Raw genomic sequence first — 246206 nt, 5'->3', positions numbered from 1 at the left:
GACAAGCATACCCGTAACATGATGCAGCCACCACCATGCTTGAAAATATGAAGAGTGGTAGTCAGTGATGTTGTTTTCAATTTGTCTCAAACATAAGGCTTTGTATTCTGGACACATGCATGTTTTGGAATATTTTTTATTCTGTACAGGATTTATTCTTTTCGCTCTGTCATTAAGGTTAGTATTTTGGAGTAACAACAATGTTGTTGATCTATCCTCAGTTTTCTCCAATCACAGCCATTAAACTATAACCATTTTAGTCACCATTAGCCTCATAGTGAAATCCCTGTGTCAATCCCCCAAGTGACTTGGTGTATTGACACACCATCCAAAGTGTAATTAATAACTTCACCTTGCTCAAAGGGATATTCCGGAACTTTTTTGGTCTTGCTATAACAAAAGGGTTGAATACTTGTTGACTCAACACATTTCAACTTTTCATTTTGGATCAATTTGTAAACATTTCTAAAAACAATTCCACCTTGACAGTATGGGATAAAAATCAAATCAAATCAAATCAAATTTTATTTGTCACATACACATGGTTAGCAGATGTTAATGCGAGTGTAGCGAAATGCTTGTGCTTCTAGTTCCGACAATGCAGTGATAACCAACAAGTAATCTAACTAACAATTCCAAAACTATTGTGTGTAGGCAAGTGACACAAAATCTCAATGAAATCTCAATGAAATCCATTTTAAATTCAGTCTGTAACAAATGACTACACAGACTATCTGCATTGACCCTTCTATTTTATTAAATGTTTTGCTCTCTATCCACACGTATACTGACACTCCAACACACACACACACACACACACACACACACACACACACACACACAATCATCATACATGCTGCTGCTGCTACTCTGTTTATTATATCTCTTGACGTCTAGTCAACTTACCCTTATATATACCCTACCACTCCAGTATCCCTGCACATTGTAAATATGGTATTGGCACTGACCCTGGAACTAACCCTGTTACATAGCTTACTTATTTTCTGGTGTTCTTATTTCTGTTTCTTGTGTGTTTTTGTCCTACTTTTATTTTAAAATGTTTTATTTTTATAGTACTACTGATATTGATTATTGCATTGCTGAGGAAGACCATTAAGAAAGGCATTTCACTGTAATTTGTGCAGTGCACTGAGTAAAAACTTAACTTGAAATAACCTTTCCAATGAAAGCTATGAAGTAAATTTTATCAACACTACTTGAATTGTTGAAAGCATAAATACCGGCAATAGAGTTTAGGTGTAACAGATGTTCCTGTCAACATGATTTTTTAAAATACTGAATAATCCTAAAGCTGGATTGTCTCAGCATGAAAGAATAACATTTTTGATGGGTTTTTCGGTATGGGGGAGGGTTTGTTAGTAGGGATTTTTGTTTTATTTCTTTCTTAGTAATACAGAATTAAGCAAAACATGATTGATCGCATACTCCAGCACAGCAGGTGACGGCATGCACCTTAAACGATTGTTTGCGGACCATCATTATAGCATAGAAGGTCTTGCTTGATCCCTTGAATTTCGGAAAGCATGTCAAATCACCACCTGGGTACCTTGGAGATTATGGAACATCTTTACATTTTATCACATTTAATAATAGTAAACAGCTAGGTTCCTTGCTCTGTCATTTGAATAGTACACAGTATATCAGTTGAAGTCGGAAGTTTTCATACACTTAGGTTGGTGTCATTAAAATTCGTTTTTCAACCACTCCACAAATTTCTTGTTAACAAACTATAGTTTTGGCAAGTCGGTGAGGACATCTACTTTGTGCATGACAAGTAATTTTTCCAAGTAATTGTTTACAGACAGATTATTTCACTTAGTTCACTGTATCACAATTCCAGTAGGTCAGAAGTTTACATACACTAAGTTGACTGTGCCTTTTAAACATCCTTGGGCGCAATTTCCAAACGTCTGAAGGTTCATCTCTACAAACAATAGTACGCAAGTATAAACACCATGGGACCACACAGCCGTCATACCGCTCAGGAAGGAGACTCGTTCTGTCTCCTAGAGATGAACGTACTTTGGTGTGAAAAGTGCAAATCAATCCCAGAACAACAGCAAAGGACCTTGTGAAGATGCTGGAGGAAACAAAAGTTTCTATATCCACAGTAGAACAAGTAATCTATCGACGTAACCTGAAGGACGCTCAGCAAGGAAGAAGCCACTGCTCCAAAACCGCCATCATAAAGCCAGACTATGGTTTGCAATTGCACATGGGGACAAAGATCGTACTTTTTGGAGAAATGTCCTCTGGTCCGAAAAATATAACTTTTTTTTGCCATAATGACCATCGTTATATTTGGAGGAAAAAGGGGGAGGCTTGCAAGCCGAAGAACACCATCCCAACCGTGAAGCACAGGGGTGGCAGCATCCTGTTGTGGCGGTGCTTTGTTGCAGGGGGGACTGGTGCACTTCACAAAATAGATGGCATAATGAGGAAAGAACAATATATCCACATAATTTAGCAACATCTCAAGACATCAGTCAGGAAGTTAAAGCTTGGTCGCAAATGGGTCTTCCAAATGACAATGACCCCAAGCATACTCCCAAAGTTGTGTCAAAATGGCTTAAAGGACAACAAAGTCAAGGTATTGGATTGGCCATCACAAAGCCCTGACCTCAATCATATAGAAAATATGTGGGCAGAACTGAAAAAGCATGTGCGAGCAAGGAGGCATACAAACCTGACTCAGTTACACCATCTCTGTCAGGAGGAATAGGACAAAATTCACTCAACTTATTGTGGGAAGCTTGTGGAAGGCTACCCAAAACGTTTGACCCAAGTTAAACAATTTAAAGGCAATTCTACCAAATACTAATTGAGTGTATGTAAAGTTCTGACCCACTGAGAATGTGATGAAAGAAATAAAAGCTGAAATAAATCATTCTCTCTCCTATTATTCTGACATTCACATTTTTAAAATAAAGTGGTGATCCTAACTGACCTAAAACATTTTTACTCTGATTAAATGTCAGGAATTGTGAAACATTTAAACTCAGTTTATTTGGCTAAGGTGTATGTAAACTTCCGACTTCAACTGTATTTAACAAGGCAAAGTTAAGTGAAAACTCCTTTGCTAATTTGGCACAATCTTTTTTTTCAGGACAGGACCGATGAGGAGAGATGTCAAGTGAGAACCACGGAACAGTGAAGGGGGACACTGCTTTGGTGATGTCTCCAACAGGCTCTGCCACACAGGGGTCTCCGGTCTCACCTTCAACTAGCAAGCCCATGCGAGAGTTGCCAGGTAAGATGGCCCTAGTTGCATAACATCAAGCGGTGCATATATCCCGTAACTCTGCTGTCTAAGCAGTCAGTGTGAGGTAAAATGACAATGCCGTTGGCCTGTGTGGTCCAATGATTAGAGCCACTGACACCGGCACATGACTTGGCATGGGTTCGAATCTGGCGAACTGCGCTTTGACTCACCACCACTATCTTCCCTGTCTTTCCAACCTCTTCACCAGCCCCACTCTTTAAAAAAAATATTATGCCAGTATTTAAATTACCCTCACCATCACAATAGTTTGATAGCAATAGCTTCCTATTCTGCTATTCTGCTTCCTATTCTGCAGAATAGCTTCCTATTCTGCCATTTTCTTTCTCTACACTGATCAAAAATACAGGATAAGTGAAGCAATATGCCAGAATCCCACTTGCCAAGAGGATTCCCACCTGTACAATTATTTTAAAGCCTAATGTATACCCTTGGTATGCAATGCAAGAATCCTACCCAACACGGGGATCATGTGTTCTTGCACCAAGTTATGACTTGCAGGGCTGCAAATGTCTTTTGCTATTTTGCGACGCTACATGTAGTTCTTCCATGCGTACATACAGTGCCTTCAGAAAATATTCATATCTCTTGATTTATTCCATATTTTGTTGTTATAGCCTGAATACAAAGTTGATTAAATATATTTTTTAAAATATCACATCTACACACAATACCCCATAATAACTAAGTGAAAAAATGTTTTTTAAATGTTGCTAATTTATTGAAAATTAAATATAGAAATATCTAATTTACATAAGTATTCACACCGCTGAGTCATTACTTTGCAGAACCGCCTTTGGCAGCGATTGCAGCTGTCAGTCTTTCAGGATAAGACTCCAAACCTATTTTCAAAATTCTTCAAGCGCTGTCAAATTGGTTGTTGATCATTGCTAGACAACCATTTTCAGGTCTTGCCATAGAATTTCAAGTAGATTTAAGTCAAAACTGTAACTCGGCCACTGTCTTCTTGGTAAGCAACGCCAGTGTAGATTGTTTTAGGTTATTGTCCTGCTGTGAATTCATCTCCCAGTTCTGGTGGAAAGCACACTGAACCAAGATTTCCTCTAGGATTTTGCCTGTGCTTAGCTCTATTCCGTTTATTTTTGTATCCTGAAAAACTCCACAGTCCTTAATGATTACAAGCATACCTATAACATGATGCAGTCACCACTATGCTTGAAAATATGGAGAGTGGTACTCTAATGTGTTGTATTGGATTTGCCCCAAACATGACACTTTGTATTCAGGACAAGAAGTTAATTGCTTTGCCACATTTTCTTTGCTGTATTACTTTAGTGCCTTGTTGCAAATAGGATGCATGTTTTAGAATATGTGTATTCTGTACAGGGTTCCTTCTTTTCACTCTGTCAATTAGGTTAGTATTGTGGAGCAACTACAGTCTTGATCCATACTCAGTTGTCTCCCGTCACAGCCATTACACTTGGTAACGGTTTTAAAATCACCATTGGCCTTGTGAAATCCTTGAGGGGTTTCCTTCCTCCCCGGCAACTGATTTAAGAAGGATGCCTGTATCTGAGTGTATTGATACACCATCCAAAGAATAATTCATAACTTCACCATGCTCAAAGGGATATTTAATATCTGCTTTTTAATATTTATTTTTTTACCCAATCTACCAATGGGTGCCCTTCTTTGTGAGGCATTGGAAAACCTCCCTTTGTGGTTGAATCTGTGTTTGAAATTCACTGCTCGACTGAAGGACCTTACAATTATCTGTATGTGTGGGGTACAGAGATGAGGTAGTCATTCATAAATCACATTAAACACTATTATTGCACACAGAGTGAGTCCATGCTACTTATTTTGTGACTTGTTAAGCACACTTTTACTCCTGAACTTATTTAGGGTTCCCATAACAAAGTGTTTGATTACTTATTGACTCAAGACGTTTCAGCTTTTCATTTTGTATTAATTTGAAAAACATTGCAGTGGTGTTGTTAGAGAGGGGTAAAGATAAAGATTTTGTTTGGGAGCCAGACAAGTATTAACCCTGCCGAAAGGAAAAGAGTAGGATAGAGTACCACTACTAGACCGACACACATCAGCAGAAGAGACTGCCTAGAGTGTAGTCTGTTTGCCAGGTAGCCAGTGGAGAGAAAAGATGAGACACCATATAAAACACATCACAGCACAGGGGGAACCCAACCAATAATAATGGCTGAGCAATTTAATGGCAACTTCATAGAAACAATTTACAAGAAAGAACCCAGTCATCAACATTAGAGGATTTGCAATAATCTGTATTATCACCCAGTGGAGGAGTGCAGAGGATATGAATTTGGGGGGGTGTTCATAGACCAAACAAAGGCCTTAAAATGTCCAAAAACATCTTGGCCACATGTCAATAGTATCACCCCACATCAATACAGTTCAAATAGCAATACACCATAAACTTGCAAGCAACCTCCCATTTACCTACAATGTAAACCCAAATACTTCTGGCAGGGCAATAATAGTCCAGCGACACTGAACATCAAAGGGAAGCGCATTGGAGAGAAAAAAGTCTGCTGCAGTGTAAAGCACTGGAACGATAGAGGGGGGTGTCTTAGTGCAACGGCAAGCTTGAAGTCAACAGCTGTCTGTCTGTCTGGTTTTTGTTTGTTTGTATACTAATCCATGCGATCAATAACTGGTGCGGTCCCAAAAGATTTAGAGCGGTAACACCGACGATCGAGTTAAACACTTTTACAAACTCGGCACGCTGAAAATAAACAAGACTTCTGCAGCATTGCACACCCTGATCAAACTGCCTCGCCAACCGAAAGCTCCCTCCCAGAAAGCCGGAAGAGCTCTCTTTGTTTCCTCCTTTCTGACTGCTGATGCGCTCTTAAAGTGGTAGCACATGGTGGAAGCTATGTGCAGGATTTCGCCCCAACATAATTCCACTTTGACATTTTTGGGGTATTGTGTGTAAGCCAGTGACAAAAAAAAAAAATGTAATCCATTTCAAATATAGGCTGTAACGCAACATAATGTGGAAAATGTCAAGGTGCAATACTTTCTGAAGGCATATACGTAGGGTATACATGAGGCTTAAGATCAGTGCTTAGGAAGGAAAGGATACTGGCTTTGTCTATGTTGACTTGCTACTTACATGTGAGAAGAACCAGACTGAAGATAGATGTGACCTTTCTGACGCCTTTCCTGTGCAGACGAGCTCGTCCAGGCCGGCTGGTCGAAATGCTGGAGCAAGCGGGAGAATCGGCCCTACTGGTTCAACCGCTTCACCAATCAGTCGATGTGGGAGATGCCAGTCCTGGGGCAGCATGATGTCATTGTGAGTGCAAAATGGTTATAGCTTCTTGATTTGGGACAGAGGGAAAAATAATTGTTCTCTTTATTTCTGTTCTTAGTACCTCACGCTCTCTTTTTTTTCCAGTAACTGTCTCTTCATGGAACTTGGTCTGAACCTTATCAACATCACTCTTCTCCAGCAGTTTTCTAACGGGGCAGCTGCCCTGTTTGTTCCTGTCTTTGTAGTCCGACCCGCTGGGTTTGAATGCTGCCTCGGTGGAGGGGGCAGGTGACGCCGGCGTGGGCAACGGGCAGCGCAAGAGACGCCTGTCGGAGGAGGCCGCCCAGGGTGGTCTTAACAGCTTCAAGAGGCCCAAGGTGAGTCATTGAGCAGGACACGTTTCTTCGTCAATGCCGCAAAATGTTACAAGTGTGACAATTTTCATGCCTCTATACCAGTGACTCTTTTTGTGAGCTTATCTCCTGGACTACACTGTGCTGTCTCTTATATTTGACAGCAGGAAATTAATGTTTAAACAGGATAATATGGTGTGCCCCTTGTCTCTGTAGATTGTTTTAAACTGTTTTTAAATTGGAATATTTCCTCTGTCACTCTAATCCAATATGTGACTGTGTTATTGACAGATTGAGATTGGTATACCTGTAACCCCAACAACCCCCACAGTGCCCATCTCACCCGTTACCCCCAGGGCAAAGCCGTGGAACTCTACCACTGGCACAGAGAACAAGCCAGGTCAGCCGGCATCGGCCCTATACCGTCCCACCATGTAAGTACAGCCACACATCAGTCACTGAAATCGAAATGTAGACATCCCATCGCCCCATGTCCATTTCAACTGATAAAAATGTAAATTAAAATGACTACTACCATGGTGTATGGACTCAGATCTTCATCCTAACAGGTAATTTGCCAGTTTTTGGTACGGTTTCTCGGACGCAGGTTGACGTTTATTGGGATGAGTGTTGTCCTTAAGGCAGAACTGAGCAAAAAAAAAAAGTTTTTCCCCGCTTGATGGACCAACTGCTATGTCAAAATTGGCTATAATGTAAAAATTCATGAAAACCAACATTATTGTTTTAATTTAAGTTTAGGCATTAGAGTTTGGTTTAAAGTCAGATTGTATGACTTTGTGGCTGTGCCAGCTAGTGACCACTCTGCAGAGCTCCCTCCAGAACAAGATTAATGACAAAAAAAGCTAACCTGCTTCTCAAAGTTTAGTAGTCCTGGGTTAAAAAGCTATTTCGATGGTGATTCTCCATTGACCATGCTTTTTATTACCATGCTTTATATTTATTATTATTATAGAATAATATGCTGATCTGCTTGTGTTTCTATAAATATTTGTGTAGCCTATAGTTCACTACAGTCAGAGTGTGAATTACACCGTGACATAACACATTTGTTATGGACATAATAATAAAGACTTAATTTAACAGTAAAAATGTATTGCCTTTTAATGTGTCATGAACATTACCAGTCATGATGCTTTCATCTGATTGTCAGACAAATAGCTTCAAAGCGTAGGCTACCTGTGCATGTTCGTCCACTCCAAAATAATCCAAACAGTGCAATGCATGTATACTCGTGCCATTTGATGAATGGAAATAGACATCTGTTACAAAACACCAAAAAGTGTGCCTAATGACATTCAGTGGTTGCTCTTGATTAGGCCTAAATTAATTGATACAATTTCCTGAGAAAGTTACCTTTTTGGTAGCCTGAAATGGGAATAAAACTGTCCCGGGAAAAATGGGATGGTTAATGTTTACTAGACTAGGCTGCAATGTGTAGGTAGGCCTATGACCACGAACTTCAAATAAGCCTACCTGTAGCCAGTGATGTAGTGGTAAAATAAAAAAGTTGGTTGAACTCTGATTACCGGTCACAGTGGAGAAAAAAACCCACTTCCTATACTTTCAATTAGGGTTGGACGGTATCTTGATTTTCATCTAGCATATCTTTCATATATAGTGGGGAGGACAAGTATTTGATACACTGCCGATTTTGCAGGTTTTTCTACTTACAAAGCATGTAGAGGTCTGTAATTTTTATCATAGGTACACTTCAACTCTAAAACAAAAATCCAGAAAATCACATTGTATGATTTTTAAGTAATTAATTAGCATTTTGTTGCATGACATAAGTATTTGATACATCAGAAAAGCAGAACTTAATATTTGGTACAGAAACCTTTGTTTGCAATTATAGAGATCATACGTTTCCTGTAGTTCTTGACCAGGTTTGCACACACTGCAGCAGGGATTTTGGCCCACTCGTCCATACAGACCTTCTCCAGATCCTTCAGGTTTCGGGGCTGTCGCTGGGCAATACAGACTTTCAGCTCCCTCCAGGACCTTGAGATGCTTCTTACGGAGCCACTCCTTAGTTGCCCTGGCTGTGTGTTTCGGGTCGTTGTCATGCTGGAAGACCCAGCCACGACCCATCTTCAACGCTCTTACTGAGGGAAGGAGGTTGTTGGCCAAGATCTCGCGATACATGGCCCCATCCATCCTCCCCTCAATATGGTGCAGTCATCCTGTCAGGCATCCCCAAAGAATGATGTTTCTACCTCCATGCTTCACGGTTGGGATGGTGTTCTTGGGGTTGTACTCATCCTTCTTCTTCCTCCAAACACGGCGAGTGGAGTTTAGACCAAAAAGCTCTATTTTTGTCTCATCATACCACATGACCTTCTCCCATTCCTCCTCTGGATCATCCAGATCACCTGGTCAAGAACTACAGGAAACGTATGATCTCTATAATTGCAAACAAAGGTTTCTGTACCAAATATTAAGTTCTGCTTTTCTGATGTATCAAATACTTATGTCATGCAACAAAATGCTAATTAATTACTTAAAAATCATACAATGTGATTTTCTGGATTTTTGTTTTAGAGTTGAAGCTTCAGACGGGCCTGGGCATGCGCTGGCTTGAGCAGGGGGACATTGCGTGCGCTGCAGGATTTTAATCCATGACGGCGTAGTGTGTTACGAATGGTTTTCTTTGAGACTGTGGTCCCAGCTCTTCAGGTCATTGACCAGGTCCTGCCGTGTAGTTCTGGGGTGATCCCTCACCTTCCTCATTATAATTGATGCCCCACAAGGTGAGATCTTGCATGGAGCCCCAGACCAAGGGTGATTGACCCTCATCTTGAACTTCTTCCATTTTCTAATAATTGCACCAACAGTTGTTGCCTTCTCACCACGCTGCTTGCCTATTGTCCTGTAGCCCATTCCATCCTTGTGCAGGTCTACAATTTTATCCCTGATGTCTTTACACAACTCTCTGGTCTTGGCCATTGTGGAGAGGTTGGAGTCTGTTTGATTGAGTGTGTGGACAGGTGTCTTTTATACAGGTAACGAGTTCAAACAGGTGCAGTTAATACAGGTAATGAGTGGAGAACAGGAGGGCTTCTTAAAGAAAAACGAACAGGTCTGTGAGAGCTGCAATTCTTACTGGTTGGTAGATGATCAAATACTTATGTCATGCAATAAAATGCAAATCAATTACTTAAAAATCATACAATGTGATTTTCTGGATTTTTGTTTTAGATTCCGCCTCTCACAGTTGAAGTGTACCTATGATAAAAATGACAGACCTCTACATGCTTTGTAAGTAGGAAACACTGCCGATTTTGCAGGTTATCAAATACTTGTTCTCCCCACTGTATCTTCATTAAGAAATGTAACTGGCTACATTCTTTCTATGATAGGCCTAAACATTAGAAATATGATGGCCATGCATCGTTCTTTGCAAAAAAAGCTCAGCATTCAACACCATAGTACCCTCCAAGCTCATCATTAAGCTTAAGTCCCCGCCCGGTGAAACTGGGTCCTGGACTTCCTGAATGGCCGCCCCCAGGTGGTGAGGTAGGAACAAAACACCTCCACTTTGCTGATCCTCAACACTGGGGCCCCTTAAGGATGCGTGCTCAGCCCCCTCATGTACTCCGGCCTGATTACCAACAATGACGAGACCGCCTATAGGGTGGAGGTGAGGGCCCTGGGAGTGTGTTGCCAGGTAAATAACCTCTCACTCAACGTCAACATACAAAGGAGATGATTGTGGACCCCCCTTACACATCGATGGGACCGCAGTGGACAAGGTGGATAGTTTTAAGTTCATCGGCATACACAACACTGACAAACTGAAATGGTCCACCCACACAGACAGTGTGGTGAAGAAAGCGCATCAGCGACTCTTCAACCACAGGAGGCTGAAGAAATTTGTCTTGTCACCTAAAACCCTCAAACTTTTACAGATTCAGTTGAGAGCATCCTGTTGGGCTGTTTCACCGCCTGGTACGGAAACTGCACCACCCACAACCGCAGGACTCTCCAGAGTCACCCTGTGCGGTCTGCCCAACGCATCATCGGGGACAAACTACCTGTCCTCCAGGACACCTACAGCACCCGATGTCACAGGAAAGCCAAAAAGATCATCAAGGACAACAACCACCCGAGCCACTGCTTGTTCACCTCACTATCATCCAGAAGGTGAGGTCAGTACAGGTGCATCAAAGCTGGGACCAAGAAGCTGTTTGCAGTCTATCGCAAGGCCAGACTGTTAAATTGCACATTAGAGGCTGCTGCCCTATATACATGGACTTGAAATCACTGGCCACTTTAATAATGGAACACTAGTCACTTTAATAATGTTTACATATTTTGCATTGCTCATCTCATATGTATATACTGTATCCTATCCTATTTTACTGTATCTTAGTCTATGCCACTCTGACATTGCTCGTTCATATATTTAACATATTCTAATTCCTTTACTTTAGATTGTGTGTTTTGTTAGATATTACTACACTGTTGGCGCTAGAAACACAAGCATTTCACTACACCCGCAATAACATCTGCTTAACACGTACAGTTTAAGTCGGAAGTTTACATACACTGAGGTTGGATGCATTAACCCGTTTTTCAACAACTCCACAAATTTCTTGTTAACAAACTATGGTTTTGGCAAGTCAGTTAGGACATCTACTTTGTGCATGACACAAGTAATTTTTCCAACAATTGTTTACAGACAGAATATTTCATAATTATAATTCACTATCACAATTCCAGTGGGTCAGAAGTTTACATACACTAAGTTGACTGCCTTTAAACAGCTTGGAAAATTCCAGCAAATTATGTAATGGCTTTAGAAGCCTCTGATAGGCTAATTGATATCATTTGAGTCAATTGGAGGTGTATCTGTGGATATATTTCAAGGGCTACCTTCAAACTCAGTGCCTCTTTGCTTGACATCATGGGGAAAATCAAAAGAAATCAGCCAAGACCTCAGAAAAAGAACTGTAGACCTCCACAAGTCTGGTTCATTCTTGGGAGAAATTTCCAAACGCCTGAAGGTACCACATTCATCTGTACAAAAAATAGTATGCATGTATAAACACTATGGGACCATGCAGCCGTCATACCGCTCAGGAAGAAGACCTGTTCTGTCTCCTAGAGATGAATATACTTTGGTGTGAAAAGTGCAAATCAATCCCAGAACAACAGCAAAGGACTTTGTGAAGATGCTGGAGGAAACGGGTACAAAAGTATCTATATCCACAGTAAAACAAATCCTATATCAACATAACCTGAAAGGCTGCTCAGCAAGGAAGAAGACACTGCTCCAAAACCGCCATAAAAAAGCCAGACTATGGTTTGCAACTGCACAGGAGGGACTGGTGCACTTCACAAAATAGATGGCATCACGATCAAATTGTGGATATACTGAAGCAACATTTCAAGACATCAGTCAGGAAGTTAAAGCTTGGTTGCAAATGGGTCTTCCAAATGGACAATGACCCCAAACATACTTCCAACGTTGTGTCAAAATGGCTTAAGGCCAACAAAGTCAAGGTATTGGATTGGCCATCACAAAGCCCTGACCTCAATCCCATAGAAAATTTGTGGGCAGAACTGAAAAAGTGTTCTGTCACAACTTATTGTGGGAAGCTTGTGGAAGGCTACCCACAACGTTTGACCCAAGTTAAACAATTTAAAGGCAATGTTACCAAATACTAATTGAGTGTATGTAAGGTTCTGACCCACTGGGAATGTGATGAAAGAAATAAAAGCTGAAATAAATAATTCTCTCTGCTATTATTCTGACATTTCACATTCTTAAAATAAAGTGGTGATCCTAACTGACCTAAAACAAGGTATTTTTACTAGATTAAATGTCAGGAATTGTGAAACACTTGAGTTAAAATGTATTTGACTAAGGTGTATGTAAACCTCCGACTTCAACTGTATGTACAGTGCCTTGCGAAAGTATTCGGCCCCCTTGAACTTTGCAACCTTTTGCCACATTTCAGGCTTCAAACATAAAGATATAAAACTGTATTTTTTTGTGAAGAATCAACAAGTGGGACACAATCATGAAGTGGAACGACATTTATTGGATATTTCAAACTTTTTTAACAAATCAAAAACTGAAAAATTGGGCGTGCAAAATTATTCAGCCCCCTTAAGTTAATACTTTGTAGCGCCACCTTTTGCTGCGATTACAGCTGTAAGTCGCTTGGGGTATGTCTCTATCAGTTTTGCACATCGAGAGACTGAAATTTTTTCCCATTCATCCTTGCAAAACAGCTCGAGCTCAGTGAGGTTGGATGGAGAGCATTTGTGAACAGCAGTTTTCAGTTCTTTCCACAGATTCCCGCGCAGCCCAGTCAAAACTGTTCGCTGCTCTGGCCCCCCAATGGTGGAACAAACTCCCTCACGACGCCAGGACAGCGGAGTCAATCACCACCTTCCGGAGACACCTGAAACCCCACCTCTTTCAGGAATACCTAGGATAGGATAAAGTAATCCTTCTCACCCCCCTTAAAAGATTTAGATGCACTATTGTAAAGTGGCTGTTCCACTGGATGTCTTAAGGTGAACGCACCAATTTGTAAGTCGCTCTGGATAAGAGCGTCTGCTAAATGACTTAAATGTAAATGTAGATTCTCGATTGGATTCAGGTCTGGACTTTGACTTGGCCATTCTAACACCTGGATATGTTTATTTTTGAACCATTCCATTGTAGATTTTGCTTTATGTTTTGGATCATTGTCTTGTTGGAAGACAAATCTCCGTCCCAGTCTCAGGTCTTTTCCAGACTCCATCAGGTTTTCTTCCAGAATGGTCCTGGATGATTTGGGTTTAATGGCACAGGCCATCCCAGCCATCCATCTTCCCAGACATTTTAACCATCTTCCTGTCCCTGCTGAAGAAAAGCAGGCCCAAACCATGATGCTGCCACCACCATGTTTGACAGTGGGGATGATGTGTTCAGGGTGATGAGCTGTGTTGGCAGTTTTATGCCAAACATAACGCCGAGGTTGCATTGTTGACAAAAAGTTCAATTTTGGTTTCATCTGACCAGAGCACCTTCTTCCACATGTTTGGTGTGTCTCCCAGGTGGCTTGTGGCAAACTTTAAACAACACTAGGATATCTTTAAGAAATGGCCTATGGATATCTTTAAGCCCTGGAATGGCTTTCTGGTGAGACTCTTCCATAAGGAGGCAGATTTGTGCAATATAGGAGCGACTGATTGTTGTCCTATGGACAGAGTCTCCCACCTCAGCTGTAGATCTCTGCAGTTCATCCAGAGTGATCATGGGCCTCTTGGCTGCATCTCTGATCAGTCTTCTCCTTGTTTGGATGAGCTGAAAGTTTAGAGGGACGGCCAGGTCTTGGTTCAGATTTACAGTGGTCTGATACTCCTTCCATTTCAATATTATCGCTCTCTTGACAGTGCTCCTTGGGATGTTTAAAGCTTGGGAAATCTTTTCTGTATACAAATAGGGTCCGGGCTTTAAACTTCTTCACAACAGTATCTGGAGAGAGAGGGGAGAAAGAGGTCAGACCTGCTTGGTGTGTTCCTTGTTCTTCAAAATGATGCTCATCTGCGCTTCAAGGGACCTCTGAGACTATCACAGTGCAGGTGCATTTATACGGAGACTTGATTACACACAGGTGGATTGTATTTATCATCATTAGTCATTTAGGTCAACATTGGATCATTCAGAGATCCTCACTGAACTTCTGGAGAGAGTTTGCTGCACTGAAAGTAAAGGGGCTGAATATTTTTGCACGCCCAATTTTTTAGTTTTTGATTAAAAAAGTTTGAAATATCCAATAAATGTTGTTCCACTTCAGGATTGTGTCCCACTTGTTGTTGATTCTTCACAAAAAATACAGTTTTAAATGTGGCAAAAGGTCGCAAAGTTCAAGGGGGCCGAATACTTTCGCAAGGCACTGTATATGTTAGGTAAGGCTAAATCCGTAAACATGGGCACCCCATAGACATTATCCTGACCAACTTGCCCTTCAAATACACCTCCGCTGTTTTCAATCAGGATCTCAGCGATCACTGCCTCATTGCCTGTATCTTCTATGGGTCCGCGGTCAAACGACCACCCCTCATCACTGTCAAACGCTCCCTAAAACACTTCTGCGAGCAGGCTTTTCAAATCGACCTGGCCCTGGTATCCTGGAAGGATATTGACCTCATCCCGTCAGTCGAGGATGCCTGGTCATTCTTTAGAAGTAATTTCCTCACCATCTTAGATAAGCATGCCCCGTTCAAAAATGCAGAACTAAGAACAGATATAGTCCTTGGTACACCCCAGACCTGACTGCCCTTGACCAGCACAAGAACATCCTGTGGCGGACTGCAATGGCATCGAATAGTCCCCACGATATGCAACTGTTCAGGGAAGTCAGGAACCAATACACACAGTCAGTCAGGAAAGCAAAGGCTAGCTTTTTCAAGCAGAAATTCGCATCCTGTAGCTCTAACTCCAAAAAGTTTTGGGACACTGTAAAGTCCATGGAGAACAAGAGCACCTCCTCCCAGCTGCCCACTGCACTGAGGCTAGGTAACATGGTCACCACTGATAAATCCACGATAATTGAACATTTCAATAAGCATTTCTCAACGGCTGGCATTGCCTTCCTCCTGGCTACTCCAACCTCGGCCAACAGTTCCATCCCCCCCCCCTGCAGCTACTCGCCCAAGCCTCCCCAGCTTCTCCTTCACCCATATCCAGACAGCAGATGTTCTGAAAGAGCTGCAAAACATGGACCCGTACAGGTTTTGCAGACAATCTGGGCTAGGCAATCTGGACCCTCTCTTTCTAAAACTATCTACCACCATTGTTGCAACCTCTATTACCAACCTGTTCAAACTCTCTTTCGTATCGTCCAAGATCCCTAAAGATTGGAAAGCTGCCGCGGTCATCCCCCTTTTCAAAGACACCCTAGACCCAAACCTGTTACAGACCTATATCCATCCTGCTCTGCCTATCTAAAGTCTTCAAAAGCCAAGTTAATAAACAGATCACTGACCTTTTAGAATCCCACCGTTCCTTCTCCGCTGTGCAATCCGGCTTCCGAGCCGGTCACGGGTGCACCTCAGCCACGCTCAAGGTACAAAACAATATCATAACCGCCATCGATAAAAGACAGTACTGTGCAGCCGTCTTCATCGACCTGGCCAAGGCCTTCGACTCTGTCAATCACAGTATTCTTATCGGCAGACTCAATGGCCTTGGTTTTTCTAATGATTGGCTCGCCTGGTTTACCACCTACTTTGCAGACAGTTTTCAGTGTGTCAAATTGGAGGGCATGTTGTCCGGACCTCTGGCAGTCTCTATGGGGGTACCAGAGGGTTCAATTCTCGGGCCGACTCTTTTCTCTGTATATATCAATGATTTCGCTCTTGCTGCGGGCGATTCCCTGATCCACCTCTACACAGACGACACCATTCTGTATACTTCTGGCCCTTCCTTGGACACTGTGCTAACTAACCTCCAAACGAGCTTCAATCCCATGTAACACTCCTTCCGTGGCCCCCAACTGCTCTTAAACGCTAGTAAAACCAAATGCATGCTTTTCAACCGTTCGCTGCCCGCAACCCGCCCGCCCGACTAGCATCACCACCCTGGACGGTTCCGACCTAGAATATGTGGACAACTATAAATACCTAGGTGTCTGGCTAGACTGTAAACTCTCCAGACTCATATTAAACATCTTCAATCCAAAATCAAATCTAGAATCAGCTTTCTATTTCGCAACAAGCCTCCTTCACTCACACTGCCAAACTTACCCTAGTAAAACGGACATTCATACCGATCCTCGACTTCGGCGATGTCATCTACAAAATAGCTTCCAACACTCTACTCAGCAAACTGGATGCAGTCTATCACAGTGCCATCCGTTTTACCAAATCACCGTATACCACCCACCACTGCGACCTGTATGCACTTGTCGGCTGGCCCTCGCTACAAATTCGTCGCCAGACCCACTGGCTCCAGGTCATCTAGAAGTCTATGCTAGGTAAAGCTCTGCCTTATCTCAGTTCACTGGTCACGATAACAACACCCACCCGTAGCACACGTTCCAGCAGGTATATCTCACTGATCACCCCCAAAGCCAACACCTTATTTGGCCGCCTTTCCTTCCAGTTCTCTGCTGCCAGTGACTGGAACGAATTTTAAAAATCGCTGACGTTGGAGACTTTTATTTCCCTCACCAACTTTAAACATCAACTATCTGAGCAGCTAACCAATCACTGCAGCTGTACATAGTCCATCTGAAATAGCCCACCCAATCTACCTACCTCATCCCCATACTGTTTTTATTTGATTTACTTTTCTGCTCTTTTGCACACCGGTATCTCTACTTGCATATCATCATCTGCTCATTTATTACTCCAGTGTTGATCTGCTAAATTGTAATTATTCGCTCCTATTTATTGCCTACCTCCTCATGCCTTTTGCACACACTGTATATAGACTTTGTTTTTTCTACTGTGTCATTGACTTGTTTATTGTGTTACTGGCTTGTTTATTGTTTACTCCATATGTAACTGTGTTGTCTGTGTCACTCTGCTTTGCTTTGTCTTGGCCAGGTCGCAGTTGCAAATAAGAACTTGTTCTCAACTAGCCTACCTGGTTAAATAAAGGTGAAATTTAAAAAAAAATAATCAAATAAAATGGCTGCAGTCAGTTAGTTGTAATTTCGGATAGAGCAAACATTTAACTACATGTTAACTACACGTGACAACTCCGCCTTTCCTATTCATATATAATTTAACCAAAAATCAATTTTAAAAAAACATTCCAGAAAGATATATATATGTTTTTATCAATTTGTATGTTTGAGTTTAACCTTAATATTTGTTCTGTCTTTTCTCGGGGATGAAACTGGAATTGCAACCAGCTTTGTTATGGCTTGTTTTTTGCTTTTTAATTATAATTTTTTTGAAAATGGTTTGAAAAAGGACAGTTTTGAACAATGGGTGAGCCATTCTTACTAATCTACTGGAGAACTAGTTTGAGTTTAAGTATATCTTTTGTATGACTGATGCTTTTAGTGAACGGTTTAATGCTTGAATATTTAATCAGTTCTGCCCCCCAAACTCATATTCATTATATAAATTAGCACGTTTAATTTTGTCTGGCTTGCCGTTCTTAATAAAGGAAAATGTATTTTTGCTCATATCATTTTATAAACAAATCATTTGGCGAAGGCAGGGCCATAAAATGGGTAAACTGACATATGACTAAATAATTAATCAGGGTGATTTTTCTACAAATAGACAGGTATTTATCTTTCCATGGTAGTAAGCAAGATCATATCTATTTTTGTCAACTTTCTATTGAAATTTGTTGTGAGTTAATTTCTTTCTTTTGGGATATGAATACTGAGTATGTCTGTCATTGTTGCTATTTTAGAATATACTGGGACCTGGACATTCAGACTAACGCAGTGATCAGAGAGCGAGCCCCCGCCAACCATCTACCTCCCCACCCGGAGATTGAGCTCCAACGCGCCCAGCTCACCACCAAGCTACGACAGCACTACCAAGAGCTCTGCTACCAACGAGAAGGTGAATTACCCACACAGCTGGCGTTGTCAAGTCAACCTTTAAAAAATTATTGCTTTTCTTACCTTTTTAATGGCTTACTTTTCAAGGTGCCTCCCCATTATGCTGTCAGATGTTTGCTTTCTAGATGAGCTTGAGGTGTCTGTCTGAAAACAGTTCTGAGGTGTCACTTTAAAAAAATAAAAATTATACAACGCTCAGCATTTTGTTAAGCCATTGTTGTCACTCACCACCCCTGGTCCTGGAGTGCCATAGGGTGAGCAAAATTTTAATCCAGCCCAGGGTCATAATAATAATAATTAGGCACCAAACAGCAGACAATGGACTGAAATCGAGGACCTTGCTGAACTTTTCTAATAAGCAACGCTCATTTCATTTTACGTTGTGAAATGGATTCAAATGTTTTCCCTAATTTATGCCCTGGTGAACACAACTCCGGTGTTCCTATACTCGGCTGACGTCAACCCTGATGATAAATGGCCTTTCCCCCCCTCTAATAGGTATCGAGCCCCCACGGGAGTCTTTCAACCGCTGGCTGCTGGAGCGCAAGGTGCTGGACAAAGGGCCTGACCCCCTACTGCCCAGCGATTGTGACCCCATCATCTCCCGGTCCATGTTCAGAGAGGTCATGAACGACATACCCATCAGGTCAGTGGAAAAGGGAATATGTACCCGTCCTGGCTTCAAATCTGTGCTTGATTGATCTTTCCTGGCGCAAAGGAATCAATGGAATAGACCCACAACTGCAAACCCCGCCCATCGGACACACCATGCTGGCTCAATCAAACACTCAAAGTATTTGAAAGATGTCAAATATAATATTTGAACGAAGACCTGTACATACCAATTATACTATATTCTTTAATTAACGTCTGTATGGCTTGATTCAATACAGTAAATTAAGTTGTCTGATGTTGCACAAGGAGCTAGTGGAAAATGAGTGTGTCAGTCTGGTGCAATTTTGTTGCATGTGAAATGTCAATACATTGTAATCTCGTCTAGGCAATTCATTCAATTTATGGTTAATTTAGACAACAGTGTCTCCTCTCAACACTTTTTCATTTACTACTATTTTGTCATTTCTTATGCCAGGTTGTCCCACATCAAGTACAAAGAGGAGGCCCGAAAGCTCTTATTCAAATACGCTGAAGCTGCCAAGAAAATGATTGACTCGAGGTAGGTGTTTCTGGCACACTATAATTAATTTGACAAATTCCCTTTTTATATGGCCTGATATTCTTTGACGTCGCTCCCAAGTATGACATTATAGAAGCTGTCTTAAAGAATTCGAGCCACTAATATGTTCTGGCACACCGCTACATAAAGCACCATGACAATTTAGAATGTACTCTATATAGCCGATACGTTATATAACTCAAGTGATGGCTCAGCATTTTTTTTAAACCACCGCTTTGACTGGTAGATTCAGCTTATAACATGAAAAGCAACACAATGTCTCAGTATTTCGGCATCCTACATAGAAAGCTTTTATAGACCTGAAGCAGAAACCCGCAGCTTCTGGGTTTGCACTTGAATGCTAAACCAAAACTGTCCTTTCTCTTTCCCCAACTGTCTTGACTGAGTGGCAGCTTGGATAGATTGGAGAAAAACTGAAGAGGGAAAAAAAGCATTTAAATGGAAGATTAATTGGGCTAGTTGAGTGTCTCTTTGGTTTGAAATGCTCTGTCTTGCTTGGAGAATGACCGGTGTGTTTTATGTCCTGTTAGAAACGCCACACCAGACAGCCGGAAGGTTGTGAAATGGAATGCGGAGGACACCATGAACTGGCTACGGAGAGACCACTCAGCCAGTAAAGAAGACTACATGGTATATGTGTGTATGTGTGTGGTCAAAGAGTAGAGTTTGTGTGTGTGTGTAGTTGAGTAGTAGATTGTGTGGTTTAGAAGTGTGGCGAACTGTATGTTTGTGGCAAAAAAAATATATCCATTGCTGTATAAATTCACCTCAATGGAAAGTACACTGACATGTATCTGTTGAAAAGCAGATCCTAAAACTAGTTTTTCCCTCAGGATCGTCTGGAGCACTTGCGGAAACAGTGTGGTCCCCATGTAACGGCAGTAGCCAAAGACTCCGTGGAGGGAATTTGTACAAAGATCTACCACATCTCAGTAGAGTATGTGCGACGTATTCGCCAGGCCCACCAGACCCTGCTGAAGGACTGTAACATCACGGGTGAGACGTGCTAGCGTCGTGTAATAATAGGACATGGTTTATAATTATTTTATAAAATAACAGTCAAACACAATGTCACGACACAACACACCCACACAGAAGTCAGCTCAGACAGATCCAGCTCAGAGTCCCAGCTCATGAGCTCCATCATCAGCAGATTTAAATTTTGAATAGAAAATGTATGTGTTAATGCAACAAATGTTAGTGCATTGAATCGCATCGCACAGAATCGCATTGTTTCAAACTAAAACATACCGTGTCTGAGCCCATTTACAGTGCCTTCAGAAAGTTACAACGATGGGACCTTATATAGACAGGTGTGTGCCTTTCCAAATCATGTCCACAGGTGGACTCCAAGTTGTAGAAACATCTCAAGGATGATCAATGGAAACCAAGATGCACCTGAGTTCAATTTCTAGTCTCATAGCAAAGGGTCTGAATACTTGTGTAAATAAGGTTTTTCAGTTTTTTATTTTTAATGCATTTGCAAAAATGTCAACCTGTTTTTGCTTCGTCATTATGGGGTATTGTGTGTCGATTGCTGAATAAAATAAAATTGAAGGTCAAGGGGTCTGAATACTTGACGAAGGCACTGTATCTAGATACAGTTGAAGTCGGAAGTTTACATACACTTAGGTTGGAGTTATTAACTTGTTTTTCAACCACTCCACAAATTTCTTGTTAACAAACTATAGTTTTGGCAAGTCGGTTAGGACATCTACTTTGTGCATGACACAGGTAATTTTTCCAGCAATTGTTTAGACAGATTATTTCACTTATAATTCACTGGATCAAAATTCCAGTGGGTCAGACGTTTAAATATACTAAGTTGGATGTGCTTTTAAACTGCTTGGAAAATTCCAGAAAATGATGTAATAGGCTAATTTACCTCATTTGAGTCAATTGAAGGTGTACCTGTGAATGTATTTCAAGGCCTACCTTCAAACTCAGTGGCTCTTTGCTTGACATCTTGGGAAAATCAGAAGAAATCAGCCAAGACCTCAGAAAAAAATTGTAGACCTCCACAAGTCTGGTTCATCCTTAGGAGCAATTTCCAAACGCCTGAAGGTACCACGTTCATCTGTACAAACAATAGTACGCAAGTATAAACACCATTGGACCACACAGCCGTCATACTACTCAGGAAGGAGACTCGTTCTGTCTCCTAGAGATTAACGTACTTTGGTACGAAAAGTGCAAATGAATCCCAGAACAACAGCAAAGGACCGTGTGAAGATGCTGGAGGAAACAAAAGTATCTATATCCAGAGTAAAATGAGTCCTATATCGACAACCTGAATGGCCGCTCAGCAAGGAAGAAGTCACTGCTCCTAAACCGCCATATAAAAGCCAGACTACGGTTTGCAACTGCACATGGGGACAAAGATTGTACTTTTTGGGGAAATGTTCTCTGGGCGGATGAAACAAAAATATCACTGTTTGGCTATAATGACCATCATTATGTTTGGAGGAAAAACGGGGATGCTTGCAAGCTTGAAGAACACCATCCAAACTGTGAAGCACGGGGGTGGCAGCATCATGTTGTGGGGGTGCTTTGCTGCAGGAGGGACTGGTGTACTTCACAAAATAGATGACATGAGGAAGGAACATTATATGGCCATATTGAAGCAACATCAGTCAGGAAGTTAAGGCTTGGTTGCAAATGGGTCTTCCAAATGGACAATGACCCCAAGCATACTTTCAAAGTTGTGGCAAAATGGCTTAAGGACAACAAAGTCAAGGTATGGGAGTGGTCATCACAAAGTCCTGACCTCAATCATATAGAAGATTTGTGGGCAGAACTGAAAAAGCGTGTGAGAGCAAGGAAGCCCACGAACCTGACTCAGTTACACCAGCTCTGTCAGGAGGAATGGGCCAAAATTCACCCAATTTATTGTGGGAAGCTTGTGGAAGGCTACCTGAAACGTTTGACCCATGTTAAACAATTTAAAGGCAATGCTGCCTAGTCTTTATTTTTGGTGCTCAAACATAGAAATATATATTGACTCTGATATGGAATGTCTGTTCTTGTCATTCTATATCTGTGCCCAACAAATTTCGTTACTTGAATATCCAAAATTATTTTTGATTTTACCCCAAATTAAAGCCATATGTTGTTTTTTCTTACTTTTGTTTTACGGTTACCCCTTGTTTTCCCCCTCCCTTCTCAGACCCAGAGGCAGCCAAGGTGCAGGACAGGCTGGTATACTGCTACCCCGTCCGGCTGGCCCTGCCCTCACCAAACCAGCCCCGCGTTGAGCTGCACTTTGAGAATGACATCTCCTGCCTACGCTACAAGGGAGAGATGGTCAAGGTCAACCGCGGCTACTTCGCCAAGCTGGTGAGGAATATGTTGTAGCAGTGATATTATGTGTAGTATAGTATTATAAATACCAATATATGTTGGTGCAATGGGGTGTCATTGATTGTGCCCCTGAATGTAATAACTATATTACATGAAATCGGTTCTGTGTAGTGGGTAGAGCTGGGCAATATGGTCAAAAAAACTTTAAGGATAAATGTATAACATTAATGTGCATCAGTTTGTCGTGTCTTTGCCATGCCGGATTAAGTGATATGACATGCTAGTTTATAAAATAATTTATCTTATTAATATTACCTGAATAAACTAATCATATAAATGTAATTAACTAGAAAGTCGGGGCACCACGGAAGAATGTTTATATTGTCTTCCCGAATAAACTCTTAAAGACGTCTTAAATAAACTCTTAAAGAATCTTTTATATCAATTATTAATCGTCACCTTTTTCAGTCTCATCCCATCTGAATTATCGAAATATGGTTCCGTTCCCCAACCTTATGCTGTTACCAGACTCTCTCTAAGAGTCCAATCTGTAGAGTAGAGAGCGTAAAGAGGCAAAGGTATTTATGGAGGTCATAAACCTCACCAACAGGGAAACGTCATGACAAGTTACTTTTTTACATTACCCTTAAAACTACTACTATTACTTTGAACGTTGTAGCTATAGATTTCCCCGTTAGAAATTGCCCATATTAGCAGCATTATTTCATTTCAAACTTCACATTTCTTTAATGTATTCTACTTATCGTAATAATCGATATCAGTAAAATGTCCCGAGACGTTAAGTATACACTCACACTCATACCATTTTTAGGTGCGTTGATACTTGCACTGTCTGAGAAACTGCCAGGAACTAATCCTGGAAGGTGTGGTGGATATAATTGACTAGCATCTCTGCTTAATTACTCACCTGTCTATCCAGGAGCTCTTATACCGATACAGCTGCATCGATGATCCCAGGTTCGAAAAGTTCCTGTCACGAATATGGTGCCTTATCAAGAGATACCAGGTAAATCGGACTCCCCCCTCCCCCTCTTTCTACGACGCCTCTTTCTATTTTTCTTTGTCTTATCCTCTGTTTTCACTGCCAAAGTAGCAACATTATTATGAATCTGTTGGGAGGCAATGCTCTTATAGTCCACCATCCCCTTCAACTTCGTGTTGCTCTTTCCTCTGCATCTGGCTACATCTGATGTTTGTTGTGCTGATGTCATCGTTTATTGTGCTGATGATGTCACTGTTTTTTGTTCAGGTGATGTTTGGCGCTGGGGTGAATGAGGGGATGGGCTTACAGGGGGCCCTCCCTGTGCCTGTCTTCGAGGTACTCAACAAACAGTTTGGGGTGAGCTTTGAGTGTTTCGCCTCGCCGCTCAACTCCTACTTCAAGCAGTTCTGCTCGGCTTTCCCTGACACCGACGGCTTCTTTGGGTCCAGGGGGTAGGTTTAGGTTTACTTCTCATCACAAACAATACATCATTATATGTGGTCTACGCCAGTGTTTCTCAATCTCCAGTCCATGTTGCTGAACATTCCCAGAGAGTCTAATTCGGTCAGATTTACAATGCTTGTTTCAATATAAGGTCCCTGACACTATAGCATACCAGTTCCTGACACAAAAAAGGATTGAGAAACACTGGTCTACCTCATCTCAACTTAACAGAGACCACCGAGGCATGGGCCGTTTACTTTTAGTAATTTGTTAAAATCTATGGGTTTTCTAGTTTTGACTCTGTTCTAAAATATTCTCTTTGCCTCCAAGGCCCTTCCTGAACTTCTCACCGGCTAGTGGCTCCTTCGAGGCCAACCCTCCCTTCTGTGAGGAGCTGATGGATGCCATGGTGACACACTTTGAGGTGCTCCTCCTTAGTCATTTTTTCCTCATCACTAGTTGAAAAGATGGCGCCGTACTGGATCTCCGACCTAACATGGCAATTTTTTATTTGTTTTTACTTCATTTTCTTAATGTATCCGCTATCATTTCTTACAACCGACTATAACTTTTGAACAGCTGATCGGCAGTTACTTATCTCAATTCCCGCTTAACCTCGACTCATCTGCCCTGGGCTCCTTCTGTAAATCTGACAAAATTTTCGGGCTACCCAATAGGAAATGCTGACATTAAAGGCAAGAGAAGGGGGATCCTGGTGAGATAAAGGTGAAGGGAGAACCGACCACCTCTTCCCTCCATTCTACTTGATAATAAGATGGATTACCTTCGATCGCTGCTTTGCTAGCAACGGGACTCTCAAAACTGCAATATTCTCAGCTTCTCTGAAACATGGCTCTCGGACAGATGTTCTCCATTCACTGTGCCGACAGGACAGTGGAGTTGGGAAATCGAGGGGGGGAAGAGGTTAGCCTCTTCATAAACAACAACTGGTGTGCTGACTCGACCGCGGTAGAAGTCTCAACCCATTGTTCACTCGTCTTGGAATACCTGATGGTCAAATGCTGACCCTTTTGCCTCCTGAGGGAGATTTCTGCTGTTATTTTGACTGTTGTATTACATTCCACCTCAGGACTAGAAAAATAACAACCTGGCACTTAACAAACTGTACTAGGCTATAGCCAAGCAGGAAAACTTAAATCCATACATTTGCAAGCAGAAGCTCTAATAGGAATTACCATTGGCTCGCTGGTGTAACTGACAAGAAATGGCCACAATATGTCCAATGATGGCATCTATTTTTTAAATACACCAGGCCCTCCTGCAGCAAAACATCCCCGGATGCTGCCACCCTACATGCTTCACGGTTGGGATGGTGTTCTTCGCTTGCAAGCCTCCACCTTTTTTCTCCAAATTATGGCAAAAAGTACAATCATTGTTAAGGCTTAGGGGCCCAGAATGGTCTCCAGAATCAGAGTTGATGCTACAGACTGGAATATGTTCCGGTACTCCGCTGATAACATCAACAAGCTAACCACCTGAAAAAAGTTCTCATTTTGTTTACCGGCTTTATAAGTTACAAATGCATCTTTGATGTTTTCACAGTTATGTCTATATAGGACGTCATATAGCATTATGTTCTGGGATTGTTTGTCACCAAAGTTTGTTCACAAAGCGTAGATGTCCTATGTTGTTTACAGACTTGCAAAACTATAGTTTGTTAAATTGCAAGAAATTTGTGGAGTGGTTGAAAAACGAGTTTTAATGACTCCAACCTAAGTGTATGTAAACCTCCGACTTTCTTTTTCAACTGTAGATGTGCAGATGATGATGTGCAAGTAGAAATACTGGTATGCAAAAGAGCAGAAAATAAAATAAAAACAATGGACTGATGGTATTCCAGGGCGCGTTCTTAGAACAGCTGGCAAGTATATTCACCGTATTTTAAACCTCTCCTTGTTCCAGTCTGTGATCCCCACATTTTAAGATTACCATAATTCCTGTTCCCAAGAACTCTTAAATCTTCATGCCACAATAACTACCACCCTGAAGCACTCGCATCTGTAATTGTGAAGTGCTTTGAGAGTCTGGTTATAGCACACATCATCCCAGACCCCCTAGACCTACTCCATTTTGCATACCGCCCCAACCGATCCAAAGACGACGCAATCTCAATTGCATTCCACACAGCCCTCACCCACCTAGATAAGAGGAATACCTATGTGAAAATGCTGTTTATATACTACAGCTCAGCGTTAAACACCTTTTCCCCCTCCAAATTGGACTTCCTGATGGGCCAACCCCAGGTGTGAGGGTAGACAACATCACCTCTGCCTCACTGACCCTTGACACAGGGTCCCCAGAGGGGTGTGTGCTTAGTCCTCTCCTGTACTCCCTGTTCACCCTAGGGCTGTTGTGGTGACTGTATTACCGCCACACTGGCGGTCATGAAGGCAGTCAAATTCCACGTGACCGTTTAGTCACGGAAACTAGACATTTCTACGGTCTGATTCTGCTGCTGGTCATTAGTAGCCTGCCAAACGTGCATGGTACTCAGCACTTTGTCACTCTAGTCACTCTGACATAAATGCAAATGTTATCAAAAATCTAATCAAACACTTCATGAGAGCCTATGAGCTCATGTTGCGCAGCATTTCTATAGGCTATGCAATTGCGCAACGAGGACAATCCTATCCGCTTTCTATAGGCTAGGCCTACTATATTTATTTCTTAATGTTCCTAATATTAAGCACATTGCTTATACACTGCTCAAAAAAATAAAGGGAACACTAAAATAACACATCCTAGATCTGAATGAATGAAATATTCTTATTAAATACTTCTTTCTTTACATAGTTGAATGTGCTGACAACAAAATCACACAAAAATGATCAATGGAAATTTATCAACCCATGGAGGTCTGGATTTGGAGTGACACTCAAAATTAAAGTGGAAAACCACACTACAGGTTGATCCAACTTTGATGTAATGTCCTTAAAACAAGTCAAAATTAGGCTCAGTAGTGTGTGTGGCCTCCACGTGCCTGTATGACCTCCCTACAACGCCTAGGCATGCTCTTGATGAGGTGGCAGATGGTCCTCCTCCCAGACCTGGACTAAAGCATCAACGTGGCGTTGGTGGATGGAGCGAGACATGATGTCCCAGATGTGCTCAATTGGATTCAAGTCTGGGGAACGGGCGGGCCAGTCCATAGCATCAATGCCTTCCTCTTGCAGGAACTGCTGACACACTACAGCCACATGAGGTCTAGCATTGTATTGCATTAGGAGGAACCCAGGGCCAACCGCACCAGCATATGGTCTCACAAGGGGTCTGAGGATCTCATCTCGGTACCTAATGGCAGTCAGGCTACCTCTGGCGAGCACATGGAGGGCTGTGCGGCCCCCCCAAAGAAATGCCACCCCACACCATGACTGACCCACCGCCAAACCGGTCATGCTGGAGGATGTTGCAGGTAGCAGAAAGTTCTCCACGGCGTCTCCAGACTCTGTCACGTCTGTCACGTGCTCAGTGTGAACCTGCTTTCATCTGTGAAGAGCACAGGGCGCCAGTGGCGAATTTGCCAATCTTGGTGTTCTCTGGCAAATGCCAAACGTCCTGCACGGTGTTGGGCTGTAAGCACAACCCCCACCTGTGGAAGTCGGGCCCTCATACCACCCTCATGGGTCTGTTTCTGAGCAGACACATGCACATTTGTGGCCTGCTGGAGGTCATTTTGCAGGGCTCTGGCAGTGCTCCTCCTTGCACAAAGGCGGAGGTAGCGGTCCTGCTGCTGGGTTGTTGCCCTCCTACGGCCTACTCCACGTCTCCTGATGTCCTGACCTGTCTCCTGGTAGCGCCTCCATGCTCTGGACACTACGCTGACAGACACAGCAAACCTTCTTGCCACAGCTCGCATTGATGTGCCATCCTGGATGAGCTGCACTACCTGAGCCACTTGTGTGGGTTGTAGACTCCGTCTCATGCTACCACTAGAGTGAAAGCACCGCCAGCATTCAAAAGTGACCAAAACATCAGCCAGGAAGCATAGGAACTGAGAAGTGGTCTGTGGTCACCACCTGCAGAACCACTCCTTTATCGGGGGTGTCTTGCTAATTGCCTATAATTTCCACCTGTTGTCTATTCCATTTGCACAACAGCATGTGACATTTATTGTCAATCAGTGTTGCTTCCTAACTGGACAGTTTGATTTCACAGAAGTGTGATTGACTTGGAGTTACATTGTGTTGTTTAAGTGTTCCCATTATTTTTTTGAGCAGTGTATTTACAACAGGAGTATAGCCAAACTGGCTGGCATGAAAATGAATGACACGAAAAGCGCCCTCCATTCGCTATTTAAGTGCATAGATGACATGTATTTTTTCCCGCTGCCCCTGTTTTGAGGTTTCCCTGTTACAGGTGCATGATAATGGTCCTATCTAAATTAAAACAAATATCACACATACAGTGGCTTGCGAAAGTATTCACCCCCCCGGTCATTTTTCCTATTTTGTTACCTTACAACCTGGAATAAAAATGTTTTTGGGGGGGATTTGTATGATTTGATTTACACAACATTTATTTTTGTGGTACAAACAAGAAATAAGACAAAAAAACTTGAGCGTGCATAACTATTCATCCCCCCCCAAAGTCAATACTTTGTAGAGCTACCTTTTACAGCAATTACAGCTGCACGTCTCTTGGAGTATGTCTCTATAATCTTGGCTCATCTAGCCACTGGGATTTTTGCCCATTCTTCAAGACAAAACTGCTCCAGCTCCTTCAAGTTGGATGGGTTCCGCTGGTTTACAGGAATCTTTAAGTCATACCACAAATTTTCAATTGGATTGAGGTCTGGGCTTTGACTTGACCATTCCAAGACATTTAAATGTTTCCCCTTAAACCACTTGAGTGTTGCTTTAGCAGTATGCTTAGGGTCATTGTCCTGCTGGAGGGTGAACCTCCACCCCAGTCTCAGATCTCTGGAAGACTGAAACAGGTTTCCCTCAATAATGTCCCTGTATTTATCGCCATCCATCATTTCTTCTATTCTGACCAGTTTCCCAGTTCCTGCCGATGGAAAAACATCCACACAGCATGATGCTGCCACCACCATGCTTCACTGGGCATGGTATTTTCGGGGTGATGAGAGGTTTTGCACCAGACACTGCGTTTTCTTTTATGGCCAAAAAGCTCAATTTTAGTCTCATCTGACCTGAGTACCTTCTTCCATATGTTTGGGGAGTCACCCACATGCCTTTTGGCATGTGGGCTTATTGTGACAATATCCAAGGGGCTTTTATATCATTATTATTATTATTAGAATCTCTTTGTTTAAAAAATAACATTTTGGAGAAATCAAATCAAATTTTATTAGTCACATGCGCCGAATACAACAGGTGTAGCCCTTACAGTGAAATGCCTACTTACGAGCCCCTAACCGACAGTGCAGTTTCCAAAAATGGATAAGAATAATAGATTCAAGTAACAAGCAATTAAAGAGCAGCAGTAAAAAATAACAACATATGCGGGGGGGTGCCGGTACACAGTCAATGTGCGGAGGTACAGGTTAGTTAAGGTGGTATGTACATGGAGGTAGAGTTAATTAAAGTGACTGTGCATAGATGACAACTGAGAGTGGTGTGGAGGGGGTGGGGGCAGCAATGTGAATTGTCTGGGTAGCCATTAGATTAGATGTTCATGAGTCTTATGGCTTGGGATGCTGTTTGGAAGCCTCTTGGACCTAGACTTGGCGCTCCGGTACCGCTTGCCGCATGGTAGCAGGGAGAGCAGTCTATGACTAGGGTGGCTGGAGTCTTTTGACAATTTGTAGGGCCTTTCTCTGACACCGCCTGGTATAGAGATCCTGGATGGCAGGAAGCTTGGCCCCAGTGATGTACTGGGCCGTTTACACTACCCTCTGTAGAGCTTTTGCGGTCGGAGGCCGAGCAGTTGCCATACCAGGCAGTGATGCAACCATGCTCTCGATGGTGCAGCTGTAGAATCTTTTGAGGATCTGAGGACCGATGCCAAATATTGTCTCCTGAGGGGGAATAGGTTTTGTCGTGCCCACTTCATGACTGTCATGGTGCGCTTGCACCGTTTTAGTTTGTTGGTGATGTGGACACCAACTAACTTGAAGCTCTCAACCTGCTTGTTTCTGGGATGATGGTGTTGATGTGAGCCATGACCAGCCTTTCAAAGCACTTCAGGCTACAGACGTGAGTGTTATGGGTCGGTAGTCATTTAGACAGGTTACCTTAGTGTTCTTGGGCACAGGCACTATGGTGGTCTGCTTTAAACATGTTGGTATTACAGACTCGGACAGGGAGAGGTTGAAAATGTCAGTGAAGACACTTGCTAGTTGGTCAGCGCATGCTCGCAGTACATGTCCTGGTAATCAGTCTGGCCCTGTGGCCTTGTGAATGTTGACCTGTCTAAAGGTCTTACTCACATCAGCTGTGTGATCACACTCTCCGCAGTCTTCCGGAACAGCTGGTGCTGTCATGCCTGTTTCTGTGTTATTTGCCTCGACGCGAGCATAGAAGTAGTTTAGCTCGTCCGGTAGGCTCGTGTCACTGGGCAGCTCTCGGCTGTGCTTCCCTCTGTAGTCTGTAATGGTTTTGCAGACCCTGCCACATCCGACGGGCATCAGAGCCGGTGTAGTATGTCTCAGTGTTAGTCCTGTATTGATGCTTTGCCTGTTTGATGGTTCATCGGAGGGCATAGCGGGATTTCTTATAAGCTCTTGGGTTAGAGTCCCGCTCCTTGAAAGTGGCAGCTCTAGCCTTTAGCTCAGTGCGGATGTTGCCTGTAATCCATGGCACTTATTGATGAAGCCAATGACCGATGTGGTGTACTCCTCAATGTCATTGGAGGAACCCCGGAACATATTCCAGTCTGTGCTAGCAAAACAGTCCTGTGGCTTAGCAGCTGCTTAATCTGACCACTTTTTTATTGATATAGTCACTGGTGCTTCCTGCTTTCATTTTTGCTTGTAAGCAGGAATCAGGGTCAGATTTGACAAATGCAGGGCGAGGGAGAGCTTTGTATGCATATGTGTGTGGAGTATAGGTGGTACGGAGGTCTTTTTCCTCGTTATTTTGTTTTCAAATTATGTTAAATGAGCGAGGAAAAGGCCATTATTGAACATTGGGTGAGACATTGTTACTAATTTGTAAATATAGCCAGTTTGTTATTTAGAATGATTTATTTTGGTTTTTAGAGGGAGAGAATCCAAAACCTACAGGCATCTCATGGGTCTCCAAGTCGAGACCGGCACTGTTATTGAACCATTATCTGTAGCAACACAGCTTGCACTGTGATGCTGTGTCTTGGACCGTTGCACCACTCAGGCGCTGTACAACGTGACCGGTCGGGAGTGGGCTACAATACTACAGTAAGAGCAGAATAATCCTAACAAAATATCAATTTTTTTAACTTAGTATAACAACCGTTTTAGTAATAATACTGAAGTCATGCACAATTATCAGTTTCTATTTAAATGCATGTCGCCCATTCGTTGTCAGAGACACAGTAGGATCCAAAAGTATAGTCAGTGCTCTAACTCCCCCTTGCGCTGGTCTGGAGCAATGAAGTTGTGACGCAGGGTACTGTACTAAACCAAAAATTACGTCTAAGTCCCGCAGCATAATCACAAATCTTTTAGTGGAGCAACCACTATGATTGCATTTGCATTAACTTTTGATAATGATGTTTTCCGTCAGTGGAACATTCGCGCTTTTCGCCTACTGCCATGTGCGCAATGCTGCAATTATAATTTGAAGAAATAGCCTAATAGTTAATCAACATTTTAAGCTAAACGTGCTGATCTGTTGCGTCAGCCACATTGCGTAAAAAAGGTATTTTGATGCAAGTGGTTGTATTCATTTTGGATCTATCGCATCCCACAACTGTCCCAGACTATGTTTGGAATATTTATTTCTCACACAGAATAGAATAGGTTGACTTTTGTACTATGGGGGATAGTATATTGACATAGGCAAGTGCTTTGCTGTTCATTAGGCCTACTCATCTTGTTGGCTGACTCGATCCCATGGTGGAGAGCCATGTGAGTGAGAGGTGATTCGGAGCACTCGGAGAGAAGGGCACAACAGCCACTGGTCACTTTTTTTAGGGTGCATTACGGCCTGATGTAGTGTGTAAAGCCTGCGTAAAAAACAAAGCATAGCTCATACCTTTTCAAGCAACTTTTTTCAAAAATTCAGTCGCATCATGCAGCCTTACGATGTATTAAAAATCCAAACATATAGTCCAACAGTTGAAGAACAACTAAAGTTACATTAATAACTCTAAATTGAGTATATAGTAATAGCTTTTTCTTTGTTAACCGCTCAACACAGAATAGCCGTATGTGCACACTCCCTCATTTCCTTTGGAGAAAATATCATTTCTATTTTATTCAGCTTTGTTCAATTGTATTCTTCATACTATAAAATAATGCCACAGAATTCTAACCAAATCGTGTCTGCTAAATGAACTAGTGTAGTCCACAGCCATATGGCATTGCCAGTTCAGGACCTAACAGAAGGACAACTCAGATTATGCTATTCAGTTCTTCTGAAATAGACTACATTTTCTTCATATCATGCTTCTTTAGACCGGTCTAAAATAAATAATGGATTTATTGTGAAGGTGTAGGCTATATTATATGGATGTATTAGACTTTAAAATGTAGATGTTCCAAAGGTCTGCATCAGTGGCTTGTAGGCTGTGTGGAAGCCAGGAGATGCTAAATGTATTTAATTGACGGTCAATTACTCTGAGACCGACGGTTATTTGCTTGACAATCACCGGTTTTGTGACTGGCGCCGACGATACAACCTACAGAGAGGTGGTCAGTGACCTGGCAGTGTGGAGCCGGAACAACAACCTCTCCCTCAACATCAGTAAGACCAAGGAGCTGATCGTGGACTACAGGAAAGGGGGGGCGAGCACGCTTCTACCACATCGACGGGGACTGCAGTGGAGCAAGTCGAAAGCTTTAAGTTCCTCTGTCCAAATCGCTAAGAACTTAAAATGGCCCACTCGCACAGTCAACTCCCTCAGGAGGTGGAAAAGGTTTGCCATGGGCCCTCAAAGTTCTACAGCTGTACCATCTTGACTAGCTGCATCACTGCTTGGTATGGCAATAGCACTGCCCTCGGTCGCATCACTGTGGCTGAGCTCCCTGCCATCCAGTACCTTTTATATCAGGCAGTGTGGAAGGAAAGCCCAGAAAATCGTTAGACTCCAACCACCCAAGCCATAGACTGTTCTCTCTGCCTCCACACAGCAAGTGGTACCTGTGCATCAAGTCTGACAACAGGCTCCTGAACAACTTTTTTATCCCCATGCCATATTGCTAAATAGCTAACAAAATGTATACATTGGCTATCTGAGTTGACCTTTTGTGTTTTAGTCTTATTTTTGCACTGTCTCCATGCACACTCACAGGTCCCTGCACACGACGCACACTAATACTCCAACACACATACAAACATTCACTCCATAATTTGTTCACACACATAATATGCAGATACAATTATACTAACTCTACACACACCCACGGACATGCAATCATCATATACACTGCAACTACTGTTTATTTTATAAATATAAACACAAGATGTAAAGTGTTGGTTTCGTAAGCTGAAATTAAAGATCTCAGAAATGTTCCACATGCACAAAAATATTATTCCTCTCCAATTCTTGGAACAAATGTGTTTACATCGCTGTTAGGGAGCATTCCCCTGACAGGTGTGGCATATCAAGAAGCTGATTAAACAGCACGATCATTACACAGGTGCACCTTGTGCTGGGGACAATAAAAGGCCACTCTAAAATGTGCAGTTTTGTCACACAACACAATGCCACAGATGACTCAAGTTTTGAGGGAGCGTGGAGTTGGCATGCTGACTGCAGGAAGGTCCACCAGAGCTGTTGCCAGAATTTTATGTTCATTTCTCTACCATATGCTGCCTCCAACATCGTTTAAAAGAATTTGGCAGTATTTCCAACCGGCCTCATAACCGCAGACCACATTTAACCATGCCAGCCCAGGACCTCCACATCTGGCTTCTTCACCTGCAGGATCATCTGAGACCAGCCACCTGGACAGCTGATGAAACTGTGGGTTTGAAACTTAACAATTTTTGCGCAAACTCTCAGAAACCGTCTCAGGGAAGCTCTTCTGCATGCTCATTGTCCTCACAAGGGTCTTGACCTGACTTGATCTTGTTCTTATTTTTAGCTCGTGTATTTTTGTTCCACCTTGTTATATGTAGTATTACATTGTTATTGAATGCTGCATTGTTGAAGTTAGCGCTTGTAAGAAAGTTATTTCATTACATTACATTACATTTAAGTCATTTAGCAGACGCTCTTATCCAGAGCGACTTACAAATTGGTGCGTTCACCTTAAGACATCCAGTGGAACAGCCACTTTACAATAGTGCATCTAAATCTTTTAAGGGGGGTGAGAAGGATTACTTTATCCTATCCTAGGTATTCCTGAAAGAGGTGGGGTTTCAGGTGTCTCCGGAAGGTGGTGATTGACTCCGCTGTCCTGGCGTCGTGAGGGAGTTTGTTCCACCATTGGGGGCCAGAGCAGCGAACAGTTTTGACTGGGCTGAGCGGAACTGTACTTCCTCAGTGGTAGGGAGGCGAGCAGGCCAGAGGTGGATGAACGCAGTGCCCTTGTTTGGGTGTAGGGCCTGATCAGAGCCTGAGGTACTGAGGTGCCGTTCCCCTCACAGCTCCGTAGGCAAGCACCATGGTCTTGTAGCGGATGCGAGCTTCAACTGGAAGCCAGTGGAGAGAGCGGAGGAGCGGGGTGACGGAGAGAACTTGGGAAGGTTGAACACCAGACGGGCTGCGGCGTTCTGGATGAGTTGTAGGGGTTTAATGGCACAGGCAGGGAGCCCAGCCAACAGCGAGTTGCAGTAATCCAGACGGGAGATGACAAGTGCCTGGATTAGGACCTGCGCCGCTTCCTGTGTGAGGCAGGGTCGTACTCTGCGGATGTTGTAGAGCATGAACCTACAAGAACGGGCCACCGCCTTGATGTTAGTTGAGAACGACAGGGTGTTGTCCAGGATCACGCCAAGGTTCTTAGCGCTCTGGGAGGAGGACACAATGGAGTTGTCAACCGTGATGGCGAGATCATGGAACGGGCAGTCCTTCCCCGGGAGGAAGAGCAGCTCCGTCTTGCCGAGGTTCAGCTTGAGGTGGTGATCCGTCATCCACACTGATATGTCTGCCAGACATGCAGAGATGCGATTCGCCACCTGGTCATCAGAAGGGGGAAAGGAGAAGATTAATTGTGTGTCGTCTGCATAGCAATGATAGGAGAGACCATGTGAGGTTATGACAGAGCCAAGTGACTTGGTGTATAGCGAGAATAGGAGAGGGCCTAGAACAGAGCCCTGGGGGACGCCAGTGGTGAGAGCGTGGTGAGGAGACAGATTCTCGCCACGCCACCTGGTAGGAGCGACCTGTCAGGTAGGACGCAATCCAAGCGTGGGCCGCGCCGGAGATGCCCAACTCGGAGAGGGTGGAGAGGAGGATCTGATGGTTCACAGTATCGAAGGCAGCCGATAGGTCTAGAAGGATGAGAGCAGAGGAGAGAGAGTTAGCTTTAGCAGTGCGGAGGGCCTCCGTGATACAGAGAAGAGCAGTCTCAGTTGAATGACTAGTCTTGAAACCTGACTGATTTGGATCAAGAAGGTCATTCTGAGAGAGATAGCGGGAGAGCTGGCCAAGGACGGCACGTTCAAGAGTTTTGGAGAGAAAAGAAAGAAGGGATACTGGTCTGTAGTTGTTGACATCGGAGGGATCGAGTGTAGGTTTTTTCAGAAGGGGTGCAACTCTCGCTCTCTTGAAGACAGAAGGGACGTAGCCAGCGGTCAGGGATGAGTTGATGAGCGAGGTGAGGTAAGGGAGAAGGTCTCCGGAAATGGTCTGGAGAAGAGAGGAGGGAATAGGGTCAAGCGGGCAGGTTGTTGGGCGGCCGGGCCGTCACAAGACGCGAGATTTCATCTGGAGAGAGAGGGGAGAAAGAGGTCAGAGCACAGGGTAGGGCAGTGTGAGCAGAACCAGCGGTGTCGTTTGACTTAGCAAACGAGGATCGGATGTCGTCGACCTTCTTTTCAAAATGGTTGACGAAGTCATCTGCAGAGAGGGGAGGAGGGGGGGAGGGGAGGAGGATTCAGGAGGGAGGAGAAGGTGGCAAAGAGCTTCCTAGGTTAGAGGCAGATGCTTGACTTTAGAGTGGTAGAAAGTGGCTTTAGCAGCAGAGACAGAAGAGGAAAATGTAGAGAGGAGGGAGTGAAAGGATGCCAGGTCCGCAGGGAGGCGAGTTTTCCTCCATTTCCGCTCGGCTGCCCGGAGCCCTGTTCTGTGAGCTCGCAATGAGTCATCCCACGGAGCAGGAGGGGAGGACCGAGCCGGCCTGGAGGATAGGGGACATAGAGAATCAAGGGATGCAGAAAGGGAGGAGAGGAGGGTTGAGGAGGCAGAATCAGGAGATAGGTTGGAGAAGGTTTGAGCAGAGGGAAGAGATGATAGGATGGAAGAGGAGAGAGTAGCGGGGGAGAGAGAGCGAAGATTGGGACGGCGCGATACCATCCGAGTAGGGGCAGTGTGGGAAGTGTTGGATGAGAGCAAGAGGGAAAAGGATACAAGGTAGTGGTCGGAGACTTGGAGGGGAGTTGCAGTGAGGTTAGTGGAAGAACAGCATCTAGTAAAGATGAGGTCGAGCGTATTGCCTGCCTTGTGAGTAGAGGGGGAAGGTGAGAGGGTGAGGTCAAAAGAGGAGAGGAGTGGAAAGGAGGCAGAGAGGAATGAGTCAAAGGTAGACGTGGGGAGGTTAAAGTCGCCCAGAACTGTGAGAGGTGAGCCGTCCTCAGGAAAGGAGCTTATCAAGGCATCAAGCTCATTGATGAACTCTCCGAGGGAACCTGGAGGGCGATAAATGATAAGGATGTTAAGCTTGAAAGGGCTGGTAACTGTGACAGCATGGAATTCAAAGGAGGCGATAGACACATGTGCTTGTGCATGTGACATTAGAACTTGAAACGCATTTAAACTGAACATTCACCAATATGTTTGTACTTCAAAAGTCCATGAACCACGCCATCTGTTTAGATCCCACTATGTATAAGGAGAAAATCTGCAGGACTTCCATTTTCCAGTTTCCTTTTGAATACCAGGGAGAGTTTTTATTGAATAATGTACTGTGTCCTGTAGGAACTACTGGAGAAGTCCAGTGAGCCCCTGTCCTTCATCATCTTTGTCCCGGAGTGGCGAGATCCGCTGACCCCGGCCCTCAACCGCATGGAGACCAGCGCCTTCCTCCGCCATCATATGTCGGTGCCCGCCTTTGAGCACGAGTACCGCAGCGGCTCGCAGCACATCTGCAAGAAGTGAGTGTCCAACACTGTAGAGTCACTTCCATTGTTCTGACTAGGGTTGCCAAGATACCAGTATCGTGCTACTTAGAAGTATCATGGCAAGGAAACAAAATATGAAGCAGACTTCATTTCTTGATGAAAACTGTCCTTATGCTGGAAACAAAGTCTTGTGTTGTCACGTTTGTTTATTTTCCAACCTATAGCACACAATATTTGACAGAACCAAATGTTTGTATTGTGATACATAAGCTGAAGAACATGCGCACATCCAGGTACTTTTTGCAGGTGCTGGAATTGTAGGTGAATTTATACAAATAAAAAGGAAAACGCTGCACACTGCTGGTCATGTGGCCAGGTGATTTTATTATAACATTTCGACCTTCAGGTCTTCATCAGGCATCCATATCCCAGTCGGGGGGAGGGTCCTAATATACAGTAGAAGTCGGAAGTTTACATACGCTTAGGTTAGAGTCATTAAAACTCGTTTTTCAACCACTCCACAAATGTCTTGTTAACAAACTATAGTTTTGGCAAGTCAGTTAGGACATCTACTTTGTGCATGACACAAGTAATTTTCCCAACAATTGTTTACAGACAGATTATTTCACTTATAATTCACTGTATCACAATTCCAGTGGGTCAGAAATTTACATACACTAAGTGCCTTTAAACAGCTTGGAAAATCCCAGAAAATTATGTAATGGCTTTAGAAGTTTCTGATAGGCTAATTGACATCATTTGACTCAGTTGGGGGTGTACCTGTGGATGTATTTCAAAGCCTACCTTCAAACTCAGTGCCTCTTTGCTTGACACCATGGGAAAATCAAAAGAAATCAGCTAAGAACTTTGTAGACCTCCACAAGTCTGGTTCATCCTTGGGAGCAAATTCCAAACGCCTGAAGGTACCACGTTCATCTGTACAAACAATAGTATGCAAGTATAAACATCATGGGACCACGCAGCCGTCATACTGCTCAGGGACGAGACATGTTCTGTCTCCTAGAGATGAACGTACTTTGGTGTGAAAAGTGAAAATCAATCCCAGAACAACAGCAAAGGACCTTGTGAAGATAATGGAGGAAACCGGTACAAAAATATCTATATCCACAGTAAAAACGAGTCCTATATCGACATAACCTGAAAGGTCACTCAGCAAGGAAGAAGCCACTGGTCCAAAACCGCCATTAAAAAAGCCAGACTATAGTTTTCAACTGCACATTTGGAGAAATGTCCTCTGGTCTGATGAAACAAAAATAGAACTGTTTGGCCATAATGACCATCGTTATGTTTGGTTGAAAAGGGGGAGGCTTGCAAACTGAAGAACAACATCCCAACCGTGATGCATGGGGGTGGAAGCATCATGTTGTGGGGCTGCTTTGCTGCAGGAGGGACTGGTACACTTCACAAAATAGATGACATGAGGAAGGAAAATTGTGGATATATTGAAGCAACATCTCAAGACATCGGTCAGGAAGTTAAGGCTTGGTCGCAAATGTGTCTTCCAAGTGGACAATGACCCCAAGCATACTTCCACAGTTGTGGACAAAATGGCTTTAGGACAACAAAGTCAAGGTATTGGAGTGGCCATCACAAAGCCCTGACCTCAATCCTATAGAAAAATTGTGGGCAGAACTGAAAAAGCGTGTGTGAGCAAGGAGGCCAACAAACCTGACTCAGTTACACCAGCTCCGTCAGAAGGAATGAGACAAAATTCACACAACTTATTGTGGGAAGCTTGTGAAAGGCTAACCAAAATGTTTGACCCAAGTTAAACAATTTAAAGGCAATGCTACCAAATACTAATTGAGTGTATGTAAGGTTCTGACCCACTGGGAATGTGATGAAAGAAATAAAAGCAGAAAGAAATGATTATCATTACTATTGACATTTCACATGCTTAAAATGAAGTGGTGATCCTAACTGACCTGAGACTGACCTGAATTATAACTAGGATTAAATGTCAGGAATTGTGAAAAACTGAGTTTAAATATATTTGGCGAAGGTCAAATCAAATGTATTTATATAGCCCTTTGTACATCAGCTGATATCTCAAAATGCTGTACAGAAACCCAGCCTAAAACCCCAATCAGCAAGCAATGCAGGTGTAGAAGCACGGTGGCTAGGAAAAACTTCCTAGAAAGGCCAAAACCTAGGAAGAAACCTAGAGAGGAAGCAGGCTATGTGGGGTGGCCAGTCCTCTTCTGGCTGTGCTGGGTGGAGATTATAACAGAACATGGCCAATATGTTCAAATGTTCATAAATGACCAGCATGGTCAAATAATAATAATCACATGCAGAACAGTTGAAACTGGAGCAGCAGCACAGCCAGGTGGACTGGGGACAGCAAGGAGTCAACATGCCAGGTAGTCCTGAGGCATGGTCCTAGGGCTCAGGTCCTCCGAGAGCGAGAAAGAGAGATTTAGAGAGAGCATACTTAAATTCACACAGGACACCGGATAGGATAGGAGAAGTACTCCAGATATAACAAACGGACCCTATCCCCCCGACACATAAACTACTGCAGCATAAATACTGGAGGTTGAGACAGGAGGGGTCAGGAGACACTGTGGCCCCATCCGATGACACCCCCGGACAGGGCCAAACAGGAATGATATAACCCCACCCACTTTGCCAAAGCACAGCCCCCACACCACTAGAGGGATATCTTCAACCACCAACTTACCATCCTGAGACCAGACCGAGTATAGCCCACAAAGATCTCCGCCACGGCACAACCCAGACAGGAAGATCACATCAGTGACTCAACCCACTCAAGTGACGCACCCCTCCTAGGGATGGTATGAAAGAGCCCTAGTAAGCCAGTGACTCAGCCCCTGTAACAGGGTTAGAGGCAGAGAATCCCAGTGGAAAGAGGGGAACCGGCCAGGCAGAAAGAACAAGGGCGGTTCGTTGCTCCAGAGCCTTTCCGTTCACCTTCACACTCCTGGGCCAGACTACACTCAATCATATGACCCACTGAAGAGATGAGTCTTCAGTAAAGACTTAAAGGTTGAGACCGAGTCTGCGTCTCTCATGGGTAGGCAGACCGTTCCATAAAAATTGAGCTCTATAGGAGAAAGCAATTAGGAGGCCTGCGTCTTGTGACCGTAGCGTACGTGTAGGTATGTACGGCAGGACCAAATCAGAGAGATAGGTAGGAGCAAGCCCATGTAATGCTTTGTAGGTTAGCAGTAAAACCTTGAAATCAGCACTTGCCTTGACAGGAAGCCAGTGTAGAGAGGTTAGCACTGGAGTAATATGATCAGATTTTTTGGTTCTAGTCAGGATTCTAGCAGCCGTGTTTAGCACTAACTTAAGTTTATTTAGTGCTTTATCCGGGTATCCGGAAAGTAGAGCATTGCAGTAGTCTAACCTAGAAGTGACAAAAGCATGGATGAATTTTTATGCATCATTTTTGGACAGAACGTTTCTGATTTTTGCAATGTTACGTAGATGGAAAAAAGCTGTCCTTGAAACAGTCTTGATATGTTCTTCAAAAGAGATATCAGGGTCCAGAGTAAAGCCGAGGTCCTTCACAGTTTTATTTGAGACGACTGTACAACCATTAAGATTAATTGTCAGATTCAATAGAATATCTCTTTGTTTCTTGGGACCTAGAACAAGCATCTCTGTTTTGTCCGAGTTTAAAAGTAAAAAGTTCGCAGCCATCCACTTCCTTATGTCTGAAACACATGCTTCTAGCGAGGGCAATTTTGGGGCTTCACCATGTTTCATTGAAATGTACAGCTGTGTGTCATCCGCATAGCAGTGAAAGTTAACATTATGTTTTCGAATGACATCCCCAAGAGGTAAAATATATAGTGAAAACAATAGTGGTCCTAAAACGGAACCTTGAGGAACACCGAAATTTACAGTTGATTTGTCAGAGGACAAACCATTCACAGAGACAAACTGATATCTTTCCGACGGATAAGATCTAAACCAGGCCAGAACTTGTCCGTGTAGACCAATTTGGGTTTCCAATCTCTCCAAAAGAATGTGGTGTATGTAACCTTCCGACTTCAACTGTGTATGTGTGTATGTATATGTGTGTGTGTGTACATACACTGCTCAAAAAAATAAAGGGAACACTTAAACAACACAATGTAACTCCAAGTCAACCACACTTCTGTGAAATCAAACTGTGCACTTAGGAAGCAACACTGATTGACAATAAATTTCACATGCTGTTGTGCAAATGGAATAGACAACAGGTGGAAATTATAGGCAATTAGCAAGACACCCCCAATAAAGGAGTGGTTCTGCAGGTGGTGACCACAGACCACTTCTCAGTTCCTATGTTTCCTGGCTAATGTTTTGGTCACTTTTGAATGCTGGAGGTGCTTTCACTCTAGTGGTAGCATGAGACGGAGTCTACAACCCACACAAGTGGCTCAGGTAGTGCAGCTCATCCAGGATGGGACGTCAATGCGAGCTGTGGCAAGAAGGTTTGCTGTGTCTGTCAGTGTAGTGTCCAGAGCATGGAGGCGCTACCAGGAGACAGGCCAGTACATCAGGAGACATGGAGGAGGCCGTAGGATGGCAACAACCCAGCAGCAGGACCGCTACCTCTGCCTTTGTGCAAGGAGGAGCAGGAGGAGCACTGCCAGAGCCCTGCAAAATGACCTCCAGCAGGCCACAAATGTGCATGTGTCTGCTTAATCAATCAGAAACAGACTCCATGAGGGTGGTATGAGGGCTCGACGTCCACAGGTGGGGGTTGTGCTACAGCCCAACACCGTGCAGGACGTTTGGCATTTGCCAGAGAACACCAAGATGGGCAAATTCGCCACTGGCGCCCTGTGCTCTTCACAGATGAAAGCAGGTTCACACTGAGCATGTGACAGTGGAGACGCCGATGAGAACGTTCTGCTGCCTGCAACATCCTCCAGCATGACCGGTTTGGCGGTGGGTCAGTCATGGTGTGGGGTGGCATTTCTTTGGGGGGCCTCCATGTGCTCGCCAGAGGTAGCCTGACTGCCATTAGGTACCGAGATGAGATCCTCAGGCCCCTTGTGAGACCATATGCTTGTGCAGTTGGCCCTGGGTTCCTCCTAATGCAAGACAATGCTAGACCTCATGTGGCTGGAGTGTGTCAGCAGTTCCTGCAAGAGGAAGGCATTGATGCTATGGACTGGCCCGCCCGTTCCCCAGACTTGAATCCAATTGAGCACATCTGGGACATCATGTCTCGCTCCATCCGCCACCTCATCAGGAGCATGCCCAGGCATTGTAGGGAGGTCATACAGGCACGTGGAGGCCACACACACTACTGAGCATCATTTTGACTTGTTTTAAGGACATTACATCAAAGTTGGATCAGCCTGTAGTGTAGTTTTCCACTTTAATTTTGTGTGACTCCAAATCCAGACCTCCATGGGTTGATAAATTTGATTTCCATTGATCATTTTTGTGTGATTTTGTTGTCAGCACATTCAACTATGTAAAGAAAAAAGTATTTAATAAGAATTTTCATTCATTCAGATCTAGGATGTGTTATTTTAGTGTTCCCTTTAATTTTTTGAGCAGTGTATTTTTAAATCATCCAGATTTTTTGTCTCACCTGTCCGTATATTGCTGCAGTGCTCACTGATCCGGGTCTTAAGGCTTCGACGGGTTTTCCCTATGTAACACAGGCCGCAGGGACATTTCAACATGTAAAGAACATTGGTGGACATGCAGGTAATCAGGCCTTTGATCTTAAATCGTTGTCCTGTGCTGGGTAAATGAGTCACATTTTATACTTGGCACTGCCCAAGTACCCTTTCGAAAAGGACTCTCCCGGATGCACCCTGAATAGGACACTAGCATAGTTGCAGTCTAATTGCACTGTATGAAGGGAGTTTAAATGTCTTTCTCACTTCCTCTCTCAGGGAGGAGATGTACTACAAGGCAGTTCACGGCACGGTGATCATCTTCCTGCAAAATGACGCCGGCTTCACTAAGTGGGAGCCCACGCCGGAGCGCATCCAGGAGCTGCTGGCAGCCTATCAGGTCTCCCAGCGAACATTCGGCTCCCCAGTTCCCTCCTCCACCTCCTCTGCGCCCACTATGCCCTCCCCAGCCAGTGCAGGGTTGTCGGGCAACAAAGACTCTACTGCCGCCAAGACGGGACTTGAGCGATCGGCCAGTTTGGACACATCACCCGCTAGCCAGGAAAACAGCAGTAGTTCTTGTAGTCCTCTGGAAAATACTACACCACCTTCCGAGGCAGCCAGCCTTTAAAAGCAAGGGAGGGGACATGGGTGAGAGTAAGGTGCGTTTTGGGGATGGGGACCCTACAACTGGTGCTGAGAGAGTGTGGGGTGAGGATTTGGCCCTGGACTACTCAGGGGCTTGGGTAGCCTACGAAGGAGGGCCTCTCCCCCAAAATAGGTTTACTTTCTCTGCCTCGACTATTTAATATTAGTTCTAGGTTTTTATGATTCTGGTCGTTATTTACTATAGTATCTCTCGTTGCTTTTTATCAATATAGCTAGTGGTAGCGGTTTACTAGGATTTATTTTTCCATCATTGTTGCTGTCATTGTCAGTAATTATTGGGTAATTCTATACCTTGTTCATTGGCCTTTTGCCGCAGTGTGCGTACAAAATGGGACCCTGAGAATAGGGTGCCATTTGGGACATACATTGTGATCTGCTCCCGGACAGCAGGATTTCGTTGTCGGTTTTGACGTGTGGATTTAAAAAGTGGGTCCTTGGAAAATATTTGTTTTGTTTGTCCAAAATCCTCTCTATCCCTTAATAGGTACAGAAGGGAGATGTGTCATTGGGTGATAAGGCAGCTATGTTTCTAACCCCCTTAAGCCTACAAATAATTTAGAGGCAATCATTGTACATAGGACAGCCATCAGTAAGTTAGAGCAGGGTTTGCCAAGCTAGGTTTTTGCCCTAGCAGTACACAGTGATTCAAATAACCAAAGCATGATGAGGAGTTGGATGTTTTAAATCAGCTGTGTAGTGCTAGGGGGAAAACTAAAATGGGCACCCAGGGGGGCCCCAGGATCGAGTTTGGGAAACCCTCAGGGTTACACCATTTCCATATCTGCAGTTAGAGGAATTTTGTAAAAAGTTAATAAATACAAAAATCAATAAATGCAAATACAGGCCATTAATACATCTTACAATGGCAAAATGTTGTAAACCATTGGTAAGCGTTGGCTCGAGCAACAGCTGAATTACTATGCCCTGCGCTGTGTTTGTTGACCTGGATTGTTGAGCAAAATACAGTACGTGCCTTTGCTTATAACCCTATCCACGTCTCTAAAATATGGTAAAGTACTAAATGTAATAATACCTGATGTAAATTATACCCTCGTTAAACATATTCTGTGATTGTGTTCAACCTGGTTGCATTATTTTCACATTGTAGTGCGTGGTATGGCATGGAAACATAAAATAGTTATGTTGTTTTTAACCCCTCCGAACTAAATTTTTATATGTTTACACCAGTATGACATTAGAACGCATCACTGGGCAGCACAATGAATGTACATTTTTAAATGACAAAACGGAAGGTCTCGGATGCGTCCCACATGGCACTATCTTCCCTATGTAGTGCACTACTTTTGACTAGGGCTTATAGGGCTCTGGTCAAAAGTAGTGCACTATATAGGGAATACGATGCCATTAGGGATGCATCCAAAGCGATGCCATTAGGGATGCAGCTAAAGCGACTCACCTCGGCCTCAGTCATCTAGCCGAGAGAATAAATGGAGAAATAAACGAGAAGATACAAATGTTTATTATACAATTCGTCATTATATGACTAATTGTCTCTGTCCTTGTAAACTATGATCCTCACGCACTACTATGCCATCTCAGCATATATTCTTATCTATAGCCTGAATGCTTGTACAATGGGTTTAGGCATAAGTTTCTTACTAGAAATCTTCACTTGCCTTTGCCCCATTTGTATGTACTTAGGATTTTGGTTTTTATAGAGAATTAATTAGGCATAGTGCTGGAGGTTAAGGCAAGGTTCTGTTTATGCTGTTGCAAATGTATGATAGTTGTCTTGCTCTTTGAACATAATACTTACTACAGTAAGTCTGGCATCGTGCCCAAGAACCTGGAGACAAACTAGCCATTCATTCTTTGTCATTTGAGCGTCGAGCACCAGTCACATACCCTCATCCTAGTATGTTTCTGTCACCAGCAAAACAAAGTGTAGATATTGTAGAGAAAATTGGTATGAAGTATGTTATTTTTCTCTGCTACACAATTGTATTGAACTCTGATAGCAAAAATAATAATTGTGCTGTCTGTTTATCCCTAATTTTTTAATTTGAGTTAATTTAACATAATTTAAGAAATCTGTTTGTATTTTACAGTTTATTACATATAAATTGTTTTAAACTAAACCAAAGTGTTATTAAAAGAAATATATATATATTGTATGTAAAAGTAGACGTGTCTATGATTGCATTATTAATGCTTAAGGTGTAAACAGCAAAATTACTAGTTTTATTTTTATAATTCTCTTTTTTTGTTCTGGTAAGAGCATATTTTATGTTTGGAATTGATTTTGCATGACATTTCTGACACCTTAAATCATAAGAAATATATTTGTATTCTTTAATCCGTTCATAGACTTTTTACATAAAGGATGAGTATGAATACATTAATTTATCCCTATCGGTTTACTCTTATGGTCATTTATTGTCTGTAGAGCATCTTAATACATAAATGTTTTTCTCAATGTGATTCTTATGGGAAAGAATCAGGAGAATGTAAATGCTGAATTCATTATTTTTCCTAGTTCCCTCTGAGTAAATGATCAATGTTGTGACATGATCTCCATTGGAACCAGCATAGAGATGCGCCGAATCACATTTGCTCCCAGTAAAATGTGTCAAACCATGTATGTTACTTGGATTTCTAATAAACTAGAACACCGTAGTAAATTTTCAGGCTCTCTTCAAGATGCTTACTTATCTGCTGATACCACATGTTTTGGGCTTTGAACCATAATTTGAACAGCTCTCACAGACTTTAAAATATTAGATACATTTTGCCATAGTTTTTCCATTCCTCTTACAGTGCGTTTGGAAACTATTCAGACCCTTTTACTTTTTCCACATTTTGTTTGTTACAGCCTTATTCTAAAACTGATTAAATTACTGGTTTTCCTTCCGAGTGGTACAGCGGTCTAAGGCACTGCATCTCCGTGCTAGCGACGTCACTACAGACCCTGGTTCGATTCTTGGCTCTATCACAACCAGCCGTGATTGGGAGTCCAATATGGTGGCGCACAATTGGTCCAGCGTCGTTAGGGTTTGGCTGGGGTAAGCCGTAATTGTAAATAAGAATTTGTTCTTAACTGACTTTCCTAGTTAAATAAAATTGTTCTACACACAATATCCCATAATGACAATGTCAAAGGTTTTTTTAAAACATTTTTGTAAACATAAAAAAACTGTTTTAATAGAAAATACTTATGCAAATATGTTAAGATGCTTAATTGAGCTCAGGTGCATCCTGTTTCCATTGATCATCTTTGAGATTTTTCTACACTCTGACGGAGCTCCAGAGTTCCTCTGTGGAGATTGGTGGAGTCCTTCTGGAAGAACTCCATCAATCAGGCCTTTATGGTAGAGTGGCCAGACGAAAGCCACTCCTCAGCAAAAGACACAAGAGACCACTTGGAGTTGGCCAAAAGACACTTAAAGACTGATCATAAGAAACCAGATTTGGTCTAAGGCACTGCATCTCAGAGCAGGAGGCGTCACTACAGTCCCTGGTTTGATTCCAGGCTGAACCACATCTGGCCGTGAATGGGAGTCCCATAGGGCGGCGCACAATTCGCCCGTTCGTTGTCCGGGTTTGGCGGGGTGGGCTGTCATTGTAAATAAGAATGTGTTCTTAACTGACTTGCCTAGTTAAATGTCTAAAAACCTGTTTTTGCATTTTGGTAGATTGATAAGGGGGGGACTCCCAAACACGAACGGTTGAGATACAGCCTGAAATCGAACCAGGGTCTGTAGTGATGCCTCTAGCACTGAGATGCAGTGAAATAAGTGCAATAACTCAATCCGGCCTTATACTCCTAAACAACGCAATTTTTACACGTTGGCTAAGGGTAAAGTCCAATTTTTGTTTTAGGAACAGAAAACTGTATTGAGATTCAACGATGAGAAAATGTGCTTAGTGTCGGCCAAAATCCACCTCGCGCGATCTTCTCCCACTACCATATTTGGTGGTGTATGGAAACGCCAAAGGGATGCTTCATATTTATATATTCGGGGAAACATCTGGCTCATTCTGTGATATTACTTTGGGGAAATAAAAACGTATACTGTCATGCTAGTAACTACAACCCAGTATGCTGATAGCAGCGCGGAATAGTCAGTATATTCCAAAATGTTTGGTGATAGTCAAATTGCTGCTGAAAGCCCCTACAAAGATGGCGGCTGCAATGGTTCATAAGCTTTCGTCACACGGAGACGCGTTTACGCGTGCGCTGAATACATTTTGGTACCTCCCGTACAATAGATGGCAGTCATATGTTCGTTTTGGTTTCTAGAAACAACATCGTCTGTCAAAGAACAATTGTGTGGTTAGAAAATGAGACTGTTGCTTTTGATTGCTGGAATATTCTGTAAAGTTACTCAAGGAAGTAATTTGACAGCACGCATTTAGAAAACCAAGTCTTATTTTGTACAAATATATTTAAGATCTATTCGCAATTTGACAATTGCCCACTTCTGCAAAAGCGTCGAGACGGAACATAGTTTTCCTGGTCGCGAGCTACCGCGGAGATCTATTCAATCATCACACCCCAGACTGTTGTCTTCAAATTAATACTTGCTAAATGGGTGCTCATCGAAGTGAGGGACGGAGGGATTGGCTTCAACAAGATGCTGTTGAACAGCCGCCCATACAAACTATGGTGAGCGCTAAGCATCTACAAATTCCATAACATAATACTTTCTTACGAACTGTGATTACACAGTCATGTTACGATAAAGTGCACAACTGATAGTCCTTTTAAATAGTTTTGTATTTGTCAGTGAAAGTGGACAACTGATAGTCCTTAAATTAGCATCTCTCATCTGTCAATGACAGCTAGCTATCGCAGATTGACAGTTTGAGCTCATTCCTTAATTTTTGCGTGGAAGCGAGGCAATTGTGTTTTGCGATTGTCATTTCAACAGTCTATAGGCCGGGCGTACACTATACGTTTTTGCCGTCCCAGACGAATTTTCATAATCTGGGTGAAATCCTATGAATTTGGGCTAGGATCAGTACATCGGGACTAGCGTGGTTTTGAGCGGGTCAAGGACGCACGAATGATGAGTGTTCCGTTCTCCAGACCCCTGTCGGATGTGCCGATAATTTTCTGACATTTCAGAAATGTTGGTCGTGCATCTTGTAGTATGAGCAGTGCTACGAAGCGATTGGGAAATAACTACTGTATAATTAGGCAATGAGTATTCCGCACGTGAGACCTAAACAATGATGGCGAAGAGGAAGGCATCAACGTGGGTGGAGTTGTGGAGAGAACGCGGCTGCCTTCGCAATGTGCAAGTTCGTTTTACATGGCCCGGTGCCCCTGTTGAGCGGATCGTTTTTGTTTAGACCATTTCATTGGTCCTTAAGTGAAATCTGTCCTCACTCGGTGCACCGGGCTATGCTAAACTAAATCCTTCAACATTGGCCTACATCTGCGTCCTGCCATGACATAAACCAAAAAGATAATTTCATATTAAGTCTGCGTCTCCGTATCTTTATTTATTTTATTTTTTTACAAAAAGTATACATCTGCACATAATGCAGCTCACTGGTTCAGTGTCGGCATATTTTTCCTTACAACATTTACATTACATTACATTTAAGTCATTTAGCAGACGCTCTTATCCAGAGCGACTTACAAATTGGCACCAACAAACTCAGGGCAGGAACAACGAGGGAATTCATAATCGTGTAACGTTAGCACCCACGTCCTGTGGTTGAGAATGGACGGAATGAAAGATTTGGGTTAAGGAAATCAGAAAATGTGAGCACGTCAAAGTTAAGATTTTAAGTGGTGTAGTGCACAGCAGAAGTTTTGCAGTAGTTGTTGGTTGTCAAATGTATTTGTCAAATGTATTTATAAACTGGGCATTCAAGCCCTGAATGCTGATTGTCTGAAAGCTGTTGTATATTTAAGCAATAAGACACAAGGGGGTGTGGCTGTTCAGAGGCACGACGTAAAGCGTGCCTTGTTGCTATTATAAACTGGTTACCAATGTAATTAGAGCAGTAAAAATAATGTTTTGTCATACCCCTTGGTATACAGTCTGATATACCACGGCTGTCAGCCAATCAGCATTCAGGGTTCAAACCACACAGTTTATAATAGACTATATACCACGGGTATGACAAAACATTTGATTTTTTTACTGCTCTAATTACATTGTAACCAGTTTATAATAGCGATAAGGCACAACGGGGGTTTGTGGTATATTGCGAATATACCACAGCTAATGGCTGTTCTAATTCAGCAATAAGGCACCTCGGGGATATACCACAAACCCCTGAGGTGCCTTATTGCTTAATTAGAGTTCAGTGTTTTGAATTATAACATAACTGAAGCCGAGCGGGCCAGTAGTCCTCTTTGACGCCTCACTCAATTAAAATGTCTCTATTCTGGTGTTTTATTGCTGACTCTGTGCATCCTTTGCCTCTTCTTCCAGAATCCATGGAACATCATGATAAAACACAGACAGGTCCATCGCAGGGGCAGGCGCTCACAGATGACCGTGAGGCAAGTTGACTGACTGTTAAAGGGATAGTTCACTCAAACACATCTGAGTATTTTGTTAATTAGTCCACTTTTAATAGTAATACAATACCAAGTATTGTACATGTCAGCAGTCAAGTTTAAGATATAGCATTTTTAGTACAGAGCTAAAACTGATTTGTTTTGTGAGAATGACTTTCGGGACAGATTTTTCCAAAAGATGTAATATAGCTAATCTATTCACTATCATTGTTCTTCTAGCTACACAGATCCTGTTATATCCATGGACCTCCTCCGAACGGTTCTGCAGCCCAGCTTCAACGAGGACATTATGGGAGTCTTCAGAAAATACATGAAGGTAAGTCTGCTGGATATATTTTCTTCCAAATTCCATGCATTTTAAAATGTGATTATCCCATTGCTATGTGAATATCTCCACACAGTGCATACTCCCAGGACATGCATTTGTTTACTCATAACTTCAACTAACGTAATAGTCTCGAGGGATTTAATCAAATTTGAAATCCTTACTCAACACAGCTTACAAATTGAACATGCTTTTTATTAGACATTTTTCATAGTATCTTTTCATATGATTTAACGAGAGCACGGAATGGTTTTACACCCCAAACAAATCTGAAATGTAAACAAATTGTCACTACTTTGCCTTTGATATGCTCATACTTTGGCATTTATTTGTCTCTGAAATGTGACTACTTTCTTCTGTTGAGAGCAGTCTTCGTAGTTTGACTTTCTTTACCGCAGTTCTTTGAGAAAGCAGCCAGCAATGTCAAGGAGAACGTTGGAGACGACGTGCAGACCGACCAGCTGATCCGAGAAGCCTGCAAAAACTGCCTAGAAAATGTAAGAAATCAGCTAAATGTATTTAAGAAGTATCTCTGTGTAGATTGTGTTTAACACACAGAGACATCTATGAGTAATGTTCATTTCCTGTCCCTTGTCAGGCCAAACAGATCTTCTCAGATGGGGAGAAAGCGGCAGTGGCAAGACCAGGGCCTGAGCTTCCATTCAAGGTCAAGGAAGATTTTAAATGAGTCTAGAGGCTTTTTCTCCATCCATCTTTCCTCGATTCCTCACCTCAAAGTGCATTAGAGGAGAAGGACTGAGGGGAGGGCCTTGAAACTTCTCCTCCAATATGGTTGAAAGGAGGCGAGGAGACAAGATGCGAGATATTGCAGACGGACTTATCTAGATGGAGCCCAAATCTAATATAAATGAAGTTGTTTCAATGTGAACATGATACACTGATTCACGCTTCCAAACAGTTATGTTGTTATTGGAAAGTGAGGATGCTGGCTGGAAGTATGAATGAGTGATTTACTCATTGCATTAGTCTTATTGCTCCAAAATCATAAATGGAGTTCTTGGAAGGAAAGTAGAGAGAACGCTGTCGCTTTCATCTCAGCAACAATGTCTATTTTCTTACAGCGGGTGAAACTGGAGGATGAGTCCAGCCAGAGGGCCAGCCCTGTTCCAAAAAAGGTAAACTAGTCTGCCCTTGTTGAAATAAACTTTTAGACTTCATTAAAAATAATAAACAAACCCAAAACTCAGAGTAACTGACAATATGGAAATTATTTTTTTTTACAGCGGAAAGGACGCCCAACCGCTCCTGTCGGTTCTTACGACAAACCTGTTACATATAGCAATGTGTGAGTATGTGCTCCTGTTCGACAAGACATCATTTCACCTTGCTGCTAGTGAAGTTGTTTTCTTTATCAAAACCTATGCAAATACAAGTTAAAGCACTGATTCATGAATGCTCATACTCAAATTCACATAATAGTGATGGTAATTTTGTGTTTTTATTTAACCTTTATTTAACTAGGCAAGTCAGGTAAGACAAATTCTTATTTACAATGACGGCCTAGGAGCAGTGGGTTAACTACCTTGTTCAAGGGCAGAACGGCGGATTTTTACCTTGTCAGCTTGGGGATTCGATCTAGCAACCTTTCGGTTACTGACCATATGCGCTAACCTCTAGGCTACCTGTCGCCCTGGATCTCAGCAATGTAAATCTAGCTTAAAATGAATATTCAAACATTTATGCTGTAAAATGCCCTGATTCATATGCACGTTCACCCAGTGTTTTCCTCCCTCTGTAGGCCCAAGCCCAAGACATTGGAGTCCGTAAAGCGTGAGGGACCAAAGGTGAGTTTATTGCATTTATTTATTACGCGATAATGGCTAAATACAATAGTCATCGATCGATTACCGTGAAACTATAACTATTTTCCCTCGTGCATTCTAATATTTCAAAAGCACTGTCCTTTTTGGATGACATTAAGATGAAAAGTATGTAGTTTGTTTGCGTTATGTTCCATGGATTTGAGTAGAATTCATTTTCTCTATACAATACGTTTTATATTCTACAGTGGGACCCTTCCAGACTGAATGAAGGAAGCACATTTGTTCTTGGGTCCAGGGCAAACAAGTAAGTGGAAATGAAGGGGAGTATTAACAATGTTCAATTGACTCACAAAAAAATAGAAGGATGATGACATTGAGTTACATGGAGTGTGGGCCAATGTCCAACTGTATATTTGCCTGCATTGTTTCTAATGAATATCCAAATACCTGCTTATCTGTAGGGCTTTAGGAATGGGTGGCACTAGAGGAAGGATTTACATCAAACATGCTGAACTCTTCAAGGTAAATCTCTCTCGTGATGTACATTTGGTTGTATATCAAACATACAGATCTGGCTCCAAATCTAACCTACTGCATGATCTCAAATGTATTTTGGGACAAAATAAGAGCAATGAAAGAAGCATCAACTCAAATATTTTCCAGACTGTTTATGTATAATACATTCAGAGAACATGACATATTTAAAAATGTTATGATAAATGTGTTCTCTGTCTAGAATCAAAATCTATGTATATTGGCAGGATGCTCCCTTTTTTTTAATGTACTAAGGGATCCCATTACAGATCTCCTATGGCATATAACTCAGAAACCACTCTTTGGACATCTGGGCAGTGGTCCTAATCAAATGAAAAAAGGCCGTCCAGCAAGCTAAGGTCTACTATCTCTCTTGCTTGATGGGTTATGTAGTTGGACCATGATTTGGTATTGGTCAGAGGAAAGGTGTTCTCTTCTTCATAAGCACACTACATTGCACTTCATAAGCACACTACCATGCAACAGCAGCGGTCTGTTGAATGGTAGTCTCCTCCGGGATCCATAGGATGGCTGTGCATTGAACAGAAACTTTTACTGACCTCAACAGTTACGTTATCCTCCTTGCTGCTTTCATTGGTCAATGCATCAGAAATGGATTCAGTGGAACAGAAGCCCTGGCTTATAGAATGAGTTTGTTCCACTAAGGTGGACTCAACATCTACAACAGTCTCTCCCTCAAAGGGAGTGTTTGCCAAGTCTTTCTCATCCCTTAAGGAGTCATGGACTTTCTGGGGCAGAGTCTTGAGTAGTTTTTGATCACAACTGGTTTATGAAACTCTTCAAATTCAAGATTAAATGTAAAATAACATCACTCATCGGGGTTGTCCACATTAATGCGTTTCAGAATGTGCCCCATTCCCTTGTAAATCAGGATAATCTGGGATTCATCAAAGCATCATTTGTTGTTATATTTGGACAGTCACAAAATGTTATAGTTGGGTAAAAACAATTTATCTTAAATTTGTTGGTTGTAGTGAAAACTAAGTTATCAGGAAAGTAAGAAGACAGTTCTTGCTTAGTTTTACGAATAATAACTGATGTCCTTGGATATGGCAACAGGTTGTTTACTTCAGTTACAGGTATTTCAATACAGTTTTAGTAATAGACAAGTCTTTGTTTGGTGCAAGATTCAAGATTTTTTTGCTCCGACTATGCACACACACACAGGTCTCTACCCAAACACTCACACATATTTACAATGACACCACAGCACACATTACATACACCCACTCATCTATACTGAAACCACACAGTTTTTAACACTTGCCACATACGCTGCTGCTACAGCTCATTCTATTATCTATCCTGTTGCGTAGTCACCCTACTCTACACCCTACTCACACTACATAGCTACCTCAATTACCTCGTACCCCTGCACATCAACTCGGTACTGGTATTCCCTGTGTATAGCCATGTTATTTTTATTCACTATTTATTCCTCATGTCACTATTTTCAATTGATCAATCAAATGTATTTATAAAGCACTTTTTACATCAGCAGATGTCACAAAGTGCTGATACAGAAACCCAGCCTAAAACCTCAAAGTGCAAGCAATGCAGATGTAGAAGCATGGTGGCTAGGAAAAACTCACTAGAAAGGTAGGAACCTAGGAAGAAACCTAGAGGAACCAGGCTCTGAGGGAGTGGTCAGTCCTCTTCTGGCTGTGCCGGGTAGACATTATAACAGTACATGATGACCAGCAGGGTCCAATAATAATCACAATGGCTATAGCGGGTGCAACAGGGTCGGGAGGTAGCTTAGTGATTAGAGCGTTGGACTAGTAACCGAAAGGTTGCACGATTGAATCCCCGAGCTGACAAGGTACAAATCTGTCGTTCTGCCCCTGAACAAGGCAGTTAACCCACTGTTCCTAGGCCATCATTGAAAATAAAAATTTGTTTGAACTTTAAAAAAAACAGGTAAATGTAGAAGAAGTAGTAAATCAGAAGTAAATGTCAGTTGTCTTTTCATAGCTGAGCATTCAGAGGTCAAGACTGCAGGTGCGGGAGTAGGAGGAGAGGCTGGGTCGAAACAGCAGGTCTGGGACAAGGTAGCATGTCCAGTGAACAGGTCCGGGTTCCATAGCCGTAGGCAGAACAGCAGAAACTGGATCAGCAGCACGAGCAGGTGGGACGGGGACAGCCAGGAGTCATCGGGCCAGATAGTCCTGAGGCATGGCCCTAGGGCTCAGGTCTTTCGAGAGGGGAGAAAGTAAGAGAGATGTGGGAGAATTTGAGGGAGCATACTTAAGATCACACAGGACACCAGATAAGACAGGAGAATTACACCATGTAGGACAGACTGACCATAGCCCCCAGCACATAGACTAAACTCAGCAAAAAAAGAAATGTCCTCACTGTCAATTGTTTATTTTCAGCAAACTTAATGTGTAAATATTTGTATGAACATAAGATTCAACAACTGAGACATAAACTGAACAAGTTCCACAGACATGTGACTAACAGAAATTGAATAATGTGTCCCTGAACAAAGGGTGGGGTTCAAAAGTAACAGTCAGTATCTGGTGTGGCCACCAGCTGCGTTAAATACTGCAGTGCATCTCCTCCTCATGGACTGAGCCAGATATGCCAGTTCTTGCTGTGAGATGTTACCCCACTCTTCCACTAAGGCACCTGCAAGTTCCCGGACATTTCTGGGGGGAATTGGCCCTAGCCCTCAACCTCTGAACCAACAGGTCCCAGACGTGCTCAATGGGATTGAGATCCGGGCTCTTTGTTAGCCAAGGCAGAACACTGACATTCCTGTCTTGCAGGAAATCACGCACAGAACAAGCAGTATGGCTGGTGGCGTTGTCATGCTGGAGGGTCATGTCAAGATTGAAACGTCCCTTTTTCACTGTTGCTCCAAGCAGAGGAAACTGCAGTTCTGAAATACATCAAAAAGCGTGAAGACTTCTGCCCAAAGCCCATACACGCAGCAGCGTACATGTTGGACCCCAAGTATGCTGGCAGTAGCACCCTGTCTGGTGCAGAGATCAACAAGGCCTATGGTGTCATCACTCCTGTGTCTCGCCACCTGGCAGTCGTGCCAACATATCTCATCAGCCACCTGGTGGAAGGGACTTCTTTTTCCCTCAGTCTGATGTTCAAGAGGTGGCCAATGAGAAGGTCCAGGGAGAAGCCATGGAAGCATGAGAGGATGACTACCAAAGCTTTAGTTCTTAGACTATCATTTTACAGATGTATGTTGAAAACGTTTTTGGGAGATGTGATGGATCATTGGTGATCATTCAATATTCCCGTTCTTTTGTTGTTCACTGAAATCATCCAATGTGAAAAGTCAACTCATTTAATTAAAGTTCAATTTGTAACTAAATTATTTATTTTTATTTCTATTGGAAGGATTTAATCATTTGCAATTGTCTACTTATGATAAGGTAAAATGTGTGTTTGTCTCCATATGACATGGTAAATATATCCAATACATTTTATATGGTATTAATTTTCAAATATTCCCACGGAAATGTTCAACCTCTGAATATTCCCCAAAATGTGCAACCCTACTTGAGACAGGGGAGATCAGGGGACACTGTGGCCCTGTTCAACGATACCCCCAGACAGGGCCAACCAGGCAGGATATAACCCCATCCACTTTTCCAAAGCACAGCCCCCACACCACCAGAGGGATATCAACAAACCACCAACTTACTACCCTGAGACAAGGCGGAGTATAGCCCACGAGGATCTCCCCCACCACACAAGCCTGAGAAGATTAAAACCAGACAGAAAAGTCGAGTATAGAGAAAAGCCTAGCACGACGTGATGCACCCCTCCTAGGGACGGCATGGGAGAGCACTGGCAAGCCAGTGACTCAACCCCCGTAATAGGGTCCGAGAATGAGAGGGGGGAGCCGGCCAGGCAGAGACAGCAAGGGTGGTTCGTCACTACAGTGCCTTGCCGTTCACATTCGCACCCTTGGGCCAGACTACAATTATAGGACCTACTGAAGAGATGAGTCTTTAGTAAAGATTGAGACCGAGTCTGAGTCTCGCATGGAGCCCTGCCTCCAGCTGTTTGCTTATACATTTGGCTGTTTGCTTATACAGCCATGCTATCTCCATAGACAAACATTGGCAGTAGACTGACCTTACTGAAGAGCTCAGTGACTTTCAACGTGGCACCGTCATAGGATGCCACCTTTCCAACAAGCCAACTGGTCAAATTTCTTCCCTGCTAGAGCTGGCCCGGTCTACTGTATTTGCTGTTATTGTGAAGTGGAAACGTCTTGGAGCAACAGCGGCTCAGCCGTGAAGTGGTAGGCCTCACAGAACGGGACTGCAGAGTGCTGAAGCGTGTGTAAAATCGTCTGTCCTTGGTTGCAACACTCACTACCGAGTTCCAAACTGCCTCTGGAAGCAACATCAGCACAATAACTGTTCGTCAGAGCTTCATGAGATTGGTTTCCATCGCCGAGCAGGCGCACAAGCCTAAGATCACCATGCGCAATGCCAAGTGTCGGCTGGAGTGGTGTAAAGCTTGCCGCTATTGGACTCTGGAGCAGTGGAAACACGTTCTCTGTAATGATGAATCACGCTTCACCGTCTGGCAGTCCGACAGATGCATCTGGGTTTGACGGATGCCAGGAGAGCTCTACCTGACCGACTGCGTAGTGCCCACTGTAAAGTTTGGTGGAGCAGGAATAATGATCTGGGGCGATTTTCCATGGTTCGAGATTGGCCCCTTAGTTCCAGTGAAGGGAAATCTTAACAGCATACAATGACATAAAAGCATATAATTGCATTCTAGACGATTCTGTGCTTCCAACTTTGTGGCAATTGTTTTACTGTTTCAGCATGATAATGCCCCTGTGCACAAAGCGAGGTCCATACAGAATTTTGGGGGGGAAATCATTATGGAAGAACTTGACTGGCCTGCACAGAGCCCAGACCTCAACCCCATCAAACAACTTTGGGATAAATTGGAATGACGAGCAGAATTTCTATGATCTATGTCATCATAGAAAGTAATCAACATTCTAATCATGCCTCAACATTCTATTGCTTTGATCTCAACCTCGCTCTAGTCCTTTATGCCTGACAAAAATGTCCACCTATTAGAACCTCCTATAAAAATGACCCTGGCCTCAAGGTTTTGTGATGCTGACATGAATTGACCAAGTGGATGATCTCTTGATTCAGGTGTACATTGGGAGCTAAAAAACTGAATTGCAGTAGCACATACAATAACATCTAAAAGTCAAAGATATGGAACAGGAATGGCCATGTGCGATGACTGTTGCATCACTGCTCTGTTATGCTAACCAACCTGTGAGTGAGACAACCAGTATCCCCTACCCATAAACCATCACAAAGCTTACATAAAGTAATAATACTGTGTGTGTTTTTTTTTCAGTATGCGGCTGATGCTCAGGACAAACACTGGTTGGCAGAGAGACAGCATATGAGAGCCACAGGTGGAAAGATGGTAAGAGCTCTGTACAAAAACTCTAACCTGGTTGCAGATATCTTTGCGCTTTAGCCAAACTCCTCTGTCATGTTCTTTGTCATGCAAAGTTGGCTGAAGGACAAACAGGGCTTTGTAGACTACCCTACCAAATTCACATCCAAATGTGAGTTATACACTGCGTGTACAAACCATTTAAGGACCTGCTCTTTCTATGACACACTGACCAGGTCAATCCAGGTGAAGGCAATTATCCCTTGTTTGACGTCACCAGTTAAATCTACTACAATTGGTGTAAGATGAAGGGGAGGAGACGGGTTAAAGAAGGATTTTTAAGCTTTGAGACATGGATTGTGTATGTGTGTCATTGAGGGTGAATGGGCAAGACCAGCGGTTCCCAAACTAGAGGTCGTGACCCTTTTTGAAAATGATTAAACTCTAAAAGATCCATTTCAACTAGAGTGATCATAGGAAAAGGCCGCAGTTGACCATTGCACTTGAATCATTCCTACGCTATGAAACCACACACTATTGCAGAGACTTTGACATTACCGGCCGCAATTGATATGGTGAAAACAATGTGTAGGGAGGCACAGAAACTCACATTAATTCCTTTGTCAGATAACACTGTTAATCAAAGAATTTATGCTATTGCTAGCAATCAAGAGGAAACTGAATGAACGACTCAACTCCCCAGCTTAAGCTCTCCAAATGCACGTTAGCTGTGAGGGCTGAGATGCCCATGCATTGACTTTTGTTCGCTATACATGTTGGGGAATTCTTTTCACAAAGTCATATTGTTCTTTTTCGCGATTCCCGAGCATGAAATGGCACAGGGGATGTTCAGTGTGCTGTGTGGCTATATTGACCAAAACCTGTTTTTTTTTTTTTGTGTGTGTTTTTTCACCTTTATTTAACCAGGTAGGCTAGTTGAGAACAAGTTCTCATTTGCAACTGCGACCTGGCCAAGATAAAGCATAGCAGTGTGAACAGACTGTTCTATGGGATTGAATGGTGGGCTTTTGCAGAAATGGGCAGTTTGGCAGGCAGTCCTCTGCAATCTAGTTATGAATGTGTCTCCCTTTGCCATATGGACGTGTTGTATAATACACCGAGAGCAACTGATGGCTAAAGAGCTGAGCACAGAACTCTGTGATATACTGCAGCAGGTAACTGCGATTGTAAGCTACATCAAACCACATACACTGTGTGAACGCCTGTTCACAAAACCACATGGAGATATGGGATCAAGAGCATGACAATGTTCTGTTTCACCCCGAGGCTTGGTGGTTATCGAGGGGGAGCGTTGGAAAGATGTTTCACATTGAGAGAGGAACGGTTATCATTCACAATGGATGTGTCGTGGAAATTCTTACACAGGGACACTCAAAGTCAAACTTAAATGTATCATCCTTTATTTGTCAGCGTGCTGGAGAGGTTCTAACCAACTCAATGCACCATAGTACATATGTCTATCAGGAGCTCTGCCTGGGCAGGCCCAGCAGTTGTCTTGTATACAGAAAAGTTACATTTGTATGATTTAGCATAATTCATGAATCATTACCATTTTGTTTCATTGGTGTGACAAGCCAATATCTCACGATGCTTCTTCTCTCTAAACTGAGACATTGAAACTGAGATTTATTTTGTTATTTCTCAAAACAAGGTCTGGGCGTACTGACAAATTGCAGCTACTGATAGTGAGGATTTGTACAGTCGGCCACTTGCATGAACACAGAAATTGGTTTATAGAACAGCACATGAATAGAACACAGAAATGTGTTAATAAGAAAAGCACAAACAAAAGTTAATTACAGATTTTTTTTAAACAGACTTGGTTGACTTTCTGTATAATGAAAATAATGTCTCATTGACTATAAGACATACAGGTATTTGGGAAACTGAACAAATGTAATGCAAGCAATCTACATATGTGACCAAATCAGTGGATTCAAAGAGAAAGCGAACTATGCCACCTTCCCTTGGCTGTGCATGTTTCTAACAGAAAACAGCATCAGTAAGTGTCCCACTCGAGTAATGACTGCTCACCTCCAATGCTTGGAAGAGCAATTTGGGATTTGGGACCTACTTCCAGGATATGGTAGTAGGTGCATTGGTTTGAGTGTGTCAAGAACTGCAACACTGCTGGGTTTATAGTAATTTAGTATGTTAAGCTGCTTTTCTGTGCTGGAATGATGTGGGCGTATACACAACCGAATGCTGTGGACGTATACTGGTCATTACAAATATGAATATGAGCAGACTGCTGGTTGGCCCAATCATCCTCCTCAGGAGTATGACATCATTCTATATGAGGAAATGGCAAGCTTTTTTTTTAAACGGTCTGTGAGATACAAGTTTGAAGTGGGGTTATTGAAGTTTTTTAAAATATATATTTTTTTTTAATTAATTCATTGGCTGCATGAGTATAGCGTGAATCAACAACATTATTTGGGTATGTGTTAACAGAATATGAACATTTATAAGTGAGATTTTCACAGAACAGTTATTTAAAGCTTCACTTTTCTGCTTTGTAAGCACTAGCTTCAAACAATATTTTTACTTATTGAAAAGTTATTTGTTGTTTAGATTTGTATGATTCTCTACAGTGTTGCTTATTTAGTCACAAACTGAAATTAGGTGAACGTGAGTATATAGCAACCAGGTAATGGCGGAGCGATTTCTACATATTGTAAGTTTAAAAACGAGTTTGATTTGCTAAATGTATTAACAAATGTAAGCTAATCTGAACATTTTATGATTTTATAGGCCTATCTCCTTATTGAAGAGGACGTCCAGGACCTTTCTCTGAGTGACGATTACAAGTAAGGAAAACATTTTGTTGGTCCCCATGTTATCCAGTAAGTGTCAATCTGTCATTGAACTGAGTATCTCCGATGGCTATTCACTTCTTAAACCAGGCACACCTCACCTGGTCGCCCCAGATGAGTTGGCCAAAGCCTACAGCTCAAACAGGCTAAATCAAGCCCAATGGGTGTTACACTGGTGTCATGATGAGATTATGATTCTGTTGTGTATTGTTTATTTGATATTTTTTCCAGAGATTGCCCCGACCTAAAAATGACCCCAATTGAATTAAAGCCTTTTACTGTTCCTGGGTGGATGATTGAGAAGATGCAGAAAGCCATGGAGGTCCAGAGTTCGGGGAAGGAATAAAATTGTACTTTGTATGCAGGGAAGGAATAAAATCCTATTTTGTGTCGCTATGGCACCATATTCCCCATATAGTGCACAACTTTTGACCAGAGCAATATACTGTAGGCCACATGGTCAAAAGTAGTGCACGACATAGGGAATAGGGTGCCATTTGGGATGCAGGCCTAGAAAACCACAGAACAGAAAGAATTCCTGTCATATCATATCACGAGAGACTGGACAAGAGTGCCAATGCATTTTCTGCCTGTGTAGCTTTGGATGCAGTGTCATTGTATACAACTACTGAACAGTGTTCTTTGATAAAGAAATGTGCCCCTTTTTCTATTTGTATCCTTACTGTACTGTAACGTTAAAAGGGGCTCTATGGCAGGCTATGGCCCCTTGGTAATAGAACGGTTCTTGGGGGTGAGGGTGTATTCCCCCCATAATGAATATAGAAAGAGTTTCCATTGTTCTTGTACAGTGATTTTGTTTTCCCATTTACTAGACTGTATTCTCAATTTTATACAATGTCAGTTGCTTTTGTTTGTCATTTGCTGTGATTTTATTTTTTACTACAAACCTTCAAGAGCAGAATGTATTTAATTTTGTCTTTTTGGATTAGTTGACTATGATTTTAAAATGATATGGGTGCTTGATGATCAATTTGTTAGTCATTTCTATGCAAAATAAATGTTTTAATGGCTACAGCTATTTTTTGTTTAGTGTTTTGGTCATGGCATAGACCGTGTCCTTTATCTATCAAAAACGTGAATCAACCATCACGTAATATACAGTTGAAGTCAGAAGTTTAGCTTAGCCAAATGCATTTAAACTTAGTTTTTCACAATTCCTGACATTAAATCCTAGTAAAAATTCCCCGTCTTAGGTCAGTTAGGATCACCACTTGATTTTAAGAATGTGAAATGTCAGAATAATAGTAGAGAATGATTTATTTCAGCTTTCATTTCTTTCATCACATTCCCGGTGGGTCAAACGTTTACATACACTCAATTAGTTTTTGGTAGCATTGCCTTTAAATTGTTTAACTTGGGTCAAACGTTTCAGGTAGCCTTCCACAAGCTTCCCACAATAAGTTGGGTGAATTTTAGCCCATTCCTCCTGACAGCTGGTGTAAGGGTGTCAGGTTTGTAGGCTTCCTTGCTAGCACACTCTTTTTCAGTTCTGCCCACAAATGTTCTATAGGATTGAGGTCAGGGCTTTGTGATGGCCACTCCAATACCTTGACTTTGTTGTCCTTGAGCCATTTTGCCACAACTTTGGATGTATACTTGGGGTCATTTGTTCATTTGGAAGACCCATTTGCGACCAAGCTTTAACTTCCTGACTGATGTCTTGATGTTGCTTCAATATATCCACATAATGTTCCTTCCTCATGATGCTGCCACCCCTGTGCTTCACGGTTGGGATGGTGTTCTTCGGCTTGCAAGCCTCCCCCTTTTTCCTCCAAACATAACGATGGTCATTAAGGCCAAACGGTTCGATTTCAGACCAGAGGACATTTCTCCAAAAAGTATGATCTTTGTCCCCATGTGCAGTTGCAAACTGTAGTCTGACTTTTTAATGCGGTTTCGGAGCAGTGGCTTCTTCCTTGCTGAGCGACCTTTCAGGTTATGTCGCTATAGAACTTGTTTTACTGTGGATATAGATACTTTTGTGTCGGTTTCCTCCAGCATCTTCACAGGGTCCTTTGCTGCTGTTCTGTGATTCATTTCAACTTTTCGCACCAAAGTACGTTCATCTCTAGGAGACAGAACGCGTCTCCTTCCTGAGCGGTATGACAGCTGTGTGATCCCATGATGTTTATACTTGCATACTATTGTTTGTACAGATGAACGCGCTACCTTCAGGCGTTTGGAAATTGCTCCCAAGGATGAACCAGACTTGTGGAGGTCTACAATTTTTTTTCTGGGGTCTTGGCTGAGTTCTTTTGATTTTTCCATGATGTCAAGCAAAGAGGCACTGAGTTTGAAGGTAGGCCTTGATATACATCCACAAGTACACCTCCAATTGACTCAAATTATGTCAATTAGCCTTATCAAGCTTCTAAAGCCATGACATTTTCTGGAATTTCCAAGCTGATTAAAGGCACAGTCAACTTAGTGTATGTAAACTTCTGACCCACTGGAATTGTGATACAGTGAAATAATCTGTTAACAATTGTTAGAAAAATTACTTGCGTGATCCACAAAGTAGATGTCCATACCGACTTGCCAAAACTATGGTTTGTTAACAAGACATTTGTGGAGTGGTTGAAAAACTAGTTTAAATTACTAACCGAAGTGTATGTAAACTTCTGACTTCAACTGTGTCTTTGTAGATGACTTCATGCACCGTTTGCTGTGTGGAAGCAGAGAGAACGGTGTATGGCTTGGGTGGCTGGAGTCTTTAATCATTTTCCTGGCCTTCCTTTCACATCGCCTGATATAGAGGTCCTGGATGGCAGGGAGTTAGGCCCCAGTGATGTACTGGGCTGGCCGCACCACCCTCTGTAGTGCCATGCAATCGAGGGCGGTTCTGTTGCCATACCAAACAGTGATGCAGCCAGTCAAGATGATCTCAATGTTTAATCTCAATGTTTAGCTATATAAAACTTCAGGATTTGAGGGCCCATGACTAACCTTTTCATCCTCCTGACTGTGCGCGTGTGTGGACTATTTTAAATCCTTAGTGATTTGGATACCGAGGAGCTTGAAACTCTCAACCCGCTTCACTACAGCGCCGTCGATAACTTAGCTGTGATTGAGGGTTATTGCAACCAAACTGCTTCAAATATAGTGATAAGCCTAAGTAGCTAGCTAGCTAAATGGCAGCCTATTTCATTAGTATCAACTATTTTGCTTAATTCAGAAAGTAGGCTTCACCACAGTTACATCTGTATGTATTAGCTAGCTAGCTTGCAAACTAGCTATTGTGATCGAATGTGAGCTAGCTAGCCAAGATGCGTTGTTTCTGACACATGCCACGATCCTGCTTGCTTTACATCCGACAGACATTTAGCTACCGTAGCTAGCTAGATAATTATCTATGAATATTGCAGCTAGCGGTGTACACACTCACGCAGTAGCTTACCCGGCTTTTCTGACCAACTTCACGCAAATGTCAGCCTACTCCTGTCCAGTGGTGTAGTACTATTTTTTTTTTTTAGGTTAGGGAGCACCAACAAATATGTAAATGACATCACCAGTTCATCTATCAACTTTTGTGTCGACAGATGTAGACTATTGAATAGCCTGTCATTATAGAATGCATAAACTGCATCCTCCAATTGCGACGTCTAAGGATGCTTGCTCACACATACTGTCTCAAGAAAATTGTATATTTTCCATATCATCAAACACCAGGTTAGGCATACCTAATTTCAAAAAAGGCCATCGCTGTCAATCATGAATGATAATTATTGATGTTTTCCAGGTGAAACGTCCAAACTGCACCTGCATGCCAATCATTTGATCGATCTCAATCAGTTGGGAATATGCTTCCAACTTCCAGATCATATGTATTCGATTCGATTAAATCCATAAACAACCAATCAAAACATATATCCTGCCTAGTGGCACGCTCTTGAGTTTTGGTGCATGAGGGGGGAAAAAAGCCACTATTCTGCTTCAGTTAACCCTCCTTAAAATCTCATTAGAAATTAGGTGTTTTTGATGGAACAGTAACGTTATAGGCCTACTATGGTATGCTATTATATTCGGGTTATGTAAAATGCAAATTAATCATTGTTATCTTGCAAGACATTCATTCACCTTTGTTCCAACTTTACTATATGAGCACCAGCATCATTGTGAGAAGTGATAATATTCTATTTGTAATAATTATAAGTGACAGAGGATGTGCAATGATGTTAAATCAGTTGAACCAGCCTGTGGTGCTGAAGGACAGCTGAATCATAGCTCTGCCATTCAGCCAGTTCAAGAACAAACAACAATTTGCAGTATAGTCTACTAGGCCTACTACTACGTGGTATAGCTATTTGTTGGCTATAGTCTAATGTAAATACAAATACTTATAGCTTAATATCATTATACTGTTTGCGAGGAGTGCTTTAGTTGCACATGCTAGCAGGTATTTCATTGTATTGTGTAGCTTACACTACGCTGTATCATAAATACACTTTTATTTGATTCTCTTAAACACATGGTTGCAATATACCCTATTACAGAATAAAAGAAAACAGAGGTGAACTATCAATTCATATAATTTATTTGCATAAAACATGTTATCAAATCAATTGAACATTGAAAAAAGTGAACATAAATCTTGCCCCACCCTGACATACTAAGCTACTGTAGAACGGGCCCTGCCTCTCAACCAATAGTCAATAAAGGCTAAATATCCAAAGCAGGGCAACTGCAACTTCCAGAGAGAGTCAGGCTCCTTGGGCTTTGCGGTGGCCACTCAGGTTTGGATGTCCCTGGCAGAATAGTGTGGTCGCATATCATTCTGGGTTCCACTGTGCAAGAGGGGTCCATGGAGTTTCATGAACATCAAGGCAAACACACTGAATTTGGATCCTATATCTAAATGGAATTAATGAAGTTCATGTGGCTAAACCCCCTCCGAGCTGCTATCATGACACTCGGGCAGGCAGAATGGTCAGGCAGGCGGGTACAGAGTCCAGAACAGGCAACGGTCAAAACCAGGAGGACTAGAAAAAGGAGAAAAGGCAAAGCAGGTAAAAACCGCTGGTAGGCTTAGACATACTATGAAGCCCAATAAACAAACACTTCGCTTAATAATACATATATGGAATTTAAAAAAGGTTTATGAAAAAATAACTTTTTGGAGGGTTACTGTCATGAACTATTAAATTAAATGAATTATTAATTTAAAACAATTTGACATCGGTGACAGGCGCATGGCCCCCCAGTACGATATACCAGTGGGTAGACAGAGGTTAAGATTAGGGTCGTCCCAAGGATTCCGAATAGCACAGACCTGTACAAATGAATTGGGACCAACCATTTGGCAAATCTGTCACTTCCGAATGATCTTTCACCCAATCACATCGAAGTATTTAGTAGGCGCATTCTTTCAAATGGTTGCTACGGATTTGCTTTGTTTTAAACACGAAGTTGCGATTGGTCATGTTCGCAAACAGAGCGGTGACACGGTTTTGAGAAAAAAAAAACATTTAAACGGGGGCGGGATCTCTACACAGTTTGAAAATCTCAGTAGCAGAAAAATTGAGTTGGTGAAGACAGAACAGACACATCAGGCAAGTTACATTATGGAAACATTTGATTCTTATTTTTGTTGGAGGCGGGTGGGCTGGTTGTTTTAAGTTGGTTATTTAGCTAACGTTAGCTGGCTAAAGAAGTCATTCAACCTGTTAGCACTGTTATGCTGCAACAAGATAATACTCACTCCGCTAACCGTTAGCTGGCTAGCTAATGTAGCTTGCATTTGCGCTGTAACAATGTTTAACTAGCTAGCTAACATTATTAGCAAACATCCTCATGTGTTATTAGTTAACCGTGGTAAATTGTGTTATGCCTAGCCCAGGATATATGTGGGCTACGTTAGCCAATGCAAACATTTATAACGTTAACTATGCCCTGCTAGCTGAAATGGATAACTAGGCACCTTAAAAATCCAGGTAACGTTAGATGGCTAACTAACGTCATGACAACACTCTGGTTAGTTGCTTGCAGGCGCGACGTAAAATGCCGTGCACTTGAGTGTTTAAGTAGCTAATATTTGTTTACTAGCAAGGTAGTTTAGTTTCCAACGTTAACTAATTATCGTCCTCTTGATTGTTTCTCCAGTAGAAGTATGGCCTCTCAAAATATGGACCCTGCAGCCGCCTTCGTCCACAGCAGCTCTGAAAGGCACTGAGACCGGTGGGAGTGCAGCAAAGGGCTCAGTCACGAAGAGGTTTGACATTTAGTTTTGTTAATCTAGATTTAAGCTCATCTTAGTTCCCAGCGTTAGTAGGAAAGTAACGTTAACATGTAAGTGGAGGAGCCAAACAGTATTATGTCATTTGTTTGGTGCCACTATTTGGGCATAGGCTAGTCGGGGTACGAAGTTTGGGCATTTCTGAATCTTCGTTTTTTACACCCTAGACTTCAACAAGAACTGATGACACTAATGGTAAGTGTTCCCCATGTAGGACTCTCTCTTTTATAATCACAATTGGATATATAAACATATTTTGTAAAATTGCTATTTCCTTTAGATCTGTTTATTTCTTCATGTAGATGTCTGGAGATAAAGGGATCTCTGCTTTCCCGGAGTCTGACAACCTTTTTAAGTGGATAGGAACGATAGACGGAGCTCAGGGAACAGTAGGTCGTGTTTACTTTCTACTCCAGCATGAAAAGTACAGCCTCAGTAGTTGCTCAGATTTTAAGAACCGTAACCCTATACCATATGAACAAGGTCTACAGTTTAACTCATTTGAACATTCAAACGCTTGCTGTGAAATGCTTTTGCACAAAAACAGTATAACAAATCTTCCATCGCTAATTCTCTTAGGTTTACGAAGGCCTGAGGTACAAGCTGTCGTTGGAGTTCCCCAGCGGCTACCCGTACAAAGCCCCCCGAGTGAAGTTCATCACGCCATGTTTTCACCCTAACGTTGATGATCAGGGCTTCATCTGTCTGGATATCTTGAAAGACAAATGGTCAGCCCTGTACGACGTACGGTCCATTCTTCTGTCCATCCAGAGTTTATTAGGAGGTAAGGCACTTCCCACAGAAATTAATAAATGGCACTCAGTTCATCAAGTTGACTGGAACTCACCCAACCAACTAGGTTTAACAGTGCTCTTCGATCAAATCACTGTCCAAGTTGTCACCTGTTTTATTTATTGTTTGGAGAGTTTGTGTGCCACTGTCCAATTTGTTAACTTTGTACTACACTGTCTTCAGAGCCCAACATTGAGAGTCCATTGAACACTGCTGCTGCTGAGCTTTGGGATAACCAGGAAGGTTAGTATATGGACACGTCTGTGTCCCAACATGGTGCACTTCTTCTGACCAGGGCCCATATGTCATTTGGGACTCACCCTGTTAATACTTGTGTCATGAGTCAAGTTGTATCATGTTAAACAAAGGATTCTTTTGTTTTAGCCTTCAAAGCTCATTTGAACACAACCTACAAGAACTGACTCAAGCTCCTACAATCCTGCCATGTGTTTTATTTCTGTGTTTTTCTATGCTTCTAATTATGTACATTTCAATACTGGGTATGTCTCTACAATATATTTGTTTGTATGACCTCTATGTGAATAAAGATGTCTAGGTATGTTAATTGTGACTATTGGTTACTTTCCACTCAACATTTGGCTTTATTTCATTTAGATATATTTTGATTACTAACTTGAATACTTATGACTTATCACTAAGATGGATATAATGACCATAAACATCTATCCTCTGCATAGTTCATAATGCCTTCAAAGTCTGCTTGTACATTTAGATTGGATATCCATCAGGATTTACCAGTACTCTACACAAAGGTGCCTTTTCTCTTCCCCCATCTATGCGGGCTGACATGTCTCACTGGGCCATGGCTCCGGTAGACTTACTCACACTTGGGGCCAAAGCCAAGCCACTGGTACTTTTCAAGATGTCATTTTAAACTTTAACATCTCACAAACCAACCTTTGACCATTCTGGTCTTCACAAGTCACTGTCAGCCCTAGCTATGGAAGCAATTTCCCTTAAGTGTAACACTGGTGTTATGCAGCTTTGACTACCTAAAGACAATTGTCCACCAGTCATTTTATTAGCCAAATGACTTATGCCTGCATGTGTTTATCTCTGCATCACTGACATTCAGTAACCAAGTGCTCAAGATTACACCCTGTCAATTTAACAGTTTGGAGGATGATACCATCTTGGGACACCATCTCTTCAGGTCACACTCATTCAAAGACTGGGCACCCTCCACCCAGGCCTCTTCAGTACTCCACTGCTGGCCTTGGGGTGGTTTGGACTGGCGACACCATCCGAAGCCCCTGTTTTCACCAGGGGCCAGTGGTAATTCCTTTGTTTCAAGGGGAAGAGGTCTATTGCAGCACTGGCTTTGACAGGTCCTGTTGGTGTTTATATAATCCAGTGAGGATGAGAACCCCCCCCCCCCTACCTGTTCTTGATTTTTCTGGTCCAGATTCTCCCTCTTGTCAGAGGTACCAGCTGTCTGCAAACCTGGATCATGAGACAACATACACCTGAATCAGTGGCATTTGCATATGATGCACACACTATTCAATGCAATTCCAAAGTACACAAATTCTTGCAGTTTCAGTTCCAGATGTAATTGATCTGTTGAAATGACAGTTCTTTCAATTATATTATTGTACACTTTATAGACACCAACGGGCTGAAAATGTTGCACTTCAAAAGATATAACCTGAATTTGAATGGAAGGGTTCAGATCTTGAGGTCCATTAAGCATTTAACAGCATTGCAGTGGCCTTACCTGTGCAGATTCTGTAAGCCAGTGCTCTGGTCTCGTCCATCTCAGAAATCTGCCGTCAGAGTTGCTTCCGAAAGAGGTGGCCATTTGGAAACAGGCAGTCACCTTGTTCAGGACCTGCTGGACAACCTCAAACTCTGACCTGCTGCTTCCTAGCCTGGAGCTCATCCACTGACTTCTGACATGATTCATCTGAACGAGGGGAGGACAGCTCATGTCTGGAACGGAGCAAATGGAATGGCATCAAACACATGGAAACCATGTGTGTGGTGTATTTGATACCCTTCCACCTCTTCCTCTCCAGCCATTATCACAAGCCTGTCACCCCCCCAAAAAGAACCTCCTGTGATCTGAACCTGCACAGAGAAACCATACAACAAAACGTAATACAATACTTCCATAATTGGTCCATACACAGATATTCTTTATTTTTTGCTGTCTCATTACCCAACCTTATGTAACAGTATTGCTTCCGTCCCTCTCCTCGCCCCTACCTGGGCTGGAACCAGGGACTCTCTGCACACAACAGTCACCCACGAGGGATCATTACCCATCACTCCACAAAAGCCACGGCTCTTGCAGAGCAAGGGGAACAACTACTTCAAGTTCTCAGAGTTAACGACGTCACCGATTGAAACGCTATTAGTGCGCACCACCGCGAACTATCTAGCCATTTCACAGCGGTTACACACATCTAAAGTGCGTTGCTCAAGTGCACAAAATTAGGTATTATATGGGATACTGAAGCTGTTAACCCTCCAGCTGCCAGCTCACTTCCTGTAGGATCCCTACCAAGCATCTTTGGGATAAAATCAGGCAACCCTCTGGTTACCCGCTCACATCTCTAACCTTAAGGCTATCAAGCCATAGCCTATTCATGGTACAGACTAAATAAATGACAGTAATAAATACAAAAATAATTTTAAAAATCCCACAACTTCACTAAACCAGGGGACAGCAAATATCGCTCATCCTCTCCCTTTATATTTAAAAAGAAAATATTCTTAGCATTTACTATCAGTATTCCAGAATCTACAATCCAAATCTATACTGTGCCACCACTAATAACTCCACCAACTTTATCATGACCACATATGAAACACAAAATACAGGCATTTGGAATCAAGAGTTATTAGGTACGTACCAATTTACCAATCACCAAACGTCAACAGACAAATAGCTAACCCACCTCCGTTTTGAAAAGACTCCTCAGGGTCTCATGCTTTCTTATAGCCTATGGGTAAATTGACAGCCTTCGACACAAGACTGAATACAATTGAGGAACTTCAGGATTAACCCTCAGTACTCGGCTCCTCCTCCACACCCCCCTGCTTAGTCTTTCCTCGCTGGCACTGGCAGGAACTGGTCTCCAGGGAAACACTTTTTAATTAGGCAAACCCAAGCAGCTGAGGCCCATGGAACCATTTGGGCTCTTGCTCTTCTTTCAAAATAAAAGTAGTTTACATCAATTGGGGACAGACAACAACGGAATAGTTTATTTCCAAAATGCTTTATCCACCAATTCTTCCATTTGTATTTAGTAATCAGAAATGATTGCTTGTGGGTACTTTCATGTGTGTGTAAAATGTTACAGTTCTAAGATGTTTAAGTCATACTGTAGATTTCAAAAGTATATGAAATTGTTGCCGTTTTTGCAAAATGCTATATAGTGCAGTGCCTTGCAAACGTATTCTGACCCTTTGGATTCCTTCCAATTTTATTGTGTTGCAAAGTGGGATTAAAATTGATTTAATTGTATTTTTTTTTGTCAAAGATACTCTGTGATGTCAAAGTGGAAGAAAAATGTGATTTAAAAAAAAAGTTAAATAAGAAATTAAATAACTAAAATATAGTCGTTGCATAAGTATTCAACCTCTTTGTTTAGGCAAATTATTTCAGGAGTAAAATTTGGCTTAACAAATAACTTAACAAGTTACATGGACTCACTCAGTGTGAAATAATTGGGGCTGACAGAACAACATATTTTTATCTTGCCAGCTCAGAAATTCAACCCAGAAACCTTTCGGTTACTGGCCCAACGCTCTAACCACTAGGCTGACTAACCCTTCTTATGTCCTGCATACATACAACCTCTGTAAGGTCCCTCAGTACTGAATTTCAATGACAGATTCAACTACAAAGACCAGGGAGCTTTTTAAAAGTCTTATAAAAAAGGGCAGTGATTGGTAGATGGGTAACGATAACAAATCAGACATTGTATATCTCTTAAAGCATGGTCTAGTTAATAATTATGCTGTGCATTATCTATTAAACCACCCAGACACCCCAAAGATACAGTCATCCTCCTGAACTGAGCTGCAGGACAGGAATTAAACTTCTCAGGGATGTTACCATGAGGCCATTGTTGATTTTAAAACAGCTACAGGGTTCAATGATTGTGATGGAAGAGAACTGAGGATGGATCAACATCATTGGAGTGAAAATACAAATATTCCAAAACAACAAGACACTAAAGTAATAACGCAAAAAAAACATGTCAAAGCAATACACTTGGTCTAAATGCAAAGCCCTATGTTTGTAGAAAATCCAACACAACACTGAGTAACTGCTTCCTTATTTTCAAGAATGGTGGTGGTTGCATCATGGTATGGATATGCTTGACATTGGAAATTACTGGGGAGTTTTCAGGATAAAAAGAAATGGGCACAGGCAAAATCCTAGAGCAAAACCTTCTTCAATCTGCTTTAAACCAGACACTGGAAGAGGGATTCACCCTTCAGCACTGGAGTTGCTTACCAAGAAGACAGTGAATGTTCCTAAGTGGCCAAGTTACAGTTTTGACTTAAATCGGCTTGAAGTATGGCTGTCTAGCCATGATCCCCAACATCTTGACAGAGCTTGAAGAATTTTTCAAGAATAAAAGTAAAATATTTCACAATCCAGGTGTGCAAAGGTCTTACACTTAACCAAGAAGTTTATCAGCTGTAATTGCTGTTAAATTTGGTTTTTAACATGTATGGTGTCTGGGGTGTGAGTACATAGGCAACAATTATATTTTATTTATTAAATGTATGTTAATACTAATAAAAAATGATTTCTTCCACTTTGACATTACTGAGTATTTTGTATAGATTGTTGACAAAAAAATGTACAATTAAATCCATTTTAATCATACTTTGTAACACAACAAAATGTGAAGAAATCCAAGGGTTCTGAATACTTTTGCAAGCCATTGTTAAACTGGAATGGAATGTTCGTATCCTGTAAATTGGACTGTGATATGTGGTTATCTCTCAACAAGCTATCGTAAGATGAATGCACTTACTTACCAGCAGTACTACTTATTTCACTGAGTGAGGCGGATATATAGCATTTTGCAACATGGTTATTTGTCTCTCTGAAATTAAACCATCAAGTAATAGATTTTAAACAAATACATGTCTGTCATTGAACATGTCTGCCATGCCATGATTAGATAGTAAAAAAACACCAATCTTTAACTAAAATTAGCTAATATACCAACATTTCTGAAAAACGGATACATAGCGTGGAATGAAACTCTTCGTCTGTTTGCCTCAACTTTGACAGAGGTTCATTATGCTTACCTAATCAAATCTAAAATTGTGTTTTTGGAAAGTGTTTAATTGAAACAGTAAAAGGGGTAACGTAAAGGTAGAAAGATCAAGAAGGGAGAGTAGAAAGGATGGACACGGAGAACGAACCCCGGTCTCCAAGGTTGACATAATCTAAAAGCCTGGGAGTGTAACCACTAGCCCACAGGTTCAGTACAAATTGTGTGGTTCTAGCTAACATTTTTATGGTGGTTGATTAAAGCTATTTCTAAGTTTTAATGCTATGTGAGGTTTCTTATAATTTGATCGTGCCAGACAGGTATTGCTTCAAGTTGCGCTCCAGTGATAGCTAACTAAAAGCTTTGAAGAGCTGAGGTCCTTCGATGCCACAGGGGTGTTTCCATTTGGCAAGGTCACAAAAATTAGCTCATTGAGTTTTGCAAAATGTCAGGAATTTAGCAAAATGTGTCTGTGGGGCTGGAACTGAATCCAGTGTTTCACACATCCCCAAATGGTACACTTTTCACTGGGGGTAATTCTTCTGCATAAACAGCTACATATATTGTGGGATAATATTTGGATTTCTCCAGTCTCCTGATAGTAGTTTAATTAAAGCAATGTATGTCGTCTTCCATGTCTAAATAAATGAAGCAAGAACCAACATATATTGGATAATTGTTTTGGTGCTTTTTACATAATACTTATTCCATTTTAATTTTGAAGTACAAGGAATGTGATTGTAGCCTATTAAAACTGCAGATTGAATAGTTGCCCATGAAGTGTGGGCTATGGGAGAAATGTAAAAAAGAATGGAAAGATTACAAAAGTGTCTTGAGTCTTTATTGAAATATCTAGTAACAGTTTAGGCGTTAGGCGGTTTGTCCATTCCAAATGCAATAACACAGACAAGTTCAAATTACAACGATAAGTTACTGCAGGGTCACAGACAGACATGCCTTACAAAGGCAACTAGGAACTTCAACAGTATACATGGAGACTGTGCTGTATGTCTGAATACATCCTTAAAACTATGGGTTTTCATAGTCCGTTGCCCATAGGTCGAGCAGATAGGTATTCTACCACGATAAGGTTAACAGTGTCTGTGCAGCCATTGCCATAGTAGAACATGAGAGGGTCGTATTCTTTTTTTAACAATACAGTTTAGTGATCGTCACAATAACTAAAGCCCATTCTGGTGAGCCGTATGCACACAAACAACAGCAATCTGATGCAGGTTGAGCTGTGTAATTAGAAAACCATTCATCAGGCCGTGGGCGTTGCACAGGTTGGCTTGTCTCGAATGTTCCAGTGGAAAGCCCTACATCCAAATCCAAGTGGTCACTCGGAAATGTTTGTTTTAGTGCTGGTATTATCTGAAGTGGGAAATAAGAAATAAAGTGGTGGGTAGGGGTGTATTTTACAAAGGAGAGGGGATATACAGTGCAGTGAAAAAGTATTTGCCCCCTTACACTTTTGAATCATCTGTCCATAGAACATTATTCCAAGAGTCTTGATCATCCAAGTGCTTCCAGGTGCTTTTTGGCAAACTTGAGTCAACTATTTGGATGACATGGGTCCAATTATGCCTGGCAAAAACCAAACACTGCATTCCACCGTAAGAACCTCATACCAATGGCCAAGCATGCTAGTGTTAGTGTGATGGTTTGGGGATGCTTTGCTGTGTCAGGACCTGGCCTTAAAAGAAGGAACCATGAATTCTGTTCTGTATCAGATCATTCTACAGGATAATGTCAGGCCATCTGTCTGTGAGCTGAAGCTGAAGAACAGCTAGGCCATGGGGCAAGACAATGATCCAAAACACACAATCAAATCTACATGAAAATGGCTAAAAGCAATACATTTGAAGTTTTGGAATGACCTAGTCAAAGCCCAGACCTAATCCCAATTGAGATGTGGCAGGACTTGGAAAGAGCAGTTCATGCTAGAAAACCCACATATGTCGTGGAGTTACAGCAGTTCTGCATGAAAGAGTGGGCCAAAATTCCTCCACAGTGATGTGAGTAACTGATCAACAACTACAGGAAGCGTTTGGTTGGAGTCATTGCTGCTAAAGGTAGCACGACCAGTTATTGAGTGTAAAGGGGCAATTACTTTGTTTATGAAATAAATATGTAATTGTTGTGTTATTTGTTCACTCAGGTTCCCTTTATGTAATGTTAGGTTTTGGTTGTAGATCTGATAACATTCAGTATCAAAAATATGCAAAAGTAGGGTTAAATCAGAAAGGGTGAAAATACTTTTTCACGGCACTGTAGATATGCATCGGTGATTTGGTTTGGTCTATTACAGGTCTCGCTATGTCATGTCCACAGGTAGACATATATTGGTATTAGGGGGTTGAGTAGGGGAGGGGAGTAAAGTGGGGACGTGACTATGTAGCTATGGACTGCATGATCTCATGGCAAAGGCATTGACAGAAGCCGTAGAACACACACAGAACTAGGGTGGAGGGCACCAGGCTGACCAGGATGACGCCCAGGGTGAGCTGCTGGATCATCAGCAGGTAGATGCCCAGCGGCAGCGACGAGAAGAAGACCAGACACAGGACACCGATTAGGAAGCTGGGAAAGTTGCGCGAGGTCCAAGCGCCGCACTTCTGCAAGGGCATGTTGCAGGGCAGCGAGGCCAGGCTTGCGGGCCGGTACAGGCGCACCATATTGAGCATGCTCATGGAGTCCGATGACTGCGATTCGCCCGGCACCTCCATGATGGTGATGACCAGGCAGTCGGAGGAGCTATGCGACTGTTCGCCGGTTGTGACGCAGTCACCCCCAGAATCACCACCACAGCCGTCCCCTCCACCTCCGCTCAGGCTGCTTGGGGTCAGCAGTACCTCCCCGCCAGGGGTGATGGAACCGCCACTCTTCCTGGCCCGGTCCTGATAGGTGAGGATGGCCAGGATGTTGCTGTCGTCCTGCAGCAGCCAGATCTCCTCGTAGGGCACGTGCGTCTCGTGCCGACAGAAGGGGCAGCTGACGATGCTGGGGGACGAGTTCTCCACAATCTTCTTCAGGCATTTGGTGCAGACGCGGTGGAGGCAGCCCAGCACCTTGGGCTTGCGGGAGCGCGTGTCGTAGCGGTTATAGCAAATCTTGCACTCCAGCTCCTCCACAGTGTAGACCAGAGGCTGGCAGCGCTGGTCCGTCTCCAAGTCCAACTTCTCCAACTTCTGGTTCATCCTGAGAGAGGCAAGGGAGGGCGGAATGCCCAGATTGCCAGGAATGCAGATGCTGATGTAGCAGCGCTAGCCAGGAATGGTGAGTCTAAATGTTCCAAGGCGTCACCCTGCACTGATTCAACCGCAGCTGCCCGGTATAGTTTTGTCCCAGATTCAAGATTTGTATGATTCTTTCTCAAGTGTGAAGATAGTGAATCTTATTTTTAGACTGTTATTTGTTATTGTCCACATTATAGCTCACAAGAAGTGGGGTAAAAATAATGATTTAAGACACTGATATGATGGCACAAATATAGTTTTTTTTACACATTTTCACAGTAAAAATACATTCACATACGGTATTACTTCGCAAATATTGACACCTACGTTGCAAAGAGAACAATCAGGCCCTGATATATATTTTTGTCTGGTCCTGAATACCCTGAATAACTGAGTTCGTACAGTTGAGCATGCTGATTGGTTTTACTTTCACAACAATGTACAGTATAGTGCTAAATTAGTGTTTGAGGGCATAGGATTGGGGAAGCAGGTTTGGACTGGTCCCTACCCTAACGTAGTGCAGGCAGACTTCGGATCAGAGGGCTTCTTTTGCAGTTATCTACTGCTATCATACAATGCATTACTCTCATGGTTACCCTGCACATACAATGTCTGTCTGCAGATTTGGTACAAATTCAGATCTGCAGATGAGTTTCCAATGACAAAACCATTCCAACAATTTACTGAGAGAACCTACTGGTTTTGAAAGTCCCTGTGATGTGTAAAGTGCGTAAACAGAAAACATACACAAGTGGACAGGGAGCTGGAACCATTTTCAAATTTGTCTGTGCCACTATTGTTTCGATCGGAATATCCGAAATATGGAGGGATGAATTGGATTATATCCGTCAGGAAATCTTGCGTGAGTGGTTGTCGAACGATCAAGCTAGAGAGGGGTAGTGGTATTGCCCGTATTGGTATTCTCAGGACACTGATACAGCAGCACGGTCACTGCTCTGTGGAAAGAACACAAAGGAATATTTGTCAGTGAACATTTGGGAATCAAAAACAAGTATAAAACCACACAGTAGAGGCCTAGGACGATCTAGCTGTCTAAGCTGTTGTCTCCTGTGCACATACAGTACCAGTCAAAAGTTTGGACACGGCTACTCATTCAAGGGTTTTTTCTTCCTTTTTTATCAAATTTTTACATTGTACAATAATAGTGAAGAAATCAAAACTATGAAATAACATATGGAATCATGTAGTGACCAAAAAAGTGTGAAACTTCTTCGGGATCGGTGTCCCTTCCACGGGACGGTTGAGCTAACGTAGGCTAATGCGATTAGCATGAGGTTGTAAGTAACAAGAACATTTCCCAGGACATAGACATATCTGATATTGGCAGAAAGCTTAAATTCTTGTTAATCTAACTGCACTGTCCAATTTACAATAGCTACTACAGTGAAAGAATACCATGCTATTGTTTGAGGAGACTGCACAATTTTGAACATGAAAAGTTATTAATAAACAAATTAGGCACATAGGGCAGTCTTGATAAAAAACTTTGAACAGAAATACAATGGTTAATTGGATCAGTGTAAAACTTTGCACATAGACTGATGCCATCTAGTGTCCAAAATCTAAATTGCACCTGGGCTGGAATAATACATTATGGCCTTTCTCTTGCATTTGAAAGATGATGGTACAAAAAAATACAAAAGAACGGGTGTTTTTTTTTTTTTGTATGATCTTTTACTAGATCTATTGTGTTAAATTCTACTACATTCCTTTCACATTTCAATGAACTCCAAAATGTTTCCTTTCAAATGGTACTAAGAATATGCATATCCTTGCTTCAGGGCCTGAGCTACAGGCAGTTAGATTTGTCATTTTAGGCAAAAATGTTAAAAAGGGGATAATCCTTAAGAGTTGTTAAACAAATCAAAATATATTTTATATTTGAGATTCTTCAAAGTAGCCACCCTTTGCACATCCTTGGCGTTCTCTTAACCAGCTTCATGAGGTAATCACCTGGAATGCATTTCAACTTCTTATCGCTGGGGGCAGTATTGAGTAGCTTGGATGAATAAGGTGCCCAGAGGTGCCCAGAGTAAACTGCCTGCTACTCAGTCCCAGTTGCTAATATATGGATATTATTAGTACATGGATAGAAAACACTCTGAAGTTTCTAAAACTGTTTGAATGATGTCTGAGAGTATAACAGAACTCATACGGCAGGCAAAAACCTGAGAAAAAATCCAACCAGGAAGTGGGAAATCTGAGGTTGGTCGTTTTTCAACTCATTCCCTATTGAAGATACAGTGGGATATTGGTCATGCTGCACTTTCTAAGGCTTCCACTGGATGTCAACAGTCTTTAGAACCTTGTTTGATGCTTCTACTGTGACGTGGGGGCAAATGAGAGAGGAGTGAGTAAGAGGTTTGCCAGAATGCCTTGAGCTCGTGCTCGTGACGCTCGTTCATGTGAGAGCGAGCTCTGTTCCATTGCATTTCTACAGGCAAAGGAATTCTCTGGTTGGAACATTATTGAATATTTCTGTTAAAAACATCCTAAAGGTTGATTCTATACTTCGTTTGACATGTTTCTACGGACTGTAACGGAACTTTTTGATTTTCATCTGCTCCTAGTGAACGCGGTTCGTGAGTTTGGATTTGTGTACCAAACGTGCTAACAAAAAGAGCTATTTGGACATAAATTATGGACATTATCGAACAAAACAAACATTTATTGTGGAACTGGGATTCCTGGGAGTGCAATCTGATGAGGATCATGAAAGGTAAGTGAATATTTATAATGTTATTTCTGACTTCTGTTGACTGCACAATATGGCGGATATCTTTTTGGCTTGTTTGGGCTCTGAGTGCGGTACTCAGATTATTGCATGGTTTGCTTTTTCCGTAAAGCTTTTTTGAAATCTGGAACTAGTGAACATAACGTGCCAATGTATACTGAGATTGTTTTATATAAATATGAACTTTATCGAACAAACATACAGTATTGTGTAACATGAAGTCCTATGAGTGTCATCGGATGAAGATCATCAAAGGTTAGTGATTCATTCTATCTCTATTTCTGATTGTGTGAAATACTTGTATATTTGAGGAATTTTAATTATGGGATTTCTGTTCTTTTGAATTTGGCACCCTGCACGTTCACTGGCTGTTGTCATATCGATCCAATTAACAGATGTGCCTTGTTAAAAGTAAATTTGGGGAATTTATTTCCTTCTTAATGCATTTGAGCCAATCAGTTGTGTTGTGACAAGGTAGGGGTGGCATACAGAAGATAGCCCTATTTGGTAAAACACCAAGTCCATATTATGGTAAGAACAGCTCAAATAAGCAAAGAGAAATGACAGTCCATCATTACATTAAGACATGAAGGTCAGTCAATGAGGAAAATTTCAATAACTTTGAAAGCTTCTTCAAGTGCAGTCGCAAAAAAACATCAAGCGCTATGATGAAACTGGCTCTCATGAGGACCGCCACAGGAAAGGAAGTACCAGAATTACTTATGTTGCAGAGGATAAATTCATTAGAGTTACCAGCCTCAGAAATTGCAGCCCAAATAAATGCTTCACTGAGTTCAAGTAACAGACACATCTCAACATCAACTGTTCAGAGGAGACTGTGAATCAGGGCTCCATGGTCGAATTGATACAAAGAAACCACTACTAAAGGACACCAATGAGAAGAAAAGACTTGCTTGGGTCAAGAAACACAAGCAATGTATATTAGACCGGTGGTCCTAATGGTCTGTCCTTTGGTCTGATGAGTCCAAACTGGGCGCGTTCCCAGTCACGTTTCTCCTGCACCTGCTTCTCGACTCACAGCGTCTCTGTTACAGAATGCTGACTCAAACAATGGAAGCTGCAGGAAAACCGAATATCTCTCAGATGGTCGACGAGCAGGTTTACCTTCTACATCAACACCATGACCAGCAGGCACAACTGGGGACGGATATGGAAGAGTTTCTTCACAGTTTGCAATGTTTCGAACACACCCGGGAGGTCTTGCCTTCAACTAACGGAGGATACTCTACAACCAGCCGACCCAGTGAGCCAGCACAACAGCCCATTCAGTAACCCGCTCAGATCAGCGATGCCCTCCCAGATAAATATGACAGTACCTCATCCAAATGCTGTGGCTTCCTACTTCATGTGCTCCCTCTTCTTTACACATCAGATGGGAGCTCCCACCACCGAGAGGACCATGGTTGTCATGGTTATTTCTCTGATGACTGGGCGGGTGTTGGAATGGGCTACGGTCGTATGGGAGAGAGGAGGAGCTAGAATCCTATGAGGGGTTCATGGCTCTATTTAAATGTATCTTCGATCATCCCCCGGAGGGCAGAGGGGGGGGGGGGTATTTAAATGTATCTTCGATCATCCCCCGGAGGGCAGAGGGGGGGGGGGGGGTTGAGCATCTACTTCAATTACGGCAGGGGCACCAGACCGAGAATGCGCTCACCTTCCGGACAGTGGCAGCATTCCAGTGGATGAAATGAGCTGGTGCTTCATATGCTATTCAGAAGAGGTCTGCGTGAGGAGATCCAGACCGAACTGTACTCCATTTGAATCACTTTCTGCTAGGCTCTTTTTGGTGTCCTTCACACTAGTTGACTGTCCCTCATGTACTATGTCTACAGCATTAGTGGATTCCAGGGAGACGCAGCAAACCTTATTGACCAGACCCTTGTCTCCTCTCTTAATATCATCTCATACCCACTCTCCTCTCCTTTTCCGGTTCAAGCCCTCGATAGTTGACCATTTGGATCTGGAACCAATCACACACATCACCCAACCACTCACCCTAACCGTGGAGTCCATTCATCAGGAGAACATCCCCTTCTGCATTACCAGTGCACCAGTTCACAATATCATCCTTAGCCTCCCTTGGCTTCAATGCCATAACCCCTACCATCTTATGGTCGAGTATGAGAATCACAGACTGGTCACCCGAATGCCGGAGCACCTGCTTCCCTGTCCCATGTGGTTCCACGTCGGTTGAGAGTCCTGTGGTTTCCCTTCAGCCCAACATCCTGGAGATATACCAAGACCTGCGGGAGGTATTCTCAAAGACCTGTGCCACCTGTCTTCCTCCTCATTGCCCCTGGGACTGTGTCATCGACCTGCTTGTAGGTTCAGCACCCCTGTGCAGACGCATCTACCCTCTGTCGGTGGCTGAGACCCATGCCATGGAGGATTACATCCAAGAGGGGCTCCAAAAAGGTTTTATCCGCACGACCACTTCTCCTGTGTCAGCTGGTTTCTTCTTCGTGGCCATGCATTGACGACAGTGAACTCAATTAGATTATCACAATTATTGGTTGTTGCCAGCAGCCATCGGACAGTTCCCGGGACCCGGTTTATTACCAAACTGGACCTGCGGCGTGCTTACAATCTCATCCGTATCCGGGAGGGCGATGAGTGGAAGACTGCATTTAGCACGATGTGTGGTCACTACGAGTACTTGGTGATGCCATTTGGCTTAGCCAATGCTCTGTCAGTCTTCCAGGCATTCATTAACCTGTCTGGCACCAGTGGGAGAGTAGCGTCCCACCTCGACAACACCAAGTGAAATTGCAGGGTGCCAAATTTAAAACAACAGAAATCCCATAATTAAAATTCCTCAAACACCATTTTAAAGATAAACTTCTTGTAAATCCAACCACAGTGTCCGATTTCAAAAAGGCTTTACGGCGAAAGCACACCATGCGATTATGTTAGGTCAGCACCTAGTCACAGAAAACCATACAGCCATTTTCCAGCCAAGGAGAGGGCTCACAAAAGTCAGAAATAGCGATTAAATGAATCACTTACCTTTGATGATCTTCATCTGGTGGCACTCCCAGGTCATGTTAGACAATAAATGTTTGTTTTTCTCGATAATGTCCCTCTTTATGTCCAAAAACCTCAGTTTTGTTGGTGCGTTTAGTTCAGTAATCCAAAGGCACAAAGCGCACTCTCAACATACAGACGAAAAGTTTTTAAAAAGTACAATAAATGTTCGTAGAAACATGTCAAATAATGTTTCAAATCAATCCTCATGGTTGTTTTTGTCATAAATAATCAATAATATTTCAACCGGACAAAAGCTTCATCAATAAGGAGAAAGGAGAAACAAGAAAGGCGCACTCCCGATCACGCGCTTGGCTCATGTCTGGAAATTTCCACTGCCCACTCATTGAAAGTGCTGTATCTCCCTAATTTTTCTGAGTAAAAGCCTGAAACAATGCCTAAAGACTGGCCACATGTAGAGGAAGCCATAGAGATCGTGAATGGGGTCCTACGTCTTTGTATGGTGGATAGGCTTTCAATGGAAAAACAGCCTGGATGGATTTTCGCCTGCCATATCAGTTCTGTTATACTCACAGACATTATTTTGACAGTTTTGGAAACTTTAGAGTGTTCTCTATCCAAACCTGCTAATTACATGCATATCTTATCTAGCTTCTGGGCCTGAGTAGCAGGCAGTTTATTTTGGGCACGCTTTTCATCCAAAATTCCAAATGCTGCCCCCTACCCTAGTGAAGTTAACAAGGTGTTCAGGAACATGCTCGGACTCCAGGTGGTCATGTATATCGAAGACATCTGGATCTACTCGTCTACCCTGGAGGATCACATCACTCACGTTCGAGCTGTCCTGGAATGCCTCCTGGCTAACCACTTGTAGGTCAAGGCTGAGAAGTGCCAATTTCATCAGAGGGCTGTCTCCTTCTTAGGCTACCAAGTCAGCCCCCCAGGGAATGAGGATGGACGACAAGAAGGTAGATGCGGTCAGGTCATGGCCAGTCCCAAATACCATAAAGGGGTTACAATGGTTTTTGGGGTTTGCCAACTTCTACCGCCATTTAATCAGGAACTTCAGCTCTGTTGCCAGTCCTCTCTCCTTAAGGGAGGCCCCCGTAGGTTGTTGTGGAGCCCAGCAGCCGACGAGGACTTCTGTCTACTCAAGGGATGTTCCATCTCTGCCCCATTGCTCAAACATCCAGATCCAACGATATCCTTTGTGGTGGAGGTGGACGCTTCAGAGGTAGGCATGTGGGTAGTTCTGTCTCGACGACAGGGTAATCCATAGAAGTTGTACCCGTGTTCTTTTTACTCTAAGAAACTGTCCCCTGAAGAGAGGAATTATGACGTTGGTGATCGTGAGCTCCTGGCGGTGAAGATGGCATTAGAGGAGTGGAGACACTGGCTGGAGGGCACCAAGGAACCATTTGTCATTCACACTGACCATCAGAACCTGGAGGACATACGGACAGCGAGAAGGCTGAATCCACACCAAGCAAGGTGGGCCCTTTTCTTCACAAGGTTTGACTTCACGCTGACCTATCACCCAGGTTCAAAGAACATCAAGGCCGATGCCCTGCCCCGCCTCTACAATTCGGGAGATGGTCCTGTCCAGAATGCGCCTATAATCCCATCCTCCCGAGTTGTAGCTCCTGTGGCCTGGGATGAAGATGTGGACATCCGCCAGGCTCTGGAGAGGGGGCCCGCATCCAACTGTCCTCCCGAGCGCATTTACATTCCTGCAGGGATAAGGGTCCGGCTGATGAGGGTCCGGCTGTGGGCTGTGGGCAAACACAGCTGTTGTCGCTGGACATACATGTATTTCTCGCACTACCCAATCCATCTCTGGGAAATACTGGTGGCTCACCTTAGCACAGGATGTCACTTGCTACGTCAACTCCTGTTCCATATGTGCCCAAACCAAATCCCCCCAGAAAGCTCCAGCAGGGAGGCTCCTTCCCCTTCCTGCACCTCATCATCCCTGGTCCCATCTATCCATTGACTTTGTTACTGATCTCCCCTCCTCTGATGGTTTCACCACCATTTTGGTGGTTGTAGATAGATTTTCAAAATCATGTCGTTTAATCACTCTTACTGGTCTTCCTACTGCTCTCCAGGTCACTGAGGCACTCTTCCAGCAGGTCTTCCAGCATTATGGCCTTCCCGGAGGACATTGTCTCTGACCGTGGCCCCCAATTCACATCACGGGTATGGAGTGCCTTCACGGAGAAGCTCTGTGTCACGGTCAGCCTCACTTCCGGGCACCGGCCTCAGTCCAATGGGCAGGTGGCGAGGATGAACCTGGAGCTGGGGAGGTTCCTGAGGAGTCACTGTCACGACCAGCAGGGAGAGTGGGCACGATTCCTTCCATGGGCAGACTACGCCCAGAACTCGCTATGTCACTCCTCCACTGGGTTGACCCCCTTGCAGTGTGTTCTGGGCCCTGGCACTGTGGACACTGGACCAAACCGACTGGTTGATGAGTGGTTCCGGCAAGCAGAAGAAGTGTGGAGCGATGGTCACGTGAGAATCCAGCAAGCCGTCCACCATCAAAAGGAACAGGCAGAACGCCACCGCAGTGCGACCCCTGTGTTCCAGCCTGGGGATCGTGTCTGGCTTTCTACCAGAAACCTCCCACTCCGCCTGCCCTGCAAGAAACTGAGCCCCCGGTTTGTGGGGCCATTCAAGGTTCTCCAGAGGGTCAACGAGGGGACTACCTTATCTCACCTTCTTTTCGTGTCTCCCTTCTCAGGTCAGTGGTTCCTGGTCCCCTAGCTGATGCTGTCCCCCATGACACCCCGGACATCGTGGGGAGTCCGGAATATGCCGCCAGATCCTGACTGGACTCCCGACATCGTGGGTGTCAGCTCCATTTCCCGGTGGACCGGGAGGGGTATGGCCCAGAGGAGTGGTGTTGTGTTCCGGTGGAGGATATTCTGGATCCCAACATTATCTATGATTTCCACCTTCTCCGCACAGACCGGGCTGCTCCTCATCCTCGGGGTTGTCCCTCTGGCTGGTGTCGTCCTGTGGCAGGAGCTGCGTGTCGGTGCGGGGTACTGTCACGTCTACTCCTGCTCCTCTCCTCCGGCATTCAACATCGCCGGTATACTAACCACAGGTCCTGATATCCATCATTACGCACACATGGCATCCATCATTACGCGCACCTGCAGATCATCATGATACTCAACTGGACTCCATTACCTTCCTGATTTTCTCCCCTATATCTGTCATTCCCTTGGGTTCCTTCCTCAGTCAGTATTTTTCCTGTGTTCATGCGCAAACGCCACTGTTATGTTGTCTTGTTTCATGTTTGTTGTGTTATTAAATGTTTCACCTGCTTCTCGACTCACAGCGTCTCCGTTACACTCATCTATCACTGATATCGTTATGAATATTGTTCTTGTATATATTATATATTATTTTTAAATATTGACACTATCTTTTTTTTATATTGTACCGTTAACACCTTCTATAGAGACCCTTCCAGATGTGGCTGGGGGTTATAGCATTTCTTTCATATGACCCATTAATTTAGACAAGTGTATTTGGGTAAGCGTCATCTAATATTTATTAAATATTTTTATCTGGACACTTGCTGTTTACCTGGAATTTTTCCTGATTGTAGGCTACTACTTTAACCACTTTTAGTCTTAATCTTTACTACTCACTGTTTAGCACATGACCTCACATGTGAATCCTTAACCTTTTTGGGATAGGGGGCAGCATTTTCACTTTTGGATAAATAGCGTGCCCAGAGTGAACTGCCTCCTAGAATGTAAGTTTTTAACTGATATAAGACACTTGTATGTTTTTGAATTGCGCGCCCTCCAGTTTCACCGGAAGTTGTCCAGCGGGACGCCTATCCCAGAGAGGTTTAACTATCTGATGTGTCTCAAGTATGATTCTGGATGTGCATGGTTTTATCGAGGCTTCCTGCCCAAGATGCAGTAATTTTGAGAATTATACATTTTTTGGGACTGACTAAAATGTAGCATAGTGAAAACTAAGTACATGTTTATTTTCTTTCTTCCAGGACTGATGGAATGTCCGCTAACAAGTTATTTTTTACATGTTTACCACTGATTCTGTATCTCTCCCTTTGAAAGGCTTCCTGAGGCAGGTGCCTTAGGAGAGCAGTTATTGAGACTGTATACTATACACTATAAAGGTTCCCGACTGTTAAGGGAGCGCCCAAATTAAGTAAGGCCTGGCCATTTTACCATACGTTTTACCTCACACGCCAGCACCCACACACAACCCACCTGTTATGAGTATTTGTTAGTGGCATTAATACTGTGTTTGATTTATTGTGTGGGGTCTTTTATTTTGGTTTTAGTGAGTTTTTCACGGGTTAGAAAGGATGCACCTTCAAGGCTACACAAATGACATTTTCTGAAGTATCTATTGTACAAGTGTTGGCTGCACATATGTAAATTCTCTTGATAAGAAATTTTCAAATAATGTCTGCGTTACAGGGAAAGAAAAGGGAAATATACTCACTTAATGGGGTTGAATGACCCCTGGCCTCTGGTCTGACTTTCTGGTGAAGCCTGATCATCCTCACTAGAAAGGCTAGAGACATTGGGTGAGATTTAAATGTAAACGCTAATAATTAGAAGTTTATAATTTATCAATAGTCCTATCTGTGATTCGGACCACGAGAAGGACAGAGAGAGCTCTGCCCCTGAATGAGGGACATCTGTCTCTAGTCTATTTCCTTATGGATTTAAGGGTTTATTTGTTATTCTGATTTGTTTATTATTTATTTAATCAGAAGTTTTTTTTGTTTTTTTGTAACGCATGAATCATGTGAGTCATGTGTCCAAAGGAGGATAAGGAGTTCTATATGAAGAAGTGTAATGCTGTAGTTGTTTTATTTTGTTATTGTCTTGCTTCAATACAAATCTCACCAGATTGGGTCTGCTGGATGGTCGGAATTTCTCCCTAAGGATTAGCCCTCTAACTTCCTGACCCTATAACTCTGCGGTGAGACCGCCAAGATGATAGGGGAGTATTAGCCAATTTAAAAAATGGTTTCAACTGTGTCTTGTTATTCTCTTTGATGTTTGTCTTACAAATCTGTACTAAGAATATTGGTAGAGTAATAGTTTGTCATACAGTGAATCATTTGTCTGGATTTCCTGAATCAGAAATGCCATTAACTGTTCTGGTCTGTCCTCTCTCGAGGTTATGGCGAAGGTGACCACAGATGGTATCTAGATGCATGGAAGGGTTCATTTGACCAAGAACAGTTTGAGCCTCACGCCCTCAAACCTGAGTCCGAGCCATTAACCTGTACACAGCATCCAGTCCAAGCTATCAACTGACTTTTCTCTCATGCCATTTCTCTCAGGAGTGCAACATGAGTCCACATGGAGTGAGCATGGAGAGAGATCCCGTACAAACTTCTCTCATGCTGCTAACGTACTGGTCGGAAAATGGACAAGACATGACGGACCGTAAAGGATGGTGGCGATTCAGGTGAGAGATTCATGTGCTAGGGAAAATCAGATTATTCCCCAGATATTGAAATCGGGACATTATCAAAGGCCATCCACTTTGAACATGTGCCTATTTAAACCGTTTTGACAGTTATTGTATATTCATGACGGTCTTCACCAATAATCGTCAGTTATATGGTTATTCAATTACCATCACACCCCTAGCGCCTAGTCCTATCCGGCAGGACAGACAGGACAGATCGGCAGAGCAGCGATGGGACCAGAAAAGGTGGGATCCAGTCCTTGCGTTGGTCTGGCCAAACTACAGGGGGAGCTGATAGCCAGTGTCACTTTAGAGGATAATGGGGGCCAGGAGGGTGACAGCTCCAGTGCACGTAAAGGGGTTAGGGGCTGCCCCGTGAGGCCAGTCCACAGAGACACAGCAGTTTTGGGCCGCCCCTTTTTTTGTGGGAAACAGTGGCGCAGCAGTCTAAGGCACTATATCACAGTGCTAGACGCGTCACTACAGACTCAGGTTTGATCCTGGGCTGTGATCAGGAGTCCCATAGGGCGGCGCACAATTAGCCCAGCATCATCCGGGTTAAGGGAGGGTTTAGCCGGGGTAGCCTGTCATTGCAAATAATAATTTGTTCTTAACTGACTTGCCTAGTTAAATAAATAAAAAAATTAATTAAAAAACATACCACGGGGTGGCAGATTATTCTCAAACTCAGTGTAGGGCCAGTGGGGCGATGAGTACGACGCCGGAGGATGGCCAAGGCTAGAGGTGGTCGCTCGCATGCTGTGGCGGAGGATTGTGGCATGCAGGCCACAACTTTCGTTAGCAGCTCATTGGCTGCTGCTGAGGTTGGTGACTCATTCACCACTGCTGAAAGCGATGGTTCCCATGGTGGTACAGATGGGGACCCTTGGGCGAGGCTCATCAGAGTTCTGGAGGCAGGGGCCGGCTGGGGCCCAGAGACGAGGTCAGGTGGTTCCCCAGGTGCAAGAGCTGGAGTGCAGAAGGCGGGCGCCCCCCCAGAACTGAAGACAGTGGGTCCCCCAGGTCAGGGGGCTGAGGGCCTACCAGTGCAGGAAGCCAAGAGCCTGACTGGGCAGGGGACTTGGAACCTACTACTAAGGCTGAGGACTGCAAGCCAGGTATGGCGGGATGCTGCAAACCTAGCTGAGCAGGGAACTTGTAGCCCAGCGCTAGTATAGCCTCCTGTGATATCAACATTGTGAACACGGTGGCGGTTGGGTTTGTTACGGGCAGCCATATACACTACGAACAACGAACACAATTGCTTTTTAACAAAGGCCATTTGAATGCACAAAGATACCGTGACGAGATACTGAGGCCCATTGTCGTGCCATTCATCCGCTGCCTTCACCTCATGTTTCAACAGATGAATATCTGTGTCAAGGCTCAGGAGCAGACCCAGAAGCAGACAGTTTCTAAGTAACACAAGTTTATTACAAAAGCGGGTGCAGGCAAACGACAGGTCAAAGGCAGGCAGATGTCAGTCATCCAGAGCAGAGTCCGAAATGTACAGAATGGCAGGCAGGCTCAGGGTCAGGGCAGGCAGAGGTCAGTAATCCAGGGTGGTGTGACATGGTACAGAACAGCAGGCAGGATCAGGGCAGGCAGAATGGTCAAAACCGGGAAAACAGGAACTAGAGATAGACAGGTGCATGGGGAAAAAAACACTGGTAGCCTTGACAAAACAAAACAAAACGAACTGGCAACAGATAAACAGAAAACACAGGTATAAATACACTGAGGATAATGGGGGAGATGGGCTACACCTGGAGGGGGGTGGAGACATGCACAAAGACAGGTGAAACAGAACAGGGTGTGACAATCTGCATTCCCAGTCATTTGAAATTCATAGATTAGGACCTAATGAATTTATTTAAATTGACTGATTTCCTTATATGAACTGTAACTCAGTAAAATCTTTGAAATTGTTGCATTTATAATTTTGTATTGCTGGAGACTGAGGACCTAGTGCTAGGAACCAAGGGCCAAAGAGGGCTGAGGACTGAGAACCTAGCACGTGCAACATTCCTAGTAGAGCAGGAGGCTGAAAGCCTGGCAGGCTAGGGGCTGCAGGTTTACTATGTCTGGAGACAGTGAGTCTAGTACAGAAAACTCTGGGCCTAGTAGGGCAGGAGGCCCTAAATCTGTCGGGCTAGGAAACTGCCTACCAACTATTGCAGAGGGCTGAGATCTGAGCAGGGCAAGAGACTGCAGACCTGCAAAAACGGGGCAACTAATTTAGGGCCTAGCCTGGCGGGATAGGGAGCTGTATACACGATAATCCAGGAGGCCACGATCCGAGCAGGGCTGGGTGGGATACCTATGGCCTGACAGAGCAGCAAACTTAGAGGCGGTGCAGGGGACTGTGGACTTAGAACAGCAGATAACCGGGGCCCTAGTACTAAGACAGATTTTAATGTGAATATTCTAAAATCTGTGTAAAACAATATGTGCATTTTCTCACCAGAGATGTGTTTCCATAAAACTGATTTATTGCAGATAAAAGACTGTAGTGCACATAAAAATAACTTTTGCAGTTAAATTCCTATGTACCGAATGAAAAATAAAAGTTTCGATAGCATTTTCATAAGCGCTCTAGCCAACAGTTTGCAGCTACGGTGTGGGTAGGCTACCTACGTGATGAGATTATTATGGATAAGAGTGATATTATTTTTACTTGTCAAACGGAAGCTAAGTATCATTCATCAGGTCACCAGAATAAGACCCTGGATATTTATTGGAAAGGAGCATCAAGCGCGTCACCATGGACTTTCACCGCCCTGTGAAGTTCATCATAATTCATTTCATCTGTAGCCTAATAAACTGCATGCTTTCCACAAGTGATAGTGGGAGGACCACACAACATATCGTTGCATGACTCCAAGTTTACTTCGATATGATGGTTATTATATCAATACTTCCTTATCAACGCCATTTCTGGCGTAATTAATTTAACTGACACAAAAAGGTCTGACTATGTCGAACAAACAAATTGTCTATCTGCATTTGTACATTTGTAGCGGCATATCCTGTTTCCATCAGCCCGGTCGTTACTTTTTTCATGCATCAGGTAATTCGTCCCCATTAAATGGTTGGATAGAAACCTGGTTATTTTTACTAAAATGTAATCAAGTCTTAGTCACATTTTTGTCATTTCAATAAACATTTAATCTAGTTATTGTCTAAATGAAAACAGTGGGCCATTTTAGTCAACTAAATGTATTTTTATTTTAGTCACATCACATATGTATTGCCTCATTAATCTATAATAAACATAAATAGCTGACTTCCATGTGCACAAACATACAGAGCTGTGTCCTACCAACATATTTTTCTGCATAACATCCTGTTCTCTTCCCAACAACAAAAATATAACAAACACTATATATACACAAAAGCATATGGACACCCCTTCAAATGAGTGGATTTGGCTATTTCTGACAGGTGTATATAATCAAGCACACAGCCATGCCATGTGTTTGGACCATGTTAGTTTGTTTGTGTAGTCCACAATCATCTCCTTTGTCTTGATCACATTGAGGTAGAGGTTGTTATCCTTGCCCCACACAGCCAAGTCTCTGACCTCCTCCCTATAGGCTGTCTCATCATTGTCGGTGATCAGTAACTTTCACTGTTGTGCCATTGGCAAAATTAATGATGGTGTTGGAGTCGTGCCTGGCCATGCAGTCATGAGTGAACAGGGAGTACAGGAGGGGACTGAGCATGCTTCGCTGAGGGGCCCCGGTGTTGAGGATCAGCGTGGCAGATGTGTTGTTACCTACCCTTACCACCTGGGGGCAGGCCCGTCAGGAAGTCCAAGATCCAGTTACAGATGGAGGTGTTTAGTCCCAGGGTCCTTAGCTTGGTGATGAGCTTTGAGGGCACTATGGTGTTGTACGCTGAGCTGTAGTCAATGAATAGCACTCTCACGTATGTGTTCCTTTTGTCCAGGTGGGAAAGGGCAGTGTGGAGTGCAATAGAGATTGCATCAACTGTGGATCTGTTGGGGTGGTATGAAAATTGGAGTGGGTCTAGGGTTTCTGTGATAATGGTGTTAATGTGAGCCATGACCAGCCTTTCAAAGCACTTCATGGCTACAGACGTGAGTGCTACGGGTCGTTTGTAATTTAGTCAGGTTACCTTCGTGTTCTTGGGCACAGAGACACTGGTGGTCTGCTTGAAACATGTTGGTATTACAGACTCAGTCAGGGACAGGTTGAAAATGTCAGTGAAGACACTTGCCAGTTGGTCAGCGCATGCTCGGAGTACACATCCTGGTAATGGGTCTGGCCCCACGGGCTTGGGAATGTTGACCTATTTAAAGGTCTTACTCACATCGGCTGTGGAGAGCGTGATCACACAATCGTCCGGAAAAGTTGATGCTCTCATGCATGCTTCAGTGTTGCTTGCCTTGAAGCGAACATAGAAGTAATTTAGCTTCTCTGGTAGGCTTGCGTCACTGGGCAGCTTGCGGCTCTGCTTCCCTTTGTAGTCTGTAATAGTTTGCAAGCCTTGACACATCCGACGAGCGTCGGAGCCGGTGTAGTACTATTCAATCTTAGTCCTGTATTGACGCTTTGCCTGTTTGATGGTTCGTCTAAGTGCATAGCTGGATTTCTCATAAGCATCCGGGTTAGTGTCCCGCTCCTTGAAAGCAGCAGATCTAACCTTTAGCTCAGTGCGGATGTTGCCTGTCATCTTTGGCTTCTGGTTGGGGTATGTACGTACGGTCACTGTGGGTCTCCGGTAGCCTCTGGAACTGCCGATCTGCGGCCAACAAGGCAGAGTTCATCTCCGCCTATGTCTCCCTCCAGTCCCTCGACTTCTTGGCACTGACGGAAACATGGATCACCACTGACAACACTGCTACTCCTACTGCTCTCTCTTCGTCTGCCCACGTGTTCTCGCACACCCCGAGAGCTTCTGGTCAGCGGGGTGGTGGCACCGGGATCCTCATCTCTCCCAAGTGGTCATTCTCTCTTTCTCCCCTTACCCATCTGTCTATCGCCTCCTTTGAATTCCATGCTGTCACAGTTACCAGCCCTTTCAAGCTTAACATCCTTATCATTTATCGCCCTCCAGGTTCCCTCGGAGAGTTCATCAATGAGCTTGATGCCTTGATAAGCTCCTTTCCTGAGGACGGCTCACCTCTCACAGTTCTGGGCGACTTTAACCTCCCCACGCCTACCTTTGACTCATTCCTCTCTGCCTCCTTCTTTCCACTCCTCTCCTCTTTTGACCTCACCCTCTCACCTTCCCCCCTACTCACAAGGCAGGAAATACGCTCGACCTCATCTTTACTAGATGCTGTTCTTCCACTAACCTCGTTGCAACTCCCCTCCAAGTCTCCGACCACTACCTTGTATCCTTTTCCCTCTCGCTCTCATCCAACACTTCCCACACTGCCCCTACTCGGATGGTACCGCGCCGTCCCAACCTTCGCTCTCTCTCCCCCGCTACTCTCTCCTCTTCCATCCTATCATCTCTTCCCTCTGCTCAAACCTTCTCCAACCTATCTCCTGATTCTGCCTCCTCAACCCTCCTCTCCTCCCTTTCTGCATCCTTTGACTCTCTATGTCCCTATCCTCCAGGCCGGCTCGGTCCTCCCCTCCCGCTCCGTGGCTCGACGACTCATTGCGAGCTCACAGAACAGGGCTCCGGGCAGCCGAGCGGAAATGGAGAAAACTTCGCCTCCCTGCGGACCTGACATCCTTTCACTCCCTCCTCTCTACATTTTCCTCTTCTCTCTCTGCTGCTAAAGCCACTTTCTACCACTCTAAATTCCAAGCATCTGCCTCTAACCCTAGGAAGCTCTTTGCAACCTTCTCCTCCCTCCTGAATCCTCCTCCCCCTCCCCCCTCCTCCTCTCTGCAGATGACTTCGTCAACCATTTTGAAAAGAAGGTCGACGACATCCGATCCTCGTTTGCTAAGTCAAACGACACCGCTGGTTCTGCTCACACTGCCCTACCCTGTGCTCTGACCTCTTTCTCCCTCTCTCTCCAGATGAAATCTCGCGTCTTGTGACGGCCGGCCGCCTACAACCTGCCCGCTTGACCCTATCCCCTCCTCTCTTCTCCAGACCATTTCCGGAGACCTCCTCCCTTACCTCACCTCGCTCATCAACTCATCCCTGACCGCTGGCTACGTCCCTTCCGTCTTCAAGAGAGCGAGAGTTGCACCCCTTCTGAAAAACCTACACTCGATCCCTCCGATGTCAACAACTACAGACCAGTATCCCTTCTTTCTTTTCTCTCCAAAACTCTTGAACGTGCCGTCCTTGGCCAGCTCTCCCGCTATCTCTCTCAGAATGACCTTCTTGATCCAAATCAGTCAGGTTTCAAGACTAGTCATTCAACTGAGACTGCTCTTCTCTGTATCACGGAGGCGCTCCGCACTGCTAAAGCTAACTCTCTCTCCTCTGCTCTCATCCTTCTAGACCTATCGGCTGCCTTCGATACTGTGAACCATCAGATCCTCCTCTCCACCCTCTCCGAGTTGGGCATCTCCGGCGCGGCCCACGCTTGGATTGCGTCCTACCTGACAGGTCGCTCCTACCAGGTGGCGTGGCGAGAATCCGTCTCCACACCACGTGCTCTCACCACTGGTGTCCCCCAGGGCTCTGTTCTAGGCCCTCTCCTATTCTCGCTATACACCAAGTCACTTGGCTCTGTCATAACCTCACATGGTCTCTCCTATCATTGCTATGCAGACGACACACAATTAATCTTCTCCTTTCCCCTTCTGATGACCAGGTGGCGAATCGCATCTCTGCATGTCTGGCAGACATATCCGTGTGGATGACGGATCACCACCTCAAGCTGAACCTCGGCAAGACGGAGCTGCTCTTCCTCCCGGGGAAGGACTGCCCGTTCCATGATCTCGCCATCACGGTTGACAACTCCATTGTGTCCTCCTCCCAGAGCGCTAAGAACCTTGGCGTGATCCTGGACAACACCCTGTCGTTCTCAACTAACATCAAGGCGGTGGCCCGTTCCTGTAGGTTCATGCTCTACAACATCCGCAGAGTACGACCCTGCCTCACACAGGAAGCGGCGCAGGTCCTAATCCAGGCACTTGTCATCTCCCGTCTGGATTACTGCAACTCGCTGTTGGCTGGGCTCCCTGCCTGTGCCATTAAACCCTACAACTCATCCAGAACGCCGCAGCCCGTCTGGTGTTCAACCTTCCCAAGTTCTCTCACGTCACCCCGCTCCTCCGCTCCCTCCACTGGCTTCCAGTTGAAGCTCGCATCCGCTACAAGACCATGGTGCTTGCCTACGGAGCTGTGAGGGGAAACGGCACCTCAGTACCTCCAGGCTCTGATCAGGCCCTACACCCAAACAAGGGCACTGCGTTCATCCACCTCTGGCCTGCTCGCCTCCCTACCACTGAGGAAGTACAGTTCCCGCTCAGCCCAGTCAAAACTGTTCGCTGCTCTGGCCCCCCAATGGTGGAACAAACTCCCTCACGACGCCAGGACAGCGGAGTCAATCACCACCTTCCGGAGACACCTGAAACCCCACCTCTTTAAGGAATACCTAGGATAGGATAAAGTAATCCCTCTCACCCCCCCTCCCCCTGAAAAGATTTAGATGCACTACTGTCCCACTGGAGGTCATAAGGTGAATGCACCAATTTGTAAGTCGCTCTGGATAAGAGCGTCTGCTAAATGACTTAAATGTAAAAAATGTAAATGTGGGGACGACGTCATCAATGCACTTATTGATGAAGCCAGTGACTGATGTGGTGCACTCCTCAATGCCATTGGAAGAATCACGGAACATATTCCAGACTGTGCTAGCAAAACAATCCTGTAGCTTAGCATCTGCGTCACCTGATCACTTATTTTTTTAAACGGATTTAAGTTTTCCTGCATTAAAGTCCCCAGCCATTAGGAGCGCCGCCTCTGGAAGTGTTTTCCTGTTTCCTTGTGGCCTCAATTGAGTGCTTGGTCTTGTAAGTTAACCTTAGGATCTACAGTATACGCCTAGAATGATGCTTTGTTAATTTTAGTACAGCCTTGTAACTTAAGCTTTATCGCTTGTATTTGAATCCATTAATTTAAAAAAGTTATAAAAAAATACTTGCTTTGATATTTGCTTCTCATGACCATTCCTTGATCTTAGTCAGCTAAACGCATAATACTAGATTGCAGATGGTTTTACTATAATTCTTACTAAGATTACCCCACTACACTTACATGCTGACCACACCGTTGCAAAATAGATTTACACATACATGTTATTCAATCATTGCACCCACACTGCTCACGAGCATCTGCGTAGCCGAGCGCTAAAGCAGAACTTGGTTCTATTTGTGACGCTTGACGCGCTGCAAGTCCCGCCTCTCCCATCTCCTCATTGGTTTTTAGGAGCATATACCTATGTGGGTGATTGAAAGATTAACTGAGGTCCACAGTCCAGTTGGTAGTGGTAATGCACCTTAAAGTTGGTTGCCAACTGCCACATAAAGTCCAAAGAAGAAGAAGCCTGAAGGAGGAGACATTACTAGAAACAAACTTTACCCTTTTATCTGTGGATTAATTGTCGGAGTAGAGGACCTTGTGCATTTTAGGAAAAAATTGCTAGTAACAGCAAGCTAGCTAGCTAAATTGCCATGAATGTTTAATTATTTTCGACCTGTCCCCAAATTAATATATTTGGTTCAGTTTTTTTTATATTTCAACCTGCGTGTCCTGTGTGGGTGGACCAACATGCGCGTGATGGCGAACGCACGTGCTGGTCAGCATCTAAGAATGTGGACTAAGAGTATATGTATTAAGATTGTTTCACAAACACACTGGGAACAGGCTATATGTATTTTTTTAAATCAAAACTGAAATCAAATCCTCTTGGCCAATGAAATTGAGTCTCACTAGGCCATTATTGTATCCCACCAGAGCTCTTTGTGAAATAAAGAAACTAAGCGACAAACAGCAACAGTTAACTCTACCCAATGCTGTGGGAACTGTGAATATCATGCTACCACACATAGACTACTGTTTGAGGAACCCAAAGAAAATAGACCAATGGTGTTGTGTGCATATCCCCAGGATTTCTATTGACTTCAACTCAGTAGAAAATGGAGCCTTTAACGATTTCCCCTTGGTGTCAGTTTGATTCTTTGCATAATCATTAACACGCTTGCTGACATAGCATAGTGTGTTTCTCTATCTGATCAGCAGACAATAAATCCAGGGTGGGTTGTAAATTAACTGGTGGGGGGCATCACTGTTCACCAGAGATATAATTGTGAGGAAGACAATAGCCAACAGTCTCATTTAATGGATCTCGATAACGAAAGTAAACAGGCTATCCTATGGCAAAATTAATAAACCCATATGCAGGACAGGCTTACCATATCCTTAATTGAATGTCAACTTGTCAAGCAGTATTGCTTTTAATGCTAGCCTTTTTATGCATTTGTAGTAGACAAAGAAACAGCAAATAATCTGCTAGAACATTTCACACTCGTATGCATTGACTTTTTTCAAATGTTGTTGTGTTACAGCCTGTATTTGAAATGGGTTAAATGTAGTATTTTTTTCACTGGCCTACACACAATACCCCATAAGTATTGTGGAATTATGTTTTTCATATTTTTTTACACATTTATTAAAAATGAAAAGCTGAAATGTCTTGAGTCAATAAGTATTCCAGCCCTTTGTTATGGCAAGCCTAAATAAGTTCAAGAGTACAAATTTGCTTAAGTCACAAAAGTTGCATGGACTCACTCTTGTGTGCAATAATAGTGTTTAACATGCTTTTTGAATGCCTACCTCTGTACCCCACACATACAATTATCTGTAAGGTCCCTAAGTCGAGCAATGAATTTGAAACACAGATTCAACCACAAAGACTAGGGAGGTTTTCCAATGTCTTTCAAAGAAAAGGCCAATGGTGACTTTAAAACAGTGGCTGTGACAGGAGAAAAATTAAGATGGATCAAAAACATCGTAGTTACTCCACAATACTAACCTAATTGACAGAGTGAAAATATTACAAAACATGTATCCTGTTAGTAACAAGGTACTAAAGTAATACTGCAAAAAATGTGGCAAAGCAATTCACTTTTTGTCCTCAATACAAAGTGTCTATAAAGATTTTATACCGTTGGGCATTGTTTTCTAGGAAATTTAGGATTAGCTAACATTTAGCTATTTGATTTAGAGTTTTAGGACCCCTTTAGGTGTAAAAATAATAATAATAATAATATATATATAAAAAGTATAAAATATTGAATTTGGCCTTCAGTATTAAGAGTTCCTCTGTCCAGTGTCTGTGTTCTTTTGCCCATCTTTAATCTTTTCTTTTTACTAGCCAGTCTGAGATATAGCTTTTTCTTTGCAACTCTGCTTAGAAGGCCAGCATCCCAGACTCTTCACTGTTGACATTGAGACTGGTGTTTTGCTGGTACTATTAGTTGAGGACTTGTGAGGCATCTATTTCTCAAATTAGACACTAATGTACTTGTCCTCTTGCTCAGTTTTGCACCAGGGCCTCCCACTCTTTCTATTCTGGTTGGAGACAATTTGTGCTGTTCTGTGAAGGGAGTAGTACGCAGCGCTGTACCAGATCTTCAGTTTCTTGGCAATTTCTCACATGGAATAGCCTTCATTTCTCAGAACAGGAATAGACTGACAAGTTTCAGAAGAAAGTTCTTTGTTTCTGGTCATTTTGAGCCTGTAATCGAACCCACAAATGCTGATGCTCCAGATCCTCAACTAGTCTAAAGAAGGCCAGTTTTATTGCTTCTTTAATCAGGACAACAGTTTTCAGCTGTGCTAACATAATAGCAAAAGGGTTTTCTAATGATCAATTAGCCTTTTAAATTGATAAACTTGGATTAGCTAACACAACGTGCCATTGGAACACAGGAATGATGGTTGCTGATAATGGGCTTCTGTACGCGTATGTAGATATTCCATCAAAAACTCTGCCGTTTCCAGCTACAATAGTAATTTATAACATTAACAATGTCTACACAAATCCCGCTTCTTAACACCTGCGCGCTTAACCCGGAAGCCAGCAGCACCAATGTGTCGGAGGAAACACTGTTCACCTGACGACCAGGGTCAGCCTGCAGGCGCCCGGCCCGACACAAGAGTCGCTAGAGCGCGATGAGCCAAGTAAAGCACCCCTGGCCAAACCCTCCCCTTATTCGGACGACGCTGGGCCAATTGTGCATCACCCTATGGGACCCCCGATCACAGCCAGTTGTGATACAGCCCTGGATCAATCCCGGGTCTATAGTGACATCTCTAGCACTGCGGTGCAGTGCCTTAGACCGCTGTGCCACTCGGGAGGCCCTTAATATTATCAGCTGAGAAATAAATATCGTAGCAGTAGAAGGCTGGGATCCTCCTCTTTTTAATGGCAACCATCAAAACTCTGCTTTCACACAGGATTGCATATAGGAATGTTTGGGCTTATAAGAACACTTACTTCACTCCATGCATCAACCACTGTTTGAGGAGCATGCAGCATCATGGATAGAAAGTTTGGAGTGTAGCATAAGGTAACCAGTCCATCCAGTATGTATGACACAGTCCACACTCAAAGGCGATTGCTCTACCAAAGACATCTTAAATCTAGGTTGTTATTTTTGTAATCTATTATGCGGTAGGCTATTAAAATCAAAATTAAATCACATTTTATTGGTCGCATACACATATTTTGCAGATGTTATCGCAGGTGCAGCGAAATGCTTATGTTTCTAGCTCCAACAGCAGTAATACCTAACAATAAAAACATTTTTTTTTTTTTACCTGTATTTAACCAGGCAAGTCAGTTAAGAACATATACTTATTTTCAATGACGGCCTAGGAACAGTGGGTTAACTGCCAGTTCAGGGGCAGAACGACAGATTTGTACCTTGTCAGCTCAGGGGTTTGAACTCGCAATCTTCCAGTTACTAGTCCAACGCTCTAACCACTAGGCTACCCTACACACACATTTTTTTTAAATAAAAGAAAGAAGGCTATGTATAGTATAAATGGGACAATCATTTAATTCAGTTTATTTTGGGGCCTTGGGCTCATATATACTGTAGACCTATGTGTATGCATATGCTCTAATATGTGTATGGGTGTTTTGAAATAACCATCACCTTAGAAAGCGCTGTCCATTTCCTTGTGTTTGGCTTTGAAACAACATTCACAACGACCATGTTTTCCACTCAATTTCAACCTGTTGTTGAACTTCTTCCTTCAAATTGATCATCACAGTGAGGTGAGTTTTAAAAGCATTATACTGTTTTGGTGATGTGTTTGATGTGATTTTCGACAGCATTTGCATTGATGTCAGAGTGGTCAGAGGGACCAAAGCGCTGAGTATCATGCCATTAGTGACCTGACGGCTGTCACGAAAATAAAAAAAGCAATCAAATTAATTGTTTACCTTTGATGATCTTCGGATGGTTTCACTCACGAGACTCCCAGTTACACAACAAATGTTCCTTTTGTTCCATAAATATTATTTTTTATATCCAAATACCTCCATTTATTTGTCGCGTTATGTTCAGAAATCCACAGGAAAGAGCGGTCACGACAACGCAGACGAAAATTCCAAATAATATCCATAATGTTCACAGAAACATGTCAAACGTTTTTTTTATAATCAATCCTGTTTTTAAAACATATAATCGATAATATATCAACCCAAAATGTCTTTCACAGTAGGAGAGGAAAAAACAATAGCTGTCCAAATTTTGTTGCGCGAGGAAAACTCATGTGACCACTTGACGCGATGTTATCGTTCCTCGCTCATTCTTCAAAATAAAAGCCTGAAACTATGTCTGAAGACTGTTGACACCTTGACGAAGCGATAGGAAAAGGAATCTGGTTGATATCCCTATAAATGGAGCAATGGGTGTGTCAACAAAATAGAAGCCACTTCCTGGTTTGATTTTTCTCAGGGTTTCGCCTGCAATATCAGTTCTGTTATACTGTATATATATATTGGATAATGTCACAATCATTTGGGCTCATTAAATGTTGTTAACCTCTTGAAGCTAGGGGGCACTATTTTTATGTTTGGAAAAATAACGTTCCCAAAGTAAACGGCCTATTTCTCAGGAACAGAAGCTAGAATATGCATATAATTGTCAGATTAGGATAGAAAACACTAAAGTTTCCAAAACTGTCAAAATATTGTCTGTGAGTATAACAGAACTGATATTGCAGGAGAAAACCTGAGGAAAATCAAACCAGGAAGTGCTGTTTTTCCTGAAAGCTCTCTGTTCCATTGGATGCCTTGCCTCCATTTAAAGGGATATCAACCAGATTCCTTTTCCTATGGCTTCAAGGTGTCAACAGTCTTTAGACATAGTTTCAGGCTTTTATTTTGAAAAATGAGCGAGAAAGATAACATTGCATCAGTGGATAGCTGGGTGTTCGCAGAGTTTTGCTTGCGCAACAGAGTGGGGCAGCCATTGTCTCTCCCTCTCCTATTGAAAAACTGACAGTCCCGGTTGATATATTATCGATTATATATTTTAAAAGCAACCTGAGGATTGATTATAAAAAAACGTTTGACATGTTTCTGTGGACATTACGGATACTATTTGGAATTTTGGTCTGCGATGTCGTGACCGCTCGAGCCTGTGGATTTCTGAACATAACGCGCCAAACGAATGGAGGTATTTTGGATATTAAAATAATCTTTATGGAACAAAAGGAACATTTATTGTGTAACTGGGAGTCTCGTGAGTGCAAACATCCGATGATCATCAAAAGTAAGCGATTTAATCTATTGCTTTTCTGACTTTCGTGACCAATCTACTTGGCTGCTACTGTTTGTAATATTTTGTCTACTGAGAGAGATGTTCTTACATAAACGCTTGTTATGCTGTATTGAAATATGACACGCCAGGTGGATTAACAACAAGCTAAGCTGTGTTTTGCTATATTGCACTTGTGATTTCATGAAAATTAAATATTTTTAGTAATTTAATTTGAATTTGGCGCTCTGCAATTCAGCGGGTGTTGATGAAAATTATCCCGCTAAAGGGATGGGTGCGTCAAGAAGTTAAACCATCAATCTCCGCTAAATCCACCCGCACAGCTGATCTCCATTGCAACCATTATTGGTCACCTCATTACTGCTCCCTAAAAGATGTCGGTGTTACCTAGCCCTGCTTGCGTACTGGATATGAGTCAATCATGGTCACGTGATGAGGTAACCCCACTTGCGAACTTCAAAACCAGTGTCTGCCCTCAGCCCAAGAGTCTAAATGGTCTAAGACGTAGAGACCCGGGTTCATATCCTGCGTGTTACACTTGCAACCGAAGTCTGTCAATATATGTTCCTTCTCTGGTTGGTGTTGTCATCACAACTTAGTCCTTTTTGAACAGACTAAAAGCTATTGACAAGCATTCCGTACAATAGAAAAAATAATTTCCTCGTATACCACAGTAAATCTACTGTGGCAATTTACCAGACACTTTCATGAATTACTCATTTTGGTGTAGCCTATTGTTATTATTTGATTTGCTTCCTATTTCTGATATCCATAAGTGTCTGGTAAGGTAATTTCTTATCAAGATCGGGGGTAAAATATTCCTGGACTGTCCATGTTTGAAATGTTTAACTTAATCAAGTCAATCGTGGGCAATGAGATATTTGTGCCAGAAGGAATGGGCCTGAATCTAACCCACGCCAACATGGTAGCCCCATACTGTATGTGCGCAGGGTGCCTTATCGCTAGATCACCCCAGGCCGCATTTGAACTTCCTCATTTGAATTTCCTGGTGCAGCAGGAAAATCCTCAACGGGAAAAGAGTGATCAAGTTAAGAGCCGCCATCTGTAGATGTGTGCTGATTCACAACATTGTGAGACATGTACTGCTGGACCTGTATACATTCATCAAATTCACTTTCAAAATAGTTGTATATAAAGCTGCTATAAATAACATAATCAATAATTCAGTGATTTACTGAGTCCACCCTCTCCTCCAACACATTGTTTCAAATAATGACACATAAAACGGTTTTAGATGCTCTAGTTATTGGGGATACATTTTTCAAACCTGTCCAAGTATTTAGATAAATTCCTGTTGACATTTCTCTAAGACATTGAACTTTTTATATTTAACCATTTTAAAACAATTTAGGCACTACTGAAACTACTACTTTGTGATTTAAAACATGTCCAATGAAGGCTTATGAAGATTTAAAACAATAGCCTATTCTAATTAGGTGGGCATGTCTGTCAAAATTGTACAATCCGACAACCAGTTTTGATCAGAAGCGAGCTTCTGAAACTCCTGTTGCAATATAATTTCACTATAGTCACTTCAGGAGATTTTAAAACACCTTTTAAAATGGACCCCATATTTAGTTTTGGCAACTAAACTGCCAAGGGCTGATTCTAACCTATTCATAGGCTACATATTTATTTCAGCATAAACATGTTTTACAAACGTTGTTGTTGCTGTGGTTGTTTTTATTAGCCTGTTGTGTTGCATAAATGAATGCATGATAATTCCCAACAAGAAAAACAAATGGCGGCCCTATTTATTTGGAGTAGGCTGTATTTGAAAAGCCTCGTTTGAATTCAATCTTAATACCATTCACATAGTGAATAGCTCAGTTGATATAGCATGGTGCTAGTAACGTTAGGGTAGTGGGTTCGATTCCTGTGAACGCCCTTCATAAATGTATGCACATATGACTTTAAGTCACTGGATAAAAGCACCTGCTAAATGACGGATATTATGTAACCTATACTCATGTATAATAACCTATAGGCCTATAATAGAAAATGTAAATGTATTTGTTAGATAGAACATAGGCCTATACTACTACATGTGACAATTTGTTATGCATATTGAAATTGAATATAACCCAGTTGCAACAAGCCTCATTTACATTCAGTAGCCTACATTAGACTAATCCAACAATCACATATCGCCGCAGTTATGTGCACTCGTCTTTGATAGTAAAGTGTAGGACGAAAAACCTGGCTCACCGTATGACAGTCTTCCCAGTGTGTTCACGTCAAGGTCCAAGGTAACCGAGGCTTATCGCCATCACATTTCTTCTTCCCTTGTTATCTAGTGTCGCGCCCTGTCGGTGAGTCACTGTGGATCTTGAGGTCCCATCTGCCCGTGTTGGACTGCTATCTCCCCTTCAATGCGGTAGCGCGAGCACCGTAGCATCAAGACCTGCACAGATTTATCTTCAGTGGTTGCTGTGGCAACAACACCAAGTGCAAGCTGCATGCAGCTAAGCTGCACAAGACTCAACGGTCAAGCGTGGCTGTGGTCTGTTATGGCTGGAGACAGCAGAACCTGTGGCAGAACCATTAAATTTCACTGTCAATCAGTGGTAGGCTGTATAAATCTCTGCATGCAAATATATATTTTGTTTGCAATTGAAATGCTCATATCACAATTTGGTTTTGTACAGGATATGTACAGTGGGGAGAACAAGTATTTGATACACTGCCGATTTTGAACGTTTTCCTACTTACAAAGCATGTAGAGGTCTGTCATTTTTTATCATAGGTACACTTCAACTGTGAGAGACGGAATCTAAAACAAAAATCCAGAAAATCACATTGATCACACATGATTTTTAAGTAATTAATTTGCATTTTATTGCATGACATAAGTATTTGATCACCTACCAACCAGGGAAGGAGACAAGAAGGCCGTTGTGGGCGGTGAGTTGTCTGGACAACTATCACAATAAAGTTGTGAAGTAAAGTACAACATGTAGCCGAAAGTTCACTGCTCACCTTTTTCAACTTCGTAATTTTCCATCTTCATTTTCCATTGAACATAAATGGAAAACCATGAGGTGGAAAAAGGTGAACATTGAACTTTCTGATACATGTAGCAATCTTGACTAACTGTGGGTGTGTCACCAGTCTGTGCATGTGTGTCTCCTGCCTGTGTGTGTTTTGTGTTTGTTTCCTGTGTCTATGTCTGTGCTTCTCAGCCCTGCTGACACAGGCGTTCCAGGACCAGGTCATGGTATTCACCCAGACTAAGAAGCAGGCCCACCGGATGCACATCCTCCTGGGCCTGATGGGGCTAAAGGTGGGGGAGCTGCACGGGAACCTGTCCCAGACCCAAAAGACTGAAGAGCCCCAGGTACCTAGACACTTTCCAACTAACTGGCCTTACAACTGGGCTTGCGCTGCTCCACAAAGAATTACGCTCTGTTTTAATTTTCAACAATTGAACGTGCGGCTCTTGATAAATTGCTATGCAAAAGCTATGCCTCCAGTGTAGCAGCTTAAAACCTACTATTTTTGTGATGCCCCAGTGTAGCTCCCCTGTAACACTTACAGTTACACACTATTACCTACTTACACACTATTGCCTGATTTACACTATTGGACCAAGCAAAGTCGAGCTGTACTGAGCTGGCCCGGTTACGCATCCACCATAGTTGCGGCAACCGTGCTGAAAAGGACAATGTGAAATGAAACTACGTTTTGTGTCGTTTTTTTGTTGTCAATCAGGCATTTGACATTGCTAAAATAATAAGTATGCATAATACATACCCAGTCATCTTTTCTCAGAAATAAATCGAGTAGCTGGTGCAAGATTTTTGTTCTGTTGTGCGGAGATAAATAAGTAGAGGTCAGGGTGGGAAATACTTTTTTGGGTCAGCCAGCAAAAACAATCTACCAGCCACTCAACATTTACCTGCCCAAATATATATTTTTACATACATTTTTTTAAATCAATGGATGAGCATGCTTTGTAATGTTTCTAAAGCAAAAATGTATTACTAGTATGTATTACATTCTCAATCAAGCACGAACATTTCAGCTGGCCCTTTAAAGGACGGGACGTTACCGTGGTAACTGGGCACACTCTTGTCTTCCTAGCAGCAAACTCAAACTAACATTGAAAAACAACCTAGTGTGTGAACAAAGCTATGCAACTGGCCAAGAAACATGAGGACAAAGTCACACTTTAGTAGCTTTTCTTGTCAATTGTGACCAACTTCGACATGTGGGCTTTTGATTGAAAAAACGTTTCCCAAATGCTTTGTGACTACCCACCAACGTGGCTAATGAAATAGTCATTCTTACACACCAATGACAAAATCTTCCCGCGTTTGGCGGGTGTTAATTTTTAATCATTTTTTAGGTGTTAATTCGTGCCGTCCTTGGCCAGCTCTCCCGCTATCTCTCTCAGAATGACTTTCTTGATCCAAATCAGTCAGGTTTCAAGACTAGTCATTCAACTGAGACTGCTCTTCTCTGTATCACGGAGGCGCTCCGCACTGCTAAAGCTAACTCTCTCTCCTCTGCTCTCATCCTTCTAGACCTATCGGCTGCCTTCGATACTGTGAACCATCAGATCCTCCTCTCCACCCTCTCCGAGTTGGGCATCTCCGGCGCGGCCCACGCTTGGATTGCGTCCTACCTGACAGGTCGTGATCCTGGACAACACCCTGTCGTTCTCAACTAACATCAAGGCGGTGGCCCGTTCTTGTAGGTTCATGCTCTACAACATCCGCAGAGTACGACCCTGCCTCACACAGGAAGCAGCGCAGGTCCTAATCCAGGCACTTGTCATCTCCCGTCTGGATTACTGCAACTCGCTGTTGGCTGGGCTCCCTGCCTGTGCCATTAAACCCCTACAACTCATCCAGAACGCCGCTGCCCGTCTGGTGTTCAACCTTCCCAAGTTCTCTCACGTCACCCCGCTCCTCCGCTCTCTCCACTGGCTTCCAGTTGAAGCTCGCATCCGCTACAAGACCATGGTGCTAACCATTTCTCCTCAGATGATCAACCTGACCATGCTGATGAAGCCATTTTCAGATTGAGATGCACCCGCTAACATTGTCGTTCTCCTCCACAGGTGATCAACTTCACCATGCCCAACACAATGAAGCACTACATTCACAGGGTGGGCCGCACAGCCAGAACCTGCAAGGTGGGTCGCTCTGTTGTCCATGGTGGGCGAGACAGAGAGGAAGATGCTCAAGGACATTGTCAGGAAGGCCAAGACCCCTGTGAATTCCCGTGTCCTGGCACAAGGTAAAAGCTCAACACTAGGACCCTTTTAAAATACTGCAGAAATGCATCTTTCCTTCCTTGTGTACTTGAGATAATATCTATAAGTGTTTGGATCGGTATAGGCAGGGATATCACCCTGCTAATTTGAACAATTCAAATAATTCAGATCACTGATTACTTAAAGGAAGGTAAGGATTCATTTCTAAAGTTTTCAAAATGTTGAAGTCGATTTCTATTGCAACGGGACTCATCTGACTAAATAAAATAAAAGGAACCTCGGTATACCTACTCCCATTCAAGAGGGACTCTAGTCTTCCAAAGTTGTACAATTCAATGTTATTCTTAAAAGGATATTTCACATTTTTTTTAAATTCTGGTTGTGCTTTTGTGATGACTGAGCTGTTCTCTCTCTCTCTCTCCTTCAGAGGTGATTTCAAAGTTCAGAGACCTGATTGAGAAGCTGGAGAAGGACGTGTACGCCGTCAGGCGCCTGGAGAGAGAGGAGAGGGCCATGGCCTACTCGGAGGCTCAGGTAAAAAGCAGCATATTGTGTGTATTCAAATACATGGTAGTGTGTTCCTGTGTTCATATGTGTGTATGTGTATTTTGTGTGTGTGTGTGCGCATGTGTCATTCAGATCAGTGTGGCACAGAAGCAGCTAGCATAAAACGCAGACGAGACAGACCTCCAGAGGACATGGTTCCAAATGCACGACGAGTGCAAGAAAGACCGCAGGGTGTACCGCAGACCAACACTTACTATAGGCCTGCCAACCTTCCTACCATGTTCCTCGCTGCTACTAGATGGCATCTTCATATCACAACATCCTGCCCTTTCGATGTTATATACACAGTACATGCAGTGCATTACCATGGGCAGCATAACTCATCTCACTGCAACCAATGCCAACGACCTCGACTACAGCTCAACTAAAACAGGCCCTTGACTAAGACCCAGCTAGGGTCAGCACTTTGTTGGTCTCTCTTGTATGTACATTGAATTGAGCCTTTTGAGGCTTAACTGTCTGTGTGCAGATGTATCTGTTTTCTTTGAGCTGTGTATGAGCACCTTGTAAAGCCCAAAGGCAGCAAAAATCTCTATCTGCATAATTCATGATTTAACTTTATTTCACCTTTGTTTCTGCCAGTGACCAAAGCTCTAGCGGACTTTGACATGGCCCTAAGGGGAAAGAAGAGCGAGAAGTTCATCATAGAGGGGAAAAGGAAAGAGTTATCGGTACGAGTGCTCATATTAGTTCTCTGTTTGACTGGTACCATATGTTTTTTTCCTAGATTTGTCTGTCATTTTGTTCTGTATAATTCAAATTAATGTTAACAGAATTCCCCATCAACAGTGTTTCCACTCAGAAATCTTTTACTTATTCATTTACACACTTTATAGCATTGAAACCATTACATTTGACTAATAATTTGCCATTTATGTCCTCTGTACACTAGATATGGTATTGAACGAATTATAAACTGGTAAGGGATGCAACAGTTGAAAGTCCAACTCGGGCTAGCCAGCTCAAATCTCCAAGCGATCAGTTCTGTCATATAACTAAATTACATTTATGTTTACTTAGCAATCTTAGAGTATCCTGTAGTTATTCGGGTATACATCAGTCCATATTGTAAGGAGCCTTGTCCGAGCCAGAGTGGCCCATATGGTAGGAGCCTATCCTCTGTCTGTAGCGCAAGGCAGCTTGATGTACAAGTACACTTCCTGGATAGGACGCTACTCTATCTGAGTGTTATTACTTTCACTATGCAGTTGGAGCTAGATAACCTTTTCTTCCCTAGTTGTCTCCACTGAAATTCAATTTGCTAGAGTGACATTTATTGTATTGTGTACGTCTCTCTATAATTTTCGTATAACATACAACTACATAAACATTGTAAAGCAAAGCAGACGCGTGTGTATATACATCATCTTTGGGTCACGTACTTTTTCAGTTAGCTGTGTATCTTGTCCAATCACCGTTTTCTCTTTGTGCCTCTCAGTCTGAGGACAGAGTCCAGTTTGAGATCCTCAAGTCCCAGATGTACGCCGAGTGAGCAGCCAAGAGGGACTGCACACTCAAACGAGCCAGGGCCATGCCAGAGGATGAGCCTGTCCAGAAAAGTGCGCTTTTATCACACACTTTTAAACAGATAATTACTCATATTCTATAAAGAACTGTGCCGTGTTCGTAAAGCATCTCAGGAGTAGGCGCGCTGATCTAGTATCAGTTTTGCCTTCAAGTTCAAAATTAATGATTACATGGAGTATAGTACTCCTACTCTGAAACACTAAGAATAGGAACCATGGTTTTTCATATTTTGTGTTCCAAGTGGGTGGCTTATTAAATTAATGTTTTACTGCTTAAATGGCCATCACCATCATCGCAATCTGGCCATGAACAGACTAATTTTCTGCCTGAAACTTTTTCCAATTCATAATAAATGAGGATTCTTTTGATTTAAATGTTTCAATTCAGTAGTCTGTCGAAGCGTCTCGCACTAGAATGAATGATATGCATCTTCATTCTATCCATGTAATGGTGCGGAGGGGAGTGCTGCCGTTTTATCGGCTCTTAACCAACCAAGCAATTTTTTTGTTGTTTTGTTGTTTTGTACATAATGCTGCTGCTACCGTCTCTTATGACCGAAAATAACTTCTAGACATCAGAACTGGGATTAGTCACCTCAAACTGGACGAAGAGTTCTTTAATGAGTCGGACGGGGGGGATACACAACTACAGACACTCGACCAGGCCCAGATCGCCGTGATTCGATGGAAAAGGAAATGGAGGTTTTGCAGAAAGAGATCAGGGTGCCTTGTGAGGATCAGACAACAAGTGGCTAATCTGCCCCTTCCTTCTATCCTGCTAGCTAACGTTCAATCGCTGGAAAATAAATGGGACGAACTGAAAGCACGTATATCCTACCAACAGGACATTAAAAACTGTAATATCCTATGTTTCACCGAGTCGTGGCTGAGCGACGACATTAGGAACATACAGCTAGAGCCTCTGGTAAGACACGGGGCAGGGGCCTATCCATATATGTAAACAACAGCTGGTGCACAACATCTAAGGAAGTCTCAAGGTTTTACTCGCCTGAGGTAGAGTATTTCATGATAAGTTGTAGCCACACTATCTACCGAGAGAGTTTTCATCTGTATTTTTCATAGCTGTCTACTTACCACCACAGACTGAGGCTGGCGCTAAAACCCCAATCGATGAGCTGTATTCTGCCATAAGAAAACAGGAAAACGTTCATCCAGAGGCAGCGCTCCTAGTGGAATTTAATGGAGGGAAACTTATTAAAACAGTTTTACCTCATTTCTATCAGCATATTAAATGTGCAACCAGAGGGAAATAAATTCTAGACCACCTTTACTCCACACACAGCGACGCGTACAAAGCTCTCCCTCAACCTCCATTTGGCAAATCTGACCATAACGCTATCCTGCGGATTCCTGCTTACAAGCTACATGTTAAGCAGGAAGCACCAGTGACTTGATCTATAAAAAAGTGGTCGGATGAAGCAGATGTTAAACTACGGGACTGTTTTGCTAGCACAGACTGGGAAATGTTCCGGGATTCTCCCGGTTGCATTAAGGAGTACACCACATCAGTCACTGGCTTCATCAATAAGTGCATCGAGGATGTCGTCCCCACAGTGACTGTACGTACATACCCCAACCAGAAGCCATGAATTACAGGCAACATTTGCACTGAGCTAAAGTGTAGAGCTGCCGCTTTTAAGGAGCGGGACTCTGTCAGAGTTGTGTGTATAGGTGGCAGAGAAGTCAGACGTGGTAGGTTCAAACTGAGTGTAATGGAGTTATTCAATAACAATAAACCAAAACATACTCCAAACAGTAAATGTAACAATAAACAAAGTGGGTACGAGGACCCGTCGCGCACCAATACAACACAACACTGAATAACAAACAATCTCTGACAAAGACATGAGGGGAAACAGAGGGTTAAATACACAACAGGTAATGAATGGGATTGAAACCAGGTGAGAAGGAAGACAAGACAAAACCAATGGAAAATGAAAAATGTATCAATGATGGCTAGAAGACCGGTGACGTCGACCGCCGAGCACCACCTCCTTTACCGTGGTGGGAGTTGGCCGTGCTCTCCATCTCCACTCCTGATGTGGAAATCAGATGCCCTAGGAAGGAGACGGATTGTTGGAAGAACAAGCATTTCTGAGCCTTGACATATAGATTATGCTCCAACAGGCGAACAAGCACTTTGCGCACCAGGGACACATGCTCGGCGCGTGTAGCGGAGTATATCAGGATATCATCGATATACACCACTACACCCTGCCCGTGCAGGTCTCTGAAAATCTTGTCTACAAATGATTGGAAGACTGATGGAGCATTCATCAATACATATGGCATGACAAGGTACTCATAATGTGCTAAATGCCGTCTTCCACTCATCTCCCTTCTGAATACGCACCAGATTGTACACACTCCTTAGATCCAGTTTAGTGAAGAAGCGGGCCTTCTTCACAAAAAAGTAACTCGAGGAGACGGGTGAAATGGAGGGCTGAATGTACCCCTGATGCAGGGATTCGGAGACTTCTTTTTACAGAAGGCGAGAGCGAAATCGTTATATTCTGGGGGAATACACACGGTGGAGACCTGGCCTGGACTTTCCACCGTAGTAGCACCAATGGAAACCCCTAAACACCTGAGCACTCTCGGACCACCCCGTGAGAGCCCTCTGTGGCCAAGAAACAGTGGGGTTATGGCAAACTAAACAGGGTTGGCCTAGCACCACAGAAGACGCAGGAGAATCAATAAGGAAAAGACTAATCTTTTCCTTGTGACCCCCCTGCGTTACCATACACAAAGGAGCAGTGGCCTCCCTGATAAACCCTGACCCTACTGGTCGACTATCTAAGGCATGAACTGGGAAAGGCATATCCACAGGAACAATGGGGATCCCTAAACTATGAGCTAAACTAATATTAATGAAATTCCCAGCCGCACCTGAATCTACTAGCGCCTTATACTGGGAACGCGGGGAAAATTTAGGAAAAGTGACAGAGACAAACATATGTGCAACAGATGGCTCTGGATGAGAATGGTGCCTACTCACCTAGGGTGACACCAGAGTGCTCGGCCTGCTGCCTTGATTCCCAGAGGAACCAACCCGGCACTGACCAGCAGTGTGACCTCTGTGACCACATATGGTGCTCAATGGGTACAGGAGAGAGGGTGCGGGAGGATGGAACAACCAGACCCCGATCTAGACGTCCACGAGTAGCCAGCACGTTGTCAAGTCTGATGGACATGTCCCCCAGCTGGTCGAAGGTGAGGGTGGTGTCCCTACAGGGCAGCTCCCGACGGACGTCCTCGTGTAGACTACAGTGGTAATGGTCGATCAGGGCCCTGTCACTCCATCCCCAGCTGGCTTCCAGGGTCCTAATCTCCAGAGCAAACTCCTGTGTGCTCCTCGTCTCCTGCCTCAGATGGTAGAGGCGCTCAACTCCTCAAAATGGTCCAACGCCGCATCCTCTTCTCCACACACAGCGCTGGCCCACTCCAGGGCTTTCCCGGTGAGGCACGAGACGAGGGCATACTCTTCTCACGGTCCGATGGAGCTGGGTGGACCGTGGCCAGATACAAGCTTAGTTTGAGGAGAAAACCCTGGCAGCCGGCAGTATCTCCATCGTACCTCTTAGGCAAGGATAAATGGATCTTGCTGGGTTCAGGCGGGGAAAGGGCGCTCAGGGGAGACCCCAGTTGTGCTGGTGGAGGCGCTGGAAAAATCCCTGTCTCTCCCAGCGGTCCATATTCTGTACAACGCGATCCATGGCGGTGCTCAGATTGTCAATTATCTCCGTGTGTTCATTGACGTGCTCCTCCACCTCCATGGCCGGGGTACCTTCTCCTGCTGACTTCATTGTTTGGTCAGAGATTCTGTCATGTGTCGTGTGTATAGGTGGCAGGGAAGTCAGGCGCAGGAGAATCAAACTGAACGTAATGGAGTTATTTAATAACAATAAACGAAAACATGGGATTGAAACCAGGTGTGTAGGGAAGACAAGACAAAACCAATGGAAAATGAAAAATGGATCAATGATGGCTAGAAGACCGGTGACGTCGACCGCCGAGCACCGCCCGAACAAGTAGAGGCTTCGACTTCGGTAGAAGTCGTGACAGACTCTAACCCGGAAGCTTCTAAGAAATCCTGCTATGCCCTCTGACGACCCATCAAACAGGCAAAGCTTCAATACAGAACAAAGATCTAATGCACTGCACCGACTCTGATGCTCGTCGGATAGAGCAGGGCTTGCAAACTGTTACAGACTACAAAAGGAAGTACAGCTGAGAGCTGCCTAGTGACACAAGCCTACCAGACGAGCTAAATAACTTCTATACTCGCTTCGAGGCAAGCAACACTGAAACATGCATGAGAGCATCAGCTGTTCCGGACGACTGTTTGATCACGCTTGCCGCAGCCAGTGTGAGTAAGACCTTTAAACAGGTCAACATTCGAAAGGCCATCGTACTTGTACCTGACCGTGTGGTGCAAGGACAACAACCTCTCTCTCAATGTGATCAAGACAAATGACATGATTGTGGACTACAGGAAAAGGAGGACCGATCGCACCCCCATTCTCATCAACGGAGCAGGTTGAGTGCTTCAAGTTCATTGGCATCCACATCACCAACAAACTAACATGATCCAAGCACAACAAGACAGTCGTGAAGAGGGCACGACAAACCCATCCCCCTCAAAAGACTGAAAATATTTGGCATGGGTCCTCAGATCCTCAAAAGGTTTTACAGCTGCACCATCGAGAGCGTCCTGACGGGTTGCATCACTGCCTGGTATGGCAACTGCTCGGCCTCAGACCGCAAGGCACTACAGAGGGTAGTGTGTAAGGCCCAGTTCATCAACGGGGCCAAGGTTCCTGCCATCCAGGACCTCTATACCAGGCGGTGTCAGAGGAAGGCCCTAAAAATTGTCAAAGACTCTAGGCACCCTAGTCATAGACTGGTCTCTCTGCTACCGCATGGCAAGTGGTACCGGAATGCCACGTCTAGGTCCAAGAGGCTTCTAAACAGCTTCTACCCCCAAGCCATAACACTCCTGAACATCTAATCAAAGGGCTACCCAGACTATTTGCATTGCCCCCCCGCTCTTCTACTCTCTGTTATTAACTATGCAAAGTCACTATAATAACTCTAGCTACATGTACATTTTGTCATGCACTGATCTGTTTCACCCCTCCCTGTGATTGTGTCCACCCCCTCCAGTTGTCGCTTATTTTCCCTGGTGTATTTATCCCTGTTTCCTGCCTCTCTGTGCCAGTTTGTCTTGTTTTGTCAACCAGCGTGTTTGTCCCGTGCTCCTGCTATTTTTTTATCTGTCTTTTTCTAGTCCTTCTAGTTTTGTCCCTTGCCTGCCCTGACTTTGTACCCACCTGCCTGACTATTCTGCCTGTCCTGATCTCGAGATTGCCTGCCACTCTGTACCTCCTGGACTCTGACCTTGTTATAAACATTTAGCCTGTGTACGACCATTCTCTTGCCTGCCCCTTGGATACTAATAAATATCAGAGACTCGAATCATCTGCCTCCCGTGTCTGCATCTGGGTCTCATCCTGTGCCCTTATAGTACAAACTTGCCATGACAGACCCAGCAGACATGGACCGGCTCCGCGACGCTGTCTCCCTGAGACTACTTTTGGAATGGCTTCGTTCCATGACGAATGCCACAACCAAGGGTTTAAGGCTATTATGGAAGAAATCAGGGATTTAGCTTATAGGCAGCCTGCCAAATCTGAAAACACCCAACCTTTTTTCTACCTTTATTCTATTCGTGGTGAATTTCTACGGCCTACCCCGGCTCCCCAAGAACCCCACTTACCTCCTCCGGAATGATATTCTGGGGATCCTGGAACCTGCCTGGGTTTTCTTTCTCAATGCTCCCTTTTTTTGAGCTATAGCCATCTTCGTTCCCTTTGGACCAATCGGAGAGAGCGTATATTATTACGCTAATGTCGGGAAGGGCGCTCTCCTGGGCTAAGGCAGTTTGGAAGCAACAATCCACCATTTGTCGTCATCTAGAGGAATTCTTGGCAGAGGTGAGGAAGGTGTTCGATTCTCCTGTATCCGGGAGAGAGGTGGCCCAAATTACATCAAGACTCCCATAATGTGGTAGACTACGCTGTAGACGTTTGCACGTTGGCAGCCGAGAGTGTACCTTCCTGAACGGATTATCAGAGGTAATAAAAGATGAGCTAGCTGCTCGGGGATTACCGGTTGACCTCGATTCCCTCATCGCTCCCACCATTAGGATTGATGGACGTGTACGGGAACACAGGAGTGAGAGGAGGTCTGGCCTAGGTCACACTCATTCAAATAAAATAAAATAAAATAAAATCACATTTATTTATATAGCCCTTCGTACATCAGCTGATATCTCAAAGTGCTGTACAGAAACCCAGCCTAAAACCCCAAACAGCAAGCAATGCAGGTGTAGAAGCACCTGCTGTGGCTCCCTCACCTCCCAGGGAATCCTGAATTCCAGATTTCTGAAGAGAGGATCTGAAGTCAACCGAGCTGCCTCGAGAATCATCGACGATGGGTGAGTCAGATACACTGGAACCTATGCAACTGGGAAGAGCTAGATTATCGCTTAGGGAACGTTTACATAGGCTAAGCTCCAACAGTTGTCTGTATTGTGGTGCTGTGGGGCATTTCATAGCTACCTGCCCTGTGAAGAGACCTAAATCATTAGTAGGTACACTGGAGAGCCAGACTGGGAATCCTCTACTTCATATTACCAGTACCCCTTTTGCTCTTATCCTGCTGTGGGGAGACCAGTCAAAGTCTCTCCGGGTGCTCAATAACTCTGGGGCTGATGAGAGTTTCATGGACGCTACCCTGGTATCGGAATTTGGTATTCCCACTTAACGCCTCTCCGTTCCCATGGATGCCAGAGCACTGGACGGCCGTTCCACATACTCACCTAACATGTCACCCATTTAGCATGTTTGGGTAGCTCTGGATCAACGCATACAACAATGTGTTCCAGTTCCCGCCAATAGCCGCCAACTTTGCACAGCCATCGAGGAGGAGTGGGACAACATTCCACAGGCCACAATCAACATTTAAAAGTTTTTCAAAATTCCTGACATTTAATCCTAGTAAAAATGTCCTGTCTTAGGTCAGTTAGGATCACCACTATATTTTAAGAATGTGAAATGTCAGAATAATAGTAGAGAGAATTATTTATTTCAGATTGATTTCTTTCATCACATTCCCAGTGGGTCAGAAGTTTACATACACTCAATTAGTATTTGGTAGCATTGCCTTTAAACTGTTTAACTTGAGTTAAACATTTCGGGTAGCCTTCCACAAGCTTCCCACAAAAAGTTGGGTGAATTTTGGCCCATTCCTCCTGACAGAGCTGGTGTAACCGAGTCAGATTTGTAGGTATCCTTGCTCGCACATGCTTTTTCAGTTCTGCCCACACATTTTCTATAGGATTGAGGTCAGGGATTTGTGATGGCCACTCCAATACCTTGACTTTGTTGTCCTTAAGCCATTTTGCCACAACTTTGGAAGTATGCTTGGGGTCATTGTCCATTTGGAAGATCCATTTGCGACCAAGCTTTAACTTCCTGACTGATGTCTTAAGATGTTGCTTAAATATATCCACATACTTTTCCTTCCTCATGAAGCCATCTATTTTGTGAAGTGCACCAGTCCCTCCTGCAACAAAGCACCCCCACAACATGATGCTCCCACCCCGTGCTTCGTGATTGGGATGGTGCTCTTCGGCTTGCAAGCCTCCCCCTTTGCCTCCAAACATAACGATGGTCATTATAGCCAAACAGTTCTATTTTTTATTTCGTCAGACCAGAGGACATTTCTCAAAAAAGTATGATCTTGTCCCCATGTGCAGTTGCAAACCGGTCACGACAACGCCGAAAAAAACCTCCAAATTAGATCCATAATATCGACAGAAACATGGCAAACGTTTTTTAAAATCAATCCTCAAGGTGTTTTTCAAATATCTATTCGATAATATATCAACCGGGACAATTTGCTTTTCAGTAGGAGCTTTGCTTTTCAGTATTACGCACAAATCACTCTGAGAGCCACCAACTGACCACTGACGCAATGTTGTCGCTCACGCTCATTTTTCAAAATAAAAGCCTGAAACTATGTCTAGTGGCTGTAGACACATTAGGGAAGCCATAGAAAAAGGAATCTGGTTGATATCCCTTTCAATAGGCAATAGGGATGCATAGGAACACAGGGGTTTCAAAATAAGAGTCACTTCCTGATTGGCTTTCGCCTGCAATATCAGTTCTGTTATAGTCACAGACAATATTTTTACAGTTTTGGAAACTTTAGAGTGTTTTCTATCCTAAGCTGTCAATTATATGCATATTCTAGCATCTGGTCCTGAGAAATAGCCTGTTTACTTTGGGAACGTTATTTTTCAAAAAATGAAAATAGTGCCCCCTAGTTTCAAGAGGTTAAGTACCACCGCATACGTACAATTGTTCGGATTACCAGAATATAGTTCATTTCCCCCCACTTAGTTATGTTCCCAGAATCTCTATGTTAACCAAGGTTTTTGCAAATGTAACATCAGTAGGGTAGAGAGAGGAAAAAGGGGGAAGAGGTATTTATGACTGTCATAAACCTACCCCCCAGGCCAACGTCATGACACACAGGTTGAAGTATCACTTCAAAAATACAGTGCTGAAAAAATATGGCCTCTGTAATGAAGATGTTAATTTTATAAAGGTTTAATCTGTATTATTGTGAGATGGGTTTTCGAATGGCCATCAGCATCCTTGCAGCAGTGAAATCCCTTAAGGTATTATGTTGGTTATTGCTGCAATAATTGGTATCAACAAAGTACAAAACGGTGGTGACGCATGGCCTGTTTTAAATGCTGAAACAACTAGCCCGCTATAACCTTCGCCCCATGCTCAACACAGAGAAAAAGACACGGCTGGGTGGACGGGTTTAGCATACTGCAATGGCTATCTTCCAAGGTCTTCATGATTAGCCATACTGATGAAAGATGAGTACACCTTAGTATTGCTCAATATCAACCTATAGGGCTTCAACTAGGGGTTCCGGACGTGGATTCTCAATCCTCCAAACCCGTGGTGATATAAAATATTAGTGATAGCGATATTACTGTGCAATGTAGACATTGTACTTTCTACTGAAATTGCAAAACAATTTGTTTGTTGATGGAGTGCCCATTGGTTATGAACGTTTCAACCATAGAGAATGAAAAGCCTCTAGTGGCCAAAAGGCAGTTTTAGCATGGGCAGCGCCATTGAGGGCTTCCACCATGCTACTGCCATTTTAAAGTAGTCAACTGGGTGGGGATTCCTATGGGTTCAAATTACATGTTATTTGTCACATTCACCGAGTGCAATTACCGTGAAATGCTTACTTATGAAATGAACGAGGCTGTATACAAGGGGTACCGAGTCAATTTGCAGGGTTTGTCGAAGTAATTGAGCGGTGGAGGCTCCTCAGAGGAGGAAGGGGAGCACCATCCTCAGTGAATTTCATAAAAATAAAGATATGAAAGTTATCCTTTTTAGATAAAACTATACTAAATATATTAATGTCACCAAATAATTGATTAAAACGCTGTTTTGCAATGAAGGTGGACAGTAGCCTCAGCAGCACTCCGTAGGCTAGCACCATGGTGTAGCCGGAAGACAGCTCGCTTCTGTCCTCTGGATACATTGACTTCCAATAAAAACCTAGGAGGCTCAAGGTTCTCACTCCTTACATAGACGTGCACAGTAATTATGACAACTTCCAGAGGAAGTCCTCCAACCTATCAGAGCTTAGGCAGCATGAATTGACATGTTGTCTACCCAATCAAAGGATCAGAGAATAAATATAGTACTGAAAGCATACAGTGCATTCGACAAGTATTCAGACCCATTGACATTTTCCACATTTTGTTACGTTACAGCCTTATTCTAAAATGGATTAAATAAATAATAATTATAATTAATAATAATTATTCATCAACCTACACCCATTACCCGATAATGTCAAAGTGAAAACAGGTTTTTATAAATTGTTGCTAATTTATTAAAAATAAAAAACATACCTTGATTACATACAGTAGCAGTCAAAAGTTTGGACACATCTACTCATTCAATGGTTTTTCTACTATTTTCTACATTGTAGAATAATAGTGGAGATATTAAAACTAGGAAATAGCACATGTGGAATCATGTAGCAACCCAAAAAGTGTTAAAGAAATCAAAATATGTTTTAGATTTTAGATTCTTCAAAGTAGCCAACCTTTGATGACAACTTTGCACACTCTTGGCATTCTCTCAACCAGCTTCATGAGGAATGCTTTTCCAACAGTCTTGAAGGAGTTCCCACATATGCTGAGCACTTGTTGGCTGCTTTTCCTTTATTCTGCGGTCTAACTCATCCCAAACCATCTCAATTGGGTTGAGGTCGGGTGATTGTGGAGGACAGGTCATCATATACAGCACTCTCATCACTCTCATTCTTGGTCAAATAGCCCTTATACAGCCTGGAGGTATGTTTTGGGTCATTGTCATGTTGAAAAACAAATGATAGTCCCACCATGCGCAAACCAGATCGCTGCAGAATGCTGTGGTAGCCATGCTGTTTAAGTGTGCCTTGAATTCTAAATAAATCACAGACAGTGTCACAGCAAAGCACCATCACACCTCCTCCTCCATGCTTCACGGTAGTAACCACACATTCGGAGATAATCCGTTCACCTACTCTGTGTCTCGCTGAGACATAGCGGTTGGAACAAAAAAATCTCAAATTTGGACTCCTCAGACCAAAGGACAGATTTCCACAGGTCTATTGTCCATTGCTCGTGTTTCTTGGCCCAAGCAAGTCTCTTATTATTGGTGTCCTTTAATAGTAGTTTCTTTGCAGCAATTTGACCATGAAGGCCTGATTCATGCAGTCTCCTCTGAACAGTTGATGTTGAGATGTGTCTGTTACTTCAACTATATTAAGCATTTATTTGGACTGCAATTTGAGGTGCAGTTAACTCTAATGAACATATCCTCTGCAGAGAGGTAACTCTGGGTCTTCCTTTCCTGTGGCGGGTCCTCATGAGAACCAGTTTCATCATAGCGCTTGATGGTTTTTCCGACTGCACTTGAAGAAACTTTCAAAGGTCTTGAAATTTTCCGTATTGACTGACCTTCATGTCTTAAAGTATTGATGGACTGTCGTTTTTCTTTGCTTATTTGAGCTGTTCTTGCCATAATGTGGATTTTGTCTTTTACCAAATAGGGTTATCTTCTGTACACCACCCCTAACTTGTCACAACACAAATGATTGTCTCAAACGCATTAAGAAGGAAAGAAATTCCCCAAATGTACTTTTAACAAGGCATACCTGTTAATTGAAATGCATTCCAGGTGACTGCATCATGAAGCTGGGTGATAGAATGCTAAGAGTGTGCAAAGCTGCCATCAAGGCAAAGGGTGGCTACTTTGAAGAATCTCGAATATAAAATATATTTTGATTTGTTGAACACTTTTTGTTTACTACATGATTCCATATATGTTATTTCATAGTTTGGATGATTTCACTATTCTACAATGTAGAAAATAGTTTAAAAAAAACTTAAATGAGTAGGTGTCCACACTTTTGACTGGTACTGTATATGCTTGTGAACAACAGCCAGTGTTTATTAATATTATATATATTTTTACCTGCACCCTAATCTGACTGACTGTTACCATCAATCAAATGCTTTTTAACAGCTGATCATGGTGTGGTGGGGGGACCAAATAGCATATCTAGAACTGCTAAAAAGTTGTCATGATGTGTGGGCCTCTCTCACTCACGTGATTCATCCAATAGTCGACTAAGCTTCCTGTTGCAGCCCTCTGAACACACACACACACACACACACACACACACCTCACCACAGCCTGATAGTCAGCAGCAGCAGGTCACAGATAAATATATATAAGCCTATATATTTTTTCTAAATGTAACTAGACAAGTCAGTTAAGAACAAATTCTTATTTACAATGACGGCTTGCAACCCGCGACCAATACATTTTCATCCACGACATCGTTTTCAAAGTAGACCAATTTCGGGAAAACCTCGAACATGGCAACCCTGTGCGTACTTGACGTATAGCAAATGTTTATAACTAACCCATGACAGGCCACAGCCTGCCGTTAACCATGGGAACAAATGAGTCATAGGGCAGAACAAGCAGGGAGGGGTGCAGAGCCAAGAACGAGCTAGCTAGCAGGACCCTGCTTGCTCCTTGTAGCATGCATTTGCATATTTCTGTTAGGGAACGACTACGCAGTGAAGTGCGGCTGTGCTAAAACTCAAGTCCTCCTTGTGCTCCTAAACAACACCAAAGGATACAGTCTACAAAACTGAATTCACTCTGTTCGTAGCAGATTCTAGTTTTGGGAATAGAAAACTGTATTGACATCAAATATTTCATCAATGAGAACATTTGCAGAATGTCCTCTAAAATCCATCTCATTCCATCTACCGGTCTGGGATTCCTCTCACCATCATATTTACTATTATATTTTTTTTAAAATTGAACCTTTATTTAAAAAGGCAAGTCAGTTAAGAACAAATTATTATTTATAATGATGGGACTCCCAACCACAGACAGTTGTGATACAGCCTGGATTTGACGCCTCTAGCACTGAGATGCAGTGCCTTAGACCGCTGCGCCACCCGGAAGCCCTCCTGGTAATGAGCGGAACCGCTAAGCAGATGCTTCACATTTATACAGTGACATATCTGTCTCATTGTTATATTTGTGGTATAGGCTTTATTGGCATTTAAAGCGCACTACTGGGTTTTTATATCACTAGTAAATCCTATTGCGAGTTTCAAGTGTGATAAAACGGATACGACGAGTTCGGCACACGCATACTGTATATTGCCGCATTCAAAACAACTGGGAACTCCGAAAATACGAGGTCAATTCATGACTTCAGTGATTTTCAGGTCGGAAATTCAGACCTCTAGAAAGAGGCCTGAATCCCGAATTGGAATACCAAGTTGTGTGATCGTTCAAATCCATTTTTTCCCAGCCAGGAGCAATTTTGTTCCAGAGTTCCCAGTTTTTTCGAATGCTCGGATGGCGAACATTTCCGACTTCCCACTGGAACGCAGCATATCATTTGGAAAACGAAACTAACAGGAAACGGCCAGGGCCCATTTGAAGAGCGCCTCATGGAATCAGTGTTGCCAACTATTTTTATGTGAGAATCGTTTTTGGCTCTTTGATTTGAAGCTAGATTACGTTTAGTTTCGACATCACACCACCAATTTGGCTTGCTGCGGCACGACCGCTGGACGAAAAAGGTATTCAAATGTATGCAATCACTACTGTAACTCGCTCTGGATAAAAGCGTCTGGTAAGCGTCTGGTAAGTAGTACATTTTTGCCCGACGTTACGTTATCGCCCCTTCTGCCGCCTCACCTATGTGAAGCTGGCCACAATAAGGATTATTTTGCCGCAATAACGGAATTTGCGTGTTGCCTTCAAAATAAAAGTTCCGAATTGAAAGTGATTCCAACGGATACAAATAGTGGAATCATGTCATATTTCAAACAACTACTTCAAGGTCTCAGATCGAGTGACGTCGCCGACTGAAACACTACTAGCATGCACCGCAAACTAACTAGCCATTTCACACTGGTTAGCCTCACAACCCTTTGACCTCCTGCAATAAGGGCAAAGACACTACTATTTGTGTAAACTCTACACAGTTGTGTTCTGTGAGTGTCACTGAGTAGGCTTATCTCCCATTTAATGGGTGCAACATCCACAGGCTGCACAGTGCTATAATACAGTTCAAATGCCCCAAAACAAACTAATGAGAATTATTCTCAAGCTCAGCTCTAGGACGGCATTGGTCCTAATAATTTCAGGGAACTGAACAAACTGTTGATGGTCATGACCTTGCCCCCAGTTACCTGTCTGGTTATTTTAATTTAATTAGAGGCTCAAGCCTTGGGTTACAGGCAACATCTGCCCTGAGCTAAAGGATAGAGCTGTCGTTTTCAAGGAGTGGGACTCTAACCCGGAAGCTTATAAGAAATCCTGCTATGCCCTCCGACAAACCATCAAACAGGCAAAGCGTCAATACAGGGCGAAGATTGAATATACTACACCGGCTCCGACGCTCATTGGATGTGGCAGGGCTTGCAAACTATTACAGACTACAAAGGGAAGCACAGCCGCAAGCTGCCCAGTGAAACGAGCCAACCAGACGAGTTGAATTATTTATATGCTCGATTCGAGGCAACTAGCACTGAAACATGCATGAGAGCATCAGCTGTTCCGGACGACTGTGTGATCACGCTCTCCATAGCTGATGTGAGTAAGACCTTTAAACAGGTCAACATTCACGGGCCGTAGGGCCAGACAGATTACCAGGACATGTACTCCGAGCATGCACTGACCAACAGGCAATTTCAACCTGAGTCTGAAATACCAACATGTTTCAAGCAGACCACCATAGTCTCTGTGCCCAAGAACACTAAGGTAACCTGCCAAAATGGCTGCCGACCCATAGCACTCACATCTGTAGCCATGAAGTGCTTTGAAAGGCTGGTCATGGCTCACATCAACACCATTATCCCAGAAACCCTAGACCCACTCCAATTTGCATACCGCCCCAACAGATCCACAGATGATGCACTCTACAATGCCCATTCCCAGCTGGACAAAAGGAACACGTACGCGAGAATGCTGTTCATTGACTATAGCTCAGCATTCAGCACCATAGTGTCCTCAAAGCTCATCACTAAGCTAAGGACCCTGGGACTAAGCACCTCCCTCTGCAACTGGATCCTGGACTTGCTGACGGGCTGCCCCCAGTTGGTAAAGGTAGGTAACAACACATCTGCCACGCTGAGCCTCAACACGGGGGCCCTTCAGGGGGGCGTACTCAGCCCCCTCCTGTACTCCATGTTCGCTCATGACTGCATGGCCAGGCACAACTCCAACACCATCATTAAGTTTGCAGATGACACCACAGTGGTAGGCCTGATCACCAAGAACGATGAGCCAGCCTATAGGGAGGAGGTCAGAGACCTGGCTGTGTAGTGCCAGGACAACAACCTCTCCCTCAACGTGATCAAGACAAAAGAGATGATTGTGGACTACAGGAAAAGGAGGGCCGAGCCCAGCCCCATTCTCATCAACCGGGCTGAAGTGGAGCAGGTTGAGAGCTTCGAGTTCCTTGGTGTCCACATCACCAACAAACTGTCATGTTCCAAACACACAAGACAGTCGTGAAGAGGGCACGACAAAGCCTATTCCCCCTCAGGAGACTGAAAAGATTTGGCATGGGTCCTCAGATCCTCAAAAAGTTCTACAGCTGCACCATCAACAGCATCCTGACTGTTTGCATCACTGCCTGGTATGGCAACTGCTCGGCCTCCGCCCGCAAGGCACTACAGAGGGTAGTGCATACGGCCAAGTACATCACTGAGGCCAAGCTTTCTGCCACCCAGGACCTCTGTACCATTCAGTTTCAGAGGAAGGCCCTAAAAATTGCCAAAGACTCCAGTCACCCTAGTCATAGACTGTTCTCTCTGCTACCGCACGGCAAGCGGTACCGGAGCGCCAAGTCTCGGTCCAAGAGGCTTCTAAACAGCTTCTACCCCCAAGCCATAAGATGTATGTATATATTACCTCAATTTACCTCGACTAACCGGTGCCCCCGCACATTGACTCTGTACCGGTACCCCCTGTATATGGTTTGATACTTTTATTTGACTTTTTAAAAAACGTATCTATTTTTTTTACTTAACACTTATTTTTTATTAAAACTGCATTGTTGGTTAAGGTCTTGTAAGCATTTCACTGTAACACCTGTTGTATTCGGCGCGTGTGACAAATAACATTTCATTTGATAGCCATCACGCCAGAGCTAGTATCAGACCGCTGCGCTATAGGAGCATGGCAGTAAAGTGCTTTTTCCTTAACACTGGTGCCGATGAATGGGATGGTGTACCAAACCATATAAAATCCATCCCTACGCTAGAGAGTTTGAAGATACAGTAAACCTTAAGTAATGATTTATGGGCAGAATGCTTAATACTGCACAGGCTTAAAGAAAGTATAATTATTTCAATGAATGTTACTTGGTAATCTATTTTTATTTCTTGTACGGTTTCCTCCCTATTGATGAGAAGTATTTTGTTTTCATGTTATAATCTTGTTTAGGTTTTCTTTTCATGTATTTTCATGAGGACCATAATGGAAATACGTCTTAACTTTTTTGAGTCATCCTTGATGATAATAATGGCATTGTACTGTATCAACATGTCTGGTTGCATTGTGCCTAAAATAGTTTAAAAATACATATATAATAATAATAATAATAATAATAATATGAATGTCCAATACATACAATAGACTGACTGGAAAGGTGATTTCCCACAGTCAAAGTCCTGCTACGATGCTAATATTTGTGTAAACTCTTACACAGTTGTGTTGTGTGAGTGTCAACTGAGTAGTCTGATTTTCATGGTTTCAACATCCATAGGTTAGGCTGTACAGACAGTGCTTATAAGTATGGCCCCAATGCCATTCTAAAGTCTAATACATCGACAGTGTGATTTCAACTGCACATTTTTTTGTTGTGTCAAATGAACAAATTATTATTGTCTCTTGTTGGATTTATTTAACAACATTATGAACTTGTTAAGCATTATTTACTCCAAATATGGCATGATTCCACTATTTGAATCCGTTTGATTCACTGTCAATGGGGGTCTTTTATTTTGAAGGCGACCTGCAAATTCCACTTTTGTGGTTTATCCTTATTGTGGCTAATTTCACATAGGTGAATTCACCAACACTGACCCGCAGAGAAGGACTAAACTGATCATTACTGTCAACCAGACAAGGACAACTTTAATCCACATATTAAAACGTAGTCTGAATATTGGGACAGGAATCACAAAAACAATCACAAGTTCATAACAAGGTATGTTTTTCATTTTATATTGCTTTGTTTTATCGAAAGCTCTAGAATAGAAAATGTATCAAGCGACCACACTTTCGGCTCTAGTAAATAACGAGTAAATATATTGAATAAAAATATAAACGCAACATTCAACAATGTGAGGTTTTACTGAGTTAAAGTTCATATAAGGAAATCAGTCAAATGAAATAAATGCATGAGGCCCTGATCTATGGATTTCACATGACTGGGGAGGGGCGCAGCCATGGGTGAGCCTGGTATGGCATAGGCCCACCCACATGGGAGCCAGGCCCACCAATCAGAATGAGTTTTTCCCCACAAGAGAGGTTACACGTGGTCTGTGGTTGTGAAGCCAGTTGGACATACTACTCTAAAACGACGTTGGAGACGGTGTATAGTAGAGAAATTAACATTCAATTCTTTGACATAGCACCAGTGGAAATTCTGGCAGTCAGCATGCCTATTGCACGGGTCCTCAACTTGAGACATCTGTGGCATTGTGTTATGTGACAAAACTGCACATTTTAGAGTGGCCTTTTATTGTCCGCCACAAGTTGCACCTGTGTAATGATCATGCTACTAAATCATCTTATTGATATGCCACACCTGTCAGGTGGATGGGTTATCTTGGCAAAGGAGAAATGCTCACTAACAAGGATGTAAACAAATTTGTGCACAACATTTTATGGAAATAAGCTTTTTGTAGGTATGGAACATTTCTGGCATCATTTATTTCCGCTCATGAAACATGGGGACCAACACTTTACATGTTGCATTTATATTTTTCTTCAGTACACAAAATTGAATGTAATATCACAGTCACTTGGTTTACACACTTGGCAAAAAATGGTTTTAATTTCAAAATTAGCAAAGGATTCACTATTTGCATCATTGCATAACTGTCATAAAAAGACAGTCCATGCTAACATTTTGAGGGTGAAATAATTTGGTTTCGAAGGTATACAGATTTAGTTTGATAACATACTGTTACATTGTATCATGTATTCACTGACTGTATCCAAGTGATGTAATTTCTGTCGAATTTAAACCTATGCCATTTCAATGTAATCTCTTGCTGTATCCTTTAGATGGAACACGTCATCCACCACAATATAAAATAATCATGCATAAATATCAAGTTTGCCTCTGTTTTGGAATCTATTTTAAGAAATTGCAAATTCCATTTGTTATAAACATTCAAATTGTGTTGGGTTTCATTACTTGTCTTAGAGGACCAATAGTAAGTCATCCTGAATGGATCCCCCAAACAGAGGGGGGCAACGGAGAGGTAGAGGAGGAGCCAACCATGTCGATCACAGAAGAGGTAAGGAGATTTATTTTTATTTTGGACAGGCAAAACACGATTGGCATTTCCTTCTTTAGATTGATATAGATTTCCCTGTTGTTTGCCTCAGGTGCTGAGGCTGGTCAGAAAGAAGAGGAAGGGATAGCCAACCAAGGGAGAGGGGGAAGAGGTAGGGGGCCAAGGGAAGAGATGAGAGGGGTTAATGGGGGGAACCCGAGGGAGGATAGGAGAGAGCGAGATGACAGAGCAGGGAAGAGAAGAGGAAGAGCAGGGGAGGATGCCAGGGGTAAGGGTGGTAGAGCGGGAGGAGGAGGAAGGGAGATAGTGGGAGGCAGAGAAAATAGAGGGGGAGGGAGAGGGGGTGGTAGAGGAAGGGGTGGTAGAGGAAGAGGGGGAGGGAGAGGAAGATCTATAGGCGGTGGCACCCCTCAGGTTCATCCAATTGAGTACAAAACCTTGGAGAAGCTATCAGGGAAAGACCCTTCAGAGGTAGCCATCACTCTGTCCTTGAGCGATGGACTGGAAGCTCTCCTCGACGAGAGAGAGATGCGACAGGACCTTGTTCAGCTTCTCTGCCAAGTATTATGCAAGGCCTTCTTGTCCAAAACCGACCGCCAAACCGTACAGTGCTTGACTCGCTTAATCAAGGATTCCGGATTCCTCCGAACCATCCTGCCCCATTATGTGATGGGAATGGGATCCGAGTTTGACCACACTCGCCGGGAACAATACCCCCAGCACTTGGACAACATCATGACCCTTCTCTCCAAGGTGCTCAGCATCTTCCCAGCTAGCTCTATAAAGGGCGTGTCCATGATAGTGGCCCTCTTCAGACCAGTCATCAACAGCCTGCAAGCCGTGGGGGTGGACGTCCTGGAGCAGACGGTGGAGAACCTGGATAGGATCCAGGGCCTGGTCGAGCACCTCCAGGAGAGAGCCAGGGAGGGCACCCTGAGGTCTGATTACTACTCCTTCATAACCGCCCAGGAAGACGCCCCACCTGGGGAGGCCGACTTCAGGACCCTGCCCATCTACCCCACCCCCAAAGAGTTCCACCAGGACCAGAGATCCTACCTCAGGCCCAACCTCATCTCCCAACGCTACGCCAGCGGACTGCTCTACCTGGACACGCACTTCCGGCTCATGCGAGAGGACTTTGTGAGGCCTCTTCGAGAGGGCATCCAGCAGCTGATTCAGAGCCAGCAAGACCTGGGCAATAAAGACATCCCTTTAAGAAAGTGGCGCTTTGATGATATCAGAGTGTACTTTGACACTCGACTGGTGGTACCATTGTGCACCCCGTCTGGTTTGGCCTATAAGGTCCAGTTTGACTCCCATCCTCTTAAGGTCAGTGAGTTTGATTAAGAGTAATTGAATAGAAAAATGATAAAATAGTGAGATTATACAATACTCTTTGAAATTACATTAATACATACAATATTTTTCCATATACGAAGAGTGTATTCAAATATATGCTCATGTTCTTCTCTGTCCCGCACAGTTTGTCCGCTGGCAAAACTCCAAGCGGCTGATATACGGCTCCCTGCTCTGCATGTCCTGTGACAACTTTGACACCTTCCTGTTTGCTACTGTGTCGGACCGGGACCCCAAGGAGCTAGAGAAGGGCTTTGTCCAGCTCAGTTTCTTAGGGGAGAGCAGGCGAGCCCTGGCCGGAGTGGAGGCCCACCAATCCTTCCTCATGGTGGAGACCACAGCCTACTTCGAGGCCTACCGCTACGTCCTCGAAGGGCTGCAGGAGCTGGAGGTAGAGGATCTGCCCTTTCAGAGGTCGGTGTACTGTCTGTCTGGCGTTCTTAATTTCAACAATTAGCTTGTGAATGCACCAGTGTTGTTGATGCTATATGAGATAAAGAGTCAGGCTAATCAGCTTTGGGACAAGTTTAAGACAAAATATTGGGTTTTCATCACGCTTTTCTGACAATGAGACTTACTGATTGTATTGATACAGTTACATGCTTCTGATCTCAAAGTGCTTAACATGGGTTGTGAGTGACTTAATTATTCCGCCAGATACTAGATGAATTTGACAGAAATTATGTTCACCACATGTCAATTCTTGTAATGAAGAATGACATTTATGATTTATGACAACATGTAAATTACAGGTATATAGTGGAATGCAGCTCAGACGTCGAACCTCCTGCCTACCTGCCCAGGGCAGATACGTATGACCTGTCTGCTATTGCGGCGCCTGAGTTTAAGAGCAGTATCAAGAGCTTTCACACCCTGGATCCTGAAGACTGGCCCCCCATGGAGCAGCTGGGGTTGGACGAGTCTCAGATGAGAGCCCTTCAGTTCGCACTCACCAAGGAGCTGGCTATCATCCAGGGACCCCCAGGCACAGGTGGGATACATTTTTAATAAGTCATACATATTGAATAGATCATGTTTACGTAAATGTACAGTACCGGTCAAAAGTTTGGACACACCTACTCATTCAAGGGCTTTTCTTTATTTTTTTAACAACTATTTTCGACATTGTAGAATAATAGGGAAGACATCAAAACTATGAAATAACACATATGGAATCATGTAGTAACCAAAAAAGTGTTAAATCAAAATGTTTTATATTTTAGATTCTTCAAAGTAACCACCCTTTTCCTGGACAGTGTTGCACACTCTTGGCATTCTCTCAACCAGTTTCATGTGGAATGCTTTTCCAGCAGTCTTCAAGGAGTTCCCACATATGCTGAGCACTTGTTGGCTGCTTTTCCTTCACTCTGCGGTCTAACTCATCCCAAACCATCTCAATTAGGTTGAGGTTAGGTGATTGTGTAGACCAGGTCATCTGATGCAGCACTCCATCACCCTCCTTCTTGGTCAAATAGCCCTTACACAGCCTGGAGGTGTGTTGAGTCATAGTCCCATTGAAAAACAAGTCCGACCAAGCGCAAACCAGATGGCATGGCGTATTGCTGCAGAATGCTGTGGTAGCCATGTTTGTTAAGTGTGCCTTGCATTCTAAATATATCACAGATTGTGTCACCAGAAAAGCACCCCCACACCATTATACCTCTTCCTGCAAGCACCACAGTGGAAACCACACATGTAGAGATCAACTGTCCACCTACTCTGTGTCTTACAAAGACATGGCGGTTGGAACCAGAAATCTCAAATTTGACTCATCAGACCAAAGCACAGATTTCCACCGGTCTAATGTCCATTGCTCATGTATCTTGGCCCAAGCAAGTTTATTTTTATTGTTGTCCTTTAGTAGTGGTTTCTTTGCAGCAATTCGACCATGAATGCCTGACTCACGCAGTCTCCTCTGAACAGTTGATGTTGAGATGTGTCTGTTATTTGAACTCTGAAGCATTTATTTGGGCTGCAGATTCTGAGGCTGGTAACTAATAAACTTCTCGTCTGCAGCAGAGGTAACTCTGGGTCTTCCTTTCCTGTGGCGGATCCTCATGAGAGCCAGTTTCATCATAGCACTTGATGGTTTTTACGGCTGCACTTGAAGAAACTTTCAAAGTTCTTATGAAATGTTCCCCATTGACTGACCTTCGTGTCTTAAAGTAATGATGGACTCTCGCTTCTCTTTGCTTATTTGAGTTGTTTTTGTCATAATATGGACTTGGTCTTTTGCTACTATTATTATTCTACAATGTAGAAAAGAGTCAAAATAAATAAAAACCCTTGAATGAGCACGTGTGGCCAAACTTTTGGCTGGTACTGTATACACATAAAAATGTTCCAGGCCAAAAGCTGAGAAATTGTGCCACGTTGCTTCTTGTAACGTCGTCTTTAGTGCAACAGCTCTGCAGGAGTGTAACACTTTTAGACATTTTCTTTCCTTACTCATAATCCCAGGGAAGACCTACACAGGACTAAAGATCGCCCAGGCTCTGCTTACCAATCAGGAGATGGGGAGAGGTTTCACCTCCCCCATGCTGGTGGTTTGTTACACCAACCACGCTCTGGACCAGTTCCTAGAAGGTAGTCCTCCTTTTTTCTCAACATTGCACACATCTCACGCTACTTTTGTGTCTCAAATGAAGTTATTTTCCACCTCAAGCCATACTTGAAGAATCTCAGATGCTGCATACCATCATTTTGTGTTTGACCAAACATAATTCTGAAGGGCACTTTTGTTGTTGTATGTATGAGCACCTTTTTTAATTTGTTAAACAATGTGTACCATAGGCATCCACAAGTTTCTACCAGACGGTATTGTGAGAGTGGGTGGGCAAAGCAACAGTGAGGTCCTGAAGCGTTTCACCCTGAGAGAGCTGAAAAGCTCCCATTACTTCCGCCGCAACCTACCGCCACATCTTCGCCGTGCCAACTGTGAGGTGAGGCCCAACTTGAAACCTGAAAGATACACTGACCAATATGTGAACATTTTAGAAATAGTCTTCAAAATGTAAATTGTAAATGTAGCTATTGAAGTGAATGTAGTTCAGATATCATTTTTGTCAGGAATGTAACAGTCAGGTTGGCTATCTTTCGGGAAAAGTCAATCAGCGAAATAATATCACATAGTGATGTTCAGAATATTGTTTCCCCTCAGATCTATGATGCATTGCGGACAGAAGAGACTAAGATCCAGACTCAGTCTGTGCAGCTGGAGTGCAGTCTTCGGGGCGTCCTAAGGGAGCAGTACCTCCAAAAGTTCATCTCAGAGAAACACTGGGATAGCCTGACGCTACAGCCAGTGAGTCTTTGATAGCACTGTAAAATATAAAGATTTTTAGCCTCTGTCTGACCTTTATAATTACAACTATCAGGCTGGTGACTACTTCTACGACTATAATTAATAGTTCCATCACCACAGCTACTACTAGAACTATGTACCCGCAATCGCGCGCATGTTGATTTTGTCCACCCACACCAGATGCGATCAGGACAGTTCTCTCACTTAAAAAGATGAGGGAGGCCTGTAATTTTCATCATAGGTAACATTCAACTATGGCAGACAAAATGAGAAAAAAAATCACATTGTAGGATTTCTATTGAATTTATTTAGCAAATTATGATGGAAAATAAGTATTTGGTCACCTACAAACAAGCAAGATTTCTGGCTTTCACAGACCTGTAACTTCTTCTTTAAGAGGCCCCTCTGTCCTCCACTCGTTACCTGTATTAATGGCACCTGTTTGAACTTGTTATCAGTATAAAAGACACCTGTCCACAACCTCAAACAGTCACACTCCAAACTCCACTATGGCCAAGACCAAAGAGCTGTCAAAGGACACCAGAAACAAAATCGTAGACCTGCACCAGGCTGGGAAGACTGAATCTGCAATAGGTAAGCAGCTTGGTTTGAAGAAATCAACTGTGGGAACAATTATTAGGAAATGGAAGACATACAAGACCACTGATAATCTCCCTCGATCTGGGGCTCCACGCAAGATCTCACCCCGTGGGGTCAAAATGATCACAAGAACGGTGAGCAAAAATCCCAGAACTACACGAGGGGACCTAGTGAATGACCTGCAGAGAGCTGGGACCAAAGAAACAAAGCCTACCATCAGTAACACACTATGCCGCCAGGGACTCAACTCCTGCAGTGCCAGACGTGTCCCCCTGCTTAAGCCAGTACATGTCCAGTCCCGTCTGAAGTTTTCTAGAGAGCATTTGGATGATCCAGAAGAAGATTGGGAGAATGTCATATGGTCAGATGAAACCAAAATAATAACTTTTTGGTAAAAACTCAACTCGTCGTGTTTGGAGGACAAAGAATGCTGAGTTGCATCCAAAGAATACAATACCTACTGTGAAGCATGGGGGTGGAAACATCATGCTTTGGGGCTGTTTTTCTGAAAAGGGACCGGGACGACTGATCTGTGTAAAGGAAAGAATGAATGGGGCCCTGTATCGTGAGATTTTGAGTGAAAACCTCCTTCCATCAGCAAGGGCATTGAAGATGAAACATAGCTGGGTCTTTCAGCATGACAATGATCCCAAACACACCGCCCGGGCAACGAAGAAGTGGCTTCGTAAGAAGCATTTCAAGGTCCTGGAGTGGCCTAGCCAGTCTCCAGATCTCAACCCCATAGAAAATCTTTGGAGGGAGTTGAAAGTCCGTGTTGCCCAGCAACAGCCCCAAAACATCACTGCTCTAGAGGAGATCTGCATGGAGGAATGGGCCAAAATACCAGCAACAGTGTGTGAAAACCTTGTGAAGACTTACAGAAAACGTTTGACCTCTCATTGCCAACAAAGGGTATATAACAAAGTATTGAGAAACTTTTGTTATTGACCAAATACTTTATTTTCCACCATAATTTGCAAATAAATTCATTATAAATCCTACAATGTGATTTCCTGGACTTTTTTCTCTCTCATTTTGTCTGTCATAGTTGAAGTGTACCTATGATGAAAATTACAGGCTTCTCTCATCTTTTTAAGTGGGAGAACTTGCACAATTGGTGGCTGACTAAATACTTTTTTGCCCCACTGTATATTAATTTGGGGACAGGTAGAAAAGCCTTAAACATTTACAGCACTTTAGCTAGCTAGCTTGCTGTTGCTAGCTAATTTGTCCTGGGATATAAACATTGGATTGTTATTTTACCTGAAATGCACAAGGTGCTCTACTCCAACAATTAATCCACAGATAAAAGGGTCAAATGAGTTTGTTTCTAGTTATCCCTCCTTCAGGCTTCTTCTTTGGACTTCATATGGCGTTTGGCAACCAACGTTAAGGTGCATTACTACCAACAACTGGACTGGCGTGTGGGCCTCAGTTCATCTTTCATTCCCCCACGTGGGTATATACTCCTAAAAACCAATGAGGAGATGGGAGAAGTGGGACTTGCAGTGCATCAAGTGTCACAAATAGAACCAACTTCTATTTTAGCACCTGGCTACGCAGACATGTGCGAACAGTATGGGTGCAACGATTGAAAAACATGTTTGTGTACTTTTATTTTGCAATGCTCTCGCATGCGACACCGGTGGTGTGTTCAGCATGTAAATGACTACTGACCCGTAGCACTCACATCTGTAGCCATGAAGTGCTTTGAAAGGCTGGTTATGGCTCACATTAACACCATCATCCCAGAAACCCTAGACCCACTCCAATTTGCATACCGCCCCAACAGATCCACAGATGACACAATCTCTATTGCACTCAACACTCCCATTTCTCACCTGGACAAAAAGAACACCTAAGGGAGAATGCTTTTCATTGACTACAGCTCAGCGTTCAACACCATAGTGCCCTCAAAGCTCATCATTAAGCTAAGGACCCTGGGACTAAACACCTCCCTCTGCAACTGGATCCTGGTCTTCCTGATGGGCCGTCCTCAGATGGTAAGGGTTGGCAACAACACATCTGCCACGCTGATCCTCAACACGGGGGCCCCTCAGGGGTGAGTGCTTAGTCTCCTCCTGTACTTCCTGTTCACACATGACTGTGTGGCCAAGCACGACTCCAACACCATCATTAAGTTAACCGACGACACAACAGTGGCGGGCCTGATCACAGACAACAGTAAGACAGCCTATAGGGAGGAGGTCAGAGATCTGGAAGTGTGGTGCCAGGACCACAACCTCTCCCTCAATGTGATCAAGACAAAGGAGATGATCGTGGACTACAAGAAAAGGATGGCCGAGCACTCCCCCATTCTCATTGAACGGGGCTGTAGTGGAGCAGGTTGAGAGCTATCATGGTCCAAACACCTCAGTTGTGAAGAGGGCACGACAATGCTTATTCCCCCTGAGGAGACTGAAAAGATTTGGCATTGGTCCTCAGATCCTCAAAAAGTTATACAGCTGCACTATCAAGAGCATCCTGACTGTTTGCATCACTGCCTGGTATGACAACTGCTTGGCCTCTGACCGCAAGGCGCTACAGAGGGTAGTGTGTACGGCCCTGTACATCACTGGGGCCAAGCTTCCTGCCATCCAGGACCTCTATACCAGGCAGTGTCAGAGGAAGGCCCTAAAAATGCCAAAGACTCCAGTGACCCTAGTCATAGACTGTTCTCTCTGCTACCGCACGGCAAGCGGTACCGGAGCGCCAAGTCTAGGTCCAAGAGGCTTCTTAACAGCTTCTACCCCCAAGCCATAAGACTTCTGAACAGCTAATCAAAGGGCTACCTGGACTATTTGAATTGACCCCCCCCCCCTTTTTTACGCTGCTGCTACTCGCTGTTTATTATCTATACATAGTCACTTTACCCCAACCTACATGTACATATTACTTCAATTACCTCGACTAACCTGTACCCCCGCACATTGACTAGGTACCGGTACCCCCTGTATATATTGTTATTGTTATTTTATTGTTGCTCTTTTATTTGTTACTTTAGTTTATTTAGTAAATATTTGTTCTTAACTATTATTTTTCTTAACTGCATTGTTGTTTAAGGGCTTGTAAGTAAGCATTTCACGGTAAGGTCTACACTTGTTGTATTCTGAGCATGTGACAAATACAATTTGATTTGATGTTATCGTCGGATAGGACAACTAATATGAGTACGCTAACCCCAACTGCCTCTACAAGGCATGAGATTCAAAAAGTAGGTCTGGCATTCCCAGAAAAGCTTTATGAAACGATGTTGAACTGTGGTAATCTGTCATTGGCCATAGAGGAGACAATTCTTACTATTAATATGTAATCCTCAGGCATTGGATGGCTTTGAGAGCTATGGTGGGAAGAAGCCGTCTCTTGTTATGGAGTGGCTGGGATTAGGTTTCACTGTCTTCCAGCAGAGGACGCCACATCCTCAAAATTGCAATGCAGGTGAGAAGCCACTGCAGTACCACAGAGCGTAGACAAGACAACATGATCACACAGATAATAAACGGAACAGGTGCAGAGAAATGCTTCTCTTTGTGGGATTGTATTTGTCAACCTTGCTTGTGAATATATTATTCATGTAGCTATTAACACAAGCATTTTGCTGCTCGTGCGATAACATCTACAAATCTGTGTAGGCGACCAATAAAATAAACTTTGATTTATTTTATTTTATTTTATTTAGTCTCTTTGAACTCTTTTTGTTTCATTTAAAACTCCCTTTGATCCTAACTGAAACTATATGGGGGGGGGGGGGGGGGGGGGGGGTCAGTGCTCATTTTCATGTTGAGAGAACTACTAGGAAGTTAGAAACTCTGGTCCTCACTCCTCACCCATTTTCACCTCTCTATTTTATGATAGATGTGGAAATGGACGAAGCTGAAGAGGAAGAGGACGACCTGATCGAGATAGCGGAGGAGGCAGACCTGATCCAGGCGGAACGCTTTGTAGAAGCCTCAAACACGCATCATGGTCGGGATGAAGATCTTAGAAAGACGGAGGAGATAGTCAGAGACATGGCGGAACTGATGCTGGCCATGAACCTGGAGAACATCGAGATACAGGCAGAGCAGAGTGAAGAAGGCTGGGAGGTGAGAACCAATAATTAACCCTGAGCCAACAACATAACCAAAAGACGTTGAATCATAAACCAATTGAGTTGCTTATGGATTTCAAATTGACAACCTCCTGCTTTAAAGTATTGAGCTTAGGAGTATTGTAGAAAGACAGGTGCTGAGTTAAAGTGTTGTCAAAGTTATTTGAAAAGCCTGCGTGTCTCTCTGTATGTGTGCAGATGCAGCGGGTACAGAAGAGGAAGATGAAACATCGTATTAGGAGGGAGCTGGGCAGGAGCTCAGCCGTGAGTGAGGATGAGGAGGACTCCATTCTGGATGTGTGGGCTCTCAGTCTGCCAGACAGATGGAGACTGTACCGGTAATACCCCCCCCCCCCCCTCATCCCCTAGGCAACGGCATTCTGCTAGAGCGTTTATTCCCATTGAGCATAATTATGTCAACTAATTACAGAGAAAATGTATGCACTGATCCCCTCACCTCAAAGGCAAGATTTTGCTCTATAAAACGTTCTGTCACTGTGTAACTGTGTAACTGTGCTTAGCTTGTGAATGCAAAGTTATCATGGCCACACAGGTGTGCACTTGGCTTGATCTGACTGGGGAAAGACTAGTGCAAGGCTCAGTTGTGTGCCGGCCAAAAAGCTATCTTGGATTAAACCCCAAAATGTAATGTTAAGCCACAGCTTCAGCCTGTTTGATTGACTCCGTCAATCACACAAGTAATAAAGGACTCTGCTCAATGCATTATTACGAATCTCAGATATTCTGATTTTGATTGTGCTGTATGATTATGTCTGGTAAACACAACTTGTTCTATGGGTTTTATATCATTCTGATGACATACTTATTTCGACTATATAAGTGGTCTTGCAGGGAAATGCTACTCAATGACGTAATCTACTGCTGCTCTGTGTCTGCAGGTTATGGGTGAGGCGTTACCGGACAGAGCTGCGTACGCGAGCCCAGCAGGCGGAGCAGGACTATCAGGACGCAGCCGAGCGTCTGGCTGAGATTCGTCTCCGTGAGGACTTATTTGTCCTGAAGGATGCCAAGGTCATCGGCATGACGACTACGGGGGCTGCTAGATGCCGCAAAGCTTTGCAGGAAGTGAGTCCCCGCCTGGTGATCGTGGAAGAGGCGGCGGAGGTACTGGAGGCCCACACCATCACCACTCTGAGCCAGGCTTGCCAGCATCTCATCCTCATTGGAGACCACCAACAGGTACAGGACACTCATTGGTCAGGCATGGTCAACTCCTTAAAGATTTCACTGTTATTCCATTAAATCCAGGAATTCAACTGGACATCGTGCTTGAATATTTTTCAAGTTCCTAATGTAAACTGGGCTTTAAAAAAATTGAAAGTCCATGGTCATTTTCATTTCTTAATTGGCTGGGATTTAAATGCAATCAACATCCAACTCTGCGTGGCGCTAAACTACGAGTTCATCCAGCACACCCAGCTATAAGGTCTTAAATAACTTGACTTAATTCCTTTTAGCTCTGAGTGAATGCAGTGTCGTCAGTAAGTATTCACACTCCTTGACTCCATATTTTGTGTTACAGCCTGAATATAAAACTGATTAAATATACATCTTGTGTCACTGGCCTACACAATATACCCCATCATGTCAAAGTGGAATTACGTATTCAACCACTTTATGGTAAGCCTAAATAAGTTCAGGAGTAATAATTTGCTTAACAATTCACATAAGTTGCATGGACTCTGTGTGCAGTCATAGTGTGTAACATGATTTTTGAATGAGTACCTCATCTCTGTAACCCACACATACAATGATCTATAAGGTCCCTCAGTCGAGCAGTGAATTTCAAACACAGATTCAACCACGAAGATCAGGGAGTTTTTTTTTTCAATGCCTCGTAAAGAAAAGTACCTATTGGTAGATGGGTAGTGCTGAACAATTTTCTTTTTTTAAACAACTAATTGATCAACATGAGTTCAATTATTTGAATTCCATTTAGTTAAAAAATGTTCTGTGAACTCACAGAGATAAATCAGATGCAGTAGGAAGTTGTAGTTTCCAACAGGCCAATATTTTACATAGTATTCACATAAAAAGTGGAAATTGACACAACTGTGGGAAGCATTGGAGCCAACACGGGTCTGTATCCTTGTGGAATGCTTTCAAAACCTTTTAAGAGTCCATGCCCCGATGAATTGAGGCTTCTTCTGAGGGAAAAGGGGGTGGGGGGTGGGGGGGGGGACTCAATAATAGGAAGGTGTTCCTAAAGCTTGGTATACTCAGTGTATATTTTCATACTCTTTACTTTATTACATTTATTTGACAGGGACAATGCATATTAAAATCAAAATTTCTGCAAATGTTTCAGGTTTACTGAGCAGCATATTAAAAACAGTGATCTCCTCAACTCTATTGTCTGTTTATATTGTTTAAAACTGTTGAAATGAGATGGTCCATGCCATCCTCTCTTGAGGTTCAGGGGTACTTATGTAGCTTGCAACCTCCATTGTCCCCCTAGCTCCGGCCCAGTGCAACAGTGTTTGACCTGGCCAAGAACTTCAATCTTGAAGTGTCCATGTTTGAGAGGCTGATCAAGATGGACTTTCCGTATGTCAGACTTAACTACCAGGTATGTGTGGGAATCTGTAGGGAAGTTTATATAGACAAACCAGATAAACCAATTGCCCTTGTTCTTCATTCACCATTGACCAATCCTCTCACTCTGGGTCTATCCTACACAGCATCGCATGAGGCCAGACATTGCCCGTCTCATAGTCCCTCACATCTACTCTGAGCTGGAGAACCACCCCTCAGTGATGGACTTTGAGAATGTTAAGGTAAATAAATGCATACATAAATGAATGCACACAGATTTTTGACCTGGTAGTTTCCCTCCTAGCAGGAGTACATTTGAAGATGTTTATCAATGAATTTCCCCATGTGGTCAATTCAATGTACCATTAATAAAGCATGATAAACCGTCCATATGTGTAGGCTTTAGAAGTTAGTTGCCGTCCAATATACATTATATTCAACCCCCCGTTGTCTTGCAGGGGCTTCAATCAAACATGTTCTTTGTGGAGCATAATTATCATGAAGAGGAGATCAAGGATGGAAAAAGTCACCAGAACCGCCACGAGGCCCTCTTCGTGGTAGCGCTGTGTCGCTACCTCTTGTTACAGGACTACCAGCCGTTCCAGATCACCATCCTCACCACTTACACAGGCCAACTCCACTGTCTGCGCAACCTCATGCCAGCCAAAGAGTTCAATGGGGTCAAAGTTCATGTTGTTGACAAATATCAAGGGGAGGAGAATGATATTGTCCTGCTGTCCCTGGTTCGAAGTAACAAACAGGGGAAGGTGGGTTTCTTGAACATCCCCAACCGTGTCTGTGTAGCCCTGTCAAGGGCTAAGAAGGGCCTCTACTGCATTGGAAACATGGACATGTTGGGAAAGGTCAAGCTCTGGAGCAACATCCTGCACATGCTGCGAGAGAAGGACCAAGTGGGCCCTGCAATGACTTTGTGCTGCCAGAACCACCCTGAGCGACACATTAAAGTGTCCTGCGGAGACGACTTCAAACAAGCTCCCGAGGGAGGCTGCAACCTGCCCTGCGAGTTCCGCTTGAACTGTGGTCACGTGTGCTCCAGTGCCTGCCACCCGTACGACCAAGAGCACAAAAAGTACACATGCAACAAAAAGTGCCAGAAGGTCCTTTGTGAGCTGGGGCATCGATGCCAACGTCAGTGCTACCAGGAGTGCCCTACTGACTGCCTTAAGCAGGTAGAAAAGATTGTACCACAGTGCCAGCACAAGCAGATGGTGCCCTGTCACCAGGCTCCGGAGAAGTTTGTGTGCCTGGAGCCCTGTCAGCAGAAGCTCATGTGTGGGCATCCATGTGCCTTGGTGTGTGGGGAGTCCTGCACCACCACCTGCATGGTGATGGTCACATTGGAGCTCAAATGTGGACACAAGCAAGAAGATCCCTGTCATTATAAGAGCTCTACCATACAGCCAGAATGCAGGACACATTGCACACAGATGCTGAAGTGTGGCCACCCCTGTCCTGGTTCCTGCCAGAGGTGCCACCAGGGCCGCTTCCACATGGGCTGTTTCCACCAATGTGATCGCCTCCTAGTCTGCTCCCATAAGTGCCGGGAGCCCTGTACACGTGGATGCCCACCCTGTCAAATGCGCTGTGAGAATCGCTGCATCCATAGTGTCTGTATGAAGCCATGCGGCCAGCCCTGTTCCCCCTGCATAGAGCCTTGTGCCTGGAAGTGCCCTCATCAGCGCTGCAGCAAGCTTTGCCATGAGCCTTGTGACCGTCCACCATGCACCCAACCCTGTACCAAAACCTTGCACTGTGGGCACCCATGCATCGGCCTGTGTGGAGACCCTTGCCCCAACAAGTGTCGTGCTTGCCACCACGAGGAGGTAACAGAGATCTTCTTTGGTACGGAGGACGATGTTGAGGCCTGTTTCATTCAGCTAGAGGACTGCGGACACTTGTTTGAGTCCACGTCCATGGACACATACATGGGAATGGATGAGAACCAGCAGGCTACCGGAATAAAGTTAAAGGAGTGCCCCAAGTGTCGCACACCCATCCGCAGGAATCTCCGGTACGGGGCTCATGTCAACCGGAGTCTGGTGGAAATTGAAAAGGTGAAGGAGAAGATTAATGGAACACAGTCAGATATTGAGGCACAGAAGGTGGTCCTTAAGCAGCAATGGATTGACAAGGAGGACTTGCTAAGGTACCTACCCATGGAGTACATACAGATCAGAGATACACTGAGAGCCTCCGACCTCACAGCAAATGAACTATGGATCACTGAGAACAAGATGGCCTTACTTGAGAGACTGAACAAGCTGCTGAAGATTCGTAGGGGACACATGTCAAGCGTAGAAACCTTTTACTTTGACGAGAAGGTTCCAGAGTTCCTGAGGTGGCTGATGGATCATCACCAAAAGTTCTCAGAGCAGCAGGCATCTGATCTGCAGAGCGAGCTACAGAGGCTCTCCTTTTTGGCGGAGCTTAACGCCCGCTGCAAGATGGCTAATGGAACAGGCCGTAGGGTCCACGTCCAGGCTGAGGTCAGAGCCATGAGGAAGGTTCTGGAGAGATTGCAGCCATTCACTCAGCAAGACAAGGACTTGGTAAAGCAAGCACTTAAAGAACTGGATAAAAAGCTACCAAGCACTGGCCTGGGGATCACTGATGAAGAAAGGATGATGATTGTTAAAGCTATCAACCTGAGTGTTGGACACTGGTACAAGTGTCCCAACAATCACATCTACGCCATCGGAGAATGTGGACGGGCCATGGAGCAAAGCAACTGCCCAGAATGCAACGCTACGATTGGTGGAGCAAGCCATGCTCTGGTGAGTGGCAACAGAGTGGCTTCAGAGATGGATGGGGCGCAAGAGTCCGAAGTCAATAATGTACTGAACTTTGATCTGATGCACCTTGATGATTAAAACCAGATTGTTTTCAGTTTAATTGTGACTTGTCATAACTGATATGACAGTTATCACAATTGGTACTCCAGAAAGCATAGCTGTATTAATTGATATATTCAATTCTGAAATTACAGTAAATTATTAATTGAATGTGATGAAATGAATCTGCTTCGCGAAGTATAATACATATTCATTTTTATTTCGCAGAGGTGAGGTTTAATAATGTCACCCCAGAGTACAATACTGCAATTATATGTGCCTTTTTGCTACTGTATCTGTATGATCTTGAAAGTTGAAAATTAACGATTGATCAAAAAAAAAATCATTACACACGGTACAATAAAGAATTATGCAAACGATTAGACTGGATTTTTATGTGTGATGATGGGCCTACATTTTTAGACAACTGAGTGTTTTTTTTCTAGTCACACCAATGGATGGCAGCAGTGTATTGTTAATTTAACAAAGAGTTGACTTGATACTTGCCATTTTGGCCTTTTACACAAATGTAATACAATTATCTGAGATGATCCAATATGTTTGCAAAATGATTTTCTAACAACACACATTCACGCATTAATCATGCAGCTGACTCAGTTCATATAATGTGATAAAGGGGCTGAAAAACAACTCTGGCATGAAAAGAAAACACTGTAAAAGTAAGTAATATTCACACACTTGTGCACAAAGCAAGTGTTCAGGATACAAAGTGCTGGATACTGTATGTACTTTGGTGGAACCCATATTATTTTTTCTACTGTCTGCAACTTGATATGAGAAATTGCTGTTATTTGAATAGCACTGGGAAAAGAGCAGAGATGAGATGTGGGCAGGATGAGCATCCACGACATCCTTGCATGGAGTAGATTAGGGTTAGTGTCTCTCCCATTTTGATCTGGTTAATTATGGAGATAAACTGAAACTCCACTTTGTGTCTTGGACATTGGCCATTTATTTAAATTAGGATAGGCTTACTTTATGTATTAGTTGAATACATTTACTGAACATTTTGTTAACTGAGTTATAGCGTATTTGACCCTAACCTGTAAGTGATGGTCAGGTGACTAGGTGGCAGGGCAGAGGGGTTTGACTTGGCGTGGACCCGTCCAGAGACAACCCTTACTCCCTAGGCACTTAAGGCACTGGCAGATCAGATCAGTGTAAGCAATATATAATGAACAATGGTCCAATGTTTCATGAGCTGAAATAAAAGATCCCAGAAATGTTCCATATACACAAAAAGCTGTGGGCACAAATTTGTTTACATCCCTGTTAGTGAGCATTTCTCCTTTGCCAAGATAATCCATCCACCTGACAGGTGTAGAATATCAAAAAGCTGTCAGAAACCATCTCAGGGAAGCCCATCTGCGTTCTCGCCGTCCTCACCAGGGTCGTGACCCGACTGCAGTTTGGCGTCGTAACTGACTTCAGTGGGCAAATGATCACCTTCAATGGCCAATTTCGCAAGAATCTGTACACAATTCCTGGAAACTGAAAATGTCCAAGTTCTTCCACGGGCTGCATACTCACCAGACATGTCACCCTTTGAGCATGTTTGGGATGCTCTGGATCGATGTGTACAACAGCATGGGACAACATTTCAGCCTGATCAAATCTATGTGAAGGAGATGAGGCAAATGTTGGTCACACCAGATATTGACTGGTTTTCTGATCCATGCTCCTACCTTTTTTGCATATCTGTATTCCCAGTCATGTCAAATCCATAGATTAGGACGTCATTTATTTATTTAAATTGACGGATTTCCTTATATGAACTGTAATTATATGTAACTATTTATATTTTAGATCTGCGTAGTAGTAGCTTTACCTTGCTCTCTGATAGGTTGGGAAGATTTTGTACCATATTTCTTATACCTATCCAATCTTCTCAGATCCATAGGTTTAGGTGTGAAGTGTTGATTCTGGACAGGGCCAGGGTGCTTTGTATGTAGCCTTATTTTTTTTCAACAGCTGCAGATGTGGTGAGCAGTTCCCTTTCCAGCCTGATGGCCGAGCACCAGGACCGTGAGTCAGATATGAGACACATACACACACAACTACACCTGAAAGTCTGAAGTTGTAAAGATGACCGAAACACCCTTTATGCATCATTTAGAAAGGTACTCAAGGCTGCGTGGCAGGATCAGCAGATTTCTCGCACTCTCAGTCAAAACATGACACACGGCTAGCTGGCCAATAACAAAACATTACCGGAATTTCAAACATAACATTCTTGGCAGAGAAGCAGCAAGACCTAAACTGACATTTGTTTTCTCCAATTCATAGGATTCAGGGCTGACATCCATTTTGGGTGTTTTGCAGCAGCTTGCATCACTCGCTTCATGTGATGAATGTAGCCCTGTCACAAACCCAGATCTAATGCAAACATTTCTAAAAACATGTTTTTGCTTCGTCATTATGGGGTATTGTGTGTAGATTGATGAGGACAAATAATAATTCAATTAATTTTAGTATAAGGCTGTAATGTAACAAAAAGTGTAAAAAGTCAAGGGGTCTGAATACTTTCCGAATGCACTGTAAGAACAGATTTACTGATTCTTCGACTTACTTTCAATGATAATGACAGATCTATAACTCACATTTCTATTTGAATTTGGTCAGGTCAGGCCCTACCCGGTGGCACAGCATCGTTGTGCTAGCTGTGCCACTAGAGATCCTGGTTCGAGTCCAGGCTCTGTCGCAGTCAGCCGCGACTGGGAGACCAATGGGACAGTACACAATTTGGCACAGCGTTGTCCGGTTTAGGGGAGGGTTTGGCTGGCAGGGATGTTCTTGTTCCTTCGCGCACTAGCAACTACTGTGGCGGGCCAGGCACAGTGCACGCTGACAGGGTCGCCAGCTGTACGGTGTTTCCACCGACATATTGGTGCAGTTGGCTTCCGGGTTAAGTGGGCATTGTGTCAAGAAGTAGTGTGGCTTGGCTGGGTTGTGTTTCAGAGGACGTACGAGAGCCGACCTTCACCTCTCCCGAGTCCGTACGGGAGTTGCAGCGATGGGACAAGACTGTAACTAATGGATACCACGAAATTGGGGAGAAAAGTGGTTAAAAAATTGCAGATTTTTTGTTTAATTACTTACGTGGCAGATTATTTTGTTTATTAAACCGACAACAGTCAACGCATATTTTGCAGTAAGAATATAATAAAATACAACACATATTTTTCCTAACAATGTTACCCCGTTTTCTCCCCAATTTCGTGGTATCCAGTTGTTTAGTAGCTACTATCTTGCCTCGCTACAACTCCCGTATGGGCTCGGGATAGATACACAACCCAACCAATCCGCACTGCTTCTTAACACAGCGCGCATCCAACCCGGAAGCCAGCCGCACCAATGTGCCGTGCACCTGGCAACCTTGGTTAGCGTGCACTGCGCCCGGCCCGCCACAGGAGTCGCTGGTGCGCGATGAGACAAGGATATCCCTACCGGTCAACCCCTCCCTAACCCAGACGACGCTAGGCCAATTGTGCGTCGCCCCATGGACCTCCCGGGCGCGGCCAGTTACGACAGAGCCTAGGCGCGAACCTAGAGTCGCTGGTGGCCACAGCTGGCGCTGCAGTACAGCGCCCTTAACCACTGCACCACCCGGGAGGCCTGTACTTTAAAGTATTTTTATACCATGGTGTGTGTGTGGGTGTGTATATATGAATGGGTGTGTGAGGGAAGTGTGGAGGAGGGTGAATATGTGTAGGGGTACAGGAGAGAATGGGTGTGTGGACGCACAGGGATGCTGGCCCATGTTGACTCCAATGCCTCCCACAGTTGTGCCAAGTTGGCTGGATATCCTTCGGGTAGTTGACCGTTTCCAGCTACAACATTAATTATGCATACATTGTATTTCTGATCAATTTTGTTATTTTCATGGACATTTTGTTTGGCTTTTCTTTCAAAAACAAGGACATTTCTAAGTGTCCCCAAACTTTTGAATTGTAGTGTATGTAATGTATACAATACTATGACTCCCCCATATCCATGCCCTCTAATGCTTTATCTGGTTCTTCAATTATAGATGGAAAAGACTAAGTTAACTTTGATTCCATACAAGTAAAAGCCAACAAAATCCAATTTATTACATGGAATATGCACAAGCTCCACGATGGCAAAAAAAAAGCATAACGTTCTTGAACAATTAACGAGGTTGTCATCAGATATGGTTTTCCTGCCAGAGCTACACTTAAAAAAAAAAGAGAAATGTAATATTTAAAGAGTGGCTGGGTTGGATGCTACCACGTCCTGTAGTAACAGCAGAGGTGTAGGCATCCTGATAAATAAGAATACACCAGTTTGCCTTATATCATAGCACATGTACCAAGAAGGCCGTTTTTAAATTTTGAATTAGAAAACAAGGTGAAAAATACAGTCAGGTCCATAAGTATTTAGACAGTGACACAATTTGCATCATTTTGGCTCTGTATGCCACCACAATGGATTTGAACGGAAACCATCAAGATGTGCTTTAAGTGTAGACTTTCATCGTTAATTTAAGGGTTTTGTCAAAATTATTGTATGAACCGTGTAGGAATTACAACCATTTTTATACATAGCTCCCCAATTTTAAGAGCTCAAAAGTAATTCATCATAAATTCAATTGTGAGTTTTAATACTTTTGCAAATCCTTTGCAGTCAATGACTGCCTGACGTCTGGAACCCATAGACATCACCAGATGCTGGGTTTCTTCCCTGGTGATGCTCTGCCAGGCCATTACTGCAGCTGTCTTCAGTTCCTGCTTATTCTTGGGGCATTTTGTCTTCAGCAAGTGAAATGCATGTTCAATTGGATTCAGGTCAGGTGATTAACTTGACCATTGCAGAACATTCCACTTCTTTGCCTTAAAAAAGTATTCACAGTATGCTTTTGGGTCATTGTCCATCTGCACTGTGAAGAGCCGTCCAATGAGTTTTGAAGCATTTGGCTGAATCTGAGCAGATAATGTAGCCCAAAATACTTCAGAACTCACATCATCAATAAATACAAGGGAACCAGTTCCATTGGCAGCCATACATGGCCACGCCATAACACTACCTCCACCATGATTCCCTTCTCCATACTCTTCTCTTCCCATCATTCTGGTACAAGTTGATCTTTGTCTCATCTGTCCATAGGATATTGTTCTAGAACTGTACAGGCTTTTTTTAGATGTTTTTTTGGCAAACTCTAATCTGGTCTTCCTGTTTTTGAGGCTTACCAATGATTTACATCTTGTAGTAAACCCTCTGTATTTACTCTGGTGAAGTCTTCTCTTGATTGTTGACTTTGACACAGATACACCTACTTCCTGGAGGGTGTTCTTGATCTGGCCAACTGTTGTGAAGGGGTTTTTCTTCACCAGGGAAAGAATTCTTCTGTCATCCACCGCAGTTGTTTTCTGTGGTCTTCCGGTTCTTTTGGTGTTCCTGAGCTCACCTGTGCATTCTTTCTTCTTTAAGAATGTACCAAATAGTTGATTTGGCCACACCTAATGTTTTTGCTATCTCTCTAATGGGTTTGTTTCGATTTCAGCCTAATGATGACTTGCTTCACTGGCAGTGACAGCTCTTTGGGCTTCATATTGAGAGTTAACAGCAACAGATTCCAAATGCAAATGCCACACTTGAAATCAACTCTAGACCTTTTATCTGCTTACTTGTAAATTAACTAATGAGGGAATAACACACACCTGGCAATGGAACAGCTGAGCAGCCAATAGTACAAATACTTTTGGTCACTTAAAAAAAAAAAAAAAAGAGGGCGGACACATATAAAAAGTGCTGTAATTCCTACACCGTTCACCCGATTTGAATGTAAATATCCTCAAATTAAATATTCATTATTTACTTTCAACCCCAATATGCTGGTAGACAGCTAAAATAATAATAACTTGGTCAATGTCCAAATATTTATGGACCTGACTGTACACATTGACTTAATTGTATAACCCCCTGGGGCAAATCTGGTGTTTTAGAGCTACATTAGATCAAACCCAGACAGGAACTATTATTTTAGCAGGCAGCCTAAATCACACATTCAGTAAGCTAAGACAGACATAGCAATCAAAAAGGCAAATTCAAAAGCTGTTTGAGAATTGGGTTAAAAAAAATCCATGACATAGTGGTATTGGATCATTCTCCTGTATCATGCTTCGTTACACCAACAGAAAATACACTTAGTGACAGATTATGGAGAATGAACAGAGTGCATCTTCAAAACCCGAAATGTATTAAATACGTGAACTAAAAAATAAAAGACTTTAACCATTACAAATGAGGACAGAGAAAAGCCGACCCGACATAATTTGGGATGCTTTTAAGGTGTGCATAAGGGAAATGACAATCTCATACTCTGCAAAAGCTAAATCTGAGTTAGAAATAAATAAATAAAAAAGGAATCACTATCTTAGAAAAAGCCCATAAAAATCTTTACAAGGTACAAAATCGAATTAAATGTAGGAACTTAAGCAGGAATATGATGTTTTTCTTTTGAAGAGATCCAACAAGATCCAGGTTAAACTCAAATAAAGCATACTATTTAATGGCAAATAAACAAGGTAATCACCTCGCAGCCCTCACAAAACAAACATGCCAAACCAGTTCATAAAAAAAATAAGAATACGTGCTTTAATTAGAAACAACAACGCTATTAATAGCAATTTAAAAAAAGTTTCTATATAAATCAGAATTAAACAACATTTGGACTGAACCTACAGCCTTCTTAGACCCAATAACCCCGAAGGAAATACCAGCAGACAAAAAATCATTGCTAAAAATAGAAATGACCCTAAAATAAATATTAGACACTTAAAACATTTCCGAGGAAAAAAGCACCAGGTATGGATGGCTTTACAATATACTTTTATTTGACATTCTGGGACAAAGTAGCACCCCTATTTAATCAAATGACAACATGTCACTCAATTCATGTACCAGTTATATTAAAACCAGAAAATCTAGTCCCCTGAAGATTACAGACCCATAAGTTTAATAAACTGTGAAAATAAAATAAAACTCACAAGCAACAGAATGGCAAAAGTCTTACCATATTAATCAAGGGCTTATAAAAAAAAGACACTTACAAACAAATACAATAACATGTTTCACTATTATAAACTCAGCAAAAAGAGAAACGCCCCTTTTTCAGGACCCTGTCTTTCAAAGATAAGTCGTAAAAATCCAAATAACTTCATATTACCAGCCTGTTCAACCTAACCTCTCTTTCATATCGTCTGAGATCCCCAAGGATTGGAAAGCTGCCGCAGTCATCCCCCTCTTCAAAGGGGGAGACACCCTGGACCCAAACTGTTACAGACCTATATTCATCCTGCCCTGCCTATCTAAGGTCTTCGAAAGCCAAGTCAACAAACAGGTCACTGACCATCTCGAATCCCGCCGTACCTTCTCCGCTGTGCAATCTGGTTTCCGAGCCGGTCACGGGTGCACCTCAGCCACACTCAAGGTACTAAACGATATCATAACCGCCATCGATAAAAGACAGTACTGTGCAGCCGTCTTCATCGACCTTGCCAAGGCTTTCGACTCTGTGAATCACCATATTCTTATCGGCAGACTCAATAGCCTCGGTTTTTCGGATGACTGCCTTGCCTGGTTCACCAATTACTTTGCAGACAGAGTTCAGTGTGTCAAATCGGAGGGCATGCTGTCCGGTTCTCTGGCAGTCTCTATGGGGGTGCCACAGGGTTCAATTCTCGGGCCGACTCTTTTCTCTGTATATATCAATGATGTTGCTCTTGCTGCGGGCGATTCCCTGATCCACCTCTACGCAGACGACACCATTCTATATACTTTCGGCCCGTCATTGGACACTGTGCTATCTAACCTCCAAACGAGCTTCAATGCCATACAGCACTCCTTCCGTGGCCTCCAACTGCTCTTAAAACGCGAGTAAAACCAAATGCATGCTTTTCAACCGATCGCTGCCTGCACCCGCATGCCCGACTAGCATCACCACCCTGGATGGTTCCGACCTTGAATATGTGGACATCTATAAGTACCTAGGTGTCTGGCTAGACTGCAAACTCTCCTTCCAGACTCACATCAAACATCTCCAATCGAAAATCAAATCAAGAGTCGGCTTTCTATTCCGCAACAAAGCCTCCTTCACTCACGCCGCCAAGCTTACCCTAGTAAAACTGACTATCCTACCGATCCTCGACTTCGGCGATGTCATCTACAAAATGGCTTCCAACACTCTACTCAGCAAACTGGATGCAGTCTATCACAGTGCCATCCGTTTTGTCACTAAAGCACCTTATACCACCCACCACTGCGACTTGTATGCTCTAGTCGGCTGGCCCTCGCTACATATTCGTCGCCAGACCCACTGGCTCCAGGTCATCTACAAGTCCATGCTAGGTAAAGCTCCGCCTTATCTCAGTTCACTGGTCACGATGGCAACACCCATCCGTAGCACGCGCTCCAGCAGGTGTATCTCACTGATCATCCCTAAAGCCAACACCTCATTTGGCCGGCTTTCATTCCAGTACTCTGCTGCCTGTGACTGGAACGAACTGCAAAAATCGCTGAAGTTGGAGACTTTTATCTCCCTCACCAACATCAAACATCAGCTATCCGAGCAGCTAACCGATCGCTGCAGCTGTACATAGTCTATTGGTAAATAAGCCCACCCATTTTCACCTACCTCATTCCCATACTGTTTTTATACTGTTTTATTTATTTATTTACTTTTCTGCTCTTTTGCACACCAATATCTCTACCTGTACATGACCATCTGATCATTTATCACTCCAGTGTTATCTGCAAAATTGTAATTATTCGCCTACCTCCTCATGCCTTTTGCACACATTGTATATAGACTGCCCCTTTTTTCTACTGTGTTATTGACTTGTAATTGTTTACTCCATGTGTAACTCTGTGTTGTCTGTTCACACTGCTATGCTTTATCTTGGCCAGGTCGCAGTTGCAAATGAGAACTTGTTCTCAACTAGCCTACCTGGTTAAATAAAGGTGAAATAAAAATAATAAAAAATACAAATAAATAGATTTTCATTGTAAAGGCTTTAAACACTGTTTCCCATGCTTGTTTAATGGACCATAAACAACTAATGACCAAGCACCTGTGGAACGGTCATTAAGACACTAACAGCTTACAGACGGTAGGCAATTAAGGTCACAGTTATGAAAACTTAGGACACTAAAGAGGCCTTTCTACGGACTCTGAAAAACACCAAAGAAAGATGCCCAGATGTGGATATGGCAATAAATTGCAATGTCCATACTGTGAGTCGCCTAAGACAGCGCTACAGGGAGACAAGACGGACAGCTGATCGTCGTCGCAGTGGCAGAACACTTGCAACAAAACCTGCACAGGATCGGCACATCTGACAATCACACCTGCGGAACAGGTACAGGATGGCAACAACAACTGCCCGAGTTACACCAGGAACGCACAATCCCTCCATCAGTGCTCAGGGCTTGTAGGCCTGTTGTAAGGCAGGTCCTCACCAGACATCACCGGCAACAACGTCCCCTATGGGCACAAACTCACCATCGCTGGACCAGACAGCGCTGGCAAAAAGTGCTTTTTTTAATTTAATTTTATCTTTATTTAACTAGGCAAGTCAGTTAAGAACAAATTCTTATTTTCAATGACGGCCTAGGAACAGTGGGTTAACTGCCTGTTCAGGGGCAGAACGATAGATTTGCACCTTGTCAGCTTGGGGATTTGAACTTGCAACCTTCCGGTAACTAGTCCAACGCTCTAACCACTAGGCTAGTCGACGAGTCACAGTTTTCTCTCACCAGGGGGTGATGGTTGGATTCACATTTATCGTCGAAGGAATGAGCGTTACACCGAGGCCTGTACTCTGGAGCGTGATCGATTTGGAGGTGGAGGGTCCGTCATGATCTGGGGCAGTGTGTCACAGCATCATCAGACTGAGGTTGTTGTCATTGCAGGCAATCTCAACGCTGTGCGTTACAGGGAAGACATCCTCCTCCCTCATGTGGTACCCTTCCTGCAGGCTCATCCTGACATGACTCTCCAGCATGACAATGCCACCAGCCATACTGCTCGTTGTGTGCGTGATTTCCTGCAAGACAGGAATGTCAGTGTTCTGCCATGGCCAGCGAAGAGCCCGGATCTCAATCCCATTGAGCACGCCTGGGACCTTTTGGATCGGAGGGTGAGGGCTAGGGCAATTCCCCCCCAGAAATATCTGGGAACTTGCAGGTGCCTTGGTGGAAGAGTGGGGTAACATCTCACAGCAAGAACTTGCAACTCTGGTGCAGTCCATGAGGAGGAGATGCACTGCAGTACTTAATGCAGCTGGTGGCCACACCAGATACTGACTTACTTTTGATTTTGAACCCCCCTTTGTTCAGGGACACATTATTCAATTTCTGTTGGTTACATGTCTGTGTGGAACTTGTTCAGTTTATGTCTCAGTTGTTGAATCTTGTTATGTTCATACAAATATTTACACATTTAAGTTTGCTGAAAATAAATGCAGTTGACAGTGAGAGGATAGTGAGAGTTTACAATACACTGAAAAAGAAGATGTAGATGTGTCAGTTATGGCTGTTGATGCTGAAAAGGCTTTCAAACATCTTGAATGGCCTTTTCTATTCCAAACTTAAGCCTTCAACCTTAAATATTATATACATTGAACAAAAATATAAACACAACATGGGAAGTGTTGGTCCCATGTTTCATGAGCTGAAATAAAAGATCACAAAAATGTGGTTTACATCCCTGTTAGTGAGCATTCCTCCTTTGCCAAGACAATCCATCCACCTGACAGGTGTGGCATATCAAGATGCTGATTAAACAGCATTGCCATTACACAGGTGCATGCTCATCGTCCTCACCAGGGTCTTGACCTGACTGCAGTTCGGCATCGTAACCAAATTAGGTGGGAAAATATGTGTAGTCTTCACAGATGAATCCCGGTTTCAACTGTACAGGGCAGATGGCAGATATTGTGTATTGCGTTGTGTGGGCAAGCGGTTTCCTTATGTCAATCTTGTTAGAGAGTGCCCCATGTTTGCGGTGGGGTTCTGGTATGGACAGGCATAACTACGGACAACAAACACAATTGCATTTTATCAATGGCAATTTGAATGCACAGAGATACCGTCACGAGATCCTGAGGCCCATTGTAGTGCCATTCATTCGCTGCCATCACCTCATGTTTCACCATGATAATGAACGGCCACATGTCGCAAGGATCTTTACACAATTCCTGTTAGCAGAAAATGTACTAGTTTTCCCATAGCTTGCATACTCGCCAAACATGTCATCCACTGAACACGTTTGGGATGCTCTGGATCGACGTGTACGACAGCGCGTTCCAGTTCCCGCCAATGTCCAGTAACTTCGCACAGCCATTGAAGAGGAGTGGGACAACATTTCACAGGCCACAATCACCAGCCTGATCAACTCTATGTGAAGGAGATGTGTCGTACCGCATGAGGCAAATGGTGGTCACACTAGATACTGACTGGTTTTCTGATCCACACCCCTACTATATTTGTATTCTCAGTCATGTGACATCCATAGATTAGGGCCAAATGTAACAGGTATCAGTGTTGGTAAACATTTATATAAACTGAACTTATTTGCCAAAGATCTTCTTATATACCAGACTAATATCAAAAACTCAATGTTCTGTAATTTCAGAATACTCGAAAATGTCAGGATATGAAATGTAAGTGGAAAGAACTGAAATAATGGCAAAAGGAAAAAGAATAACTCATGGACTACAGCGATCCTTTAAGTTAAATAATTAGTAAGTGACAAAAAAAAAAATATATATAAAGATAACTTTATATCATTCCTCAACAACATGAAAGCAGATGAATGAATTAAATGGAACAATATTCACATAAATATTACAGGAAGAATAAACCTCATTAGAATGGCATGGCTCCCAAAGGCTTTATATATATTTTCGGTAATACCAATTACCTCACTGAAGACATTCTTTAAAAAAATATTACTTGGCCACTACAGACTTTATATGGGAAAATAAAACTCACAGACTAAATAGGAAAGTTTTACATCTCCCTAAGTCTGAGGGTGGATTTAACCATCCAGACATGGAATTGTATCAACTCACCACCCAAGGCTTTTATTTGGGACATTGTTAAAGGCACTAAAGAGGAACAATGGGTACATATTGAAGATGTGCATGCTCCTCCCCAGTATCTTTTCATGTGTCTGTTTTTCAAAGGACTGAGCTAAGAATATCATAGTTAAGAACACTACAACAATATTGAAGAAAATTAAACAGATTCTACAAGAAACAATATCACTTCCAAAAAAACACACCCCTATGGAACAATCCATGCAGTTTTCAGAATTCACACATACATTGGTCCACATCAAAAACGAAAGGCATAGAAACCGTAAATGACTTGGTAATAGGAAATAAATGATTTCCATGACAGAATTAAAAAGCCATTTTGGACTGACCAATATAGAAATCATGACATTTCGATCTGAAATCTTTTGGACATCAGAGCAATGCTGAGGCAATTCTATTTGAATCAGAAAAGGTAAGGATATAGGTAAGGTATGGCTGTTGTGTGACCATTCTGCAACACCGGCAGTCATGAGTCATGACCGCAGTCAAATTCCCTGTGACCTTTGGTCATGGTAATCTCATTCTAAGACTGCGCAAATGTATGACGCTGATGGGTAGCCTACCAAACTTGCTAATGACCCTTGCTAATGATCTGGTACTCAGTGCTCTATTGTCCCTCTAACCACTCTCTAAAGACATCATGATTGAATTTGAATAATCTGAATGATGAGGACAAAACTTGTATGGTGGGAGTTAGATTTCCCATTCCGAAATGGACAACAGAAAACCCCGGACCCAACATGCATACGTGTTCTGAAAGGACCTAAAAGGACAACTGGTCCGATCTGAGTGAAGGAAGCAGCAGAAAAGCCAATTGTTTTGATACTTTATTAAACCGGAGCTATGGAGAAAGGCAGAGAGAGGCAAAGAGTGTGCAGCTGTAAACTATTAAGGATGCGGAAGCTGTTCGGTGTGTGAATGTGAGTAAAAGGCAATTTATGCTTGATCCGTATATAGAAAATGTGGTTGCAGGTGCCATATGGATGGTGTGATGCAATTGAGGAGCCTCCGGGGGCATGTAAAGGCCTAATTGAGCTCCATACTACATCACCGTGCCCTTCTAAAACATTATAACAATGCAGAGGGCTCAGTATTGCTCTGCATTGACATGATTGGTTGAATGTAGGTGAGGATGGGAGGTCCTGTATAAACACAAACTCACTTCCTTATCAACTTCCTCCACAACATCTCTGCGCTGCTCCGCGAAGCGCAAGAAGTATAAAGGCCCTGACTTCTGCAGAAGCCATTATCAATGTAAATGCTGCATGGCCAATGCAGAGGTCGGATTGACCATGCAGCGCCTTTTAGACATGGGAGGCTCAGAGGGAGAGACTGCAACCGCTGTTATCTCGCGCTGGACTAACTTCTTGCTAGTTATTTATCATCCCATCCGATTGCATTGTACCTGTCTTGACTGCATCAAACCAAGAGAAGCTAGCTAACTAGGCTAATTGAAGCTAGCCATAATGTTACTGCGTTTCTCATCGCCCTACAGTTAAAACCAATTTATGCTTGATCCGCAAATGTGGCCAGATGATTCCTATGGAGTGTGTGACACAATTGTAGAGCCTCCAGCTTCATGCAAAGGCCAAATCAAGCTCAGTACCACATCGGCATGTGCCTCTCAAACTTTGTAACAATGCGGATGGCTCTGTATAGCTCGGCATTGACATAATTGGTTGATGGTAGGTCGGGGCTGGTGGTCCTGTATAAACACACTCAAACTCACTTCCTTGACAACAGCTCTGCAAAGCGCAAAATGTATGTTTGCTCTGTCTTCTGAGGAGGCTGCATGCAGTAAATGCTGTATGGCCATTGCAGACCTCGAATTGACCATGCAAAGTATTTTAGCCTACACATAATTCCACTCAGATTATAGCCGAAGTAGCAACCTTCCTGTTGGATTTTGGTTGTTGTGTTGTAGCCTTTCATTCTCATTTCACTTTTAAATCTGTAATTTTAATTCCGTTTTACATTGATTAGAAAACCCGTAACCTTCTTGTCACGACTTCCGCCGAAGTTGGCTCCTCTGCCTGTTCGAGAGGTGCTCGGCGGTCGTCACCAGCCTACTAGCCGCCACCGATCCCTTTTTCGTTTCATAGGCTACCCGCCCTTGTTTTGTGCGGGATTACTCATATGTTACGTGTGTATGTTGTTTGGTGTTCGTGCTCTGGACCTGGTACCCTGTGTGTTGGGTTGGTCCACATTTTCCGCGCCCTGTGTTGTTGGGCATTATTCTCAGTGCGGTATTAAAGTACAAGTCTTCCTGTGGAACTATATGCCACAGGAAGACGGCCACAGTAGATCCAGGTGAGCTTTTGGCTTTCTGCCCATCAACATCTCAGCTGGTGCCTGTCTTGTTGTTTTTTTTGTGGCGTGATGCAGTTCTGGAACAAGAACCGAGAGAGCTTAGTTGTGATGGTTCCCCCAGTCATCCTTTTTAGCCCCTCTTTCAGTGTCTGAACGGCCCACTCCGCTAAGCGGTTTGAGGCCGAGTGAAACAGACCACTGCAGACATGCATGAGTTCTTGGAACAAGTCACAGGTAAAGATTGTTCCGTTGTCGGACACAAGAGAGTCAGGCAGACCATTGGTTGCAAAAACCTGCAGAAGCTTTTTGATGGTTGTGGTCGCTTGATGTTGCTCATGATGTGAGCCTCCAGCCATTTGGAGTGCGCGTCCACCATGATGTAAGATGTAAGATCTGGTTAAACGTTTCACCCGTTTCAATCGGCGTTTCCCTCCAGTGGCGGCTGCTCTCTGTCGCTCATTAATAAGGATCAGTTTCCCGCTAGTGGGACAACTTCTGGTGAAACTGGAGGGCGCGTAATAAAAAAAAAAGAATAAATATTATGGATTTTAAACATTCAGGTTCATATAAGTGTCTTATATCGGCTAAAAGCTTAAATTCTTGTAAATCTAACTGCACTGTCCGATTTGCAGTAGCTATTACAGCAAAAACATGCCATGCGATTGTTTGAGGACGGCACCCCACATTAAAATATTTTTCCATCGGCACAGGTTTCATACATTCACATATAAAGATGAAATATTCACTTTTTGAAAATCTTCCTCTGATTTGTCATCCAAAGGGTCCCAGCTATAACATGTAGCACTGTCCGATTTTCAGTAGCTATTACAGCGACAACATGCCATGCGGTTTGCAGTAGCTATTACAGCGACAACATGTCATGCGATTGTTTGAGGACGGCACCCCACATACAAATATTTTTCCATCGGCACAGGTTTCATACATTCACATATAAAGATGAAATATTCACTTACTTTTTGAAAATCTTCCTCTGATTTGTCATCCAAAAGGGTCCCAGCTATAACATGTAGTGTCGTTTTGTGAGATAAAATCCTTCTTTATATCCCAAAAGTCTGTTTAGTTGGCGTCATCGATTATAGTAATCCACTCATTCAACTTGCAGAGAAAGGAATCCAAAAATGTGCCCCTAAACTTTGTTACAACAAGTCACAATACGCTTCTGGTTGGTTTTTCTTTGGATTTTCTCCTACCATATCTATTGTGTTATATTCTCCTACATTTACTTTGGGCACGTCATTTAGGCAGGAAGTGGAGATAAAAAGGGGATTTGGAACAGTGTAAACACTAAATAAATTAGAAATAATACCAGAGAGGCTGTTCTAATGAAAAAGCCTTTATTACAGCAAAACAAATATTAAACACAGCTGCATTTGTGAATTTTATTACTTGGCATGTCATTGCATGAGGCTTGGCTTGGAGTTTTTAAGGTATGCTATGGCTATGGGTGCAACTTCAAAAACTCACTAGGAATACACCAATCATAGCACATACAAATGTACAAGGCTAGACACACAAAACAATTAGCCTACACTTTTTAAAAAGAGAATGAGATATACATTGTTAGCTCAAATGTTCAAATGATTATCTTTATATTCAAGCATCAAGCATATCAAAAAAACTTCACACACACACCTTCACTGAACTTGAACATAAGCTACAAGAATGTAATTAAGTATAATACAAAAGTTGAAAAAGCACTCATCTACAAAACAATGTAGATTACAATGTTCACTCACTGGTGTCCTTAAAGCAAATAGCACAAAAATAAACATCTATACACTGAGTCAATGAAATTGAACGTTGGCTACATAACTGCAAGTATAATATGAAAGTCCAAAAAACATGCCTCTGTACAAAAAGTTTAACTCACAGCAAAACATTTTTTACCAATTGTCAGCCTGTTAAGGAAGAGTCATTGCATAGCTACTTCAGAGTAACCAGTAAGTAATTACCACTAGTAAACCAGTAGGCGGCGCAGTAACTCACTGCTCTCTGCCATCTTGTCAATGATGTCATCTTTGTCAAGTCCCATAAGAATCTCCATCTCTGTTGCCATCAAAAGGAACGCTTCAAGGTTCTCTTGAGTGAAGGAGGTTCTTAGACGGTTCTTTACCAATTTCAGGGTGCAGAAGGTTCTCTCACAAGCCACCTGAGTGATGGATAAGGTGAGGAGGAACTTCTAGCCCAAACCAATGATGTGATGCGCATCCGTGAGCACATTGTACTGAGACAGAAGATAACTGCCCGATATGCTGCTTTCACGTGGAACAACTTCTGCTCACCAACTTCACACTTTCAACAGGATCCTCAAAGCCTTTCCCTGATTCATCACTGGCGGAAGCAGCCCTTGTGTTGTACTCCTCCAATGCAGACGGTTTCAGTTTTTCCCACTGTTGTGCAAGGCTGATCAGTTCAGCCTAAAATGCCTCAACAGTGGCATGTTCAAATTCCAGTAAGCATTTGCTGAGCTCCTTCATGGCTGTCTTTGGGAGGCTCTTTTCTCTGATCTCAGGAAAATGCTTCGAATTCATGCAGGAGACATCTGCACACAGCACTGTATTTGCTGCATAACGGCTGTGAATACTTCCAACAACAGTGTCCAGTACCACATTGTGGATCTTGATTTTGTAATCCATGTCTGCATTAGCAATGGGCTCGTTTTCTGCCAACTCACCTGGTTTTCTATTATTTTTTTTGTTCTCTTCTCTGGGAGAGCAGTCAGAGCTTCGGCATCACAGTCCTGCTGCTCCTCCAGAATGCCATTGGCCCGCTCAACAAAGTCGTCTGCTGCCCTCTTCACACCCTCAATGTCTCGGGCACACTTTCTCAGGTTATCCTCCATTCCCGTCACCAAGTGCTGTGCTGTTACGCTATCCATGCCACTTGTTTGCAAGTATTTAGAGAGGGGGGACGGCTGCTCAATAATCCTGAGAAAAACTTCAGCTGTAAGTATGGTTTCATACTTTAGGAGAGCATCCTTGTACCCTTGGGCCTTGCTTCAGATGGCAGGTTTTATGGTCACATCCTTTTCAATTCTTTCCATAGTGATGACCACATCCATGTAAAGTGCACGGTCAGGCTTTGCAAAGCTTCCAAATACTTTCCTCAAGGCCTCATCTTTGGCCAACCAGCATGTTTCACCAATTACATCAAGCCATCTGTGTCTCCTGTCCTCACTGTTTTCCTCCCATAGCTTCATACACTTGTAGGAATCTCGAATGAACACTGCAAAGTCATTCAGTAGTGACAAAATGGATTCACTTGCCACAACAACCCCAGTGATGTCAGTTAGCACAAGGTTGAGGACATGTGAGTAACATAATATGTGTACTTGGTTAGGAGACTATCTTGTGAGCAATGCAGAGAAGCCCCTGTATTGTCCCTGCATATTAGCTGCTTGTCTGTTGCATTACCAACACACTGTTGATATCTATGTCCATCTTCTCAAGGGTCTGTTTCACAAGGTCCACAAAGTACTGTCCAGTCGATGACTGCAATGACTCTCTCATAGACAACATCTGCAACTACTGCACACTGGTCATTCGATATTAATTCCTGTGTTGTGTCCATTTGTATTGAGAACATCCCTGCCTTTCTCACTTCAACAGCAATCGTCTGCTGAATCAACATTCTGATGACTTCAATTACTTTATTTGCTGTTGTTTTGGAAATCATAGTTACCAAGGACCCTCTTCCTCTCTTCTTCCTCTTCCCATCTGCTTCTTGCATTTCTCAATGCAATCACTAACACGCTCTTGTAGGCAGACATCATATCTGCTTAGCTATATTATATGCTCAAGGAACTTGCTATGATCGACTGCCATGTTTTCCAAGTTATATGCAGCTTCATGTCTGTGTCCTCTGTAGCTAAGCCCACATTTACCAATAACTTTAACTACATCAATCACAAGTTCCATGACCTGCCTCTTCTTTCTGACCTGGTCTTGTTGAACTGACATTTGCTTATCACTCAGGAAAGGTACAGATGTCTGCTTTGCTGGCTCTGAGGAAAAAGGCCTCTGCACTTTCTCTATGGGTCTTGCTTCTCTCATGTTCCTGTACTCTCTGATGGGCATGTTTCCAGGCCCGCATGCCTCCTTTGACAAATGCACTATCACTGGTTGAAGGTTTTGCGAATGCAAGACATACTGAGCAGAAGAAGGAGTGAGTTACTTAATTGTATGTCAGCCATTTTCTGTTTGTGCCATCTTTGGAGTGGAATACATTGGGAATGACTCTTTGAGGGGTTTGTTTTGGGTGGTACTGAAAAAAAAAATAGGTCAAATCCTTGGACTGAGGACGGGCAAAATAATCAAATGGATTTTCAGTGCTTTCGCTGTCCCTTTCTTTTTCCCCTGTACTGGGCTCTGAACCTCTCTCTCTCTCTCTCTCTCTGCACATCTGGTTGCTTTTAAACTTAAACTTGTATTACTTGTGCAGTCATCGATCGTATGCCCCCCGATTACAGTCCTACTGATGATCTCATAAATAAAGCACATACTAATCTAAAATCATAGCCCACGTGTTTAGGTTTGTGCTCTTAAATTGTACCTGAAGGTTCCTGCTCGCAGTCTGACTCTGAACTGACCACCATCGCCAGTTTTACGGGAGCACCTGAAGCTCTAGTGCTGCTACTGCTGCTTCCTTCTCCACATTTTCAAAGAAAATACTCTCATCATACTCACTATCACTAGTGTATCAGTAGGCTACATTAATACAGCTCTGGAAAAAATTATGTCCTCTTAATTTGGAGTGGTCTCAATTTTTTCCCAGCGCTGTATATTATTGTAGTAACTTGTAATGCTGGTACTAATGGTGTGAATTGCCTTTGTCATTGCCTGTGCTGTGCCACACAGGCTACTGTGTTACGTTCATGGATGTATTGTGGTTAGGTTACTGTAGCCTGTTTCGCTGTACAGTGTATGTGCACTTTCCCTAGTTTATGTGGCATGAGTCATGACCGAATGCTGGCAAGTCCATAGTCTAGGTTTACTATTTTTTACTAGTTGAAACATATTGCCTTCAATGTTATATTATGATTGCTATGTTGCACTCATTGCTATGATATAATTCCTCCACGAAGATGTAAGACGTGCAAACTGTTTAGCCTACCGGCCGCTGTGTCACTATTATTAGCTAGGCTACTTAGCTAGCCATGCTGGGTGTCGTGTGTATGTGACAGTGTGTGTGTTTTTAGCTAGTGTTTTTGACTGACCTGGTCCCTTACTGGCGAACATGTTGCTTATTTTGCAGCATTTAGCTGCGTCTGTGGCAAGGGCCTTTCTCTTTTTTTTATTCTCTCCCTCTCTGCTCCACCTTTCCTTTTCTGACCGTCCATATCACTGTGCGACTTGTCTAAAATGTTATTGATAGAGAAGCAGGTCGCTATGTGTCGTGGAGAGACCTGAAGTAATTTTTTTGGCGCCCGGGGACACTGCAACGAGAGAGTGAGAGTCGCGCCTGATCCTTGGATTCTCTGTCAACTCATTCCTGCTTTCTATATTATCGCTGGTCAAGTTGACTATTCATGGCCAAAACGACCCTCAGGCCACCGGGAAATGTCACGGTGCTCCCTGCCACTGCTCACAAACCCAATCATTACGTAACTCGTCAATAACAAAACCCAACTATCCCATGGCCAGACTCTGCGGACCCGGTGACAGGTCCAGTTGAAGACCCTAGAGTATACAGACATATTGAAGGGGTCAGATCATAGGATCCTAGGATTGCCATATTACGAGAAAGCTACGGGTGTCTAGTAGGAAGATAGTGTAAAATGTTTTTTTTTTGCTACAATAAACTCACCCCCACATATAAGCATTATGTCATGCTTATTATAGCCGATAAAGTTCCCATGTCGACACATTAATATTCTACATAATGACCATTTTAGGCCAAAGTTGGAGAGGTAGTTAAAACAGTTGCAGTTTCAAACATTTAAATCACAGATGTCTAGGTGCCTGAAAGAATGTGAAAATGTTTGAGATTCCCCCAGATGTACCTGCAACAACATTCCTTAGCCCCAGGTTGTGAAAGGATCTTTTGTCATTTGTGTTTTTCCAGTTGAGCTGTCTTGCCAGAGCATGACTTATCAGTGCTGCCATTATCCTTCTTGTTGTCGCTTGGACATTACAACCTCCAATGGTCCACAGATATGTAATCTAAAATTAAAGGGAAATAGATAAAAACTCAAATGTATAATGGAAAGAGAGACACTATTAGTAAGAATGTTATTACTGTATTGATTGAGTTTACCAAGTCTTTTTGACTTTGGTGGTCCTCAATTCTTTGTTCCATGCGATCAAGTTCATTATAGTTTTGTAAGGGTAGGCTGATGTCGTCAGATAAAGTGATCTCTGCTGTACTTGATCGAGAGAGACCTGACACCATCTTCTCAAGTTTTGTCAGTCTGTTCTTCATATCTTCCAGCACATTGACCAAGTACCTATCAATACTTAACAAGAAAGCATCTAATCACAAACTTTGGCCACATGTATTCAGTGAGGCTGAAAGCCCAATTGCGTTCTTTTTATAATGTCAGCTTAGCGAAGAATTTTGCAAGACATACCTGCAGACAAAGAGTTGCTAGCAGGCAAAGGGTGGCTCAGAGGCAGCGGGTCTCTCGGCGCTAGAGGATGGCTTGGAGTCAGAGAGCATCTCACAGATTGGGGGTGACTCAAAGGAAGTGAGTGGCTCACAGGGTTCATAGGGTTGCTGGTAGACGGAGAGTTACTGGAAGGTGAAGGTATTGGCAAATGTATTGGTGGTGGTGGGACTGGAAGCACAGACAACTGGACACAGGTCACTTGCACTTGGAAAGGTCTGTTGCGTATCGCTTGTTTGGTCTGGTGAAAATAGAGAACTATTTAGATACATACCCCAAGACCACAAAAATAGGAACGTAAAGACTCTTCACATAACTTTGCTGTAATTATAACCGGCTATTTATTTTATAGCACTCGCAAGCCAACATTTCTCACAACTTATGTAAATGTCATATCACATGCAGGACACACACGGTTGAAGTGTATAACATCACACAATTTTCGTGAGGTGTATATAAATATTCAAGATATACTGTATTGTCCTAATAAATCAGAGGTTAAGGACTCAATAAATAGATCTTACTGTCTCGACCATTGACTGCGTTCATGTTCTTCTGGATCACTTTGTAAAACCGTTTTGGTCTCCGCTTCTCTAGCTTTGAATCTTGCTTTTTCATAATCAACTGTAAGAAAGACAAACTAATTTAATTTGGCAGCTGTTCGCACTTTGTGGGACATACTGTACAAAAAATATATTCACCCCTTAATATGACACTATGCTGTTCAAGACGTTATTTCAGCACACCATATGGGTCAAAACATCTAGTGCTATTTGCATGTTCCTATTGTATTTTTGTGGGTGACCCTACATGCAGAAAGAATTCAGAACAAATGCCTACCTTCTGTGCCTACAATTGTCATCTCATATGAAATCCATGTTTCACCAGGTACTTCACAACTCATTAAAGCTCTCGTGTTTGTTCGGATCGGTATAAAGTGGCCATAATGTTATGGATGAGTCCTCCTAATTCCATTTTTGCCGAAGATCTGAGAGGGTGTTCTGTGGTATACCTTTTCTCAATGCCCACTCACATAACACCTTGCATAACTTTGCAGAATTATTATCTTCCTCTTCTTCCTCATCAAAGCTGTCACTTGCCTTTTCACTATCACCACTAACAAGATTTTCATCAAAAGAACTTAAGCAATCCAGATACACATCATCATCTTCATGATAAGGCTCCTCGTGTAGAATCAATTCCAGATGAATGTCTTCTAACACTTGAGAATCATTATTATCCTCTAGTGAAGATGATGAATTGGCAAACGATTGGAGTATTCTTAATGTGCGCCTTCGTTTCGTCCAATAACTTACGCCAGACATAACTGCCTTTGGACAGCCACTACTACTGCAAGTCAATTATGCTTCAGAAAACTGACTACATTCAGAGGATGACTGGCTTGAACTCTGAGGCTTTTGTTCAGTGTAGGTTTCAGAAAATCTGTGAAAAAAAGAAGATGTGAACCAGTGTGGAATAAGTGAAGAATGCTGGTTAAGTATACGGGATATGGTACAGCTAAATTATGGACACATTTGATAGATTGTTACTTGCCTTGCAAAATGTTAGACAGTTACACATTATTTTACTGTATCCAAATGACTAACCCCATTCCGCAGCATTCAAACGAGGCTGCAATGAAAACTAACGGGACTTTAGTGACAGTATTGGCATCAAAATCTGGGGTGTGAACTACGTTTCTATTCAAGCGTCGACTGACATGGTAATGGCCCGATAGTATTGGAGAAAAGTTGAAAAAAAACCGGACCCCTCCGACGCTATACGTTAAATTGTGACGTGTCATGACGTACCGTACAGCACACATAATGCAACTCATTCTGTGTCGTACAGCCTCTCTCCACCAGGTATAGCGCTTCTCTCACAGATTAAAAACAAGACAGGGACAGGGTAAGGGGAGGATGCCTAGTCAATTGTACAACTGAATTCATTTATTTTTTGCGTCATCACTGCATGCCAACATGACTCTAAAAGGCTGCAACAGACACTGTTTACTTCTGAAGATAACTTTAGCGCCGCCCTAAAAACCCGATTCAAATTCGACACAAACCTTCAAACAGGTATGTAATGACACATTATATAAACGCTTTAAAGTGTTTTATTTACATTTTAGAGATGCAGCCAACTAAACAGACTTTTGGGGATATAAAGAAGAATTTTATCTAACAAAACTGGTTGGGACCCTGGTTGGATAGTGGTCGCTGTCCATGGTTCTGAAACATATCAGTGCGGTGTTGAATTGGCGCCTTTTCCTAGACCATGATGCTATGTGCATAATAGCGAAGTTAACCAGCATATTGGTGTTGAGAATAATGCCGGAGGCAGTAGCAGAATAAGGAGATGAGAAAACAGCCCTAGCCTTATTGTCTAAGAAAAGTCCCACCTGGACAAAAGGAACACCTATATGAGAATGCTGTTCATTGACTTCAGCTCAGCGTTCAACACCATAGTGCCCACGAAGCTCATCACCAAGCTAAGGACCCTGGGACTAAACAGGCCAACAAGACAAAGGAGATGATCATGGACTACAGGAAAATGATGGCCGAACAGGCCCCCTTTCACATCGACGGGGCTGAAGTGAAGGGTTTTGAGAGTTTCGAGTTCCTTGGTGTCCACATCCCCAACAAACTATCATGTTCCAAGACAATACACCAAGACAGTCATGAAGAGGGCACGACAACACCTTTTCCCCCTCAGGAGACTGAAATGATTTGGCATTGGTCCCCAGATCCTCAAAAAGTTATACAGCTGCACCATCAAGAGCATCCGGACCGGTTGCATCACCGTATGGCAACTGCTTGGTATCTAATGCTACAGAGGATAGTGCGTACGGCCCAATACATCACTAGGGCCAAGCTTCCTGCCATCCAGAACCTATATACCAGGCGGTGTTAGAGGAGGGCCCAAAAAATTGTGACTCCAGTCACCCAAGTCATAGACTGTTCTCTCTGCAAGCGGTACCGGAGTGCCAAGTCTAGGTCCAAAAGGCTCCTTAACAGCTTCTATCCCCAAGCTATAAGACTGCTGAGCAATTAATCAGATGGCCACCTGGACTATTTGCATTCACAGGCTGTGAAGTGTTTATTCCTCAACAAAAAAAAAGCTTGATGTGAGGGGGGCTTCAAACCACAGTGAAAGTGCACTATCGATTTCGAGTCAACCCCTTTAGGAGGCGTGTGCCACCTAGAAATACATTTATGATAAATGTACATGTTGTAAGGACCTCTTATATTTTTTCCATAACAGCACATGGATGTGGGAAACAAACAAAAACGTGGGACTTTGTCATATGTGCAAAAAGTGAAAATGTTGTCTAACTTTAGTAGTAGCTATAACTAGTCAAGGATGCATCAATGCAATATTGGCACACAACATTTTGTTATAGACAAACAGAAACAAAAGTAATTATTGAATTTGTTGGTTTAAAATATCCCTCTAGTGGCCAGAGGATATAATGTTTTAGATCTTTGAATAAACATTTTTATTGTCACATACAATCAGTGCCACCTGTTAAGGTTTGCATTGGGCTAATGTGTGCCATGTTATTTGATAGGACCAGCTACAATTTAGAGTTTTATCACATGCATGTACATTTTAAGTGGCTGATACACATTTTGTCCTCTAGAACTTGTTTAAATGTAAATGGTTGCTTGTGTTTGTAAGTACGGACCCACCATGTTTTCAGGCTATATTTGTTTACATTTACTTTGTTTACAAACAAAGAAGTTAAACAAGCTTATATTTTAGGTTCTGATGGGGTATGACAGTTGAACTAAGCTCATGAAGCATTTATAAGTTATGAATCAATGGGTACATATCATTAATTCCTAATTACTAAAATGGATGTAGCAGATTGTACCTTTTTTTCTCCAGAAATGAGAAAATACACTATATATACAAAAGTATGCAGACACCCGTTCAAATTAGTGGATTCGGCTATTTCAGCAAAACCCGTTGCAGCCAGGTTTATAAAACACAGCCATGCAATCTCCATAGACAAATATTGGCAGTAGAATGGCCTTACTGAAGAGCTCAGTGACTTTCAACGTGGCACTGTCATTGGATGCCACCTTTCCAACAAGTCTGTTTGTCAAATATCTGCCCTGCTACAGCTGCCCCGGTCAACTGTAAGTGCTGTTATTGTGAAATGAAACTTTAGGAGCAACAACGGCTCAGCTGCGAAGTGGTAGGCCACACAAGCTCACAGAAGGGGAGCGCTGACGTGCATAGTGCATAAAAATTGTCTGTCCTCAGCTGCAATGCTCACTACAGAGTTCCAAACTGCCTCTGGAAGTAACGTCAGCACAAGAACTGTTCGTCGGGAGCTTTATGAAATAGGTTTAGCATGGTTGTGGTTAAGCCCCTTAGTTCCAGTGAATGGAAAACTTAACCCTACAACATACTATGACATTCTAGATGATTCTGTGCTTCCAACTTTGTGGCAACAGTTTGGGGAAGGCCCTTTCCTGTTTCAGCATGACAATGCCCCCGGGCACAAAGCGAGGTCCATAAAGAAATGGTTTGTCGAGATTGGTGTGGAAAAACTTGACTGGCCGGCACAAGCCCTGACCTCAACCCCATCGAACACCTTTGGGATGAATTGGAACACTGACTGCGAGCCAATGCGAGCTGAATGGAAGTCCACGCAGCAAAACATCCAGTTGAAAGCCTTCCCAGAGCTTTCCGAGCTAAAGGTTAGCTGATGACCACTAGCAGTGGTTAGCTGATGACCACTAGCAGTGGTTAGCTGACTACTAGCTAGTAGCTAATGAGCTGGCTAGCTCCTGTTGGGGGATTCCGGTTCCGAGGTAAATAAAAATACTTTCGAAAAAACAGATCCAAGCGGGTTGCAGGAGAGTATTTTGAGGTTGAGGTTTAGAAAAATAGAAAAAAGATATGCCTAAGAAAAATATAGAAAAATATATATACATGGGAAACGACAAGACGAAGGACAGACGTTTGACTGCTACGCCATCTTGGAAATCTGTTTTTAGAGGATATGTTGCTTTGTTAACATGACAGCAAATGTTTTATTTGATTGAGCGCCATTTAGTTTAGGCTATTTGATCGGAGAAATCTGCATGATGTAAATAGTGTCCGTCTCTTTACATTGTCATACATTTTATCTCCAGCCTGTAAGCTTCAGAAAAAGCCACATACTCTTTGTACCATATACTTTATGTGCTACATGATTTATGTTAGATCATTTGTTTTGACTGAACTTTGGTGGAGCGCTGCATAGACAGCACCCTGGAGAGGCGTGCTGGCAATGGTCAGGCAAAATATATTGCGCTCCTGCCTTTGACAGTGGGCACTGCTTTTCAAAGGGCGGCTTCAGCGCTCACATAAACAAGGGCACTGCGTTCATCCACCTCTGGCCTGCTCGCCTCCCTACCACTGAGGAAGTACAGTTCCCGCTCAGCCCAGTCAAAACTGTTCGCTGCTCTGGCCCCCCAATGGTGGAACAAACTCCCTCACGACGCCAGGACAGCGGAGTCAATCACCACCTTCCGGAGACACCTGAAACCCCACCTCAGCGGATAGGATAAAGTAATCCCTCACTGAATCACCCCTTCCAGCCCAGTCAAAACTGTTCGCTGCTCTGGCCCCCCAATGAGAAACGCCAACCCCACCTCTTTAAGGATGACCTTAGATAAAGCACCCCCTCCCCTGAAAAGATTTAGATGCACTGTTCCAAAAAGGTGAATGCACCAATTTGCCCATAAATGCAGCTGGTGGTTGAGAGAAATTGTCATTGTTTTGGGGCAGAATTATGTGAGGTTTTACGTGTTGTTGTTGGAAGTGTGCCTTGGTCATTGCAGCTCAGAAAATGCCACCCTCGTCAATCTGCCGCCATAGGCCGTGCCTATAGCATATCATAATCACACCAATAAATTGGTTTTGACAAACTCTGAAAAACACTAAATGAAGTAAAGAGAGTCTGCTGTAATGTTTCTTATTAAGCCTTTATTACAGAAAAGACTAAAAAGAGTCGCATTCATTTGTGAATGCAATTTCCGAAATGAAACTGTTTATTTATTGTTTAAGCTAATTATTCAAGGCTCGCTTTATTTAATTTTAAAACTAAAATGCTTGATTGCATTTCAAATCATGAATGACTCATCTGCGGTGTCACGACATGAACAAATTAATGATTGATTGATACAGTAGCCTATAGAAGTAATGAAGTTTAGGCCTAAGTAAGACTAAAAAGGATGTGCTCTTAGGCTTACATCTCGATGGTGGTTAATTAGGATAGGAGTCTCGCTAGCGGGACAACTTCCGGTGAAGCTGGAGGGCGTGCAATTCAAATAAATAATCATAAAATTATGGATTTTAAACATTTAGGTACATACTGTATAAGTATCTTATATCATCTGAAAGCTGACATTCTTGTTAATCTAAATCGCTGTCCGAATTACAGTAGCTATTACAGCGAAAACATGCCATGCGATTGTTTGAGGATGGCGCCCCACATCAAAATGTTTTTCCACCGGCTTCATAAAATCACATATAAGGATTAAATATTCACTGACATTTTGAAAATCTTCTTCTTATTTGTCATCCAAAGGGTCCCAGCTATAGCATGTAGTTTTGTTAGATACAATTCTTCTTTATATCGCCAAAAGTCTGTTTAGTTGGCTGCATCGATTTGAGTAGTCCACTCATTCAACTTTCAGATAAAGGAATCCAAAACTCTAGCCGTAAACTTTGTTTCAACAAAATACATTTCTATTTACTCCTCAGATACCCTAAAATGTAATAAAACTATAATATTTCTTACGGAAAGAAGTATGTTAAATAGGAAACCGATTTTAGCAGGTGTGTAATGTCTTAATGGCTCACGCAAACACGCATTTCCAAGACTGCGTCCTTCTGCTAAAACTGATATTTCTTATTAATTTTTTAAGTTGCAAGCCTGAAACCTTGAACAAAGCCTACTGACATTCAGTGGAAGCCATAGGAATTGCATCCAGGGAGCTAATTCTCAGTATGACAAGGGGCCTAGCCCTAAGAAGTTAAACAAGGCTGCTATACTAAACCTACTAATGATAATGACATTACTTATTATAATAGTAATAAGAAAAATAAGAAAGATCAAGAAAAAGGAGCGCTATTATGATTATAAATATAATTTTTCAGACAATTTGGAACAGTGTAAACACTAAATAAATCATATATAATACCAGAGAGGCTGTTCTAACAAAAAAGCCTTTATTACAGCAAAACAAACATTTAAAAGTTAGGCTATTGATTATGGACCTAATTAAGTTTGGATTTTCTCTATCCTCACCCTAAGGCTAAGGCTGTTTTCGCAACTCCTTATTCTGCTACTGCCTCCGGCATTATTCTCAACACCAATATGCTGGTTAACTTCGCTATTATGCACATAGCATCATGGTCTAGGAAAAGGCGCCAATTCAACACCGCACTGATATGTTTCAGAACCATGGACAGCGACCACTATCCAACCAGGGTCCCCAATTTGTTATAAAATAATATTTTTATAAGTGTTGCACCATTTTTCTTATGTTATATAATCATATACAAGCACTTAGATTGTAATGGTTTTCTTCCTGGGAAGGAGAGGAGGACCAAAATGCAGCGTGGTTATTTATAAACATCTTTAATGATGCTTGATGCCTTGATAAGCTCCTTTCCTGAGGACGGCTCACCTCTCACAGTTCTGGGCGACTTTAACCTCCCCACGTCTACCTTTGACTCATTCCTCTCTCCCTCCTTCTTTCCACTCCTCTCCTCTTTTGACCTCACCCTCTCACCTTCCCCCCCTACTCACAAGGCAGGCAATACGCTCGACCTCATCTTTACTAGATGCTGTTCTTCCACTAACCTCATTGCAACTCCCCTCCAAGTCTCCGACCACTACCTTGTATCCTTTTCCCTCTTGCTCTCATCCAACACTTCCCACACTGCCCCTACTCGGATGGTATCGCGCCGTCCCAACCTTCGCTCTCTCTCCCCCGCTACTCTCTCCTCTTCCATCCTATCATCTCTTCCCTCTGCTCAAACCTTCTCCAACCTATCTCCTGATTCTGCCTCCTCAACCCTCCTCTCCTCCCTTTCTGCATCCTTTGACTCTCTATGTCCCCTATCCTCCAGGCCGGCTCGGTCCTCCCTCCCGCTCCGTGGCTCGACGACTCATTGCGAGCTCACAGAACAGGGCTCCGGGCAGCCGAGCGGAAATGTAGGAAAACTCGCCTCCCTGCGGACCTGGCATCCTTTCACTCCCTCCTCTCTACATTTTCCTCCTCTGTCTCTGCTGCTAAAGCCACTTTCTACCACTCTAAATTCCAAGCATCTGCCTCTAACCCTAGGAAGCTCTTTGCCACCTTCTCCTCCCTCCTGAATCCTCCTCCCCCCTCCTCCCTCTCTGCAGATGACTTCGTCAACCATTTTGAAAAGAAGGTCGACGACATCCGATCCTCGTTTGCTAAGTCAAACGACACCGCTGGTTCTGCTCACACTGCCCTACCCTGTGCTCTGACCTCTTTCTCCCTCTCTCCCAGATGACATCTCGCGTCTTGTGACGGCCGGCCGCCCAACAACCTGCCCGCTTGACCCTATCCCCTCCTCTCTTCTCCAGACCATTTCCGGTGACCTTCTCCCTTACCTCACCTCGCTCATCAACTCATCCCTGACCGCTGGCTACGTCCCTCCCATCTTCAAGAGAGCGAGAGTTGCACCCCTTCTGAAAAAACCTACACTCGATCCCTCCGATGTCAACAACTACAGACCAGTATCCCTTCTTTCTTTTCTCTCCAAAACTCTTGAACGTGCCGTCCTTGGCCAACTCTCCCGCTATCTCTCTCAGAATGACCTTCTTGATCCAAATCAGTCAGGTTTCAAGACTAGTCATTCAACCGAGACTGCTCTTCTCTGTATCACGGAGGCACTCCGCACTGCTAAAGCTAACTCTCTCTCCTCTGCTCTCATCCTTCTAGACCTATCGGCTGCCTTCGATACTGTGAACCATCAGATCCTCCTCTCCACCCTCTCCGAGTTGGGCATCTCCGGCGCGGCCCATGCTTGGATTGCGTCCTACCTGACAGGTCGCTCCTACCAGGTGGCGTGGCGAGAATCTGTCTCCTCACCACGCGCTCTCACCACTGGTGTCCCCCAGGGCTCTGTTCTAGGCCCTCTCCTATTCTCGCTATACACCAAGTCACTTGGCTCTGCCATAACCTCACATGGTCTCTCCTATCATTGCTATGCAGACGACACACAATTAATCTTCTCCTTTCCCCCCCTCTGATGACCAGGTGGCGAATCGCATCTCTGCATGTCTGGCAGACATATCAGTGTGGATGACGGATCACCACCTCAAGCTGAACCTCGGCAAGACGGAGCTGCTCTTCCTCCCGGGGAAGGACTGCCCGTTCCATGATCTCGCCATCACGGTTGACAACTCCATCGTGTCCTCCTCCCAGAGCACTAAGAACCTTGGCGTGATCCTGGACAACACCCTGTCGTTCTCAACTAACATCAAGGCGGTGGCCCGTTCCTGTAGGTTCATGCTCTACAACATCCGCAGAGTACGACCCTGCCTCACACAGGAAGCGGCGCAGGTCCTAATCTAGGCACTTGTCATCTCCCGTCTGGATTACTGCAACTCGCTGTTGGCTGGGCTCCCTGCCTGTGCCATTAAACCCCTACAACTCATCCAGAACGCCGCAGCCCGTCTGGTGTTCAACCTTCCCAAGTTCTCTCACGTCACCCCGCTCCTCCGCTCTCTCCACTGGCTTCCAGTTGAAGCTCGCATCCGCTACAAGACCATGGTGCTTGCCTACGGAGCTGTGAGGGGAACGGCACCTCAGTACCTCCAGGCTCTGATCAGGCCCTACACCCAAACAAGGGCACTGCGTTCATCCACCTCTGGCCTGCTCGCCTCCCTACCACTGAGGAAGTACAGTTCCCGCTCAGCCCAGTCAAAACTGTTCGCTGCTCTGGCCCCCCAATGGTGGAACAAACTCCCTCACGACGCCAGGACAGCGGAGTCAATCACCACCTTCCGGAGACACCTGAAACCCCACCTCTTTAAGGAATACCTAGGATAGGATAAAGTAATCCTTCTCACCCCCCCCCCTTAAAAGACCTAGATGCACTATTGTAAAGTGGCTGTTCCACTGGATGTCATAAGGTGAAAGCACCAATTTGTAAGTCGCTCTGGATAAGAGCGTCTGCTAAATGACTTAAATGTAATGTTAAATGTTTAATAAAGACGAAAACTTAAACACTATACAAAATAAGAAAACGTGGAATAACCGAAACAGTCCTAACTGGTGCAAAACACAGAGACAGGAACATTCACCCACAAAATACCTAAAGAATATGGCTGCCTAAATATGGTTCCCAATCAGAGACAACGATAAACACCAGCCTCTGATTGAGAACCACTCCAGGCAACCATAGACTTACCTAGAACACTCAACTGAACACAACCCCATAGACTACAAAACCCCTAGACAAAACAAGACACACAAATCACCCATGTCACACCCTGGCCTAACCAACATAATAAAGAAAACACAGAATACTAAGGCCAGGGCGTGACACTGATGGACTGTTCCATCCCCAAGGCCTCCACAATGGATCAATCCACAGACATATGTCTTATACACTATGATATTTATTTTAATTTGTTTTGCTCCTGCTCAACTAAAGAAATCTTGGTCGACCAACACCCTATTGACCAAACAATCGACTAAATGGGGTCAGCCCTACAATAAATCAATCAATAAAATAAAAGCACTTTTTACATAAGCAGAGCGATGCAGATATAGAAGAATGGTGGCTAGGAAAAACTCCCTAGAAAGGCAGGAACCAGGCTCTGAAGGGTGGCCAGTCCTCTTCTGGCTGTGCCGGTGGAGATTGTAAGAGTACATGGCCATTAAGGCTAGATCATTCTTCAAGAATGGCAAACGTTCATAGATGACTCGCACGTTCAAATTATTATCACAGTGGTTATAGTGGGTTCAACAGGTCAGCACCTCAGGAGTAAATGTCAGCCGAGCATTCAGTAGTCGAAACAGCAGGCCCGGGATAAGGTAGCAGGTCCTGGGAACAGGTCAACAGTCAAGATGTGCAACTTTTTGTTTCTGAAGCACACATTTGATGTTTTTTTAAACAAGAATTTGGTGAAATGCAGTAGGCCTATGTTAGCGACCATATCATTAAGCCAAGGTGGTAGGCTAAATGAAGCCTATTAAAATAGCCTATTTGAGGCTGTTGAGGGGAGGGCAGGCCCACAACAATGACCAAAGTGAAATGGAGACAGTAGATACAGCTGGTCTGTTGTAATATAATAGAGACAGTAGATCTAGCTGAAATGTCATAATATAAAAAAGACAGGAGATCTAGCAGGTCTATAATAATATATTCAACCTTATGTTCCCTGTACTCATATATATATGTATATATATATCTGTTGATACAGGGCTCATATGTGAAACTATTCTAACTGAACATTTTATTTCACAGTGACACTGACTCCGAATTTGAGCCCCCAGTGCCAAGGTGTCCATCCCCCACTGAAGCTTCACCCAGCCGGACACCTGTTGTCTCAGCGCTACTGGGGCATGGACCACAACAAATGTCCCCATTCCAACTGCAATAAAGGACTACAACAAGAGCATGGGAGGTGTGGACCTGTCAGATGCGCTGATAGGCTATTACAATGTTCTCCATAAGACGATGAAATGGTACAAGACCTTCTATCATTTCATCGACATTGCTGTGGTGAATGCATTCATCCTACACAAGGAAATGGCTAAGAGCTGTGGAAAGCCCCCCACCTCACAGCTAGCCTTCAGAGAGCTGCTCATCAAGGAGCTTGCTGGCTACAGCACCACTGCACCACGTTCTGGCCCCTCTACCTTTGTCCCTTCTGCTCCTGCCACAAGTGGTGTTCATCTGCCCAAATTTATGTCTGCAGGCATGGATGTGCCTCAGGGCCAAAGGGCACAGCATGGAGGCGTCGCTGTGTTCTTTGCAAAATGAAGTCCCCCATCACCTGCACCACATGCTTGGTGACCCTCTGCTTTACAGCAGAAAGAGACTGCTATGGCACCTGGCATCATCAGCACAATATTATCACAGATATCTTGTTTTGAGGTAGCATGCAATTGGCATGCTGACTGCAGGAATGTCCATCAGAGCTGTTGCCAGAGAATGTAATGTAACCTCTTGGTGTTAGGGGACAGTATTTTCATTTTTGGAGAAAAAAAACGTTCCCGTTTTAAACGGGATATTTTGTCAGGAAAATATGCTAGAATATGCATATAATTGACAGCTTTGGATAGAAAACACTCCAAAGTTTCCAAAACTGTAAAGATATTGTATGTGAGTATAACAGAACTGCTGTTGCAGGTGAAAGCCTGAGAAAAATCCAATCCGGAAGTGCCCCAGGTTTTGAAAGCGCTGCGTTCCAATGACTCTCTATTCAGCTGTGAATGTAGTATCAACGAGCTTACACTTTCTACATATTCCCCAAGGTGTCCACAGCATTGTGACGTAGAGATTCTTGCGTAACATACAGAGGTAGCCATTAATCCAATCGGTCCTAGAGAAAAACGAATTGTCCCAACGGATATATTATCGAAGAGATATTAGAAAAACACCTTAAGGATGGATTCTAAACAACGTTTGCCATGTTTCTGTCAATATTATGGAGCTAATTTGGAATATTTTTGGCGTTGTGGTGACCGCAATTTCGGGCGATTTCTCAGCCAAACGTGTAGAACAAACGGAGCCATTTCACCTACAAAAATAATATTTTGGGAAAAAATGAACTTTGGCTGTCTACCTGGGAGTCTCGTGAGTGAAAACATCCGAAGGTCATCAAAGGTAAACAATTTAATTTGATTGCTTTTCTGATTTCCGTGACAAGGTTGCCTTCTGCTAGCAAGGCATAATGCTATGCTAGGCTATGATAAACTTACACAAATGCTTGTCTAGCGTTGGCTGTAAAGCATATTTTGAAAATCTGAGATGACAGGGTGATTAACAAAATGCTAAGCTGTGTTACAATATATTTCACTTGTGATTTTCATGAATAGGAAGATTTATGTCCGTTGCGTTATGCTAATTAGTGTCAGATGATGACAACGGTCCCGTTCACGGGATGGGGTGTCACTACAGGTTCATTTCCAACATTTTTTTAGAGAAGTCGTCCAACTGGCCTCACAACCGCAGACCATGTGTAACCACACCAGCTCAGGACCTCCACACCTGGCTCTTCGCCTGCAGGATCGTCTGAGACCAACCACCCGGACAGCTGATGAAATTGTGTGTTTGCAAAACCAAAGAATTTCTGCACAAACTGTCAGAAACCATCTCAGGGAAGCTCATCTGCCTGTGCGTCATCCTCACCAGGGTCTTAACCTGACTACAGTTCAACGTCGTAACTGACTTCAGTGGGCAAATAATCACCTTCGATGGCCACTAGCATGCTGGAGAAGTGTGCTCTTCAAAGATGAATCCCGGTTTCAACTGTACCGGGCAGATGACAGACACCGTGTATGGGTTTGTGTGGGCGAGGTTTGCTGATGTCAATGTTGTGAAAAGAGTGCCCCATGGTGGAGGTGAGGTCATGGTATGGGCAGGCATAAGCTACTGACAACAAACACAATTGCATTTTATCGATGGCAATTTGAATGTACAGAGATACCGTGACAAGATCCTGAGGCCCATTGTCATGCTATTAATCTGCCTCCATTACCTCTTGTTTCAGCATGATAATGCATGGCCCCATGTCGCAAGGATCTATCTGTACACAATTCCTGGAAGCTGACAATGGCCTGCTTACTCCCCAGACATGTCACCCATTGAGCATGTTTGGGACGCTCTGGATCAACGTGTATGACAGTGCGTTCCAGTTCCCGCCAATATCCAGCAACTTTGCATAGCCATTGAAGAGGAGTAGGACAACATTCCACAGGCCACAGTCAACAGCCTGATCAATTCTATGCAAAGGAGATGTGTCTCACTGCATGAGGCAAATCGTGGTCACACCAGATACTGACTGGTTTTCTGATCCACACCCCTACCTTTTTTTAAAGGTATCTGTGACCAACAGATACCTATCTGTATTCCCAGTTATGTGAAATCCATAGATTAGGGCCTAAATTATTTCAATTGAAACTGTAAATCAGTAAAAATCTGCATGTTGCGTTTACATTTTTGTTCAGTGTATAAAGAGAAGTAGCGACAAATGTCAGTGTTTTCACACCATTACGTAAAGTGGAAAGCTGTTTTTGTAAGTAAGCTTGGCCCCTTGGGTTGTATGGTCCCCTGACAGAGTTGTTAAGAATCAGGGGCCCCTGTTGGCTCCTGCCAACTCTCTCTGGCCCCAATTCTCACCATCACCTATTCACCATGCAGCTCAGGTCCCAGTGGAAATAAAGAGAGCCAGAGTCTGGGAGTGAATGGGGAGGGAGTGAGCCCACTGTCACTGGTTTAATCAACTATCATCCTTCCATCACCATTTGATAACTGCTGAAAGAGGCATCACCGCCCTCCTCTTTAATTGCTCTGATTGAATTTTTCCCCCTCATTTGAGTGTCTATCTATATGGTCCTCTTTGTAATTTACCATTCTATTCCTCTCCAGACTCCAATACCCAATCTTTTCTCGCTTTAGCTCTTACTGATTCAACTCAGTATCATTTGTCATTAAAGGCCAAAAGCAGTCTTTTTAAAATTATTTTACTTTTTAAAATTTCAATATCAAATAATTTCAGGGTAACATTAAAGTACCGTACTGTGATTGAAAACAATCCAAATGTACAAAAACAAACAAATAGGTTCTTAGCAAGAGCAATTTCTCAAGCAAGACTTTTGCTAGGACTGTCTGGGAGTGGTCTGAGTGGGGAAGGGAAAACTAGCTGTTATTGGTCGAGAAGTTTGAAACTCTTTCTTATTGGTATACTAATCTACTGCCTGGTGATGTCACCAGGCAGGCCAAAACTCCATCCAATCAAAAAAGGCTGACATTTCAGTTTTTTTCCCCCCAAACAGCTCTTACACTCAAAGGACATTATCATAATGATTACAATTTCAAAGTATTATTCCAACCTCAGTGTGGAAATGTATATAAAATACAGGTAATCACATTTTTGACTGCACTGGGCCTTTAGTAAGCCACAGAATTAAAAAGACATGCATTGCCATTGTCTGGGGGAGAAGAGGATGACAGTAAATTCACGAAGCTACTAGTGCAAGAACTGGGTTTCCAGATGCAGTGTGTTATGTTCTTCTTACTGTAAAAGCTCTTGGTATGGCCCTGAGGGAAACATTGAGGGGGAAGATTATCATTATTTGTCGTTTCCAAAAAGGGAATACTAGAAAACTGTAATTTGAATGTAAATCTTGAGTTTAAATTGTGAAATTCTAACGCCAACCTTGGTACAGTCTCTTCTCAGAATGAAGGTACACTTCTAATCTCAGAGTTTAAGAATTATGATTTCAAAATAATAGTCTCTCAAATCCTCTGAATGATGGTTCTGAGTGAATGAAAGTCATACTATTGCTTATTTTAGCTGTGTGTCTTTCCCTGTCAACACATAGCCTAGCTAGCCTAGCTATCCTACATCCTCGCCGTTGCTCTGTAACTAAAAAATGTCACATACAGGTTCAGAGCCCGTTTGAATTGACATTGAACGGGAGAAAGTGATCGGTTAATGGACTGGAGCATTGCAGGAACATGAAGTCAATGTTTGTTTGCAGGCTAATTAAAAGGTGTATAGTATATTAACAATGGATTACCTTCCCCTTCTCTGGAGATGCATGTCGACACCTCGTGGAACATATGTCATTGCATTTCAAAACTTTTATTAAGGCTGAGGGAAACACTGGCCTAAAGAATGTTTATTCCCTGATTAAGATTCCAGGCTATAAGGTACATTTATTTTTATTTCAACAAGCCCTCTATGGGAGCATCTCAGTGTTGAAACAAACAAAACCTGGATGAACTCTGCCCAGGTAAGTATATTTACCTTGGTGTGATTTTAAACTAATTTGAATAAATCTGTGAAACACAAATTTGTGTAATTGACCTTTAATTTCAGAACACCTGCAACTGGATTAGTGACTGACGTTAAGTTATTTTGCTGCACCTCCAAGTGCTTCATAACTTTGGATTTAATTCAAAATGTTTAATACAATACCATATGTGCTTTACAGAATATCCAAAGAGGTTGGCTGATGCTTAAAACCTACTGAAATATGGCTAAGAAACATAAATATAGTATGGCGCTAATCCATTTTACTCTCCTTCTCCTGGCTACCGTGACTAAGGTTGTTTATTACCAATACGATTGCTGTTTGATTATCAATATATATGTTAGATTATACTCTATAGGGTAAGCCCTAACAGGTCCAACAGGCTGTGACAGCTATTTAAATATTCTTCATCCCAGGCTTTACCCAGAGAAAACAGTCAGGACCTTTACCCCAGCTGAAATCTGCCAGTTACAGTAAGTTGAATGGCTGTTTGTGTTAGTGGGAAGCCTGGCCCCTTGGCCATCCGCTTTTTGTATGCTTGTGTGGCTGAGTGATTTGTGCACTGCCAAACCCATCGCTCAACTACAAATTAGAACAATTACTGTTGCCTGGCTTCTTTTTTCGCTGCCTTTCATTAAAAATGGCTCTATCGATAGCGCTGTTTATGCCAAGATTAATGTGATCTGCCGCTGACAGGATGTCATTAGGTGATTATTTCATTCAGAGCTGGATAACAAAAGGAAGAAAATGGGTTGGGGGTAAAGGTGGAGAGGAAAAGTAGGCAAGGTAGGGAAGGAGGGAGGGAGTGAGGTAAAGTAAACCCAATTTCTGTTACCTGTTGCAAGGGTGCGTTAGTTGCTCTTACACCTGTATAGTAATACAATTTTATTAACAATGTTACATTATCACTTTAGTAATTGCATAGTGACCAGTGTATATTTTGTCAGAGCGACTACTCCTTATTTCATTTGTGTAAATTTAAAAAAATGCTCTGCACAGGGAATCATGTAAACCAGAGAGAGAAGATTGGTACTGTCTGCTCCAGATCATGAGTTTTGTGTCAGTTCCCTCCGGTGTGGGAAAATGGTGAGAGTGGTGTAGGTCTTGGACACCGATCTTGGACCATGTGGTAAACAAGCCTATAACTGTAAGACAATTAGGCTATAATGGTAAAAGACTGAATGGACTCCATCGTACTTCTAGTCTCCAGTTTATTTGTTGGTTGTGAGCTTTTTGAAGTACAGTGGAGAAGAATGCAAGACAGGCCCTCTCACTGGGAAAGATGTGATATCATCATTGTACTTATATAGAAGTACAATGACAAGGCAATACGCCGGTAGACTTCAACAAGACTAGAGCGATTAGAAATGTCCATGTTCTGGAGTGGAACACTGATGTGACAGCACAAAAAAGAGAAACATGTACCTCTATGATTGTGTGATGGCACATCGCTCATGGACCTCTACGGGAGACTATATTTTCCTGCTGAAATAAATACATTTTCTGCACCCTAGGCACTCAGCAGCCGTAGAGAATGAATTGTGACAGCTGCACAGGCACAGATAGTCGCATTGTGCCACTACAGCAAAAGAGCCCCTGGGAGTGTAGAATCCAAGGATCCAGGAGGAGGGTAGAGAAAGCCCTGTGTCAGACCTTTTACCACGACAATGTCCCCGCACTTCCGTGGGCAGACGGACCGTCACGGCCTTGTCAGGTGGATTGCCACGGCAATAACACGCAGCTAGCATCACTGTCTGCTTCCAACCGGATCACAATTAGCAGCCGCAGACACGCTGGTCTGATAGTTCGTCTCTCACCTGCTTATAGGGCATAGAGAGAGAGCGAGAGAGAACATGGCAAATGGGCAAAGAGGTTTAAATGCATTTGCATTGAAGTTTCAGATCAAGTAGCATTGGATGATGAGTATCAATGGATATACAGGAGTAAGGCATTGAGGGAGTTCCTTATACTGTATGCACTGTTGGGCAAAAGTAATGCCACTTTTAAAGCTTGTGTAACTGTCCATAAATGTATGCCTATAGCTCTTTCTTTTTCAATGCAGGGAATGCAGAAGGTGTTTACTGTTTGCTTGATTGTTTACATCAGCATATATATACACAGTAGGTGCAAGGACTGAAAAATATCCCCAGAATAAAGTGCCCTTGACCGAAATAATATGAGTTACCTTGACAACCAAACCCAACTGTGACAGAACTCTGACAGGTGTGCTGGTCAGTTTGACTCATGGGCCCATGGGCGTTCTTTAAGCTTGGTCTGAAACGGAGTAATATTCAATTTCATAGAGTTTGTATATAATATTATAATGCTGTTATGTAGGGCAGGTTTCTAGGGAGAGCCATTTGGAGGACACAGCATTGAAATTGATTATTAAACCATTTAGAGAATGAATAGGATATGAAAGTAAATAAATAAAAAAAACTGGTGAAAAAGAGTAAAAACTGCGGAAAGAATCCAGGTGTCAGTGTGCCGTAAAACAGCTTCAAGGATACAGGCGATAACCAACAGAACGCCCCAGTCATTTGCATCATTGCCCTCTCTTTGATAATGCTTACTCTGAAAAAAACAACACTAGTAATACAGTTTGTTCCTTGCATTAGGTTATACTTAATATGTATGCATGAATTCACCACTCGGTGTTCGGTAATATTGAGCCAAACAAGGGGCAATAGCATTTCAGCATTAAGAGTTCAGCGTCATCATCATCCCGGAGTTACGGAAACTACTTTTTGACTGTTGAATGTGTTCGGCTTCTGCCTGACCATCAGCTGCCCGAGGTTAATTACAATGTGCTTAGGCAAAGGGACAGGTTTGCGTGGTGTCAGAGATGGAAATGAAAGTGAAGTGCTTTGTGTACGGCCTAGCCCACTGCAATTCTCTTTTTACGTAACCATCCATTCAAAGAGACAGGCCTCTTGTAATCTTTGCTTGAGCAAAGAACAGCATTTTAATTGCCTCCCATTTTATTCATCTATGTTTATTTATTCATTCATAATTGTATTGAGTTATGTATGGTCATGTTGATGCATTTAAATATTTATTAAACTCAAGGCAAATTTATTTGATATGGAGCAATATTAGTAGATTGTATACAGTGGTTCATCAATTAGAAGTTTTGAGATTATGCTACGGGATTTAGAGTTAATTTGTGGTTTAGTACGGTACCCTGCGTCACTGCTTCATTGCTCCAGACCAGCACAAGGGGGTGGTAGAGTACTGATTATACTTTTGGGTCCCAAGGCCTAATGTGTCTCCACCTGACAATGAATAGCCGATATTAATCAAATAGAAACGGATATTTGTGCCCGACTTCAAAATTGAATTTCAATTAACTGAATGATGAGGATGGAAAAGGTGATTGAATTTAGAACAATAGTGTAAGAATTGCTAGTCCTCTGTCCTGCACGCAGACCTGATAAAAAGACAGAAGAAGCTGTAACTGGACTGTTGCATATTACTTACTAAAACTGGTACACTACAGTTATTATTCCGAGAGAAACAAAATATTCAATTATATTCCATGATATTCTTAAGATATGTGTGTTGACTGAATATAAGCAAGATAAGATGTCTGCTAAATTATCAAGTCGATGGCGCAGTCATATAGCCTTGGCACCTACATAAAGCTGAGTGACTTACTCATTCATGGCTTTGGATCAAAATAAATAAGTAACAACATTATTTCTGATATTCTTTAATAAAGAAATGTTTTGGTTATCCTGATCTGGATGCCATGTATTATAGTCTCTAAAAGGAAAAACATTACAACAGTCTCTTGTGCGTGCCACTTAGATGCAATTATTGGCGGAGAGCCATATAGATTGCAAAATGGGAAGAGATTCGATGGCTCATGGTTTATGAATTGACATGCAATTTTCCATTCCTTCTGAAAGCGCTAATAGTCAAATGCATTCTCTCCGTCGCCCATACGCACTTTAAACATGGTTAGAACATTGGGCCAGTAACCGAAAGGTTGCTAGATCGAATCCCCGAGCTGACAAGGTACAATTCTGTCGTTCTGTCCCTGAACAAAGCAGTTAACCCACTGTTCTTAGGCCGTCATTGTAAATAAGAATTTGTTCTTAACTAACTTGCCTAGTTAAATAAAAAGGTACTTTAAAAAAAAATAAAGCATTTAAAAGGCTGACATTGGTTGATTTTATGCGTTCATGAATTAAATTGCTCTAGCTGGCATGTTGTGGTTCATCTGATGACGGTGCACATGGGCCTATTTATATAATGAATATGAATTCAGAGGGCAGAAATGATTCAATATTAAATCATTAGACCTCTCACTAAAGGCGTCAGTCATACTAAAGGCATCAGTCATACAACGAACTGGTTGGAGATAAGAGTACATGGCCATAAAGGCTAGATCATTTTTCAAGCTGTTCAAACATTCATAGATGAACAGTAGGGTCAAATAATATAAACAGTGGTTAGAGAGGGTGCAACCAGTCAGCACCTTAGTAAATGCCAGTTGGCTTTTCATAGCGGAGCATTCAGAGGTCAAGACAGCAAGTGTGAGAGCGAGAGCGAACACGTGGAATATAGCATTAAGAATGTCAGTTTAATATGCAGTGCAGATCACCTTTCTTACATTTGAAAAAATTGTGGCATTTAAATTGTGGCATTTAAAGCATATTGAAATTAGAAGCAATAGGATTTGAAGCAATAGCCTACCCACATATGGTCAACTATTTCAGAACCATCTCGAAGATGCCCTCTAGTGGTCAAAATAGCACTAACTGGCATTAATGGCAACAATCACTGACACTTAAATAACGTACCATAGAATTCTGCGGCAGCCTGCAAGGTGTGCTGGAATATGACGCAACTTTTACAGGAAGAACCACTAAGTGAGAACAGCTCAATTTCAGCATCAGTGACACAGCCACGAAAATGACATACTGTATGAACAGAAATGTCATCAACTGCTCTTATTAGAATTTGACCCCAGTGGTGTTATAACATACATGACATGTTGTCAACTTGATTCTTCAACTGACATCAACAATGTCAACTTTGTGACACAAGTGCGATGTGATAGTGTCACGCCCTGACCTTAGTTATCTTTGTTTTCTTTATTATTTTGATTAGGTCAGGGTGTGACTAGGGTGGGTATGTTAGTTTTTGTATTGTCTAGGGGTTTTTGTATATCAAGTTTTTTTGTAAGTCTAGTTATTTGTATGTCTATGGTGGCCTGAATTGGTTCCTAATCAGAGGCAGCTGTTTATCGTTGTCTCTGATTGGGGACCATATTTAGGTAGTCATATTCCCTTGGGTATTTTGTGGGTTCTTGTCTATGTGTAGTTGCCTGTTATCACTCATGTGTATAGCTTCACGTTTCATTTGGTTGGTTGTTTGTTAGTTTGTTTCAGTGTTCATTCGTTTAATAAATCAAGAATGTATGCTTCCACGCTGCGCCTTGGTCTCCTCCTTACGACGGGCGTGACAGATAGTGTACATGTGTGTATGTGCCTGAGGTCCAAAAGTATTTGGACAGTAGTTGGTGTTTTGGCTCAAAAGTGTAGTATTTGGTCCCATATTCCAAGCATGCAAATGACTACATCAAACTTGTGACTCTACAAACTTGGACGCATTTGCAGTTTGTTTTAGTTGTGTTTCAGATGATTTAGTGCCCAATAGAAATTAATGGTAGTGTATTGTGCCATTTTGGAGTCACTTTTATTGTAAATAAGAATAGAATATGCTTCTTAACACTTCTACATTAATGTGGCTACTACCATGATTATGGATAATCATGAATGAATTGTAAATAACAATAAATGAGTGAGAAAGTTAGAGATATAAATATCATGCACATTTTTCTCCATAGTTGCACACGTGTCGGTTTTGTTGCTAAACAACCAACCCGTCTATTCTCAGTATGCGAAAATAACATTTTATGTTATATACATTTTTGAAAATCAAATATGCTTTAAATGCCAGGAAGTTTTAATCATTTTGGCTTTTCATCTTGTACAATTCAGTTTTTGGGAATTTCAGTCACAAGGCATTGGAAGAGGGGGGCTGCGAGATTTGATAACTAGATCTCTTCAAGTAAACAACAAAACAACTTGGAGAATGGCGAATAGCGAAACTTCTTCTGTGATGTTAAAATTAAAGTCTTTTTTTGTTCTCCTTAAAATGATCACGACCATTTCCTTAAAATATTTGCAGTCTGCCATGCGTTTAGCTAGCTACATGATTTAATTTGACTAGAATTTATAACTGCTCTAACAGTAATGTTTGCTACAGGGTTACTTTGCTGTTGAGTGAAAATGTATTTAATGTTAGCTAGCTTGATAGTTTCATTGTACATAACCTACTATGGTGAAAGTAATGGTAAGCTGCATTTGTTACTGTTTCACTTTGACACTAAAATGTTATAAAAAAGATGTTGCAGTCTAGCTACAGAAAGCTGACACAACCCTACTTAGCTCATGTTTTGGTGAAAATTGTACTTCATTCTATGTCTTTTCAGGATCAATTATCAGTCAATGAAATGTATTTATAAATTCATTTTTACATCAGCAGAAACCCAGCCTAAAACCACAAACAGCAAGCAATGCAGACGTAGAAGCAAGGTGGCTAGGAAAAACTCCCTAGAAAAGGCAGGAACCTTGGTAGAAACCTCGAGAGGAACCAGGGGTAGCCAGTCTTCTTCTGGCTGTGCCGGGTGGAGATAAGAGTACATGGCCGTTTAAGGCCAGATTGTGCCCAATAGGTATGAGCTGGAGGGGCAGCTGTCACCAGCATGGGTGAAAAATCTAATGTATTGCTGTCCTGTACTTGTCCAATAAAGATCCCCTTCTCTCTGAGAGCAACAACAGTTTCCTGTCTATTTTTCCATATTTTTCAGGAGTTGAAAGTTCCCCCCACCGGAGTTAGCACAGAGCGAAGGGAGGCCACAGCCGCATCCTGGAAGTGGAATGTGGTGATGGATGAGGTGCTGCAGGGCCTGCCACTCCATCACCCCACCGGTCATTATCTCCCTTATCCTCCCAAGTTGAGGCTGTGGGCTCCTCTCCCTCCCAGAAGGGTCCAAATGTGGAGGCGGGAGAAGGAGGTGACTGCCACGTAGGCACGCCTTGTGGCCATTTTAGAATGTATTTTATTCATAGCTACTAATGATTTTATTTTTGTTACTGTTGTTTTCTCACTGAAAAGTGTTCCTTGTTTGTAATAAACATTTCTATTTGATACTGGTACACCTACTGTGTTTTACTTTCAACATAAAAAAAATTCACTCGCACATCTCAGCTCTCTTGAAGGTGCATGGTAACAATTAGATAAGTTGAAATAAAAAATACTAGCAAAAGCAGTGTGCAGATTATCACTTTTTATTGAAGCTTAAGTGTCAGTCTCAGCCGTCGATAGAGCTTTTTGCTCTACTAAACTAAATACACCATCTTTGGTATAAAATTAATTGATTACATTTCTATAGCGCCTTTTAGAACAATATCAAAGCACATCAAAAACAAACAAGCAATACATCATCCCGAGTAGCCTAGCTAAAGTTGGCTAGTTCAACCAATAGAGGCCAAGTCTATATACTGTTTGTGTAATGTACAGTCGTGGCCAAAAGTTTTGAGAATGACACAAATATTTATTTCCACAAAGTTTGCTGCTTCAGTGTCTTTAGATATTTTTGTCAGATGTTACTATGGAATACGGAAGTATAATTACAAGAATTTCAATAGTGTCAAAGGCTTTTATTGACAATTACATGAAGTTGATGCAAAGAGTCAATATTCTTTTTCAAGACCTCTGCATTCCGCCCTGGCATGATGTCAATTAACTTCTGGGCCACTTTTTTCCCCCCCACCTTTATTGAACCAGGTAGGCTAGTTGAGAACAAGTTCTCATCTGCAACTGCGACCTGGCCAAGATAAAGCATAGCAGTGTGAACAGACAACAGAGTTACACATGGAGTAAACAATTAACAAGTCAATAACACAGTAGAAAAAAAGAGTCTATATACATTGTGTGCAAAAGGCACGAGGAGGTAGGCGAATAATTACAATTTTGCAGATTAACACTGGAGTGATAAATGATCAGATGGTCATGTACAGGTAGAGATATTGGTGTGCAAAAGAGCAGAAACGTAAATAAATATAAACAGTATGGGGAAGAGGTAGGTAAAATTGGGTGGGCTATTTACCGATAGACTATGTACAGCTGCAGCGATCGGTTAGCTGCTCAGATAGCAGATGTTTGAAGTTGGTGAGGGAGGTAAGTCTCCAACTTCAGCGATTTTTGCAATTCGTTCCAGTCACAGGCAGCAGAGAACTGGAACGAAAGGCGGCCAAATGAGGTGTTGGCTTTAGGGATGTTCAGTGAGATACACCTGCTGGAGCGCGTGCTACGGGTGGGTGTTGCCATCGTGACCAGTGAACTGAGATAAGGCGGAGCTTTACCTAGCATGGACTTGTAGATGACCTGGAGCCAGTGGGTCTGGCAACGAATATGTAGCGAGGGCCAGCCGACTAGAGCATACAGGTCGCAGTGGTGGGTGGTATAAGGTGCTTTAGTAACAAAACAGATGGCACTGTGATAAACTGCATCCAGTTTGCTGAGTAGAGTGTTGGAAGGTATTTTGTAGATTACATCGCCGAAGTCGAGGATCGGTAGGATAGTCAGTTTTACTAGGGTAAGTTTGGCGGCGTGAGTGAAGGAGGCTTTGTTGCGGAATAGAAAGCAGACTCTAGATTTGATTTTAGATTGCAGATGTTTGATATGAGTGGAAGGAGAGTTTACAGTCTAGCCAGACACCTAGGTACTTATAGATGTCCACATATTCTAGGTCGGAACCATCCAGGGTGGTGATGCTAGTCGGGCGTGCGGGTGCAGGCAGCGAACGGTTGAAAAGCATGCATTTGGTTTTACTAGCGTTTAAGAGCAGTTGGATGCCACGGAAGGAGTGTTGTATGGCATTGAAGCTCGTTTGGAGGTTAGATAGCACAGTGTCCAAGGACGGGACGGAAGTATACAGAATTGTGTCGTCTGTGTAGAGGTGGATCAGGGAATCGCCCGCAGCAAGAGCAACATCATTGATATATACAGAGAAAAGAGTCAGCCCGAGAATTGAACCCTTTGGCACCCCCATAGAGACTGCCAGAGGACCGGACAGCATGCCCTCCGATTTGACACACTGAACTCGGTCTGCAAAGTAGTTGGTGAACCAGGCAAGGCAGTCATCAGAAAAACTGAGGCTACTGAGTCTGCCGATAAGAATATGGTGATTGACCGAGTCGAAAGCCTTGGCAAGGTCGATGAAGACGGCTGCACAGTACTGTCTTTTATCGATAGCGGTTATGATATCTTTTAGTACCTTGAGCGTGGCTGAGGTGCACCCGTGACCGGCTCGGAAACCAGATTGCACAGCGGAGAAGGTACGGTGGGATTCGAGATGGTCAGTGACCTGTTTGTTGACTTGACGAAGACCTTAGATAGGCAGGGCAGGATAGATATAGGTCTGTAATAGTTTGGGTCCAGGGTGTCTCCCCCTTTGAAGAGGGGGATGACTGCGGCAGCTTTCCAATCCTTGGGGATCTCAGACGATATGAAAGAGATGTTGAACAGGCTGGTAATAGGGGTTGCGACAATGGCGGCGGATAGTTTCAGAAATAGAGAGTCCAGATTGTCAAGCCGTTGGCCGAGGTTGGAGTAGCCAGGAGGAAGGCATGGCCAGCCGTTGAGAAATGCTTGTTGAAGTTTTCGATAATCATGGATTTATCGGTGGTGACCGTGTTACCTAGCCTCAGTGCAGTGGGCAGCTGGGAGGTGCTGCTCTTGTTCTCCATGGACTTCAGTGTCCCAGAACTTTTTGGAGTTAGAGCTACAGGATGCAAATTTCTGCCTGAAGAAGCTGGCCTTTGCTTTCCTGACTGACTGCGTGTTGGTTCCTGACTTCCCTGAACAGTTGCATATCGCGGGGACTATTCGATGCTATTGCAGTCCGCCACAGGATGTTTTTGTGCTGGTCGAGGGCAGTCAGGTTTGGAGTCAACCAAGGGCTATATCTGTTCTTAGTACTGCATTTTTTGAATGGAGCATGCTTATCTAAAATGGTGAGGAAGTTACTTTTAAAGAATGACCAGGCATCCTCAACTGACGGGATGAGGTCAATGTCCTTCCAGGATACCCGGGCCAGGTCGATTAGAAAGGCCTGCTCACAGAAGTGTTTTAGGGAGCGTTTGACAGTGATGAGGGGTGGTCGTTTGACTGCGGATCCGTAGCGGATACAGGCAATGAGGCAGTGATCGCTGAGATCCTGGTTGAAGACAGCGGAGGTGTATTTGGAGGGCCAGTTGGTCAGGATGACGTCTATGAGGGTGCCCTTGTTTACAGATTTAGGGTTTACAGATGGGGGGCAATCAATTCACAAATGGTGTCCAGGGCACAGCTGGGAGCTGAGGGGGGTCGGTAGCAGGCGGCAACAGTGAGAGACTTATTTCTGGAGAGAGTAAAAATTAGTAGTTTGAACTGTTTGTGTATGGACCTGGAAAGTATGACATTACTTTGCAGGCCAACTCCTCCCCCTTTGGCAGTTCTATCTTGACAGAAAATGTTATAGTTGGGAATGGAAATCTCAGAATTTTTGGTGGCCTTCCTGAGCCAGGATTCAGACACGGCAAGGACATCAGGGTTAGCAGAGTGTGCTAAAGCAGTGAGTAAAACACTGGGAGGAGGCTTCTGATGTTGACATGCATGAAACCAAGGCTTTTTCGATTACATAAGTCAACAAAAGCGGGTGCCTGGGGGCTAGGGTCAGTTTGTTATATCTGGAGTACTTCTCCTATCCTATTCGGTGTCCTGTGTGAATCTAAGTGTGCGTTCTCTAATTCTCTCCTTCTCTCTTTCTTTCTCTCTCTCGGAGGACCTGAGCCCTAGGACCATGCCCCAGGACTACCTGACATGATGACTCCTTGCTGTCCCCAGTCCACCTGGCCATGCTGCTGCTCCAGTTTCAACTGACCTGAGCCCTAGGACCATGCCCCAGGACTGCCTGACATGATGACTCCATGCTGTCCCCAGTCCACCTGGCCATGCTGCTGCTCCAGTTTCAACTGTTCTGCCTTATTATTATTCGACCATGCTGGTCATTTATGAACATTTGAACATCTTGGCCATGTTCTGTTATAATCTCCACCCGGCACAGCCAGAAGAGGACTGGCCACCCCACATAGCCTGGTTCCTCTCTAGGTTTCTTCCTAGGTTTTGGCCTTTCTAGGGGGTTTTTCCTAGCCACCGTGCTTCTACACCTGCGTTGCTTGCTGTTTTGGGTTTTAGGCTGGGTTTCTGTACAGCACTTTGAGATATCAGCTGATGTACGAAGGGCTATATAAATACATTTGATTTGATTTGATCTGATTTGATGCAGGCCCTGGGTTTACCTCCACATCACCCGCGGAACAGAGGAGGAGTAGTATGAGGGTGCGGCTAAAGGCTATCAAAACTGGTCGCCTAGAGCGTTGGGGACAATGAATAAAAGGAGCAGATTTCTGGGCATGGTAGAATATATTCAGGGCATAATGCGCAGACAGGGGTATGGTGGGGTGCGGGTACAGCGTAGGTAATCTCAGGCACCTGGTGATGATAAGAGAGGTTGTATCTCTGGACATGCTGGTTGTAATGGGTGAGGTCACCGCATGTGTGGGAGGTGGGACAAAGGAGGTATCAGGCGTATGAAGAGTGGAACTAGGGGCTCCATTGTGAACTAAAACAATGATAACTAACCTGAACAACAGTATACAAGGCATATTGACATTTGAGAGAGCCATACAGCGAGGCATACAGTAATCACAGGTGTTGATTGGGAGAGCAAGCTAAACCAGTAGGTGAGACAACAGCTAATCAGCTAGCACAACAACAGCAGGTAAAATGGCGTTGACTAGGCAGAGAGGGTCGGATTAACTAGACACAGAGCCTGAGTGCGGCTGGGGCCGACAGATAAAACAAACAAACAGAATGGAGTACCGTGATTAATGGACAGTCCAGCAGGCATCAGCTATGTAGCCAAGTGATCACATCCTGACTGATGGCAGCCCATTCTTGCATAATCTATGCTTGGAGTTAGTCAGAATTGGTGGGGTTTTCTTTGTCCACCCGCCCCTTGAGGATTGACGACAAGTTCTCAATGGGATTTAAGTCTGGGGAGTTTCCTGGCCATGGACCCAAAATATCGATGTTTTGTTCCCCGAGCCACTTAGTTATCACTTTTGCCTTATGGCAAGGTGCTCCATCATGCTGGAAAAGACATTGTTTGTCACCAAACTGTTCCTGGATGGTTGGGAGAAGTTCTTCTTTGAGGATGTGTTGGTACCATTCTTTATTCATGATTGTGTTCTTAGGCAAAATTGTGAGTGAGCCCACTCCCTTGGCTGAGAAGCAACCCCACACATGAATGGTCTCAGGATGTTTTACTTTTGGCATGACACAGGACTAATGGTAGCGTTCACCTGGTCTTCTCCGGACAAGCTTTTTTCCAGATGCCCCAAACAATCGGAAAGGGGATTCATCAGAGAAATTGACTTTACCCCAGTCCTCAGCAGTCCAATCCCTGTACCTTTTGCAGAATATCAGTCTGTCCCTGATGTTTTTCCTGGAGAGAAGTGGCTTCTTTGCTGCCCTTCTTGACACCAGGCCACCCTCCAAAAGTATTCACCTCACTGTGCTTGCAGATGCACTCACACCTGCCTGCTGCCATTCCTGAGCAAGCTCTGTACTGGTGGTGCCCCGATCCCGCAGCTGAATCAACTTTAGGAGACGGTCCTGGTGCTTGCTGGACTTTCTTGGGTGCCGTAAAGCCTTCTTCACAACAATTGAACCGCTCTCCTTGAAGTTCTTGATAAATTCTTGATCCGATAAATGGTTGATTTAGGTGCAATCTTAGTGGCAGCAATATCCTTGCCTGTGAAGCCCTTTTTGTGCAAAGCAATGATGACGGCACGTGTTTCCTTGCAGGTTAACCATAATTGGCAGAGGAATAATGATTCCAAGCACCACCCTCCTTTTGAAGCTTCCAGTCTGTTAATCGAACTCAGATTGACAGAGTGATCTCCAGCCTTGTCCTCGTCAACACTCACACCTGTGTTAACGACAGAATCACTGACATGATGTCAACTGGTCCATTTGTGGCAGGGCTGAAATGCAGTGGAAATTTCATCTGATCACTCTTCATAACATTCTGGAGTATATGCAAATTGCCATCACTCAAACTGAGGCAGCAGACTTTGTGAAAATTAATATTTGTGTCATTCTCAAAACTTTTGGCCACAACTGCATCTGCCAGTTTTGACTGCATTATTTGTGCTGGCAATCAAAGACAGCCACCATTGCCATTTCTTATAGAGGACTCCTAGATGGATATAACCTGTTTTAGCATGGAGATTGCCATTCAGGGCTTTGCCAAGATAATCCATCCACCTGACAGGTGTGGCATATCAAGAAGCTGATTAAACAGCATGGTCATTACACAGGTGCACCTTGTGACGGAGACAATTAAAGGCCACTCTAAATTGTGCAGTTTTGTCATACAACACAATGCCACAGATTTTTCGGAAGCATGCATATGGCATGCTGACTGCAGGAATGTCCAACAGAGCTGTTGCCAGAGAATTTAATGTTCATTTCTCTACCATAAACTGCCTGCAATGTCGTTTTAGTGAATTTGGCCATACATCCAACCGGCCTCACAACCATAGAACATATGTAACAGCGCCAGCCCATGACCTCCACATCTGACTTCTTCACATGTGGCATCATCTCGGAGGGGTAAAATCTTTGAAATTGTTGCATTCATATTTTTGTTCAGATCTCTTGACTTTTTCCACATTTTGTTACGTTACAGCAATATTCTAAAATGGGGAAAAAAATATTTAATCCATCATCAATCTACACACAATTGGGGGCGCGGCACTGCTGCCAGACCCTGAGCTCACCTGCATTAATTGTTTGTTTGTTTCTAGTTATATTGTTCAATTTTGTCTAAATCCAAGTGCGTCGCAAGTTTGAAAGTGGATTGTACGTAGCATGTGTGACGACCTTAATCCTAATCGCTGTAATATGCGGAAAACTTTACAATCACTACCGGAGGTTGTGTGGACTCAGTGAGTAAATCAACCACCATCACCCACTCCTGTGAGTTTCTGCTCTCTTTGAGATAAAGCTCACACTCTCCAAAACAGCATTGCCTTGCCTTATGGTTGTTCTACAAAGACAAAAAAGGAAACTAAATAACAAACTGAATGAGTTAACGGCAAGGGCTAAATTTGAAGGGGACTTTATGAGAAGTAATTTAAATCTGCTTTACAGATACGTGGCTCAAGCAGGCCAATATTGATAGATACACTGTTATTAGAGCAGATCGAGACAAGACAACATCACTTAAATCAATGGGCGGGGAGCTATGTCTCTTAGTAGATAATACTTGGGTCACGCAGTGTAATGTGATTGAACAAGTGTGCACCAGAGACAATGAGATTCTCGCTGTATCATTCAGGCCATTCTATCTACTATGCAAGTTTGGACAAATTACCATTATTCTGGTCTATGTGCCTGGACCTAACAATAAGGAAAGCTGCTGACAGGAAAACAGACTGTTTCAAAGCTGCGCTTTCACAATCAACTGACCAGCCAGTATTTGTGCTTGGGGATTTTAATATGCTCTCCCTCTCCACGCTCCTCCCCACTCTGCAACTGTATGTCACCTGTCCAACTCGCTCAACTCACTTCCTGGATCAGTATTATGGCAACGCATACAAGGCAGTGTGCATAGCATCCATCAGGAAATCCGACCATAACGTTATCTCTCCACTACCAATATATAGGCAGCCGGTTTGAAACGTGATAAATCCATTCAGGTATGGACGGAGGAGAGTAGGGAGGGGACTGGGAGGTGTTCTTTGACTCGTACAGGGATCCACACGAGTTGACAGACAGCATTACATCATACATCCAGTTCTGTGAGGATTCTGTCATTAACACAAAAACTGTCAGAGTATTTCCCAACGACAAGCCCTGGGTGTCTAAGGACTTGAAAATGTGCCTCAATGAAAGGAAGTTTGAATTCCCGTAAAGGAGATACTGATGCTGTAAAGGAGAAAGAAAATTAATTCAGGTCAAAAATGTGGAAAGCAAAAAAGGCCTTCAAGGTTATAGTGGAGCAGAGGTTCTGTACAGGAAATCCAAGACAAGCACGGGAAGGGCTTAATGCAATGATGGGAAGAGAAAGAAAAAGAGAACAATAAAATTGCTGTTCATCCTTTGTAAACAACCTAAACTGTTTTTATAGAAGATTTGACACTGTCGATTTTAAAGACGAATGTAAAAAAATGTGAGAGCATCCCCAACTCCTCTCCTGTCCAGATTAGAGAACGAGGTGGCCTCATGCTTGTCAAATATTAAGCCACACAAAGCACCTGGCCCAGACGGACTACGGGGCAAAGTACTGAAAATCTGTGCCGACCAGCTCAAGGGAGCCTTCACACGAATGTTTCAACTCCTGTACAGTGCCAAACTCCTGGAAGGTGTTGACCATTGTACCGATGCCTAAGAAGTTGGGCCAAATCACCAAATGACTTTCGACCTGTGGCCCTCACGACCCTTTTGGCCAAATGCATGAAAAGGGTTGTAAGTAAACACCTTACCCTTTCCATAGCACATTCACCCTGACCTTGGTGAACATGGTGGCTAGTCACCTTCAACATGGAAAATCATATGTACACATTTTATTTATTCATTTTAGTTCAGATTTCTATACAATGCAAATACACACACACACTGCTGAAACGACTACTGGTCCTGAATGTCAACGGAGGCCTCGCAGGTTAGGTCAAGGACTGTTAACTGGCCACCCACAGAGGGTCCTCATGAATGGGGCCCATTCTGATGAACTGACTCTGAACACAGGGGTGCCCCAGGGGTGTGTCCTTTCACCGTTGTTGTTCTCTATCTACACCAATGAGATGAAGATCCAAGGAAACAATGAGCTTTTTCAAGTACGCAGATGACATGGCTCTGGTATGTCATCAAATTTAACATTGGAGGGGGCCGTTTTTATAACTATCTCCAGAAGACTGAGTATTGCTTCCAAGCATGAGCGAGCAATTTTTAAAAAACTGTATCTATTGCCCGGGCTACTGGGTGAGGTTGAGGCCTTAAAAACAGGAATGGATTGCAGTAATAAAATGGAAGAAATATGAGCGGAAAATAAGATATTGAAAACTACCGTGGACTCCCTAAAATATGCTACAATATGATAATAAAACAATGAAAGCCAACTTACTTGATCTAAAGTGCAGAAGTATGAACAATAATATTTTTATAATGGGAATAAAGGAGGAAGAAAACAAAAACTATCAGTCAACGGAGGAAAAAGTCAAGGTGTTCATGAAACGTAATCTCAAGATGACGGACAAACAGGTGGAAACAATTGTTTTTCAAAGGGCTCACCGTTTCAATGGCAAAAGGAAGGCCCGGTCCGATTGTAGCTATGCTAACCCACTACAAAATGAAAATTGCATTGTTACAACAGTGTATGGAGTTGAAGAACACCCCATTCTCTATTAATTAACCATTTCCCCATGAAAAAGTGAAGAGACGACTGTACCCCACTTTCAAAAGGCTCCGAGCAGAGAAGCAGAATGTTCGTCTAGTGGTCGATAAATTATATGTAAACAATCAAATGTGCAAGGACTCAAAGATTACAACGTGGCTGTGAGTGATAGCTACCTCCTGTTGAAGTAGTCCCCGATACATATTTGCACCGCATTACACAGTACAAATATGGATTTAAAAAAAAAAATGTACATTAACTTTTTTTATTCATACAGTATGGAACCGTGGAGTATGTGGACTTAAAATAAGGTTGGACTCGTGGTAATACAGAATGGGTATGATGAACTGATCCCTTTTTCAATTTTGGCAATATGGAACTTTGGACTATATGGATTCAGTATCAGGTTTTGATTTAGGGGAAGGTGAAGATGGGTAAGGCTGACCTTTTTTCTTTGATTTTTTCTTTATTTAATTTGAGGATTGTACAGTAGAAATACCAAGGTTGTTTTTTGTTTTGTTTGATATGATATGGCCTAATTGTAGAGGTCAGGGATATTATGACTTAAAAGCTGTTAAATAGTGCGGCCCTTAGCTTTTAAGATAAAACTAAATAAATATGAATAGATTTATTATAGGGCTAGGATAAAGGACTATATAATTAAACACCTGCCTAGGTTCTCTATTGGAATAGGCCTATACGATCCTAAAATAATTGGTGTTATTACCCTTACATTTAAAAAAATAAATATCGAAGTAAAAAATGTAAAGGAGGATTATTGTTTCGGTACACACCGGCAAATGGATTAGGTATTGTCAACAGGATTGTTGTCTCTATTAGTGTGTGGCGGGCTGGTTTTAACACTGGAATACATGTATTAAAGTTAACGGTAGAACTATCATTAACTGGCTTATGGAAGCACTTCTAAGTGAGAGAGAGGTATATTATATATTTCTATATATGTTATTTATGCTACCTTTTATATTCTTGATTCTAATGATATACACCTAGGTGTAAAACAGCTGAGGTGATATAGCAACAATCCTGGAATAAATAACAAAACGTGTATGGGTGGAGAGAGGGTTGTTTTTACAGGTTTACTTGCTCTGGGTTGTCAGTAATGCATGTATTCTTGGCTATCATGCCATGGCTGTGTCAGAGTCGATTGTAAGTTAAACTTGGGTATTCCTTTATGGACAGTGGGATGCCTAAGACATTGTTACTTGCAGTCATTGGCGGACGTTAGAGTCGCTGTTCATTTTTTTTGTCGGAATACAACAGAATATAATGAGGACTACATGAAATGGCCATAAAAAAAGACTGGTCTTGCGATATTAATCTTGCTAATTAATACAAGTGTTGATCTGATTGTGCAAACAGATCCACAAGGAACATGGATTATTTTAAATATGCTATTGGACCAAAAACAAAACTGGCAAATTAATCTATATGGGCCCAATAATGATGATCCACTCTTCTATGAAAACATATATATAATAATCTATTGAGCTCACAAGCAACGAATGAATCTATTATTATGGTGGGAGATTATAATACGGTTTTAAGTACATCAATGGATCGTAAAGTAAATCACTCTACAAATTATCACCCTCAAGCACTTAAGGAGATCACGAAGATCATGGATACATGAGAACTAGTGGATATATGGATGTTGAAAAAACCCTGACCTAGTGAGATATACACTGAGGAGGCTTAAATCAAGCTAGCCGTCTTGATTACTTCCTAGTCTCATTCTTGCTGGCATCAAAAGTTTAAAAAAACTATTAATAGGAGACCGAATGCCTACGGACCACCATCTAATTAGCCTCCATATAACTTACAGAATTTCCACGTGGACAATGGAAATTTAATCAAGCCTATTGGATGACAATTTGTTCTTCACTAAGACAAAATAATTCATAATTGACTTTTTTTCCCACAACATAGGTACAGCAGATCCCCTTATTGTATGTAACACTTGCAAATGTACTTTTATAGGCCATTCAATACAATACTCATCATTAAAACAAAAGCAGTTTAGATCAAAAGAGATTAGACTAATAAAGGAAATAGAGGAAGTTACAGTGCAGGTAGATGGTAACTGTACTAAATGAAGCTACTTATTGAAGAACGATCAAGTGTAATGTATTACAAAAATAAAGCAAATTGGATGGAAAATTATGAAAACTTCACATTTTAAACATAGAAATTCTACCAAAAAGATTTTACAGAAACTCGTTATGAATGATGGTGTTATCCATGATTCACCAAATAACATGTTGAAAGAGGAAGCAAAATATTTGTTTTGTTTTCAGTCTCCTCCATTTCCACTGAATGATGTTAACTGTAAGGATTTCTTTCCTCGTAATAATAATAATAATAATAAATGTGAAATTAACACATTTACAGAAAGGTCTGTGTGAAGGCCAACATACAGAAGAGGAACTTTGAGGCAATAAAATATTTTCAGTCTGGAAAAACACCAGGGCTTGACGGTATACCAGTAGAAGTTTAATAGACCCTTTTTGATGTACTCAAAGATCCATTATTAGCACGTTTGAATTACTCCTATACAAATGGTAGACTTTCAGGTACTCTTGAGTACCTGAAAGTCTACCACCTTCTTGTTAGAAGGTCTGATATCATTGCTGTTTTAGTAGTACCCAGGTGGTAAGTATAAAGATCCAGTCCATTTAAAAACCGGAGGCCTCTAACGCTTCAATGTTGTGATGTGAAAATCCTGGCAAATGCATAGCACATAGAATAAAAACATTTTTTTTTTTACATGGACGATATATTGGAGATAATATACGACAATTACTTGAAACAATTGAACATTATGAAGCATTGAAGATACCAGGCCTGGTCGTCACAGCACATTTTGAAAAAGTGTTTGATAAAGTACGACTAGAGTGTATACATAAATACCTGGATAACTTTCATTTTGGTGAATCTCTTCACAATCTCAGATGTAAAATAGTAAATCGTTACTTCCCAGAAAGTATTGAGCTTTTAAGAAGAGAAAATCAAGGCTGTCTTTTGTCTTTCTATATATATTTATTATTTCCATTGAAATTCCAGCTATTAAAATGAGACCTAACAAGAACATCAAGGGGATAGAAATCCAGGGAATAAAAACGAATGTGTCAATATATGCCGATACCTAGTTTTTTTATTAAGTCGGCCATCTGGATCCCTGCAGAGTCTCATTGAAGATCTTGATCACTTTCCTAGTCTCTCTGGATTAAAAACTAATTATGACAAGTGTACCATATTACGTATTGGATCATTAAACAATAGTGTTTACAGTACCTTGTAGTTTACCAATAAAAATGGGCAGATGGTACTTGGTATTCACATCTCAAAAAAATATAAATTAACTTATGCAAGTAAAACTAAATGAATGGTCTTCAAACGATCGCTGCCCGCACCTGCCCGCAATCACTACTCTCGACGGTTCGGACTTAGAATATGTGGACAACTACAAATACCTAGGTGTCTGGTTAGACTGTAAACTCTCCTTCCAGACCCACATTAATCATCTCCAAACCAAAAATAAATCTAGAATAGGCTTCCTATTTCGCAACAAAGCATCCTTCATTCATGCTGCCAAACATACTCTCGTAAAACTGACTATCCAGCCGATCCTCGACTTCGGCGATGTCATTTACAAAATAGCCTCCAATACTCAACAAACTGGATGCAGTCTATCACAGTGCCATCCATTTTGTCACCAATGCCCCATATACTACCCACCACTGCGACCTGTACGCTCTCGTTGGCTGGCCCACTTCATACTCGTCGCCAAACTTCCAGGCTCCAGGTCATCTCAGTCTTTGCTTGGTAAAGCCCCGCCTTATCTCAGTTCACTGGTCACCATAGCAGCACCCAGCTGCAGCACGCGCTCCAGCAGGTATATTTCACTGGTCACCCCCAAAGCCAATTCCTCCCTTGGCCACCTCTCCTTCCAGTTCTCTGCTGCCAATGACAGGAACAAACTGCAAAAATCGCTGAATCTGAAGACTCATATCTCCCTCACTAGCTTTAAGCACCAGCTGTCAGAGCAGCTCACAGATCACTGCACATAGCCCATCTGTAAATAGCCCATCCAACTACCTCATCCCCATACTGTATTTATTTAGCTCCTTTGCACCCCAGTATATCTACTTGCACATTCATCTTCTGCACATCTATCACTCCAGTGTTTAATTGCTATATCATAATTACTTCACCACTATGGCATATTTTATTGCCTTATCTCATTTGCACACACTGTATATATACTTTCTTTCTATTGTATTATTGGCTGTATGTTTTTTTTTATTCCATGTGTAACTCTGTTGTTGTATGTGTCGAACTTCTTTGCTTTATCTTGGCCAGGTCGCAGTTGTAAATGAGAACTTGTTCTCAACTAGCCTACCTGGTCAAATAAAGGTGAAAGAAAAAAAGACAGACAGAATAAACATGCCTATTTATATAATGAATATGAGTTTGGGGGGGGCCTGAGATTTTTAAATAATAAATCTTTAAACCGCTCACTAAAAGCATCTCATACGTAAGTTATACTGAAACCCAAAAAGGTTCTCCAGTAGATTATTAAGGAAGGCTCATACCTTGTTCAAAAATAGCTTTTATACAGATTACAACTTCTCTTTTCCCACAAATTGAAAATAACATTATTTAAAGTATCGTCCTTTCTTAAACAAGCCATACAAAACTGGTTACAATTGACATTTTATCCTCCAAAAAATATTGAACAAATGTTATGGTTAAACTCAAATATACTGATTAATAAAAAAAAACGTTATATTTATTAATATTATTATGAATAGAAACGGAGGATCTACATATGGGAATATGTGATCACTCCAAACTAACAAACAACTGATTGCAGTACTACCACAAGAGGCGGCAAGTGGAAAAGGGAGAAGGTAGGGAACTTGTTTGCCTGCCATATATTAAAGATACAAATTGGCTGAAAGGAACTGGCATGAATAGAAAAATATATACCAGTTTCATTTTAGGACAAAAATATTAACAGCTGCGCCATACAGGTTGCAAAATAAATGGGAAGAGATGTTCGATGTACCAATTCCATGGCATATGGTTTATGAACTGGTACAAAAAACTACACTTGATTCAACAGATATTTTCAATTTAAATTATTATATAAAATGATTGCCACTAACAGAATGCTATATATATGGGACATACAACAATCTCAGCTCTGTATATTTTGCTGTGAACAGACAATCAATTTATTCTGGTATTGGCCCTATGTAGCTTGTTTCTGGTCACAGGTTCACAAATGGTTTAAACAAAAATCACAACATGCACTTAAAATTAACCTTAGCAGTGAAAGGCGATTTGGAAAGCCATAGTCAGTCAATAAATAATATATACTTGTAGGAAAGGTTATCTTTAGCTCACAATCTGTCGATACTAAATGATTAGAAAGGTTCAAAATGTATGTAAAACATCACAGCACAATATAAAAATATGGCACATGGAAACCAAACGAGGGTGGTCTATGGTGATAGGTGGGATGGGCTGAGGGTTGGGATTAAAAGTACCATGTATATGTAGCAGAAAAGCTTATCAATGTCCCAATGACTCTCTCTGAACGACCAACCAGTGCAGGTGGTTGAGTGTTTCAAATACCTAGGGACACAAATTGATAACAAGCTGAGTTTCACAGAGAATGCAGACTGTATTTTTTTTTTTAAAAGCAAGCCAGCGCCTGTTTTTAAATCAGCCAGGCTGTTCTGGAGAGCATCCTCACGTTCAATCTGAGTGTGAGGAGCAAAAGCAAACTTACCACAATAGTAAACATAGCCAGCAAAGTAATTGGTTGACCACATGCACATTTGAACAGTCTGCTCCACAATGCAACCAAAAAGAAGGCACTGGCTGTCGTTGGTGACCCCTCCCACCCTCTACAGCCTCAGATCGAGAAGCTTCCCTCTGGCCTGTGCTTCAGAATGCCCAAACAAACATTCATTTGTTTCCTGTGCTGCTGGCTTACTAAATGCTAAATCAATTGTATCTGTATCCAGTGCAGTTGGGACAGCGGTCAGGTATAAATATGTATGTGAGAATGTATGTGATCCTTTTAATGGGAAAATAAATCCATCCTGGATGGACAATAAAGTTTTATTCTGTACCCCCTAATGAAAAAGCTAAACACATTTTTGCAATACATAAATAATAATATCACATCTACATAAGTATTCAGACCATTTATTTAGTACTTTGTTGAAGCACTTTTGCAGTGATTACAGCGTCGAGTCTTCTTGGGTATGACTCTACAAGCTTGGCACACCTGTATTTGGGTTAGCCACCACCATGCTTCGCCATAGGGAGGGTGCCAGGTTTCCTCCAAATGTGATACTTGATATACAGGCCAAAGAGTTATCAGACCAGAGAATCTTGGTTCTCATGGTCTGAGAGTCTTAAGGTGCCTTTTGGCAAACTCCAAGTGGGCTGTCATGCGCCTTTTAGTGAGGAGTGGCTTCCGTCTGGCCACGCTACCATAAAGGCCTGATTGGTGGAGTGTTGCAGAGATGGTTGTCCTTCTGGAAGGTTCTCCCATCTCCACAGAGGAACTCTGGTGCGCTTTCAGTGTGATCATTGGTTGCTCAGTTTGGCTGGGCGGCCAGCTCTAGGAAGAGACTTGGTGGTTCCAAACTTCTTCCATTTAAGGGTGATGGAGGCCACTGTGTTCTTGGGGACCTTCAATGCTGCAGAAACTTTTGGTACCCCTCCCTAGATCTGTGCCTCAACACAATCCTGTCTCGGGGCTCTATGGACACTACCTTCGACCTCATGGCTTGGTTTTTGCTCTGACACGCATTGTCAACTGTGGGACCTTATATAGACAGGTGTGTGCCTTTCCACATAATGTCCAATCAATTCAATTTACCACAGGTGGACTCCAATCAAGTTGTGGAAACATCTAAAGGAAGATCAATGGAAACAGGATGCACCTGAGCTCAATTTCGAGTCTCAGAGCAAAGGGTAAATGTATTCAATCTGTTTTACAATAAGATTGTAATGTAACAAAATGTGGAAAAAGTTGAGGCGTCAGAATACTTTCCAAATGAACTGTAAATATATACAGTACCAGTCAAAAGTTTGGACAACCCTTTTAGATGTTTTTCTTTATTTTTAGAATTTTCTACATAATAGTTAAGACATCAAAACTATGAAATGACACATATGGAAGCATGTAGTAACCAACAAAAGTGATATGTTAAATTCTTCAAAGTAGCCACCCTTGCCCCCTCTTCTACGCTGCTTGCTACTCTGTTATTATCTATGCATAGTAACTTTAATAACTCTACATACATGTATATATAACCTCAATTACCTCGACACCGGTGCCCCCGCACATTGACTCTGTACCAGTACCCCTTGTATATAGTCGCGCTATTGTTATTTACTTCTGCCCTTTAATTATTTGTTATTCTTTCTTATCTCTTACTTTTTGGGGGGGGGGGGATTTTCTTAAAACTGCATTAAAACTTGTTGAGGACGTGGTACCGAAGTGGGGACCACAATCAGCAGAAATGCTCAAGAGCGCCACCATAGAGGTTGATAAACCTCAAACTTTCATTAAAATTGACATACAATATACTGAATTAAAGCTACACTCGTTGTGAATCTATCGACCAAGTCAGATTTGTAAAATGCTTTTCGGGGAAAGCATGAGAAGCTATTATCTGATACCATGCACCCTCAAAATACTGCACCGTCACCTAAAACGACAGATTTGCGTTAGCCGTCGCAAACGAAAAACGCTGAAATAAAATATAAAACATTCATTACCTTTGACGAGCTTCTTCCTTGGCACTCCTAGATGTCCCATAAACATCATTTAGGGTCTTTTTTCGATTAAATCGGTCCATAAATAGCCTAGATATCGAACTACGACTCCGTCGCGAGTAAAGAAAAAAAATAGCATTTCATAACGTAACGTAATTTTTTTAAATTCAAAAAGTCGACGATAAACTTTCACAAAACACTAAATGTTTTGAAATACTTTTGTAATGCAACTTTAGGTATTAGTACACGTTAATAAGCGATAAAATTCCTCAGGAGGCGATGTGAAAAGATTAGCTTGTCTGTGGAAAAAATGCTGTCTTGAAAAGGTCGAACCAAAATCTGGGCGGGGACAGTAGGAAAGGAGTTCCCTTGTTTCGGTTAGACCAAGAATCAATTGCGCAACAAATGACGTGACTCTAGACAACCTGGGGAAGCTGTAGCCAATGAAAACTCGGCTCTATGTAATTCTGTTCGCTTTTAACAATTGCCTGTAGTCGCGGAAGAATATATTTTTCCATTTTCAGTGAACAGATTTTCATGCACTATTCGATGAAACGCACGTTCCGTAAATGCCACAGGCGTGATTTAAACCGTTTTGGAAACGTCTGAGTGTTTTCTATCCACAAACACTAATCATATGCATATACTATATTCCTGGCATGAATTGCAGGGCGCTGAAATGTTGCGCGATTTTTAACAAAAAGCTGCGAAAATCTGCTTGAATTCTGAACTTCCCTAAGAGGATTTATTAAGGGCTTGTAAGTAAGCATTTCACTGTAAGGTTGTTGTATTCAACGCATTACATTTGATTTTAAAATAATCTGAAACAACCAAAACAAACAGCAAAATAAGTTCGTAGTGTCACAAGCTTGATGTAATCCTTGTGTGCTAAGAATATGGGACCAAATACTAAACTGACTAATTTAATAGACATAAGTGAATTTGTCCAAATACTTTTGGTCCCCTAAAATGGGGGACAATGTGTACAAAAAGTGCTTTAATTTCTAAACAGTTCACCTGATATGGATGAATATGCCCCCAAATTAAAGGTGACAGTCTGCACTTTAGTTATTGTATAATTAATTCCAAACAACTGTAGTACAGAGCCAAAATAACAACAACACAATTGTCAATGTCCCAATACTTTTGGAGCTCACTGTGAGAAATCAGCATAAGGTCCGTCTTGTATGTACAGAGTTCAGGGCCAGCTTTGTCTTTACCCCTTGGTCGTCCAGGTATATTGTTCAGTTCACGGTGATAAAATAAATATGTACAAAAATCAAACTACAAAAAGTAATTCCCAACTAAAGGAGTTAATTAACACAAAGAAACAAACAAAGCCCATCTGAGAGGCTTCTGGCCTCCTCTCTCTCTCTCTGCTGGACTGCCAAGCATCCTAATTGCCCACACCTTAATAATTATCAAGCCTTTCTGGCAGAGCACATCAACTAAACTAGTTTGATGCCCCCTGGGGATGAGGTGTGGAAGTGTAGTATGTTATGCATATGTGCCTCACACTAAACTACCCCCATATCATAACATTAGCTAACCATTATTTCAATCTTATGCATATAATAAGTTCCCCACCATGAAACACATGTGTCCTGCGTGAAAGATAATGCTAATTTAATAGCAGAGCCCATCATTGGCTCTGCATTTGTACTTTAATGATTTACATGAAACACACACACACACACACACACACAAATGCACGCATAGACAATGAGACGGCTCTTAAATTGGCTTGCACCCGTCAGTTTGTTTTGCTTTTACAAACATGTGTAAGCTGCTTTTCCGCACGCATATTATTTCTGATTGGACATGCCTCCTGCAGTTCAGCCATGTGTGAGGAGAGGACAAAACAGGGCTTACAGACTTCTTAGTGCTTTGATGACAGCTGAAAATAAGTACTAGCACTAAGGCCTGGCAGGTGTTTCTCTGTAAGTCTTTGATGCCCATCATATGATGGTGTGAAAATGTACAAAGAAAATGCCAGATCCTCTTGTTAAATCAACTCAACGTTTATTGGTAGCGTACACAGATTTGCAGATGTTTAGCGCAGGTGCAGAGAAATACCTAGCAATACAAAACAATACACACATAATACAAAAAGTAAAATGAAAGAAATAAATGAATATCAGAATGAGCAATGTCAGAGTCCGGATGCTGTCGATGTCCTTCCTGTGACAACGGGTGCTGTAGATATCCTGGAGGGCAGGCAGTGTGCCCCCGACAATGCGTTGGACTGACTGCACCACACTTTGGAGAACCCTTTCGGTTACCAGCCCATGATACAGCCCAACAGTATACTCTCAGTGGTGCATCTGTAGAGGTTTGTTAGGGTCTTAGGGTTCAAACCACATTTCTTATGCCTCCTGAGGTTGAAGAGGCACTGTTGCAGCCCACTGTCTGTGTGGAGGGACCATTTCAGGTCATTTCAGGACAGCAGAGGAACGTGAAGCATTTGACCCTCTCTACTGCAGTCCTGTCAATAGGGATGGGTGCTGTCTCTGCTGTTTCCTGTAGTCCAAGATCAGTGTTGTGTCGTCAGAAAAACTTGATGATGGAGATGCCATGGGTGAACAGGAAGTACAGGAAGGGGCTGAGCACACACCCCTGTGGGCCCCCCGTTTTGAGGATCAGGGTGGCGTGGGTGTTGTTGCCTACCTTCACTTGGGGTAGGCCCGTCAGGAAGTCCAGGACCTAATTGCACAGGGAGGGGTTTCAGACCCAGTGCTGAGCTTAAAGGATGAGCTAGGAGGGCAGTATGGTGTTGAAGGCTGAGCTGTAGTCGATGAACTACATTCTTACATTGATATTTCTCTTGTCCAGGTGGAATAGGGCAGTGTGCAATGCAATGGCGATTGGATCGTCCAATGATCTGATGGGGCAGTATGTGAATTGTAGTGGATCTAGGGTTTCAGGAAAGGTGGAGGTGATATGGTCCTTAACTAGCCTCTCAAAGCACTTCATGATGACAAGTGAGTGCTACGGGGCGATAGTCATTTAGTTCAGTTACCTTAATTTTCTTGGGTACAGGAATAATGGTGGACATCTTGAAGCAAGTGGGGACAACAGACTGAGATATGAAGAGATGGAACATTTCCGTATACACTCCAGCCCGCTGGTCTGCACCTTCTCTGAGGATGTGGCTTGGGATGTCGTCTGGGCTGGCAGCCTTGCGAGGGTTAATATGCTTAAATGTCTTACTCACGTCGGCCACGGAGAACGAGAGCAGCGGGGGCCTGCGTCTGCAGCTCAATGTTGTTTTCCTCGAAGCGGCCGAAGAAGGTGTTTTAGCTTATCTGGGAGCGAGGCATCGGTGTCCTTGACGTGGCTGGCTTCCCTTTATAATCTGTGATTGTCTGGAGTCTCTGCTTACATACGTCTCGCTATTGAATTGCGACTCCACTTTGTCCCTGTACTGTCATTTTGCCTCTTTGATTGCCTTACGGAGGTCCTAGCTGGTCTGTTTGTACACATTAATGTTCCCAGTCACCTTGCCATGGTTAAACGCATGCGACAGATTAAAACCTGCTGCCGGAGAAGTTTTCCATTTTATTTTTCATTTTCATTATCTGTAGGCCGGTGAAAGTATAAATGGAGGATTAGAGAAATGACATGGGCTCTCGCCTTGCCTGCCCCACTGCTTATCCTCCTTTGTGTAGGCTACCGCTCTCCTCTCCTCTCTTGGCTCTGGCTGCTTCCCCATTCGGCTCACGGCGGCAGTGGGCCTGCATCGGCATCCTCGGCCAACCCTCGAGTGGCAGCAGTGTCTTAAGAATTCCTCCTAATCCCTGTGATCTATTACAGATAGCAGGCCTGACACAGGCAACAGAGATTAGAAGGGGTAGATACTGACTGTATTGATTGGCCCTCTAATCCCAGGTCCAGCCCAACTGCTTGGCCGTGTAATGGAGTGCAGCAATGAATTTCAGCAGCCAGTCAGAGTGGCTGCCGCTTAAGTGAGTAAGAACTGAACTATACTGCAGAGGAGGATAGCGGGTTTGGCTGGGATAGCAGGTACAGTATGGGGTGGGGATGCACCACTTTAAATTGGGTGAGCCCCCTTCTAAATGTGTACTGGTCGGGACAGTTATGGCCCAATTTCGATAAGTGAAAAAACACAGAGGAGGACCTGGGTATTATTTTTCAATGTAATGTGATGAACTTGTGAGGTAGATCTCAACCTCCCATGTTAAGCCATGGCTTTTCTGCCTACAGGTATGGAACTTGTACCTTCACAAGCTGCTAAGAATATAATAATTGGACACTGGCATATAATAAAATAAGGAATTGCTTTAGAACATCTTGACAAATGTCACTAAGTTGAATTTTTCTCTACCATTAAGTTATGACTGTGACTTGATTACCAGAAGTCACTCAATTATGCACTAAATTCTCAGAGGTGGAAGGCCAAGCCATTTGGAATCAAGTCAGTCATAACGTAATGGCAGAGACAAATTCGACTTAGTGATATTTGTCAAGATGTGCAAAAGCAATTCTTCTTTTATATATGCCAGTGTCCAATTATTAAATTCTTAGCAGCTTATGAAGGTACAAGTTCCATAACTGTAGGCAGAAAAGCCATGGTTGAACATGGGAGGTTGAGAACTGAAATGACCCACAATACAGGGAATTAACTTGTAAATCTGTCCTTAAAATGAATTAGGCTTTGTTGTGCCAAATTTACTTGTCTGATTCCCTCACCTCTGGCTCATTTGTCAGATATCATTGGCAATGTCAACAAGTTAATTGATTGCTAGAGGAAAAATATCAGCTTTGTCCCTTCCTGTGGCCAATACCACTAAACCAATACTTCATATACCAATGGCATCTATTAAGGCTTTACTAATGCTAATTCACCATTGAGTATAGCACTGTGTCGGTGGTAGCCTAGTTGCAAGTTCACATGCAATGCCAAGGTCATACGGTATATAGTACATCAACCTATGCTGTATTGCAGAAATCCATTAAAGTCTTAATACACAGTGTGTCACTGACACACACACACACACACACACAGTTATGAAGTGCATAATGGTGCTTTGTGTAAAGCTCCTCTTATCACTCCTTAGCCCAAAACGTTCACTGTACCCTGTGCTTGGCACTGATGCAATGGATTGTTAACAACACACAATAGCTACAAGGCTTTGCTAATCACAGTATTGATCATCTAATTCTAACCATTTGAAACCCTTTAGCTCTGTGGGCGGTCCAGCCTTAGACGTGCCCCATGTCTCGGGGGACGTAATTAAGACCTGCTGTATGCTGCCTCAGATCAGAGAAAAATGCCTTCTCAGTATTCAGGACGCGGACTTCATACGAGTCTCCCACAACGTTGAAAAAACAGTGAATCGACCCCAATCTTTGTCTACCTCACTAACCCAATGGGTATGAGAGAGGCCTGTTTAGCCGTTGGTATGGTATCAGTTTTTGCTACCTTGTCATTTTTTTCCTAGAAAACTTTGAAAGTCAAATTCTCAGCACTTTTGTTCAATGAAGCCCTTCTAAAAGATGCCAGTAGGCATGCAATTTTATATATATTTATTTTTAAAACTTTATTTAAAAAGAAAGGTGCATTCTGCCACTTTTTTAAGGTCCATTCTCAATATCAAATCATTTCTGGGTTCAAAACTCTGATGCCCTCTGGTGGCATTTTCTAAACAGCTCATAGTGTTGTATACTACCCTAAGATCTGTGGGATTCTGATAAAGGGGTCAGAAACAATGTGACTATTACAGAGCCTGTAGTAAGATGTGAGTTTGATTTCCAAAAAGACAAGCCTGTAGCTTTCAAATGATGTCACTTTCTATTCACTTTCCATTTGGGCGGGGTGCAGGACTCACCAGACCTTGTACTGGATCCAAAACAACCACTCAGAGTGTAACAGTTTACCATACTGTGATTGTTTTAAATGAAAATGTTCAAAAAGAAAGAAAAAATGAGAAAATCTTAGCAAAGAGCAATTTATCAAGCAATAATTTTGCTGGGACTATTTGGAAGTGGTCTGAGTGGGGAGTGGAAAACTAGCTGCTTTTATTGGCAGAGAGGTTTGGAACCTATTTCTTATTGGTCTGTTAACTAATTTACCACCTGGTGTTGTCACCAGGCTGGCCAAAACTCCATCCCACCAAAACAGGCTGAAATGTCAGGTGGCCTTTTAAAAACAGCTCTTATACTAAAATCTGTATTATCATAATTTTAAAAGCTTTCACGATAAAATCGTAACTTTTGGGACAAATCACTCGCTCAATGCTAAACTTCGTTTAGATCTATTATTGAATAATGTGGCTATTGAGCAATCTGAGGTGACTAAACTGCTGGGTGTAACCCTAGATAGCAAGCGTGGTCAAAACATATAGACTCAATGGTTGATAAAATGGGAAGAGGTCTGTCCATGAAAGTGCATTGCTCTGCCTTTTTGACATCTCAGTCGACGAGACAAGTCCTACAGGTCCTAGTTTTGTTGCACCTGAACTATTGTGCATCTGTGTGGTCATGTATGGCAAAGAATGACATAGGTAAATTGCAGTTGGTCCAGAACAAAGCAGCATGTATGGCACTTAGATGTACAGTACATGGAGGGAAAGTGTCAGTAACATGCATGTCAATCTTTCCTGGCTCAAAATTGAGGAGCGATTGACTGCATCACTATTGATCTTTGTGCGAGGTGTTGATGTGTTGAAGGTACTGTATCGAACTGTCTGTTCAAGCACTGTCTGACACTCATTGGTATAACACAAGACATGCAACCAGAGTTCTCTTCACAGTCCCCAGATCCAGAACACGGGCTGGGAAACGCACAGTATTAAATAGACCCATGACTACATGGAACTCTCTGCCAACCCAAGTAACTCAAGCTAGCAATAAAACCAGTAAAAAAAACTGATAAAAGAACCCCGCACAAATGGGACTGTGAAGAGACACAGCCATTTTACATATCTTGTAATGTAATTTGCACTGTACTATGTATTTGAACTAGATATTGTGTGTACGGTATGTACTGATGTGCAGGCTATGTTTGACGTTTTACATTTATGTACTTCACCCCTTGACTAATAATGTCCTGTACTATATATTATGTCATGTTTCATGTGGACCCCAGGAAGAGTAGCTGATGCTTTTGCAGCGGCTAATGTGGATCCTAATAAATACAAACAATTCACAGTATTATTCCAATATCAGTGTGGAAATATATAGTGAGTGTACAAGTGTGCTCTTTCCATGACATAGAGTGACCAGGTGAATCCAGGTGAAAGCTATGATCCCTTATCGATGTCACGTGTTGACTCCACTTCAGTGTAGATGAATGGAGACAGGGTAAAGAAGGATTTTTAAGCCTTTAACGGCGCAAAATGTAGAAATCACGCAAAAATTATAATATGTTGGCCTAATATTTGTTTATGTGACAAAACACGCAATGTAAAGTGCATAGAATCACTGTACCATCTATTTTCAATAACCCAAAATATCATATTTTCAGTTTTCTTCAAACAGCTGGTGTACAAAACCTAAAGTAAAAAGATGTAAAAACAAAACTTAAGGACTAGAAGCATAAAAATAGCACCCATAAGAATGGATCTACCGCTTATCTTGTTGTCAACGAAAGTGACAGATCTTTAACTAACAGTTATATGTGAATTTGGTTGGTCGCTCACAAAGCTACATATTGCGCCTTTAAGGGTATTTATTGACAGCCAGCCAGCCAATATTTGCTTCTGTATGTTAACAAGTCGACACTCCATCTGAACTCCTCCACATTTACTGGGTTGGTTGGACAAAGTATATATTTTTTCTCATCAGGACCAGTATATGGGGCGTGGGGATCTAGTTTCAGGCATTTTTTTTTTACGCCTGCTACATTAGGTTAGTTTGTGTGTCAGGTAAAGTTTCCAAAATAGAGAGGGAAATGGGCAGACGAGAGTTGCGAGAAGATACTGACTCTAAAGTTGCACTGAGGTCAGAACCAAATCATGGTTACATTAAGACACCATGGAGCTGATGTGAGATATAGGTGGGAAAACGTACCTCAATTCAGGGATGCGAATGTTACCTTGATTCACACTGCCCTTTTCGTCCTCAGGGTAGCTAGCAGTCGGTGGCTACTGCTAGCTAGCATGAGGACAAAAAGTTCAGTTTCCCTAAAAACTAGCCGAATTTCAATTTTCTTCGGTGTATCAGTGTGATAAAGGTACAATTTGGAGTACAGTGGCATATCCCATCCCTAGATTGAGGTACGTTTTTCGACCCATATCTCGCGCCGGCTCTACGCCGTCTTAATGTAACCATAATTGCCTTCCGACCACAGTGCAGCTCAATGTAAACAAGCTTAACGGTAGGGTCAGTGTCTTCTGGTAAAGACTGGAGTAGAGATGGCCTAATTTGAGTCATGGTTGTGCCCATTCAGCTGTGAGTATTGTTTGCTGCTATGCTAACTTATTTAAGATATTGTGTATTTCAAGAATGTCTCATGGGTTTGTAACACAATTGTGTCATTACATTTCTCATTCTACAGTATCAAACCATCCCCTGGAGGCTGGTATAACACTCATATGTGTAATACATTTCCTAGACAATATTATGTTTAAGGTGACTGGAGCAAAGTCAGCACTGTAACCCCTAAAAACCTGGTTGAAATTGATGGCATTAAAGCTTGTGCGCCGCCTGCAATAAGGCAGATGGTGCCAGATAATTTTGCTCGGTGCTGTGCATCTGTTATTTGACCATTTTAGAGCTGTAGAGTGGGAAACACTGAGGCACCACATGCACACCACCTAAATGGCATGTTTTTGTCTACCTTTTATTTACAAAGCAGCATAAAACGGCAGTTGAGCAACAGCATGTGGGCTGGTCAGTCACTTAAATTGAACTTTAAAAGGGCATCCTTCAAGAGTCAATTCAAAAAGGAAAAGAAATAGCAGAATTATTGTATTTTGAAATGGAATTACAGTGAAATGGTTGTATCTGAAAGATTTTGGGAAGTAAGTCACGTTGTATGTGTCGACAAGCTTAGGAATGTCATGTAGAGAAAAGTATAAAGGAATTATCTGTGGATAGTTCTAAGGAGTTGTACACACTGAGCTGAGGTGTATATGAAGTGGTGATTGTGGGATGATACATTGTTCAGCAGAGATATAAATATAGTAGCAGTTCACACTGAACTGTCAGAGCTCTGATCAAAAGTAGTGGTGTCATTTCGGACAATTATATGATGTGCCCGCATGCTAATAACAAGAAAACAATATCTCCACCAGACGGTAGACACATTTTTTTCAAAGTAATGGCGGTTGAGCTGTTTTGCAAACCTTTTAGCCTTTGCTTTATCACTCATGGATACAATGAACTGAGAGGGATTGCTATTGTTTAGCATCTAATACTCTTGTCAATGCACATTTTCACACTCATTATGTCTCAAACAGATAGTACCTCTTGACGTGCCTGCATTTTGTTCTATTCATTTCTTTTCATTGCAGCTCCCCATAATATGAAAGGTCCACTCCATGGCCATGGTCCATTAAATTGTTTCAAAGCAATAGCTCTTTGTCTGGGAAGGCAAACAGTTGATGCTTGATAAGGGTAATCCTAGCCCCATGTTGGGCCATTTGGTTAGCTGTGTTGGCAGGGGCCATTCAGAAAGCTATGTGCTGTCAATTACTCACTCTTGTCTGCTTTTGTCTCTGGATTAATGGGTCCGGTTAAAGACACTTTTCAGCTGAGGGCCAACATTCTGTGGGTCAGTGAACGCTCATCAGAGGAGGAAGGGGAGGATCATCCTCAGTGAATTTCATAAAAATACATTTCAAAACATTTAAAGTTATCCTTTTTCAATAAAACTATACTAAATATATTCACGTCACCAAATAATTGATTAAAACACACTGTTTTGCAATGGAGGTCTACAGTAGCCTCAATAGCACTCTGTAGGGTAGCACCATGGTGTAGCCAGAGGACAGCTAACTTCCGTCTTCTGGGTACATTGACTTCAATAATAAACCTAGGAGGCTCATGTTTCTCACCCCCTTCCATAGACTTACGCAGTAATTATGACAACTTCCGGAGGACATCCTCCAACCTATCATAGCTCTTGCTGCATGAACTGACATGTTGTCCACCCAATCAAAGAATCAGATAATGAATCTACTACTGAAAGCATAAGCTACAGCTAGCTAGCACTGGAGAGTAGTTGACTCAAAGACAACAGTTTAACAGTTTTGAACAAATTAATTTCTTCCAAAATTAAGGAGAGGTAAGAGAGAGAGAGTCAGATTTAGATTTTGTTTTAACTTTCAGTTTCACCCACTTAGCTAGCAAATGCAGCTAGCTAGTTTAGCCTACTCAAACATCCTGTTCAAACAGAGAGACGCTGTGTTAGCGAAGCTGGCAATGTCTATCCAACACAACACTGGAACTCTTCCAAGTCAAGGTAAGCTTTTGGTTTTACTAACATTTTGCCACCGGGGGTCAGCCAGTGTAAGTGCTAAATTGCTTATTGCCTGGACACTAACATTACTGCATGATTGTAGAATGTTTACTAACACATTAGTTCTATTAGCTATGTTGACTAGGATGTTACTTTAGCTAATATGGTGACAATGATGTAGGCTGTGTGTAGTGGTTATGATAACGTTTGGCTTGGAAAGGTTTTTTTCACCTGGTCACATACAGCTAATGTGTTGTGCATTGAAGTCCACAAGCGAAGGAAAAAGGTGAGTGGAGGAGAGCGCATAGATGCGAGAAGGAATACAATGTGGCTGCTATGAAAGTGTTTACTGTGTTTACACATGATCAGGGGTGTATTCATTCCGCTGATTCTGTTGAATAACGTTTCCTAAATGAAAGCAAACGGAACGGAAATAAACATACCTGAATTTGTCTAATAGAAACTCGTTGCAACTGTTGGTCTAATGATTACACCCTAGATCAGCTAGATGCAGGCAAGAGTGTGCAAGGCGGTATTGAATGTGTCATTGTCTGTCACCTCAAATGTTATTCTGGACCTGTGTTCACCTATGTTGTAAACTTCCTTCATAGGCTAGGTTGTAGCAACCTCATGCTGGGTATAGGAAAAATGTGAGTATCATGTAGTAGCCTAAACCTATCACTGTTAAATTGAACTGGTGAATGGAATATGAATGACAGTCATCCAATATGCTTTAACCTTTTCACACGTACCAACAAATGGGTGTGATCATTCCTCATTGGTTCCTGCAGGGTACGTGTGATTAGAACGCTTATTTAGAATGTCCAGTTTCAATTGATGCCACAGTCAGCATTTGAGCTGACCACACTGTTTTTTTCACAGAAATATTTTGCACAAACAAAGTTATTTCCCAAATGTGACCAATTTACTTTCTGGATGCAATGTGCAGACGTTCACAGAAGTAGCGACAGCATAACACAATCTTCCAACCCGGAAAATGTATTCTACATTTGTCCTTGCACTTACTGAGGAAAGATTGAACAAACACAAGCGGTTATATTTAGATAATTCTCGGCTGACAGAAACCACAATATGAATTAGGTAATAGCAATTACTATTTATAATCACACCACATTGGCACCAACGATGTTAGGCTGAAACAGTCAGAGGTCACCAAGCGCAACATAGCTTCGGTGTGTAAATCAGCTAGAAAGATGTGTCAGCATCAAATAATTGTCTCTGGCCCCCACCCAGTTAAAGGGAGTGATGTGCTCTACAGCAGAGTCTCAACTCAATCGCTGGTTGAAAACTGTTTTCTGCCCCTCCCAAAAGATAGAATTTCTGGGACTCACCCACAAACAGGACCAAGCCTGGCCTGTTGAGGAGTGACGGACTCCATCCTAGCTGGAGGGGTGCTCTCATCTTATCTACGAACATAGACAGGGCTCTAACTCCCCTAGCTCCACAATGAAATAGGGTGCAGGCCAGGCAGCAGGCTGTTAGCCAGCCTGCCAGCTTAGTGGATTCTGCCACTAGCACAGTCAGTGTAGTCAGCTCAGCTATCCCCATTGAGACCATGTCTGTGCCTTGACGTAGGTTGGGCAAAACTAACATGGCGGTGTTCACCTTAGTAATCTCACTAGAATAAAGACCTCCTCCATTCCTGCCATTATTGAAAGAGATCGTGATACCTCACATCTCAAAATAGGGCTATTTAATGTTAGATCCCTCACTTCCAAGGCAGTTATAGTCAATGAACTAATCACTGATCATAATCTTGACGTGATTGGCCTGACTGAAACATGGCTTAAGCCTGATTAATTTACTGTGTTAAATGAGACCTCAGCTCCTGGTTACACTAGTGACCATATCCCCCGTGCATCCCGCAAAGGCGGAGGTGTTGCTAACATTTACGATAGCAAATTTCAATTTACAAACACAAGCTATTTTGAGCTTCTAGTCATGAAATCTATGCAGCCTACTCAATCACTTTTTTATAGCTACTCTTTACAGGCCTCCTGGGCCATATACAGCGTTCCTTGAATTCCTATCGGACCTTGTAGTCATAGCAGATAATATTCACATTTTTGGTGACTTTAATAGTCACATGGAAAGGTCCACAGACCCACTCCAAAAGGCTTTCGGAGCCATCATCGACTCAGTGGGTTTTGTCCAACATGTCTCCGGACCTACTCACTGCCACAGTCATACTCTGGACCTAGTTTTGTCCCATGGAATAAATGTTGTGGATCTTTATGTTTTTCCTCATAACCCTGGACTATCGGACAACCATTTTATTACGTTTGCAATCGCAACAAATAATCTGCTCAGACCCGAACCAAGGAGCATCAAAAGTCATGCTATATATTCTCAGACAACCCAAAGATTCCTTGATGCCCTTCCAGACTCCCTCTGCCTACCCAAGGATGTCAGAGGACAAAAATCAGTTAAACACCTAACTGAGGAACTCAATTTAACCTTGCACAATACCCTAGATGCAGTTGCACCCCTAAAAACTCAAAACATTTGTCATAAGAAACTATCTCCCTGGTACACAGAAAATACCTGAGCTCTGAAGCAAGCTTCCAGAAAATTGGAACGGAAATGGCGCCACACCAAACTGGAAGTCTTCCGACTAGCTTGGAAAGACAGTACCGTGCAGTATCGAAGAGCCCTCACTGATGCTCGATCATTCTATTTTTCCAACTTAATTGAGGAAAATAAGAACAATCCTAAATTTATTTTTGATACTGTCGCAAAGTTAACTAAAAAGTAGCATTCCCCAAGAGAGGATGGCTTTCACTTCAGCAGTAATAAATTCATGAACTTCTTTGTGGAAAAGATCATGATCATTAGAAAGCAAATTATGGACTCCCCTTTAAATCTGCGTATTCCTCCAAAGCACAGTTGTCCTGAGTCTACACAACTCTGCCAGGACCTAGGATCAAGGGAGACACTCAAGTGTTTTAGGACTATATCTCTTGACACAATGATGAAAATAATCATGGCCTCTAAACCTTCAAGCTGCATACTGGTCCCTATTCCAACTAAACTACTGAAAGAGCTGCTTCCTGTGCTTGGCCCTCCTATGTTGAACATAATAAACGTCTCTCTATCCACCGGATGTGTACCAAACTCACTAAAAGTGGCATTCTTTTGGAGAGATTGGAAACCCAAATTGGTCTACACGGACAAGTTCAGGCCTGGTTTAGATCTTATCTGTCGTAAAGATATAAATTTGTCTATGTGAATGGTTTGTCTTCTGACAAATCAACTGTACAGTTTGGTGTTCCTCAAGGTTCCGTTTTAGGACTACTATTGTATTCACTATATATTTTACCTCTTGGGGATGTCATTCGAAAACATAATGTTAACTTTCACTGCTATGCGGATGACACACAGCTGTACATTTCAATGAAACATAGTGAAGCCCCAAAATTGCCCTCACTAGAAGCCTGTGTTTCAGACATAAGGAAGTGGATGGCTGCAAACTTTCTACTTTTAAACTCGGACAAAACAGAGATGCTTGATCTAGGTACCAAGAAACAAAGAAATATTCTGTTGACAATTAATCTTGATGGTTGTACAGTCGTCTCAAATAAAACTGAAGGACCTCGGCGTTACTCTGGACCCTGATCTCTCTTTTGACGAACATATCAAGACTGTTTCAAGGACAGCTTTTTTCCATCTATGTAACATTGCAAAACTCGCAAACTTTCTGTACAAAAATGATGCAGAAAAATGTATCCATGCTTTTGTCACTTCTAGGTTAGACTACTGCAATGCTCTACTTTCCGGCTACCCGGATAAAGCACTACATAAACTTCAGTTAGTGCTAAATACAGCTGCTAGAATCCTGACTAGAACCAAAAAATGTGATCATATTACTCCAGTGCTAGCCTCCCTACACTGGCTTCCTTTTCAGGCAAGGGCTGATTTCAAGGTTTTACTGTTAACCTCCAAAGCATTACATGGGCTTGCTCCTACTGTCCCTAGAATATCTAAGCAAACAGCTGGAGACAGGGCTTTCTCCTATAGTGCTATTTTTTTATGGAATGGTCTGCCTACCCATGTGAGAGACTCAGTCGTAACCTTTAAGTCTTTACTGATGACTCATCTCGTCAATAGGTCATATGATTGAGTGTAGTCTGGCCCATTAGTGTGAAGGTGAACGGTAATCTGATGATGGGTAGTTTGTGCACGCTGCCATGTTCGTTTTTTTCTGCTTCAACCAAGTATAATAAGAGGAGACAATATGAGTTTTGTATATTTGCAGTATGCATGTTGAAGGTGTTGTGTTATCCAGGATCATTCACTTCCGGAAGTTCTCGAAAGATGTGCGAACCCTTCCTTCACCTCAGTATAACATCTTTGGTCTGAGAGACATTTATGTGACACCTAGAATGCATTGTATAATATCAACAAACATGGCACCACGCATAGCTGGCAAATAACTTAGCATTAAGTCATTATAAATCAGTCCAATTTTTTAAAAGTATTTTACACACATCATTGGTGTCCATTACAATCTATGCAATAATCAGAATGCATTAGTTGTCATCAGTACTTGAAAGCATGTGAATTAAACTGCAAATGCCAGCCAGAAAATGTGCCAGTTCATAAAACACTGTGCAAATGTCTGCATACTTGATCTGCGGAAACACTAGGGAAGTGCTTGGGCTCTCCTAGAAGAGAGAAGTTTGTCCGGCTCAATAAAGCCTCAAATATAAATTGTCCACAACGCTGAAATTGGCTACTTCTATGTGAATTAAGGAGGAGGTGGAACATACCTCAATTCTACTGTTGTTAGAAAATAAAACGTGTTTGAAAATAATTTGAAATTGACAAGTTGAAACATAGCCTATAGATAATTAGCAGGCAGCGCGTGTTAACTATCATGTAGTGTAAAAATCACATTTTGGAACGGTGAGTGCATTCTGACATCAGGTGCATAAAACAACTCACGCTATCACGTCCAGACCTTAGTTCCTTTTTTATGTCTCTATTTTAGTTTGGTCAGGGCATGAGTTGGGGTGGGCATTCTATGTTTTGTGTTCTATTTCTATGTGTTTGGCATGGTATGGTTCCCAATCAGAGGCAGCTGGCAATCGTTGTCTCTGAATGAGAACCATACTTAGGCAGCCTGTTTTCCCACTATGGGTGTGGGTAGTTGTTTTCTGTCTCTGTACCAGACAGAACTGTTACGCTTTTAATTTATTTCTCTTGTTCTTTTGTGTTCAGTTTAATAAATATATTATGGAAACTTACCACGCTGCGCATTGGTCCGATATCTCATACTCCTCGTCAGAGGAAGAAGATCGTTACACACGCTGGGGCAACCGTTAGAAATATTTGGAACTCACATGTGAAAAGATTAATAGAAATAAGCCCATGCTCATGAAAAGAAAATTGTCCTCCCCGACAGCCACTACTGTGGGCTAACGTTAACAGATAGAAATTGGCTTTAGAAACTTTCTTTGGAAACTGAGCAGGGTTCATCATTGGAGGGGAAGTGTCACACCTGATATGTTTCACCTGTCCTTGTGATTGTCTTCACCCCCCTCCAGGTGTCACCCATCTTCCGTATCACCCTCAGTGTCCATTACAATCTATGCAGGGTATCTGTGTTCTGTGTTTGTCTGTTGCCAGTTCGTCTTGTCAAGTCAACTAGCGTTTTTTCCAAGCTCCTGTTTTTTCCTAGTCCTCTCTTTTCTAGTCCTCCTGGTTCGGACCTTTTGCCTGCCCTGACACTGAGCCCACCTGCCTGACCATTCTGTCTGCCCCTGACCCCGAGCCTGCCTGCTGACCTGTACCGTTTGGACTCTGACCTGGTTATGAACTATTGACTGTCCTTGACCTGCCTCTTACCTGCCCTTCGTTGTTCAATAAATATCAGAGACACGAACCATCTGCCTCCTGTGTCTGCATCTGGGTCTCACCTTTTGTCGTTATAGGAAGTCTGCATCAGCATATTGACAGCCAACAGAAACCGATGAGAGGTACAGTAACATTCAAAAGTTAGGACACACCTACTCATTATAGGGTTTTTCTTTATTTTTTACTATTTTATATATGTGGAATAATAGTTTGTAGAATAATAGTGAAGACATCAAAACTATGAAATAACACATATGGAATCATGTAGTAACCAAAAACGTGTTAAACAAATCAAAATATATTTTATGAGATTCTTCAAAGAAGCCACCCTTTGCCATGATGACCTCTTTGCACACTCTTTGACATTCTCTCAACTGGCTTTTCCTTCACTCTGTGGTCCAAGCCATCTCAATTGGGTTTAGGTCAGGTGATTGTAGGCTAGGTCATCTGATGCAGCACTCCATCACTCTCCTTGGTCAAGTATCCCTTACACAGCCTGGAGGTTTGTTGAGTAATTTTCCTGTTGAAAAACAAATGATAGTGGGACTAAGCTCAAACCAGATGGGATGGCGTATCGCTGCAGAATGCTGTGCCTTGAATTCTAAATAAATTACAGACAGTGTCATCAGCAAAGCACCAACACATCTCCTCCTCCATGCTTCACGGTGGAAACCACACATGCTGAGGTCATCCATTCACCTACTCTGCGTCTCACTAAGACATGGAGGTTGGAACCTCGTTTCTCTTTGCTTATTTGAGCTGTTCTTGCCATAGTATGGACTTGGTCTTTTACCAAAATAGGGCTATCTTCTGTATACCAACCCCTACCTTGTCACAACACAGTTCATTGGCTGAAACATATTAAGAAGGAAAGGAATTCCACAAATTATCTTTTAACAAGGCACACCTGTTAATTGAAATGCATTCCAGGTGACCACCTCATGAAGCTGGTTGAGAGAATGTCAAGAGTGTGCAAATCTGTCATCAAGGCAAAGGATAGCTACTTTGGAGAATCTCAGCAGAATAGCAAAAAGTTAGTGCCCATGCCAAAACAGAGTGATAACTGAATAGCTGCACAATTTTCATAAAGATAACCCATTAAAAAATGCCTGGCGTGGTCTAGTTTTTCAATCCAATCCAATCCCCTCCCACAGCAGGTATGAGAGCATGTAAAAGCTTTCAAATTTCTGCAGCAAAATGTCTTTGCCCCCCCCCTTTCCACCTCTCTGTTTTAGGGTCTTATTCAAAGCAACTTAACATCTCTCCGGCACCTCATTGGACAAGGTTTTAAGAGAAAAGATAAGGCACTCTCTGGCTGCACAAGCCTGGCTCTGGTCACCCACACTCCCCTTCAGTGCTACCCACAATCCCATTAATCGCTTTAGCGAGGCTTCTCAAAGGGCCACAGCCGAGTCGGATTAATTGGCCTCCACTTTGCAAAGCAGGCACATAGTAACAGGAATTCATTACCGAGAGGTGTATTGAGTGATTACTGAAACATTTCACTGCTGCTCAAAAGTTTAGTGAGAAAATATGTTCACCGGCTTCATCCGTTTCGTGTACGAACAGGATGCCTATCCATGTCCAATATCCCTTCTTTCTTATAGCTATTGTCTGTCCACTTAGAAGAGAATGGAGGGGGACTGACAATAAATTAGATTTTTTTTTTCATAGTTATCAATGGATGAGAATTTGTGAGCCATCAATTCCTGTAGGACTTTCCCAATGCATATAAACGGAACTTAGCCATCTACGAGTGTGTGTCCTCCAGAAGCGTCATGCCCATAGGGGGCAACGGGGTACCTCAGACTTTTCCTTTTTTTTCAGATGTTAAATTAATCACTAAACTTCATTTTTAAAGACCACATTTTATCATAATTATTTAGAAAAAGATCTGTCAGTGGTGTTTATGTGGAGGGGGCACACTGAATTGACCAGGCAAAGAACCCCCCCCCCCACCACCTTCTCTCTAGTATAGTAAATGGTTCCTTCCAATGTGAACGGATGGAGTGGAGGAGTGCATAGAGATAGATAGAGGACTCTTCAGTGTATCTTTGCCTGTGACAGCATGGGGAGCATCGTTGAGGCAATTTCCATTTTGAAGTAGTCCACCAGGGCTGGATGAGCCAATAGTGCTGGGCGATTAGTACTTTTTAAGTTCGGTTTCAGTTCAATTATCGAAAAATAATAATGGTTTTGATTTCAGTGTCGATTATGTCTGGCTGCCAAACAGCCAGACAATGTTATCTCTGTACTCCCCATTCTGCTCTGTCTTTAGTCATCCTATTTAGCTCGGCTGGTTCTTCAAAGGGGATAAGGCATACTTTCACGAACCGTCTCTATCCCTCGTCATTGTGTTGTGTACATTACTCTCTCATGTGGTCTGTGTGTATCTAACCTAACGTAGTAGGCCTAAAAGTGTATCCATCTCTGCCTGAGCCAGGAAAAGCAGGCGCAATGGATTATGGCCATTGTACATTTGCATTTAGTCATTTAACAGATGCTCTTATCCAGAGCAACTTACAGTTAGTGCATTCACCTTAAGATAGCTAGGTGAGACAACCACGTAAGTAAAATTTTACTCAATAAATTAGCTTTGATCAGTCAGAGCTAGTAAGGGGAGAAAAAAAGTAAAGTGTGAGATGACAACTACAACTCCCTTCAGCCCAGCGTCCCACATAGTTCTTGAGTTGATTTCTCTTGAGAAATGCAGCTAAATCTGAATGAAATCGGCTAAACGCAGCAGACTTCAGAAAATGTGGGGTTTTAATACTCCACCCAAAAATACAACATGCCATGAAAAGGCACGGAGACGAAGTCCAAAAACAAACACGTATACAAAAACACAGGGATGTAAACCCAAACAAAATAGCGAGGTTAAACCTCTAATAAATACACGGGACGTAACCCGTAATAATAATACACGGGACGAGACCCGTAATAACGATACACGGGACGAGACCCGTAATAACAATACACGGGACGAAACCCGTAATAACAATACACGGGAGGAGACCCGTAATAACAATACACAGGACTAGACCCGTAATAACGAGTACACAATACACGCAGCACGAAAGTCGAAACAACAAAGCACAGGTACTCACAAGACCAACGGACATGGGAACAATAACCGAAATGACAATGGGGGCAGCTGGAATGGCCCGTCCAAAGCCACCGCAACTTCGGCAGCTACAACTGCCCTGTCCGACGGCACTGCAACTTCGGAAGCTGCAACTTGCCCATCCGACGCCGCCGCAACTGGCCTGTCCGACGCCACTGCAACTTCGGAAGCTGCAACTTGCCCATCCGACGCCGCCGCAACTGGCCTGTCCGACGCCGCCGCAACTGGCCTGTCCGACGCCGCTGCAACTGGCCCAACCGACGCCGCCGCAACTTCGGCAGCTGCAACTGGTCCGTCAAATGCCACATTTATCAATTCATGGCATGTTGTATATTTTGGGTGGAGTATTAAACCCCCATATTACGAATTCCTGCGCCTGTCGCCAATCATTTATACAACGTGACATTTGGCAAGATATTTCCCACCTCAATCACTGACACATATTACCAATGACACAGATAAATGTGTATTAACATGAATTTCTCCACAGCTATGCTTGCTATTTCACGTGGACGAAGCCCAAAACAAACATGCAACTGGCCCGTCCGACGCCACTGCGGCAGCTGCAACTGATACATGTGTATTAGATAAATGTGTATTAAAATTCATTTCTCCACAGCTCTGCTTGCTATTTCTTTTTTTAACCATTATACAGTCAGAGTTTAGTTTAGGGGTCGCCAATAGCTTTTGAGTTTAAGATAGGGATAGCTCACTGCTGTAGCTATCCCTCGGAGCTCTATGCTCTGGCAAACTCTACTTTTATTCTCTGAGGGTTTACCAAGGAATAACTGTAACATTTTCAATTTTGATGTGAAGCAAGTGGTGTGGACCGAAGGGCAACATCAACTTTCAGCGTTTGATCTCCTCACCAGCTGATTTACATTTGCAGAGCATAGCCCTAATCTGACCAGCGAGAGAGGGAGAAAGACAGAAGGGAGGGAGGGAGGACTTGACTATCAAAGTTTGGCTTTCAGTGGATTTTCAGAGGAGGAAGAAGAAGAGTACAGAAGAGACTTTGTTCATCTGCATGCGGACCTATGCATTGAAATTAAGCCAATTTCCAATTCCAGCACCCCCAAAGGACACTGGTGTGTCTTTCTGATGAGAAGCTGTTTAACCCTTCGCGCGTTCTAAGGCACTGCGTCTCAGTGCTAGAGGCATCACTACAGACCCTGGTTCGATTCCAGGCTGTATCACAACAGGCTGTGATTGGTAATCCCATAGGGCGGCGCACAATTGGCCCAGCGTTTTTAGGGTTTGGCCGGTGTAGGCCGTCATTGTAAATAAGTATTAGTTCTTAACCGACTTGCCTAGTTAAATAAAAATGCCACACATGAAATCACTCTCACATACACTTAGCTTAAATACACTAATGTTAGCTAGCTAGCCAGTCAGTCTACTTGTGCCTCATCACACACACATACACACAAACACTGACAGATTGACAGACAGTGAAACACGCACACATTACACATTACTAACTCACAGCCAACTAAACTTGACAAATAGTTGAATGGCAAGAACTTACCAATGGTGAGTTAATTCATCTGGTCATGTCTCTTGACAATCTCCTTGGGGGTAAAAGGTGAATAGCAGGAATTCCCTTCATTGGACTTGCAAGTGCACGTGAACTCGCAAGCCTTTTCAATTTCTTGTCCAGCATCACTGACATATTCCTCCTTGAACGACTGAAGCACCACAGTTGACGGATCCACTATTAACAGGTGGTCTTCCTTGGTTGCCTCTTCAAGGGGCTTGGCCTCGACTTCGATGAGCTCGTCTGAATCGGTGTCTGTGGTGTCTGCAGAGTCACTGATGGAGACACTCTGCGGCTCAGGTGTCAAAAAGTGGTCGCCAATAAGTTGACGCCACTGATCGTCTGACCCAGTTCCCAACAAATCATTACTATATAGAAATCTAGCGATTTCTCTCTCCTAGAAATACATTGATGCAGTACAAAGCTAAACTAGCTAGCTAGCTAAGGTTTGGTCAGTAGTGACAGTGTAACTATGCATGATGGATTTTTGACTGATCTGAAGAGCAAGAGAAAGAGTGTAGCCTGAGGTAAAGATTTAGTTTTACTGCGGAAAGTAGTAGCTTTGAGTGGGCAAACAGGAAAACCATCCAATTGAATAGACTAACATTTAACATTTAACATTTAAGTCATTTAGCAGACGCTCTTATCCAGAGCTTACAAATTGGACTATTGCAGCTTGATTCAAAATATTTAGCTAGCTAGTTTGTAATTCATTAATGATTTCGGAATAGGTGAGGGTTTTGATAGTACAGATAAGATAGTGCCGCGAAAGCCTGATGTGATGTGTTACAATCCACCAAACGACATGAAAGTCCGTTGCTAGTTTTCATCCTACATTTATAAGATTAAAAACTATATTTAAACTCTGAATTTGGTAATAAGGCATACATATTCTGAAAGCAAAGACATTGTTTGTTAAAACCGGCTGAAACCCCTGAACAACAAAACATTTTAAAGTTGGACAATAACACAGTTTAAATGCAAATTTACCATAGCAATTTACGACAGATTATGATAGAGCATGTCAAAAATATCCTCAAATCTACAGTTATATATATATATATATATATATATATATATATATATATATAACAGAGTCATCACTGAATGGCATGCTTTACCAACTCACATTTCTCAGGCAAAAAGTTAATCCACCTTCAAGAAAACAATAAAAGAACATCTCATGCGATCAACCACATGACTGGATAGATACTAATCCCAGAGAGAATGTTAAATGTTTTACCTGTCAGGTCATTTGAATTGTCTGTAGTGTCTATTTGTTAAATGTTTCTAATGTCTTTATGTAAATTGTAATTATTTGCAATGTCTCTTTAGTTCTCTGTTGGACCCCATGATGATTAGCTGACGTTATAGTGTTAGCTAATGGGGATCCTAATACAATTCTAATTCTATTTCAAACCCAGAATATACACAGTAGGTACTATTGTCAGATTTGAGTGGTTAATGGATGTACATAAGGAAATCATATCATTAAAAAGAACACATTTTCTGTTCCGATCCCTGCAATGAGAGAAACGCAACTTTACACAAAGATTTTGTCTGAAATGTTTTCTACCTGTGAAGGGAAAATATGACAAGGTAGGGGGGGAAAATGTATAGGCCACTGGCAAAGTCGCTTTCCCTCATTGCAGGGATCAGATCTTTTCATAATTATATGATTTTTTTTTCGGGATTTAGGGCCACTGATAGAAGCTTGCTGAAAGGCCTGCTTTGTCTGGAATCGGTTGTGATCGATATGCAGCTACCAAAGGATGGATGGTGAGATGTTACAGCAATATAACACAGAGGCAGTTGTATTGACACCACCATTTATACTGCTATGTTTGGGGCAGTGAAAGGTTTTATTTTTCAGAGCTTTTTCCTCTTTCCCTTAGAAGGCAACCATCAATGCCGTTGCCTGCTCAATGGTTCCCCCAGAAAAGCTCTCTTCCATTGAATTTATTTATTTCAGACAGGACCAGAGTGGGAAGGTGACTATGTGGCTGAAGCCAACAGGTACTGGAATCTGTGGTGTCCTGTTTTTTGAGTGCTCTGGCAGCGTCGGCTGAATCTATCTGCTTACTTACTCAACAGGCCCCCTTGGATTTGAAATGATCCTCTGGCTTTGGAGAGAGGAGGCTGTCGGCAAACACCATCTTTTTGGTCTAACAGTTGGCAGCTCCCGTGAAATGGTTACACAATGTGTACTGCACAGTGGTGTCCTGTGTGAGAAATGGCTTTCCCAGCATGCATTGCTCCATGGAGCCTCTCTACAGGCTCACTGATAAACACTACAGTAAGCACAAGTCAATCCCTGTCAAACACTTCTACACTTCCAGAGGCCAATTTCTCTTTATTTGTACTGAGGGGATGACAGTTACAGTAGAAATAAGTCGTGTCGAGGAGTTGCTCCCCTACAATTGTATGATTTGTAAATCTCAAAGCGTTCGCTGGATAGCTGAGCAGCAGGAGAATTCTGTGCTTGCAGTGCCACTACACATTCTTGTGGCTTGTCAAACCAATTGAAGTTGGAAGACTAGCAGCTGGTTCACGTGTACAGTGCGCCACTTAGCCAACACGTGGTATCCCATAAGGCAAATGTTTGTTGCCTTCAAAGAACCAAATGTTTTTTTTAATCTCATTTAGCTCTGTATAATATCTCCAAGCTGTTCCAATTTTGTCTCAAGCTCCCTTTGCCCGAATACGGGATCTGCTGGCATAATGGCACTGGATTGTATTATATATCTATATCACATAGATTTAATTTCAGACAGTATCTGACTCCTGCTTACTTTCCTCTATGTACCCAAATTTCGAAATTACACCTGGTGTATTCTATTACCTTAACTCTCAACAGTAACTGGCGACCCGACTGAGTTCCCCCAAAATTGTCAAAGTGATCCGTGGGCCTACAAAAGTGGGGCTGCATGCGGCCCACGGGCCGCCAGTTGCCCATCCCTGATCTAAATTAGACTATGGGACAGATCTATGTTTTGCTATCTCTATGACTCCTGTCTCTATGACAGTAATGCTATTTCTGGGAACAGCAAAAATTGCAAAATGATTGAATTCAATAGTTTCACCACTGAAAAATACATCACAGATATTGCTCTTTGCAGTGTGAAAAAACACACTTTAACCTTTCAGCGCATGGTCTAGTTTCCTGAATTTCTGCCTGTCTGACGTGCCCAAAGTAAACTGCCTGTTACTCAGGCCCAGAAGCTAGGATTTGCATATAATTGGTATAATTGGATAGAAACACTCTGAAGTTTCTAAAACTGTTAAAATAATGTATGTGAGTATAACAGAACCGATATGGCAGGCAAAAACCAGAGGAAAATCCATCCAGAATGTTTTTTTTAGCTCCCATCCACTTCAAATGGGAAGCTATTGAAAACTATGACTTCTGCTTCCCAGATTGCAGTTCCTATGGCTTCCGCTAGATGTCAATCGTCTTTATACATGGTTTAAGGCTTTTTTCTTTTTTTTTTTACCAATGAGGAATAGTAGTTTATCCAAGGGAAGCACGAAGGCAAAAGTAGTCTCTGCGCGCATGAACGAGGGCACGCTGTCACGGTTTTCCTCCTCTTCTTCTGAAGAGGAGAGGCGAGAAGGATCGGAGGACCAAAATGCAGCGTGATATGTGTTCATGTTGAATGTTTAATTAAAGAAAGAACTGAACACTGAAACACTATACAAAAACAGTAAACAAAATAACAACCGTGAAGCTAATGCGAGCTGCGCTGAAACAAGCCATCAACATAGACAATCACCCACAAACAAACAGTGCAACCCAGGCTACCTAAGTATGATTCTCAATTAGAGACAACTAATGACACCTGCCTCTGATTGAGAACCATACTAGGCCGAAACATAGAAATACCCAAATCATAGAAAAACAAACATAGACTGCCCACCCAACTCCCTGACCATACTAAATAAATACAAAACAAAGGAAGTAAAGATCAGAACGTGACACGCTCTTATTTTCCTTTCCTATTGAACATACTAGTCTCTGTATGAAATAATATAATTTATTTAGATATTAGATATTAGATTAGGATTAATTATAAATGTCGTTTGACTTGTTTGGACAAACTTCTTTGTCTGCATGTTGAATGAGTGGTTACTGAACTCAATTACGCCTACTAAACAGATTTTTGGGGATATAAAGAAGGACTTGATCGAACAAAATGACCATTCATTGTGTAGCTGGGACTCTTGGGATTCCAAACAGAGGAAGATCTTCAAAGGTAAGTGATTTATTTTATCGTTATTTATGATTTTGTGACGCCTGTGCTGGTTTGAAAACATATGTTGTTGTGGGGTGTGTGGGAGAAATTATATACATGATTTTGGTAACACAAGAGAAAGATACACTTATGGGTTCATTTCCTGTTCTGGTAAAATGCATTGTCTATTGTATAGGGCAGGAAGCAGATAAAGGCCATGGGGGTATGGGACAGCTGGGAAACACTAAAAATGCAGACACATAGATGCCTAGACCAGCTGGACATACAAAGATCAGAGGGATAGAAAAAGGAGGGGGTCAGCCAAATGACCAACTGATGGATTACAGACATCAATCGCATCACAGGGGAGACACATAAGTCTGTTTGATCTCAGACAACCATATGAAGAGAAGGCGACCATAGCAGCTGGACACACTAAAGACTAGAGATAAAGACACATACAAAGGGACACATGGAGTTAATTACAGGGTCTTAACACAGGCCACAGGAAAGAGGGACGTATATTATCTTTAGGTCAAAGCAAAGGTCCTGTCATCATTATAATCTGACGGAAAGCAGATGTGGGCGTTACTGGGCTGAACAAGCAGGATTGGGATGTAACTGTATTTGCATTGGGGGATGAACTGATGATGTATGTGTGGGTATAAAATGAAGAGTGAGAGCTCTGGAAAGGTGTGGGTCCCGCGGGGCACTCCGGCTTGTTATACTGTTGTATTAAAGCCTGATTGATTTCACAAAGTTCTGGTATGCGTTATATTTGAACCGATTTGCCACTACAGGTGCTGTCCTCAGATAATCGAATACTATGCTTTCGCCGTAAAGCCTATTGTAAATTGGACAACGCGGTTTGATTACCAAGATTCTAAGCTAAAGAATCATGTATGACACTTGTATTTTCATGAATGTTTAATATTACGATGTTGTATTTTGAAGTTGGCGCACTCCGATTTCACCAGATGGTGTCGAATTTGATTCTGCTAGCGGGATCCGTGTGCTAAGAGTTTTTAATGCCAAAATACTGACTGCAGGACCTGTTGAGTGGGGAAAAGGTGGAGCTTTGTCCCACAAGGAAGAAGCTGGTAGTTGATGTGTTTTGTTTAACAAAGAATACAATTTCATTGGGACTGACTTTTATTCGTCCCTCTTGCTGGAGCATTTTTCAAAGCCGTTTACCTGCATTGATCCAACCAGGACGTGGAGGAGAGGAAATATAAGCCCAGAAATCTGGCCTTCTCCCTGTGTCAGCCCCCTCTAACCATAATTGCCCTCTGGAGAATTATTCAAAGCAACAGGACTTAGACCAAAGGGGCATCCCCTTGCAGGGCGGTGACCAAGACACAAAGAGTTAGTCGCTCTTACTCAAAGCTCTCGTCCTATCCAAGTATATGTGCAGCATGCGTACTGGACATAAACTGTGCAGACGCTCCTCTTCCATAGAAATGAAAGGTGGCGGGTGGAAAGCCACAAGCTCCAAGGTGAGACAATTGCAATTGCCACTAACCTGGGCATAAAGGCGGGGTTGGGCAACAATGTGACCTTAGAAAAGCCCCAGGCAAACTGCAGTCACAAATGACAAACTGACAGTGCATGTAGCTCACTCACTCGCAAGGACTTAAAGGAGAGCGATTTATTCTCCATGCTTTCCAGCAGCTCAAAAGGCTACTGTGAAATAGACTCAAGCACAATAGACAAATCGGGGCTAAAGGCATGAGAACTGGACGTAAGTGACGTGCCCCTTCATGAAATTACATAACGGGGTGTTTTCTCTTCTTTTCAAAGCCTATATGAAAGGCTGAGATAGCGGATAGATAGACCTTAACAGTGGCGAAAGCCTTCCCTCTGCAAGAAGATAAAACATTGGATACAGAGCATTGCTAAGGCTTTATCTGGGGCCCTAGCACTGGATTGTCTCAATGACTCCAAGAGGCAAGCCAGTCATGCCCAGCTTTAACCTATCATGGGCCAGGCCCAGGGGTCCAGTGGTGAGTCTCCTGCTAGCGCGAAGAACAATGGGCAGTGCAAGGATCACTCTGGAGAATCTTCTAGGAGCGCCCTCTGGTGGTGATGGAGAGAGTCTCCTTTTCAATGTATTTTGGCTGTGTGTCCTTGGCATGACGCCTGGATACAGCAGATGCTTTTTTTATTGAAAAGGGAAGTGTTGACACACTGGACCATGGGGACAGTGCTTGGTGGCGACTGACAATTTGGCTTCCTGCCCCTGCTACCTGAACTAGAGCCAGGAGAGAGCTGTGGCACGGAGGGCACTCGGGGGTAGAGTGGATTCCCTCAGTCTTCCTTGAGAGCGAACGAACGAAAATGAGTTGCTGCACAAAGGGGGTGTCACAGGTTAGAGGTCATCATGGAGTGTTATCCCTCAGGGTGTCACTGGAGGGCATCCTTATGTTTCTAGTGTCCAGGTGAGCCTGATTGGGATTATTGGGTTTACCTGGTTTTGGACTATTTATAGGTTCCTCTATGGAACTGGGCCAGTTGCTCAGGTCTCTTATCTTGTACTCATGTGCACTTGCCTTGTTGTTCGTCCTTTAAAGGTTGCGGCACAGCCTGCGGGCTGATGCAGCATTCTGTGACACGTCATTTAATTCTCAGCCATTTCTTCTGTTATTGCAAGTTATTGCTAGTTTGACCACCAGGGGGCATCTTTGAGAAGCATTTGATAGTATTCCATATTGGCATTACCAGAGAATATAAAACCTTTTTTTGTAATAGCATAGTATATGGGATTGATTTTAAGAAATTTGGCTTAATTAATTTGATTAATATTATGGTTTCCATACAGACCGTTTCTCTCCCGGAGCACAGTAGGGTTGATTTTAGCGATGTGGCCTTACAACAGCAGTCTAGCACCTAAGCTAACGTTGGCTAGCTACTTCCAGACACAAATAAGAGCCCTCTGACAATTTTACTCGCCCTAGAGGAGCTGGTAAGGCAGTTTTCGTGTTAACCAGAGCGTTGGTGATGCTTTTTTCCCGACGTTTACTGACACCGGCCATATTCAACGGGTCTTGAGCACTCGTAAAGAAATTATTCTGCGCTCTGGTACACTCAGACGAGAGTGCTCTGAAATCCATGCAGGTGGTAGGCTGAACACATTATTTTCTATTGTTTTCATATCTATAAAAAAAATAAGCTGTCGAAAATGTAGATATTGCCAGATGTTCACTGTCCGAGGAACAGGCCGTGGAAGCTTTATTTCTGGCAAAAGTGTCCATAACCAGAGGTAATTAAACTGTTTTGTGTTCTTTTTCTCCATCTCTGCTTGTCTTGTTGTACATGGAACCTCTGTCTGACATGCATTAATTAAAAAACCCTTAAGATGTCAGCTGCTAATTTTCAGATTTACACCACATAAACACAGCCATTTTCACTGGACTATCTGTTGCTGCCAAGTCATGATTTCCCTGGGGGTTAGCCTTGCAATAATCAAGTGGTGAGACACATAGCCCTCTAAATGTTTCAGGTACACTCCGATAGGTGTCTGCGTCACACAGTATCTTCTATTGACATTATCTTCTATTGTTTGTCTTGTGTCTGTTTTTCAGCATCAAGTACTCTGTAGCCACTTAGTGTGGACACCGAGTGACACCACACACATAATAACAGTCTCTCTTCTTCACTTCATCCCTCTCCCCCTTCTCCCTAAATACTCTAGGTTATATCCTCTGTTTTGGTGAACCCCTCCCGCAACTGAACTGGCTGACACAGAGGGCACAGCATGATCATAGGTGAGAGGTCACTTGGTCGGGTAAACAGGAAGTATTATTAAAGAGATGCTTTACAATGAAATACAGACAGAGATGTAGTCGTCCCAGAGTTAATGATCCAAGGTCAGTTTTGCATTTCACCTCCTGATCTAAGATGACTGACCGTGTTAGAATTAAAAAAACAAGTCTTAATCAGGCTCTCTCGTCTGCAGGTATGTTTTGATGTGAGAGAGGAAGCCAGTTCCGTCATCGCTACCTCACCCGCTCTTAAGATAACCTTCGGGCCAACTGGGGGCCCAAGACTGGTTAGGTGACACCCCAATTGTGATGAACTGAGAGAATATTAGGTTAGCACTCTAATTCATGAGTCAAATGCTGTCTGCCCCTGTTCTGACCTCTTTCCCTTTCTGTCTTCTACACCTCTCTCCCCACCTCACCTTTCTTCCTCGTTTTATAATGCACACCATATGTGCATTGAAGTAGAGATTGAACTTGTATTTATAATATTACAATTATCATAATTATAATGCATATATGTATTTATAACACCTGGATAATGAACTTCTTTCAATAAAGCATCTCATTGAAACACTATCCTGTGTCCTCATATTAAAGCAGATGATGGGAGTTAGATATGCATAGTTTTTTTTCTTTATATATGAATTACAAATCAATCATGTTTCTAGTCTATTGCATAGTTACAATGTGTAATCATTGATGTCCCAGGAGCAGGAGTGGTAAACACTGTTGAAGTGTATAACTGTATGTACACAGTTGAAATCGGAAGTTTACATACACATTAGCCAAATACATTTAAACTCAGTTTTTCACAATTCCTGAAGTTTAATCCCAGTAAAAATTCCCTGTTTTAGGTCAGTTAGGATTACCACTTTATTTTAAGAATGTGAAATGTCAGAATAATAGTAGAGATAATTATTTATTTCAGCTTTTATTTCTTTCATCACATTCCCAGTGGGTCAGAAGTTTACATACACTCAATTAGTATTTGGTAGAATTTCCTTTAAATTGTTTAACTTGCGTCAAATGTTTCGGGTAGCCTTCCACAAGCTTCCCACAATAAGTTAGGTGAATTTTGGCCGATTCCTCCTGACAGAGCTGGTGTTATTGAGTCAGGTTTGTTGGCCTCCTTGCTCATGCACGCTTTTTCAGTTCTGCCCACAGATTTTTTATCAGATTGATGTCAGGGCTTTGTGATGGTGTCATGCTCGTTATAATGAGTATACCAAGGCGCAGCGTGAGTAGAGTTCCACATATTTTTAATAAACCGAAACTCAGCAAAACAAAACAAACAAGCACAAATGAAACGTGAAGCTACTGGTGCGCACAGGCCACTATCCGTAGACAAAATCCCACGAATAGCAATGGGGAAATGGATACCTAAATATGATCCCCAATCAGAGACAACGATAAACAGCTGCCTCTGATTGGGAACCATATCAGGCCACCATATCAGGCCACCACAGAAATACATTTCACCTAGATGACCCACCCAAGTCACTATCACGCCCCAATCAACACAGAATAAACAGTTTACTATGGTCAGGGCGTGACAGATGGCCACTCCAATCATTCAATTAATGGAGTTTGATATGACTGAAAAATAATTTCTCAGAGATTCATACCTGAACCGCACCTATATTTGCCAAGGAAGAGTACATGATCAGTGAATATATTCAATGTTGAGGCTACAATGTGGGAATCTCATGCGTGGTAATGACTACAGTACATGTGTATATAGGACTTGCATCCTTGGCACAATTTTTATTTTATTTTAAATTTTACCTTTATTTAACCAGGCAAGTCAGTTAAGAACACATTCTTATTTTCAATGACGGCCTGGGTACAATGGGTTAACTGCCTGTTCAGGGGCAGAACGACAGATTTGTACATTGTCAGCTCGGGGGTTTGAACTCGCAACCTTCCGGTTACTAGTCCAACGCTCTAACCACTAGGCTACGCTGCCACCCCAATAATAAAGTTATTATATTCTACTCTATCCATAGGCTTCATTAATGCCATTCAGACTTCAAGTTGATACAACAACTAACAAATCAAATCAATTTATATAGCCCTTCTTACATCAGCTGATATCTCAAAGTGCTGTACAGAATCCCAGCCTAAAACCCCAAATAGCAAGCAATGCAGGTGTAGAAGCAAGGTGGCTAGGAAAAACTCCCTAGAAAGGCCAAAACCTAGGAAGAAACCTAGAGAGGAACCAGGCTATGAGGGGTGGCCAGTCCTCTTCTGGCTGTGCCGAATGGAGATTATAACAGAAGATGGCCAAGATGTTCAAATGTTCATAAATGACCAGCATGGTCAAATAATAATAATCACAGTAGTAGCTGAGGTTCATAGATTTGCATGAATATTAGTTCAGAACCTAACGTTTAAGAGGCCATACACAGTCCGGCTACATACTGTAGCTAGCTACACATCCATGGGCATACAGTTATTTTTATCCTCCACTACACAATAGGCAAGTAAATAGTTAGCTAGCTACGTTACTTTAGCTGCATTGCAAGGCAAGCTTACACAATTGTACATTCAATTTGCAGTAAATGCTTTAGCTAGCTAGATTCTTTACATCCACTGTTTCACAAGACGACAGACTGGTTCTCAGTCCCTAAAACATTAAACAACACAAATTCCAAATTCATTCTCCTAACACTAGTTAGCTGGCTAATTGTGGCTAGTCAGATAACTTGCTAAATAGCTATTTTCGTAAATTAACTTTATGACAAAAATATATGCACAAATGTTTGTCTCTACATTAACATTCCTGTCAATTGTACATTTTTTGCTTAACTCGTTATGACGTTATAACAACTTACATCTGGTTCCATCGTTATGTTTTGTCAGCTATCTTTGTTGAAGAAGGGTGGCTCACGTCAAAATTTGTCATTGGAACCACTCGATATGATTGGTCATATAAAACCTAGGGACCCAAATGCATAATGAGTGCTCTAACTCCCCCTTGTGGCGGTCTGGAGCAATGAAGCCGTGATGCTGGGTACCTCTAAGTCCCGCGGTGCAAGCTAGCAACTTTTGAAGGAGGAACAACTGTACTTCAGTGGTTCCTCCTTCAGTAGTTCTACCTTTATAAAAGGTTGTTTATTTCATTAATGATAACTTTTTATATTGCACATCATTGATAAGGGGGCCTATTTGGCACATACACCCAAGCAAGACCAATATAAGATTAATAAAAATATATGCCTAGGAGGACCTGCTTTGCCTCTTAATGTGCCCGTGTATTTGAGAGACTGTATTTTACACTCTGTTAATATTGCTCAGGGAACAATGAAAGATGACTCTGTATGGGTCCTTATCCGGTGCTAAGACTCTTATAATCGTTGAGTAAAAGAGTAAACTACAGAGCAGCCTGCATCAGCATATCTTCTACTGATCTGTCATGAACCAGAAAATGGTAATGTCATAATATAAAGATGTGGGGGATAACAGTGTCATGACTGTCCACGAGATTCCAAATAGATCAGGTTTGCAATGAATAACTTCACTGAGACCCCCTCTCTCCTGCAGGGGGGACTAGTGGTGAATAACAATTCACGTCCTGTTGTAAATCAAGGGGAGAAGATATTCACCAAAGGAATTTCCTTTCTTTCAAGAGACTTTTCCCGCTGAAACTCTAACACGTTCAAAAGCGAATACTGGAACAATATTTCTAACATAGAACGTGGGGAATGGTCAGAAATGATCTATAGAACACTAACGACATTTTGTTTGTTATTTTGTGATGTCATAAAAAATGTTTGAAGGAAATACTGGAACTTGTACAACGTTTCCATATCACGCATTGTGCATGTAATATGAAAATAACGAGAGAGAGATTTGAGAAACTATAAGAGATAATTGTTTTACATAACTATGTACAAGTGACATGCACGCTCTCTGGCCGAGTGAGGTCAGAGAGCGTGTCAGCCTGACGGAACCACCCCTTTCAAACAAACGGTATACATGATGAATTAAGAATTGAACATAGCCAAGCTGCAGTTGCATGTTGAAAGTGGTTTGAATTTTGAATCTCAACATGAGGTAGAGACGATAAACTCCCTTCCCGGACAATCACTGGTACGGCTGATTAGGTGTCCTAAGTAAAGTATCTTCGAAAGCGAATTTAAGTGGTACCATTCTACCACTCTGCTCAAACCATTGTATTACGCTACCCTCCTCACCCAACTGGGAACCATCGACACGGCTGGCTAGCCTATCTTCAAAGAAGCATCTTCAAGAGCTTATGGAAGGAAAATAAACTCTGTAGTTCCGTTCAAGACTACATAGCAAGTCACCGGATACTGGACAACTACAGAGAAGAACAACAGTAAAAGACTTGTTGGTAAACTTTTGGGCAATCAGAGCCTTACTAGCGTGCCCCAAAAAGGCCCAACTCCCTTTCCAAAAGAGATCTGGCGAACCAAGGCATTTCACGTAAATACATTCATGATTTCTTACTCAAAGCGGGCAGCAGTTCGTGGACAAAGTATATAGTTACTGTAAGTGAGAGTAGTTTCTGAAAGTACCAAGTCTCTGTCCCTCCATCTCCATCTCTTTTGTAACAAGCAGCCACTTCGCTAGGGACCTGTTTTTAACATATTAAGTGTGTATGTTTATCCTGTGCTACCATTTAATTAGCTAGTAAATAAATAATTAAACCAATATGTGTAGTACTGAATCCTAAGTAAGGTTACGACTGTTCAGAATGATGATATGATACAAGGTTATGGTTAATAAGTTGACTGTTTATAGATGTGATAGGTAAAGAACCGCTCTCATGGTGCCCCAGATCCTAATAAGTGAATTGTTACATGATTAATTTAATCGGTTAAGAATTAAACATATTTAGGTAATTCGATAAATAACAGTCTTCAGATTAATGTTAAAGTCAAGTCACGACAACAACTATTTTACCAGTGATGCACAGGACATTTATAGGAATTTTAATATTATGTATTCAAGCCATGTATCCTTTGACAGTTCCACAATGCCCCCCAGGATATTGCTTAAGTTCTGGTGCAACAATGTCATTGCAGTCAATGTCCCAGCATGGTAACTTTCTACCGTTTTGATGCTAAGACATGAAAATAAGGCCCTCCTGAGAGCTAGCAGTCAACAACACATCAGCCAGGTGGTGGCTCATAACATTTGATGTGAGAGAAAAACAGCTACACTGAATATGTAATGTCAGTTTGTGGGACAGATATGTCTAGTCTACTGGAATCTATATATTAGTCCAGGCGATATGTAAAAATGACATGTTCTTTTTCATAAAAGCATGAAACCTGCAACACTTGTGCAGTTTAGGGTCATAATATTGTGTACATTGTCAGAAACAGCTATTTATTTTCTTTGCCATGGCTTACCCATATTAACCATGTATATAATAATCTGAACTGTTTATTATGTTGTACTTATCACCATTGTCATCCTTGACCATCAAACATAGATGTAGACATCATCTTTTCTGTGTTATCATGTTTGGTTCAGCAGATATGAAGGAAAATGCATTATCTGGCTATAGCGGAATAGCCAAAATGGCTGCCAAGGCTGGCAGAAGGTGTTTTTGAGGTGGGTCCCTTTCTAAAAAATTGTTCAGGACCCCAAATGTACAAGGGTACAAAGTTAACATATCACCTATCACCTGGACGATAAGAGAAGTATGAACACTTGTCTGATCATCAGCTATGAACACACATTTTTTTTAACAGCTACACTGAATCATGTCGGTTTGTGGGATGGATATTTTTTAGTCTACCAGAATCTGTGTAGGAGAAGTAAGAACAATCGGTCATTAAAACAATTATAAAATGTTGTAACTGATTGAATACTTCTGTTACTAATAAATGGATGTCAACTGCCAACTGCCTAAGGATCAAAACAGTGGTTTCATGCAGTGAGGAAAATGAGGGCTTTTAGCACAAGGCAGATTGCCTTATCTGTATTATTAAGTGGATTTTAGTGCTTTTGAAAACATCCAAGAAAATGAGCTGAGTGGGACCATTGTGAAATGGTTGTAAATTATGTAACCTAATACTGTTTGGAATAGCCAGTATAATAACCCAAGCCCTCTGGCAGAACTTTCCTGCGTCTGTCTGACAGCTTTAAGGGGACCTACAGCACCAGATGTCACAGGAAGGCCAAAAAGATCATCAAGGACAGTAACCAGAAGGTGAGGTCAGTACATGTGCATCAAAGCTGGAACCGAGAGACTGAAAAACAGCTTCTATCTCAAGGCCATCAGACTGTTAACGAACCGCTAGCGGGACACCCTTCAACAACATCCGGTGAAATTGGAGCGCGCCAAATTCAAATGGCAAAATCATAATATTAAACATTAATGAACATACAAGTGTCTTACATCATTTAAAAGCTCAACTTCGTCGTCAGAATTCAAAAAGGCTTTACGGTGAAAGCATACCATGCGATTATCTGAGGACAGCGCCCCACATCAAAATACTTTTTCAACCAGCACAGGCTTCACAAAAATCACAATAGCGGTGAAATAAATCACTTACCTTTGAAGATCTTCCTCTGTTTGCAATCCCAAGAGTCCCAGCTACACAATGAATGTTTGTTTTGTTCGAATAAGTCCTTCTTTATATCCAAAAAGTCTGTTTAGTTGACGCCATTGATTTCAGTAATCCACTCCTTCAACATGCATACAATGGAATCCAAAAAGCTACCAGTAAACTTAATCAAGTCAAACAATGTTTCTAATCAATCCTCAGGTACCCTAATATGTAAATAAATTACAATATTTCAGACTGAAAGAATGGTGTTCAATAGAAAAGGAAAATAACGAAGAGCGCGCCCTCATTCACGCGTGCCAAAAGCCTACCTTTCCTGATGAGCACACCTTGGAAAAACTACAATTACTTGTTATTTTTTCAAGAAACAAGCCTGAAACACTGTACGAAGACTGTTGACATCTCGTGGAAGCCATAGGAACTGCAATCTGGGAGCTATTTCTTTGTATATCCCATAGGCTTGCGTTGAAAAGGCCTGCAAAATACTCACAGACATTATTTTAACAGTTTTAGAAACTTGAGTGTTTACTAACCAATGCTACCAATTATATGCATATCCTAGCTTCTGGGCCTGCGTAACAGGCAGTTTACTTTGGGCACGTCAGTCAGCCGGAAATTCACGATACTGTCCCCCTGCGATCATTAGCCCATTAGAGGCTGCTGCCTATAGGCATAGACTAGAAATCACTGACCATTTTAAGGAATGGGAAACTAGTCACATTAATAATGTTTACATATCTTGCATTACTCATCTCATATGTACACTACAGGTCAAGATATTCAGAACACCTACTCATTCAAGGGTTCTTCTTTATTTTAACTATTTTCTACATTGTAGAATAATAGTGAAGAGATCAAAACTATATAATAACACAAATAGAATCATGTAGTAAACAAAAACGTGTTAATTAAATCAAATTATATTTCATATTTGAGATTCTTCAAATAGCCACCCTATGCCTTGATGACAGCTTTCAACACTCTTGGCATGCTCTTAACCAGCTTCATGAGGTAGTCACCTGCAATGCATTTCAATTAGCAGGTGAGCCTTCTTAAATGTTAATTTGTGGAATTTATTTTCTTCTTAATGCGCTTGGCCAAACAGTTGTGTTGTGACAAGGTGGGGGGACTATACAATCTGAAGATAGCCCCAAGTCCATACTATGGTAAGAAACGAGTCCATCACTACTTTAAGACATGAAGGTCAGTCAATACGGAACATTTCAAGAACTTTGAAAGTTTCTTCAAGTACACTCGCAAAAACCATCAAGCGCTATGATGAAACTGGCTCTCACGAGGACCGCCACAGGAATGGAAGACCGAGAGTTACCTCTGCCGCAGAGGATAAGTTCATTAGAGTTCATTAGAGCCTCAGAAATTGCATCCCAAATAAATGCTTCACTGAGTTCAAGTAACAGACACATCTCAACATCAACTGTTCAGAGGAGACTGTGTGAATCAGGCCTTCATGGTCGAATTGCTGCAAAGAAACCACTACTAAAGAACACCAATAAGAATAAGAAACTTGCTTGGGCCAGGAAACACAAGCAATGGACATTAGACCGGTGGACTAACTCCAGTCCAACCACCATGTCTTTGTGAGATGCGGTGTGGGTGAACGGATGATCTCTGCATGTGTATTTCCCACCGTTAAGCATGGAGTAGGAGGAGGATGTGATTGTGTGGGGGTGCTTTGCTGGTGACACTGTGTGATTTATGTAGAATTCAAGGCACAGCATTACGCGATCCCATCTGGTTTGGGCTTAACGGGACTATCATTTGTTTTTCAACAGGACAATCACCCAACAAACCTCCAGGCTGTTTATGGGCTATTTTACCAAGATGGAGAGTGATGGAGTGCTGCATGACCTGGCCTCCACAATCCCCTGACCTCAACCAAATTGAGATTTTTTTGGGATGAGTCAGACTCTAAAGTGAAGGAAAAGCAGCCAACAAGTGCACAGCACTCCTTCAAGACTGTTGGAAAATCATTCCAGGTGAAGCTGGTTGAGAGAATGCTAAGAGTGTGCTAAGCTGCCATCAATGCAAAGGGTGGCTATTTGAAGAATCTCAAATATATTTAGATTTGTTTAACACTTTTTTGGTTACTACATGAATTCATATGTGCTATTTCATAGTATTGATGTCTTAACTATTATTCTACAATGTAGAAAATAGTAAAAATAAAGAAAAACACTTGAATAAGTAGGTTTTCATAAACATTTGACTGGTGGTGTATATACTGTATTCTTTACAATATCTTAGTCCTCTGACATCACTCGTCCATATACTGTATGTACTGTACAGTTGAAGTCGGAAGTTTACATTCACATTCCAAATACATTTAAACTCAGTTTTTCACAATTCCTGACATTTAATCCAAGGTAAAATGTCCTGTCTTAGGTCAGTCTTAGGTCAGTTAGGATCACAACTTTATTTTAAGAATGTGAAATGTCAGAATAATAGTAAAGAGAAATATTTATTTCAGCTTTTATTTCTTTCATCACATTCCCAGTGGGTCAGAAGTTTACATACACTCAATTAGTATTTGGTAGCATTGCCCTTAAATTGTTTAACTTGGGTCAAACGTTTCGGGTAGCCATTCACAAGCTTCCCACAATAAGCTAGGTGATTCATTCCTCCTGACAGAGCTGGTGTAACTGAGTCAGGTTTGTTGGCCTCCTCGCACACACTTTTTCCGTTCTGACCACAAATTTTCTATAGGACTGAGGTCAGGGCTTTCTGATGGCCACTCCAATACCTTGACTTTGTTGTCCTTGAGCCAGAAGTTGTCCTTCCACAACTTTGGAAGCATGCTTGGGGTAATTGTCCATTTGGAAGAGCCATTTGAGACCAAGATTTAACTCCCTGACTGATGTCTTGAGATGTTGCTTCAATATTTACTCCTAATTTTCCTCCACATGATGCCATCTATTTTGTGAAGTGCACCAGTCCCTCCTGCAGCAAAGCACCCCCACAACATGATGCTGCCACCCCCGTGCTTCACGTTTGGGATGGTGTTCTTTGGCTTGCAAGCCTCCCCCTTTTCCCTCCAAATATAACAATGGTCATTATGGCCAAACAGTTATATTTTTGTTTCATCAGACCAGAGGACATTTCTCCAAAAAGTACGATTGTTGTCCCCATGTGCAGTTGCAAACCGTAGTCTGGCTTTTCTATTGCAGTTTTGGAGCAGTGGCTTCTTCCTTGCTGAGCGGCCTTTCAGGTTATGTCGATTTAGGACTTGTTTTACTGTGGATATAGATACTTTTGTACCTGTTTCCTCCAGCATCTTCACAAGGTCCTTTGATGTTGTTCTGGGATTGATTTGCACTTTTCGCACCAAAGTACTTTAGGTAATGGTAATGAATTGGAGAACAGGAGTGCTTCTTAAAGAAAAACTAACAGGTCTGTGAGAGCCGGAATTGTTACTGGTTGGTAGGTGATCAAATACTTATGTCATGCAATAAAATGCAAATTAATTACTTAAAAATCATACAATGTGATTTTCTGGATTTTTGTTTTAGATTCTGTCTATGATAAACATGACATACCTCTACATGCTTTGTAAGTAGGAAAACCTGCAAAATCGGCAGTGTATCAAATATTTGTTCTCCCCACTGTAGGTATTCCTTTTGTCCAGATGGGTTAGGGCAGCGTGCAGTGTGATTGCGACGTCTGTGGACCTATTGGGGCGGTAAGCAAATTGGAGTGGGTTCAGGGTGTCAGGTAGGGTGGAGGTGATATGATCCTTTCCTAGTCTCTCAAAGCACTTCATGATGACGGAGGTGAGTGCTATAGTCATTTAGCTCAGTTACCTTAGCTTTCTTAGGAACAGGAACAAAAGTGGCCTTCTTGAAGCATGTGGGAACAGCAGCCTGGGATAAGGATTAATATTGTACTATAAATGTCTTTATTAAATGCTTTAGGTTAAAATAATTTGTCTTTGATGTTTGAAACACACTTTGTGGTTTCAGTATGTTCCGCGCCTATAACGTGGCTCTCCCATCCTCCTCAATTTTTCAAGTCACCAGCCTCCACTGATGTGCATTCTTCTTTCCATAATACATGGCATCTTGAATATTGAATGATCCCCAATAATCCATCACACCTCCCCAAAAAGTTTAACATATATCTGTAAAATGATAGTCTAGAAACTAAACTAACTAGCTTTGGTTGTCTTCCTCTCAGGCTTCCATGTCTTCTCCCTGGACCTCCTCAGTCCACCTCTTGAACATCAGACTCTGAGGCCTCATCTTCACTGTCATTTTACAACCTTGTTGAGGATGGCTCGTTGTCAGGCTCAGAAAGCCTGGATAGCCACCAATTATTCAACCCTTGTATTGGTCAGCCTGTTGTGTGCTTTGGTGTGTGTGTTCCCAAACAAGGACCAGTTGCGCTCTGAGGCGGCTAATGTTGGTGGAATTTGGAGGATGGTGGAGGCAACAGGGGAAATAGCCTCAGATCCACAAAGTCCCTTCCACCAGGTGGCTGATGAGTGCATATTGCATCTCCATCCCAAAGCCCTTGCATGGAAGTGTACTTTGCCAGACTGCCAAGAACCTTGCCCTCATCCAGGCCAAGGTGGCGAGACACGGTAGTGATGACACCATAGGCCTTGTTGATCTCTGCACCAGACAGGATGCTCTTGCCAGCATACTTGGGGTCCAACATGTACGCTGCGGCATTTATGGGCTTCAGGTAGAAGTCTTCACGCTTTTTGACGTATTTCAGAACTGCAGTTTCCTCTGCTTGGAGCAACAGTGAAGTGGGCAGGGCAGTACGGATTTCTTCTCTTACATCTGCAAACAGAGACTGTGATATAGCCATTTCTTGGAGAGACTCCTTCCCCTCCAGGAGCCTCAAACATGATGACAACACCACCCCAATGGGTGTTGCTGGGCAGCTTCAATGTGGTGCTCTTATTCTTCTCACTTTGCTTGGTGAGGTAGATTGCTGCTGTAACTTGATGACCCTTCACATACCTAACCATTTCATTGGCTCTCTTGTAGAGTGTATCCATTGTTTTCAGTGCCATGATGTCCTTGAGAAGCAGATTCAATGCATGAGCAGCACAGCCACTGGTTGTGATGTGAGGGTAGGACTCCTCCACTTTAGACCAAGCAGCCTTCATGTTCGCAGCATTGTCTGTCACCAGTGCAAATACCTTCTGTGGTCCAAGGTCATTGACGTCTTCCTTCAGCTCATCTGCAATGTAGAGACCGGTGAGTCTGTTCTCCCTTGTGTCTGTGCTCTTGTAGAATACTGATTGAATCCACTCTCTTAAAGATCTGAAGATCTTTTATATCAATAGCAGTCAATTATTAATCATTATTAGTTACCTTCAATGAGTCTTATCTGAATGTCATAAAATTATTGGTTATCTGCATAAACCCTCATAAATTATGAATCAGTAACATAGAAATTGTCTTAATTATTGACTAACTAACTAAATAATCACAGAAAAATTTAAAAACAAACAGTAGATATTGGTTACTAACAATGATGGAAAAGTCCCTAGTGGGCTAAGCTGATGTGACGGCTTGGTAGACAAAGGGAAGGGGGTGTGGACTGAGAAAGAGCGGGAGCGGGGGGGGGGTCATATACTGGTGGAGGGAAGAGAGAGAAAGGGTTTTTATGACCCTCACCCAACAGGGCAAAGTCATGACAGGTGTATGCTGGGGTGAAGAACATTCAGAAATCTCTTCCAATTCACATTGCCTGTGAGCATTAGAGGTGAACCATTTGCATACGCAGCTCGAGCAAGAGATTCATCAGCATTTCTCTGACTACATTCCTCCATTGAGTCAAAAAAAACTTCTGATTCCAGGAGGACCGTGAGCTGTTGATATTGATAAGGTGTCTGATTCATCATTTTCACCTAGTAGAGGGACTTTTGTCAGAGGTTGCTGATTTTGAGCGCTGATGGAACTTCATGCACTTGGCCAGATGATTCTGTATCTTTGTTGCATTCGTCACATATGATTTGGCACAGTATTTGCAAATGTACACAGCTTTTCCTTCTACATTAGCTGCAGTGAAATGTCTCCACACATCAGATAGTGCCTGTGGCATTTTCCTATAAAGATTAGAATAAAAGGAGTAAAAAAAACAAGCAAATACAACTTGTTTCTGACTTTTTGCAACCCTACCTATAACTTAAGATAACGGTCCATTGTTGTGTTACTCAATGCCTTATTGTTTTACTATCACATTAGTAAATGAGTGAATTCCAACAATAAGGTTAGATACTAAAATATATTCTATGCTTTGTTTCAAAAGCAGTGATTGGAGTCACGTTTTATTAATCAAAAACCATCAATCAACATTTTACTGGTATTATTGACACAGCAATATTTTCCTTCACCACCAGATCACATGTAGATTCAAAACCAAAGCACAAACATTAAGTTTTTCTTCCAAACTCTATTCTTTATTCGACAAAGACAGGGTATAGGATATTATTATACTACTGTCCAATCAGATTTTGTAATTCATGGTTTCTAAAAATGGTGTGATCTCTGCGAGTCAACAATGTATCAGAATGGGAGAGAGTTTAAAAAAAATAATCTTTAATTGAACATCATATCCTTTAGTGAAGCACAAAAGCACCTTCATTAGCCACATGTAGCAAGATGTAGCAAGGAGAGGAAGATTGTAGGTCTAGACTAAAACACTCACTTTTGCACAGGCCGGATGAAGGGAGACGAACCTCAAGGAGATGAAGGGAACTTTGATGTCACACTCGGGTCTTCTTTGAAGCCGCACACTTGTCCAGAATGAAAGATGGATCTGTGTGTTGTAGATTTGGCCAAGCAGCTCGCACCTTTGAATAAGTATAGTA

General features: G+C 42.7%; 5 protein-coding genes, 1 long non-coding RNA gene and 1 pseudogene across 10 annotated transcripts; 5 read left to right on the top strand and 2 right to left on the bottom strand.

Annotated features, from left to right (window-relative positions):
* Positions 1-3131: 3131 nt before the first annotated feature.
* On the top strand, positions 3132-46683 carry LOC115142850 (mRNA (2'-O-methyladenosine-N(6)-)-methyltransferase-like). Of its 2 annotated transcripts, XR_010458778.1 has the most exons (16): positions 3132-3271; positions 6475-6599; positions 6803-6934; positions 7202-7344; positions 18309-18463; positions 18961-19108; positions 19553-19636; positions 20188-20287; positions 20491-20653; positions 22824-22993; positions 23898-23984; positions 24228-24412; positions 24735-24828; positions 37611-37786; positions 43358-43456; positions 43648-43726. XR_010458778.1 is itself a non-coding variant. In XM_065001664.1 (15 exons), the coding sequence occupies exons 1-15, from the start codon at positions 3148-3150 to the stop codon at positions 43997-43999; spliced, it is 2238 nt and encodes a 745-aa protein (XP_064857736.1). In that variant the 5' UTR covers positions 3132-3147; the 3' UTR covers positions 44000-46683. The 2 variants fall into 2 exon arrangements, 1 of the variants encoding a protein (XP_064857736.1); XM_065001664.1 differs by lacking the exon at positions 43358-43456 and having other exon boundaries at positions 43648-46683.
* Positions 46684-48280: 1597 nt separating this feature from the next.
* On the top strand, positions 48281-62491 carry LOC115142849 (deoxynucleotidyltransferase terminal-interacting protein 1-like). The gene is made up of 13 exons (XM_029682643.2): positions 48281-48664; positions 50451-50521; positions 50759-50855; positions 51263-51361; positions 51463-51531; positions 51947-52000; positions 52109-52170; positions 52624-52669; positions 52894-52952; positions 53110-53170; positions 58577-58648; positions 61397-61452; positions 61690-62491. The coding sequence occupies exons 1-13, from the start codon at positions 48587-48589 to the stop codon at positions 61802-61804; spliced, it is 939 nt and encodes a 312-aa protein (XP_029538503.1). The 5' UTR covers positions 48281-48586; the 3' UTR covers positions 61805-62491.
* A 3501-nt stretch (positions 62492-65992) lies between these two features.
* Positions 65993-71575, bottom strand: LOC115142848 (uncharacterized). 2 transcript variants are annotated; one of them, XR_003865568.1, is made up of 4 exons: positions 71383-71575; positions 70242-70456; positions 69906-69967; positions 65993-66458 (listed from the first exon to the last, which is right to left on the bottom strand). It is a non-coding gene; the product is annotated as an uncharacterized LOC115142848 (long non-coding RNA). The 2 variants fall into 2 exon arrangements; XR_003865569.1 differs by having other exon boundaries at positions 71428-71575.
* LOC115142847 (ubiquitin-conjugating enzyme E2 C-like) lies at positions 67586-69068 on the top strand. The gene is given in 7 exon segments (XM_029682640.2): positions 67586-67621; positions 67623-67687; positions 67879-67906; positions 68014-68100; positions 68291-68495; positions 68687-68746; positions 68888-69068. Coding segments are annotated over 7 exon segments (519 nt in total). The 3' UTR covers positions 68926-69068.
* Positions 71576-74605: 3030 nt separating the features above from the next.
* On the bottom strand, positions 74606-105163 carry LOC115142845 (E3 ubiquitin-protein ligase RNF182-like). Its single transcript, XM_029682638.2, has 3 exons — positions 104730-105163; positions 104226-104547; positions 74606-77965 (listed from the first exon to the last, which is right to left on the bottom strand). Exon 3 carries the CDS (start codon positions 76968-76970, stop codon positions 76164-76166), a length of 807 nt encoding a protein of 268 aa, XP_029538498.1. The 5' UTR covers positions 76971-77965; positions 104226-104547; positions 104730-105163; the 3' UTR covers positions 74606-76163.
* LOC115143764 (probable ATP-dependent RNA helicase DDX27) lies at positions 88983-109700 on the top strand (annotated as a pseudogene).
* Positions 109701-122462: 12762 nt separating this feature from the next.
* Positions 122463-142725, top strand: LOC115143760 (NFX1-type zinc finger-containing protein 1-like). 3 transcript variants are annotated; one of them, XM_065001661.1, is made up of 16 exons: positions 122463-122689; positions 126123-126266; positions 127494-127587; positions 127679-128916; positions 129071-129357; positions 129696-129934; positions 131404-131529; positions 131737-131885; positions 132104-132247; positions 136168-136285; positions 136703-136932; positions 137136-137275; positions 137837-138137; positions 139417-139527; positions 139640-139735; positions 139952-142725. In XM_065001661.1, the coding sequence occupies exons 3-16, from the start codon at positions 127518-127520 to the stop codon at positions 142382-142384; spliced, it is 5682 nt and encodes a 1893-aa protein (XP_064857733.1). In that variant the 5' UTR covers positions 122463-122689; positions 126123-126266; positions 127494-127517; the 3' UTR covers positions 142385-142725. The 3 variants fall into 3 exon arrangements, with proteins under 3 accessions (XP_064857733.1, XP_064857734.1, XP_064857732.1); XM_065001662.1 differs by lacking the exon at positions 126123-126266; XM_065001660.1 differs by lacking the exon at positions 122463-122689 and having other exon boundaries at positions 122875-126266.
* The last annotated feature ends 103481 nt before the right edge of the window (positions 142726-246206 follow it).

The sequence above is a fragment of the Oncorhynchus nerka genome, linkage group LG15 (genome assembly GCF_034236695.1).
Source record: "Oncorhynchus nerka isolate Pitt River linkage group LG15, Oner_Uvic_2.0, whole genome shotgun sequence".
NCBI classification, from domain to species: Eukaryota; Metazoa; Chordata; class Actinopteri; order Salmoniformes; family Salmonidae; genus Oncorhynchus; species Oncorhynchus nerka.
This window is presented reverse-complemented; position numbering and strand designations above follow the sequence as displayed.

Bases quoted from the DNA above. Each gene is read 5' to 3' on its own strand.
- LOC115143760 (XM_065001662.1), top strand. From the start codon at position 127,518: ATGGATCCCCCAAACAGAGGGGGGCAACGGAGAGGTAGAGGAGGAGCC. The intron at 131,886-132,103 runs GTGAGGCCCAAC...GTTTCCCCTCAG, and splicing joins TTCGCCGTGCCAACTGTGAG to ATCTATGATGCATTGCGGAC. The intron at 136,286-136,702 runs GTGAGAAGCCAC...ATTTTATGATAG, and splicing joins TCCTCAAAATTGCAATGCAG to ATGTGGAAATGGACGAAGCT.
- LOC115142845 (XM_029682638.2), bottom strand. From the start codon at position 76,970: ATGAACCAGAAGTTGGAGAAGTTGGACTTGGAGACGGACCAGCGCTGC.
- LOC115142849 (XM_029682643.2), top strand. From the start codon at position 48,587: ATGGGTGCTCATCGAAGTGAGGGACGGAGGGATTGGCTTCAACAAGAT. The intron at 48,665-50,450 runs GTGAGCGCTAAG...CTCTTCTTCCAG, and splicing joins AGCCGCCCATACAAACTATG to AATCCATGGAACATCATGAT. The intron at 50,856-51,262 runs GTAAGTCTGCTG...TCTTTACCGCAG, and splicing joins TCTTCAGAAAATACATGAAG to TTCTTTGAGAAAGCAGCCAG.
- LOC115142850 (XM_065001664.1), top strand. From the start codon at position 3,148: ATGTCAAGTGAGAACCACGGAACAGTGAAGGGGGACACTGCTTTGGTG. The intron at 6,935-7,201 runs GTGAGTCATTGA...TGTTATTGACAG, and splicing joins ACAGCTTCAAGAGGCCCAAG to ATTGAGATTGGTATACCTGT. The intron at 18,464-18,960 runs GTGAATTACCCA...CCCCTCTAATAG, and splicing joins GCTCTGCTACCAACGAGAAG to GTATCGAGCCCCCACGGGAG.